Here is a 288,358-nt window from a genome sequence, read left to right on the forward strand (position 1 = left end):
AATGTGAGAATTGTAGCCAAAATCTGAATTCACCAGAAACCAATAAGCTGAAATAGCCACAACCAACTGTCCATAGCCTTGTCTACAATGGCTTTAAACAAAAAATATAAAGAGCCATGGACAGTTTCCTTACCCCTGTCCAGAATTTGATGTAAACAACATCCATAGAAACTGGGATTGTTAAGAAAGTTTATCCATATATCTGGATAGTAATAAAAAGCGTTTCCTAGGAAACTGTAAAAACCTGTACCAAGCAGTGTACAGCCAAGCCGAGAGGAACATTAGGTTGATTTATATTTTCAAGGTACAACTTTGCATGATCTCTTTCTGATCCTGTGATAATGTACAAGGAGAGCACATGTGAAGGTCAGGGCTGGTTTTTTGTTTTTTGTTTGTTTGCTTGCTTTCTTCTCTGAAACGTCTCTTGTGTAACTCATTGGTCTGGGTTTTCATTTCAATTCTTGTTTGCAATAACAGGGCATTACCACTCCCTGCGTCTGTCCTTCCTGGTCATGCCAAGGCTGCATCAGTAATTTCCTTCTGCTGCCAAAGAAACAACCGTTTCGTGTCTTCCCATTTCTTCAAGAACTGCTGCCAGCATGCTCAGGTTGCCATCAGGGAAATTCTGGGCTTCCCACAGATCCAGGATAACCCCGGTGGGACTTGATTTCGTAGCAAAATAATTTAAGTACCTGCAACGAGCAAAAAGGAAACTTGCTGGTTTTGAGCTGCATGGAAACTACCTGAATTTATATGATTTCAATCCACCCATTGTGTTCATGCTGTCAAGGTGCTCATCCCCTGGGCAGGCAGCCTGGCCAGTGTGTCCATGTGCTTTCAGTGGGTCTTTCACCAGGATGGTTTTGCACATACCCCACTCCCTAGGAGCTTCCCTGCCTGACCACAATATGGGCAGCCCTGCTCACCTGTCCAGTTTCAGCTTGTGGGCCAGCATGCGCCAGTCGTGGCCTCTGGTCTGGGGAGCGTCCAGGCTGCTGCACAGCTTCTGCCTTATCGGGTGGGGGATGCTGAAAGCGCTGGGCCCCACGATGGTGGTGACAGTGCCCGCTGAGTCCATGGCAGGATAATCAATGCCAGTAGGTTCCTGAGATTGGAAAGACAGAAAAAAAGCCTGAACAACCCATCAGTTTTGTTACTGAGTGAAGAAACAATTGTAGAACTACATCCTCTGAGACTCAGGGCTTTTAATTGCAGCCCTCTGCTAATGTAGTAAACACTAACATAAACATGTTAGTCCACTGGAAAACAGAAATATTTATAATCAACTTTGGGTAGACAAAAGGGTTTTTTTCCTCCTCTTTTTTTTTGAGGGTGAATATTACTATGGCCAGACAAAATGGCCAGCTTAATTAATCACTTACTGGAAATAATGAAGGATCAGTCACTTAGACACATTTCAGAGCAAGTTGCTACTACTACAGCAAAGCTGGGTTTTCCTGGCATGGCTGACAAGTCCCCCTTCCCAGCATGTTCCCGAGCCCCAGTGTCACACCGAGCCAGCACCAGGCTCACACTACTGACATCCCTCTGGCAGTACCCAAGATCTCTGAAGGCTCCGATGCTGTGCAGACCACAGACTAGCAGTCAGTACCACCCCAGGCACAAGCTGAGCCCTCATCTGCTCATGACTTTGACTCTGGAAATAGATGGAGAACATGTATTCAGAGCAGGGGGTGGGGTAGGTGAAGGGCAGGCATCGCCCCCTCTCCCCAAGACACGTGCTGTGCTCCAAGGCAGTGTGGCAGCAAGTGTTTCAAGGGAAAAGTCATCCCCAAAGCCAGCTGGTTGCCTGCAGGTGTGGTGTTGATGTTCTTTGATGCAATCCTCCCAGCTGGAGGGGTCCCCATGGCACCAGTGCTAACACACTGGGAATAACAGCAGTTAGCTCCTCTGGGCAAGGATTTTTCTTCTCCTTGGCCTGGATGGATTTAGTGGCCACAGGCTTAGTAGCTGGTGGAAGATGATAGCTGGTCAATTTGGATGGTTGGGTTTGTTTAGGAACAGCGAGGTCCTGCAGGGACCATGATGGAAAAAGCAGCAAACATGGCTGGTTCTGCCCTAATGTTGCTCAGTCTATTTCACAATTTGGTATTCTTTTTCTAGTAGAAATGCGGGAGCTGCTTTTCCTCCCCCTCTGCCAGATCACAGCCCCAGGCAGCCAGAAACACTCATGCTAAAGACTTGTCATTAAATATCAATATGTTTTCTCCTCTGTGAACTGTCTCGTTGCTTTGTGTCAAACTGGCTGTTGGGAAGGAGCTGTAATACCTGAAACAGTCTTAAAGCCAGGTGGCTCCTGGCTGAAGCTGCAATCACAAACCCCCCAAGGATTTACTGGAGATGCTCACTCTCCTGTGCCATCTCATCCCCAAAAATGTATTCAGAGAGGGAAAAGAAGAGCCAGTGTCTATGAGCAATGCACAGAATTAAACCTTCTGACTCCACTCTTTTATCTACACCAATTAATTCTCTTCCACTGTATAAATATGAATTTTTTTTTTTTGTTTCTTTAGGGTTTTTTTTGTTAAAGTCATGACATTTTAAACAATCAGAGAAATTTCTAACTAAGGAAGGTTTACACAATCCTGTAATGTTCTCAATTAACATGTTTAATGTGGCATCTGTATTGGGTGCCAAGGCCCTGCATCACAGACTGCCTGTCCCAGCCCCAATACCCAACAACTTGGCAGCAGGTACTGCCCAGGAGCCAGGAAAATGATGTGCCTGACGCTGCTGCTGCGTGCAGGCTCACCCACACTGGGAGGTCAGAAGTGGCAGTAGGGTGGTGGCAGTGCCATTGCAAACAGATAACCTTTTCTTTATACTCTGGACCAAAGGACACAAGTACTGCCCTGGCTCTCTAGGTGGTCTGCAGCCCCAGGGGCTTCAGGGTTGCTGCAGAAGGGGGCCAGGTATCTGTAGTATTGTGCTGTGGCTCTTCTGTGTGAGTATCAATGGCACAAGATAAAAACAGGGCTTCAAAAATGATTCATGGGAAACCTTTATCACAATTTTCCTCCTGCTTTGCAAACGTGCATGTTTTGGCACTCACTGCATTTGTATTTTTGAGGTCCCAGTGGTAGACGCTGTATAAAGCCAGTATAAGTTTAATCTGCAGAAGCTTTACATCCTTACAGGGGACTAAAAAGAAAGCCCATCAAGGGAGGATTCAGGAAACTGTTACTAAATTTTTATCACAGGGTGACAGTGGCAGAGAGACAGATGCAGCAATAAGGAAAGATGCCAGCACAGTCCTGCAATGTCTAACTGCTAGCTGGGTACCACTAGCCTAACCACAAAAGAAAATGTGAGGACCCAGATCTGTGGTGGTTTCCTGATGCCTGGTCTGATGTCTTTATCACACTTCTCAAGGCATACATTGGTTTCCATGTTGCAGTTATTTCCCTTTTAGGTGATTACCCTTTCATCAGGTCTTTGAGTTATAGGATTTTTCTCTAGTTGACCCTATATTCCAGCTCTTAGCAGCCCAAGGTCTTCACGTTCCTTGCTGGAGTTCGGGAATATCACAAGGTGTCAACAACAAGGGACAATTTTGCAGGAGGCAGCCTTGATCACAGTAGTATTGTTCACTCCCTCTATTCATCCTTGATGGATAGGATCACAGCACAAGACAAGAATATTATCCTGTTCTGAATCTATTACCAGGCCCTATTACACACAACCAGCTGAAGATGATTATAGTGTATACTTGCATTTCATTAAAGTTACTTTCAGTTCTTTCTCTTCTCTGTGAGGTTAAATTAGTGATTACCTCAATGCAGCACTTATTACAATGATTGTTTATGATGCTTGTTTTACCATCTGTCCTTAATGCTCTGTAGTCCCCAGATGAATCTGTAACTTTACACCCACTAACCAAGCAGATGTTTTGGGTAATGGTGCTCACTGCCAGAGCCCTACAGCACAAGTAACTTTCATTTCTGCTCTTGCAGTCCTTCCCAAGCCAGCCAGCAGTAATGCTGCCTGAGAGTCTGCTCCTCACAGCTGCCAAGGTTACCAGGGATAAAACCCATCAGCACATTCACTGAAGTCAATGCCACTTCACACCTGAATTTGTTGCTCCATCTCAGCCCCAAGCTTGACTGCCCCATGGAGCAAAAATTCTCCAGGTGCTACACAACATTGGCAAAGATGTCCCCAAACTTATGATAGTATTTCTTCTGGAAAATGTCAGCCATCAAAAGAAAAATTGCCAAAGACAAAAGTCAGGATGTGTAGTAGTGGCAAAATATTAGGAGAAAAGTTTACTGCAAGCAGACCCTCTGATATTTCCTACTGCACCGCAGCTATTACGTGGGATCAGAGGGGAGTGGCTTATGGAACACACACAGTACTGACATTTTCCTATTCTCTTTTCAGAGTACTATCAGGCATGATGGGTATCATGGACTGCCAAGGAAACAGGACCGTAAGAGCTTCATGAGATGTTTTAGGGAATGGTAGGCAAAGAGCTCCTCCAGATAGACACAGAAGGCAGCACTAGCAGAGAGACCAAAGCTGCTCTCCTCCTACTCTTGAAGGAGGGATGCTTCCTTCCAGATGACAGAAATTAAGGAAAAATGCAACAGGAGCAACAAAGCAATGACTTAATCTATTCTTTATGTCCATACCAGCAGTAAGGAGAAAAATGGGAAACACTAAAGAGGTAGCAGTGGGAAAGGTTTTACCTTCTTAGCCATGCCATATTCCTGCAGTTGGATAGAAAAGTACACAAATGTCATTTACCTCTGAGACAGAGCAGTTAAGCTGGAAGATCTGTCCTTCTCCTTCGACCTGCCGCACACACAGTTTGCACACCAGCTCCTGGGTATTCAGACTGAACCTTTCCAGTGTGAAGGTGCAGTGCAGGTTCCTCTGACATCCACTCCAGATGTGGTAAAAGGGAATTTCCTGCAGGAAGAAAGCAAAAAAATATAGTCAGGGAGGGATATGGGACCAAGGCATGGATGCTATGTGACCAGAGATTGCAGGCTCTGTGCTAATGTGACTGCACGTGATCCAGGGAAAAATTGTCCATGGAACTATAGCCTGAGTCCTGGTGTTTTTTAAATACACCTGTGTGTGACAGTATTTCTTTAAGCCTCACTGCTAGCATCCAGTGTAAATGTTATGTTATGCTCACCTGGTATTTAGCCAGCAGCTTGCTCTTCCAGAGAGAATGGGCAATGTCATGAATGGACAGACGGAGGTTGTGGGTGCTTCCCTTGAAATGCAAAGCTTTAGGCTCTTCCAAAAGCTGCCCGCCCATCTGCTGCTCAAGCTGGAGCACCTCCTGCAGTATTGGGACAAAAAGAAGAAAGTGGTCAGGTTTCATCAAGACAGCACACTGGTCTTCTGAGTTCTCAAGGTTGTGTGCTGCAGATGCTGTAACTTGTGTCATACAGTTTAAAAATATACACACAGGCATCACACAGAATTGTGTGTCCCTCTGAACTGGAACAGCATTAGTTGATCTGATTATAACCCTCCCTCCCACCTCCTTCATCTAGCAGCAGCCCAGCAGGGAGACAGAGTGTTCTCTCACCTATCCTCTAAGCAGAATTCTATACTATTCAATTGCATGCAGTCACTGTTTGAGTACAGAAATAGATCAATCTCCATTGCTCAACAAACTGGACATCTAATGATGGCTTTACTATCTGGTTTTTGGAAACTCCTATTTGTGTAGGTCCTGCTGACAGGGACCTGTGCATACCACTGGTCTGTCAGCTCATGGTCTCCTGCCCCATGGCAGAGCAGTACAGGAGATAACACATACCAACACTGACACTGGCCAGCAGGATGGCATGGAAACAGCCCAAGACACTGTGATGGAGCATTTTGTTCATACAAATACACAGGTTCAGGGCTACTGAAATATTGATCATGCGATTAAAAGCTAGCAAGCCAAGAGTCTGGTCATTTTATGAAGCTAAATATAAGCTTGCAATTAATAAGACCACAGTGGAGTGTTGTCTACAAACAGCCTAATTGTGGACCGCATGGAAGAAGCAAGTATAAAGGCACTTCCATGAACCCCATTAGAAACCGACATAGCCAATCTCAGTCACATTTAATTAAAAGAGTCAACCAGCCAACCAGTCTCATGTGGCTGAAGACAATCACACACAGTGGAGATGCTCAAGGAATACAGGAGCATACAAAACTGGGATTCTGCCCCAGGCCAAATAAAGGAGCCCCCATTTTAGCTAAGCTGCTCCTGACCACATTAAGGGAGGTAGTAGGCATATAAGAAAAGCATCTGGCAGATTCTGAAGCTAAAACAATGTTCTTTTATTGGCCATTAGAGGAAAAGAAAACAAAATCAGGAAACCTTTCAGGTTAAGGTTATGCCAATGAATCAGTTCCAGCTTCTTTCCAGTGCCACCTAACTACTTCATCAAGATGTCTAAAGAGCAGTCGATTGTAATTATCTGATTACTATAGATCTTCATTATGTTCCAATTACCTCCCTGCAAGGTCCAGAAGATGACTTGTGGAACTGTGTGAGCTAATTGCAGCTGCCACCTCTCAGGCATGTGGGGCAGGTGTGCTGAGAAATTGCTCCTGCCCGTGCTGTAGCAGCTCTGGGAGCTGCACTATTGTGGGGGAAAATGCAGTGTGATGCTGCACCATCCCACTCACCAGATCTGTGTTTCTAGTTTCTACAACCCACTTCTGGTAGCCACCCTGGGCCACTGTAGCCCTTCCACATGCTCTAACTGGAGGATGCCAAGCAGCCCTTGCTTCTCCCATGCCATTTAGCTAATTAATTCAGAATTAATTTGGAGTCATGACTTGCACAGCAATTCAAACATGCTGGCTGGTTCCTGCCATACGGTGTTTTTTTTAGAGCAGTGCTAATCTCACTGGCTGGCACCTCTGTGTCCTCTTGAGCTAAAACCTGAGCTGCATATTGCTTGCCCCATGGTGAGGTGGCTTTGGTCACCCTGCTCACTGTGTCTCATTACCCTGCAAGGCAGGTGTTATTTCCTAGGAGAGGGAGCTCTGTAAAGTTTCACTCCATCACCTGTGGCACCAGAACAGCCACAGCTTCAGCCTCTTCATTAAAGGAGCACAAGCAAACAACGGTGTTCAGTCCAAGCTGTGCCTTTCTTCAATAAAAGGAAAAAAACCCAACATATAACAAAGAGAAGATCACAGGCTATTATGCCCATTTTTGGGTGTTTTTTTTGAAGACAGCTACTGTGCAGCACGAGACAGGTTGGGGAATGTCACCCTGCTACAGCCTGAAGTCCTTCACATGCCTCCAGTGTGGGAGGCAGCTGTTTCCATCTGTATCTGGCTGCTCAGCCCCTGCCACTCCAGGTCACATACCTTAATCTCAAAGGCACACATCAATAAAGAGAGCAAAGCAGATGGATTTCTTTATAGTTATCATATTACTACTTTTTCCTTTTTGTTTCTTTTCTTTTCTTTTTTTTTTTTTTTTAACCTTGGGCATCCTCTTCAAAGTGCAAAAATTAGCCTTAAAAAAAGAGGCCAGTGCTCAAGGTCACAACTCCCCTCATCCTTGCCTAAAAGGCATTTTTGTGAGCATCCCATCCAGGTGGCTCAGGACCCTGTGGGGCAGAGGATTCTGCATGTGTGATCAGTACTGAGCCCACGCTGCTCCACAGCAGCCAGGAACTTCACTAAGCTGCTCCCACAATAACCGAGCCCTTATTGATGACAAATCATTACACTTCCCTACTGTACTGCGGGTGCCGGCAGCTCAGCTGTGAGTGCTTACTCTGCATGATGAGAGGGAAAAGTCTGCTGGATAAACACTGCACTGAGCTTTATGCTGCAGCTACTTGTCCTCCTTTGGTGGCTGTTAAAACACATTCAGCATATGGCACGCTCATTCCAGGTTGTAAATAATAACAGAACACACATTTGGTTGTCTGTTGAAAAATACACACAATCCCCTACAAAGGCTCTTCCAAAGCTCAGGCAATGCAATATGGGAATATTGCTCTTCCCTACCCTTGCTGTGCTTTGCTCAGAGCAGCCAGCCTCAAGACATGGAGATGTTGCAGCTGGTGCTTCACCTGCTGCTTACAACTTTTCTTTCCTCTCCAAAATACTTCTAATGTCAGGATCTGCTGGCCCAGCCCTGCCTGCATGCCTTGTCCCCACACCCAGTGGTAACTACCCTGTGAACGCCTTCCCTTTGGCAATACAGCAGTGCCAAGGATGTCCTCCCAGCATGGCAGGAGCTGCTGCAGTACCAGCTGCTGTGAAAGCATGTGCCAAATACCCCAACCTTTTCTTCTTCTATATAAATAGTCATAGATGGAGTCTATACAACACTGTCACACAGACTGAGTCTACACAACACTGTCACACAGGGATGTACCATTACATACTGGTTTGTATGGATCAGTTTGTACACGCCTGCTTACACACACTGGTCCAGAGCCAGCTCTTCCATCTACACCTATTTTATCATCTACAGCTGGTCTACTAGGCTTCTTTTTCCTCAATGTTCTCCTTCCTTACACTTCCAAAGAAGTGCAATTCATGCACTCATAAGAGTCTGTGGCCAGCAAGTAGATGTGCTTGTCCACGTGCAAACCACCAGCTGGCTGGGTCTTCAACCCCATGGGTGCCCCCCCAGTCTTGGGATGGACATGCCAAAGAGAAAGAAAATTAAAATGCAAGAACTGGACATAAAAAAGAAGTAGGTACTGAGTGGGATGGTGGCCTCCCAACTTTGCTCACCTTTCCTCACTAATCTGCAGTCTCACTTTGGGGTCTAACTGCAGCAGGATCCAAAGGACTGACCTGTTGCCTTCCCAGATTTTGTCTGCAGCTTCTCAGGTGAAGGATGGTTCCCCTGTGTGCCTTTCCTGATCCCTTCTGCTGTCGCACTGAATTGGATTAACTTTACCACACAACTCTCTCTACAGTCTATTAGAAACAGACCAACAGCTCCTGAGTAATTCCTAATTAGATTCCTCAGCTCTGACTGCATTATCTGGCTGGCCAAGGCCCCTCCAACTCAGTTATTATTACCTCAGGCCTTGTCAAACCCATGGAAAATTGTATTATGCAGCACAGGCATAAAACCATCAGGACCTTTGAAGCCTGATTGCTATGAAAGATCCTTTTCACTTTTTCTTTTCTTTTTTTTTTTTTTTTTTTTTTTTTCCTAATAGTTAAAACAAAAGGGAAATCAGACCAGGGAAAATAATTGCTTCTAAAAGGTTGGTAACATCAATGCCGTGACAGAGACCAAGCTCCCAGAGGACAGAACCATGCTGAAGTCCCCTTGTGCCTTCTTCAACCCTTATACTTTGTTGCCTTTCTTACATGCACAAGAGCACCCTCTGAGCAAAGCCTAGGCAGGCAATATCAGATAGCATCAGGGAGGACAAGCAAGTGTGCTGCTCTCAGTGATGGCAGTCACTGTTCTGAAAAACACAAACATCTCCCAGCCAGTGTATTTGGGTTTAAATCCCAATAATTCCCAGCTAGATGTGAGGAAACAAAAGCATGCACAGCAGCAGGATGAATCTGCTTAGTCAGGCTTTGAAATCATTTCGGCACAAAGAAGTGAAGTAGCACTACCTACAGCTAAAGGAAAAACCCCACCTTTTAACAAACTCAGTTGTGCAGTTGTAGCTACATATTTCATGAGGGCATCTATTATAAATACCTTCTGTATAAATACAGGTATTTATGAAGAGAAATAGCCAGTATGGTTACCTCTCTGCTCCTCTGCATGTAGTAAGTGTGTTTGTGTGAATGCCAGAATTATGCAGAGAGAGTAAGGTTATCCAGTTAGGAATAGTAGCAGCTTTGGTTTATTCCAGTTGCGAATTCCCAACACAAAAAGCTGCACGCAAAGGGGTGCAATAAAGCAGTATGAAAGCAGGCAGTGATTAACGGGCCAGAAGCTTCTTTTATCATTATCAAGTATTTACAAAGAAGCATTTATATGTTTTCCCATCTCTGGGGAGCTGGCACTTAGCATTAAAAATACATGAATAACGAATGAAGCCCTGTGTACCTTATGGCCTTTTAATAATGCAAAAACCTTAGAATTCAGGATATGATACAGGTAAACAAAGGAAAAAAGACTGGTGGGTGGAAAATATTGTGAGATCCCTGTGCAAAGGACAATTTATAGCTTGTGAGGGTTAAACTGTAAAACAGCAGCTTGCTGTCAAGCTCTTCTAATCAGAAAAATAACCCAGGGAGCATGAATACATGGAGCAGAGGCTCCAGTCTCTGCTATGACTGCAGTCCTGTGACAACTGGGGAGGGAGAGGGAGAGCAAGCAAGAGATCAAGAACCACCTTAAGAGCATCCTGCGTGTCATCGAGGCAGTAGACCCGGATGCTGTACTCCAAGGACGAGCAGGACAGCGGTCCAAAGATGGCCAGTTTGAGACGTTTGGCTGCTGCCTTGGTGATTGACTGTCCCACCAAGGCATAGGTGCTGAGGGTTTCTGTCAGGATATGGCAGGCCTCTGGGTCCAGCTGGATATAGCATGGGGTGGTGAAATTTTCCTCTCCGACCACCACCACATCCTAAGAGAGAAAGAGGCCAAGTTATAGCATGTGACCCCTCAGAGCTGCTCTCCTTTCAGGCAGCAATGCTCCTTTCAAGCCTGGATGATGCAAAAAATCCTTGCTGTTTGCCCTCTTAGATTAATTAAGGTCTAAATGTCCTGCTTCCAGCTTTTCTCCTGTGTAGGCACAGGGAGCAGATTTCTCTGGGGTGTTGGTGATGATGTTGGAGGTCAAAAACTCCCTGTCTTCATTCCCGCTTTTAAAGCCCTGGGCAGAGTTAGACAAATAATGAAAATATCACCAAGACTTTAATGAAGAGAGGTATTGCAGAACTAATCACTTGGTGACCATGATTCAGCATCAGTAGTCTCAGCCATGCTGAATAAATAACTGCCCTTCACCTCCTAAGCACGACAATAAGGAGTTATAAAAACTCAGGGAAGGAAGTAACCTCTGTGACAGCCAAATACCACATCTATATGAAATATCACCTGCTGCTTCCTCAGAATAATCCTCTGTGACAAGACTGCAGGATGAGGAAAAAAACGCTGCCTGAATGCAGATGACCTCGCCACCCTGGGCGTACAGGAAAACAGCTCCCCTGCTAATTTCTCCATTCAACCCTGCGTGTAATATCCTACACGCAACACGAGGTGCTTTGAATGGCTTTGAGAGGGAGCAGAAGCAAAAGGTCAGCAGCAGGTGACAGCCGCCTCTTGCAAAACCACTGCATGCCACACACGCTCAGCACAACTTGTCCACTTCATCCCTGCTGCCTGCAGCTCTGCAGAACAATGTACACACACCTGGCAGCTGACAAAAGTGGCTCAGCTGACATTAGGCGTTAAGCTTGGCTCCCTTGGTCTCAGGAGAGGCAAACCTGCCATGTTTGCAGTGGTGGCACAACCTTTTTGTAGGGCAAGGTGCTGCTCCATGGCGTGGCTCTGGCAGGAGGTGCTGCCCCGAGTGATGCATCAATGTGTGTGAGGCTCAGCTTGGAGGAGCTGCTCCAGAACTGACAGGAGGAAGAAGGTTGCTGTGTGATGGCCAGGGGCCCCACGGATGCTGCACACATACCAGGGTGTGTGCAGGGCTGGCAGAGCAACCTGTGCCTAGGGCAGGAGGAGGATGGGGGGAAAATGAAGAGGTGCCAGTAACACACAGCCACAAATAAGGAACGCACATGTGGTGCCATAAGTTGGGCTGTGGGGTGCAGATTAGCTGGCGAGACAGAGCTGTGTTTGCTGCATGCTCCCTCCCAGCAGGAGGAAGAGCCAGTGCCACAGGCAGGAGGCCAAACACGAGAGGCTTTTGAAGACAATGCTGGACGTGGCACTTCTGCTGCTGTCAGCCCAACTGCCTTCAGAAGCCACCCTGACCTTATTAAACTTACCAGTAGGAGAAAGGGCTCTTGCCAAATTAATTATGAGACCAAACTGGTGGCAGCAGGGACCTAGGAGCACAGAGCTGGAAAGGAGGGCTCTGTCAAGATGGTCCAGCCCTACTGAAAGCATCACTTTATGCTCCAATTATAATGGGAAGATCCTTTTGCCACTCTGCCTTGGGACATTCTCCTGCTATACTACTGGCAAGGAACCACCTCAGGCTCCCACCATGGAAATCTGCTAGTACCAGGAGGTGCCAAAGTGCCCCAAGACAGATCTTTGCATGGGCACATGGCAGCTTAGACATCTTGTAGGGAAGGACAGTCCTGCCTGCTTGTAGCAGTCATGGAAACCCCAAAATGCAGGCATCCAGGTTCAGAAAGGTAAGCAAAGGACTAGCAGAGAGCCCTGCATGCAGCCAGCAAACAGGCTGGAGATCTGGAGCCTCACCTCCCATGGTCCCTGGGCAGCCTGGTGCTTCAGCTGGATCTGCCAGTCCTCTGTGTTTGGCTCTGCGCAGTGGTGCATGGTTAAAATGACAGGCCGGGTTAGCAGGGCTCCTGGTGGGCCACAGCTCACCACTGGTGTCAGCAGGGTCTGGCTGTCTTCTACAGGTGGCCTGGAAGGAGACAGAAAGATGGACACATTAAGTGAGTTGAAAAAGACAAAATTTTACACACATTTGGGTGTGTAAAAAGAAAAAATCCTTCTCTTAAAATAAAAAAGATTGTGCAAGCAAAATAGGTGGGTTTTGTTCTTCCTTCATTTTCCCCAAATCCATATTTATTTCCTTTTTTGGCTTGTTTTTGTGCCAAATATCATTCATGTGTCAAAATGCAGGTTTAGGTGTCAGCAAATTATCGGCCATATTTGCTAATTACACTCCACTCTGAAGGATCCTTGCAGATGGTATGCAGAGGCTTCATTTTGCCCGCTGTATAAATGTGGTCACTACTGCATTTGGCAGTTCTTTGGTGACACACAAAATTGAATGGTGGCTCTTGTAGACACCACTTGTGAGAACTATTTACTGTCAGGACAGAGAAAACTGACAAAGAGAGGAAGACAATGAACTAATAAGTATGTAAGCATGAGTGAAAGTGGTGCACAGCACATCTGAGATGTGGAGTTTGAGTTCTGAGGCATCACCAAACCACTGACACTCCATTTTACTTAAAAGGCGTTCAGATCTACTGGAATGTCCATTGCAAATAAGCAATAGCAGGGAGTAAGTGTCACTGCTGGGGAGGGAGAAAGGATGAAGGGATGGTAAGGAGTAGTGCAAGGGTAAAACACACTTACAAAGCCCAAGATTTCTAGTGATTACCCCAAGTTGTTCAGCTAAAAACACAGGTATTATCCAGAGTGCTTGCTGCCAGTCATTAGGAATTGGTGTTATGGGAAACCATATGAATATTTAGAATACATAGCATACACTCTGGTTTGAAAATTATAGTGTGTGTGCATGTGTGTGTGTGCACATGTGCAAGTGCAAAACATTCCAGACCAACCACTGAGGAGCTTAAAATGAGAGGAAGCATGAGTGACTTTAACTATCCCGACATCTGGTGTATGACAAATACAGCTGAATGTGCCTCATCAACTGCCTCCCTAAATAACAGAGGACAAATTCATGATCCAGAAACCAGCAAGTGGGATTTTAAAAGCATTCAGTGTGATCTGCACTTAAAATCCTGATCTGCCCACAGGACCACACGTGCTCTGCTCTGACTGAGGGTTCAGTTTCAGGCTGGAGTTACAAATACAAGTACATCTACATCAGTCTTAGAGAAATTAGTTGAGATAACACTACTGGTTTTTTCTGAAAGTCTTTGTCATTACTGAGAGAAAAAAAGAAGTAGTTGTAATCAGAGGATCCTAGAATATCCTGAGTTGGAAAGGACCCACAAGGATTACCGACTCCAACTTCAACTCTGCACAGGATTATCCCCAAGAGTCACACCCTGTGCCTGAGAGCACTGTCCAAACACTTCTTGAACTCTGTCAAGCTGGTGCTGTGACCACTTCCCTGAGGAGCATGTGCCAGTGTCCAAATACCCTCTGGGTGAAGAATCTTTTCCTGATATCCAAACTAAACCTCCCCTGACAAAACTTCAGGCCATTCCCTCAAGTCCTGTCACTGACAACCATAGAGAAGAGATCAGTGCCTGCCCCTCCTCTTCCCCTCGTGAGGAAATTGTAACTGCAGTGAGGTCTCCTCTCAGTCTCCTCTTCTCCAGGCTGAACAGATGCAGTGACCTCAGCCAATTCTCACGTGTTCCCTTCAAGACCCTTCACCATCTTCATTGCCCTCCTTTGGATGCTCCCTAATACTTTAGATGCTCTCTAATAGTCTCTCTTATATTGTGGTAGCCGAATCTGCTCACAATATTCAAGGTCAGGCCACAACAGAGCAGAGAAGAGCAGAGCAGGTAATCTTAGATAACATTTTTAAGGAGGCCAAATCAGGACAGAAGCTATTTTGATATCAAATTTATCACACCTATTCTGGTTATTGCAAATATATGTCCATAGGTCTAATTTAATTTTGTCCGCCTTAATTCTCCCTGCCTATCCCATTACTCTCATAGAATGAAAGACAAACTTTTGAGAAAACATATTTCAAAATGAAATGAAGGCACTTTTGAAAATTACCCCTGGTTGTCACAAACGTTGTGGAGGTTTTTGTAACATTTGAGAAAAAAAAGGGTCTGGCATTGGAAAATTTAAATCTATGCAAATCAGTAAATCCAGATGATACGCATCTGTGGAAATTAACTGATGAGTTTACTAAATGACATAACAATTGTTTCTGAAAACCCATGGACTGGAAACAAACAGCTGCGATATAGATGTCTTTCAAAAAGGATGGAAAGTATAACAATCTGGACAGCTATCATGTATTGTGCCAGATATTTTAGCCTAAAAAACAATACACAAAATAAATGAAACGCAAGAGGAATACCTAGTCCAGCTTGTCTTGCATACTGCAGGGAATCATTAGATTCAGATTAAGAAGATGAGGAATCACTTTTTTGCAAGGCCAGACTGAATAAATCATTGGACAGTTTCTCACTAACCCATGCCTTCTTTTTACGACTCATTTGCATTGTTATTTTTTTCATAAAAAGCAATAAGAAGCTTAAAAAACTCTGAGAGTGTGTCAGTGGTTTTTAATGGTCATCATCTTCGGGAATTGCTGGATATTTGAACACTCTCCTATGGTCTAATTCAAGAAATTTCAAGAAACATAGTATCTTAGGAGAAAGATCTCTCAAAATTATAATGGAAATTTTGTATGGAAAGCAGATATGACCAGCTATAGACTTAATCATCTAGCTAACCTAACTTCATCTAAAAGTACTGAGCCATGAAAAAGAAAAGAAAATACAAGTTTCATAGTATACAAATCATGGGTTTTTTGATTGAATTACAAAAACAAGCAATCAATATGCAGGAGTGAATATATCATGATTGCCTTAAAAAAATTAATACAATGCCCTTTAGGTGAAAAATGAGTTAAAATTGACAAGCACTGATGCCTGCAGTCAAAAAGCCCCAAAAGGTCTTTAAAATAATATGGTACTGATAAATCATACAGTCTGAAGTTGTCTCCAAGTAAAGTTAAGTTTAGTCACTGCTTTGTGCCAAAATTTTTTTAACTGTCAGATTGTAGGACTCTGATGAAGGACACAATTCTGTGCTGCAGCATTTTATAGCTGATTAGAACAAGTACAAAATGATTATGCAGAACACCAAGTCAGGATGTGTTGCAGACTGCAGAGTGAGGAGCGGAGATGGAAGGTGGATGCAAGCATACTAAGGACATGTTAAAATATCAAGGCTTAGTATTTTTTCCCCATGTTCATAAACAGCATCTTTGTCACCAGACTTACAAGATTTATTGCCAGTTGGATGAGATATGCATGGTCCTGACCATATATTTATGATACAGAACGTCTGATTCATTAAAAGCAGAAAAATGGGCCAGTTGTGGGGGTGCTTGACTATACATTCCCAAATTCCTAACCTGGCACACATCAGAGAGTGGCCACAAAATTACTGTACATCTGCTGGTCTTAGTGACTCTTCAACATCCACCTCATGCAGCTAAATCTTTAAAAACTGAGATACAATGAGTTGCAGAGTTCTCCAGTGGTGAAGTGGGTCACTGTCACTGTTGAGATGAAACCCCAGCTCTGTTAAAGTCTGTGCTAAACTTCTCTCTGACTACTGTGGGGCTAGGATTTCTACTCACAATGTGAAAAACACAATTATTACATTTACAGGTAACAATTAATAAGGAATCACTGCAAGTAACAGAGAAAGCTGGAAGACAATGGCAAAATTCTAGAGAGGGTAAAAATATGAGTAGGAAATAAAACCTTATTAATTGTACAGTAGCTCAGGCTGGAGCAAAACAAGTTCTAAAGAGTTTCTTAGTAACAAATAAAGCAATAAAAGTGAACATTTCAGGTGAGCTTGCTGCAACACAGCAGGCGTCAACACATAATGTGACACAGTGACAAGAAGCAAATCTGATTTCTGGTGCTGTATGGGACAGGGCATATCAGAGCACATCACGGTGATATTCCCTTTCCTCTCCAGCTCTACCATGACTGCAGGTAGCAGCAGTGTGTTTAGGGACCACCACGAGATCTCAGAAACAAACACCTGAAACCCCAAGGAATGAGGCTAAACAATGCAATGGCACAGACAGAAGAGAGGTGCTCTATGACAAGTGACAGGGAAAAGGAACAAAAATCTCCCGACAAATCTTTTTTCGCTTCTCACTGTTTTCAATTTCCATTTTAAAACAAAAGGATTATGCTTTACTACAGCTAATGAGAACAGAAACAGATGCAGGAGACAAGATACATTATACAAGGGATATTAATCGTTCTTCTTCAAAGCATAAACCAACAGTAATTCATGGAATTAGTAAACAATGAATTTCCCTGAAGACAAGTTACTGTGTAGTCACTCACTACAGGCAATTTTATTTCTTCTCCTGAAAGAGGTGATGCAGCACCAGCAAAGCCAGGATCCCAGCCTAGAGGAGCACGTGTTGTGACCAGCATTTAGATTTATGCACTATAGTCTGTGGGAGATCCAGCACGAACAGAGACATGGGGAAGCTTATAGAGCAAGGGAGTTAAACCTATGAGCAGAAATGATCAAAACTGTGGGCAATCCTTTAGGCCGTTATACAAATGTAAAAAACCCAAACCCAACCCCCTACAAAAACCTCCATCAGTATAGGCTTCACTGTAGGCTTGCAGCAGTCTTGGGATGACTTATTAGAGGAGACTGGCCACTCAGCTGCATAACTCCAAAAACAAAGAGATGTTTTTGTTTTACAAAGATCTGAGACTAAAATTCAACTCACTGCTTAGCATTTCTATTAAAAGGCACTAACAGTAACTGCAAAGTCTTCAGATATTTTTAGATGTTTTCCCATCCCTCAGAGATTATTAAGAACAGTCAACTTATATTTAAAAGCAAACAAACTTTTATTCACCATATCTGGCCCCTTCACAATCAAATTTGTAGTTTTAATGAGATTATTCATTCAAAACTGTCTCCCTGTAATAAGCCAGACCATATTCATTAAGGTAGCTGTCAGACAGCAGATGTGAGCACAACTAGATAAATCTCTGCTCCTCAGTGGGACTACATTGTGCTCCCTGCCACTGTGCTCCAGGCAATCACACAGTGCAGGAAGCACAGGACGGAGCAGGGGAGAGGAATGGCTATCGCATAGCAACAGGTTGCAACCCTTCTACACAACTTAGCCAAAAGTTAGAGGGAAGATATTTTATTTTTCCTTTCATTGCTGGGGCTTTATTTTTTAATATGTGTTCTTTCTTAAGTTTCAAACTTAATATTCTCTACAGACCCTGGTTCTTCTGACAGTCTGTCTTCAGAAGAAAATACCCTGAGAAGCTTGCCCTCCTCTTTTGCTCAAGCTCTGATCTTTTTCATGTTGAATTTTTCAGTTATAGTGACTGGCACTTCAAGAAATTGTCTTCTGGAGTTGCAAAGTAGTTTTGTTTATGCAACTGAGATAAGGAAGCTGGAGAAATGAAATGTGGAAGACTTCAATTTTTTTTTATTTCACATCACTAAGCTTAAGATTTACTGGTGAAAAAAAGCAACATTACTCCTTGGATCACAATCATTTATCAGATTTTTGACTTTATATTAAACTCTGTGCATACATTATGAAGCCATTGATACAAATCCTGGCAAGGCTCGCCTGATCCTTTTCTCTTTCAAGGTAGCTAATTTGAAATTTGCACATTTTCGTGTGTCTTCCATCAAGACCTTTAGGAGTATTTCTTGCTCTGTTCTTCAGGGTTGTCAAATTTTGTGGGCACAGCGACCTCCGCTCTCATTTGGAACACCTGCTGTGTGATGGATTATACAGGAGCGTCCTTCACAGAGCTGTAGCTGTTTTGTGCAGTTCCTGCCTCTGATTAGAGCATGCAAGAGTAGCTCCACCTAAAGCTGTGCAAGCTCTGCAGGGGTTCACACAGGAACACGGGAACTGCCACACAAGATAAAACCAGTGGTCCATCAAGATCCAGACCCCATCTAGCACTGACCACTGCCAGATGTTTCTGAAGGAAACACAGCTCTGCTAATTTAGCTCACAGCAAGATTTGTTTTTTAACCTGAGGCAGTCAAGCAAATCCTGGAGGCTGGAAGTTTATACTTATGCTATTTTATCCTTAGGATTAAATTACGGATTAATTAAATAAATTACTTAATCTGTAAAACCCAGGCTCTCACAGATGCTCATGGGAAGAAGCTCTTGCCAGGTACTGGCCAATATAAAGTGCTGATTTTACAGATGAAACCACTACTCAAGAAGTGCCTTCTTGCAAATCTCAACGTTGGTGATGCTTCCCCAGACTAAAGTAGAGAGTATCTGCTCATCACTGAAAAAACCACAGCTTCGAGACAGAAACCTGTCTGATAGCTGTGAAATACTCTCATCAGGCTGTCATTTTTTCAGTTACACATATATACATAAGATATACATATATATGTATAAATGTAATTGCATGTGTACATACATGTGTACAAACATACACCCATATATAATTTTCCCCACTGTAGCTGCTTCCTAAAGGACATGGATCTTTTTATGAGATCAGCCAGGGATGAGAGCCTGTGGTCTGCCTGCTCCAAATGACAGAAGAATGAGGGTGAGTTTGCAGGACAGGAGCAGCTATAACACTCTCCTGGAGCATCAGTCCAGTACCCCACTGTGCCACGAGTATGATGACACAATTGGAGGAAAAAACTGCCTCCAATGGTCCTTACTGCAAGCTATCAGAGCCCGAAATCACTGCCAAAGGATAATGCTTTTAGGGTGACCTTCCTGCTCTCACATGCTTTGACGGATATGAAATGGAATAAACAGACTGTCTCAGAAAGCTCTCCCAACCAATCTGCAAGGCAGCACAAAGAGTGATATTACTGGGTTGTGAAGTCTCTCAGATTTCTGTATTACAGCTTTCAGAGACTAACTGGGGAAATTTATGAAAACAAAGGGAAGGAAAAAAAGGGGGAATTTGCAGGTGTCTGAGAGAGAACATATTTTCTGTTTCTGACTATTCAGAAATAGTTTCACAGTTCTTTAAAGTGTGAGCTAAATTTTAGTTGTTGGAGATATGTGAGCTGGGGGGGGGACCCTCTCTGTTGCTGGTCTGGTTCTGCTAGGGTAGCACTGTGGAGACCACATTCTCACCTCAGCACTAGCTGTAATATCAATGACAGCACTCTGCCTTCATTTCTGATAATGACGTATTTTATAATTTCCTGTGTGTCCCCTTCCAAACGACATCAACACATAACAGGACTTTTCAACCCATACACATTTGCACAGTGCTCATGAAAATAAATATAGGGCCTCAGAGGGTTTGTTGAACACACTGCAGTTACTGCCTGGCCACAAAGCAAATGTCTGCAGCTCGTCCTTACTGGGGACTACCACTCTCTGCTAGAGTGCTACAAGAGTGCAGTAGCTGATTTAAAAAATAAATACGCCAAACAGCAACTTGTAGTACCCATATGACTCCAATTATATGAACCAACATCTGTGGCCCATGCAGCCAGAAAAAGAAGCTTTGACTGAACTGTAGCTCTGCCACAGAAGTGAAGTGCCTGGTAACCAGTCCTGCAGCAGGAGAACATTACAGCTGGGAGCCACCCACCCCCCACTCCTCCTTGGCACCTGGGGAAAGGGGGCAGAATATTCAGTTCTGAGTGATCTAGACAACAGCCAATGAACTCCATCTTAAATGTCCCAGAAGAAGCTGCTTTCCAAGAGCATGAGAAGCCTGGTGTGTTTTCTGAAAAACTGCCACAAATCAAACAAGCAGCTGGACTCTGCGCACCCAGAAAGTGACTGCCACCACAATAAAATGAGCCCTGATGCCCTAAGGCAGACTGATCTGCTCTCCTCTCCCAGGGAAAGAAGTCACTTCTAAAATCTTCATTATAAATGAGGATTCACACCATTCTGTTTACTTCTGCAGGTGTCCTTTGGCATACTTGCTCAGGTTGGCAGGCAGCACATCTCCAGCCATGCTTTTCCCAACACAGGTTAACTTATCCCTCTATCCTCTGTGTGACTTGCTGAGTTACAGCTTTCACAAAGCATCCAGAGGCAGCTTTATGGTCCTTGAAGGAAATAAATTAGACATGTATGTGACATTAGTTGTCCACAGCTGCATGAATAAAGTAACAGGGATTCCCTCCATTCCCTCCATAACTGACTGGAAAGAAATAATTGCATATACAGCACCTTCCAGGAATTAAACAATTTTTTAAAAGAATTAGGTATTTTGGAAAGGGAGATTTAGAAGCAAGCTGAATAACAGGGGATGCCATCTGATTTTTTTTTCCTTCCTCAGGAAAGAGTCGTTGTTCAGTACTGTTTGTAAACCTCTTTCACAGCCAAAAGTAATGGGAATATAATCAATACTAGCTATGAACAGAGACATTTTTTCTGTAGCTGCAATTAGCTATTTTCAAAGAGCGGCTGATGAATAATGTATGCAAAAGGGAGGGTGGAAGGATTACTTAATTTTTCTTTAAGCAGATTATTTTAGCTTGGGTGAAAGACTACCAAGCTAAAGAATAGTGTTCAATATCACACAGTGTATAAACAGCTGTGGCTTAGCACATAATAAAAGCTATTAAGAGGCTGAGCCAAAAAACATATCTAGCTATGAGGAGGAGAAAGAGGCAAAGTACCGTGTAATGAGTGCCTCAGCTTCACATTTGCCATTCTGCCTTTGTGCATGAGTCCATTCTGCAACCTAAGATCTCACCTTTCTCTACAGTAGGGTTTTCTAACCGGCTCCAAATGGTATCTTGGCCTTTTTGTCAACAATTTTTTTTTTTCAATTTCAAGGCTGCCAGATCACATGCCAGTAGACATTAAGATCTAGAATATGAATTTGCCACACATTCAGGTAACAGGAGACAACCGTGGTCATGCCGGCATCAGCTCTGGGTGCCCTTGGCATGCGCTGTCTGAGGTTAAGCTGCAAGGAGGTGGAGGACACCAAAAGCTTTGGCTCCATCCTCTGCATAGACTAGCCAAGTCCATGAAGGGTAAAATAAAAATTCACCTTCACTCTAACAGGAGAGGAGATTTCCCAAGTCAGGTGCTCAGGCAACTGTCCCTCCACTGATTTATCACCTTTCTCCTCTGCTCCCTTCTCCTTTGCAGCACAGGTCTTTATTAAGAGGTTACTTCACACCTTCTCTGCTGCACAAACTCAAGGTGGCATATTTTCCTTCCACCTCTACAATTCAGCATCCCCCTGGCCTGAGGACTTGCTGCAGAGTGCAACACCTGATTAGGAAAGCAAATGTCTGAGCTGGTTTTGTGGCAAAGTTTACTCTTGGCTTTGCTTGTGTTTACCTCCAAGTCAGCAAATAGCTTCAGTGCAGTAGGCTTTGCATAAGTATTATTACCACAGATCTTCAGTTACTATGTGTTACTCTATTAATGCACAAGAAAATAAAGGCAGTTTTTTACCTCATGTTCTCCTTCCTGTGAACTGTCAGATACATTTCATAGACTCTCCCTTGTGGAACAGCTCCCGCTGGGATCAGCAAACTTACTCCTGCAGAACAGAAGAGACACAATAGATAAGATGGAGAAAAAAGAGGTGAGTGTGTCTGTGGAGAGGAGTGACAGGAGAGGCAGAAGATGAAGCCTGCAATGCCAGATTTTCAGCCACCCTCACCACCAGACTGTAAATGACCTCAGCAAAATATGAGAAAAAGCATTTACTGTAACCCTGGTGTCTTCAGTGTCCAACTGCCTGTTCTTTTTCCTCTGCACTCTGTTCATTCCTGAACAACAGGAATGGAGAATAGGTTTTTCTTCCCTTTCATTTTATTTAAAGAGCAGACAGATGGTTACGCTGTTGCTTACCTTGTAAAATGATGGAAAAACAAACAACTCTGACTAAAATTTCCAACAGCTGTAATGGGACATCTCTCCCTAGGCAATTCTTACTTAATTAAGATCAGGAAAGAAAAGCAGTGGAGCACTGTCCCAGGAAGCAACAAGAACTAGTTGTTTCCTGAAAGATGGCTTCTGTGTCTGGCATCCTGTGTTTAATGCACTCAGTTGCTAGAGAGGAACTGAGTCTGCCAGGGAGACAAAACTGGGCTTCTTGGTTTTTGAAAGTGCCTAGTCCTGTAGAGTGGCTCAAAACTGGGATATGCAACCTTGAAAAAAACATGGCCAAATACACTCAGTGTCATTTTCACTAATGATTTGCTGCACACTTGATTAAAAACCACTGTTCTTACATTACTGCCATTTAAGAGCTGTCTTGTCTCTACACAACAAACATGGCCTATGAACTGGCTATTTCACTCTGCTGGACACATCTCAGCCAGCTCTCCTTGTAGATATGGAATAGCTGGAAATCAGTGGCAAGGATTTGCATACACAGTTATTGCTACCACATAGCTGAAAACAAACCTAGAGGAAGATTATTTACATCAATGTGTTTACACTAGAGACACTTTATAGACACCTTGCATGGCTCTGCCTATTTTCTTTAGCATACGGTTTGGTTACACTGGACACCTCCCGTGTGTTGGTGTGCAGGGCCTCAGTCCCATACACAGCTTTGAAGGAGTGGGGTAGCTAGGACAGCATTTTCCACAGATGTCTTCTGGCACTTGTGTCTTTACAGCCTGTTACAACCTAACTTGTGCACACTTGCAGCTGTAACGGGGTAGGTGTACTGAAACTGAAAGGCTTTGATCCTTTGAGGAGGACATACGTCTAGAAGCAGCACAGAGGCACACAAGATAGCAGCAGACAGATTATTTTATTTTACAGAATCATTACTTTAATCATTTTGAAGGGATTACAACACTGAATGTTTTTCTTTACAAATTGATATTAATATATGTGAATTAGCAATGACTAATAGACTTTGCTGATAATGAGCACCACTGTGGCATATGAAAAGTGAGTATCAATATCTATCTTCAGCTGCTACTTAGAAAAATATGAAATCCAAGATTGTATAGCACAGATTTTCAACACTGCTTATCATTCAGCACCAGATTTATTGAAGTAGTTCAGCTTTCAGTTAAATTTAATAGATATTTTTGCTTCCCATTAGACAGGAGCTCAGAGAGCAGGGTTATGGGTCCAAGCAATTTTGGCTGCTTCAGGGGCAGTGTGGGACTGCATCCTGGAACCAAACCACCCAGGTACTGGGCCACCTAGGCATTTTGCTTCCTCCATAACATGAACAAAAAAGAAATGATCCAGCAAAGGCACAGGGTAAAAGGGCAGGCACCCTCTCCTTGGTGAGGGCATTTGCTGTAAAATGGCCAAGCTGTGAGCTGCAGTTTCACATATACTGTCGTCCTTCCTGAACCCAGTGAAACTGGGCAGGTGTGTTCCTGACCACTGTATACCCTGCACATCCCTCACATCAAATGCTTTATGTATTTTATTTGTTCTCACTTTAGATATTAATGCTGCTCTGCAGTATCATGCTAAACCCATGGGAACATCTAGGTGCTGAACTTCCTTAGAAAGAAAGTCAACACTTCATGTAGGAACCAAACAGCAGCAGCATGGCTCTGCTAAAAAATCTGTCTGAAAGGCCTGAGCTCTCCCAAGGCCTCCTTGGATGCTCTGAAGTTGCCTGCTGGTGTTAGGGTGGCCCAAAGGGACTTGGAAACCTGACTTGTGCTGTATGAGAAAGATTGAGCAGCATGTTGCATTAAATCAGCAGGTCCTCAATGTTCAGTCCCTTTCTTTCCTAGTTGCAAAGCAAGTCAACAATAAATACAGGTAAAAAGCCTCCCGAAAATGGTGTTCTGCTGTCCAACTTCTATTGCACATAGACTGCCATGAATTGGAAGTGGAGCAACCCATTTGTTTTTAAATTAATTTGTTCTCTTTTCGTACGATGACAAAATAGAGGCTTACTGTATTAAGTCCCTTTTCTAGAACTGCATGAAAGGAAAAGGTGATGCTGAATTGCACTTGACACAGGGAAGCTCTGACACCTTGCACGTCTCAGAAAGTGGCTAAGAGCCCCGCAATATTCTGTTTAGAATCAGACAATCATTTAGGTTGGAAGAGACCTCTAAGATCATTGAATCCAATCATTAACACATCAGTGTTCACCACTAGATCACATTCCTGTGTGTTACTTGGGAGAAGAGACCAATCCCCACCTTGTTGCAGCCTCCTTTCAGGCAGTTGTAGAAGGGGATAAGGTTCCCTCTCAGCCTCCTTTTTTCCAGGCTACACAACCCCAGCTCCTTCAGCTGCTACTCCTAAGACAGGTGCTCTTGTAGTGAGGGGCCCAAGTCTTCCTCAAGACTGTAGTGTTTAAAATCTGGCCAGGACTTTGGGTAGAAAATATTCCAAGTACTTTTGTAGATGGAAATGGAGGGGGGGAAAAACCCCATCTATTTCTTTTGATCAAAGAAAAGGCAGAGTCTCATGTATAGACTTTCTTTCCCCATATAAAAGCTAACACCACTTAATCCCCCAAAAGCAGTTGCTAGCATGGCTAGCACTTACCTGAATTGGGAATTACTAGGTGGCCTCCTAAGGAGTTGAAGGTCCCAAAGGCGGTGCATGATGGGTCAGTTTGCCGAGCAAGGCTCTGGTTCTTCATGTTCAGGGTCTCATTGTCCAGCAGAGACTGTGTAATCTGTGGGGACAGCTTGGAGGAGAAGTCAGAGAGGTCATCCTGGGGAGTGACTGCACCGGAGGTATTATAAACCTTGATCTTCAAGTTGGGGAGCGGGTCCAGGATTGGAGAGTTGGTCATGGGGATTTTATCAGAGACATCATGCAAGGCATACACAGGACCCCTGTACATGGCTGCAGCAGAAGTGAGGTCTGGTGGCACTGCCAGGAGGTCTGCAGTGGAGATGAGAAGGAAGAACCATGTTATTTCTCTGTTCTGGTGACTTTTTTCTGAGCAACAATTTGGATTTGCATTTTGTCTTTTATTCCAAATGTTCAGATACACAAAGTCCCTGAACCTTCATCTTCATTTCCATGAATTCTCCAGCAAACTCTCAGGGCTCCTATTGCTCCAGCTGCTTTGGAATCCGATTGCAGTACGAAATTACAGCACGCTTCTGCTCTGAAGAGTTTTCACTGGGAGTATTTTTCTAGACTGCACTCAGATTCCAAATATGACATGCTTAGCTTCAGGGCAAGATGTTTTCATCACTCTGTAGATCAAGTTTTAACTAAACACCCCCTCCCTAAATGCTATGTGACAATCATTAGCCAATTTTTCTAACTGGCCTAATGACAGCATTCCTGAAATATAAGACAACAAGACTATGAAATCATCATTCCATGACTCCCTGCAGTGAGGGATTAGTACCTGCATCACATTTTTCTAATATTTGCTTTAAAAGTTTCACCAGCAAAGAAAACACTTCTGCTAATCTTACATGTAACAACTCTTTGTCATCTTAACTTTTACAGTGTAAACATTCTTCTTCTGTAGATATTGGGAAAAAAAGAAGAATTCTTCAGCCTAAACAAGTGTTTTGATAAAGGCAGCATTACCTTTAGAGGTTTGTTCCTGGCCAATGAAGTGAGGAAAAAAAAATCAAGCTGTTATGCATCAATGATAAAAATATTAATTATTAAATTATGTTCTACCACAACTTCTACATTTTCTATAAAATGCACAGTACTTCTCAAACTACTATTTATACCAGTGGAGACAGGATATAGGAAGAAAAGCTATTAGTAAAATAAAGGGGAGGGAGCTGTGATAGAATTACTGTAGTATCACTCCTGTGGTGCATCCTGCCTCCATTGTTTCTGCCAGAGCTTTGCCTTTGATTCCAACTTGAGCTGGACTTGTATTTCCACAAAAGTGTCTGAATTTCACTCTCACATTCATGCTCTCTCTTCAGAAGTTAAATTCACCTGCTTTATACTCTTGAGCACTGCTGACAAATGCCACCATGGGTTTTGAGCCTTAGACAATCAGAAACAAATGAACATGATCTTTCTCCTCTTTATCAAGCAGGCATCAGCAGGCATCCAGCAATATCATTCATGCAGCCCAAGAGACCATAATCCGATAGCATTTCCCTGGATTGGTCAAAATGGAGTGAAATGCCAACTAACCTTGCCTTGCAGCCTTGATGTTGACAGGCTGAAATCCCCCATTTAGTGCTGAGGAGTCAATGATATCCGACTCAAAATCCCGGTGGTTCTTGCGATAGACAAATAGGGCCACGACCACGGAAATGGCCAGGCAAACGATCACGGCGATGACGATCCCCACATAGAGAGCAACATCATCTGAGTCAGGAGCAGCTGCAGGGAGAGAGGCCAGGAAGCTTCAAGAAATGTCCTCCTTACAGGGACTTTCAAGAAAACATGTTATTATTCTCGTTTCCTGCAGATATTTACTGCCCTTTTTATAGGCTAATTTAAAATCCATTTCCAACATCATATAGCAGGTCTATGCCCTTTTGATGGAAAACAATCCTTGATTTCTCTCTAACTTGTGTTCTAACTCTTTATCTATCCACTTGTTCATCTATCTAATACTCAGGCTAAGCTACTAAGCAAAACATGTAATAAGACCTAGTCTTAAGAACCAAATTCACCCTATGAAATGAGATTATGTCTTAGTGACATAATGGCATAATATTGGCATTTAGAAGTTCATCTGATACCAAAAAACCCCGTGGATTTTCAAACTTCAGAAGCCTTATTTTTACTTTCAAAGAAGTAAAAGAACCCAAAATTTCATTTTCTATGGAATACCTGTAATATTAGGACATATCTTTGGTTGGTTTGGTTTTTGTTTTTTTTTTGAAATGTAGCCTGTCATTACTGCCTTCCATCCATTTGCCTTCAAAAATATACGTTAGTAAATTAGTAAAACAGAGAATCAAGCATTGAATTCTCATCAATGGCATTAACACATACATATTAAGATAAAAGCTGAAGAAAGCACAAGAAATAATGTGGTAATTTACCAAAAGGAACCAAAATTTATTAGAGCTGTCTTGTGAGGAAATGGCTATGATATTTCTACTAGCTTCTTGTACATATCTTCAGCACCAATTCCAAGCTAATCTCTAGCATCATTATCCACCAGACATTTTTTTTCCAAAAGGTCTGAATATGTTTTCAAAAATTGATGTATTTCTGTACAGTGAAGAATCCCATTTTTATAAATACCCTAATGAAAAAAGGAAGCGCAAAAACAAATCAGACTCTTTTAGTACCCCATTTTTGTTGGTTTGAAACATGTGAAATCACTTTTATTTTATCTCTTTTAGCCATTTAAGCCAAGCTGCCCTCCAGCTGCAGAGGTGAGAGCTGGCAGATGCAGAAAGGGACTGATCAATCTCCGAAAGCTCCGGGCTACCAGACCTTCAATTTACCAAACTTGAAACATCCCATTTTTAACCCAGCAGTTCAAGAAGCAGAACTCCTGAGTTCCGGCTCAAAGACAAGTTACCCTTCCACCACACTCCGTCCAGTTGCTAAGGGAGTTTTAATGAGAAGATGGCTCATTCTCTCCAGTTTCTGTCTCTGAGGCAGCATCTTCTCCCATTTCCCTCATGCACAAAGGCCCTTATAATCCTGTGTCTGCTGCAAAGCACCGTGCCTGCTGTCAAGCAAGCAGAATGTCATCCTGCTGAATAGGTCCCTTTTTTGCCTAGTCACACTGAGCTTGCCTAACAGTAAAGCCTGACCCATGGAACAGCGTCAAATTAGCATCCAGGAACATAAAAGCAAACATTAAACTTACAAGAAAATCCATATTCATTCTGGGTTCTCTGTTCAGTTGAAATAGGATAAATGAAACCTTAAAAAGAAAGAAATTAAACAAAAATGGGAACAAAATCAAATGAGAAGAACAAAAAAAATGAAGCATGAAAAATAGTTTAATCAAAAAAAAAAAAAAAGAAAGAAAAGAAGGAAAAGAAACTGATTGCAATTTAAAATTCTGATACAGCACAGAATTATGATTTTGCATCCCCTGTCTCCTCCAGAGCCTTACTAAGAATTAATAAGCAGGCAGATTGAATTTCTAAGCCAAAATCGGTCTCGAGTCACTAACTTTGGAGTGCTTAAAGTCTTTCTTTTATTGAGCATAAACTGTAATGGATCTAATTTATTTCAGACATCTAGGGTCATTAGCATATGGAAAGTCTTTTTATCCTTATCCCTGCCATATGCTTTAATTCCCAGGACATGTTCGGTGAGGCTCTAAACAGTTTTTATATTTAATTATAATAGCTTGCTGTTGATCTAATAGAGCTAAAGGAGACCTGTTGTCACTGGTCAGAGGTTAAATACTGATTCGTGGAACAGTCTACGCACAAAGCCCTCTCTCTGTATTTCTTTGGAATTATTTTTTCTTGTGCTTATTACATGTTCAATAGGAATTCCTTAGAGAGTAAAGATTTTGTCAGCAAACAGTAAACTGAGTGGTTTTTCTTTGAAATCATTACAAAATCAATAAGGCCCCCGGGGTCAGATCATTATTTATTTGAAATCTTTGCAAGCACCCTATATCGACAAAATCATAACACAATTTACAGCTTTATTTCAGGATGGATAAAGAAGAGATATCATTTCCTTTGTCTTTTCCTTCTGCAGTCCCCACAGCACAGCACACTGGAGCTGCTTAGTTCAGCCATGAATCCTGTGAACCCACTAAACATCTCCCAAGTGGCAAATGAGTGAAGCGCTCCAAGTCCCATCCTGCTGGAAAGGTGAATGACAAATCCCAGCTAAGCAGGGGAGTCACTGTCTGGGATGGGATTAGAGTCAGTGTAAGAAAAAAGGTACTCCTCCTCCATCACCTTCCCCTAAGTTCTCCTGAAGGGAATTTCAGCCCATCCCCTTTGATCACACTGCAAGGAGCTCACACAGCTAGGGACGCCCTGCAGGTGAGACAAAACTGGAAAATTTCTTCCTGGTGTGTGCCTCATGCACAGGGCCACGTTACAGGCAGACCAGAGTAATAATCCCCAGCTCCCAGAACCACTGAGCTTGAGTGATCTGTTGTGAGCATCTGTTGTGCTCTACACATATCTTGCTGTCGGCTGTATTTTTTGTTAATGAAGACACAGTCTATCCCAACAACAGGCATAGACATACCTCTTTCCAAAATTTCCAGGCATTAACTACTGCATAAATTCTACCTTACCTGAAATACCAGAGCAAATCCAGCTGATTTTTGATGATGATGTTTTCTTCTGGGACATCATGGCACAAACTATACTGCCTGTAATCTCTGTTTAAAGCTTTACCTCACAGCAAGGATTCCAGTCATACCAGTGTTTTTAGAAATATTATGTTCTTACATTCATTTCCCTGTCTTTGAGGCAAGTTCACGTATGTGTACTCTCAACATGCATAATCAACATTTTGTTAATAACTGCCTTCTCTTTCTCCTGGTGTACTTGAGGTATTGGCCATGAACAGTCTGGTGAGTAACTTCTGAGGGCTTGAGTGAGTGCTCAGTAAGTCTGGGCATGAATTTACAGTACTCTTGTTACTCCCAATACTCCCCAGATAAGTGCTGAGGCTCATAATTTGGTAAAGGTAAATTTCAGCTATAGCCTTATGCCCAATATTTCCTTTGGCAAGATATCTCTGGAGAAACCAAGTGGCAAGCAGAAGGAACTTAAAGGCCCAGAGACAAAGTGGAGTTTAAGCTGGATGCATCTCTGAATGACTTTTTGCCTTGTCTTCAAATCCATTGGGAAAGCTGAGGATGTCTCCTTGCATTTTATGTGCCCCAGCAGGTTCTCAGGAGAGATGGAATGGAGCAGCTCACATTCCCTGGCTCTGCATCACCCATGGAGCTTGAGTTCACCTGTGCAGAGCTGAACAGGCTATTCCTCTCTCCTCACATTGCATCTGAGGTGGTCAGTTTTGTGTTCAAGGCTGTGCATCACTCCTGCCACATCTGAAGGGATCCAGCAACTGCCACTCACAAAAGATGGCACCACCTGGATTAGCTGTGATGTTACTGAAAGCATCCTTTCCTCACAGGAAAATGGAAATCCAGATTCAAGCTTTTACAGCAAAGTAAACAAGCACAATCCTCAAATATTCTAAAAGAAATTTGCCTCATTGCAACCTCTCCACAGACCTTGCAAGTACAAATACATTTGTCACAAATACATTGTCACAAATACTACAGATAGCACCCCTGCAGCTACATAAGAGTGATGCCAATTTCCTCTGCAGAAATGTTTTGTGCACACATTCAAAGATGCATCTATTGAAACAGGAGGAAGAGGCAAGAATACTTGCCTTCTACCAAGCATCCACAGGATGATTCTGCCATTTGGGCAGGACAATTTACAACAAGCTTAGTTTTAAGCACGCCTTTGTCACTCCTTCAAAAGGGCAGGGGCAAGGAGAAGACCTGCAGCCCTGCACTGGCGATGGGCAGGAGGAAGGCTTACTGCCACAATCCCAGCACAAGAGAATGGGGTTTTCTACATGAAGCTGGCTGTCACTCTGGTCCCTCTGACCATGCCTTCAAACAAAGAAGAAAGGACATTTTCATCAGATAATGACACAAGCCTGCTGGGATTAGTAACTGAAATAATGAAGAATGTCTTCCCTCCTCTCTTCAGAGTAATTGCAGTGAAGAGAGACCTTTTCCATGTTGGTTTTTTTTTTTTTTTTTTTTTTTTTTTTTTTTTTTTTTCCCTTACTCCTTGTATTAACAGCACTACTTGGCAAATACCTAAGGGACTTCTACCAGGGTGATGAACATTTTTAATGAGTGTGAATTTAGAAAGGTGCTGGAGGGTTTGACTCTAGGAAGGCTGCTGACTCAGAGCAGCTGGTTTCACAGTGAGCTACTTTGAGGACAGTAATTTAAGCTTCTTCCTGCAGCTTGTTGGGAAATACATATTTTCAAGAGCGCTTCTGCTATTTTGTTGTGTAACTTACTGTTGAATGAGTAAAATAGCAATAATCTTACTTTATGTGTGCATAGTGCCTGCTGTTTGAGGTTTTCAAAGGCTTACCAAAATGGGTATTTGTTTCTCTCATTCTACAAGTACATCACCCTATGTCAAACCTGAAAAATCAGTGGGAGGCTCAGGTTAACACACAGAAATTGAACCACTATAATTGCATGGTAAAGGCATTCAGTAAAAAGCTTTTAGTTAAGTTAATGTTTCTCCTTGTATTCTACTTTATAGTCCAATTTACGTTTGTAAATGTATTTTTTTGTGCCTATGGAACTGTTTCTATCAAGTGTCAAAGCTGGGGTTTTTTTAACGAAATTAATTACACTGGCACAAGTTCTTTGTACAAATGCAGATGTACCATTAAAAAGGTGCTTTAAGCAGACATCGCCTATTTTGTTTCTAGAAAGTATGAGAAAAGCAATTTAATCATCTTTATAATGATGCAACACACTGGGAAAAGCAAAGAAGGGTGCATATGTCAGGTTGTACTTGAAAAATTAACCAATCCAATGTTGACATATAGAAAAGACTACAGCAGGCTTTTTATCAATTTACTTTAACTTAATTTAAGCATCAGTCACACTTGGCACTGATTTGGGAAATTGTGACCATTTAACTGAATAGACTGTGAAGCTCATTTAATTAGTTTGCTGCAGTTTGTGAAGGAAGATGATCCCCAAACATTGGAAGTCTAGCCTGAGCATCCTGGTCCCACATGCCTTGTTCTGACCTTCTGGAATAACATTTGTGCTGGAGGCCCCTGGAGACAGAGCGGCTGCTCTGTGTCACTGAACATCCCTCAGGATATCTGCATGTGATTGTCACCAGTCACCAAAATGAATGTTCTAAGCTCTTCTTCTTCCACTGGGAAAGAATCTACCCTTAGCATATTCATGGGCATTTATACACACATGATGCTCAGCCTGGGAGCTCAGGATCATGACCATGGGCATTCTGAAATCCTTTGTTTGATTTTACCTAGAAAGCCATGGGAATATATTGCCTTGGCCTGTGAACTGGAATATTTTAAAGAGAATTTTTATCCCTGTGTTAAAAAACTCCAGGTCACAGCTTCATGCAGAGAGAACTTTGTAACTAGCTCCCCTTTTTGGTCTGTAATTGGTTTTGCTAGCTTCCTAGTCATGCTGAATTTGTATTAATGAATATCAATTTTAGAGTGAACTGATCAGATTATGAAAATATTTTACTCTGCTGCTTGCAGAAATTAAAATATTTAAGTAAGAGAGGAAGAAAAATACACAGATTTCAATTTGTATTTTTCCTGCCTATTTTCCCTCTTTCTGGCAACTATGTAGGTAAGACAGATGAAGTAGCTCAAGATGATATTTCTGGCCACTTATTTACTAGGGCTTATAGAGTTTGGGTCACATTTACAAAAATATTTACAATTACCCTGCAAAGAAATAGTTTTATAGCATTATCTGCTGAGGTCACAGTTAATGATACGTAGCTTGAGACTGTATCGAGATCAGTGAGACCTGGAGACCTGCACTTTTATTTAATAAGGTGAAGATTGCATAAAGCACACCATAACTGCTAGTTTATTCAATGCATCATACTTTAATCTGGCACCACTTGCTTCTAATCTATAAACTCTCTTTACTCTCTCTGTAGCAGTTTCAAAAACAGCTGAGCTCAAGTAATTCCATGGTCCCCTCTGAAAGCCTGGCCACATGATGTGCCTCAAGGACATCCTGTTGCAGAGAACTCAACATGTTGAGCATAACAAATTGTAAGAGCACTTTCCCCCTCTTTTGGCTCCAAAATCAATGCCCTCAAATCACCTCTGAGAAAACAAAGAAAAGAAAGCATTCAACTGCTGCCTTCCTTTCTCAGGAAACACACGGAGACTGATTCTTACATGCAGCTGGTTAACATTTGAAGGAAGTACTTCTTGGATGATATAAAGTAGGTGTGTGATATAAAGTAGGTATAAAACGTGACATGAGTCTACTGAAACAACTCAGTAAACTTTTTTTTTGCTGTGATACATGCCCATCAGATGAATTCCAGTATCTGATAACTCAAAGCCAGCAAGCTGGTAATTATTTTTCATACCAGACCCAAAAAATATGCACCCAATTGCCTCTGTTCTTAATTCCCAAAATGAGGTCTTCTTTCAGCATTAAGTCATATTACCCTCCTCACTGGGCCAGCTCCACTAGGTCAGAATTTAATTTAAAATATTTGGGTTTTGCCAGAACTTTCTATGAGTCTCAATCTCAGAAATTATCCTGGAAAGTTTGAATAAAATTGGTTTAAGAACCCTAGTAACTTTTTTTCTTCTTGTTAATTTCTAGTTCAATTGATCTCAATGAGTAAAAAAAACCTCAACTCCCCCTAAGTATATATTGCTGTTTCCAAATTCCACGTTCCAGAAATTCAGCCAGTCTCCCTTTCCCTGTAAAATGCCATTCTCAATTCCATGTCGGCCCAGTTTCAGGTTTTTTTTGCATTAATGGGAAGAGACATTAATCAATTCTATATTCTGAATTCCATTATACAGAGAGGGTTTTGAGACAAGGAAGAAAAAGTTATATGTCCCTGCAGTGTTTGCAGTGCTGTGACTGTGACCTTGCATTACCAGTCCTGTTCCCTTCTGCCCTACCTCACTCACCATCATTCCTACAGCTATCACCAGCTTGCTTGAGTGTCTTCTGTACTTTTAAAGGAAATTCTAGATGATCAGTACAGTGTGCAAAGGCTCAAAGCTTTCAGAAAAGATTTTCAAGGCCTTTCAAAATATTAATTCAGATACATTGCAATGCTTTTGGACTCCATCTAAGTCCATCTAGGTTTCTGTCTATGATGGCCAAACAGTCACATATTCCCATCTTACAAGAAAAAAATTAGGAGTTTTAATTTGACATTCAGGAGTTTTAAATTGCTTTGTCCAAGTTCCACTGTCCAGAGGCTGCATGTTTCCAGTATTTTCTTTTCTACAAGGGGCAGAGTTAATGGTACAAGAGCAATCTTAGAGTAAACCCCACATTCTGACTGTTTAGTGTCAAGGCTTCATGTTCACTTAACATGTTGCTAATGAGATTGGAAAAGTATTACCAATCAAATTTGAACTCTATTTGTTAATTATTTCTCTCCCTTGCTATTTCCCAGGAAATGTATCACAAAACCAAGAAGATGTGATATGTTATACCTTGTGGTAGATAAAAATTAGAAGAAAATTAGAAAAAATTCTAATTGATTTGAAAGCAGGCATTCAGGGAAGAATTACACGGCAGAGCAGCTTAAAGAGGAAAATTAGGAAAAAAACTGAAAAAACAAACCAACAACAGAGTCTCTGGAACAGCAAAAATCTTTCAGACAGATTTCCCGTAGACAGAAAGATTTCCCATACACAGAAAGATTTTCCCTCCCTATATTTTCTATTCTAAAGAGAGACCTTCATATCTGTAGTAATGATGCTGAAGGTCAGATCTGATATCAGGCATCCTAGAGATAATGCACAGCAATTTATTTTCCTTCTGAAGGACTCATTATTGGCATATTCAGGGTGGGCTAATAAACAGGGAGCTTGAGGTTTCGTGACTGATTATTTACTTGGGTATTATCTCAGATCTTTCCTGAGTGGGTGAGTTAAATGGGGACACTCTTGTTTTCTCCTTGAACAGGAGTTCATGATATTCTATAATTAAGTCTGCAATTATGTTTTCATTTTAAATTAGATCCTGACATTTTTTTAACATTGATAGAAAGGTCTTGCCTGAATTTAAACATGCATGACATCTATATGGGAATAAGGGAAGATGGAAGAGAAGGATAACTTGTGGCTAAAATCTGATGTGGATTAGAATATTGAAGTTTGACATTACACAGTCTTCTGCAGTTGAGGACTTTGACCTTTTAGTTAGATCTTATGTCAGTCTTTAGTAGGACCTCAGCACTGGGTTTGTTATTCATGTTTGACAGGAAAAGTAAACACATGCCTAGCACTGCAATTCACTTGATGTGTATTTGTAGATTCCACTCTTGCAATGACTGAGTGCTAGAGAGGCTACCCGGGGTTCACTTTGCTGTAGTGGGACAAGAGCACTGAAATGAGGACAAGGGACACCACTGGAGAGAGGATACATGGCAGACAGCTAGATGAAGGGAGGGACAGTGGGAAGAGGATCTAGGAGAGGGGATCAAAACTGTTAAGAATGCTGGATAAAAAGAGTAATGGAAAGCATACATTATCCCCATGGAACAGGTATAAAAATCTTTGGCAGGTTTGTATGCTCACACATAAGATAACTTGTATTCCCCAGCTTATAACCTCAAAAATCACAATCAGCTGATCAGCTTGTTTGTTTCCCAAATTCTAGAAACTTCCTCCCCCAACATGAGTTTTCATCTAAGCATGCTGCCAATAATTTTTTAGTCCAGATTTAGAAATAGAGAGCACTGAGTTTTACTTCTGATTGTTTCACTTACTCCTTGAGGAGCCTGCAGGTTCTTATGTAACTTTGCCCTGCCTGACACTCTGACAGGAAAGCAAAAATCATGAAATATATCTGCCTTTGTATACGACAAGGATAATATAAATGTACATTATTGTCTCTGTATGGGGTGGTTTTCTTTTACAATTAAATCAATGTATCAGTTAGACTTCATAAGATTTGAATTCTTCTTTCATCTATCTGAGTAACTTTTTGAGTTTTTAATGTGTAGAGGAATAGGGAAGAATAAAAGAAAACATAAGAGGATAAAGAAGAATGAAAAGTACAGATGAACAGGGTTGTCTTTTTTTTCTCCTTTCTGCACAGCTATAATTTTTTAAATTAGTGCAGATTTTTGAAAACAGCCTAGAGATCTTACTGCACTTGCTTTCTTTAAAAATAATGTGGAGGTGGCTCTTTCTGAACTGACTGGGTTTAAGACACAGGGATTTCAGTGACCTGGGTTCTGCCTGTTGCTCTGCACTTCTACTTTCTCCCAACACTTTTATCTGCTTCAAGCAGTTGGTTTTCTAGGCAAGAGCTCTCAGTTGCACAGGGCCCATCAGAGCATGGATGCTTCTCAGCTGGGGATTTTTCATGTCACTACAATAAAATACAGATGAGTCATAACTCTGAGATGTGTGCATAAACTCCCTTGGCTGCCACACCATTACACAGTAGTTGGGTAGAAAATGGAATAACACATCCCTTTACTCATAAAAAACCCCAATATTATGGAAAACTTCCTCTAGGAACAGATGAGATGCCTGCTTCAAATGAATGAACTCCCCCTGCTAGGCCAAAACATGCCAGGTGGCTGTATCATTGTGCTGACAGACTGAATGTATTAGAAGTTCTCTCTTGACCCGCATGCTCTTAATAAAAGGTTTTATTTAATTCCTCTGCACATACAGGCTTCTGTTGCAGTCTCCCTCGAGAGACTTCTGCTTACCTTCTGGAGCTTGGAAAACATTCCCCTGCTCTTTGCACACTGATCTGCTCTGGTGGACCTGTGGTCCTCATCAAGCTGCTCTGCCCTGTAATTCTTCCCTGAATGCCTGCTTTCAAATCAAGCCAAAAAGGGAAACGAATTCTGATTCCATCAGACTTTCCAAGATGTTACATTAACCAAGCGGGACATGTGCAGAGTATGTATGTTTTGGGAAGAAAGAGATGCTAGTATCAGGGTAACCTTGCTTTCTACTCAGCACCTGTATAAACAGAGACAAGACAAGCATTTTGCCATTTCATGCCCAAGCAGGATTAACTGCATCTTTTTCACCTGCTTAAGCACTATCATTGCAAGAGGGAACCTTACAAACTTCACACTGCTTTTCAGAGGAGGATTTCAGAGCACTCAGCAAATACAGATTTGCTGTCACCATGTCACATCAATTCACTCTTGACTAGAAGGCAGCCTTTTCTAAGAAGGAATGGCATTACTAGTCTGGTAATAACATCTTCACCATGATATGGTGTCTTTTCCTCCAGTGCTGCATCTGCTATTTGCATTTCCAAGTAGTTAAGCTGTATGCAGGGAGAAGACCAGAGTAACCTGAGAGTCAGTCCAGAGTATTGTAGCAACAGGTTCAATATTTTGAATCTTTTCTTCCATTTTTTAAAATTTATAGTAGCACATCTCAGTATTTTCATACTCAAGAAACAGAGGGAAATTGTTGGATCTGTTGACCCTTGGCGATGATTCACAGGTGGAAATTTCCTTTCGTTCCTATTCAATGATAGATTTTTAATCCATATTGTGAGACTATATAAAGTAAGCAATCGTATTGCACAGAGCAACAGTACTATTTTTGTAACTATATAACCCATAGTCCTCAAGCAACAACATGTGCTTCTGTATTATCTTGCTTGTTGCTGTAAGACAGTTAGCTTTGTGTTTTGGAAAAAAAAAAATTAAAGCACAATTTAGCCAGCCTTTTATGAAAAGCAACAGTGGTCGACTAAAGCCAAAAGTGAACAGAAAAAGGGGCACTGGTTGTCACCCTCTGACTGAGCTAATGCCAACCCTGCACATCCCAGGCATGATTTCAGAAAAGCCTAAAAGACCAGCAGGCACCAACCTCATGCCTATGGAGCTGCTGCACTTACTCATTCAGGACAGGGACAATACAGATCTGAACACTGTCACTTCAGATCCTCAACAGAAAGGATATAAGTGACCTGCTGTGAGCATGACAGCTGCATGTCACAACTCAGGTAATAAGCCTTCAACATTACCATGAAGCACAGCTAACTCTCCTCATAGTTTGTGCTAACTTTCCTCTTCTTGACTATCAGCAGAATTTTATAGATAATGCAAAGGAAAAGCAGCAGTTTTGTACCACACATGTGATCTCGCATTTGTTCCAGACTGAGTCCAGCAAAACACTTCCCCTGGTACATTGCTTTAAAAATGTTTGTGACCTAGTGAAGGGAACTACTTGTACTGAAGTTTGAGGCAGCAGGAGAGAGCTTTGCTTTCTCATTCCCCACATAGAACACCCACCAAAGTCATTAGGTGATACAAGTGAAGGGCTAATTGCAGTACTTCAGTTTACAGTAATCCCCTGCGAGATGCTGTGCGTGCCTTTAAAAGTGTTGCTCCTTGCACTGAAGTATTTACCACAGTACTCACACATCAAGTGGGAAATAATGCATCTATGGAGGCAATAATGCAACTAGTGTGGGTGGTAACCAGCCAATTCTTCTTACACCTACAGCAGATTTTGTTCCAGAAGATCTTATTAATGCTATTATGGGAATTACGAAATTGTTATAATGGGAACTGCTAGACAATATTGTGTACTTGAAAACTTAAAATAGCAATGACTGCCCTGAATTTTCACTACCTCTGCTTTACCTCTTCAATTCAGCCTGCTGGCTCTCTGTGGGCTCTCTAGTTTAATGGCTGTTCATCCCTTCATGTTAACAGAAAAACACAAACTACTGGATATGGGAGAGTATATGTGTACCAGCAAGATGATTAGTCTGAATAAATGCAACAGCAGAGTTGCATGAGAAACGCCACAGTTAGTGGTAAGCACAAAGTACAGCTTTGGGCATAAAATACTGTAATTACAAGGGATGGAGAAAGCTCCACTGTTCTTATCCCCACAGAAATCGATAGTGGTGCAGACTTGTTCTCTTTGCTGAAGCAGGGGTAGTCTGATGAAAGAGCTTATTGATTTATCCAGCTGATGCTACTGAAGTGAATAATAGACTGGAAGAGAAAGGGCTTGTAAATGAGACTCATTCAATCCAGCATTTTCCAGGGTATCTTTTACACACAGCTATATAGAGATATATATTTACAAGTGAGTTTTTGTCAGAGCAACAGGCTAGTGACTCCCGGCAGAGTGTCTGCCTACTAATTCTTTGACCTCAACTACACCCATGGTGTCAACCTTCAGGCTCTCACTAAAGACTGGCAGCAAGGAGGCAGCACCAGGGCACCTAGGAACAGGAATTAACTATGGTGCGGGTAAGCAGCTGGCCAACAGATCACCCAGAGGGCTGTGGCCACAGAGAAAAGGTGGCTGAAGCTTCCTCCACACCATATGTGCCAGTCCAGACCCAGTGGCATGAAGCCACTGGAAAAGACTGTTGTGAATCTACAGGTGCCCAGGCTAAGCGAATGGTCAGTTACAGGCCAGACCCCCAAAACCTCAAATAATGTGGAAAGAGGCATGTTGGTTTTAGGAATGAAAGGAATGCTATATGTCTTCCTGGCTCAGCAGACAGATTTTCTAAGAATCTAAATCCACACAGGCAAAAATGTAAGTGTTTAGATTGATTTTGCATAAACTGAGAAAGATAAATAAATAAAAAGAGAGGGAAGGAGAGAGAGAGAGAGAGAGAGAGAGAGAGAGAGAGAGAGAGACACTGTGGCACACTGCCACAAAGTACAGTAAATCAATCTTCTCAGCAGAGATGGATCAGGGAGCAGGACTCGAAGTTTTACAGGTATATGAAACCCTGAGAGTATAAAGACACCATTAAAACACTGCCATTAAATTCCAGCACTGAAGGATTATCACAGCCCCTGGAGCTAAGCAGGTCATTATGTGACTGCATATTTTTCATTACCATTTTTTATATACATATATATGAAGCAGAATAGGATTTACAATAGTTTCACCCTCTCTCCTGCTGAAGACCTCTGCTTTATACTCAGCATCCACTTTTACAAATAAAATGCAATATACCATCAACAGATAAATGAGATCCCTACAGGGCTTTTATTCTGCTGTGCTACTATATCTACTTTTCCACAAGATTTCTGCTTAAATGGCTCTCTTTATGCACATACACAAAGATGACATACACCTGTCTAAATATAATCTGATAGTGAAGAGCTCTTCTGTGTGGGGAAATGCATCTTTTTCTCCTAATTTGCCATAATGACTTATTAACACTACTGGAACTAGGGGTGCATTAGCTTCCCTACAATAAAAATCACCAAGGTGCTGTATAGTAGGGATTTTTTTCCCTATCCTTAGAAATGAAAAGGAGAGGAGTTCTGAATGTTACTTTTCCATTTCACCATAAAAACAAGTGCTTTGAGGGATTACAGCTTTATAGACCACTGACATTGACTAACAGCTTTTAACATGATGGAAATGCTTGTGTGAGCCACGTCCAGGGAGATGTTTGTAAATCTGGGACACCTCAAAGTAAATGGTCATGCTGTGCCATAGGGTAGCTCAGAGATTGTTACCAACATAGTAGCTATCCTATATAGCACTTTTTCAAAGAGGAGACAAATTTATTAGCTGGTAGTGTCATTTTCTGTCATCATGAATATTTCAGTCAAAAGTAACCTGCCTCAGAGAATAAGAATTCCTTACTCCTTTTTCAATGATAGAACTCAGAGCATTTTATGATCTGGACACAGAGGTACTGGATGGGTACAGCCACAACTCTTTGGACAACAGAGAGCTGAGGCTTGTCAGAGAAGTACTGCAGAGAGATTGGATGAAGGAATAGGAAAGAGCTGTATGTAAGGATTCTGGCTCAGGTTATTGCACTAATGAAATGTGAAAGGGAGTTTTGATGCACTAGCAGAGCAGAGAAGACCTCATTTTTGAGAAGGGACGAAATGCAGACCTGAGTAATTGTTCATCGGTGTATGTCAGAATTACCCTTTAAACCTGCTTTTCTTTGTTTCTCTCTCTATTGGTCAGAAAGGCAGGACCACTGTGTGAATAGGTACAGGAGGAATAGACTTCAAGGCTAGAGCAGATCTTCATGAGGCTGCAGCATGCTGGCAACCAGATAGGAAGTTTGCATCAGCACTGCATTGATGCAGTATACCTCTTTCTACCACAAGTCACCCAAAATTGAAAAGGGAGCATAACATTATAAATAGAAACACATGCACTCACCATTCCTGACAGTAAGAAGCCAGAAGCTGATCTGCTTGGCCAAGTTTACTATGCTGGCTTTGCTCTAAATGCTCTGTTTTTCTATTTGCAGTGCTGTAAGAGCCACTGCCAAGCTTCTCTGGACAGATGCTGAGCCAATATAGAGAGGAGGGCTGTTTGGTGGCAGGGGGCAGGCAGTAGAAGGTTCTGTTATGACTCTTTATAATTCTTCACTGTTTCCTGTTCCAGGCAAGAGGAGTGGGGTGTCCAGACTGGTTGAGAACTGGTCCCTAACTCATTTCTCCTACAAATGGTTCTCTGAGTTTATATGCTGATTGATGCTGATCTGCAGTTATTTCAGGGTTTGCCACATACATCCCAGATCCTGGAGAGAGCACTTACCCTGCATGCAGAGCCCATCTGTACAGTTCTTGGACTGCAGCACCAGGCCCTCGCAGTCCTTCCCCCCATTCTTGGGAGCCGGGGCCGTGCACTCTCTGCGGCGCCAGTGGGTGCACTCCGTGCCACAGGTGGACCACTTGCTCCAGGATGTCCACTTGCCATCCACTGAGACAAGGAGAGGACACAACTTGTTAGGGGTACACAACAGTGAGACCAAGGCAGAGCCATGCACGTGTCAGCACAAGCCAGTCTGCAGCTCCCAGCCCCTCCTGGAGAAGGATCATCCAAGAGCCCTTCCAAGGCAGAAGAATCATCAGCCTGCTCTTCTACTTCTGGTTTGTAAACGCACATTCAGCCCCACTTCTCCTTCCTCTCTGCCCAGGCCCCATTTCTGGTCTTTCCTCCCCTTTATATAAACTTCTAACCAGTTTATCTGTGCTCAGTGTACAAGCAACAAGTCAAGAATCTGTGATTTAATTTTGTGGCAGGGGGGATGTGGCATTTTTAACACAGACGTTAGACTTTTCCAGACATTCTTCTTTAACAGGAAGATATTTAATGTTAAATATGCTCTCTTAAAAGAAATCTCTAGAGGCATCAATTTATTTCACATGAGCAGAACAAGGAATGTGTTTAGCACCTTTCAAAATCCTGCTAATTATTTTCAAAAGCACTAAAATGTACAGCTGAAGAACAATACATAAAATTGTTCCAGTGAGAGAGCTGGATTATCAAACTTCACAAGCTGAAGATGGCCTTACTGCCATCGATTAGAGTGGGTCAGTAGTAGGAGAGCTCTGGACAGTAGGACAGATGGCAGAATTTTATCAGAAGAACTCAGCAACTACATTGCATGTCCTGAAACAATTTTATATTTTTCAGAAGTTTACATTTAAATAACTTCCAAAAGTATGGGTACACATCTCTTTCCAATAAAAATGCCTTTGTATTTGACGATTGTATATGTCAGGTAAACATCTACCTCAAATTTAATATCCACATTCCAGATGCTTTACTTGCTGAGACAGCTGGACTGAACAGACATTGCAAATATATTTCCATCACAGTTGCTTTCTACATTCAAATCCCAATTCTTTCCCAGAGCTTTCATCCTTTATCTCCTAGATTTTGAAGCTCTGAATGCTCCCCAAATCTCCTGAATTGTAAGAGCTGAGACCACAGTGCAAGCAGTGTGCAAAAGAAAGGGTGGAACCTGTGCTGCTTGACATGATGTGCTCACTATTTTATCTACTTATGCACCAAAATTGAATGTTAATGCCGTGAGATGTTCGATTTATTAATAATGAAAAGGAAACTTGCAACTAATAGTGTTCTGCTGAAATGACTGATGACAGACAAAGTATTTGTGTGTGCTGCTCATACTGAACCTGGACACAGAGTGGTGCAAGCTATTTTCTGGACGCTCTGGCCCTCGCAGAAGGCGCCGCCGTTGAGCGGGGCAGGGTTGGTGCAGGTCCTCGTGCGCTTCTGGAAGCCTCTCCCACAGCGGCTGTTACACACCGACCACTCTGTCCAGGTGGACCAGCCTCCATTCACTGCAAAGCAGGAGAAAAAGAGCATGGTCACACAGGCAGCCCAACCTGGGCAGCCCCAAGGTGCTTCTGGCTCTGTGTCATGTGGCCTCGAACAGTGGCCACATGACATGGCACAGGAAACAACACTGAACAGGCACAAACCCACGTCCCCAACACACCAACTGTACACCACACGTCATTGTACAAGCTGAAGAAATGCTGATGCTGAATGAAAAACATCATTTGATGACTATTAGGGTTGGCAGGTGACCTGCCTTATCCTGAAAACCAACCTCACCCAGCCTTAAGTGCCTGGTGGAGTGTGTATGAACAAAATCCCTGCAGGTTCAGAGAGCTCTGGCAGCCAGAAGCCCGTGCCCTGAAAGCTGCACTGTTTTCCAGAGGGAGATAACCTGCGCTCCCACTCATGCTCAGATGCACCCATCACCTATGCATGCTGAGAGACCCCCATGCTTTGATTAGATATCGAGAGTTCTCGTTTTCTTTCTTTCAAGCAGGTGACTTCAGGATGTCAGGACAATTTCACTCACCCCTCTGTGGACATAGCTGGTGCATACCTAAATGTCCCAGCACTTCTCTAAGCTGCTCAGAATGAGTTAATGCTAAATGCATTTCTTTCTGTTGGACTTTGGGAAGATATTTATCTCTGGAAAGATATTTATGGTGACTCTCCTTTTCATCTGTCACGGTTTCTGGGATAGATGGAGGAATGAAGGAGTTGTGCTCTTCTACATAATATTGTGATTGCCAGGTATGGCTAATAACATATTAACTGCTCAGATTCCCTAAACCCAAATGTTTGTGATATGACACAACACTTAAGCAGCTCTGGCAGCAAAACCCATAAAAATGCCTGCTCCCTACACATGTCTCTTGAATACACTTTTGAAAAAAAATTCTTTATATGTGTCAGGAAGGGTTATAGTATGCCTACATCTTTATGTTTCTGCATTCATCTCAGTTACAAAACATGGTGCTCTTGCATGGTCCATCCCTCAATACCAAAAGCACTGCTAATCAACTCAATTCAGTCAGTTTTCTATAAAAACTGAAGTAAAAAGCCCTCATTGTAACTTCAGAGAAGCAACTGCTTACAATTAAATCTAACTGCTACCCTGAATATGAAATGAATATTAGGGATAATCATAGGGATTTTTTCCTACTTGTCTATCCTATAATTAAGCTGATTGTAAGAAACACCAGTTCAGTCAGCTGGCACATAATCAGAGCAGGTTTTGTTCTGGTGGATGCCCCCACCTGGAATGCATTTGGGGAAGTAACTCTGCAGGGGCAAAGGCTTGGACTGGTGAGGCAGAGCTGCAGCACAACACAGGCTGGAAAAGACTCTAGGAGGGAATCCCATCCTTTCGCAGCCAAAGCATGGCCTGTCTCAGCCACATCAGGACTGTGGATGCTGACACAGAATAATGCTATCCCAGGCTTTATATTCACCCAATGTTTAGTTTTAAGCTAGGCTGTGTGCCTACAAACTTCAGTCCCAGAATGCTTTGCTTCTTTGCTCCTGGTGTCAGGGTGTGTTTTGGAAGCTTTGGAAGTTAAATAAACTTATTTGAAGAGTTATAAGAAGATGGTGGATTCTGATGAGCTCTGACACTCTTACTGGAAGCATAAACTCTCTACCAGTTTCACTCTTATTTCAGAAAAGAGTCACTAAGAACACGAACTATGTTGGTAATAAGCCATGTCTAGGACACTCCTGCTGGAAGATGTGCCCTGGTGGCTCCTTGCTGTATGCAGCCAGTGTGTGTCACAGCAAGGGGAACAGCCACCTTCTCTCCAATGAGGCTGTTTGTGCAGGAGACTGCTCCTCCTTTAACACCATTGCCTGTCACCAATAAGACAAGTCATCAGACTCCTGAGGGATTTCAGCAGTGCCCCTGACTGCAGTCCCCGTGTGTGGCTGCAAGTCACCAGGCAGCCCAGCCTGGGCACTGACTGCAGCCAAAGCTGCACAAGGGCATTGTGCACCCCTCTCCTGCTCTGGGTGTGTGTCCATCCACCTGCAACAGTACAAGGCATCACCTACCATAGACTATCACTGTCGCTGTGGTGCTTTTCCTTTTGGCCACGATGTTTTTTGCAACACAGGTGTAATTGGCGGTGTCAGAAAGCCGGGCTTGCTTGATGATCAGGTTGTGATCAATGGTGATGTAAAAGTTTCGGTCTTCCACAGGATCAATCACCTCTTCATTCTTCAGCCACTCCACCTTGGGGTTTCAAAGGGCCAGAGAGGAGGCAGTGAGTCAGCAACAAGTCACACCAATATGGACAGACACAGTATCTGTGATTGCATTGCTCATCCCAGAAAACACTACGAGCCAAGGCATGTGACAAAGAATCCACCTGATGAACATCACCAACTTCAGGGCAGAAAAAGAGGAGAACACTCTTCATGCCTACCCTTTCCTTCAAGCCCTCTTTTGTCCCACCCACCCACCCACCCAACAGCTATCTTGCCTTGCCTTGAAAACATTAATGCATTTTCAAAGACTGCCAGGTACTGTACAGGGAAAGGCTGGTCTGTGATTTCAGAGTCAGAAGCAAGGCAAAAAGAAAGGGTGATATCTTAGGAACATATCTGCAAACCGAAAATTCTCCTACAACAACAGAAACCCTAAATCAGCACAGATCTCACCCATTATTTTCCATGTCTTGCTAATCAGGCAGTTAGTAATGCAGTAACCTTATAGGTACCTGACCTGGGTCTAAAACCATGAGACTCTATACTGGAGTATGTAGTACTAACAAATCATAAACCCCAATATTTTTAAGTACGTTTGCACTCACATGCACATTGTCTTGCTTCAATGAGAATGAAACAAAATAGAGTCAGTTACCAAGGAAATAGGAAATCACAAGGACATCAGTGCTTATTTTTCCTCTTTATTTGTGTAAGCTATATTTTACTTTAATAAAGCGTGATTTCCTTGGTTGCACAGAAAAATATTTTTAATATGAGGTTTTTAATGTAGACAATATTCTCTTTATTGCCTTCCTTAGAAAACACCCTGTTATATCCCAGCTGACTGCTGTGAGCCACTCTAATATAATTTGGCTGCAAATCTAGTAGCTCGTTTTCATTTGAACTGAGTGCGCTGAAGGACAGGACTGGGGTTCTGGATGGATCAAAGCTGGGCCTTCATGTCACTGGATCACTTCAGCCTGTGCCCAGGATTTAATTAAAGGAAGAAAAACATAACTACAATCAACCCACTGGACTCACAAGGTGCTAGCTGCCAAGCCCTTCTCTCACAAGCTCCACTTTTCTAAACATTTGAGGAACTATCCAAGCATTGACATACCCCAAAAGCCACCTGAGACAGCTGTACAGACTGCTCCAAACCCTGGTGAGAGAAAACAATGATTTCTCCTGGTGTTCAACACAGAGGGCTCAATTCACCCTCAGACAAAGCCAGTCAATGCTGCAAGAGCAGTGCTGGCAGATGTGTGCTTGGATTATAGGTGCCCACCCCCCACTCCCCATCCTTAGCCCTACTTAAGCAGCTCCAGCTCCCCCACTCCAGTTTGGGTGGATGCACTTCAGGTATGAGCTGCTTCCAAAGATTTACATCTTTAGTGAATGTAGAGCCACTGCTCCAAAGGAGGCTTGATTTAAACCCCTCTCTTTCACAGCACATCACTGTGGGATGTGGCAGCCCCACAGCTGTCAATACTGCGGAGCTGAAAGACAGTGGTGCAGCAAGGGCTCTGGAAATGGATACGTGTGTCTGCAAGGAACAGTGGAGGAAGAAAAAGACATAAAATTTTGGAAGCTGTATTTCTGTCACTATCACAATCATGTTGCACAGTGGAAGACACAATCTCTTAGTCAATAATCTGTTTTTCCTTGACAGAATGACTAAACTTGTTTTTTTCTGCCTTTCTTGAATCCTAATAGGTTTCAGGTGTAATCAAGACAGACAGATTCCTGTTCAGTCAATGGCAATATTGAGCTCCTTCCTCACCTGCAGGCTGAGTCTGCATGAATTCTAGACTGAAAATCAAGCCAGAAGATTATCTCCATCAGTGGTATGCTGCTATTTAACTCCTGCCTCTCACACAAAACCCATGTATTTCTTTGGTTTTAATGTCACTGTTTATTTCTGGGATGGTTAGGCCAGGGCTGCAAAAGATGCTACACACCCTGCCAGAGCTGTGTACATCCCACTTCAAATCTGCCTGTACTCTTCCTCTGCTTTGCATACTGAGGACACCAGTAAGGACAGGACTACAGCCTACATGGTCTAAGGCTCAGTTTAAAATATTTCTGGTATGCCCATCCAAGAATATACTCTAGCAGCCTTTGGCACCCTCAAGGCTCCATGCCCAAGCACATGGTTCTTTTTTTCCACTACTACATTTTCTCTCTCTGCAAAAACACACATACATATTCAATCTGGGTCTCAAATGAGTAGACCAAATTAAAGCTGTAAGCATTGAATTCCCTATCATCCCTGCAAAACCACCAAAGATAATATGAAAAGAGAAGTTGCTAATACAAAAAAAAAAAAATCCAAAAAAAAAGAGCAGCTCTGTATAATTCAGTATATTGCCTCTGGCTCTATACCAAATCTCTTAGGAAAAAGATCCTTTTTCACCTAATGTCTCACAGAATTTACTAACAGTAAAAGTTTGAAGAACAACAGGATGTCTTTTTTTTCTGCCAGTACATCAATACTGCCTGTGCATATCTAAATGCCATCTCTTTTACAAGGTATCTCTCAAATAGATCTAATTCAGTCTTCTGGCATCCAGGTTTTTATGATGCTCTGTTAATGTTGCAAACTCTAATGTCAAATCTGAAGGAAGGAACTGATGGATGATTTGACAAGCAGTGGGAGTCTCCTTTCAGACATATTTGAGCCATCAGTAGAGCAAGAGAAAAAAAAAGAACACCCCTCTAGTGGTTGTATTTTCTCCCTCAGTCCTTGTAGAAATTGGGACTAATTAAATACACTACAATATGTGAGACAGTTGTTAGTACTTATTTTCAATTACTGTTGGACCTATTCTTTATGGTGCAGGTGACTTCAGTGCTCAGCGCCTCCAAACCTCAGATTATTTTTTTTGAGGTAACCAGAGTAGGTGGGAGTAGGGTTGTTCTGTCATGTAAGTAGGAAGAGATCAGGTGTCAAATACAGAAGAGAAGCAAGCAGAACGAGACAGTTGGATTTATGAGTGACAAGTATGCAAACTGTTATCACAGAAGTTAAAAGCAACGATCTCTTTTGATGCCATGTCATTCCCCAAGGTGCAGCCCCCTTGCTGAAATAGGCTGTTAATCAACTCAGTGCAGAAACTTATCCTGAATTTAATTCTGCAGCATGAATAATAGTAACTGGCAGCTAAGGCATTGGACACTTGTGTGCCAGAGACCTCTACACCTGCAGGCAAGTGGACAGAGGACCAGCAGGGTATAAATGGCTCTTCAAAGTGCACAAAAGCCTGACTTCAAGGTCATGCCAAATCAAACCCTCATTCCTCAATTTTTCATGTCTCTTGAGATGTTCTAGAGTAGATGTTTGCTTTTGCCTAAATATTATGGATGCATATTTAGTGGCTATAATCAGAACAATTCCTGAACATGCACCTAGCTCTATGTATTCAATTAAATCAGGCACATCCTTCCAGCTGTTATTGATAAATGTACTGACGGTCATGCATATATGTAGAAAAAGCATGGGATCAGTTTTTTCCTTATCATAACAGCAATCATTTAATTGGCAAAAATTATTCCATGAAGGATGGGGTAAGTGTACCCTCTGGGATTGACAGCTATGGAAAATTACAATTACAGTAACATACACGCATTTTTTATCATATAAATAAACCCCTCATAATCCCCTGGAATAAAGTAGACACAAAATCCTTTTTCTTCTTGCTCGTTTTCTACACAAGAAGGTGTTTTTGTTATATGTTTGCAAACTGACTAGCAAGAGAAGGCCGCTCAGTTGAGGTGTGAGAGTGGTGAATGAAAACCTGACCAATCTGCAGATGCTGAGAAGCTGGAGCACACCTGGAGCCAGCTACCTTTTGGTCAGAGCTCCTTAGCACTCTGGATGCAACTTGCAGTTCCATGAGGCACACAGCTCCTGCCAGCTGCACGGGAGCTGCACATCCACGGCTGCTAATGGGCTGGCAAGTGAGCCTGCAGGAGACTGAGCTGTCCCTGGGTCAGTGGGGGAAGGCACAATCCAAGGTGTCCCTAATTTAGAACAACATACCTTGTAGTGTCTTTTCTATCATCCTGCTCCCTGGTGAGAGACAGATGTGTTGTCTCTAATCATTCACTGATTGGTATCGGGAGATACATTAACATAATTGGCACATTTGTTCTAATTAACAGGAGGAACCTGCCACATGCCACCCAACATGAAAAGCAAGACCATCAGCAAGAGCAGAAAACTGCAATAACACCTCAGCTCTACCTGGGAGCTGCCAGGCCAGTGCTACCTCAGGGTGTTTACAGCAGCAGCACACACAGAGACTAAGACTTGCAAAGCCAGGCCAGGCTTCTGTGCAGACTAAATGAACACAGGGAACATAAATCACACAAGCGATTACACACGCAGGAAAACCTATTACAGAAGCTAATTGCTGATACAAATTTAGCCATACCAAGTTGCCAGCATTCCTAGGCACTTAAATCTCTTGGCACACTTGCATATGCGTGACTGTTTTAGAAACTGGTAGAGCAGAAACACATCTGCTGTGAAACAAACCCAAGGATGGAAAAGGAATATGATCTCATCTAGATGCTGCCCTCTTGATCATAAGAGTTGTTCCCTACACATCTGGCAATCTCAAGAGCTAAGTCGGCAGGGTCTGAGTTCTGGGTCCCCATTGCTCATTGCCTTCTCTGCACCAACCTGCCCTAGGGCCACCTTCAGAGCAAGGAGCGCCTGCCGAAAACAGCAAGCCTTTACCCTCCAGACACAGGCAAAGCCCGCCAGTGCTATTTTCCACAAGAAACAAGATGCAAACATCTGGGAGCAGGAAGAGGCTTGCCTTGATGAAAGGCAATTTGTAATTCTGGAAGGCAAGAACATTGTACCCGTGCCTTCCCCACGCCTGGTTGACACAGCAGGATTGCTTTCCATCTGGTTCTCCATCCACGCTGGATTGTGGCTGGTGTTCTCTGCAGCTGTGCCAACTGGTCCCAGTGGCATGGCTTGCCTTGCAGCAGTCTCTGCTGAGCTGGCATCACCTCCAACAGCCACAGGGAAATCTCAGCTCCCTGGCTCCACCTGGATTGTAACACACACACACACATACACACACACACACACACATTCCAGTAATAAGGCATTTGTGAAACAAACTGACTAACTACTAATTTGGACACAGTACAAGATGTCAAAGTGAGACTGAGAAAACTCTAGTAGTTTTCATATGAGCCAGCAACAATTTTAGGTACCTTGAGACTTGAGTGTTTCTTTGAAGAATGTTATTTGATTTTGGATCTGGCTTTGTCCCAGCAACTGTCTGTTGAAGAGGATGCTGTCCTCTATGTACTATTTACTGGAAAGATATTTCATACACATTTAAGATTGAAAATAAAAGGAAAAAGAGGTGATCTCCAAAGCAACAGAAATTACAGCTCTGAGAGACTGCAAAACATACTGAGAATGAGACAGCAAATACAAAGCACCATGGTGTTTTGTTGAGTTGTTCTTATTGTGCTTCTGCTGACAATAAGGAGAATTGTTGTTCCTGCTGTGGAAACACTTCCTTAATTACATATATATCCAGCTTTCTGCTTGCAGGGTGTATGCTCAGATGCTGGATGTCTCCAGCTCCATTACGCCTTTGCTTTATGCACAGCTGGAAAGTTGAGCCTCAGAATAAACTTCTGAGGTGGACTGGTAGTAGCAGATAGAGAACTTTTCTCCACAGAGTCTCAAATTCAATCACAGATCATGGCATTATTAAATGAAAACCACAGCACCTGCTATGTGGCCATCAGAAGCTGCTGGGCTTCTTTTCACACCTAAAAGAGCAGCTTGAACTGGAGGCCCACAGCTCACACATTGACTGGCACTTTTGGCACCTTGTAGGCATATGGACAGATAGGTTCTGTAAGCTAAGCCAGAATCCCAGAGCTGTCTTTGCTACAGAAAGCCAGCTGTAGAGAAGAGGATGAGCTAGCTAGTTCATGCCAGTGCTCTTGCAGAAAATCTCACATTGTAATATTTCATGGAGGAACTAGAAGTCTGACTGTTCTTCAATCCCACAGATGATCCCTGCCTGAACTGAATCATACAGCAACTGGATTCACTTTGGAGCACGCTCTGCCCTCACTTACATCAGTGGAACTGGACTCAAAAGGAAAAGTATGGGGTAGATTCCATAGAAAAATCAGGTCTCCAAAAGAGCAGTTCTGCTAGAAGACCTGTACTCCTTGGCATGGGTTTCTGCACTGTGGAAATGAACCGGCAGGAAATGTGAAAACAAGGCTATCTAGTAATCTAGTAGTCAGAGTACTTCCCAGGAAAGCACAAATCCAAATAGAAACCTGTCCTTCAAGCAGGAGGTTGTAACCTATGTCTCACACTTTGCAAGAGTGACTCAACCACCCACCAGTAGATTTGGGGGTAAAATGCATGTCAAGAGAGACAGAAATGTAGGGGACCAGGTGCTGACAGTTGCAGGGTGCTTTATCCTGTACTTTTGGAGGACAGGCCTCCATGGCCAGACCTTACCCAGTGGCTCTCCAAAGCGAAGGATGAGCAGCCCTCATTCATTTTGGGCTGTGCTCCTTCTTTACACAAACCTGCCTCACCCTCCCCACTCTTCCTCTCACTGACAGCCAAAGGCAGTTCTGCAGTATGTCATGAGGAACTGCAAAGGACAGTGTCACTTTTCAGCAATTAGCATTTTTGGCCACAAACTCTTCTACTTGTCTCTCCTGGTGCTCACTTTCCTGCTGTGAATATAAAACACTGTCTCAGTGACACACACCTGCATGGAAATGCACACACATGAACTCCCAATTAAAGGATAACTGCTGCAAAACATAAGAGGCTCTCAGGAAACAACACAAACAGCATTCATATTAATAATCAATTAGATGGAGGTGCCTATTTGTAGAAGTCCCTAGCTTCCACCAGCCTTTGCCTGGGCAAGAGCAGCTGAATAAAGTTTGTGTCACAGTCATCTTGACTCGGCAAAACACTCTCTTCTGCCTCTTGACTCAGTGATTCTTTCCCCCTTGCTCTAGTTCCTAATTAAAGGCATGAATGTGGATAAATATCACATACAGTTTTAAACCCATCTGGGTCACCAAACTGTACACTACACCCTGTTCTGCAATTAAATTACTCTGTGAAACACCTCAATTAAAATTAAAGAAGCAATTACCCCCCCCGTTAAAGGCTTCACAAATCACACATTTCAATGCAAAAGTTCATCTGGCAGCTTATGGCATATTAACCAATCTTACATCTCATTTGTGTTTTGATCTATAACCTACGCAAATGAGCTAATTTGATGTGACTCAGTGTCTCTAACTATATTTTATCATGTGCAATACGATGCCAGTGTCTTTCAAAGAACAAGTTAAATGAGCTAAGGGGTTAATTGCTAACAACTCAGCCATTACTGTTGGAGCATCACAGAATGGGATCCTTCCTGCCTTCTCAGGTTAGGTTTAGAAAATCACACAGAGAGCAGAGTGGAACTGAAATGGATGTTTCTGTTCATGCTGGGGAGCTGCTTCTGTCTGATTTCCACTGAGCGTAAGGCTGGCGGGTCAGACGGCTGATCGCACCCCCTCTCCCTTCTTCTCCCCACTGGGGGAAAGCAGAAGGCAGAGAAGCATAGAGCTAGGGCAGGGTGCTGTTTGTTTTTATGTCTACTCATTTTTTTCCTCTTTTTATCACAGCAGGAACACGTGAGCTTGCCCCTTCCCCCCTCAGCTACATGCAAAAACCTCAGTGTAACAGCACCTGTGCTGGTCCTCCTGCTGCCTGTCTGGGCCATGCATTGGCACAGCCCAAATATTTACCTGGGTGGTTCAGAACCTGTAGGTTTGTTCAGCTTGATATTGGCTATACACCTGGGACTGGGGAGGAATGCCATGGTGCAGCTGACACCCATGGTGGTCAGGGCTGGTGGGCAGGGGTGTATGACGGCAGAGAAGCTGATATTTCTGTTATCTCTGTTTATATCTCTGTTTTTCCAGAGACCATGGAAACCCTCGGTTCCTTACATTGTCCCAAGTGAACAAGGAGATGTACTTTGATTTGACCTCAGGCCCTGAGGCTGGTGTATTTTAACACATCTGTTTGTATTTGGATTTTGACTTTTTCTTTTTTTTTTTCAGAGTGCCCATGACCTGAGCCTGCTTTAATGCTTGTCATGTGCTAGTGGATCTGAGGGACTGGTAAGTGTTGCTTTAAAAGCTTTGCCTGCCCATCTCTGTCTTTGTCCTTCTTGCCCTCTGGAGAAGCTGTATGTTGCTGTGTGGTTCAGCTTTTCAGTATTCCTAAGATCTGCTCTAGCATTGATCCATAAGAGCTTGACACAGTTAATTGCAATTAAATATGCTGGGAATGATAAGCCTGAATTCCCCAGATACTGAAAAGAGGACAGAATTTATCCCTGAGAATGCCTGTTCTCACCACTTTGAAATACCAGGAAAAAAAAGGAAAAACAAAACACCCAATAGAGAATGAAGGGGGAGAATGGAATCAGAGAGAAAAAGCAAGTGAAAGACATTGGGACTCTGGACTCCAGCACTGCATCACATTACACTGAAGGTACATTTTGTACAGTCTCACAGCGTAAGCTTCTCTTCATCTCTTTTGGTGTTAAATACAGTGGCTCCTTCAGAAACCAGTGTGAAAAAAATCTTAAACAAAACACAGTTTCCAGAGTGTGAAGAGTCTAAAGCACATACTCACCAAAGCATTTGGAAATGCTGCTCACAGCTGCAGCATATGCATTACCCTACTCTACTTGCAGTCAAAGCAGTTTTTCAAAAAGATGGAAAACAGCCTCAGTCTGCTGCCTGCCTTCTCCCAAGCCCTTCTTATAGTTACCTGTACCATCATATCAGAAACTTCACTAAACAAATAAATGAAGTCTTAAACAAAGAACTCATTCATCTTTAAATTAAAATAATCATGTAATCCTTCAACCCACCAAGTTATCTTTCATCTCTCTTCTTTTTTTTTTTTTTTCTTAAATTTATCTTACTAGCTTCAGCAAGTGGCTGTAATAAAGTGTCACATTAAGGTATTCATATTCATTAGTGTTCAGGTCTTTGTTCTTTTAATAGTGTTGGAAAGACTCTACAAAGAGGCTGTATTAGGCGGCTGTCCAATCTGGGTGTTTGATCTCTTTCTGACTTCAAAAGTCAGAAGAGGAAAAAAACCCACATTGAGAATGGTTCTTTTGAATGTCAGATAGGGAGTATAAGATTTCTGAGCTTGCCAAGTGTTAATTGGTGTCTGCCCTGACCATGGTACAAATAAGATTCAGAGTCACTCAATGCACCGTCATGAAGAGCTATTGACAGAGCGAGCAGGATACTGGAAGGCAGGAAAAAGCACAACTGTTATGGCAGCAGCTCACAGAGGACTTTTTCAGAGATCACTTTCCACAAATCATGTTAAATTATGCAGTTTGGGTCTCAGCCACGCGACTGGGTATAACAGACCTTTCTGAGGGAACAATCGGCCTGGCTGCTGAAATGCCAGAGCTGCTTGTAACACCGCATACAAACGAACCTCCCAGCCAGCATTAATCTCTGTTTCTAGCAAAGGTAATGAAGTTCCCCAGTACTACCCTGCACTGCCTGTACAACACGTCCCAGTGCAAAAACTCCTGTCATGGTACAACAAGAAGTTGATTTGATGCAAAGAAACATCAGAAAGGAAAATAAAAACCTGCTGCTAAGTTCCTGACGAAACCCAACTGATTAATATTACAGTTGTCAGCAAGCTGGCTCAGCAGACCTAAACTCTTTACAGTTTGGGAGATCTTAATGGCGAAAGAAAACAGCCTACAGAACAAGAAAGTGGGGAAAATCTTCTGTGCTAATTATTCTTTCTGATGTTTGTGGACATGTTTCTGCAATTCTGATTAAATCTAAACTTGGGTTAGATGGGGAGGTAACACTTTAAGCTTCATCTCCTGAGAAATCAGCCATGAGCGCTGAGTGACAACCACTTTGCTGCTTAGCCATGACAGTCTGACTTATCCTAATGCAAATTGGCAACAGTTTCTTCTGTGCCTGGTAGAGGAAAACCGAAGAGAATTCAGATAGAGGAATTACCGTCATTAGCAATCAATTTTTCTCATAACAGCCACAGTGGATTTAGGAATTCAGAGGCCTCCCTGTGACTCAGGGACCCCCCCTTCCCTGAGCTGTGAGTCTGAAGCTGGAGGCACCGCTGCACTTAGGGAAGCTGCTGCTCACTGCTGTTGTCAGGCACAGATTCTGCTGAAGGGCAGGCTGGCTCCTGCAGGGGCAGAATAGGCTACCCACTCTGGGTTTGCTTAAAAGCCAGTAGGAAAATCAGCTAAGGCCCTGGAGATGTCTTCTTAGGCAAATACATCCTCTACTTTCCCAAATCTCGTGCTGCTTTACCTGGGAACCTGTACTATACCGCATCCTCTCGTGCCAAGTTGGCAGAGTGGTGCATACATGTGTGTGGAATATAGTCTGGCAAACTAAAAATTAAAACTTGCTTGAAAGGTGTCCCTCAGAATAAGCAATTTTTTTTTTCTTTAAAAGCAAAATGAAAGACAGCAGGCTGGTATAAATACGTTCCCCCTCTGGATGCCAGATATAGTTGTGATTTTTCAAAGGGAAGAAAAAACTGAAACCAAACCACCTGCAGCTCTGCCCAGCAGGGTGCCACAACCCAAAGCCATTAATCAGGTCCCAATCAATCTTGCCTATGAGCAGCAGTCAGTCAGCTTTCCATTAGCACCCATCCATCACACCCTGCTGTAAGTCACTGCACCATTAGCCACCAATCAGACTTTCCTTAGGATGTCCCAGTGCCAGACACTGCTGCTGTTGCTCACCTCAGCTACTGGGATGCCTTCAGGGGGACGGCACTGGAGCAGGACCTCTTGCTCCAGGGACACTTCTTTCCCTAAGGGCTCCTGCTCAAAAGTTTTCCGGAGATCTGAGAAGGGAGAAGAAAATAAAATCATTAACATTATTATCAGCTGCTCATTTATATTATATTTGATTGCCATACTGGATAAATGCAAGAGACAAAGATAACAGCAGTTCTGCTCCCTGTAAAATAAAGCATTAAAAAAAAGTCTGGGTCATGTTTTCACTTCATTCCAACATTAAGCAAAGATTTCATAGTGGGTTTAATACTTATATTGTGGTATAGCATGTGAACCCATTGAGCAACCAAGGCTTCCTGCAGAAGGTGATGTCCAGACACAGAACAAAAAGTGAAACAAGTCCCTTCTTCAGATAATTTGTGTTTGATAAACTATACTGGTAAAGTACTAAAGAAAGTTATGGAAAATTAAATAAATCTATTAAACTACAGCATATAAACTAAGTCACCTTAAACTCAGAGATGAAAGTGCTCATACTGTGATTTAATGTACTTTTAGCTCATAAGCATTAACTTTACAGCTTTAGCTAATTTGTCTACACCTTATCATTATCCCTGTAGCACTAAGTTATTCTTATTATTAATAATAATGTGGTAACAATAATAATAATAATAATAATAATAATAATAATAATAATAATAAAAAGTCACTTCAAGGAGTTGAACCATGTTTGGACCCCTCCGCAGCACCACAGAAATGTGGCAGACTGACAGGGCATTGAATGCACCTCCAAAGATCAGACCAGTTCTTTGTACTGGACAGCTGCAAAGTCTGGCTTTTTTCTGTTCTTTCATAATATCTTTGCACTGATGGTAAAATGGACTTGAGAAGTTCCCTCCTTATCACTATCCCCATGTTTCTGCCATGGACTGCCGCCCTCACCTCTGTGCCAGGGAGGATGTGGCTTTGGAGAGCTGAGCATTCAGCCCCAGTAGCTACTGGGGATATTTCTGCCTGCTGCCAGTTCCTTCTGCAGATGGATGTGAAACCATGCTCAAAGTCATGTCAAAGAGCTGGCCTGACTTCAAAAACTTTACAACTCAGTTATTTTTGTTTTACTTCTTGTTCTGAAGTCAAACCGTTTCTGTACATCAGCTCACGGTGAGGTTGCACAAATACTTGTGTCATATTGACACAAGTATGGTGGGAACAATTTAAAAGCAAGATATTTATATTTTGAAGCCATAACCTATGACTGGGCTGGAAAACAGATCACTGAATTGAACCAGTTTACAAATAAACTATGCAAAGAGTTATCTTTTCCTAGATTACCCCCCAAGACCTGATTTAAGAGCTGACCCACAAGGAACTACATCAGTGCTGCCAAAAGGCAAAACCTGGGGCTGGCAAATGCAGAGATGGAAAAGGAGATGGGGTGGCTGCCACTAAAAATCAGCTCCTCTGATGCCCTGAAACTTTAAATAGCATGAGACATTTATCTCTTATCCCATATTGGGAAAACGTGACTATTCAACTACCTGGAATTCAGTATCAGTTCAATAGTAGCACAAAAAAGCTCTGTCATAGCTGGAGATGCTCATTTTAACTTGATATAGTGGCAAACTTCTGACATCCAAGCATTTCTTCAGTGAAACTGAGTCATCTCAGTCCTTTCTCTTCACCACAGGCATGAGAGAAGCAGCCCCACACTTCACTGCTTTTCCACCAGCAGCATTCTTGCTCCCTTTGGCACACAGTGCAAGGATACTGAGAGCCCCTCTGATGGGACAAGATTTGTGGCCACAGTTCAAGGCACCAAAAGATAAGCTTTGGTACTCCCTACTGCAGCAATGTAAGAAATTGCTGTCTCCAGCTCTCTGCTTGGTTGGGATTACCTTCTGCCAAAAGGAAGCTCATGCCAATGTCACAGCTACCTCACTACAAACCCCACCACTCCAACCTCAGCTGTTGCTGAAGGGGGCTTTACCCTACAACACCAGATAACTTAGGGAAAACAGGAGGAGCAAAAATCTGGACATCATGAACTTTTCGATGACATCATGAACTTTAGGATGACATGCCAAGTTTCGCCAGGCTGTGCCTGTCAGCATCCCTGTCACACTGGAGTTATTCCAAGCCATGTGAGGCTCATTCATAGGACAGCAAGTCTTTGATGTCTCTACAGAGTTCCCAATGCATTGCCAGCACCAGCAGCTTCATCCCACCCTCTCTGAGAGGCCACCCCGTGGACATTTGGGTTCTATGGCTCCAATCAAGTAAATCTGAAACCCCCCAGGTGCCCATGGGTGGGAGTCATTCCAAGGACAAAATGCTGAGTTTTCTCTTGCTGCAGTTCTGCACGTTAAACATGGAAATGGGCAGCTCTTGCAGGAGTTGGTAGGTTTCTTGGGAAGTTACATTCTTCTTTGGGCCCAGGCTCCTCACCCATCCTGTGGGCTTGATAGTATCCTGAGCACACATAATGTCAGGATAATGCAGTTTGTTTCAAATTAGCAAACAGCTGGGACTATATTGCTAGCAGCACCCACTAGATAACATTATTGCTTGGTCCACAGATATCTTCAGAAGAAAAGGATTACCTTTACATCAGGTACACCTTAGTGAATTTAGCAGGTACACACACAATTACAGGTGCACAATGCAATTATTGTGCTCTAATATCATGATTGAGGGAAAATGACAAAGTTACTGTAATAGTAATAGAAGCATATAAGCACAGTATTAAATAGCATATTAATAATAGATTTCAGGTGTTCAGGCTGAAGACAGTAGAGGGAGATTAGATAATAATCTGAATATTTTTCTTGACATGTTGATTTACTGTCCTACCTAACTTCCTGAAATATTTAACAGAGCTCTAGTTCTACATTGCCTCACGTGCACAATAATCATCTCTCCCATAAAGCACTTACCTTTAGAAAAATCCCCAAGTTTTAGTGCATGCAAAAGTAAATAGCATTAATCTAGAAATGCGTAATAACAGTAAAAAAATCCCCCTTTAATATCTTTGTCACCAACAGCTGGAATTGCTGGGTATGAACAGCCCCTTTTCCCTGGGAATAGTTGCAGTGGCACTGCTGCAGGTGAGATAACTCTCTGGGACCCCTGCTCTCCTGGCTGCCCCACCCACAGGGCTTTGCTGTGGGAGGATGCTCTAATGGCACTGTTGGGTTCAAGCATTTCAATGATCCACAAACTAAAAATACACTGAGTAGAGCCTTTGACATAACAGGCAGTAATGTTCTCAAAGGAGCCATTAGATACTATTGAGTAAATGATACTAATTTGGCAGGGGTGAAGGTACATAATTGTGTATTTACAAGACTAGGAGCTCTTATATCCTGTTGGCTTCCTCCCATGTGTTCACAGCTTTATCCCACCACCGCCCACAGCAGCCATGTCACCTACAAATGGCTCTGGATGGCAACAGTGCAGGGCACTTATGGTTAGTTGACCTAACCAAGCATAAGGTTGGCTGGTTGTGACACACACAAGATGGGTTTTTAACTGATGATGAAGCAAAGGGCCTAGACAAACATCTTCCTCATCTGCTGTAACTATCATGAAACACCCTGCTTGCACAGCACAGGGTTTTGAAATGACTGCTTTTTCTCTATGGCCCTTGCTATGATTTCTGTGGGTAACAATGGCATCCTCCTAATTCTCCAATCTTCAGCTTCCTTTGCCATTTAACAATTATAGTCATCACACTGTCAGCTGGGAGTGGGTGAGCTTGCTAATGTACTGAGGGACTTTGGATCTTTCCCAAGCAGATCTTTCAATTTCTCAAAGTGTCATGTAAGTTACAATTGCTTGTGAGCGGGGACAGAAGGGATTCATTTTCCCAGAGAATGGTAAGAGACTAATAAAATACATCCCAAAGAAGCTTTAACAATCTTCAAAAAATATACTTGGAAAAGCAAAACAATAAAACATTTGATTCATTCTGGATCAGGACTTCTCTGTCAGGAGGCAGTGTGCATTATTAAAGTCTCATGTGGGCAGCAGCCCTGTTACTGAGATGCTGAGAGAGCACCTTCCCTACCCTTACCTTCCATAGGAGGGACAAGAGAGAAAGGCAGCTGTATTTTCCATTATTAGTTTGGTAATGTAGAATAACCCTATATTGCTGGTGTTAGCAATGCCCTTCCTCGCCTTCTGCAGGTAATATTCCCCATAGTGCAGTGAGCCAGGGTGGACAGTGGTGCTGAAGGGCCCATCCTGTCCTTCACCTGCTCTCTGACTAGAGGGATGTCACTGCCAGTTCAGGTAGGGCTGTCACTGCCAGGCTCAGGTAACAGCCTGCACTCCCACCAGCTGTTTTACCCCACCTCTGCCTTCCCTTCAAGGCTGTGTTCATAAAAAAAACCAAAGGCAGCAATTAAAATTCTGGTCTGCCACCCTGAGCCAGACTATTTTCCTTACTAATGCACAGCCCTAGTAAATTCAGAGGGGGCTCTTGTGGCATATATCGCAGCACGTTTACAGCATACTTATGGTGACACTTCCCTCCAAGACTTCTGAAATACTCTGCACAACCCTCTCTGGTGAGGACATAAGGCTGCATAAGAGCTGCATGGAAACAAGAGAATTTTCATAAGCATAAAACTGAAATAAAGTAATGGGAAATCAGATTCTCAGTGAACACCATGTTGTTAACTTTACTTCTGAATTGCTACGCTTTTTAGACAAAGGGGCATTAGATCTCATTTTTGATGCACTGCTAAATGACTTCATTATATGTTTAACACATTTTTGTCTTACAAAACACTCAGAAGTTGCATTTTTTTTTTCCTGTGAAAGGTAAAAGATTATACAGGAAGTCATTTCCCCCTTCCTTTTCTACCTGTCAGCTTCTAAGAAAGAACGAAGAACAACCCTATTATTTTTTTTTAATCAAATATATTTTATCTCTTTGTTGTTCTGGGTTTTTACTGTGATGTGTGGGTGGGTAAAACTATAAGGATATCTTTTATCATTTCTCAGAAATGTGATAAGAGGCAGACCAGGCACTTCAATGTGGTGCTAATGCAAGGGTGACTAATGAATGAGCATGAAAAACGGACACTTGTCAGCCAGGAATTAGATGCAAACCAGACAAACAGAACAAGGCAGCATTACTGTCAGAGAAAGATGGATTTCTGCCCTTGGTAGACCTTTTAGACTCTCTTCTTCTAGTAACTCCAACATCAACTTTCCTCCTGTTTACTGAACAGGATCTGAACAAACAATCTAAAATATGAGCAAGATTTAAGAGCACAAAAATAAAAAAAGACACTTTTTTTCTATACAGCTATCATATTAAATATGGCCATTGAGAGAAATATGTTCAGTGTGTGCTTTCAGAGAAACAAGGTTTAGGAATGTGAAAAGATCTCCAAAAAAGTATGCATTTCCATATAGAAGATAGCTTGCTTTATATAGGTAAGTATATACAGACATACATATAAAACCAAACACATCAAAAGCAAAAAATACAATAAAAACACTAGAGAAAAAGTGAATATGGCTTGGTAAAATTTTAGCTGCTATTAGAGGACCAATATATGATACATAACCAAAATTTCAAGTCTACCTTCTTCCCCTGACAGTGTTCTAAAGAGGCAAGGTTCAATTCTATTTTAATTTTACCTGGCCTAATAAGAAGACACAAACAGAAAAATAATTGTGGGAAAGGACTGATAAAATGTCACTGATGTTTTATAAAGTAAAAGAGAATCCACATGCTTGTGAAAACACATCTCAGTACATTTATTCCCAAACTTGGATAGCTGATTCTTAGTTGCAGAAACATGACTACTAATATTGTAAAACTAGTCTCTTCCTCTTCCATCACTTTCCACAATGTGGATAGAGTTGAGAGACACCTTTTTGCTTCAAAAAAAAAAAGCTACTAAATACTGAATTGCAAATATAAATGTAAGGAACCCTGCCCTGCCAGGCATAGTTTGGCCTTGCTTTAATGCTCACAGCTGAGTTTGTGACCTTTGCAAGGGGATCGATCGCACTGGTGGGTAAGCAATGGAAAGGTTAGGTACAAAAACCTCTTTTTTTTCCATTTATTCCAGCTCTGTTATTAATTAGATCAAACCAGATTTCCAGTGAGACAATCACAGGAGTGTCATCAGTCTGTAACCCAGGGGATCCCTCTGCAACCTCTATCAATGGCTTTTCTAAGCATGGTGTCTTGCCCTGCAGAGTCCCCTGCTGTACCAGCTGCACGCTGGGCGTTGATCAAAGCCTCCTGCCCTCCTCCAGAGCACTGCTGCTCACAGAATGGGACTGCAGCTGGACAGGGCTGTGCTCTCAGCTGGCCCACGCTTCAGCAGCTGAACCTGAAGACTGAGAAAATAAGTCAACACCTCAGAATTGTCTTAATCCTCAAGACACAACTCTGTGCTACTCTTTCCTTTTCTGCAGGGGCTGTTTCACTTCTGGCCAGTCCTAAAGACAAATTGTTGCAGCACCACGAGGCTGACGTGGCCACCTTCTCAGTCTGGAGAGGAAAATCACGGATGGTGGGACTTCCACCTTTCCTAAAATGCCTGGCAGCCTGCAGCTTAAACTGGGCTTGTCTGTAGCCCTCTGGTGGCCCACATAGCCAGGAAGCAGCATGAGCTTCCATGGTCCAGCTGCTGAGGAGAACTGCAGCAGCTTCCTGAAAGTGCACACCTTGTTTTGGGGATGCAGGCTGCTCTATCTACTGACCTGAGATACAGAACGAGGCAAGGAACATCCTTTGCTTGCCAGGCTACAATCTGCAAGACACTCTGCATGAGCTCAGGACCTTCTCTCCTCTTTTATTTCCTTTGTATTTTCAGCCTGAACAAATGGGAGGTGCAGACTGGCCAGCTCTCATTCTGTCAATGGCACCTGCAGCCAGCTGGGGATAACACTATACCCCAATGATTCTAGAGACTCACTGCTTACAGATCTGCAAGAAAACCATTTCTTTCCCCTTCTCTCTTTAGCTCCAAGCTAATTCAGCCAGGTGCTCGTAAGACTAAACAGTCTTTTGCAACCCAGCTTCCTTGTGGGCTATGCTTATAATGAAGAATGACCCACTCAACACATTTGGTATTGAAACAACTGTAAAAAATACAAGTAAACAAACTTTGTCAAGAATTCACTGAACAGATGGGTTCCCAGGTGTAAGTTGATCACACTGTTCTCCTCCTCTTCTATTTTTACTTGATAGCTCAATATTTTCTTGTGAGCTTAATCTGAAAACAACTTATAAACTTACTTCTATTCATTATTTTATTTGGTGATTGAAGATGAACTCCTAAGTTCTTGTTTTTCAAATAAATCTAAATATAATGTTCAAATGACCTAACCTCAACAGGTGAGTTTTACATGACAGGTGTGCTAAAGGTACGAAAGACAGGCATTAGAAACATCAGGTGTACATTACAATTCACATGTGAAATTGAATTTACAAGACACTGAAACACTAAAACTGAAAACTCTTTGTGTAAGTGGTGTTTTGTTGTCGCTCTTCTGATGCACTAACATAACTCACACAGCTGTCTGGTGACTACTAAAATACAGGCAAAAATTTATTAACTTCCTGGCTGGATCTATCAAAACTAAGTCTCTAATCAGACTGTACTGAAAGATGATAATTTATAAGATATGACCGTGTATGTAGGATATTCTCAAAGCTCCTACAGAGGGATTAAATTAATGTCAATTCAGTAAAGGAGTTTCCTTTTGTTTTTGAAGCAATGCAAACATCAGGTCCACCGTAATTTATAGAGTCTTGGCTCTTCCATACAGTACAATGTAATTTCTATTTATTACTGTTGCAACTGCATTCTTAAATTTGGGAGTGGTCACGCCTGTTAACTCGGGAAGTGGTACAGAAACGTGCTTTTCAGGAGCACAAGCAGAGAGGTAGGTAGGACTGCATATGCTAAATGCACAGTTAACATCTCTGCTGCCCTTTCTGTAATCTGCTGCTCTTCAGTAATCTCAGCTCAAGACCACATGCCTCATCATCCCTTTATTAACTCCAAGCAGCGGATATTGATTAGTAGCAACTTAAATGGCACACAAGGAAGGAAGGAATTAAGGTCCTATCTCTGCTAACTCTCACACACTTGCCAAAGTACACAAACCACATTTTAATGTTCTTTTTTAATAGTGGATATCCTGGATGTACCTTGCCATTTACACTTTCAGTTGTTGACCTTCCTAGCTCCCTTCTGCTTATCTCAATATCCACCCTACTTTGTCCTTATTGCAAAGGGCTCTAATGCTTTAGTGACTGCAGAACGTGTCCTCACAGCTCTGCTTGGATCAGGTATGAGACAAGAGGGAAGAAAGGCACTGCAGCCATGTGCCATGGAGCACAGGCCACAGCAATACAAGGTGAGATAAACAAGTATCAGTAAAGAATATGTGATTGTTTTTCATATCTGCTCCTCTGCATAACTGCAAACCCCTTGTAAGCGGAGATAAACCATCAGATGAACCAATCTAATTATCTGTACTGCATTTATCTTATCAGTATACAGGATCTGACATGCATGCCTTTGAAAAAATGTCTGGGAGAATAAAGGCTTTCACATAAGTACGTGGGAAACTAGTACAAAATTATAAAAAAAGATTAACAAGCACAGTTTCTTACTACATCAGGATTTTTAAAAATCTTTTTTATTGCTTTTTTTTAAATTCTGATTTTAAGATAATGAATAAAGGAAAAGAATGAACTATTCACATTCATTACACCAAAAAATATCAGGAAATAGAAATTACAGAAAAAGCTTCTATTTTCTCATAGATGTGCAACAAATCCAAAACCTGGGAGCAGATTTAGGGCTTGAATTTTTAGTATATTTTCTCAAGGAGAGCATGGGTTAACATCATGAAGACAGTGAAGCTACAGCAACACCAAAGTGGTGCAAATGAAAAGTGAGTTTGCTCTATGCACGGGGGCTCAAAGCAATTTGTCTTAGCCACCCCTTTATTATCTGATCTAAAAATTAGGTCAAATCCTGCAGCTATTGTTTAGTCTTTATCAGATGTATGTTCCAGTAGGTTTCACTCTACTTTTGGTTACACGGGTTCAGATCTCATTCATTGTTTTAACAGGAATTTTGCCCTGTTGTGTTTTATCTGCTCAATGACAGCAGTTCTGTTACAGAACATTCACATTAAAACTTTTTATTCAGTTGCATTTTTCACAGCTGAAGGTAAAGCTGCCCAAAATCCCTTCTTTCTCTCTCCCTCCACAACAGGAAAATTTTTTAATTGAGCAGGAAAACTGTATCAAAACATATTAGTGACTTCTAAAGCTCCTCATAGGATTTGCCTAGAATAAATCAGCAATGTGTGAATAAATAGGAAATGTGTTTTAGCGCTTTCCTAAGCAAATATCTTAGAAAATGTATTGTATCTTTCCAGCTCCACCAAGATACATACATTAGATGATACTACTTTATTGATTTCTGATATATCTAAAATGGCAAAGTGAAAATGAATCCCAACAAATCTGCTGGTTCAAGAAGATGAAATGCTCAGCTCTGCTCTCATGGGGAGACCGATGCCCCAAGACAATGAATTCTGTGAAACAGGAAAGACATGCCTTTGCAGAAACAGTCTGCACAGAAGGGAGTAATTTCCCAGCACACACATGACCCAGGAGTGCAACAGTGATTTGCTGTTAAATGCCCTGAACACTTAAGGAAGCTGGAATGTTGTCTTTAAACTCAGGCTCTTTTCCTGTCTGTATTGCCAGCATGGGCAACCTTTGAACACCAGCAGCATCTTTAGTCCATATTTATAGATCATTTCTTTCCTGAATAACTAAAGCTCTTGGTCAAAGCAACGTTGCAATTGATTTTCACAAAGAACTTTCATTGACCAGGTTGTTATGTACTTTCTGACACATGCCTGACCCTGCATTAAACAAACACAAGCTGCTTTTCCAGGATGCACATTTTTCACACTTTCAAATTACTTTTCAGTTAATTCTATTACACGCTCAGTGAACAGTGATGCTGGGTGCTATTTTTCTGTTTGTTTGTTTTAATGGAGTGCAGCTCCAGCCCTTGAGAGGACACAATAATTCCAGAATAGGACATAAAGGAGAAAAAACAAAGCAGATAAGGAGAAAAGGAGAAGGAAATAAACAGGGAGAGGGAGAAAGAAGAAGAGAGAGAGGAGAGGGAGATGGGGGCAGGGGGAGAGAGAGAAAGATGAGAGAAGCTTTTCCTAATGTGCTAGATGTGGCTAGATATGATACAATTGTACCTGTCAAGATAAAATCACAGGTTCAGGTATTAAGATAAATAATTCCACTTAAGCAGTTTACATGCTCCATTGGTCCCTCACCTTTCCCAAAGGTGTCAGTGCTCACTCTTGTGCCAATTAAAAGGGAAGACTGCACTGGTGAGAAATAAGCAGCTATAGCTACAGACTGATGTGGAGAGATGGATTCTTCTGTCTCTTAAGATTTGGACATCCTTGGTTTCCTGGATTAATAAATACTGCATAGAACCTACATTTTATCCCAGCCTCCTGGCACACTGTGTAACCATCAGAATACTTAACCAGCTGTGTTGAAAGTTTATTATGACACAACTTTTTTTTTTTTATTGCCAGCACCGATTCAGTCCTAACAAGTCAAAGTTATGAATACAGATGAGTGTTGGTGTAACAGAATTTAAAACATTTTGGTCTTGCAGACCAAATGACGCCAGAAAGAAAGGCATATTCCCCACATCATCTTCCTGGGTTCCCAAAAAGTAGGTCGGAGTTACCTGACAAATTTATAGAAATCTGTGCATGGAAAATTTTCCAGAGAATGTGCTTTTTTGCTGGTTTAAAATCCACTGATTGAAGGACTCATACTTCATCCCTTAATCCCAAGGACTCTAAGTGACTTGCCTGTGTCACAGCTGTCCAAGAACCCCAAATTCAGGGACAAGAGGTTAAAAAAACTTCAGTAAAATACAAAGCCACATTTGAGTTACAGGCATCTAAAATTCCCCAGTGTTTATTTAATTAGACTTTTCTGGGGGGGAAAAAAAAAGCCACTGAGACTCTGGAAAAATCACTGAACTGATTGTTCTCCTCTTTCCAAAATATAGTAAGAAAAATAAGCAAACTCTCTATTATGAGCACCTTCAACAGAAATGTGTACACCTGGGAAGAAATGCCAGTTGATATAAAATAACTTGCATTGACACAAAATGATTATGTGTTATATAGGAATTAGGTACAGAGGTATCCCAGGACACAGAAGTTACTTACATATCAAGTAAAACACACTTTAGTATATATAAAGTACTTCCAAGCTGTGTTGATTTAATGGTCATCTGTCAGGGGCTACCAGACATGAGAATCTACTGAATGAATTAACTGCAGAGTCATAATCTAAAAAACCTGTATAAACATTGCTAAGCCTCTCTGAAGTGCTCACTGCTAGGAAGAAAAAAAGAATTGAAACCACTGTCTTTTGTTTCATTGCAAAAAAGGAAAATCCTCAAAGTTTTGAAAAGCTTCCTGCAATGGGAAAGCAATATGCACACGTGTAATGGCATTTCTGCTTTTGCAGGAAGACTGTCTTGTACAATAATCTTAATTCCCCTTAGCCCTGGGGAAATTCTTCTCTGAGAGCAGGCCTATACTTATTCCTATTTCCTATTTTACTTGGAATAAAAGCATTCAAAAATGGGTATTTAAATAACACCTCTGAGATTTGTATCTGGATGTTTACACAGAAGGTACCTCCTCTTTGAGGATTTAACCAAGTAGTAGTTTCTCAAGAACAGAAGGAGAATCAAGCCCTTAATGGAGAGTTATAATGACAGAGAGTCCTTCCTCTAATGTGCCTGTAAAAAAGGTTTATTTGGCTGGAAGAATTCTCTTATCCTATTATAAATTGTTAGGCACAGTGCAGGAAATATAAGTATGCTGCAAATCCAACTTCCAATGACCTTTTCTCACAAAATGTGTTTTTGCTGAGTGGAAAGCAGTGGAAGAAAGGCAATTCTAGATGATATATTTTGTTCCTATTATACAGAACAGTATTTCATCATGTGAAAGAGAAATGGGAGTCCCCAGTGTGATTACTCTATTACAAAGAAAAGCACCTCTTTGAAAATTAATGAACATTAAATATTTGTACAGTAAAATGAAGAACTGTTTTCAGGGAACTGGTTGCCCTGTGTTCTTGGGGTCTAAGCTGGGAATGGTTCCAAATAAATACTGAGGCTAGTAGCCATGAATAATAATAATGAAATACTGGGGTTCAGATGACCACTTTCAAATTCATATTACCAATCTGATCACATGATATGCTAAACACACACTTTTTTCTTTGTTAAGAAACAGCAGCTCTATTATCTGACTACAGTGATACATATTTTCAGCTTTACAGAAAAGAGCCTGGGTGTCCTGGTGGACACCACGCTGACAATAAGTGAGAAATTTAGCAAATTTTAGCAAATAAGGCTAATGATGTCCTGGGCTGTGTTAGGAAAAAAAGTATTGCCAGCAGGTGAGGCAGCTGATCCTGTTCCTTAATTCAGCCCTTGTGAAGTCCCATCTGGAGTGCTAGGACCAGTTCTGGGCTCCCCAGTACAAGAGACACATGGACATATTGGAGGCAGTCCAGCAAAGGGCCTCAAAGATGACAGCAGCATCTCTCCTACAAGAAAAAGCCAAGAGAGCTGGGGCTGTTCATCCCGGAGAAGAGAAGGCTCAGAGGGATCCCATCCACCAGATGGGAGAGTGCAACAAAGATACAGCTAGGCTCTTTTAAGTGGAGCCCAGCAATGGGACCAGATGAAATCGAAAGAAGATGAAACACAGAAAGTTCTCTCAGCATCAGGTATCACTTTCTCATTGTGAGGGTGACAGAGTAATGGCATAGGTTACCAAGAGAGGTGGTGGGGTCTCCTTTGTTGGAGATATTCAAAAGGCATTTGGAGATGGTCATGGGTAATTGGCTTTATGTGTCCCTGGTTTGAGCCAATGGTTGGACCAGAAGACCTCCAAAGGTGCCTCCCAGACTCAACCATTCTGTAGTTCTGTGAAAAGAACAGCTATCACACCTCTTTCCACAGCTTTCTTTGTTAAGGCTCCTACTCATTTGCTTCAGGCACTTTTATGGGGACACAAAACTGCTGTACTCAATAAACACTGGTTTTGGTGCCACACATAGGAGAAGGAGGTTTAGCTCTTAAGAGAATAACCTGAAACTCTTGTGAATATTTCTGAAGGCCTCAGTTTCAGTATGCATCAATAACTGCACAAAATACAGAGTGCTTGGAAACCAAAAATCTTCCTGAAATGGCAGAGCTTGCACTTCTCCTCAGCTAAGCACCATCCCCCAGCTGCACACCCGAGCACTCACATGCAATGCGGACGTAGGCTTTCCGGCTCTTGGTGGTGCCGGCGGAGCTCCAGGCTACGCACTGGCACCAGTAATCCTCCGGCCCGAAGAGCTCCTCCACTTGCTGCCGGGAAATCTCGATGCTGACCTCCCGGACAATCAGACCTGCCAGGGTGCAAGGAACACTGGTTAGTGTTGGCCTTACTGGACAGATAATGAGTGTAGTTGCACAAATTTGCTTGCAAAGTTGCTGGGAGACCTTACAGCTCCCTACAAATATCTACACAGCAACGCAGACTGTCATAAGGATGCAAGGAGAAAGAAGCTCCCACTTCATCTGCATAATGAGAGATGTGGGTGAGTGAAAAACTAATTGCTGAGATTTTTGACTTTCATCACATACAGCATGTATTTTAGACAAATTGGAGGAACAGCACCTCAGCTAATATAAATTGTACCACATCTCTAGGACAATTTACATCAAGGGACATTCCAGACCAGTTTCATTTTGATAGATCTTAAAACCACATAATCATTCAATTTATATGACTTCCTTAGCCCTTTTGTACTTCATCTCTTTTTGCTAGACAGACACAGCACAGGGAGAAGTCCTGTTCACTGTGACACTGAGCTGCCAGGAAAATGGATTTTAGGATGGCAGAAAATGTCCTGATACTTTGTAATGATGAGCACATGTGCTGCAGTATGGTTATTGCAATCTGCAAGATGGGCACTACCTACTGTCATATATGCTGCAGATATTGGGATATTTTTAAAGGGATTTTATAACACAGTGAAACACAATTCAGTGCCTGACAGTCTCTCTGGCCCTGCCCTCCATAACCCATCTCAGCACAACCCTCCCCCAAACCCACAGTTGCACCCATGAGGACAGTGACCCACTTGCCATCCTTCCAAGCAGACCGAGTTTTGCCCACATTTCCCACACAGTGCTCTCTCTGGGGAAGCCTTTTTGCTTCTTCTAAGTGCAAGGAAATTTTGCGGTGTCTCAGACACCACTGTGAGCATCACTGGCAAAATGTGTAGATTCTCTAATGACAACCACTGTGTTTCACACTGACACAACCCCCTTCTCTGCTTCAAAATGCACTTCCTGGTCTAAAGACTCTTAATTACTGGGTGGGGGTGGGAGAAAGCATTTACACCTTTTCTCAGCATATTTTCTCTTTGCTGATAATGCCAAAGTATCGATAAATTTCTAATACATATCTGCCTGTAGAGAACACCATTGCATTTCAAAGATGCACTCTTGCAAACAGCCTTGAATATATAAATTCACATACAAATCTTTTGTGTAGTGAGATTGATTTTCTTTTTCGAATTGCAAGGAAACTGAACTGAATTATCCTTGGATCAGAGCATGCACAGTTTGTCCCCATCACCAAACACCAAAGGGCAGGTCCTTCAGCTGAGCACAGACTTGAGCCTGTGGAGGCCAGCTACCCTCAGCCTCCTGCCACAGGGCTTACAAGGGGATATTCATAACGTGAATGTTCCCATTTGTACAGCATGGCGTGTTCCTCAAGCGCTGGAAACCAGGCCAGCCCTTTGATTTGCCTCCAGCCTCACACAGACTCCATTCAGGGAGCCAGTGATTAATTACTGTTTGCACACAGTTGTGCACTGTCACTGTGGCTGCATGCTGCCTGCATCCCAAACTTGGGTAACAACCTAGCAGCAGAAAGGAATTAAGGCATGTAACACCACAGACTTATCTGGTGGGAATGCCTTCTAATGAGATGTATTTTCCTGCTAGAGACTATCACAGCCCAGCTCCCTTTTTATTTCATTATCCTTGACATCTTTAGCCATTGAATAATCAGCTTCTTTGGGGGAAACACTTAATAGCTCTTCTCTTTGAAATGAAATACTCAAAATATGGTAACAGCACTCCAAAGAATGGAAATCAAAGCAGTGCATGGGAATTTAATATGCAGTGAGTACTGTGTTATAAACTTACTTTGCTTTGATGAGTTAATTTGGCTCCAAGAGGGGTCTGAGGGATAGCTTTTGTCCTGGTGAGAAGAGCACGAAGAGGGTGGGGAGGAGCATGTACTTTACAGCCACAAAAATTGTTATATTTTCCCAGTGCAACTGCTGCTAGCCTAAAGATTACTTCAGCTCATTCTCCCAGTTTTTACTGCACTAGCCCAGGGAGCTTTTGAAGGTTACAATATTATGTCTTTATAATAAGGCTGATTATGACAGAGCTTGATGGAACAGTGAACTTTGTTACCCAAGGGCCAAAACAAGCATGCTCATAATGACCATACTAGTTAATAATGATTATGAAATAGCCTTAACATTCAGGACATAAATGCTGTTATCTTATTGTCTGTGGAAGATACAAAATTATACTATAAATAGCTGCTACTTATGAATGCACCAGCAGAACTTTTTATCTTGGACCTCCTGAGATGCTTTCTAATTCAAAATAACAAGCTACTCCTCGTAATGTCTTTTGGGATCACTGTGAGTAGGTAAAGTAATTTGGTCTTTGAGTAGTATCAACAGTTGTGCCATGACCAAAGAGAAGCACACCTTCTTTCCATAGCAAATAAATTCTACCTCTTTCTGCTTACAAGTGAAAAACATCATTGTGTCTTGATCTCTAAGGTAAAATATGCTTCCTGGAGTTCAAAATGTATTAAACCAGTTGGTGGTGCCACAAGATCATCTGGGGTATAAGGACCCATGGCCAGAACTTGGAGATTTGATTCCACCATTGCTTTCCAGCACAACCCACTGGCGCCTTATTGCACAAACAGCAATGCTGATTTAGGAGAAAACCCTCACCTGCTGAACCACACCCACCCTCAGACCCTGGGCAAGCACAAGGAGACATGTTTCCCTTGTTGTACCAACTCAAAATCTTATTCCTTCTGCTAGCACCCTCCAACATCACCCCAAACAGAAAATCCCTTTCTAGGCCATATTGCAAACACTGCAATTTGCTGAGATATCTCAGATAGCGATTGCCTTGTTACCACCTGACACACTGCTGTACATCAGATTTCACAGAGGAGCTGGCACACTCTGTCTGCTTTCATTCAGGAGTGTATTGTTTATCCATCTCCCATGGGGACCAAGTGCAGGAAAACCCTTGCATGATGACTTCAAACAGAGATCTTCATCTTATCTCTGTTGGACCTGGTTCTGCTTCTACACTAAAGAACATTAGCTAGAGGAATGGAAAAGAAAAAAAAAAAGGAAAAAGGAGAAAAAAAGCTGAAAAACCCATGTCTCAATATTTTCAGACAATGGAGCATGCTGCACCTCTTATTCAGGCAACTGTTTATCAAACTGCTTGATTATAAGTGAGTGCACAATCTCTGAGAGCAAAATTAGAAGTTGCTTAATAAAATGAGTCCTTGTGTTTTGCCCAAATACACTTAGGACAAGACAGACTAAGAGATAAACAATAATTTATGCATCATATACCTACCTGGAACTGAACTTTGTCACTGTGCTAAGTAAAAAAATGTCATCTTCTCACAGAAAGGTAAATCCTCTACCTTACCTTCTTCTTTAGAAATACATTGAATTTTTCAGTGTAGTTCTTTATACAGCTAGGATATATAGCAGGTGAAGATACACAGCATAAATGTGGGGTCTTTTTTGAACACTTGAGTAAATTGCACATTTCCAGAATTACATACTAATAACTTAGATGGTGGAACAACCCACAAGAAGTCAGGAACTTCCTATTTCAAGCAATGCCATAACAAAGAGAGTAGAAGGGAAATGACAGCAATGTGGGCAGCTAGAATGCTTGACTGGTTCCTTCTATAAATCCACAAAGGGCTGACCAAAGGGATATCCCTGACATGCTCAGCATATAAAGCTGAGAGAAGAATAAGGAAGATGTTCAGAGTGGTGGTATTTGTCCTGCAAAGTCACCTGTGATGGAGCCATGCTTTCCTGGGAACACCTGCCTGCCTACCAAATGTTGAAGTTTTGTTTTGCTTTGATTGCACAGTTTCTGCCTTTGTCTCAACCCGTGAGTTCCCTCACTTTTACCTGCTGGATTCTCAGTCCTATCCCACCATGGGAGTGAGTGGCTGTGCGTGGCTCAGTCACCAGCTGGACCTAAAGCACAACTAGTCTAAGATATTCTTTTGTTCTACTAGTTTTCTGTACAGTTTAGGATGGAGGGTAGCAATGAAGAAGGCTGGTGACATTTGTCATAACTGGTCTGCAATTATGTCCCAGTCCAATTCCCCAGAATTAAGAAGTCGTCTATAAGTCACAATTTTTGCCTACTTACTTGTACAGCCTTTTCAATTATTCATTTCAATAAAATAAATGTATTTCTGGACCTAATACAACTTGGTCTCTGAAAAGGGGTAGGAAGGAACCAGAGCTTTACTTATTTCTGTATTTGCAGGTTATGAGGGATTAATGGGCAGAGAAGGGCAGAGGGTGGAAGGAATCTTTCTCAGTCTGCCTATTCCTAATAAGCACAGGGAGAGGCACTAGCTCAGGGTGTATATCAAAATCTACGTTAATATCCCTCATGGAGCAAAAGGAAGTGTGAAGAGGGAATCATTCCTTATATGCACGGTCTTTTATTATAACTGTATCCTAGAAACACAATAAGGCAAAGACACACTTCATACACACGGTCCCCAAGTGCTTAACTTAGCTGGCTATACAAACTGTGAGGCAGATTATCTGGTCTTCAGAGGCACAAATGTTATCTTTTTTAATGTATACAAATGCAATGCAATTGTAGATATTATGGCAGATTATTGATAATTGCAGTTATAACTCATGGCTTCCATATTGCATCCACTGTAGTAACAGGCAAATTTCCCAATGATTTTGAAAGAAACAGATTTGCTGATCAGATGCATTCTTTCTAGGGAAACAAAAACCTCTCAAGGTTCTATGACCATATAAGACTTCACAAGAAAATAGTTGATCACCATAAATATCAGAAAACAGAAAAGTATTATCAATTAATCAAATGTAATTATTCAGCCTGGAGTCAGTCTAGGTCACAGAGTTAATATCTACACCTCACTGGGCATCATTCTGCCAAAAAATTGTTTTGATATATTTTGGCTGTCATAACTGTTCGGCATTTGATATTAATACCCAAGACCTGTGAAAATACTCCTCAGGACTTTGATAGAGCAATTTTGGTGAAAGTGCTACATTGGTATGTGTTTGAACCCTCTGGCAGAACAGTAAACAGGAACTATTTAAATGCAAAACTAAATTGCACTGACAAAAACTCTAAGAAACTGCATGGATACTTTGTTTATTTTCTCTGAAAGTAATTCAAACAGTTTCTGTGCTTTGGTGCTTTCATTTGCCCAAAAGGTATTTGATTAATTAGTAATCACATATGCCAAAGAACACATTTTTCAAGAGATGGAACTTTATGACCTACTGGTCTGGAAAAAGACATTGCAGTAATACCAGCATATACATGGCAGGTATATCGCAGCCACTGCCAATAAGTGTGGAAATACAGCCCATTTTCACAAACTTAACTTGCAACCCTTTACACATTCAATTTTGAAAAGTCAGTTCTCAGACCACCCTCACAAACCTGATGTTTTGTGCTGTTGGTTCCCTCCCTGCTTAGACAGGCCCAGATTCCCCCGACTAGGTGAGACCCCAAATGTCCCTTTCCACTGTGTAGAGGGGACACAGAGGGCAGGGACAGTGTTTCTGATTGATGTAAAGAGGCTTTGTGGAGCTAGCAGCAAAACTGTTCTTGGGTAGGGGGATTCCTCTGCACACCCATGAAACACCCATGCTGCTATAGAATCAAACTTCATTCCTCATATTCTTCATTTGTCTTAAGAGTTTAACAAAGTCTCACCAAAAAAACACTTAAAACAATAGCATAGTTTTGCCACATGAAAGTGGCCAAGACCATAAGTCAAAGTTGTATGACAGTAAATAGATTAAATAAAAGGGAAACAGATTGGTTTCTTTTTATGCAGTCTTTTGTCCTTTTACCTTTAATGGCAAAATATAAGTAACCAAAGTCAAGAATTATGATCTTTTTACTTATGCAGAGTCTGGAATGACCCATTCAATCCATTTAATTGTTCATCACAGGTGCTATAAACAACCTGTGTCTGTTTGCTTTACTTGGTGAAGTAAATTTTTCAGAAAGGGTAAAAAAAAAAAAAAAATCAGTGCTGTGCAGGAATTTAAATTTATTTACCCTCTTGCAGAGATGGATCCCTCACAGTCAGGGAGTTATTCCACTAGAATATATCAGAGTACTTAAGCTATAGAATTTGATGTTTAAAAATGAATAAATAGGCTATACACAAGAAGAACAGCTTCAAATATTAAAGTTCTTGCTGAGAAAAATGTATTCTGTGCCCCATAATGGGACTGAGATGATTGCAGAATGGCACACTTTGCCTATAGCTTATTTTCTATATAGAGTACCTGTAATCTTAACAAAAGACAGATAGACAGATAGATATCCAGAAATAGTTTAAAAGAATAAACAGCTTTCACACCCAGTAATCCTTCACCCTGTGACTGCCTACACCTGGTTTTGTCTCAATATACTGCTTTTACCTAAATTGAGGCTGGCTGGAAATATGAAATAACTGTGTGAAGATCACAAACAATTTTCCACTAATATTAGCTTAAATATTTAAATTAAAGGCTTCCAGCTATTTTTGGTCTCTTCATAACTTTCTCTTTATGAAACTGATACATTCTGAACTCAAATTAACACAGGTGAAGGCAACAGCATAATAAAGTCAAGATTGCTCTAAAACCCATGTCAGGTTTGCACTGGCTTGCATCCCCTACCTATGTTATCTAATTACCACCTAATGTTATTGAGTTAAGGTAAAATCCCAGTTCCCCTAATATTTTTAACTGACTGACTCCCACAAAAATTACAAAGAACTGTCTTCAGAGGGATTTTACTTTGAACTGGAATTAAAGCACATGCATTCTGTTTGGATTTTGTTTTCTTTCAGTGAAAACAAGGTGGTTTTGTTCTTTTCCCATTAACAACTGAAGGATCAAGTTGTGTAAGACGCAGGGGAGATTTCAAAACAGAGTTCTTGGATGCTGGTGGAAAACAAACCGTGTGCCCTGGTCCCTGCCAGCATGGTGGGGGTGGCCAGTACAGCCCTGTGGGTTTGTCCACTTGGGGAAGGTAAAATAGCCCCTCTGCCGACTCCTCCCCTGGCCAACCTCAGCAGCTGATTGCTTTGCATCACCCTTGAACTACTGCTGTTTAATACCTTGGAACAGCATTGGATTGCTTGTTCTCAGCCTACAAGCCGTTCAGAGATAAAAGAAAAACACCTCCCCCTTTGTTTCTTAATGAAGGCTATTTTCTGGTTGACAGCAGTTTTTGCAAATATGTACAAATTGCTTCAAAATTCATTGTTCTCTTCCACTTACAACAATATGTGCCTACAGTTGCTACATTTTTTTTCCTTTTTCCTGGAACAAAAGCAATAAGCTCCAGTGTAGCAGGACTCCAAAGAAAACCTCCCTATAAATATATACTTACATTTAACGATGGGAATCATAATTTCTGAACTCACAGAGGCTGAAGTCTAAAAGCAGAAACAATTGTGTATTGAAGCATCTTGACCCAAAAGTTATCCTGACACTAAGAAACCCCAGGTGGCAACCCCCAAACAATTCCTTGCCTGGCTGGTGCTACTTACAGGGGGTGGAAAGAACGCAGGTTGTCCAGAGAGAAAAGCAGGAGTATGAGCTCTTAGCAGCTCCAGCTCTTGGGTCATAGCCCAGTCTTCCCTTCTTTTGACTGAGGAACATGCAGCAGAGAAAAGGTGTTGGTTTATTTTTTTTCAAGAGCCAGGAAAAAAACATGTCAATGGTTCATGTTTTACTTAAAGCAGCAGTTGAGGCTTCACAAAGAAGATCTGTGCACTTTTTATTTCTGGTTCAGTGGATTTACATGCTCTTTTTAATGATCTGGGCCTTCAGCAGTGGCTAATGCTTCCCAGTCCCCAGCTTAGTGCTCATGCAAAATTGAAGCACTTTTGAGGCAGTTTAGAGCCTACAGATGAATCTCAATGTGCAGGCAAAAAGAAATAATGGTTTAGCACTTCACAAGATGAAGCAGAGGAAATTATGAAAAAAACAACAACAACAAAAAAAGAAATCTATTCAACTTCAAACATCTGGGAAGCCAAATGAGAACATCTGAATTTTGAACAGCGTGTTTACATTCCCTTGCATAGGGGAGGGGTGGGAGGGGGGGGGGGGCAGGGAGATGAACAATAAATGGATTGTGTAAATTGATATATAAAAATATAGATCAAATTGTTTATTTGACTGACTTACCAACTTAAACATATTATAGATATAAAATATGTATCTGCACGTCTACATATACACCACATCCACTCTGCATGGCTTTGAGAAGCAAAGACAATGTGAAAATGCCTTATTTCTGTGAACTTGATGCGATGACACAGTTCAGTGGCTGGTGCAGCTATTGTGGGAACAAGGACAGTCTCGATGTGACACAAGGGGTCACTCGGGAGCCTCCTCAGCAGTTGTTTTCCTATTTTTTAAGTCTGCAATGTGCAGGAACAGCAGGTTGGGGAAGAAGTTTAAGACCCCCATCATTTTTTGTCATTGTTCTGCATGCTGGGGATGGCATTTCACAGGTGACCTGGGTATCTTTAAAAAAAAAAAATAAAAGAAAACTAAAAAGAAAAGAAGAAAAAGGCTAGCAGCTGCTTTCAAAGCAGCTTTGTCCACTGTGTGTCAAGTGAAGTGACTTTCTCCAGACAGCGATGAAGCTCTGGGAATTTACTGTCTGCTTCCCCCACCCAGCATGTTTTCAGAGTTGTGCCAGGGCAGCAGTCAAAACACCAGCTCCTGAACACCAGGAGGTTTTTCTTAGTTTGTAGTGAACAAAGGAATCATAGCAGGAAGGATGCAAAAAGGCAGCCTGGTGGTCACAGAAGTCCTTTGGTGTGTACAGCTGGATACAGCGCAGTTCATGAAACTCGCCAGCTACAGGGGGGCACCAGGGATGCAAGCAAGTTCCTCTGCAGATCTGTGTGACTTTGACATGAAAAAAAAAACCGTTTCAAATTATGTAAGTAAATGCCATCAGAGTATCCCTGCAGTCTCAATGCCTCCTTTTACTCTTTTTTTTCTAGGTACCCCACCACTCTGTATTCCAATATTGGTTTCCACACCTTAGTTGAAAACCAAAAGCACTCAACCTAACCCCCAAAGCAAACGTGATCTACTTCTAGGCACTGTTGTTCCTCAGGGCTGGCAGTCCTTACTCCTCTTCAGAGGAGGGCACCAGCAACCAACCCAGGTGCAGAGTTGCACTCATTACAAAAACATAATTATACAAGTCACTGGGAACCCAAAAACTTCAATCAACCAACCAAGATCCTCTCTGAATCAAAACATGTGAGCAAAAAATAGAAAAGGCTGCAAGGGCCTAAAGATTTGTATTCAGGGAATAGAAGACACAGAAGTGTCTGACAAAAGACTCACTTTCTACTCTTACAATCAAAGTATGAAGGGGATGAGAAGTTATAAGGAATTGTGAAAGGCATTCCAACAAAACCTGAGAAAGAGCTGTACGTAACCTTGCAGGTGAATGGCAGCTCTGCTGGTACTTACCACATCATGCTGCTCATTTATGTACAAATTGGGAATGCATGGGAATGACAAAATGAATACAGGCAGTGAACCTGTAAAGGCAGCACAAAATCAGATCCTGTATGGGTCAGAGCTGCATGTGACAGGCACCTCTCATTCCCTTCATAACATTAGCAATGATTTGGCACCCTACCTGCAGAGCAAAAAAAGCCTCGCTAAATCTGGTCTATGTGAAAAGCTTTGCTCCATACAGATCCTTTTTTTTTTCCCTAAAAAAAAAAAAAATTAAAAAGTTTAAAAAGGAAAGGATTTCTCCAATGTAGTTTTAAGGAATAGGAATTCTTGAGCTGATGATTTCTCTGCCTAATGAGCTGATAGAGGAAAACATAGAAGATAACCACTGAGACATAACCTTTGATAGACATTAAGGGAGTCTGCAAAACATTTAAATGTTTAGCACAGTCATTAAGACCCCAATGTCTCTAAAGAGTGTTAGACTACAGCCAGATCATCTGGCTGCATCAGACAATAACTTGTTTGCATAGAAGTAAAAGTGAGGTATAATTTTGACTTTCCATTTACCTGAGTATTTCCAGGTATTTCTGTGAAGAAACTACAGCTCTGCTAGTCCTACTCATTCTCGTATTTAATGAATTGAAAAAAACTACACTTAGAGGATGCAAGTGTTCCTGCCAAGGTGCTATTGACTGCAGCACTTTTCCTTGACAGCACACAAGACCTTGGCTCTTCTTTTCCACCGCGCTCTCCTTTTCTGCCACTACTGTATCCAAAAACCAGCTGTTTTCCATTTAGGCCCATGGGTACAGGATGGAGACTGGGCTTTGGGACTCACTTCCAAATCAAGACCACATTTATGAGCCTTTCAGGCATCAGACCACCCTCGCCACAGGGGCTCCAGATCCCACACAAAGGGCTCAAAAGGAGCTGGGGGACATGGATGGAAATAGGAAGCACTGCTGTGCAAAGTTGTGGCTAGTCTGAAGCTGTGGTGGGTGGACTGATGTCAGAAGATGTCTCTTGGGGAATTAATGGGATTACGAGTGTATAACAAAGGGTTTAATGAAGGAAAAATTTGGAGGAGAGAAGATGTAGGATGGAAATACTCAAGGGGTGTCCTCAAATGCTTCAGATGAATGCAAGAGGCATCCATATTCCTCTTCTAATTATTTTAAATAACTTTATTTCCTGTCTCAGATTTGTTTTTCTAGAAGCCCACAGGAAACCTCCAGGACAATTAGGCAAACAGCTGCAGAGAGGAAGTTAATGCTGCAATAAGAAATAAATATCCTAAAGCTTTTATCTTTTGGTCCCAAAGCACTCTGCAGAGGTAAATCACAGAGACACTGAATGAATGGCACAGATACATGGTGAATATACAGAAAATCTGGAATGGGCAAATAACCCTTCCCATGGGCCCAGCATGAGAGGGATTAACTTGCAGGAGGAGTAGCTTCTCCTGGGCCCCCTATTAGCATGCCTGAGTACCCTGAAGGACAGAACCTGCCCCAGTCAGCTTAGCAACAGGAGGGCAGAGAGTTTGTGATGTCCACTGCTGCTGCCTGAAAAGGGGGCTGGGCACACACCCCCACAGGGAAAAAGCTGCTGGAAAGGAGAGCAGTAGCAGAAGGACAGGCAGGTCTCAATGGCTATCAACACAAAAAAAATATGTCTTGGTCTAAGAGCTAGAGCAGCCTTCCACAAAGGCTTAGAGGGACAAAACCCTGACATATAACAGTTTGATTAAATAAGAAATTATTGATATGTTAATGCACATATTGTAAGTGAATCCTATACTCAGTTGAGTTTAACTCAAAAATCCTCAAGTCTTTTGTAGGCCTCTAAACAAAAAGATAATCTCCCTGGGCTCAAGGGGGAGAGTCTTGTTATTGCCTATGAGATTTGCTGCCAGAAGCAAATATCTGGTCCAGTGGTCTTATTCTGTTTACAAAAGTTTATTTCCCTTCTTCAGGTATGTCCTGACCTTAGCAATTTCTCTACTCACTTCAACAGAACCCCCTGCTATTTTAAATGCATATCCCAGAAAGTGGTGGTTCTCTGCCTCTCTGTGTGTTTCTTCTGAAGCTTCCAAAATAGCTATTTTTTCTATCCAAATATACTAATTGCTCAAGAGAAAAGTGCAAAATTTGTCTGCTTGAAAACGCTGTCTGCAGCAGCTTTGTTGTTGGGTATTCCCTTGATCTGGGTGAGAGGAAAACACGTTCCCAGCAGCTGATTTTGAAGATGCAACTTGCGAGAAGAGAGAACTTCTCTTGCAGCCCTGATGGGCACAGGGCTCCTCTACCCCAGGAGAGCCACCTGTCAGGCCACAGGAGTGGCACGCAGAAAGATGGCCCAAGTGACAGCAAAAAATAGCTGCAACTTAAATTTCAAGTAGGAAAAAAACCCCATGGGTTTCTTGATATATTTTATGGAAGTAAAGTGCCTGTATTTCCCCAGAGAGTTCCAGTTCTTTGGAGAAACTGAGTTATGTGCTTCTTTCTGCACCACCTGCAGCCTTTCAGACCATACATACATAAGCAAGTTTCACTTGCAGCAACATTCCAGAGAGGGAAAAGTCTCCAAATTACAGAAAAAAACCAGATTGTAGTATCAATTCTAACCCACATCTCAAAACTGTTAACAGGAGTATTTGGGAAGAGATACTCTGACACATTTTTAAATTTCCTTGAAATGAGCTGGATTAGGGCAGAGTATTGAAGGAGCAGAGCTAAAAATTGGCAGTATGTTGCTGAGAAATAATTATTTTGTATATGGGTGCCTGATGTCTGTAATGGATTTGATCCAATGATAAACGGAAAATAAAATTACTTCTGACAATGGTGGAATGAAAGCAATCCTTATTTATGATGTGTGCCTACCCTTACTAACACAACCCCAAGGTATTCTACCCCAGAGAATCAAAATATTGCAGGCTAAGTCTAACTGCAGCATTCAGCATCACTTGCTATATATTTAGTGAAGTGAATAGGGACACTGGCTACATTTGCTCAGAAAAATAGCTTTTTCCTTATCCTTTGGATGCTTCAAAAATAATACAGATAATTAGGAGGCTACAGCATGTCAAGATGCAAAAAGAGAATAAGTAAAAAAGATGTGCAGAGAAAGAAAATAGCCGTAAGGAAAGGAAGAACTAGAGGTAAAAGAAATGAGTAAAACATTATCTCTCCACATCTCTCCCTGAGCTCTGCTTACTTGATTGGAGGCACTGGAATTTTGCATTTGGGCTGCCAAATTAAGCTGTTCAACACTGCTATTCAAAGACATGCAATACTAAGAAATAATGGTTTTTATTTTTTATAAAAAATACTAAGATAAATGAATGCAGCTTCTCAAAATGAGAGGCTGTATGATGACCTTTGCTGTATATTCAGAAGTCCCAGCTTAAACAATGACTTTTGCCATTAGAGCAATGTAGCCTTCTAATATGTGGTGTGACGACACCAAAATAAATGACTTTTATGAGATGTACACACAGAGAGGAAGATGAAGCAACAGAGCATTTTGTGCTGGAAGTGATTTTCCTGCCTCTCTACATGGTGCCAGAACAGCACAGTGACTGCAAAGGTTTCCCCACTGCTGTCTTGGCTGCAGGATCTTGTAAGAGCTGTTTTAAAGGCAAAAGGGCAGATGTCAATCCTTGATCTTTCTGTTGAGAGGGTGATCTATTAAAGACTTGGCTAGCTGGGTATCTACTCCCTCGACAGGCTGCCAAACCCATTGCTTAAGTTAGCAAACACTTATTTGCCAGATCAATGCTGACCCTACGTCAAAAGCTCGGTCTCCTTTCATTGGATCTGCAAGTCATCCAAAAATACTTTACTATTTGGGAAAGGTAATGGTGGGAGGTTAAGCATTGGAATTTCAGTGGTGGCTATGTAAAGAAATTGAAAAAAAAAAAAGAAGTCAGGTTTCTCTCTGAAAAGAAGTGCATACTTATCCACTCCAAGTGCAGTTTGACAAACTCTCTTAATCAGACAAAAGGAGGGGGTCATCAGCAAAGTCTCCAAGACCTCCTCTCCCTATGCATCCCAGCAAAAGAAGACAGACAGTGTAGGCAAACAATAATGCTGAGTGAATTGCCCAGTATGTCTATTTAATTAGCACTTATAGCATCACAAATGTTTTCTCCTTGCTTGAAGGAGAGAGAAGAACATGTCCCTGGCATTGCAGAGGGCAAGAGAGGGTTTATAGACCATTTCACCTTAATAGTCACAGAGAAAATATTACAATTACAATGTGTATCCAAATTAGAAAGACAAAAAAAAGCCCCAGATTTTTTATGCTTTTCTCTTGTACATCACTGGGATGTGGGGTTTGATATAGCAGCATTTCATCCCTCTGGACAAATGAAAGAGGTGCAAGACACTCATTTTCTACATGTTCACAATTCTCCCACCACTGCAGAACTGGTCTGTGTGTCTTGGAAAATATTTCCCCATAAAAGCACACATGCAAAATAAAAATCATGTAATCACAGAATAGTTGAGTTTGAAGGCAGCCTTAAGGTCATGTATTTCAAATGCCCTACAATAAGCAAGGACATCTTCAACTAAATCAGGTTGCTCAGAGCCCCATCCAGCCTGGCCATGAATGTTTCCAGGGATGAGGCATCATCACCTCTCTGAACAACTCAGTTCAGTGTTTTTCCATCCTCATTGCAAAAAAATCTTTTCCATAGTCATTTTCAGAGATACAGTAATTTGTAAAATGTGCACAAACTGCTCTAACAATTATTGATGCTATTGAACTTCCTGCCCTGTAACAATGGAATTTTCTTGCCCCCAAAAGCATCAGTTCTACAGGGTTCCTTTTATTTTTGTTGCTGTTTTCTTTTATGACAGTCAGCCATAAAATCAAATGTGTTCCCTCAAAAGAACTCTCGTCTCTGTTTCTTAAAACCAGTGTTCTTTTTTTTTTCTTTCTGCATTAATGGGAAAATATTCCAGAGACATAAAGGCATAAAAAAACCCAATGCCCTGCCTTGTATTTCATATACGTAGGAAATGAAAGAGTCAAAGATGTGCACTAGACATTTCCAAATCATCCATCTGACTTATTTATGAAAACGCTCAGTTTTTTCCATAAAGAAGAAAAATTCCAGTGATTCTGAGGATTTAAAAACAGAATGTAACGATCTTCTCTGTAAAGCCTCAGGTTTCTCAGATTCAATCAGTATAAAATATTTTGCCAGGCTCTCTCTTCAGGCTAATTTAATTAAATAGAGTGGTAGTAGAACACCCTGCCACTATTATGGTTCTCACCCTCTCCAACCAGAAGGCAACAACTCCTACAGAGTCCCCAAGCATGTTCTTTACAGCAATGCTTTACCCACTGTTTAAAAATACCCTACAGTGCAAAGTATGTATATAACTCTCATTTCGTACCTCATTTCTGTCTTTCACAAAGAAGAAAAAAATAGAGAGAAAAATTATATGAATATTTATTTTCCTCTCTTAAAAATTAACCTTCTTAATGCATATAACATTTTTATCTAGCAGGTCTCTTCAATGAGAGCTTGGCTGCACTCTAATTCCATCTAGTGTGCCATTGCTGTGCTGTTTTCTCTGGTTTTCTCAATGACAAATTTGCCTTATAAGAAGAGTTAATCATCTCTACCTAGATTTCATTCCTGGGCACAGGCTCAAAGTCCATGAACACATAATCTTTTGCAAATCAAAACCTATTTCTCTCTTTCATGCATCATTTACAACCCCAAGGTGATGTACTGCTAGCATCACACCTGTATTTTAGTTCACTTTCTTCCTGATTACTCATCCTTTAGAAAAGAAAGCACAAGTGACCTTTACTCTTTTCCTCTCACATTTTCTTGTCTGTTTGCCTTGTTTTTCTTTGCTTTGCTTATCTACGTAAAGAATTGAAAGCCTGGTTGAAACCCAGCAGCAGAATACCTTCCTCCTTAGGAGAAGTAAAATACCAGGAAAGAAGGAAGCACCCATTTTTCAGTTGCTGGGATTACATGACTGATGCTGCAGAAACACTGTCTAAGTGAGATACCTTAGAGCCCCAGGTCACCTGTGGGAAATCTTTGTGGGCCGTTTCTCCTGCCTCTCTATCCACAAGTCAGGAGGCAGCATCAGCAGCAGTGTAGGTTTGGACCTAGAGGGATCCTTACGTCACCCTCTGGGCAGCTCAGTCATTACTTCTGTGCCCTAGGTTACAATTGCACTAGACAGTCAAAAATAGCAAAAGAAACCGAAATAGTCTCAAAAGAGATAGAGTCCAAGGACTTTGCCAGCCTGACTGGTGCAAACTGCCAAGCTGAGATCTTCTTCGGATGCCGGAATGAATCCTCACCGTCTCCTGAAATTTTTTTCTGCAGCTTAATCTGCAGTGAATATTGCTTCCATTGTTTTAAAGAAAATACTATTTTAACACAACCTTAATTAAATTCTTTACCCATTTCTGTACCACTTATGTACTATGAGCCCTAAATTCCAAATCTGCCTACAGGAAGGTGCACAAACACTGCACCTGTGACATGCATTAACCAATATTCTGGCAACAACCAGGCTGACTGACAAATTTGGATTTTGATGACAGTTTCATTTAAAAAAGCTATTAATGCGACTAAGTTTGTCGCTCTTGTGCTAATAGTCTGATGTGTACAGCTTTTGACATCCTCTTCCTCCACTGAACTTCACTAGATGATATTAATCTTTAATTTATAATGGTTCTCATTTGCATATAATTGCTGTTGTTTATCATGAAAAATATTTGTCCTCTGAAATATTTTGATGCTTCTCTTTTAAAGATTTACCTTTTACACTTGTAGAATGCAATTTTCTTTATAGCATCGCCAAGTTTTTCCACAACGAGATTTTTGAGGAAAAAGAATTAATATTTCACCTGTAGTGAAAAACGTTCATGTTTCTAAACGGTGATGTTCATGAAAACTTAAAAAATTAACCCAGTCATAGCTGTCCTTCTGTTTGCCCATCTTCATTCCCTTGAGCTCCCATGGAATGAAAAACCCTGAAGATGTATTAAGCAATATGATTTCTTTTATTTTCAAATGTTTCTCCTGCAGTCAACTTGTGGAAAAGCCAATTTTTACAAATGAATACACAGGCCCCAAGTCTAATACAGACTTTTTTTTTACAGCCTTTCTTCCTACACCAACCTTCTCTTTTTCAAGTGAGAGTACCAAGAAAAGCTTATGCTTTTGATCTCTGTGCAAATAAATGAGCTGAAACAAATAAAACCTGGTTCACAAGAGACTTCCAAGACATCTGGTGGAGTTATTTTTCTAAGTAATTAGACCAAGTGCTGGTGCAATTCCCAAATGGAAAGTACCTTCTCGCTTGGTATCCAGTTATTTCTCAGAGCCATCAAAACAGCAGTAACTCCTGCTTCTCTCCTTGCCTGTGTCTCAGACTCTATTGATTACCAGTCTTCCCAAGCACTGCTTTATTACTCAAGATTTTAACCCTCCCCCCACCTTTTTTTTTTTTTTTTTTTTTTTTTGGTGCTATGAGGATCCTGCTGTTTTACTTCCATGAATGTCAGTAAGATTTCTGGTACTCACTGAGGAAGGATGCTAAGATACTGTAGATCTCCTTACAGTCCCTATGGAGCAGGCAGAACAGTGCAATGAATAACAGCAAGGTGCTTGCTCTGGATCAATAGTGCTCTAAAGTGTGCCCAGGTGTGCTTTCTCCTTCTTTCTTGCTGAAAACTGATTAAACTTCTCCTTTTTTTCATCTCTCCCCAAGAAAACATCACTCTAGTAACAACCCAATGGCTTCTTGACACTTTGGGGAGAATGTGGTTCTCAGTCTGTGACAACCACTGTGAATTTGTGACACTGGGGAAGTGAACTGGGAGTAGACCTGTCTGAAGACAGGAATTTCATTTTGTTTGTGCATGGTTCTCCTGCTTTTATGGTTTCAGATTTGGTCAGGGTGCTCTACACTCCTGTTCCACTAGCTGACTTGGATGCAGGCACCACCCTTTGCTATGACAGGAACATTTTGTAATGCCAGATATGGAATTCCCACCTGTAACAGGAGTAAAGAAAAGCAGCTGCCATATGAGCTGCTAGATTCCAACAGTGGGCTTGGTATTAATGGTGCTCATTCTCATCCCTTCACAACATAACACAAACTCACCAGAGGTTTCATCTACTCTCTCGTCCACCACATGGTCCTTCTGATGAACCCACTCGCTGTTGCACTTAAAATAGATTTGTGTGGCTGGGCTTGCTTTGCAGTACAGATTCACGGGCTTGTTCTTCACAATGTAAGCCTCTTCGGGTTCAATGAGGAAGTGGGGCAATGGCTCTGGAGGATCAGATGGAAAAGTTTCTGGAAGTTCATGAAAAAAGTCATCATCTGTAAAGAAAAAATGAAAGAACCAAAATTCAGCTGGCAGACACTTGAAAAAACTTCAAGAAAATTAAAAAAGGTGCATACTTTTTGAATAATATGTTATCTTAGGAGCATTCCTAAACTGAGGCATAGATGCACTGCTTTTTCCAGACTAGAAGAATCTGTTCTTTACATCCTGAGCATTCTTTCCTCTCTGTGATGTGACAGGGATGTGCGCATTCACAGTCCTTTTTTACCATAATTTGCAATACCAATAATAAAGCTTTGTGTTAGTGCTTGGTACAGTTGCCTGCAAAACCATAAAGAGAAATAATAGAAACTTTCAGAGGCTTCAAGGCCACATTTTCAATAGTGACTTATCACACTGCATAATCAGGTGTGTGCAACAGCCACTGCCAGCAGAGGTTGGTCCAAATAGGAAACAGTACCTTTTGTTTCAGATGAGCAATTTGAAATCTGCTGAGGGCAAAAGTCTAAACGCAAGTCCAGTCTGCACCTCTTTGTTCATAATCTGACTCTCCTGCTAAGACTGCTAATGAAGGTGCCAAGCTGTGCTTTATGTACTCTGTCAGTAGTACCTTGGTCCTATGGAGAGGATGTGGGAGCTGGGGCACGGGGCAGGGAACCTGTGAAATGGTGGCATTTCGGGCAAACACATGCTATTGACATATGGAATCTCAGCACCTCTCTGGTGCTGCTGGTAAAGAGTTAAGTCAATGAAAGTAGTCTGGAGAAGAAGAAAAAGAATCCATTGCATGGGAGGCAAGACTGAAAACACCAAACAATACTTCCCTTTCTCCCTCTTCACAAATCCTCTTTTACAACCCCTCTGCCCCTTTGCGCAGAGGAAGTCTTCCACATCAGAAAGCACCAAATTCAGCAGAGAATAACCCTCTCCCCATCTTCCTCCCCACCTGCAATCAGAGCACAGGAACATCCAAGAGGCTCTGAGCAGCAAAGCAGTGGGGGGCACCAGCTCCTGACAGACCCACCAGCAGCGAGCTGGCAGCTCTGAAGGCCTCACTCAATCTCTCCTTTCTGCCGCTGGCACAGTTATCATTATACCTCGTGACAGGTGCTGATGTTGATCAATAAAACTCCGTGGAACATCCAGCTGAAAATCCTGGCTGGCTGTCTCCTCCCTGCCAGTCTTCATGAAGATGAAATGTCAGACAGCTCCCTCCCCAAACCTGAGACCTCCTTGTGCAGGCTGTGCCTGCAATTACAAGGGGCACAACTCTCCTTCCAGATACGGCTTTTCAGAAAGTCAAGAGGGAACAGGCACAGATGAAGGAGAGAGGGGAAGAAGGTAATATGGTACCCATCCATGCAGCTGTATGAAAGTAAACTGCATGTCTTTATCAGTGATGGGAATACCTTACAGAGCAAACCATTTTGTGAACCTCCTAAACAGTTTATGAAGAGAACATATGTTCACCATTTTTGTTCTTTTTTATTTCCCACTGCCCTTCATATTAATTTAAAAATACTCCTGTCCTTTTTGGTTCTCATTTTATAAGGAATATTAGGCCTGACTCACTTCTGCATAACTCCCTGAGAGTTAATAGAAGTGAACTGGTTCAAAGATAGAAAAAAGGTCAATAAATAAGGCCTGACATTCTTCTAGCAAAGGGAAAATCTGTGACACACTATAACACTTCCATTTCCATCTCCAATTAATCATTTCCAGATACTCAAATTAAATTTAATTTTTTATCACTTTCCCATGCTTCCTTTATTTCTGCAGTTTCCTTTTCAGTCTGACCACACCAGCCTCCTTCCTCTGCAATCCTATTTCCTCTCCTAATTAGGAATTTCTTCCTTGCTCCGTTTTACTCCCTGTTTTTTTCCAAAAAGAAAGACAAGTTACAGCAAGTTAATGGGAGTCGTCATTTGGTTTCATGACAATGAAACATGTCTGAACTGAATCAAGAGGCTTTTTGGCATTCCTCACCCCCTTCCATGCACACCTCCCCTCTTCCCCTCTCCCACATGCTGCTCCATAGACATCCATGACACAGAAACATTAGAGATGAATCATTTCCCCTGAATTGCCACAGGACGTATCTTTTTCTTCTGGTCATTTAATTGCAAATCAGCAAGCAGACAGATGGAAACTAACAAAGCACACATATGTTTTATAATTAAACAAGTACTGCTTCACTAATTTCTGGTGACTGGAAGAACAAATGTATTTATTTTCACCACTAAATTTCTGTGCATTATCAAAGGCAATAATTACAATGCCTGACCAATTAACTGCACCTTATCAAAGATAACCAGAAAGTCTAAAAGGAGGGGTCAGCAAGCTGCAAAAAAGAATTTAAAAAAAAAAAAGGAGGTTTTTCAAAATTATTTTTTAATCAGCCTGGAAAATGGGTGTGGGTTTTAGCTTTTCCGCCTGAAGGTAACTGCTTATAAAGTTTAGGTATTATTTGTAGATATTCAAAGTACTGCTCAGTACATTATGATCCAGTCTCACATTTTGATTGTGGTGATAGCTTCTTCTTTCCACCAACCTGGCATCCCACAGTCAGATACATGCCTGTTTTCTTACTGCCTTCTTGCTGTGATTCTTCCTTTTTCCCCTTGAATGACAATAAAGCACAGCTTTATTTTTCCACACTCTCTCATTTCTATCAAGAGGCATCTGAACCACTCTTAAATGTTAGGGATATAGATGGAAACCATTCACAAACTGTCACACAAATAGTGCTCAAAGGCTGCCTCATCCCTGGAAACGGGCATTTAAAACCATCACTTTCAGAAAAAATTTAAGATTATAGCTATGAAATATTTTTTTTCCTTTTAAACTTGAGAATGCTCATTCAATCCCTGCCCTCATACTGCTGCTGTTAATAGCAACAATGCTGTTTTTTTATAGAGCAGTTTCTCAAGAGGAACATATAGAATATCACCATGACTGCGTTTGGCAGAAAAAATACCAGAAAAAATAGCAATCCCACTGCAAAGCTAGTCTAACTTCATTAGCACCTAGGGACCCTTGCTCCTGCTTTTCACTGCTGAAAGGCAACAGGTGGCCTAATCCACCTGTGTGAACCAGAGTGAGAAGTCATTTGGTGTTTCCTCCATCCTCCCTGCTGCAGGGAGGCAAAGCACCCCTCCTCTCTCACCCAGGCACACCAGCTGAAGGGGCAGGATGGTGGTTTACAGGTAGAGAGGGTGTGCAGCCCGGTTCCCCGGTGCTAAGCTGTGACTCTTGCTTCTCAGGATGAGAATCTTTTGAGGAGGAAGAACCTTAAATCCCCTCATGATGGCTTGAACGTCACACCAGGCACAGCTGTGTCACAGCTTAGGACAGTCAGCCAATTGAGCTGCTGATCTGGGACAGGGTTTTGAACCATCAACCTTAACACACATCTTGGAGCCAAGTCTTACATTTCATTTTTTGAATTACAGACATACGCTGTCGTGCTTTCATTGCAATGCTCGCAGCAACATGCAAGCATAGTTATAATGTTAGTGCAATTATATAGTAAAATATTCCTAAAAATCTGACACAGAAAATGCCAGTATAGGACATTTGACAGTGTTGGGATTTTTTGCAATTCTCTAGAGAACAAGACCTGGTAGCACCAGAGTAATAGAATGAATGAATCTCTGTTTTCATGAGGACAGAGTTTCTTACAACTGAATAAACACTTCCATCAGTTTATCCTGACCAGCTTTACTTAAACACAAGTCATTCCTGTCTCCATACAGAAATTAAACTCTGACTTATATTTTTCAGGGCTGATTTTGTTATCACCGTGTGGCATGTTGAGCCAATTTCTATAATTTGGAAGGGGATTGCCTCTCATGGTGTGCTCCATTGCTGCATGAGGGGATAAATCTTGCCTGAGACTTTGATCTGCATCTTCCTGATGGTTATTGCCGGTTATTTAAAATGTTCATCTCCCAATGGTGCAACAAAGCAGCAAACTTTGTAACTCTCTTATTAAACTCTCCTAAGTAGCTAGACTTTTTTTTTTCTTTTGTCTGGAGGAAAAACGCTAATTAAACCATTTGGGAGTGATCTGGAAGTGTGGATACAAACAAACACTAAAAATTCACATACTTGATTTCCAATCATTATGCCAATGTCATGTGCAGCAAGTTCCCCTCACAACTTTGATCAAACACAAACACAAGACACACATTGTTCTCCCCTGTTGTAACAAATCCCCTTCTGTGCTCAGTAACTTTGAGCTGCAAGTTTACTTCTGCAGTATGTCACATTCATCTTTATTTTCTCATAATAAAGTGTACAGCCCATCTGTTGTTATTGACTGATTTATATTAGCAAGACAAAAGACCTGATTAATGGTACTGCTAAACTGGTTCCAGTCATGAAATTCATTCATATTAAGAAAATAAATTTTTAAAAGCCACTTTAATCTATAAGGTCAATTTGGAATTTTTATTTTAGTTGCTGGCCCAAATTCAGACACACTTTTATTTGGCTTCTGTAGTATCTGACAACTATGTTTTTTAAAAGCAAAGTCAGAGTCAAATCTATAGGAGCAGGGGAAATTCCACTGAAATCAGCATTGATACAATTTGGCATGGGCTGTCACATATAGGAATTTTAGCTTAATTTTACTCCAGTTTTCTTTTAAAGTAAAACAAATCTTTGTCTAAGTCAGGAACCTTTTGATGTTAGGAAAGGTCTTTACTCTTTTCATGCATTTGCCCATAAAACTGTACATATTATAGCTCTCCATGCATAACATGTGAAAAGAGAGATTTAATGGTATATTTCCCCTTTTATGGATTAGTATCCCTGCTCTAATCTGTGGCAGGAAAATATTGTGCACCATACACCAATCTATTCATCTCTAGATCACTAGTTTTATTACTATATATGAAGCTTTAATTCTCATCAGCCTAGCATATAACTCAGTATATATCTGAACTGCGAGACTTGAACTATTATTGCTTAGATGATAATATATTGGACCATTATCTCTTCATGCGAGACCTGAAGCAAATTCTTCTCAAATGGAATTTACTTCAGAATGATTCAAGAGCAATTTAAAATGAATGGCTGCAAAGTTAATTCTATTTGCATTTGGATGCCCATCACTCGGCAAGACCATTTCCCGAGCGTTGCAAGAAAGGCAGCTGGAGTTTACTGTATGGATGGGATTTCTCTTCAGGTTTTAATGTTATGATTAAAAAGCTTTCTAGAGCAACAAGTACTGTTTACTGTGAAATTAACAGCAGGTGCTAGCTCAGCCAGACAGCTTATCAGGATGGAGGCAAGGGTTTGGATTACAGTGCACACTCTTTCAGGAAAGGAAAATTGCTCGGCTGGAAGTCCTTTAGTCACAAGGGTTTTCTATCCTTCTAGGAAGGGCATGCAGTGCCACCAAATGGGAAGCAAAAAATACTGTCTGCCATAGAGCCTGCCTCCACCTTAGAGGCCCATAACATCATGGAGTTATGCATCCAACATTAGTCCAAGTTGAATAAAAATTGGGAGAAAAAGGACTACTTATTTCTAAGAATCACTAAGGAACAGTTTCCTTACCAAAAGGCCCTCTCAACCCTGCCTCGGCCTTGAAGACCACACAAGGACAGAAAATGGGCACAGCAAAGTGTAACCTGTGCCCTGATAGTGAAAGCACATTTTCCTGCCTTGACTGGGGGAGAAGGAGAGTGGCTTTCCCATCACTTATCCTCTGTCAGCCCTACCTCTGGCTGATTGCAAGGTGAGCATGCAATAAAGCAATCACTCCTTATTCTTCAGCACCTCAGAAAGGAAAGGTGTCCTCAAAAAGCCCAGAAAGTCTGCAATTTTGCAACAGCAAAATATTTGGCCAAACTTGGAGGCTGGCATCTGCTTGGTTGAAGATGAATTCACTGGCAAGCCTTTATGTGCCTGAAGATGAGGCTTGGTTTTGTGGCAGCCCACAAACCAGATCCTTGCTGAACTTTGCTGGACCCTCCTGGGAGCCGGGTCAAGGGAATTTCTGACTCAGATTTACTGAGCACCCACAAAATTAAATGCTCTTTTCATCAGGGAAGGCAGAGTGCAGGCACTGTCTGGGAAAAGTGACAGAGAAATCGATAGGGCATGCAATGTTCATCTTTTTTGGGTGACATCAGTCCAGAAACAGAATAAATAAAGACCACAAAGAGGAATGAACTTTCTCTGCACCTGCAGCAGCTCAGAGAAGACTCTCCTAGCACATCTCAGCTTAACAACACATCCCCAGGAGGTTAAACCCAAGCTTTGCTTGTACTTAACAAAGAACATCTGCACTGAGCGGCTACATATCCATCAGAAGGATGCTGGGCAAAAGTCTCCTCTCAAACACAGGAACATCAAAGAAAAGCCAAACACATCATTTCCTCTCCTTCTGTACCCCTAAGAAAAAAAAAAAAAAAAAAAAAAAAAAAAAAAAAAAAAAAAAAAAAAGCAACTTTCACAGCAGCACAGGAATCAATAGTTGATCCATGGTCAGCCACATCCACAACCTGATGCCCAGATAATAGCCATCTCAGACACCTAAAATACTGGATTATTGGCTCAACTAAAGAATCCAGGAAGGGGGTTTCTGATATTTGACTCAGTCCTATTCTACAGACCATCCTGGATAAAGAAGCCATACCTAAAACAGTAATTGTGCTTGTTATGCCACCATACTCTGGCTACCCTTTCTCAGGAAGCTGTGAGGAGCTGAAGGGAAGAAGGAGACACCCTGCTTTCCCTTTTAACAGCTCTGCACAGTCTGCCATTACACTGGGGGACTGTTAAGGCTGGGTGCTGCAGCTCAAGAGCAGGGACATTTCACAGTCAAATAAAGCAGCCAACTGAGTGGCTGCTGGTGCTCCCCTCCAGCAGCCCTGTGTGGAGTGGAGCCTTCTCCTTTTTTGCACTTCTCTCTGTGCTCCTATTTCATGTGAATGCTGCGTGCCCAAATATAAAGCTGAGGGCAGAGAAAGATGAAAGGATAAATGGTTATCACTCAGCCACAGACCATGTGGGCACTGTGCAACTGTGTTGCCTACAGCAACCAGTGTGTGTTCTCCATCTCCCCTGCTCTGATAGTGACATCTCCTTCTCTCAGCCCAGTGCTTGGAGAACATCTTGCCTGGTTTACCCTGCTGTTAATCAACAACTAATTCTAGTGGAGTCAAATACTATTTGCATCAGAGTAAGGAAAAGGATAATCACATCTAGATGAGGAAAACACTGTACCACCTTTATAAAGAGTTTTGCAAGTTATATCTTACCATTGGGGAAAAAGGCACCTTCCCCCAGTTTGTTTAATTCATGATTATGATTAAAGTTTCTGGTTCTCTTGAATCTTTAACATCAACCAGATGAGAGGAACATTGAAAACAAAACTGTCAGTGCTCTGTAACAGAGGGAATTTTTTTATACACCCCACTGCTAATTCAAGACAATACCTGCAGGCATATACGTAGACATGACATTTAAGGTTCTGTATCCAGAACATTACCATGGCCTGGAGACAAACTCTGTCAGACTACCAGCTGCTTCCTAAATATGCACGAGATGGTGGAGGTACTCATTAACATTGGACTTAGCCTAGGAAAATGCCAGGAGAGGGTATGGTTTCATGCAAGGCAACTGAAAATACTTTCTGTCGCATATGAAGAGCACCAAGCTGTTCTTTGAGCAACAAGTTTTATGAGACTTGTTGTCAGTGTAGGAAACTTAATGCAACAATCTGGAAGCTCTACTTTCAACGAGTCTGCCTAACCATATATATAGATGAAAAAGGCTAGAGGGAAATCAGGGAGTGAGGCTGACTTATGAGCACTGAGAGCACGAAATGTAAAGTGAAGAGGCAAAGGCCCTGTTTCTTTGCCACCCTGCCCTGAGTACAGCAGCCACATCCCTCTTTGCAAAATATTAATTACTTCTAATGGAAACTCATTGTGCTTGTACAGAGCTACTGGGTAAGGTTGGCTCAGTTACTGTGCCATGGCTCTCAACAGTACAGCACTTGAAAATAAAATGCTTGACAAACAGCAGATGACATCAGTAATATTTCAAGGGGAAGTGGTTGAGTTACCATCCCTGGAGATATTTAAAAGTTGTATAGATGTGGCACTTAGTGACATGGCCTAGTGGTGGATTTGGCAGTGCTAGGTTAACAGCTGGACTGCCTGATCTTAGAGGTCTTTCTGACTTAAACATACATCCACGAATGTATGATTTGTTTAAAGCTGATAAAATACTCATGCTTTTAAAAAAAAAAAAAAAAAAAGTTACAGACTATCTCCAAAACTTTGTCTCCTTACTCTGTCACGCAACAAACTCACAGGGTAACACGCAAGTGTTACTTTGCCAAGCATTCACACCATACTGTAACTGTGAGCTACAGGCATCCAGTTGGAAAATTAACATAGCTCCCGTTGGATATGGTTGTGCTGCCAGAGTTCAAGCCTATTAGTGCTAGTTGTGTCTTCTCTGATACAGATACAGCATATGAACAGCAGAGTAACTTAAGTGTCAGCCCATGAGGTTTTGTGTCCTCCCTCTTGAGCATTTTTCATTTTGGATTCTAGATTGTGATGGGTCTGTGTGATGGCATGGGATCCCCTCCTAAACACCTGAAAAGCAAAGTCTAATTGGAGACATTCTGCCCCAGCTGCCATTAATGGTCATAATGGTTGACACAAGGTCAAAAATTATGAAACCTCTGAGGAGCATCATTTCCTCTTCAGTGTTAGGCTTCACTTCCCTTTGACACATTAGTCCTGAAGCAGCTCCAGGCTCTTGACCCCTTCTTTAACCCTGATAACTAATTAAAGATGGACAAGGCTTAGGCTAAAATACTTTTTGTTAAACCTATTCATTCTCAAGTCCCCTTCAGGCATTCTTTGTCACACAGGACAGAGCCTGCCATATTTACATGAACATGAAAGAAGGTGCCTATTACAATAGCACAAAAAAATCTCCTTTTACAAGACCTGACAATCTTTGTGGTTAGATGGTAGAATGAATTTTACAGCACATAAAATGTATTCTCAACACATACTGGAAACAAGTTTCCTGGGTATAATCCAATGCATACAATTGAGGAAAAATCCAAGGATAATTAACTCTGCACACATTTTTAGAATTAGAAGTTTGGACTCAGGTCCTTTATCTGACTGCTATGTCAACAGTCTGAACACAGTGTCCCAAAAATGATAACCAAATGAAAAATTGATCCCCCCTTTTCTCACGCTCTTAAGGCTCTATCACATACTGGAAAGAAAGACAGAGCTCAGGCCAGAGTCACCAGCTGCAGCAAATGGATTTTAGGGCCAGTGGTAAATCACATTACACAAGCCAAGTTTGTTTAATAGAGGAAAGCATACTGCTACCTTGAGTGAGGATCTGTAACTGAATGTGGCACTTTACAAATACTTTCTCTGCTTTTTATGTTGTTTCATATTAATAATTAAGCTTGCTTCTTGCCTCAGTATGTTGGGGTTAAAATGTCAACCTTTTGCTTCTAGCAAGAATGGTTATTTTTACCCTTACTTTTCCAATTATTAAAACTGCAGCAGAGCTTTACTCCCTGTTTTGTAACACTTTCAATGAAAGCATTTTTGTCTCATTGAAAAGTGACGATCCAACATCTCCTGATTAACAAAACTGAGGTCTAATGGGATGTCATAGATCCTAATTTCATGAGATATCTGAAGTGTATAGTTAATTTAGATATCGGTGTCACTGCATCTCAGAAAAACACGGGACACTTGATTATACCTAAAATAATAGCTCAGTTGCATGGCCACGCGGTTAAGGCATTGGGCTAAGACCCAGGGGATACTCTTCTGTAACCTTGGGGGAATCTAATCTGCCAGGTTCAGGGTCCTATCTGCAAAATGGATGTAGGAGCTTAATAGGTAGCACTCTTTGTTCACTACCTTCAAACAGAGCAAACAGCTCTGTACTCAGATGCTTTCTCCAGAACTTCTCCCAAATGCATGCCAGTATCATTTGCTAAACAGCCAGCAGTTAGAGAAAGGATCCCAAACAAATCTGTGTTTATAAAATGGCTAGGGAACAAAAACAGTCTATGCTGGAGCTGATGTGAGGTTTGCCACTGGTCTCCCTTTTTATCAGTGGAGCAGCCTGGCCTTGGGTGCTCTGTAGGGCTCTCTCCATGGGCTAGGGGAATACTGCTGTCCCGAGACAAACATTAATCCTAATGAATATCTACATACTCACTACTTCTTCTCATGGTTCTTAATGAAATTATTATTTGCCTGGTGCTGGTTACCTAATTTCATCCACAGCAAATTTTTCAAGAACCATAAATTATTTTGTATGAGGCTGATTTATCCCAGCAGAAGTCTAAATTGAATTAGAAATCCATTAGCTGAATTCTAAGCAGGAGTTTCTGGGGGGAAGGGGAAAGGAAGCGGGGGGTGGGGGGGGAACTTGGGAATCTGAACACCAGATGTGGAAAAGGGGAAAAATCCTTGAAAGAAGTAGAAAGAGAATAGAAAACATAAATATCTTCTTATTGAATTAAACACCTAGGTATTTATAGAGCCAGATGGAAAAGCACAGATTATTGCCTAGGATCAGAAATATGACTCAGACATTTATTTATTTATTTTGACTAGCAATTGGTTTTGTAAGTAGATGAGATTTTGTAAGCAGATGAAAAACTCTGTTCCACTTGAATATTATCATTTCCATCATGAAAATACCAACAGATTGTGTGTGCTATATATACTAATAAAGCTAATAACGAGCTGTTCAATCAAATCTTAACACAAAACAATCAAAGGCATTCCTCCCTCTGAGGAAAAAATGAAAGCAAAAAATGTTTATTTGCTTTGGAAACATACAGGATGATTTCATCAGCTATCGTCATTCAGAGCCTGCTTATTTGAGGAGACACATGAACAGTGTATCTCATTGAGCAGATGTTTATTTCCAGGTTAACATATCCTCTCCTCTTGCCATCAGCAGACATAGCAAAGGAAGGATGATGGAAGGTGAATGCTGGAAGTTTCTTGATACTAACACCCACCCTATCCTTTCCTAAAGCTGGAAACTATGATGGACAAGGCCCACAGAGGAAAACTGCACAACAGTCCCTCTCATATGACTTACAGAAGCAGTCTGCATCCACACAGTTCTTTCAGAAATTGGTTACAGACAGGAAATCTTCCCCTGCAGTAACTAATTTCATTCACACCCCTTAAGTCCTGCTGATTTCACAAACTCTCTAACAATTAAAAGCAATAAAAATCTTACTATTCACAGCAAAGCCTGAGACAGCAATCTCCTGGCTTTGGTTTGCCTCCAACTCAACCTTTAGCTCAAGTGTCTGAAAGCTATCACCCTTTCCAGCATCAGGAGCACCCAGGACAGCTCAAACAGAAGTTGTTGAGACCAGAGAGCAAATGTGCAGTGCATGTGGGAAGCTCTGACGTGTGCCATAAGACTTCTGACTCCCAGGAGGCAGAACTCCAGCACCAGCAAAATGCATGGTCACCCTTCCCACCACCACCCTAGCCTTTGCCTCCATATCTTTTCAAGCTTACTCTGTGAACCCTAACAAGAAAAATGAGGGGGGGAAAAAAAAAAAAGAAAAAGAAGTCTTCTGAATATTCAGTAATCAAAGCTATGACTGGAAATTATAGCTAAAGTAGAGAAATGCCCAGAAAATGCTGAGAACTGATCCAGCCCTGAAGTTCTATGGAAAGACAGAGTGAATGTTCAGAGACCAGCAGCTAAAGTTTAACCCCTGAATCTATGGATCACACACTGACTTGCATCCCTCCCTTATCTGTTTAGTTCCTTGTCTGCTAGGATGTCTGCATTTAATGTAAGGTTCCTACTGGAACTGCTAGCTTCTGATAACATGATGTCAACAGAAAATGCCACTAGAAGCGGGGCTTCAGATCCTGCAAAACAAAAGTCTTGCTACCAAGTTACACTGCATTTCTCAACAGGGCTGTGAATTGGTTAGGATGAAATCAGAAACACTCTGCAACTCACACCACAGGTCAGATAATAATAGTATTGTGTTTCAGCAGCTGAAAGTACACAGCAGAAACAGAGGGAAAGGGCAGCTCGGAGTGCCTCTGGCTCAAGAGCCTCTAGCAGCAGGGATAAGAAACACAGAGACATTCACCACTGTCTTGCAGGTGCCACAGGAGATAGCAGTGCACAGCATGCAGGACAAGAGCATTTAGCCAAACTGGCCCTTACATGTGCATTTCCTGCATTGGGGCACAGGGGCATTTATACTTGTTGTTGACTCCCTTGTGTCTAACAAAAGTGGTTTCATTCAGTAATGGTGCAGATTATTCCAAGAAATTGCATTTGTCTGTATTGCAGTCTAGTCCAAAGACTAAATTTCTGAAGTCTCAACTCCCTCAGCACAAGTGTGCTGTGTGTGCTAGAGCTTTGGCCCTAACAAGAAGCAAATAGATTCCTTTGGTTTTGATTTTTAAAACACAGATCTACACTCAAAAAGATAGAGCAGCAGTGTTAATGAATGAATCTAAACCATAAAGAAACACTGGAGAGGAATAACAGAAATGCAATTAAGTTGGAAGCTTTGCTGGGCATGTTTTGTGTTGCCATATCATATTTATTTATTCAGCACTCCTCAGCAAGTCAGCTCAAAGCTAGGGAGCAATGAATCAGTACTCTAATCTCCCTCCCCATCGTCCCCAGCCTTTGTGAGGAAACTGATATCCAGCCCCAGCTGAATCTGTCGAGTTCTAATCATAAACACCATCACTACAGAAACACAGACCTAAGCTATCTGACTGACTGGAGTACAAGACATATGTATTTCAATTCCACTTTCGTTTTCTCATTTCTTCCTTCATCCCTTTTCTTAGGTTTTCTGTCACGTCTTTTCTCACCCCATTTTTATCTTCTTTCTTGCCTCTAGGTTCTCTTCTTTTTTTCTTTTTTTTTTTTTCTTTTTTAATCCACATCCCTACCCCTCCTTTTTTTTTTTTTTTTCCCCTTCCCCCAAGTAAAGCAAACGTGAGTGGTCAGGACTCTCCTTATGTTGTTATAAATGGATAAAGATTAACGGCCAACAAGTGTAGACTGAATGAAGTGCTGATCCTGCTTTATTTTGGTGTCTAACCAGAGACAACAGTTTAAAGTGGTTCTCCAGTTAGTTTAAACAGCTTTTTCTGCTCTTCATTTGGCAAAATTGTCTTGAATAGCAAAAGTTCATTTTGTAGTTAGGTAGCCTCATCCAGCAGGTTACAAATTTGTGACCAGGAAACTGCAGTAGTATTACATCAAGCACATCTAAATGTATAGTAGAAGGTCACATACTGTGCTTGCACTAGGCTTAGGGCAGAAAGGATCGAAAACATATAAAATCAATTGTTAGCCATAGTAAGTGGAGGTTTTCACCAAAAAGGTAATTTGCAGTGGTTCCATTTCATTCTCCAAGCCACATTTCCTTTTAAGTGGCAAAATTACAGCACATAAGCAAATTAATATCTAAAATAAAACAGCAGCTGTGCATTTGGGTAGCAATTGTATGGAAGGAACCTCAGAAGCTCATTAGTAATACTTAAAGCAAGGGGTGTGTTTTGGTTGGCTTCCCACTGTACTCAGTGCTGGTGCCAAAACACATTATAGTACAGCTGAAAACACGTATTGTATGAGCAAGACTGTCAGCATTTTGCTCACTCACACACTCAGTTACACACACACAGAGCTGAAAACAGGTATTTTCTGAGCGAGACTGTCAGCATTTTGCCTCAGGAAACTGGGCTGTAACTTTCTGTTAATGAAAGAAATCTCTATAAGCTGAGTTGCTTCTTTCCCAAGCCTACTTCTGCTGTAACTACTCCTGGGAAACATGTAGTAAACTGTCACTCTCCTGACACTAAACAGAGCACAGCACTTCCCACCACTGTAAATTAACCTGAATTTGCCTCCCTCCTTCAAAAAATGCCCAACTGTTGCATTAATCTCTGCCAATATGCAGAACTCAGAGAGCTCTGCACAATTTACTTACAGCAGAGCCTGGTTTCTAAATGAATCGTTGTCTCATGCAGGAGAGTTTATGCTCTGTCCAGGTGACCATAAACTCAAACAGATTGGAAGTCAACTAGGAAAAGACTCTTTTACACAAAAGCCAGAGAGTAAATAGGCCAAGGTACTGGGGACACACTCGAATGCTTCAGAGACAGCAAATTCCCGGCCTATTTTTCCATCACCACACACATGTCAGCTTCTTTCAAGTTCTGTGGATCTCCAGCACAGCACCTCTCAAACCTATGACCTGCAGGCTTGGAAAAGAGATACCCTGTGCCATCCCAAACATCTCTGTACTTGCTACGACCATGACCATTGCCTGTCCATGGGGACTGCAGCACCTCCTTGCTTCATACTGCCACAGCCTGCAACTCCCAGGAGGAAAACACCTCAAGAACTTGCTTAATGTATGCAAAGGTGATCTTGGGTGCAGAAGGAGAGGAGACTGAGTAGCAGCAAGAGCAGAGAACAAGTTGCTGTACATGACAGTTCATTTCTGGATAGCTGAGAAGATTAATGCCTTCACCTGCTGCTCGTGCATTACTGTCCCCAGCCATGCAGAGATGAAATGCTGTCATGTACCGCAACTTGCTCTTCACTGCTCAAGCGGAGAGAGCTCATGCAGTGACTGCTCTCCTGAACCCCAAAGCACGGCAGAGAATGTTTAATTAAGGGAAGCATAAATATGAAGCATTTAAATAATGTACTGTAAATGCTTCACCCCCGAACACCTGGAGGAAAAGTGTGAAAATTGATGATGCTATCAACTACCTTAGCACAGATCACAGGAGTCAGCTATGAAATAAGTCTTCTCTTTGTTAAATGAATACTATCAAAGAATATTGTTCTAATCTTTCTTCCTATTTGTCCCACTTTCCCTGATTTTATTACTGCTCTTATCTGCCATTTGTTATATCTCCTACAAACCTGAAAATAACAGTTTGTCAGGTACTTTAAAAATTAAATTTTTATTTGTAGCATGAAGTAAATACTAGAGGAATTGCTAGACAAATTGCTTCAATCCCAAAATGAACACAGCTGAGTTCTGCAAGTGCACAGTAAACCTGCTCACCTGGCAGAAAACCTATCTACTTCCTTGTCAGCAGTGGTCTCACACATCTTGAAGACAATTTTTTTTTTTTTTTTCACAGCATGGAGACCCTGTCAGACAGAACTGATTGAATCAGGAGCCAAGCCCACCTTTCAGAAATCTCAGTCTAGTCTTCACTCTTATAAATTAGCCCTTAGACATCACTTAGACAAACTTTTCTGGGTTGTCACATTGAGTTGAGATTTTTCTCATAGCCTTGGGATTTTAGCATCAATTATTCCTTAAAAGCAGTTAGTCCAGCATTGCTAGACTGCTTTGAAAGACCAAACTTTATGTCTGAAGCATTCTAACTCCTGGTCTCTCTGCTGAGGCTACAAATGGAGACCAGTCTAGATGCTGAGACTCATGGAATAGAAAGGAGTTCATCAGAAAGCCAGTAAGAGCACAAATTAAGGTCAAAACTCTCAGGTATCATTGAAATTCATAATAAGTAATGTCAGACAAGAAATAAACCAAAAAATTAAACTATACTGCTGTCTGTACCTCTTCCAAACAGGTCTTTTCCAGTTGGTTGTTTTCACCTACATTCTTGAAGTCAGAATACACCTCAGACTATAACTCTGAACTTAATAAATATCTGGCAACTAAGTTCATAAAACTACCTGAGCATCTAGATCCCAGTGCATATACACTGACTTCCTCTGCTGATAAACTACTTCAGGATACACAAAATTTTGATTTGCACATCAACATCATTGCAGTTCCCAGTTCAGAAGAGCTTCCACCTGTTCCTGCAGCCAGAACACTCACATTACAGCTTAGACAGTTTGGGGAGGGACTAAGTATATACAGGCAGTATAGATACATTCACACACTTATAGATAGAGATGCTTTTGTTTAGGAAAAAAAAACTGTTTCCTTCAAAAAAATAAATCTTGCACTAAAATGGGCATTCTTGAGCTTGTATTTGTAAGTCTTGCAGCTGCTTCCACTAATGTCATGTGAAAACTATTGCCTCCATCAAGCTTAGCATTGATCCCATTATTTGGTCCAATTTTCTCAAATTACTTCTAGCCTTATTGTCTCATCAGCTATATTCACTCATTTCTCTGCTACAGGATTCTCTTATTTCTGGCATGATTCAGGTGTCAACTGCTCAGATATATATATAACATTAAGCCTTCTACACTCTGTAAATACCCCTGTTTAGCTACCCTAGCAATCTTACAGAGTCAGTGCAGAAGGCAAAGCATTCTAATTCAGAAACACCCATATGCATCTTGTTATGTCGTGGACCGAGTAAATAAAATCCTTGTCATCTGTTGTGGGTTTTGCCATTTCTATGAACAAAATTTGCAGCATCTTCCATTTCCTCTAGAGGGATAACACAGGTGCAACCACATCTTGGGACCTTTGAAGGCACAAGCCAAGAGATTTTATGCTTTTTAGGCCACTCCATTCATGTACTCCTTTGCGTAAAAACTCCAAGTACCACAACAGGGTAAATGTAAACTAAAGAAGCCATCAGATGGCTAACAGCTCTTCTGCCAAATCCATCTGCCTGAACTTGATCCTTGTTAGGAATAACACATCGTTGTAATTATTTACTGTATAGAATTCCTCCCCATATTCAATTTTCTGACCATGATTCTCCACAGAAAAAGTGACCCAATTGAATTTAGAAAAAAAGAAAAAGAGAGAGAGGGAATTTGAAAGCTGGAGAAAATTAGCATGCAATAAGCCATTTCTTCCTGTCAATTTTCTCATCTCCTTTTATTAACAGATTTGTTTTTGAAGCAATTATACACGTGCAATCCATTTGTGGCATCTTTTTGCTTGCCTCCTGACATAACCATTATTAGGGCTGTCACAACTGATCGGCTGACAGCTAGATAGAGGCAGTTCTGCAGTGTCCTGGTACTGCCAGTCAATACCAGCTGAATAATAACAACACAGCCAGAGAGCTCCTATTATTTTTCTTTACAGTGGCTGTGCTGAGAACGATTCCTGCAGAATTTTGACAGAAGCATGGAACAGTGAGGATGGTCTTCACATGCTCCCAGAATCATGTGACAGGTGTAGATGCTGCTATTTCACACACCCTCACAAGCAGGTGCCCACCGTGAGTGGTGCTGAGCTCTCATAATGGCCCATTAAAGCCTGACCAGTACTTGGTGCGCTTCAGAAATGATTCAGGCAAATTCTCACCTACCTATGGTGCTCTGGTCCTGTCACTCCAGAGCAAGCCGAGTATGCCCTGAGGTTTACAAAACTAAATGCAGCCCAGCTGCCTGGATGGATTTCCCCCCTGGTGAAGAGGAAAAATTGGTGAAGCTGTCTATTAATATGAAGAACCTGTGAGAGCGGGGCCAAGAGTGCCAGCACTATTTCTTCCATCATACATCACTACAGAACATTTGATTATCATTGCTGTAAAGCACACTGTGTGCTGACTGTACCAATTTTGTCAGGAAATTTGCAGGCACGCTGTATTACAGCTACCAACAGCTGTGTCCCACGCTGCAGTGACAACTCAATTCTCTGTGCAAGACAAGCAAGTCATGTGGGAGGCAAGACTTTGCACTGCATTGGCATTCCCTGTGCTCTCAACATCCTTGGTGAGGACAACACGAGACATGCTCCTGCCAGGTGTGGAAAGGAAGATTTACATTTCACGTGGGAAATAAGTCCAGCCCAATGCAACATAAACCCAGTGGCAAAATCCTGAGGGGGAGGGAGCTGTGTGACAGATGTGTACACAGGGCTTAAAAAGTCAATCCCAGCTGTTCTACAGACAACTTGAATAAACACAGGCAAGCCATTCAGTCTGTATGATCATAGCAATAATCTTTATTCTTTCCACCCTTATTTTACCCTTTAATATTTTCAAGTACTGAAGGGACAAAGATGACTTTTCACTGGGTTCATGCTGCATCTAGAAGAGATCAGCCCTAAACTTAAAGCCCTGGCTACACAACTACAAGAGTCTTCCCAAAACCGCTTTTAGACACAGATGCAACTAAATATTTACACTTCTGGCAGAAAGACACTTGACCTTTCACTGATAATGACTTTGATCAAAGAACCATTTTTCTCTGAGACAATGCAAAAAAACTGATTAATATATGGGTTTATTTTAAAATGAACCCTTGAAGAAATTTGGCCTGTGGGTGTCAGACCATTATTATGTCGTTATCAAATAAAATGGATGCATTATGCTTCCCTTTGAGTTTAATCTGGGTCTACAACACAATTTGAATTGTATTTGCAGGCAGTATTTATGTATTTATGGCTTGGATAACAAAAGTGATGAAGAAGTGACAGGTTTCCCTCCAGTACATTTTATGCCAGTCCACCTTGGATTCTGGATATTTAGCTTCCATTGCAATCTGCAGTACTGGATCTTCAAAAGTATTCCTACCAGTGGCACCCAAGATAAATACAAGCTGTGGTGTGTCTAGATACTAGCCATAAATAGCCAGAGACTCACTGAAATAACACACAGAAGCTGGGCACATGGAAAGGAAGGAAACCTTTTAGCATTTTCCAGTGATTCTTTTTTAATTTTGAGTTTGTTTTTTTTTTTCTCAGCATGAGCTCATGATTGTACCATAGAGAATTTAATGTAGAATTGCCATATTACCACATACCTATAATTGCTCTGAAAGGGACAAAACTAATAATTTCTGCACTGTTAGGTGGTGATTTTGAGAGTATTCATCCCCTTTATTTACAACAGAACTAAGACTACAGTTAATTTCTGAAAAAGACAAATTTGCTTTTTTGAAAAAAAAAGAAGGCAATAGTCAGATAGAGGAAGGGCATCATAGCACAGCTCTGCCACAGCTCTCTTGATACCAAGGGAAGATGTCAGAAGTCTGGAAAAAAGAAGAGCAGGCATTTACAGCTGTGAGGTGGGAGGCCCTGGCAGAAGAAGGGGAAAACACAGAGAATGGGAGCACAGGTGCACATTGGAACCTGTGTGTTTCCAGGGGAAGTCTAGAAACATGGAAATGTAACATAATCACACAGTCACAGAAGAGAAAAATCTAGAACTGCCCTTCAAGATCAGCTTAATTTAATCCAGGACCAGGAAGGTTAAATGTTTCACTTGTAATTATAGGGTTGTTAACCAAAGGTAGTGAGTATTAAGCATGTTTAGATAGTGAGCACTTCCCTACCTTGACAAGCATGGATGACTGAACTGAAATCTGCATACTCTGCATTTATAAACCTTGATTAGGGATAATTGTACTGGTTTTCAATCCAAATGAGAGACAGCTACATGTGCAATTTTGAAACAGCCTTTTCCTCCTGCAAGTGGTACTTCATGAAAAATAATACAAGTCCTATTCCAAAATATTTTTACACAATCTGGAGCATCCTTACTGACTTCCTTTGATGTTCTCAAAGGGCTCCTACTCCTCCAGCAGAAAAAGGCCAACAACCCAACTCTTGGCTCCTGAAACCAATGCCTTGTACAAACAGATGAGCTATTCCAGTGTGTCAGAATAATCTGTCCTTCAGTCTGCTGGGACTGAGGCATTTGGGCCAACACACTGAATGTACAAGGACATGAGAGTATTCCGTACTCAGGCACACAGGTACACAATTAATCTTCCCAGTAGAAGGCAACCTTCACATCCTTTGCCTGTGCAACACTATGCAGACCTGGTACAACCAGTTGGGATTTCCAATAAAACAGTCATTTCAGTAAAAATAAATAAAAGTGGGTTTTCAAATCCTGTTGTTGAAGGAGTCAAGAATACAGAAACATCAGTTTTCTCTTGGTTCCAGGTGTCTCTGGGCTCTGGACTAAAGAGCAGCTGGAGACTGCTAGCAAAGGATGTCAACCGTGGGGTTGTGTGGAAGCATGAAATCCTGGAAAGTCAAAACACCACTTTTTGTCCTACACCTGCAGCATGAGCACCATTTTAGTTCTGCCATTGCAATGCAGCCTGGATAAACAAGAAGAGCCATTCTCTGCCTAGTTATCCATGAGGTCATGGCAGACCAGGACCAAAGCTCTTTCTGATGGGCAGTGTGTATCTCTATAGCATAGTTTTTGTGTAACAGCAGTGAATGAGATTGAATATATAATAAAGTTACACTTTTTGCAAAGAGAACTGCAGAATTGAGCAGGCAGAAGAAAAAAATTTCCTAACCATTTTCTTTGCTGGACAAATTGGTAGTCTATCAAGAATAAAATTAAAACTTCAATAAACTATCCATGCCTGAAATTCCTCTATCAAACAATACCTCTGAAAGTATATAATATGAGCACTAAGCTACTTTTCTCATCAAAGAAACAAGTGCATGAAAGCATGAGTCTTTGAAACTAAGAAAAAGTGACTACCTGCTGTGCCTCCATACAAAAATACTTGAGTTTTTCTCCTGCCACTCAAAAAGTATTTTTGCTTATTATATTAATTTATTCTAAGAGTTAGATTTTATCAAAATGTTAAGAGATGAAACTCTAGGTTTTCAAAGCAACACATTAAATAGACATTATCCTCACAATCCCTTACAGCCTACAGCATTGGACAACATTTAGGAGAGACTTGTTTCTAAGATCTTGCTATTCTCCCCTGTTTTACTCAGTCTCTCTGTCTCTCTTGCCATTATTTAGATGCAATGATTGCTTTGGAATCAGGATGAATAAAGGGCCCTTGCCAGAACCTTGTCTGAGCCATATTAAAAATGCTCCTTCATTCCTCAGTCTGCCAATAGTTGAGTTCCTCACCTGTTCCAAATCAATACTACAATATAGATTGTACAAACTTAGCTATTGACCATGTGAGACTTCTATTTTACAGTGAAAAATTGAGCAGAGCTTAAGAACAATCACATTAAAAAAAAGAGGAGTTGAAAACAAACAGATGACAAACCAAGCCTCTCAGGCTAAAAACATTCCCTACATATTTTAATAAAATCTGTTGAATTCCCATCTCTTACATCTCAGAGCCTACCTGTGACTGAGTCATAAGTCAAAAGATAATTTGATATCAAGAATAAACAGGAGTAAGCACAGGCTAGATGTGTTCACTAATTCTCAGGTCTTGTTATTTTTACGCGTGTTTATGAAACATGTGTTAGATGTAAGTCAGCCCTTTTCTATTTAGAAAATTGCTAGACACTCTTTGGCTGAGATTTTTTTAGATTAAAAATAGGGTGTGTTTAAGATAGTCAACAATTTCCCATGAGAGCCTCTGTCATCACTTGTACCCCCACTAACATCCCTCCCTGTGTCCTCTCATGGTTGGATCGCAGTAGTCAGAGAGACACATCTGCAGGATTTTGATCTGAAACTTGCAGAGTACTATTGACTTCATATAGGAAAACACCCTCAGTTAATGTTCTATCATTTCCCTGTTATTGTGCTATTCCAAATCTAAAGAAAGGGACAAGTCTTCAGCTGTTTCAAGGGACACTTCAGTCACAATCAGAGGAGCAAAACTTTTCAATCAAAAACTTTTCTTCAACCAGCTGAAGATCTTGTCCCAAGAGGAGTATGGGTAAAACACCTGCAATCTTGCCACAGTAATGAGGCAAGAAATCACATGTTTTTAGGGTGAGGACAACATTTGTGAAAGAACTATGACAAGAAATCATTTCCAGCTTTGTTCTGTAGCAAAACATCTGCTTAGTTCCATGTGTTAAGACATGAAATGCATAAAATAAACACTATAGAAAACACGCTTACCTTTGCACACACAGACACAAACATTTGTACTTTTGTTGCCGGCTTGCTTAAACACTTTTTAAAATTGATCTGTTTTCTGCCAACCTCTGCTTGCTATCTATTGAGCAGTAGTATGCTACCTGCTACAGCTATTTCCTAAATCCTGGAGCAGTCCAACCCAACAATCACATAAAACTTTCGCCACTTCGTGCCTGTTGTTTGATGCTAATTTCTTTGTGCTTACTAAGAGAAATTGCTATTGACTGCTTTCATTAGGAAACTATTGACCCTTATCCACTGGCACATCCTGGAGAAGAAATTCACTAAATGTGCCCATATTTCATTCTCTGAACATCAAGGTAGGAGAGCCATGCTGAAGGATACGGTTTATTTAATCCAAAATTAAAATTTTATAGGCTACATTACCTAAAGTAAATTGCTTAATACATTCAGTTGAACAGCTGCTTTCTAAGTGTTTGGCTTCCATGTTTTCAAAGCCTAAATTAAGCTAAACAATAGAAGACTGTAGACTTCCAGGAGATGAACTATGCTATACCTATGCTTAAGAGGCAGAATTTAGATTCAGCAAAGCAGTGATATTCAATGCATTCCTTTAAGGCAGTACAAGACCACAGTCTTTTGAGTTTAATTTTGCTTTAGTAGTAGCATTACCAATATATATTTTACATATTTATGAACTCTACAGCAAAGAAAAGTAATGACTTGGCTACACTCACATTTGCCAGCAATAATACAGAAAACCATCAGAATACGGAGATCCAGTGCACCCTAAAGATTTTGGAAGCTGGAGCCAACTTCAGTTCATTACTGTTGCTTCCAAGACAAATAATCTTGCCATTGCAGAGCCATTTGGCCACAGTGAGGCAATCCAGCCAGATTTCTCTGGGCATAACATTATCCTACTTGTGCACAGAGCAACTTGGAACATGTGCTGTGTGGAATACATGTAAAAAAATGCCCAGTCCAGGCCCTTTATTTTATGGGACAAAGACTCTGACTGGGAGACCACTCCAACCCCTGAAGGGCACCAATGGAAGGTAACAGTTCTGGGCTTTACATGATATTTCAGGCTTAATTTTGGCAAATACAGAGTACTACTTCAGGACAGAGCAACATTGCCATAGAAACAACCAGGTTCATTTGCATCCCTGCCATCAATAACCTCTGCAAAACCCCTTCAAGCCAATAATGAAGGGATACAACATCAAACTCACTAATAAATGCCAATGGCACATGACATCTGCTAAACCTTTACAACCAAACCCAAATGTAATTTCCAGAACTGTGTCAAAGATTTATTTGTCATAATTTTGAGCATTGACCTTCTTTCTGCTAACTGATCTATCTCCCTGAACACAAGCCAGGGCAGAAGCCAAGAATGCCCATTCTAAGACGCTAGGCCACTTCCATCAGCTGCTCTGATAGATTAATTTATCCCTCTTTTAAACAAATGTAGAAGTGAAGACTAGGAGAACACTATGTGTGGAGTAGAAAGCCATGCCATAAAACCTGAGAGGCATAGGAGAATTTATTACACCTTTCACGAACTTCTTTGGAATCTGTCTCCTTCAACATCCATCCCTTTAAGAATTCTGATATTACCAAACGTGCCAAGGGTTGCAAATAATCAAGTCAGGTTTTTTTATTAATTCACTTGGAATTGTGAAGCTCTTTTGACAAAGTTACAGCAATCTGTAGCACAAACCAGTCAATTTTCACACTGCACTGATATAGGCATAGGTATAGAAAAATAGGTACGACTATTTTACGAGCCAGAAATTATGTGCAGCAGAAATTTTGATGTGATCACTAGAGGCTCATATCAGAAAATCAGTGAAATTGACCATAAGCCTGATTATATACCTTATCCACAAATGAATCTCATTGAGATTTATTTCAGTATTCCAAGCTTTTATACACTTGTCTGTGTGGTTTTATTATTGATATAATTATTGTTTATTAGTAGTGTTCTGATAGTGTTCAAATACTACAATTAAAACAAAGCCCAAACATGCCGTACAAACACCTATTAAATTTCCCTGCACCGGCAAGCGCAGAGTCCAGATAAACACAAAGGAAATGGGAGAGTAACAGAACAAAACAACAAAAAACCAGTGATTGCTGCCTCTTCTCCTTTCCAAACTGTTGTGCCATTTCCTTTGGCATGAAATCTTTGAAAGTTTAAGTACAGCACTTCTTACAATGAAATAAACCACTGTCTTTCACTTTAGCATAATTATTCTTGACTCTTTCTTGTTGCTACCATTATTTAAGGGCACAAAGCCTTCTGGGACAGTGAAAATGAGTGATACTGATCTCTGTACCAATTCACCGGCATTACAATCTTTATTAATCACACCTCTGTTCCCAACATTCATTACATAAAGGCCTGTATCTCTGCCTCCTCACTCCTGGGGTCAATAATGACACAGTGCTGCAGGTTTGGACCTGCCCTCAAATGTCCCCAGCTAGAGCCTGCTGTGGCACACCACAGATCAAGTGCAGGTGTGAATCCCTAAGCTCCACATAGCTTGGGCATTGCAGAAGTAAGCAATAAGCAGACTAACTTACTAATTGCTTTCCCAAAACTCTAAGAGAAAAAACCATGTGAAGCTCAAATTCCCAAATGGCCTGGCAGCAGCCTGAAAAGTGCTGACTGAGCTAGAGGGGCTGTGGGACTGAATGAGGCTTTCCAAAAGGAGAGAGATGAATATAGGGCACGGCCATTTATTAAGCTGGTTCCATCCCTTTATTAATCTGCCTCCTTCTCCTTGCAACCTTTCCTTGAAAAATGGTCACAATACATTTTTACACTCGCTGGACTGTGCTGGCAGGAGAGCAGTGAGGATTAAGCAATTAGTGGTTATGTGTTTCTTTGAGACCTTCTAGGAAAGCTACTAGTGGCAATCAGAAGAATGATTACTGGCGTGTTACTTGCAATACTGATTTGTAAAAGCCCATATAGATTTAAACAGCCTAAGCAGAAGAGGTCCAGCTCTTGTGTAACTTCTGATAAGGGATTGGCAAGCTCCTGGAAACTGATTGAGAAAACCTTCATAGTGTAATCCATATGCACTGCTTTGTAAGATAAGACACCAAGAAAAAGGATTTATTTTCACTTTCTCAGGCATGTTTAAAAAAAGCTTCACACTGTAAAGGGGGTGATCTGTACCTACATTTATACATTTCCAAAGCTTGCCAAAAATTACATTTGCTTACACCAAAGTTTCTGCATTTTCTGCAAAACACACCATCACTCCGAACATAACACTACAAGGGCAAACAAGACAAAACAGCAGCAGATGTTGTTTCTGTGCCCCTCTGCAAGAATTCCTGCCAGCTTGCTTTTCCTCCTCAAAATCTGCAGAAAAAGTTGGGGCTCTGATGTCACCTTGCCTGAATAGCTCTGGGGTTTTTTTTTGCTGGCTGGTGTTATTATCAGCAACACAATAAACATAGCTACATCTTCATCTAATGCTATTCACTGCATGTACTTAGTGTCTGCCTGTATTATGCCATTGTAAGAGGTGGTGGAAGAAAAGAGTAAACAAGAGGAATAACAAACAGGATTTTCTTGGAATAATGTTTCTCAGCCTTAGACAGATAATGGGCTGCAGTCAAATATATTCCTGTCATCACTGGTACACAAAGCTGCCTAGCTTTGTCACATTTGTTTTACTAATTGAACAATCAATTATTAACATAGATTAGTTTCACAGTCATAAACAGCACCACATACAGACACCTGCTCAATATGAGTATCTGGTCCAATTTCTATTTCCTCAAGCAATGGCCCCTGGTTTCCATTAATGCTCCTCTCTTGTACTATTGCAGCTCCTTGGACTTTGTCACCAAAAAAAACTTTGACTCCAAACCCAGGGTGTCAGTGGGTGCACACTGCAAACCACAGAGAGCCTGCCTGACAGATGAGAATGGCACAGCCCTGAGCTTCACCAGTGATCATCATCAAGTTGATTTTACAGTCATTAATTATGCTGCAGCCACCAGCAAATCTTCCTGAATTTCCCTCCTGCAGAGGCAGACCCTCTGCCTGTCCTGGGGATGGGTGAGCTCCTTGGAGCAGAGAGCCCACTGGCCCTAAGCCGCTCAAGCAGGGCTGAAGGTCAAGCCTGGGGCAGTGTTTTTGTTCCAAAGTATGAAAACTCACTCACCTCAAAGCTAAGCCCACAGGCTGTGTACATGCAGGCAGGCATCAGCCCTCATGGATAATGATTATCAAAGCAAGATCCTTCTCTTATCAGGACATGCTTTCTGACAGACAAACCCCACTTTTTAGTAACCTCGCTGCAGTTTTGGTCCCACCTGGGATGTGTGGGAGCAGGCAGGCAGAGAGGCAAGGATCCCTCCCAACGTGCCCCAGGCATTTCCAGAGGTGCCTCAACAGAGGGAAATTCATTGGTGGGAAATGAAGGAAGGAGAGCTGGGTTGGGAATAAGGTAAATCCAGAGCCAAGTTCTCCCGCAGAACTGCTGAAGGCCATAAACTTGAAGAACACAAACCCTTTGCTGGGTTTGGTGTGTTTGAGGCAGCTTGGCTTGGCAGTCTACACTGAATGCAGCTCTCCTATGTGAACCCCGTTTCCAAACTTCTGAGCAGCTCTCATAAAAATAGGGCTCAGATGCACAAAGTGTACAAAGACACTGAAGGAGCAGGAAAAACCTTAGGAAGTGGGGCCCAGTCCAGCAGTTTAATCGATTAAAGTGCAGAATATTAGCCCAATAAAACAGCATTTTGTCTCACTTAGACTGGGTTTTAAGAGACTGAAAGTAGTTAATTGCTGCTTTAAGCATTCAAGCACTCATGCCAAGTGAGCTCTCAAAAAACTGAAATACCTCCTCTAAGTAGTCTATTTCCTTACCTAGGTGAACATGCCTGGCTTCTCATCAGTGCAATCCAAATAAGTAACAGATGGTTAAATGCAGGATCAGCAAAATTTGCAACAAGTTACAAATTTATTTTTGCCTTACACTTGTACAAATTCATACAGGAATTTTTCTCTCAAAGAAACCTCTAATATGTTGGTTTTTTCCCCCTGACATTTGTATGTATGAACCGCTGAAGCTCAGAATGAGAAAAATAAAATGAACAATTTTTTCTACATCTTCATAAAATATTGATTGCCAAAACAGGTAAGATAGAGTATTATAGAAAAGTACACCACTTTTATTTGAAAGGTAAGAGCAGTTGTCTGTAATGCAGGGAAAATTAATTTTAACTGATTTTATGACAAAAGCAGCTAAAGCAAATTACCCATTTGCTGTTTCACTTTTCCAAACCCTGATTCCTATACAGGTATTCAAGCATTCACCATGCTTAAGCATGGTAACATGGTTAGCAACATTCCTGCTTTTTTCTAGCCATATATATTTTGGACATGATTAAGTGTTCCAGAGTCTTAAATGATTAAGGAGACAAAAAGACAGACAGTGACAAGTAGGAAAAAAAGATAAGAAATGGATTACTCTCCAAGAAAATGAAAACTCTAGAGACCCTGGGCCTTCAAGTTCATTTAAACATTAACGAACTTTACATTTCAAATCATATCTAGGAGGTCAAGTGATAGGATTACACAGCTAAATCTATAAGCATTGATTTTGTCTCAGTCACAGATGCATACTGTGCAGCATTGGAAAATCTGCTAAGATAAGGTTATGACACACAGCAAATACAGCATGCAGCCTTGGTTTAGATAAAACTTTGTGTCTTTAAAAAATCACACCAACTCTCCCCCAAAAAAATCCCTTCAAGTGCCACTTTGTCTGAAAAATGAAATTATTCTAGAAGCAGATGCAGACCCTGCCAAATGTTGTTTCATTTAGGGGTTGCTAAACAACCAGTGTGAGTCACTGTTGTCAGAAAACACGTATTTCAGTTGTTTGTAAAAATCACCATGTATCTCCACGCTTTAAAATCACCATATTGTTTTGTACAAAACAAAAGATTTGTGCTGCCTATTTCAAGACACTCCTGCTATGTTTCCAGCTCAAGCAATCCTCTGAGTCATCAGTGCACCATTAGTTTTAAAGCAGCATATTTATATAATTTAGGTTTTTTGGCTACTATGGAAAATAATGTATAGTTTCTCAAACAATGGAGTAATTAACTCAAAGCAGCTCAAGAGATACAACTACATCTCATTCTCCATAACTGTCTCCCCTAAAAAGCCCTGAAGAGCCCTTAGTGAGAATGGTAAACATGGGAAGTGGACAATGTTGCATTATTCCTAATCAATTCCTTCTTTCCAGTCTCTGTGAGCTCCTTCAGCACAACCAAGAACTGCCTTAGGCACTGCAGTAAGGGAGTAGAGCAGGGAAGATGCTTCCCTAAGGATTTACGGGTGCAAACTTGGAACTCGTTCTGATGTAACGAGTATCTGGTAGACAACTCTAATTTAAGCAAATCCTGTCTTGATTTGAGGTGCAAAGTCAAAGGCAGTGAGATGTAATTCCTACCATATCCACTCAGAACTGGTCCATAAGCTTTTGCCCTGCAACTCTGCTAGAAAGGTGCACAATTAGGTATTTTGATGCATAACCTCCCTCTAGCAGAGAAGTGTTACCAGAACAGAATTCTCCCTGGCCCATTTTATTTGGCTCTCTAGTGCTTGCCTCTAACACAGGCAGTACCTGTAAGGCCCACGCGGTATGGGCTATGTTACACAACCATGGTTTACCCAGCCCTGCTGAGAAAAGACTGATGCTATTTAATCACCAAACAATCTTCTATCTGCTGGTACAAAGCAAATTTAAGAAACCCAGGATGTAAATACAAGAAATGCTGGGATGAATTAGGAAGATCTTAGGATCAAATGTTTTGGTGGGGAGTCTCCAGCAGTATGTATTTAGTGTCAGCTGTGCAGGGGGTTGCTAAGTGAGAGGACATTGGACAGCAGACAGAATGTGGTCTGGTCTTTTTCTGGCAAACCTACTGCTAAAATCACAGCCAGTCTGCATATTGCTGTTGTGGCACTTCCCCTGACCCTTCCTCCCTCTTCTCTTCCACCATGTTGGTTGGGACCTGGACATCTGTCTCTCCCAGCTCTTTGCTCCTGCTCAACCTGTGTGTTCCTTGGCTTCTGACCTTGAAACAAAGTGGTATTGAGGGGACACACACTTAACAATGCAAAGCCATGGAGGAGCAACCTTCACATCCAGATCCTATGAGCCATCCAGTGCCCAAATTTACTAACTTGCAAACAGGCATTCAAACTCGAGAGATCAAACCCACGCTGGACTAGGAAAAACTAGATTTTTTATTTAGCCCTTTAGAGCCCACACCAGATCCATGGTGTCAGGTCTGTAACATAAACCAAACAAAATCTTTAGGTCTCACTTGTAGAAAACACAGAACCAAACCGAGTGAAACATACACTTATTTATAACCTCAGAAATGGATCATCTCTGCAAAGGAAGCAGGTGCCTGTTAACATGTAGACATATTTTCAGGGGTGTGTGGGAAGACGGGACTTAGGGTTTCATTTTTCAACCTAAGTTTAGAAGGACGGGTTATTTTCAGTGTCTTTGCATACTCTGAAATGAAATTTTAAGCACAAAATTCAAGATCTTCCAGGGTGCTATGAGGTCTGACAAACATATGCTGCATGTGATGTGATTACATATGATCTTTGATAATCTACAGTTATTTTAGAAAAACCTGAGCTCCCTGTAATATTGGACTAAGCATGATGATGTCAAAATATCCAATGTCTGAGATGCATGAGTTGATTCAAGTAATTAATCAATGAAAATTACAAAGGTTATCCAAATTTTACTTGGAAAAATCTCTCGTAACTTTTTCTGAACTTCTGATACACTGATATACAGATCCAAGTAGAAATGGGCAGAAAGCAAGATGGAATTTTAAGATACACACTGATTCTTCACATGACCAATAACCCACATTTGGGTTAAGAATTAAATTAAAAACACTTTGCATACTTAAACCTGGACACCTTCCTAGAAGTTACAGCCCTGGCTGCAGTGATCCAAAACAGACACGAGTGAACAAAAGCTGCATTAAAGCATAAGAAGTCAACACCCAGGAGGAAAGCTGGACGATCAAAGGAGTTAGAGTATTTCCAAAAGTCACTGCATCAGCAAACCAGAGTGGTCAGAACATCCGAGCTCACTGTCTCAGAAATTTAATATATGGCAATACATAACTTCTTAATGAGAGATTTTAAAAATAATTGTGTGCATGTGTACAGGCATAACAAGACAAATTCAGGTTTCAATTTGCCCAGGTATAAATCTAAACCAGACCTATTGACTTCTGTAGAAAGTTATTGAATTTTTATCAATGCAAAATAAAGATTTTTTTTAAACACAATTAATCCAAAAGATTTGTGCTTGGTAAGGAAAATACAGGAATAAGCAAGAAAGTATCTGTCTTTAGAACTTTAGGACTTAGAGAAAAATTTCAAATGTCTGCAAAAAGTTGCTGATGAACAGAAGAGAAAGATGAATTCATCTCCAACCTCTGTAAGCTCCTAAACTGCAACTTTTCAAATTGCTTATTATCTCTATTCTTGAAGAAATACCTTTTGAAAAAACCTCAGCAGCTAAAACCCACACAATTGCAGTGGTAGAACACTAAATTCAAGGTACAGGGAAAGGCTATGCAATCCATACAAAGACATGTGAAATAATTCAGGGAATGTTATTGTACAAAAACTGCATTTTCCCCCTCACCTCCCCCTGTTTCAAATAATAATGTTTGTGTTTGTCTTTGCTTGTAGGATTTTCCCAGTAGTTTTAGGAGATAAGTGCTTCTGTACTGAGTAGAGATCATGTGCTTTATAAAAAAGAAATAGCTATATTAAAACCTGGATAATCCCAATTCCCATCCCTTGTAAAATCATAGTTCTACTTTGTATTTTAAATCCCTCAGGAAGTTCAGATTAATGCCTCAACATCACAGGCATAACATTGTTTACTCTGCTTACAGGTCACTCTTTAAGCTACTTGAATATTCCAACATCTGGACAAGCCATGCACCGATTAACCAGGTCAGGCCATGTACACACACCCTGTCTCATCACTCTTTTTCTAAATCTTGGCAAGATCCCCTTTGCATGGCTGCACAGACCCTGCTGAGTTTTCCCAATATCTGTCATCCTGACACCTTGCATTAATGAATATGGGGAGACCACAAATCAGCAAAGTATTTTACCTGTTTCCTTATCTCCTCAGCCTCTCCTCATTAAAAAAAAAAAAAAAAAAAAAAAAAAAAAAAAAAAAAAAAGCCTACAACACCAGATGCATAAAAACAAACCAGCCAAGCACAGGTTTACTTGAATAAACATGCCAAGTGACTGTCCTGCTGGCAGCAGTGTTTGACAGATCCTTTCTGCAATGGGAAAAGTAGCCAGCCTGCTGTTTGAGTGGGAATTATTCTCCTGTTTAGCCCCTTCTTCAGCAGCGTTTGGCTGGTGCCAAGCCAAGGGTGAGCAGCTCCTCACTGCTCAGGGTGTGTTGTGTGTGCCAGGTGAGCTGTCAAATGCTCCCCTGTCCAAATGATGCCAGCACACACTTTCCAAAAAGAGGAAAAATTTTAATGTGGCGTTGCACGGTGTGCTCCAGCCCCAAGTACAATTAGTTTGCACATACCAAAAACTGATTAACTTACTATGGCTGTCCAAATGCTGCCTTGAACTGCTTGTCACATATTCTCCAAAATTTCTATCCACTCTCTTGCCTGGAGGGTATGATAATGGGATATAAACACTGAGTGTGACCGTGCATGAAAGAAGAGAGTGCAGCATTCAACCCGGACTGCAGGTAGATCAATAATTAAACAATAAAAAGAAACCTAATGTAAAAACCTACTACTTTGCCTGGTTCTTCCTTTGGAAGGTACAGATGTAGCATCATGACTTAGAAAAGAAGCAGACAGTTCAATTGGCAGACATACTTATCACAAGCAGCAAAAAAAGCAGGGTACAGATTGGCCAAAAATGTGTGCTGGTTCCCAGGCCACGGACCCCATGTGTAGGGGCAATACAAGGGGGGATGAGCTCAGCAGCAGCCACCTGCAGTCTTGGCCAATGCTCAGTGACTGCCTTAGAATCAGAATGCTTTAGGTTGGAAAAGACCCCTAAGACCATCACATCCAAATGTTAACCTGACACTGCCAAAGCCACCACTAAACTGTATCCCCAAGGGACACATCTACACATCTTCCAAGGATGTTGGCTCCGCTCTTCCCTGGGCAGGATGCTACAATGCTTGACCACTCTTTCAGAGGAGAAATTTTTCCTCATATCCAGTTTCATCCTCACCTGGTATAACTCAAGGCTGTGTCCTCTTGACCCATTGCTTGTTATCTGGGAAAAAAGACCAATCCCCCACCTACCTACCCCTCATTTTAGGTAATTGCAGAAGACCCTGAGAGTCAACAGGCAGTTGATAGATAGAAGAGATTTTCTTATATAGAGAAAATGCAGTAAGTTATTATCTATACAGCTAGGTTTATAATATCCATTTGAAATTATTCCATTAACTTCCATTAACTATTCTGTTCATTTATTAGCTTAATGTATTTACATAAAATGCTATGATAAGCTCTTTGTTACCAACTTGAATTCTGATTACTTTTAATCACCACAATTATTAAATTAAAACAGGAAAAACCCAACTCTTTCCAATTGCAAACTGTTTTGCCTCTTTTTGCACAGCTTGGGCAGACAGCTACAAAAGTTCTCACCGTGTCACATAGGTGTAAAAAGCTCCATCAAAGAAAACTTAAAAATAAGAACTCTGTGTGTGCCAGTGACATAATGGCTTCATCTCTAGCTGACCTAGCTCCAAACCTTACCCTGCTCATGAAGCCCATGGGCTTCCAGTCACAGCCCGCCTGGCAGTGCTCTGTGGCTCAGAATGAGTGACAGTGGCACCAGGGTGATAAAGAGGGCTGGATTTTACAGCATTGCCTCCAACCACCGTTTTTTTGTACTGTATTTTTTTCATTTGTGTTTTCATCATTTTAACAGATTAGCTAAAAACTTCAGACTTTCTAAGATCAATGGTTGACTTCTACCAAATAAATATGAAACCTGCCAACAATAGTGAGGGAGTTCAACAGCTGAACAAAGCTCATGAGAGCACAGCTTCACTCTACAGTGAAAAACAGTGCCAGTACTCAATATTCAGTAAGCAAATGTGAATACTTTTCAAGGAAGCCTGCAAACTGTTGGGTGACCTATTTTTAAATAAACATGGCAGCCTTACCCATGATGTTGCCTAAAAGCATGCTCTGACAAGCAAGCAGGCTTGATAAACAGCAGATTTAAAAGGAGTAAAATAATAAGATACCAAAAGCCATCAGTGCTGAACTCTTAGCTTTGGGTTCCTTTTTAAATGTGCAATTGTGTTACATAATATTATTGTGCACTGATTTTGTAGCTGTAAAGACCACTTCTTGATTAAAAGCTCAATGCACTATTCATTACAGTATTTTAGTGGATTAGTTATGTAAACCCAGGTTTCAGACAGACTTCTGCTGTATAACATTCTGGCAATCTCAGCAAACCACAGACTCTATCAGTGCAGGCTGGACATGTGAAAAGCAGTAGTTCTGTTTATCTGCAGCTGCCTTTGCGCCCTCACCAGAATCATCAGCCACTCAAGATAGGCTTTGGCAATTCCTGGCTTCCACCTCCATCCATTCCAGCAAGTAGGTAAACATTTTCCAGCCCAAGAGTAGGGCACACTTCACCTGCTCAGATGCAGTGCTTTCCTCTCCTCCCAGTGTTAAGCTGATCCTTTTGACCTGGGGCATAGTGTTGGACAGACAGACAGCAGAATGGACAAAAAACTTAATCTGGCCTGAAGCTGAAATGAATCCCAAGAAGAAGCTCAGTGATTGGTAAAGAAGGGAGATAAGGAGCATTAACAGGCAATGAAAGGAGCTTTGTGCTGCTGGTACTCTGATTTAGGACCCTGGTGACAAAGAAAGGTATTCCCTCTCCTCTGCTCCTCCATCTGGCAGCTTCTGCAAGCACTTAAAATTCATGCCCAATTTTTTTAATGTATTAATTCCCTTTAGTTATTAAATTACATCTTATAATGCAACATATGGGGAGCAATCTGCAGATGGGAGGGTGAGGAGAGCACAGTATTTTACTCAGTACATGTACTTAATGGAGTCCAAAAAGAGAGTGATACTTTGCATCTGGGGAAGGAGGACACGGGAACGGGCACTTTAGGATACATCAATGCAGGAGTTGATAAATTTCAAAATAACAGCAACAGATAAATTTAATGGTGTGCTGCTCCAGCTGCTGAGTTGAAGGACACTTTATCACTCTGAAATATATACAAATAGAAACACAAAGCAGATATGCTACTACCCCAGCAGGCCTTTTTTTGCCAGAGCTGGTAGTTCCAGCGCACTTTGTGGGCAACACAGGGGCTTTACTTCTTTTTAGTTGTCTATGACCAATCCCACCAAGTCACAAAAAACCACTCCAAGAAAGCCTTTCCCCCACAGGTGCTGGATCAGCTACTAGAACAACTCTTCTAGCAAATGCTTGCCTTGCTTTTACAGTGGCATTGGAAAAACAGGATTTCAAGATGAAGGAAACCACAGTATGTGATGGGTTAGTGTCAGGAATCAGCAAAAGGAGAAAACCAACATGTCACCACTCTTGCAATGGGAAAATCAGAGTTTAGATATGAAACAATTGTGAATGACATCTTTGACATGAGCTCTGCTCCCATTCCACGCCTTCTGCACACTCTCCATACCAGAGAGGTTTAATTACAAAGCTGATCAATCCTATGCAAAGGCACAGGATGCTCCACAAAAGCACATTCCACTGGCAGCTGTTGATAACAGAAACTTCACTTCCAGCAGACCAAAGTCTTCCAATATTGCAGGAAAGTAGCTAATAAACTGAAACAGATGTTGCATACCTGATAAGGGAGGAAGGTCGGTGGTTTGAGCAAAGACAAACTGACAGCTGAGTTTTAGGGTGTGTGAGAGCAAAAAGTGATACTTTGACACTGTCAGCTCTCACTGGGCTGCGGGAGTGTAAATCTACCCCAACAAGCTGAGCTGTCTCTTGTGCTGCACAACACTGGAACCAGAGCAGTGTGGGTGAGAGTCAACATTCCCATCTCTCATCTCCTTCACTTTGGCTATCCCTAGACACCAGTGGGTGTTCATGGCTGGCCTCCTGAGGCCATCACAGGTTCTCCACCTTGTGTCACTTCAGCATGCTACTAATACAACAGGCCCTGGCCAACTTTAAACTGCACAGATTTTGCTCAAATACTCCGCCCTTTTCCCTCAAAGACTCTTTGCTCTGGAGGCCTCTGCATTGAGGCTTACAGCAACTTCTGCCACAGATATTATTAACTAAGTGGAGCTTTTGTGAGACTCAACTTACTTGCTATGTCTGCTAAAAGGACAAAAAACTACAGGTATGAAATATCTGATTTGAAAGACACAAAAATGGCAGATGGATATACTGATTGCTTGAATTCAACAAAATAAAGACAAGATACTGAGATTATTACTGGTCTGGAAAAAGCAGCCACATAGCTGCTTAAATGCCACAGGGAGAGTTGTAACCATGAGCACAGCTCAGTATCAGGATAATGCTGGAGAACTGGCACAAGGGTAGCATTCTCCAAAATCTGCCCTGATTGAAAGAGCAACAATTCAGCAACTATGATGCTGCTTATAAAAAAGGAATGAAATCCTCAAAACCTCAGACTGATAGTCCTGAATCCCCTTATGAGTGTGAAGGACTAGCCGCAACTGGAAGCTGTATCCTTTTCAACCTTCTCTTTCTGCCTGTGTTTAACAAGAATAGACAGCTGAAAACATCCTCAAAGTCAAGGGGAATTGCTGCACTTACTCAATAGCAAACCCACTGTCGAGCCCCTCTTCCCAAGTGTGACTTAATCTTTCCTGGCAGAACCATATTTAGGGATATCCTTTCACACATAAGGACACAAAATGTGTCTGTAGCTCAGGACAGGCTCTGTGCACCCTTTCCCAACCTCTGCTTTTTCCCCCCATCAAACATTACTTTCCCTATTTTTTTCCTTCCCCCAGCCAATAATTTATTACTGCTTTAAGGAAGTAAGAGCTTCAGCTGTCATTATTACAAAGGTGAGAATTTAAGGTCAGATAATACTAGGAAACCAAAAATAAGAAATGCTAAAAGAAAGAGGAATCAATTGGAAAAATTATTTGTTGAAGTTATTTAATTGGCAGAGCATAAACACATGAGGTGTTGCATGAATTATGTTTTGTTCACAATGGCTCATGACAATCCTTCCTTTTGTACTACCATTTCATACTCATTCCCTTCCATTCCTGCCTCTTGTACTCCCATTCCACTCACTGGTGTAGGACATATAACAGAGCCTTGAACTAAGAAAATGAAGGAAGCTGGTATAAATTATGTGCTGAGCTTCTTTTTCTTTTTTTCTTTTTTCCTTTTTTAATTTTATTTTTTCTCTTTCAACTTAGAATGAAAACCTTTCTGCTCCACAGTCCATTTGCTGGATTCAGTCTTTGCCCTTACTCTAGTTCCTCTGTTCTGAACACAAATGCATTCTCAGCACCACTGTTTTGATAACAGTGCACCTGGGTCTTGAACAGAAAATCTGCAAAACATTGGTTTGAAAACTTTTCTCAAGAAATCTTCTTCTTGTTGCTTTACAAATGAAGCACTTGCTGTAGTTTGCAATATGATTAAACAGTTTTTCAACTAGTTAAGCACACAAAATTCCTGCCTTGCAGAAAGCCATGCCTTTTCATGGCAACAATTCAACAAGTGCTGAGGAAACTACGGGATCCCAAACAATTCCACTATGTTGTCCTCTCTCATCTGTTTATTAACACCAGAAGGAAGAAGCAATCCTATGTCTCTGTCCCTTATATGAGGACAAAGCTATTTCCTCTCATCACTCTCGTTTGATGAGACAGAAGCAGGACAAGATAGTTTAAGTAACCCAGTGTTTTACATAAAGGCAGTCACATGTTGGAAATTATATATGTCACATCAGCAGGTGTCCAAACCTATTACAGTGCATCTTATACTCCTTGTGAAGTCAGCAGTCAGTCACTAATGTCAGAAAAGAAGTAAAAGCTTTCAGAAAATATGAAAATGAAGAGGGGTGGAACTGATTTGCCAAAATCCAGTTGACTAATTTTTCCTTCCCTAGTACAATGGGGCAGGGTTTCCAGTGATTCCGCATTGTTGTGATTAAATGCTAACTGCCCTTTTGCTTTTCAAAAAGGGATTTTTTTAGCACAGCTGCTATTCCAGTTGAAGAGTTGTTGTTTTTTGGGTTTTTTTTAATGCCACAAAAAACATGAGCTGCTTTCATCAGAGAACTTAGTAAAATTATTAAAAACAGAAACCCACTCTGGAGAACCACAGAAAGAGGATAAGAAAGAACAGCTTTGTTTCCAGTGGAGGTAAAGGCTCTTCTCTTAAAAAAAAAAAAATCTGTCTTCCGATCCATTATTATTTTATTTCCCAACCTGCCATGTCCTAGACTCTGTCAGTAAGTTATGGATGGGTCTGTGATATTAAAGTAAGTTTAAGGTCTTGAAGGAACAAAGGTGCTAGAGAAACAGACATCAATATTGTTTTAACTGGCACCTGACTTTATAGGAAATTTCATTTCAAAAAAGCATATCTGTAAGTTATGAAGACATTTACGTGGGATCAGTATCATAAATGCTATTTTTCTAAACAGCCATGGAATGGAAAGGCTCCATTTGTCCTCTTCATGGCCAGCATATGCTAAGTGAACACCTATTACATTGAAATGTTACAGTAACTCCTCTCTTAACCTTGAAAAGATCCTAGAACTGGTTTATAAGAAGAGCAAAAAGAAGACTAACTTAAAAATTTGAAGGTCAGTGTTTGAACAAAACCTGCATTTGGGAACACTTTTCCCCTCTCGAATTCATTAGAGGTCACTTGTTTGTTTTTTTTCTTTTTTTTCTAGAAACTCCGGTGGATGATATTTTAACATTTTGAGACTCCTCCATGTATGTTTATTGGCTATTATTTCATCTGACAACCTTTTGTAATCTGTTACCTTAAGACATTTTAGCAATAAATACGTGAAAAGTTTATACCTGGCACATGCACCTTTCTAAATGTGTTCCACGTAACTGTGTTTTCTCTGTTGTGTTTATTTCAGTTTCAGGACTCAAAATACAGCTTTTCTGATGTTTTATTACGGACAGCTGTTCTGTAAATTACAAAGGATTTTATGGACTATAAGAAGTGATTCACAGGCAATCTGCTTTCTTAAGATAACTTAGCAAAGATCTTTCCTCTAGGCCTTGAGGCTTGCAGGAAGACTTTTGAATTTAAACAAGATTAAAGTTATGATAGTAGTGTCCCATTATGAAACCTGTTCCTGGCAAGTTATACTCAGAAAAAAGACTAAAGCTGTATGTCTTTGTTCAAGATAAAACTTTCTTTGAGGATTTTTTGCCTTTCAACTTATATACTACATAGCTAATCACAGTGATATGATAAAATAAATAACAATACAATATGTTATTCCTCTCTAGAAGCATTATTTATTTCTTTGTTGAAAAATAGTTACTGGCATTTGGTCAATTTTTCTTTTAAGTCAGAAATCGATATTTGAAACTGTGATCAATGCGAGTTGCCTAAGAAGCATTCACTTAACAAACTGAAGGCCTTTTTATTTAACATTCCGTTGTTTAGAAAGAACATTTTTCATCTTTCTTTCATAGCCAGAAAATTACTTTCTTAAAGACAGGGGGGGAAAAAGCAATTCCAAATCTCAAAAAGAACCATTTCAAAAAAAAAACTTCTTTTAACCTCCATGCATTCTGCCCTTTACTCCTGCCCCACAAAACAAAAGCTGATACTGTCAACAACAGGGAATGGCACAACACAACAGTGTCTCTCAGATTGCCATGAGGATACATCCTTTGTATCACTCTGTACAGCAAAACCAAACATGGTGTCTTTTAATTTGAGAAAAATGTGGTGGCTTTTGATTGCTAACAAACCCCCAAAGTCACTGTTTACCTGCCACTTCAGAGCCAAAGCAATACCTTCAAAAGGCAATCAGCCCTGGATCTGTGGGCAGTAATGCATTAGTCATCCCTGGAGCCTCTTTCATTGTACAACAAAAGCTCCAGAGCAATGGATAATAAGTGTGATTCTTGTGAAATTAAGCTCCCAAATATGCAGAGACCTGAGGATCTCACCATTTGGAACTGCATCTGCAGTGAAACAGCCCTGGTGGGAGAACCAAGTGGTGTGATGGGAGAGATGCTGCACTTTCCTCAGACTGAGAACAAGATGGAACAGTGATCTCATCCAGGATGGCAAGTCCTTTGTGTCTGACCTAAGCACAGTGTAAATTAATAGCCATTTTTCACAGTGACTTCAGTGTATCCCATTCTACCTTCATTCTGTGTCTAAAAGCTCAAATGCCAACACTCTGGAGAAGTTTAAAGACAGAGCAAGACCCTGTTCAAGTCTACTTGCACATGACTCACAAGGAAAGACAAAAATAATCGGTTCATGGCTCCTGTAAGCGAGATTTTTTTTTTCAATCAATGATTGTATCTTTGCACTATTTTTATCTGCTGTGAAAATAAACCTGCTGAGCTGAGAGTGAGGAATCAGGAGTGCACTTTGCGCACACAGTTAAAAGCAACCGCGTGGCGCTGGGAACCCTGAAGAAACAAAAAATAGAATATGAACCAAAAAATAACCTCACTCTCCTCCATTCGCAACACCTAAAACAACAGGCTGTGAAAATGGTTTCATTAAAAAATAACAAGCACATACTCACCAGGGGATAGATCAGGGCAAACTGAATAAAAAATTCTTCAATCATTGCTGAAGTAGGTCAACCAGAATTAATTCAAAGGGCAAACATTCAAACTGAGCCTGCCACCCCCCCACCTCACCCCACCTCCCTGCAGCATGTCTTTCTGCCTGCCCTTTGACAAGGCCAAGTGGAGACCCAGACTGACTTATTACTTCATTTTGTACAATGCATTCACCACGGTGGGTCTCCTTCTCTCCTCAGTGTAAACTGATAGGCCACAGATTTCCTCCACATTTACACCAGTGTGAAACAGAACACAGCAGAGCTTGGTGTTATGTAGGAACATAAAATATTGAGAAGCGTGGCTCCCCAGTCCACAAGACCTGTCCTAAGGATACCTTCCTCGTGGAAATTTTTGCCAAAGAGACATTCAAGCTGGCCAAGAAGACAGAAAAATGTGCAGAAAGTAAACACCCTGGAGACAGGAGTCAGATGAAAAAGTCTATGCAGTAGCCAGCCGCAAAACACAAAAACTTGGGCTGTCCAGCCAGGATCCACATCCTGCCCTGTGCTGCCAGGACAGTGTCCTGTGCTGTGATGTCTTGAGCTGACCTTCCGTTGGCATGAACGAGCTCTGACGTATTGTACGGTATTAATTGACTTAATGGCTTTCAGCTACAAGGGTTTTGCAAACAGAAAAGCTGGTCTAGCACTACATGTTCCTAAAAACTTGCTTATCTTGCAGCAATGGATTTTTATGAATCATTATTTGGCTTTAAATCCCCTCTCTCTTCTCCCAGGTGAGCTGTCATTTCAGTTACAGTAGGAGAGTATGAGTCAGGTCATGATGAAAGAAAAGCTTTTTTTTTTTCCTTAGTTAATGTCAATAAAATATATTAATCTACCCTTCTCCACCCCATGATCTTTTTCAAACCTAACCTCATGACTGAGCTTTGAAATGCAGGCGGGAAAGGTTAACTCTGGGGGGGTGCAGTGTCTTAACTGTTTTATACAACATCCCATCTAATGAAACAGCTGTCACACTTTCCCTCTTTTCCCTCCCACTATCCTAAAAAGCCAATTAACCCTATCCCTAGAAGACAGCATCCTGACAGTATAACGAGGATGCATCTTTTCCTTCACTGCCAGTGATGACACAGCCAGACTGGGGGCTGTGCCTGGATTCCCAGCCTGAGGAGAGCACTGCCCCAGGCAGAAAGGAATCTCAGCAGTTTGGGCAACTACCAGGCTCCCCCCAAGCATGAAAGGGAGCTGCTGCTCTGCTATCTCTGCAAATATCAGTCAGTTCTTTTAGTCAAGAGAAATAACAGAGCTTTGGTGCACTTGGCGTTTCCCCCAGAAAGCACTTAAGGGAACTGGGATGCTGGCAATACCTATTTCAGATTGCCTGTAAGATAAATTCAACCAAGCCTAAAAAAGTTAGAGGCTTTCTTCTTTGGGACAGAGATCTCTCCTTATACACCCCACTTAAATCACAAAAGCTGGATTCTACTTCCACTGGTATCAAGAGGGATTTTGTCCTTGGTTTTAGAGAGAGCGTTATCTGCTCCGAAGAGAAAATCAATGCCCTATAAAGTAGCGCAGACATGAGATTTGATTGCTAGTGGCCCTCCACTGGGAGACACACTGGGGCCATAGTTTCTGCCTGCTCTTTTGTGAAGCCAACATCAACAGATAAGGGAGCAATTCTGTGTCATCTCCTGTGCTGTGGCTCCGTGTAATCTTCCAGTGCACAACTTCCAAGAGATGCATTTGAAAACCTTACTGTACTCAAAGCATGAGGCTGAAAGAAGTCTGCCAGTGTGTTCCCCTTTTGAACAGACCCCTCACAACCAGCTTTTCCCCCCTGTTCCTGCCAAGAGGGTGAGCCAAGGCCAGGTGTGCTTAGCACCAGTGCAAAGCACTGCACTCCTCTGCCCTGTCCTGCCGGGGAGGCAGGACCACATCCATCTCACACATCTTCATGCATTACTGCTGCAGTTATTCCAGTGCTACACAGAGCCTGCAGAGCCTCCAGCGAAATTCAGCACTTAGGAAAAATGGAGTCAAACTTTGCTGATGTACTCGGGAAATAATGACTGACATTACGGTGTACATCCAATATCTAAGCCTCATCTTGAGGCAATAGAGGACATATTTAAATGAGTTCATCTGTGAAAGGCAGGGAGTGCAGATGCCTTTATTGTGCTATTACAAAAAGATTATTATCAAAAACATTATCCTAAACTCTCATTTATATTTAAGAGCAATTTTACTATTAATTGTCTGTGTTCCCCTTAGTCTGTAATTCAGCATGTCCAAACCTGTTTCAGTTTCATAAAAGTGGCATCTTTATTACAGCCTTGGGCTACAATTTTCCAACAAGAATTGTCTAAATGCAAGTGTTTTTCCTTTTTCCATGTAAAATGTTGCTCTCTATTATCTGTGACCAGGCTCCCAGGAGGCAGGAGAGGAATTTGTATTGCAGTGTGTCTGTAAATTGAGGCAAAGTTGCCCAGGCCCATCATCAACCTCTCCCACATAGGCTTTCGGACAGTCTGGCTAATATGGGAAGGGTCTCAACTCTTCCCACGGACAGAAATGCTCCCCTTCCAAAGGCCCAAAAGAAGATTTATCTCCCCTCCAGACCTGAAAATAATGAAGATGAAAATTTGACATTATTTCCCTCCTTTCTAGATTCTTGACTTCTTATTATTCTCTTAAAGTCTTTGTAGCATCTCCTATCAGAGTCCTTTCCTTTTTGCTCCTGCAACTTAAGCCCACAAACTCATTTTGGCATGCCATATAATCCCTGTCCTTGTTCACATCTCTACTGGGAAACAAGACAACACACCACAGTAGTTAATTTAAAACAAAACAGTGGCCCCATTACCCTTTTGTCCTCTGCTTTCCCTTGCCAGTTACATGAGTCTCAAAGACTTCACTGCACTGGTTTTAAAACACACAAAAATGGAGCACCTGGAATTGTCTTAATGAAAAAATGGTTGGTCTACACTTTCTCGGTGGAATTATCTTTATAATTGGTAGCAATGATTTCAGAAGTCCTTGTTCTGCCAACAGCACATTCCATGAGGAAATGAGGGAGCTGGAGAAGGAGGCTTTCTCTCTGAGGAATAGTTGGCTTTTGTCTAATTAGAAGAAAATTCACAGCGGAAGAAAGTCCTGTGCTGCTGACCTCTCAAATTTTCCAAACACATTAAAACACATCCTCTTTTCAAACTCCAGACTGTGAGATATTTGTATTTAGAGATGAGTTCTCCCATGTCAGGCACAAAGCCCTCCTTCCGGCTCCTCTAGGATAGTTTGATATGAAATTTTGCCAAACATTAGAAGCTAATACTTTATCCCCACTGCACTGAATTATCAATCCAACTCTTAAAAGAGGCAGACTTCCTATTCAGCTGAACACTGAGAATTTGGAAGAGAGAGCCACAAATCTTTTATGAAAAGTCCAGCCTTTCCTTTTGATTCCCATGTCGAAAACCAGATCTCAGCCTACTTTTAAGAAACAGTCTCTAGATGTTTTCTTTGCAAAGCTGGGCTTCAGAATGCCAGTGATGCACAGTTTTGCTGGAACTGAAAGGAGCAGGAGTAGGACTTTATTGCTACCCTGAGTAGAGAAGATAAAGAAGACTTTTCCGTTATCGAATACTTTGAAGTGAAACGGATCAATTAGTCTGGGGTTTATAGCAAGCACCTCCTTCAGAAATGTTCTCCAAATCATTAGCTGTAGCCTGTGCATAGGAAGGGAGACAAATTGATTTCCTAGCATTGCTTCAAGTCCTCATTGCTGAAGCTCTTTCCACGCTTCTAACTACCATTCCTCTCATCTTTGGTGAGCCTTCCCTCACTCTTTTCTTTGCTATCTTTTCCCTTTTTCTGTCAGAATAAAATGAGCAAAAGTGAATCCTTTAATGAAGGTGAAAAGGTATAATAGACAACATTTTCTCCTCCCTAACAAAGTGCAACATTTCGGTATTCCACTCATCATCTTTCCCTGTCACACAGACATCTTCAGCCATCCCTACCTTAAATGCTGCTTGGCTCTGTAGGGTTAACTACATATTTAGTCTGGGGTGGGAAAAGGCAGCTGCCTGGATGTCTGAACTAAGGTAAGTGATGTGCTCCATAAAAACACCAGGAGACACAGCCAGAGCTACCATTACTGTACAGGCAGTGAAAAGTCAGGGAGTGCTTGTCTGATGCTGCTGTGAGTGGCTCACACCCCAGACACCCACAGGACACCTGTTCAACTCCCTTCCAGTCATGAGACTGAATTTATTCTAGAAGACCTTTGGTGTGCTCTTATGTAGAAGGGACAGGTTACCTCCCATCTCTATGTGCTCTACAAGTAGCTCAATTTAGTCCAAAATGAGTGCTCACCGAGTTGATTTTTGCATGAATTCCATTGCACCTGCCTATCCTGAAGTACACTGCCCAGGTTTCTAGCTTTCTAAGAAATTGTTAATGTACTGCAAAGCTGCACAAAAAAGTTCCTGTTGTGCTGGCAGTCACCACTTTTCTCACGCACTCAATATGTTCAGCAACACTCCCTCTAAGTCTGAACCCTGTGGCTACATCATAATAACAACCTCCTCCTGTGCTGAGGCATAGATATCAGTCTTTTCTTTTTTTCCTGTCTGTAATCTAGGTAATCTAATTTCTTCCCCTAATCTCTGAACAGATCTAACTTTACGCTCACCCTCTGGTTAACAAATTTCATTAACAAACTGTGTAGGAAGATCAATAACAAGACATTAAAAAAAATTAGTTATATCTATGTTCTAACAACACATGTTTTTTTCTGCATTGTTTAAATATTTTTGTTAAACCTGTCAAGGATGGTAGGATGTCAAATTTAGGATATTAATTTATTAGAACAGAATACATTTATTTTCCTACCATGGAAGATTAAATTCACTGGTCACAATATAATTCTTGCTGCTATTCTTGTCTTTTAAAAAATCTTTTCAATTGGCAACTATTCTCATTTGATAGATGAGGTTGTTTTCAGCGACAATCCATACATATTTTTATAGTAATTCTGCTCTGCATTTTTTGAAATCTCAGATGAATGCCATCTGGTCCCAGATTTATTGACATTTAATTTCCTGAGTTTTTCCATTTCACACACATGAACACATATATATAGATATATATATAGAGAGAGAGATTTTTTTTTTTCTTTGAAATATCTGTCAAATGGAGCACTGCATCTTTACTCTCTGGAATTCCCCTGTTCCAAATTTATCCATTATACTCAGTAGCAAAGACCTGGAAAATAAAATATTGAAAAGAATATGCAACGTTCTTTTCTTCTCTGATTACTGCCTAAAACCATGAGGGACCTGCAGACTTCTGTGGCTCCATGTACCTGATGCAGCTCAGTTTGCTATTTGCCTACACAAATCTTCCCAATTCTCATTAAATGAGTGCTGATGAGCATACCATAAGCTTACAAACTGATCTTAAGATGAGTTTCCATCTTTAACACAGCTTTCAAGGCTGAGGTCAATTGTATTCATAATGCAACTTTGCTTCTTTTTCTTCAGAAGATATGCCCAATGCAAGAAGGAGTTCAAAATATTTTTAAATATCCTGCATGTGTGAACACAGTAAGAAATCTTGCAGTCTTTTTCAGTACTACGTCTTTCTACTAACACTAAACAAGAAAGTCACTTTTATTACAGTATGAATTACTTATGCATATTTTATTACATAGTATGAATTAATTATACTGCCATCACCATACAAAGAGCTTAAATCAGTTGCCTAAATGTAAATATCTCATGTAATTTGAGATGCCCTCTCTTATAGCTCATGCCTGTATTGGGTTGGCAACAGTTAATGACTTAGGGAGAAAATACTTTGAGTTTCTTCTACATAGTATTTTGAATACCTTTTTTAAAGCAGTTACATTTACCCATTTAGAGGGAAAATATTAGTATGGAAACTTTCTGGAAACTAAGACCAAAGCAGCATCTTAGTTTTTTTACTTCTTTTTTTTTTTCCCCTCTGTTACCAATCCATGCGATAAATGGTCCTCACTGGAAGAAACCTTTAACCTCAAAAAAAGCTGATTTTTTTTTCTGTCTCTGGAATTTATTCCACAAAATGTGTTTGTCACCACCACCACTGCCATATGTTACAGTAAATCTGAACTAGACAGTGAAACGAGATCTCCATTGAGGTACCAGCTCTAGACAGACTCATGAGACCCCTCAAAAAAGCAGGAGGTAAGAGAAATATTTTTAAAGGCCACTCTGAAATTAGTGCGCTTTCATTTCACACAGATTCACAAGTCTTTCTGATATAAATATCACACCCCTATCTTTAGGAAAATGACACTGGAGCATGACCTAATTCTAGTAATACTTTAGCACTAATAGGGATTTTTCATGTGTCTATCAAACCCTCACAACTCACATTCAAGTAGGTAGGTATTTTATCTTACTCAAGGCTAGAATTCTCTAGATCTTCAGGTCTTTGTAATTTGATTCATTTCCCATTCAGTGACTCTGGTGATGCCACAAGACACAGACGTGTGCGCAGGTATTTTGAGGACAGGACTCTTGATAAAAGTCATAATTAGTGCCCCAAGCCAGGAAAGGGATTTATGAAAGGAAGGCTGCAGCAAAGGAGCAAAATTAAACCTTCAGAATGACTCTTCTGTGAAAGTCATATTGTAGACAGTTTTTTAATGAGATTGCTGAGTTGAATTAATTTTCAACTCTTATATGACTTTAATCTTAAATAACAAGAGGTCATCAAGATAAATGCAGCTCCTGCTTTATATGACATAATGATGCTATTAGGAAAACCTGAGGGATTAAAAACTAGCCTATTTATTCCCACAAACAGTCCCACTGAGGTTCATGAGACCAACTGGATGCACAAATTAACCAACATTATATGAGAAAAAAAATTTAAAAGTTCACTCTCCAGCATAGCTACTGTTTCTGGCATTTTGTTTTATTCCTCTGAACCAGTAATGAGTAACTAACATTATATACTACTTATACTTCTTATTAGGATCAAGATCTTAACTCACAGGTGCTGTACAAACATCTATGTAAGGTTAAAGCATTGTTAAACCAGCTCTCAGAAGTGTAAGTCTTAGAGTTTGCACAAAAAGTCCCCTTTATCCTCTCCTGTCATGGGGCTCCATTGAACTGGCAGCTCAGAGTTGCTTCATCTTTGCCAGCACAGGAGCTTCTATGAGGACCTAGTGTTTGCTGCTGGCTTACAGCTCTTGCTGTCCCCCCATGAACTCTGGTTTTATGCTAAGGATGTTTGGGGATGCTGTTAAGGTGTCCTCCCAAATCTCAGAACTGATCAGTAAAAAGCTTAGCTGTATCTAATTAAACCTACCCAGAAACCAGCAAAGAAAATTCAAAGCTCACATCATTTAGAGTGTAATGTGGCTTCTTTATAAAAACAGTAACTTTAAATTATGCAGTTCCTCAATAAATTATCTTAAACCCCAGTGTTAAGAAGACAGCCTTTATTTTTAGGCATACTAAAACAAAAGTCGCTGCCCTGTTCTGTGAAACAGTACAGGAGATCTGAGCACTGCCACCAAAGCCAACACTCCTCCTGCAAGCAGATCTCCACAGGTAAATACAACCAGAATGCAGCAGTGCTAGCGATGACTATCCTGAAAGGAATATTTTGGGAATTCATTGCCTGCACTGTTAACAGCAGTGGGGACTCTGCAGATGGCTGGCAACCACTGCCCTACCAAGCATGGCAGCATCCCTGATGCCAGAGTTCAGGATGGTGCTTAACCCCACCATGTCGACTGTGCAATTCTGCTAACATGCTTCATCTGGGCTTCCAGTGGAGATAAACTATGGTATCCACCTGCAGTAATTCTGGTGTAGACAGAGGCTGATTATCTGCAGTGACCATTACTGCAAGGTACTGAGATTCCCAGTGAAGGATCTGTATAAAGCACCACATTGTCTGCAGCAAAGGTAGAAAGAGAACTGAAAGAATCTTGCTACACATAAACTCTTGAACCATTTTGATTAATTTGCTTCCACCTAGACTCTACATAAATTCTAACAGCAGAAATTTGCACAAGACTGGCGTGCTAACATATCCATTTTTATCTACAGTAAATAGACATGCTGCAAACAAACACCAACTAAAAATTCCTAGAGAGCAAGAGCATCAAGCAAACTGCCTGCCTCACTGGGAGAGCAAAGCATCTATTTTTCAGCGGTAACAATTACCAATACTGCTGCTAGATGCCAAACTGAAATGGGGAGCAAGTTCAATCAGCCTGTCACCAAAGTGCAGTGACACATGAAGGAAGGACGTACCGTGAATGTGATCTTTCTGGGGTGAAGATTTCTGGGGAAAGAAAGCAAACAGGAAGGACTTTACAAATGATAAAATACCAGCTTTCTCCAGTATTGGTAATCTGAATGAAGACCAGAGAATCTTTTGTGTTTACCTCTCAAAGCACCATCATCTCCTTCCATCTCTCCCAAGCAAGCTATTAAGGTTAAGACAAATATCTATATAGTAGGAAATAAATAGAGAGAAATGAAGATGCATTATATGTCAAAAAGTGAATTGGGAACATCCATATTAGAAAAGAAACACATTAATTAATAAGGCTTTAGCAGGAAACCTGGAGACTCACATCACCCCTGGGATATAAAAAACACAGCTGGTTGCATAAAGACTGGTGAGAATTACAAACCAGACTCTCTGGGGATTTTGCTGCTCAGTGTTTGGGATCAGGAACAGAAGAGAGAAAGAATTTCAAGTCAAGATAAGGCTTTAGTTATTGATGTCTTAATACTTTCCTGTCCTGCTCCTGTTAGTTTCTCAAAGAGAGAGTCACCACCTAGCATAGAGCCTCTTAATGTAATGAGCAGCAGCAAGGATGGAATTGTTCTCTCAGCCTCAGGGATGTATGTCCCACACTGACAGTGCCCAACTGCTGCTTGTGCAGTGCCTGACACGAGGCAGAAACCAAGTAGCAAGTGGGGAAAAAAACCCAAAAAAACCAAACCAAACCAAACAAACAAACAAACAAACAAACAAAAACAAAAAAAAAAACCACCAAAAAAACCCACCAAAAAGACACAACAAACAAACAAACAACCCCAAGCAAAAACCAAACCTCCAAAGAAAACAGTATTTTATCAGAATGGTGTGATTTCCAGGCATTGCTTGTGTTTAGGTGACTGCATGCTGCCAAATGCTTCAGCAGAGAGAGAAGCTTATGGAAAAGGTTCCTTCTGACCTTCTCCTGCTCGCTTACTCTCACACTGTCTCTGCCCAGGGGCGAGCTGCCAGCTGCCATCCCCTCCTGGCTCCCCTGGGTCCACTAATGGTCCTCAGCCAGGGGAATAATGTGATTTGTCAGGAAAGGGACAAATGCTGCAATAACAATGACCACTGAAACTCCAGCAGTGGTGCAGGGTAATTGTCCCTGCAAGACACCCTCAGCAGAGCTAAGCTGGGGAAAGTTCAGTAACGAAAGACATTATTTGCCTGTCCTTTATTGAAAATTTAGAGAAAACCAAATGTTGCTGTCCCTAGAGACTTCAGCAAGGAAACTAAGTGGCAGGGAAGATAAATGCTTCCTACTGCTAGTGACATACCCCACACAGAAACATAGAGAATATTTTTATAACTTTGTGCTTTAAATGCCTTTATTAGAGAAACAAGATTTATGCTTCTGGCTCTGATGGAGGGCAAGAGAAACTTAAACTTTCCAAGCAGTTGTGTACACATGGATGCCTGTATGTGCACATCACATCAGGCAAAAGGAAGGGAAGAGGATTAAAGATAATCTGCTTCTGAATATAGAGGCCCTCCCTACTGTTCTAAATTTTCTTGACTCTTGCTCTAGTTAGAGCCTCTAAAGTAAAGTTCAGTGCAATATCCTATGATCAAAGTCATAGCCTCAAAGAGGAACCAGCCTAGGGGTTTTTTTATAGTTGTATCATAAGTAAAGTCACTAGAGGACACAAAAAGTAAGTATGATGCTTCAAGTAGTTGTGTGTATGTATATTGTAAGCAAAAGCCTAAAATCACTGTCTGTATTAGAAGAAACACACAAAGGACCATTTTCAACAGGGATAAGCCTCTGATGCCAAATTCAGACCAACATAACTAAGTTCACAGTTACCCCTGAACTGGTAAAGAGAAAGGAGGTCAATGACATTCACTCTTCCTATTAGTTTGGGCAGTTAAGTTTACACTAAATGTTAAGTATAATCACTGCCAAGAAAATGACTTAAAATTATGAAAAGAAAAAGCACAATCCAAATACAGTACTTCATAATAAACTCCCCTGAAATGTGCAAACCATGCAAAGATGAATGCAGCGAGAGAAATAATTTTATAGAAGGAAGCATTTTTAAATCATTACTTTATGATGTTTTATAGAATCAGTAAAAACACAATAAGGATCAAGTGAATTACTTATCTTTCTAAAAGCTTGCATATGCCTCACATCTGTCTTTAAATCCTATGGGGTTGCAAGTCTGTTGATATGTCTAAAGGTGTTTTTTATATCCTTATAGGCACACAAACAGAAATAGCTGGGTATCTCTCCCTTCAGCAGTTTGATAAATGAGCATTTGTTAAATGAAAAAAAAAACCACCTGCAATACAGGGCAGGCTCTCTGTCCTATATTCTAAGAGGCTTCCCCACCCATGTTGTAACAAATACACACTCACTGTGTCATTATCAGGCCAGACTGGAGAAGACACTGCAGTCTTCAAAAACAAACCCTGGAGGCAGACTTGCCTGTACTTCAGTGATCTGCTGGGAGAAAGGTGCAAGGAGAAGTGGGACTACATGGGCAGCAAACTGGAGAGCCTACAGTGCTCCAGACCAGGTCTCAACTCCCTCTTGGTTCTCATCTGAATATAAAGGTGCCATTGAAATTTGCAGCCAGTGAAAGTTGTGGCACTTTCCCCTTTTCCATGGCCATTTACTTTTTCCACATTCAAATGCAGATGGTTCTCCCACTTACTGAATGTCAAACGGTCATGTTATGGACTTTCTCCCAAAGGTGGTCTTAGCATGGTCCTGGATTCAGAAACTCAATTCAGTGAATATTCTGAGACTAATGTTCATGTCTTTACTTTACAAGAGATAAACAAGTCTTACAGAGTGACTACAGATGAAACATCAGGGCTGGGTTCTTTGGCTGTGTATGACTGTGGCTCCTCTCTGCACCAGCCTACAGGCAGAAGAAGACTGTAAGCAATTTGCTGATTTCTCTGCACTATATGCGTGAAATGCACTAATCCAGATTTACCCAGACCCTGTATAGAGCTGAATTTGGCACAAGATTACTCAAAACTGCATTGAAGCTTTCTGAAAGCCTTGTAAATCAGAGAAAAAGTCTTCAAACTAGAGCTGGCTTCTGAGTCGACAATAAAACCAGAAAAAGAGGCAGTTTCACATTTAATTATGAAATCAATCTAACCTCTTCATAGTTGCATCCTCCCTCTTCACAGTTTCTGGAGAACAAATCTCAAGAGCACCCACTTGCTATCTGGTGAATTATACTCTGTTGCCATAAGCAAAATCCAGTCAATGGTGGTTTCTTCCTCTCTCCACTATCCTTGAAGATCAAACCATTCAGCTCAGGCATACTGAACAAGCTGTAACATTTACTACAGGCTTAAGTGAAGACTATGATGAAAATGCAAGGACTTACTGGCTCTAGTTCTGCAAAGGAACCAAGGTACCTATTCTTAAAACTGGAGGGCAACTTGACCTTCCCACCCTATATTTCTGCAGAGAAGTTTCAGAAAACTTCTGCCATTGCCCACTGCTCAAATAAACCAGCCCTTTGGTCTAAGGCTCTTGGGCAAATCCCTTGTTGCTGTTTTCCAGCAGCAGAAACCAAAAGAGAGTCTAGCTTAAGGAATTGTAGAAACTGATTTGGTTTCCTGTAACTATGCATGGAATTAGGGTTTCATTTGATAGTCAGCATTCCTTCCATTTGCCTCATGAAAACTAAGGACACTGATTTCTTGCACTTCTTTGCTTCAAGATACCAAGTTAGAAGACATTATACCTTTAAACACAATCTGATATTGCATTCACACAGTATGTACTTCTCTATTTAGGAAAAAATCTGTTTGATGCAATTATGCTCTCTCTTTAAGGTTTCTTCCAGAAATTACAGGGCTGATATTAGTTACACTTTTTTCCCTGCTAAGATTTGGAACTATTCACAGACAGATCAATCCATAGATAAAGAGAAAAGAGATTAAATGTGATTTCTTTTACCAAGGAGTAAAGTCTGCATGAATAATATAATGTACCTCAGACATTTGGGTGAGCAAAAGAATTATACAGATTGTATAGCAGCATGAAGATAAAATTAATTGGGTCTCTTTACACAGTATCTGTTATGAAAGCAGTTAAAATAGTTTTGTATATTTTGGATGAGTTAAAGAAATGTCACTTTCATGATTCTTTTTTCCCCTCTCCTTTCAATCAGCATCCTTTTATTTTCATATACCTGCTAAGTGTATCCTGCTGTATTCACAGTTCAGCATGATGGGTTTCATATTTAGTGGAAAATGAACAATTCGTACCCTGAAGATTCCAATTATTTGGCTCACTCAGAGATTCATCTTTGGTGTATCAATGAGGGGAATGAAAAGCGGAGCCAGGAAAAAAAGAGAAAGTATTGGGGTTTTTTCCCCAATAAAGTGTTGAGTTAGGGGAAGGGGTTACTTGAAATTAGCGGCCTGACAATTGAAAAGAAACAAAGAGCAAAAGGTGGTTGAAAGATATCTGTAATTTCACACATTTGCATCATTATCAGGACAGATTTTTTGCAGTTCTAATTCTGCCAGATATGCTTGAAAAGAAAAACTAATATTGAAAAGAGGTCATGCTTCTCTTCTACACGGAACAAATGACTGTGTTCTTTCAGAAGAATATGAGAAAACCTGCAATGTCACCCTTCTTTGTCCTTGTGATCTTTTGGTGAGGAATATAAATTTAACTCTCTGTCTACAAGGGACAGACTTCCTCCAGCAACTCGATCCAACTTTTAATCTTAAGGGAATTTTGAAATCTTAAGTCCATTTGTTAAATTACAGTCAGACGCAAACCTGGCCACAGGGTGTGCCCAGATCCTCTGGGACACTTGACTTCCACTCACAGATCTGGAGACTTTGAAATGTTAATTGTAGGACAGTTTGAAGCTCTGCATTCCTGGGCTTTCTGCCAGTGGTTCATCAGAAGTGAAATATCAGATGTTCAGATTTACTGCATAAAGAGTTAAGGGCAGAGTGATCTCATTTGGAAAGCTTAGAGTTTGATGAACTGATTGATCTCTTCAAGGTTCAAAGAATTCACAATTTCCTTTCCTCTTTCAAATACACACTCCTCCTGGATTCAGATGTTTTCAGATTCAGGATGGACTTGACTCCAAGGTACAACCCAGTGCCACCTGCATGTCAGGTGTGTACAAAGCACACTACTCCCAGCTACACCACACCAGCACTTCCAGATGAGCAGACTGGCAGCTTTGGGTTATGGGTGAAGCAAAAGAGGAAACAACTCAGCTGACATGAGATAATAATGGCCATGCCATATCCCAGACAAGGAAAGGTTAGGTCCTGCAAAAGTACTACAGGTGTATTTTCCAGACCTTGCACCAAATCCCCTCCTCTACCTAGTAAAGTCTGAAACAGAACCAGAAACAAAATGGTCAAAACACCACAGCACAAGCTATTTTTATACATCAGTATGTGAAACACAGAACTAGGTTAACTCTTATATAGGAGATACAGTTCAACAAAAATTGTTTCCGTAAAGCAATTTTTTTTCCTATTCAAATGAATGTCTGATGAGCTTTGGGATCTTGGTGACACTCTACTGATCCTGTAAATTACCTAAATTTCCTTTAAATCTACAAGAACAACATCATAGGAGTAAAATGAGGAGAGACAGACAGGAAAGAGTCAGCTGGTAAAATTCTCATCTGGCCACTCCTCTGATAACAAAATCCCAGGTACTCTCTAACCAAGAGTTCCCTTTCTAACCCTCCACAGTGCAGACATGACATCAACTTCAGAAAATAGATCATTTATTCCAATTCACGATTTCACAATGCAGGTAGATAGGTACATTTTGCAGTAGTGGTATACACTAAATTCATATTGTTGTCTTTGTCACATTATTCTAGTTACAGGGGAGCATTGATGACTGGCAAACAACAAATAAGATTGCAATGACAACTGCTGCACAGAGAAAATTCTGCTCCCTTCTGAAAGGGTATTACATGAATTACTTGGATTGTTCTTATTTCAGTGTAATAACGTGGTAGGAGAGAAGGAAGGAGAAATATAATGAAGAAGAAAGAAATTTGAGAGCAAACAACCAAAGGTGTGAAACGTACATTTGGACAAAGGTATCATGCAAGGGAACAGAGTGTACTTACAGCCCACTGAGGCCTATCTTTTACTACAATAACAGGGACATCATTTACTAAACAAACACCAGCTGCCTATAGATCTCTGACACCTGACTATTTAGGGAGTTCAAAAAACCTTCATCAAACACAGCTATGTCTTACCATTAAAGGGTAAAAGCAGAGCTTTCAACTCTAGGAATCAAGAGAAAAAAATAATACCGCTTGTTCCTCTCAAAGATATGGCAAATAATTTTTGGACAAGCATTTATTTGCTTCCTGAGCATGCACCATCAATCAGTCAGAGCTGTGTGCAGTGGGGAAGGGAACACATCTCTTCTTTCACCTGGAAAAAGGATGGCTGTTTTTAAAATAAACATACACACGGGCATGCTCCCTTAGTTTCCTGACAGTGTAACACTGACTGGCCAGGAAGCTTTCCTTTGGATGAAAAACCATAAAGCATTTGAAAGCATATTTTTCCTAGGTTCGTTTCCCATTCTTTTCCACACATATTCATTCCAATGCAATGTGGATCAATGGTGGCAGTTCCACAGCCCAACTGAAAGCAAGTAATCACTCAGAGCAGTTCATTGTCCAGGCTTGCAGGAAGGCACTGCTGCATTTTGGCTGCTGGAAAAGTCTTCCTACCAACCAGATAGTGATTACCAGCATTTGTCCCAAAGCACTCTTAGCAAAAGCACCAAAACCACATCTTTAACATTTCTGAGTAAAACTGATAGTCTCAGCAAGTCAAAGGAACTAGAGATCACCTCCTTCTCTGCTTCTCTTTCCAGAGCTCGCTTGATGGCAACATCTACTGGGAGAAGAGCTGCCAGAGTTCTGTAATCCCCTCCACCCATCATTAAAACATGCCATCCATAATACAAGTTGATTGTTTTCTAAAGAAACTTCATGCCAAGTGAATGGAAGAGTTGTGAGCCACACTATATGATCTTGGAGCACACTCTATACCCTCCCCCAGTGAAAACAGAGTGCCAATGTCCCTGCAGTCACTCACCACCCTGTAAATCTGCACCTGCTTTCCAGAGCCATTATTTATTTGGGAAGGAGGTCGTACAGTTTCTGTTTGCCACTGCTTAATGTTCAGCTGGAGAGCAGCCTTGAAAGAGAAGAGCATCACAGTTTGAACAATAACAGGAGGGCATTTACCCACTGAGTTATGCTCTTTTGCTTTACTAAACTTGACTACTTTTATTTGCCTAAAACTTACTCCCTTTTAGACCACTGATCTTTGCACTTCATTCCCAATAAGGTCGTGGACCCTTCTTTGCAATTATGTTGCATTTCCAATCTACTGCACAGCCACAAATGCAGCAGTCTTTTGAAGGCTTACAGACTTTAATGCTACAACCCAGCCTGCACAAAGAGAGGTAAATCCAGGCAGAACAGTAAGAACTGGTGTAAGCCTGGCTTCTTTCATCCCTGAATCTTGGGAATCACTGAAAACAGTCATAGTCCTTCAGTCTGCAGACAAGTTCCACCCAATATGAATCATGCTTGTTACAGGTACCCATTGAGTTTTTAAAGCTCATCAGTGCAGGCTTGACCACTTCTCTAGGCAACTTACCCTGTGCTTAATTATTTATCTCATTTGAAGGATTTTCAGGACATCTACCTGAATCTTCTTTCCTTTAATCTCAGCCTTGTCCTGTGAGAGCACAGAAAGATGTTTGATCCCTTCTTTGTATTAATTTTTTTTCACCTGTTCAAACACAAGTCTTTTATATCAGCATTGGCATGAAAATTAATGAAAGTAGTTGAATTTTTAAAATCTGCTAAGTATAAGCAGTTCCTAATGATAAAATGCCATAGTTGTAAGTATAAAATTATATGCTATACAAGCAAAAATTTTATGTCCAAAGAAAACTGCTTAAGGTATGAGACCCATGGGACACATACCACCCCCATAATCTTATCATCTTTTCATTTCAGACTCACATTGCAGGGGACAGAAATGTGCACGACATGCTGAGGTTTAAGCACAGTCAAGTGCAAGTGCCATAAGCAATGTGAGGTTAGCAGAAAAAAGCAGAATGATTTCTCGCTTTAGACAGCCATCTGTAATGCAGACACAATACACATTTTGAGAGAATGGCCGTGTGAAACATCAAATAGAAGATTAAAAATCCACAAACTATTGTTTGGAGGTGATGGTGGCAGTTGTTTTGGAGGTTACATAGCATAGCTACAATAACTGGCAATACATTTGTTTCACAAACAACTATCATGGGAGATAGTAGCTCCTTTTAATATTGCACTCTGAGCTTACATACAGCATCCCTGTCTCAGACTGTGTATTCTCCAGTGTAAATAATATTTCCTGCAGGTTATTCTACACAGCCAGTCATAAGCACAACCATGGTCTTGACAGCAGTTCCTGAAATATTAAAATAACTCCTGTGAACCTTACTTTACTCTGTAACATGAACTTGAGATTCAGCTTAAACTGCAGACAGATGTAACAATTTCCCTTTGTGCATTTTCCTTTTCCTAGTTCATTTTGTCAGGTTAAAAACTTGATGAGCCTCAGATGCTGAAGCTGTGTGGCAGTGAAAGGCCATGCACCTTCAAAGAAGCAGCTCTGCTGCACAGGCTCATTTTCAGCCTGCTTGTTCTCCAGCTACTCTTTCACTCAGCTCTCAATTAGGATGTTCAAAGTAAAAGGAAAGCCAGGACTCTAAGCCATTTTATAAGCTCTCAGGCCAAAAGCTTGACATATCTCTGTGTCATCTTGTGACTGAGCAGAATTCTCTAATTTCATGCGCCTGGAGGTCTAATATACTTGATGGTCGCCTGTCTTCTGCAAAATTCTTTTAAAACTGGACTTTCTTTTACTGACTTCTTTCTGGCTGCAATCCCCATCAAGACTTAAATTCCTCTCTTTGTGCCTGGAAATCTTCCCTCACAAAACTGTTTGCTGGAGATGTGGTTGAAAATGACAGTCATTTAGCTGATGTCACTTCATCTGGGAGTTCTGTACCTTCACCTGTCAAAACTAAGCCTCTTTACTATGGTCTCTTTGGAAACTTTCTGACACTGCTCTGAGCCACAGGGCTCTCCTTTCATATCACCTCCAGGGACAGCTGAGATCTGTGGGCACAGGCAGCCCACCAGCCCCTCGGTACCTGCTGTCCCCTAATGGCACAGGACACAGCCCAGCAGCACTCAGGGATGCTGAGCATATTCCACTCTGCTGCTACTTGCTTCTGCAGTGCACATAGACACAGAAGAAAAGTTCTTTTATCCACCTTCAAGCATTTCATCTTCTCCCCAGACCCACATCAGCCTTTTACCCCTCAGCTCAATCACCAGCGCTTTCTTTTTAAAATAAACTTCACAAACTCATCCTTGCTGTCCCATGACCCTTGTCTCTGCCAGTCTTTCCATCTGGTACCTTTCTGGCTGTCCAGTCCCATCAAGAAACCCTTGCTCATACACATTCACTGGCCAGAAAATGAAGCAGTGAATAAATAAATGATTTAAAGAAATTTGGGCAGTCAGAAAACTGTCCCCTGCCCTCTGATGTTTGCCAGCATACACTTAACTTTTCGCTTCAGTAAAATAGCCTGGGGTAAAACAGTGCAGTTTTAAGAGCAGAGAAGATGCTGAAGGGCCAAGGTGTGAGTTTACCAGTAACATAAAGCTAATATTTCCTTCTCATCAGTACTAATTTCTGTAACTAAGCATTAATGAAGAATAATTCTCTAATGGCAGGGATAGAAATTATGTGAATGCTAAAGACTTTGGCAGAGATATTTTGCCTTAATTTATTTTGAAGTATGAAAAAATCAGAAAACCATCCACTGGAGGTTAGCTATATGGACACACTGAAAGGAAAATAAGGGTTAGTGGAATACTGACATGTCTGATCTCCCTAAGTTAATCACTTGATGGCATTTTAGTTTGTTTGTTTATGCTACAAAGTGCAGGTGTCTCAAGAACTCATGTAGTCAAAAATGAAACTGAAAAGAAAAAAAAATTACTTTACAAGTTCCTTTTCAAAGCCACTCATATGATCCCCATCCAGAAGGCAGGGCAGACCTCTATATTAAAAGTTAACTTAATGGGAGGGCTGACAAAAATTGGAATACAGCCTAAGCAATTAGTAGACTGTCAGTAATTGGAATTAAGCAATCAACTTCAACTGCTACAAAAATGTACTGTGGAGAACATTCTTCCATTGCCAAGGAGATGAATGGGATAACTGTACAGCTTTTCCATCTCTAGCTGCTATGATTTGATGGCAGAATAATCCACAGGCAATTGAATGCCTGCAATTCAACAATGAAATACCAGGATCAATATTTAATTCACAACTCTCTTACCTTTTCTTTAAATCCACTTTAAGCATATTAATACTCTGAAGACATTAAGAGGCTTTTTTTCCTGGGTGAGTACATCTGAAGCAGAACGCTGCCTGCGTGGTCTCAGGTTGTGGTATATTGACTCGTGCTCTTTGTTTTGTATATATATATTGTGATCATTAAAATCACAATGAACAAGTAAGCACTTGCTGCTGAGACCCATCCTAAACCTGACTAGGGGGTCCTCAGCAGTTTTCCTGAGCCACTCCCAAAGTGCCTGCCTAGCAAACTGCACAGCAGCACTTGCCCACCTTGCAGGCATGCTGCCAGGCTGAGGGAAGGTGAAACTGCAGCTGCTCCAGGCAAAGTGGCTGAGGAAGAGAGAGAAGGGCCAAGAGCCAGATATGAACTGGTATTCCCAAGCACGTGAGGCTTTTTGGGCAGCATGCATGGCAGAAGGCCAGCCTCAGCCTAAGGGACCACAGCACACCGTGCTGCAAATGCAGTTTTGCCCATTGGCAGGTGCTGGGAGCCACATGCTGTCTCTCTCAAAGGCAGGTCCAAAGATTGCCAGCGCCCCTGGGGGAGTCTGAGGAGACCTGCATCCTCACCTGTGCCAAGCAGACAGGCTCTTTGCTCAAACCACTCCCAGGAGCATCCCAGCACTGTGTCCCTTCCTGTGTCAGTCAGTGCTGTGCAAACACTGGGGTTATCACACAGCTTGTCCTACTCACATCCTGGCTGTACATCTGTCTGTAGCACTGCCTACCTACCTGCCAGGGAAGCACAGAGAAAACTATTTCAGCCACTTCTGCATTTGTTACTTCCCAAGCTGACTTCCTGGTGAGGATGTGTAACACAGCTTTATGGGCTTGGGAAGACACACTCAGCGCTGTGCACACCCACATGCTCAGCTCCTCTCATGGCAGTGCCAAGACAGCCCTGGGGCAGCCTGCCCAACACAACACGGCCAAGGCCCCTGACTTGTTCCCAGATAACACCCAGCAAAAAACAAAAATAAGTTCATGACCCTGCTTAAGACAACAGAGCTCGCAGCCAGGCGCCAAGCTGAGGCACCAGGAGCCTGTGATTGAAACATGCCTTGTGAAGAGAGGCACACATGAAATACTAATTTTCTACAATGTCTGCACTAGCAGGGTAATAAAAAGTTAATCCTCATGGCCTGCTCTAGCCCCTGTTAATGTTTGTATCACTGTTCCTGAGGTTTGGAGGAGGAACCGAGAGTAACAGACAGGAAAAAGCCTCCTTTGGAAATGACAGCACTAATGGAGCTTATCTCTACCAAGAGTAATTCAATCCAAAATGGTGAAGGGGAGGGTTGCAGCACTCAGTTAAGAAAACATTCTCTAAAATAAAATCACTTCTAACTTCAATTAGACCCTCACCTTTATTTTCTCCCACTGCTTTCCCCTTTTTTAACATTGTCTCTCACTTCCAAAGTGCGAGGCCTTGCAGCAAGGCCAGGATTTTGTCCGAAGAAAGCAGCCTCATCAGCTGTGGATCTCACAATAGAGATGTATCTGAACGTGTTAACTGGTGCACGGCTTATGACATTTCAATTAGCCCACACAAAGGCCCCGTGTTCCTATGATAAAGCCCGAGTATCTCTCTGGCCCCCAGGGTCTCAGCAGAGAATGCAATCTGGCTTCGCTTTCTGCATGCTAATACAGAAAATTCCTTAATTACTTTTATAGCAAGGACGAGTGGCAGTTTTCAGAATTTGCAGCTTTTCCCCAGTGTTGCAGAAAGAGGAAAAACTCCTATCATGAGGAGAAGTGTAGACAGAAAGATGATCCAGGTGACTAAAGTCCCATGATTAGGCGGACAGTTTTTAAGAAATTAATCTCTTTAAGTTACTGCTGGCAAAAGGAGCTGATGCCCTCAGCGGGGAGGCAGCAAAGTAAAACCCTATCTGCTCACTGCACATTTCCAAGAACCTAGAAGTACTGCAGGAAACTACAAAGAATTGTATTTTTTTGTTTTTAAGATGCAAAAGCAGCTGCTGCTGAGCATCACAGATGAGGCAGATCACGTGTACAGCACAAACACACTACAGATTTTGAATAAATAGGTATTTCTGGTAGCACTTAGTCAAAATTCATCTTCCTGCTTCAATAACTTCTCTGGTCAGAATTTGTGTTGGCACAGCCAAGAAACATTGTATCTTTATCTGTATCTAAATATAGAAGCATTATTGATTTCTTGGAGGGCAGGCTCCTTTTGGGATAAACTCACATAAAAAAGAAACAAGCAGCCTCAGCACCTACCTTGAAGCGTTCAGCCAAGGGCACCCTCTGTGCCCAGCTGCTCTCACAAGATAAGGCATTTGCATACATGACAGCCAGGTACTTGTTACTACAAGAGGATTCATAGTGGAGTTTCAGGGGATTATAAACTGTAATAACCTCATAACTGAGAATTTCAGTGTAATCTGTATAAAACAAAGCATCACACAATGTTAGAGGAATGGCCTTGTTTTCGTTAAAAGACAGGGAGCACTGGAAGAAATACGGGTTGTTTGACACCTCCCAGTGAAGGCACTCAGGGAAAATCTCTCATGTATTAGCAGGATTCAAGAGCCAAAAGTACATCACTCTTGCTGAGTGAGAGGCTCATGAAGTCAACAAGCACGTGTGCGGGAGCAGGATGGGACACCAAAATGTCAAAAAGAAGCTGCAAAACGCTTAGCCTCCCCAAAGGATGGTTTGGAGTGCTTTTGCTTCAAAGTGTCATCCCACCTCCTTCCTGGCAAGCATCCCAAGGGAGAAGGACCGTCCTGGAGATACAGAGTGCACTCTGCCTGTCCTTCTGACTTACTGATTAATCACCTTTTCCTTCCACCTGTACCAGGCACTGTGCTGCCAAGAGAAAAAACCAACTGAACCTTCTCACTTTGGTCATTTAGGAGAGTGAAATATGGAAAAATAAATGGGAAATCAAAAAAGGAATTCTGCTCAAGATCCTCTGTAGTTTTTATAGGATGGTCCTGACATGTCTAAGTCAGAGTTTCAGGATGCTGCCTAGAGCACTGCAGGTTAGAAACCACAAATACCAACTGCAGTCCAGCAGCTGTGGGTCTAAGGGGACCCCAAATTGCTGCAAAACCTATAATTTTCCTGGGAAAGCCAGCCACTTTCCAGGCTCTCTTTTACCCCACAAATGCCATTTCTTTCCCATGGAAACTACCCTCCCATCCCATGGCTATCCAAGAGCAAATGAATCGCAGGCAAAGGCTGACTGCCTCAGGTAGCTCAGGGATACTTTTGTCCCAGTGGTAGCAGCATGAAAAGTCCCTCCCTTTACAAGACATTTAGGAAATAGGAGCATAAAAAGCACATAATTGTTATAATTCAGAGATGCCCTACATCTGTGAGTGCTTGAACATTTTCTCCAGCAAAGGAGAATCAGAAACTTATTTTTCAGCATGAAAGCAAAGTTTTAGAGGGCAGCTGCTCTAGTTATTAGTGAGACATGACAGCCTGGTATCTTCCCAGCATCTATGTTTTCACCAAGAAAAATAAAGAAATAAGAAATCAAGAAATAAAACCAAAATGGCCCCCTTCTAGATAAACCCAATTTGTCTTCAAAGAGAAACATCATTAAATAAGTCTACTTAATTGCTTGCCTACATAAACATACAGACACATGTAAGGGCACACAATATTTGGAAACTTAACAGAAAGGAAACAACAGAAAGGAAAAAAAAAAACCCAAAACATTCATTTGGAAAAAGGACCACTCTTGAGCTGAGAATATGGAATTAAGTCACCCTTCTGTCATGTTACTCATCCAATGGCTCTTACTGCTCTCAGGTTTTCAGCTACACAGAGTGGCAGATGCAGAACCAAAGCATACATGGGAATCTGCAGCTTTGCACTGGGGCTCCTGGAGTTTTGTTACTGTCACAGTTTTTTATTTGCATTTATCTGTTCATATAGGAAATCTTTGGCATTATTAAGCACAACAGAGCCTAGGCCTGCCTGCAGCCTGTATGTTAACCCAAATACTCCAAAACAGATTCCTGTAGCCAGTCCACAGGATCCCATCTAAAGATTTACAAATTCCAGGTCTACATCTGTATTCCTAAAGCCACTTTAGTAGTTACTTGAAACAACTTCATATTCCTCAGTGGGAAACAAGGTCAGCAAATGCAGGAACACAGAACTTTCTTTCTATTCACATTAAACTGTAGGGGTTTAAAAAAATACATTTACACAAGACTTCATTTAGCAGGATTTCAAAGACTCTCTGAAGGCAAATAAACAGAGGGGCCCAGAGGAGACGGCAGCCACTGGCCTCTGAGCCTCAGCACAGACCTGTGAGCACCAGGAGAGCAGGCAGCTTCTCTGCAAAGTTCTTTGTGAGCCCCTGAAGCTCATATATTCCCACCAGAGGTCAAGTGAAAAAGCCCAGCAATTCTTTCCCCTGTGACAAATCTGCTCCAGTATTCTTCTCCCACGAGGCTATCTCCTAGGTAGCCAGGATTCAGGCTGCACACCGATCTTTAGCTCCAAACCAGCTGTCCCTTTCACCAGCCACCCTATCAGTTCCTTCTAACAGCTTCTGAAAAAGCAGCTAAAAGCTCTGATCTCCCTTGCTCTGTTTATTTAAAGCAGCACAACTGAAAGTGGCTGGAGCTGTGGGGATGAGCAAGCTTCTTCCAGGTGATGGAGACTCTGACTGTAATTCCTTGTCTTCTCTAATTCATGGAGTGCTGCACCCTGTCTGCTCCTCCAGCCTTGCTTCCAAGGTGCCTCAGTGACAGTGCTCTCCCCATGGTGTATCCCAGCCTTATCTTGCCCTAAATTCCTGCACACTGTTGCTCAACTCCCCCTGAGCTGTTCTTTGCATTTTTTTGGAGTCTGCCAAGAGCCTGATGATTTCCAGTGCAGGCTGCCAACCTCAGGAAGAGATTAAGTCTTTCTATGTCTTAAGCCCAGCTTACTATGCACATCTCCAGTTGTCCTTTGTTATTGGGCTCCCAGACATCTTCAAATGAAGGGGAGCAAATAAGACACATGCACAGATCCCTACGTGTGGAAGGGAAAATAAACATTTTCATGGACCAATGTGATGCACAAATCTGGGAGAGAATGGAGGAAGGCAGTATCCATCCTACTGGGAGTGTGAGATGTACTTAAGGAATGTAAATAAATGCAGTTATTCCCCCCAAAATTAGATTCAAATGAAGACAGCTTAGAAACAGCAAAGACCCTCGAGGTTAGTTTTACAATCTGTACTTCCTCTACTATTTTTCATTCTTTTTTTTTTACCCCCTTGGATTTAATTAGCTGCAGTGCACCCTAAAAAGAGTCTCAGAAATTCCTAACATACTCTGGACTCTTTCCAGTCATTAGGAGCCTGCCTTCATCTGCCTTCATTATGAATTGATCTGAGTATGACTGTGAATGTAAACAGCATTGTAACTGCACCCCAAGTTCACAGCTAGTCAGAAAGATAAAAGAAAATTCTCCCTTTTACAAACTGCTGGTTTATCCCAAAGAAACATGCAGATTCCTTCTGTTGCAAAACTCTCAGTTCACATGGGTTTTTCCCCTCAATATTAAGCACACGTATTAATACAGTTATGTTGTTTTAGTATGTAATATATTACTTTTGGCCTTTTGCCCACAGGGGAACAGAATGGGCCACTTGTAATTAGAAAAGGCATTCACTGTTTGACTGTATCTTATCTCTACCCTCTCTTCTGTCTCCTGCTTGGAAAAACAGACATCACAGTGGTTGGTCAAAGCAACATTTTTTCCACTGGAACATGAGCAAACCCATACTGAAACTGCAGAAGCCAACTAAATGTCTCTGATTTACAGATTAATAAGGGAACCCTGTCTCCTGACTAGAGAGGGTCAGCAAAAACAAGGATCAAAAAAGGGAAAATGTTTGCACGGAAAATGTATGAGGATTGTAAATGACCAAATGCTGGGAACCCACTACAATTACCTATTATTCTCAACTGAACACTACAACTGTGTTGGTTCTACCGAGAAGTAATGCTTCCAAAGACCAAACAGCCTCTGCCTCTTTGCTCACAATCAATTTGATGTTAGCAGAAACACTTTATAAACTAAGTTATAAAATTAGCAGGCTTTAACAGGCTCTCAGTAAAACTGTCTTCATTTTGTATAATCCAATGTGCTATTCACTGTGATACCTTGAGGACTATAAAATTGATAAAATAGAATTTCTTAGCCTAAATTGTAGTGTAAAAGCCTTAATGGAGCTCATGGAGCAGGGCCAACTGTGGAATCAGACACCAAACTCCAGAATGCCCAGTTAATACCTGACCTATCTGCAAATCACCGGGAAAATGCAACTCTGCCTCAGAAGAAAAACTGGAGCCAAAATAAATGGATGGAGCAAGTCCTCAGGCTGGATCAGCCTTTGCTGGAGAGAAGGTTCATTTAGATGGAAATAATGGGAGCTGTGGTAAAAAGCAATTGTGTGCATAGGCTCCATCAGGAAGAAAATCAGTGCTTATCCATCAGCTGGGAGGCTCTGGAGTTTCAAAGCCCTGGGGACAGCAGAGATCTTCTCCAGGAGGACTTCCCATGAGGATTCCTCTCTCCAGTGAAATCTAGCAGGAGGTAAAGAGAGGTAATACAGTAAAAGCCTTCCTATTTTCTTTATTTCTGTCCTCACTTTAATTTCATAACACAGCAACAGCAGTTCTGTCATTTTGTCCATTGCGGCCAGGCAAGCATAGGTAATTTACTGCTTGGTTTAACTTGGTAAATAAGTGCAAAACCACCAGGAAAAGAGGCACTTAATAAATCCAGAGAAGAAATTAAAATAATTCAGAATGAGGATGCAAAGGCAGCCAAAACGAGTTATGGTTCCTTGTGTGAGCACCACTGCTCTGCAGAGCTGGTCTCACTGGCATCCTACCATGCCAAGTATTCCTTTCAATGTCTCCACCACAGCCTCGCCCCAGCCTTGTCCATCCCCTCCTCTATGGGAAGCACTCCTGCCATGTGCCAGACACCACAGTTTCCAGCCCCATGTGGGAGAATGCAGACATGCTGAGAGTGGCCCCCCTGCATCCTCACAGCTCTCCCTCAGGGGTGTCCCACTGTGACAATGAAACTTTGAAAGCGTATTTACTCATCTGCATCCTGCAGGGATGAGAAAAGCCTGCAGCATAAAATCCTGGCACTTTGCAGCATAAAATCTGGAGCTTTGTTGGAGTGCCCATTCCCAGGGCCTGGGGGCTGCCAGCGCCAGGCTGCCCCCAGCACCCGCCCTCAGACACAGGCATTGTACCAGCAGCTAAACGAATCAGGAAGTTTTCACAGAAGGAAGGGTATAAAGCTCTGAATTGTGTAGGGGAGCAAAGTTTTCAGCTATAAAAACTGGCATACCTGGAGCCTGTGGCAGTAGCAGCAACCTCAATGCAAAGCAGCAATGCTTCCCATAAGGGAGGCGCACTTCCTTGCCTCCCCTCAAACCCCAAACTGCTCACTGAACCTCCTCCAAGGGCAGCAGGGATTTTATCTGCCACCAGCAGATAACAGAAAACACCATTTAGCTGACTGTAGCCCACTGAGACACTGAGAGGATTTGGATTCAAGAGGTCCCAGTCCTCAGATTCACAGAAACCAACAACTTGAGCAGGGCTGTGTCTCCATATGAAGTTTCTGCTCAAGAGGTCAGGCCTGGCCTCCTTCTAGATAACCCCAAATACTGCCTGACCACAAATGAAGCCTGATGTGCTCCAGCATCACAGTGTGCAGGCAAGCAAAGTGTAACAAATTGTAAATGCCGATAATAATTCCTCACCAGACCTTTGCTGTCACAGCACACATCGCAGCTGAGATGGCCACGATACACAGAGCATCGCCATACAAGTCCAGAAGGCTCCAACCCATACAGAGCAACACCCTGCCACTGCAGAAAGCTTCAACCGTCTGCCCTTCTTCTTCAGCCCAGCCTTTTATCCCCCTCATGCCCATGCAGTGCCCCTGTGTGCCCTCTGCTCCCTTTGGTGATGGGTCAGTGCCCCTGGGCACTCCATGGCTCATTGCTGTCAGTGCTGCTCACCTGCTGCTCACAGCTGCACCCACTGGGGATGAGGCTGGCCACAGCCCCACTCCAGTTACCACAAATTGTGTGTACCTACACTTTCCCCCTGAAAAGAAAGGCCACGACAAAGTGTCATTGCTGAGCACAAGGGGACGTTTTAGATGCACTGTGTCGCACAAAAGATTTAGATTTGTAAGCAAGCATGATTGAAATAGGAGTTCTTTATATCTGAAGCTTAGGTTTAGAATCTTTCTTAGGAAAGAAGAGAGCATATCAGGCAGAATGAGCATTTTTGCTATTCATAATTTCACAGTTAAGAGGAATGGATTTACATGGATGGATGGCTAGATGGATGGATGGGTGGCTAGATGGATACAGACAGACATGTTTTATTTATTATCTTATGATGTTATAATATATACAACTACTTTTTAAACATGACGGTCATTGTTACAGCCACAGGCTTGTTTAGATGTCTCTTAAATATAAAAAAAAGGCTTTTTTTCCCCAGATATGTCTCAAAGTTCACATCTGAACCAGAAGCGACATGGGAAAATGTCTTTTTGGGCAAACTTAGCTTCTTTTGAAGTGTCTGTAACTCTGAATCCAAATCCCTAGTCTTAATTGGTTAGACACCTGATTTTGCTTTCTTCTAAGGATTATTTAAAAATTCAGTTCAAAGACATCAGATCTGCAGCGCTGTCATTATAAACTTAAGCTAGTGAGGCACCAGAACAAGAAAGCCATCTTGGGAGTTAACACAACTTCAGCTGAATGCTTTGTATTTGCCATTTATTTTTCTGATTCACATTAATAAATGAGACAGATGCAAGCATCATATCTCTGAGAAGTATCTGGCTGATAACTGCAACAGCCTTATTGTATTTTACTAAGCAAACTGATTAAAACATAAAATTCCTAGGGCTAAAATTTAACATGTGAGCTTTTCTTTTTATTTTTCTGCACTGAAGCTCATCTTTGCAGGTAATTCAGCAATCCTGTAGCTCAAAAGATGCTAAAAAAATGGACCTTTATTAAAGGTTTATCAATCTGCACTCTACATAAAAATAAAGAAAACCTTTCAACCATCATTAAATGGTAGATTAGTGAATCTCCCAGCCCGTAATACATATTCTGACAATTTTCTCTTGGGCAGATTTGCAAGTAAGACAAGAAGTTTTCCAACAGAGATGAGCTACATACAGCTTTACAAGCCAGGGAGCTTATCTGGTAAACACAGCTGATATGGACAGTCATGACTTGAGCTGGAAGGATAAAGTGGAAAGAGAACATTCTCCTGTGCAGGGACTTGAAAGAACAAACCAAAGGGGAAGAAGGGGGCTGCTCAAGCACACAGCCAAGGTACCCTAAGCTGGAGACTCCTGTAGGTCTTTCCCAGTCCATGAGCGTGGATGATCACATCGCTCTGCTTCTGGACAGGCAAGGGAGCAGGATGCTCAGAGAAGCTCCTACAAGCAGGGTCAGGGGTTAAGTTCTGCAGAGTTACACCACCAGCAAACTGCAGTGATGCAGAACGAGGTATTTGCATTTCTGCCACTGCTGGCAGAGCCCAGACATCTCACTTGGCCCATGAGACTCACCACCGCCGTGTTTGTCCAGCATTCCAGTTTTTGAAGACAGGCATTTGAATACCGCAGCAGATGACAGACACCTGGCTCTCCAGAATTACCTCCAAAGAGGAGAGAAATCTATCTTTCTCTTTGGATTTGGTGCTACTTGAATAATTTACTGTTTCCAGATCTACTATGTATGAAGGAGTGTTTGGGTGATTTGACTATTGTGTAGAATTGTCAGCTGATCCGGAGCAAAGGCAGAAAATGCCAAGGTAACCATGAAAGCATCTGGGCACAAAACAGGACCCGTGGTCCTTCCAGCCCCCTTGGGTGACACATCCCTGATGTCAGAGAAGAGATTACAGATCCCTAGGTGACACGTCCCTGATGTTAGAGACACATGCAAAGTGCAAGGGCAGCTCACCCACACACAGAAGCAGAGAACAGCGTTACAAAACACAGAGCAGCATTAAAAGTGCATCAGAAACTTTGCAACAAGTCTATTCCAAGCACCACAGCAGTAGTTTCATTTCCAAAAGCATTCCTGGGAACAGGAGGTCATAGCTGCCAGCTACTTCCACCATCAGGTTGTGGATGGCTGCAATTCATGTGCTCCCAGGTTGCTGGCAGCACTACTGCACACTGGCCATGAGGATGTGGGTGCTAACCTAGAGAGTGCCTGGCTGCACACACCCTTTGAGCATTTCAATTTAAAAATGAACAACAGAAATGATCAAGGAAGGTGTGTGGAAATTTCTGTGCAGCTTTACTAATTAAAATCACCTTACTGATACTCATCCCAAACCAATTTTTCACAGTTTGCCACCTCACGAACTTCAAAGAAAATAAGTGTTCTTTCTTCAGATGTTTAGGGGCACAGCTCAATTTTGATGCCTTAATGACTTTAAAAGGGCCCTACCTCTGGGCAATGTTTGATCTTAAGGTCCAAAATCTGAAAAAAATTACATGCCTGCTTTAATTTTTTGCAGCCTAGGTGAAATCCTAGCTGGCCATATGATGCCAAGATCTTATCTTCCAAAGATTTTCTTTAACGTCAATGGACTATTTAGCCAGTAAGGCAGAGCATGTGCTGGATCAGCCCTTAACTTGGATTAATCCTGTCCGTCCTTGTTGAAAGGAGGCAGAGCTGCATGTGCTTTCCATGGCAGCTACAGGGAAACCTGTAACTGGAGCAGCCTTAATGTTTACACTAACAAAACATTGCAGGTCCCTGTGAAGGGGTCATATTTTATAATTAAGCTCTCACTGATGTTAGGGAACCTGGTGTAGTAACACACTTATTATATTAGTGCCTGAAAGCACATTGTAAAGGAACTTATTTCCCCATTAGTGTCAGAAGTAGTTGTCTGAACATAGACACTTACACTCACTTGAAGCAGTGAAGGATTTTACCTTTTTTTTTTTACTGCATATATATGTGTATGTGTGCTTGTGTATGCATACATACACACAGAGAACCCTGTCCTTTCCTTTGAACCCTGGATTATATGATAACACAGACAGCATCCAAAGAAGGTCAAAGAAGATGGTGAAGGGCCTTGAGGGGAAGCCTAATGAGGAGCTGCTGAGGTCACTTGACTTGTTCAGCCTGAAGGAGACTGAGGAGACCTGACCACAGTCTGCATCTCCCTCATGAGAAGAAGTGGAGAGGCAGACACTCATCTCTTCTCTGGTGACCTATAATGAACTCAAGAAATGGCATGAAGCAGTGCCAAGAGCAGATTTGGTTACATATAAGGTTAAATATTATGAAAAAGTTTTTTCTCCAGAGGGTGTTCGGCCACTGGCACAGCTCCCCAGGGAAGTGATCACAACACCACCCTGACAGAGTTCAAGAAACACTTGGACAACACTGAGGCACATGGTGGGATTCTTCAGGTTGTCCTGTTCAGGGCCAGGAGCTGGACTCAATTAACTTTGTGATCCTTTCCAACTCAGCATAGTCTATAATTCTATGATTCTATTTAGCAACAGTAACATGAATTCAGATCTGACTGAAGCTTTAAATTGATTTCCTCAGCTCTTTAGGTTTCAGTCAGACCATAGCTTAACTTCAAAAAAAACCAGCAAAATGCTGCATACATCAGAAGAGCATTGCTCTGGGACTTTATCTTGCATAATTTTACTGTGAAATATTCTCAAAGTTTTCAGTATTTCAACTGAGAGCTGAGATGCACCTGTCTGAATGCAAACCTTCCAAACTAATATCATGCAGATGAGATACGAAGAGCATTTTCCCAATACAAGAGTTAATGGTTCCAGTCATAAATCTTGTCTCATGGATTAAGCCCAGAGGATCAAATGCAGAGATTTATTACTTCATTTATTACTCCATCTGAGTTAATCACTTTCAGGAAATAGTTCATTCAGTGAAACTAGAATGCTTTTTTATAATCAGGTCATGGATTTCTCAGACATACTTGTTATTTTTTATGACTGTTTTATAACATTTGTAGTGCCAGGTGGGGCTGCACATACAGCAAACCTACCAATGCCCCATAAAGGATATGGGTTCAAGTTTGGAGCCTACGCCTACTTTCATGATTTGTTAGGTTGCATTCCTTCCTGCCTCCAAAATTTTCTTGTCCCAGATCCAGCACAGTTTCCTTCACCTCCTTCCACTAAAAGCAGTGTGTTTCCTCTGTTCCCACCACCTCCACTCTTTCCTGAAGTGCAGGTATTGGTAGTCCATGGCCTAACAATCCTCAATCAACATTTTTGGAAAAAACAGAGCTGCTGCTCTGGTCCAGATCCCAGACATATCTGAATGACAAATCCTGTCAAAACCTACATTTCATAGATCTCCCAAACTCAACAGGGAAAAAACTGCACAGGGCTTGTAGCTCTTGGGAGTGCATTTCTTTTTCAGTGGATAAAGACTTGATATTAGGAAGCCTTCCTCCATAACAAAAGTGTAATTAGCTTTTCTGCCCCTGTTCATTTAGCAGTGGTGTTAAAAAAGGTGGATATAATCAGTGGAATGCTGCTTAGACACACTAATGCAGCAGCAGTGATGAGATCTAATGTAATGCTGTAGGATGCCAAAACAGAAGCAAACTCCACATCCAGAGGAACTCAGCTAAATTGTTTTCCAGTCTCAAAATAAATACAAATAGACTGGCATTTTCCTTATCAGGGACCAAAAATTTAATGTGATTAATTCTTCAATTTAGCTGTAGTTTATTTGTGCATTAGAGATAACAGCAAGGCTGTGGGTAAAATCCAGCTCACTCCTGCTCTTGACTATTAATAATGTGTGCAGATCTTTTTCACTCCCTGAAACCAAAACAAACCAAATTACACAAAACAACAAAACAATAAAGGAGCTCTGCTTTATGGAAAATGCATTTAATGTATTTGCCCTCTTCTTCCCAGAGAACATCTCTTCAACATTTTTGTTAGCACTGCACGTAAATCAGATTTGTCTTGCTATTCAGTGCTAATTTTCCCTCTAGTTTTTGAAAAAAGGAGTATTTTGGATATGTGAAGTTACAGAAAGGCAGTACAGAAAGTATGAGAGCGTAACAAGCATAGCAAGCACACACTACCTAGATACACTCACAGAGATTACATAAAAAGACCCCAGAATGGTTTTCAATTTTTCGCACTGGTATCTTGCATTACTCAGAGCCTAGATAAGACAGACACAATGGAGCTCCCCTCGCTCTGGGTATTGCACAGAGATGTAGCAAGGGAGAATGCAGGAACCACAGGGATATTATCCCATCCTGTACTTGTACCTGCTGCATGAGTTGTGGCCAAGGGTGAGGATAAATGCTACAGCACTCAGCAGTGAAAAGAAGTCATCAGATTAGGCCTGGGAGACTATCCCGGGGATTAGGTTTTCTGTATATTGCCAGCTCAGCTGCAAGGCTTTCTACCTGTATCCCAGTATTGGTGGATAATATTTTTCTTACTTTTCTCCCACTTCTCTTATTTGTAAAACATTATTATATATTCACTCACACACATTTTCTTCCCTTGCTTTCTCAGACACCATTTTGAACAGGCACAAAAGGGACAAAAATGCCTCCAGATGCGCATCAGGCTCAGAGCAAAATATCCTCCTGCCTCCTTTTTATCACCTTGTTTTTACATGATTCCTTGTCATGATCTGCAGGTAAATGCAGGTAAATAATTATGGTTAAAGCAGATGTTCATGCCAGGCAAAGGGAATAAACCCCTGCTACTACACCATGGAGGCCAGAGCAGAAATGCCTCTTTTACTAACAGAAGTAGAGGGTACAAATTAAGTTCTCTGAGGATAATGTGCTCTTTAGGAAATACAAAAGCTTTGCTTTGTCTTGGATCCAAGAGTGCTGCATCAAATCAAGCTTAACTAAGGCTCTCTCAATCCACATAAAGCCTCAGGGGACCTCAGGAGCTCAAAACTGCAATACGTCAAAAGAAAACCACACAGAAATTACAACAGTATCAACGCCGAAACTCCAGCAGCATTCCAGTGCCCTGCCAGGCAGAGCAATGGGACCATGTCTGCTGCAGTTTAGTCTTTAACTAATGGAGAGATACTAGTTTGGTTTTCCTTTTTTTTTGCCTCCCTCAAAATCCTGAAGGGACCAGCACTGAAAAAAGGGTTGATCATTTTCTGTAGCAAAAATACATAACATGGGAGCTTATTTAACCCCACAGATTGTATGATAACAAGCCACAGAATATCTGATGAAGAATCAACAGTGGTAGTTGTGATGACCCACCAGAGCTTTGCTTAAGTATTTTACCTTTGGTTATCACCTAAAAAGAAAAGTAGCCGATCAACAAGAACGAATCCATTTCTACAGGAAAGAAGTACATTTTAAATGTCTCTAAAATGGCAAAAAGAGTGAGCAGCAGCTAAATACATATCGTCATATTCTTCAGAATACCAACAGGATCCTACTGTCCTGCTACCTGGTTTTAGTTGCCTCATCCTTTTACACTAATTTTCTATGTGCTCAGAGAAATTTGATAGTGTGGAACCAAAAAATTCAGCGAGAGGGAAGGGAACTGTAAACTCAGGATACCTGCCAGCTTGCCTAACCCTCCAGAGAACTTCATAAAGGCAAGGAAAAAAAGTTATGTAGCATTTCACAGTTCTAGGGAGAACCACACATTTCTGGACCATAGCACTAGATGCATGAGAAATGTACTGGCTATCATAGCAAAGGAAATCTTATTTGTAGTCCTGTGTGTCACAGTATCTCTGAGCTTTGCTTGCTCTGGATCAGGACAGGTTCCCAAGACTCTCTTTGGCTCCTCTGGCTACTGTGGTCTCCAGACATTCTTGAGCAGAGCACTCTCCCTGTGAAAGTGTCTGCCTGCTTAAAAAAACACAACTTCCCATAAAATTTGGACTGAGTAAAATTGAGAGAAAGAAAAGTGGGGCAAGAGCAGGAGGCGTCAACTCCTCCTTCATGTCACAGAGTACATCGATGTGTCAGAAGCTGATGGGCACTTCCGACAGATTGCTCCCTTGCAGGAGCTCCTTGGGATTTGAAAATAGTTTGTGGAGGGAAGGTGACAGTTTGGAAAGTAAAGCACCAAGTCTGTCAGTCATGAAGACAAAGAGAAAAAATCCGAACAAAATAAGGCAAAGCTGCTATCTCATTCCCAGTTTGCCGGGATTTTTTTTTTGTGCTTTGGCAGAAGAAAGAGCCTGTAGAAAACAGAGCACTGCAGTGAAATTTCCAGAAGTCTTTTGTCCTTCTGCTGCAGCTTTCTCCCTTGCCTTGTAAAAGGTATTTAAGGAAAAAAAAGCATTTACTAAATGAATTGTGCAGGAATGCCATTTATCTTTTCAATATTGTTTAATTTTAATTTCTTTCTTAATTTTTCCTTGATCACAATGAACCCATTGGGAACCAGATGTGAGAAGGAGATTTTTTTAAATTCTAATCACAACAGAAATTATTTATACTAAATATTTCTATAGAATGGCTCTGGTCACCTATTAAGTTAACCCACAAAGACACCCCTTAATAAGGCACGCTCTTCATTATCATCCCTAGAGATACAGAATGCACCATCAAAGCTTGTGACATCCAATACTGTGGAGTAAGACCTTTTTTTTTGCAGTAGGACTGCGATTGTACAAAGCCAACACAAAATCAATACAGCTGACTAATGAAGCATCCCTTTGCTTATGTAGCCAGACCCTGAAGTTGCTAAAAGCCATCAGCCTGGGGCTTACATCAGCTGCTCTGGGATCCCTTCTGGAGACGAGCAAAGGTGTCAATGGGATAGAAGGTAAAGGATTTCTCCTTGAGTCAAACTGTGGCCACCTAATTTCCCCTTGAACAGAGAGCCGATACAACATGGAGCAGTCTCCAGAGCCCTGGCAGGGACAGACCTGCACAGGAGCTGAGGGACACAAGATGCCACAGTCCAGTATTTATATTTCCAAATTTAAAAAAAAACAACAAACCAAAACAAAAAATGATTACAAACCTGACACACTGACAAGTAAGGGTTTACTAACTGCAGCACTCTGGCTTAAATCTCAAAGTCCCTAAGTTTCTTAGCAATTTGGAAGGATTAATTTTGCCTACTACATATTCTGGACTGTCCTAAGAACTGCTGTTAGCAAGTGGGTTTGGTTAATCTTTTGATTAATCTCTTTTCAACAGGGGGAATTGGTTTTGCCACTCAATTACTATACAGCAGGCTAAATTCTGTTCTCATCATTCGACTTATAAATCTCCCTGTTATTTTTTTTTCCCCTGGCTTTTCTAAAACCATGCTATCAATAAATAATAGAGGAAAAAAACAAATTCATACTCAAATTCTTAAAATACAAAACCCATGCAGATGACAGCATATAGGTCACCAGCTGTAGTGCAGCACAATACAGAATCTCCAGACATTCTGTTAGACAATTTCAGCAATGAAGAATACATGATAGCATAAACAATTTCACACAATGATCACACAATGAACCTGCCCTTCCATTGCCCTCCTATTCTTCTACAGTTGTTTCAGATTTGCCTCCTTATTACAAGAAAATGTACCTCCTGGTTCTATTAGCCAGGCTCTGAGGGAATGCTCTGTGTGACAGATAGCAGACAGCAATGCAAGACCTAAGTGTGACTCAAAGCACAAAACAGACCTTGCAAAATCCCATGCAATGAGCACCAAGGATGCCACACTCTGGTGTTACTTACTATATAAGAGTAAATTTTTTATTCACTCTAAACACAGTTACCTGCTCTTACCCAAAAGCTTCCTGTCCTAATTGAGATGTAACTTCCAAGATTTTTGCTTAAATACTCAAAGCACAGAAAAGACACAAGCATGATACAGTATGCATCCCAGAAGTGTTGTACAGCAGTACAGACACAAGGGAAAGTCTGAACAATGACACCAGGACAAATCTCTCTGTGGCACAAGGATCCTCTTAAAGAATGACATATAGTCAACTGAACTTCTGCTTTTAAGTTCAAGCCTGAAAAATCAACCCTATAAATGGTATGAGACCCTTCAAGCCAGTATCAGTGGTATTACTTGAGAAAAGCCCTCCTGTAACTAAACAGAGAGTCAGCCCAATTGATCTGTCTTGAAAATAAAGGTATAAATGCAGCTTGACTAAATTTGAGTTGATGGCCCTAGGGAAGGCAGATATTTCAAACCAGATGCTTAGACCATTAGACCATCTGCTTTAGAAGTGTATAAAAAGCCAACTGCTACAATGGAATTACATCTCTCTCTCATTTTCTCTTTAAATCAATAGGTCTCTTTACACAAAGTATTTATATTGGGCATTTTACTTTTTCAGCTCCTTCTGCACTTGTAAATCCTAAGGATCTCTTCCCTCAGTGGACTGTGAGGAGAACAGAAGTGCTAGTTAATTTCCACCAGGCAATGGTGTATCTTCCTTCAAATTATAAAAAAAGACTAATATTTATTAAGGAGTGTTCACTTTTAAAAATATATGACGAGTTTGTGCAAAATTACATCAAAACATTGTCAAAATAATTTGTTATGTAAATAGATTTCACATGTAACACTGTTTTCTTCCCTTTATCAAATGAAAGCAGTCTTTATCAAATTCAAGCAATCTTGAATTTTGGGGATACATTACTTAGAATTTTTTGCAAAGTAACTTGGAAGAATGAGTTATTTAAATCATACAGGATTGGGTTTTTCCTTTCTAATTCACTGACTGAGGCACTTTTATAAAAAATGAACAATAGAAACTAAGAAATAGCATGTAGCAGGTAGGAAACAACACACTATTCATAAAATTCATAAGCTGTAGGTACTTTGGGGACACATGGGTCCCCTGAAGTCATTCCTCAGTAACTCTGGGATTTTGATGCTGGGTCTCGCAGTGCACAGAGCCACTCACCACATTGATAAGCGCTTTCTTTTTACTTCTCTCTCTCAAACATTAGGCAATTAACCTAACATCAAATAACAAAATTTAAAAGGAAATAAATAAATTAAATAACTTTATGATCAATCAGAACCTTCTAACTTGTAGTTGCCCAGGTTGGTCCTTCCACGCTTTGTGCAGCTTTAATAAAGACCAAACCAAAATAAGGCCTTTTCATTCTTTGCTCTGAAAGCAACTGGCAAAAGGGGGAAAATATGAATCAGATAGCAAAGCATGAATAGCCCTATTTATACTTAATGTGAGTAAAAAGTACATGGAATTGAAATAAGATGTCTCCTGTGGTCTGCAAAAGGAGGCAGAGTTTTATTGAATCAAAGACCTGGAGTCTATTTCCTCCTGCTGCAGCGTTCTGGTTGCCATTAAACTGACTGCTTCTGTTCTCCCTGCCTTGGTCACTGCATGTGGGTGACAAGGAAAGCCGGGTACAGGCAGATGTTCATCAAGAACAGCATCAGCCAGCAGAACACCTTGAAATACAAAGCGGTCAGTCTAAGCCATTTCCACCTTTCTGAAGCAAGAGGGAGACACGGTGGTGCCATAACAGCCTGCCTGTTCATAGAGCATTGGGCAACAGCTTGCAGACAGGACCCAGTATTTAATGGGATGCCAGAATTAAATGTGCCTGTATGCCAAGCTCCTCACATATGAGTAACCTAGCAGTGTCCCCAAAAAATAAGGCTGCTGAAATGGTTGAATATTTCTCCTCACTATTTCAAACATTTGCACCTTGAGTTAATTGAATCCATGTGCATTAGATCGCATCCAAACTTAAATTTTCACAACTGTTCATGTGCATACCTTATAATGAAATCTTTTCTTTACCCCAAACTGAAAAATATTTATCATGGTAGTCAAAAAATTACTCTCTACATTTTAATACCCTAAAACATTAGGGTTGAAAACCATATGTAAGCTTAAAAAGAAAGTTACCTCCTTCCCCATGGCCTATTTGCAGTAGGCCTGGCTTGAAACAAAAACTGGGAGCAAACACGGTGATAAAATAACAAAATCTGAATACGTGCAGTTTTCTTCTCTTTTAGATAAAATGTTTTTGTGATTAGAGGAAACGTTTGCTCCTTGTTATTAGTCAGGATTTCTTCTGTATTTTAAGCCAATTAAATCTTAATAGGGTGATTCTCTTGTTCTTTATTCACAACCAAGCAAGCAAAAAGTCATACAAATAGTGTGAAAAGGCCGGACTTTATATTTTATGTGCATCCATATGGCATACAGGGCTGCTGATTTCAATAACAGCAATTTTGAATTAAAAAAACCTCAATAACTTTGTCAACAGTCAAATGGGAACTGCTGAAGGAAAGTTGTTTATTACGCTGGAAATTTCCCCAGTCCTCGAAGTGACACATCTATCTCTCACATCCCAGTTTCAACCAGCCACCACTAATGGTGTTCCCTGCATCCCAGCACATCTCGGTGGAGAACAGGATCAGCGTGGGGGTGGGTGGCACTTTTCCATTGTGTTAAATTAGTTCAGCACACTATAGACATAATTAGCTAGGATGCCTCAGCCTTGTTTACAACCAAGTTCTTTCAAGGCTTTATTTTCCCAATTTGTAAATTGGTGAGTAATACTGAAATTCCCTCAGCATTTCCTTTTCCATAATGGCATCATAGTTGAGTAATCTCCAAATTAGTAACAGTTATGTCACAACTACACTAGTAAGAAAGTGTGTGTTCTTTTCATTAAAAAATGAAGAACCAAGTCATGGATAAATTGCACATCTGCACCAACAGAAGTCATCTGCAGATCCATGGCTAGCACTTAGGCGCCCTCAGTCCAAGGTTAATCTATTACCTACAAAACTCACAGCCCATTACAGTAACAACAATGGCAAAATGGTGGTTTGCATTAATATTTCAACATTTCTGGTTGTGAGTAGGAGAGCAGGAGCAATGCACACAGTGCAGAGTAAGGTACCCATGATATGAAGCTGACTGTGACTGCACTTAGGGGCTGATAAAATTCAGGCCAGGTGGAGGCATTAAAACTGCATCAGTGCCTTACAATGCAGGATCCTTGAGTCTGCTTGCTGAGAGACGCACCTGTGAGGGAAGAGATGCAACACCTTGCTGATTATATCATTCATTATCTTGTGCAGAGTGCACAAGGAAAACCAGAGTCCCTTTTGTACATGTGGAAATACCTTTCCGCTGTGCACTCTAGCTCCCAGCCTTAGCACTTGCACAGAGGAGGCTAAGGAGAAGGAAAGGAGTCCTCCAAAGCACTCAAGAAATTTCTGGGTCAATGAGAATCACAGCAGCACCAAGTCCTAAGTGTTTTAACTGATGTAAGAACACGAGAAATTAATAAAGCCAAGCTGCAAGAACCAATTTCATCTAATATTGCTTGTAATCAGTACCAAGAAGATGCAGAAAGTCGGCAGTCAGAGTTTAGTGAAAGGCCAGGAGGTTAATTTGTCATTTGCATAAGTCATTTAGAAGAAGAAACTATTTAAAATTATGTATCCATGACACATTACACATGAATAGATGAACAGTAATCTTGAATAATAGTTTGATGTGTATGTGCAGAGGCGGGGGAAGGAATCTGCCTTGATAAAAGAGCATAATTTGCGAGCATTAGAGCAGGGGGATGAAACTGCCCAGGTTACAGACTGCAAGATGTGAAGGAAAGCAGTTTGAAGGTGCTGCTTCACGGCAGTCATTTTGTTTCAGCCCTAATTTGCAGAGAGGCAGGAACAAGTAGCCTTGCATGTACATCCTACAAAATTTCACTGCAGCAGTGATCCTGATGAGGCAATACTACCTACCCCCCAGGACAGCTCATCTTTCCCCAGACTATTTTATACCATTGTCTTTAAAAATATCACTGCTGAAGCAGTGTTTCCATCATGAGGAAGTGTAAAAAGAGAGCTGATTTGCCCAATGGTTGAATGTGATGGGAGAGCAGGGGGAGATGGGAAGGGGAGACACACTTCATTTTCCCTGAAGAGCAGTGTGAGATTTCCAATCCTCAGCTTTAACACATAAAATATTAAGAACCAATTTTCAGCTGCACCTCTGTCACTTCCATTATCATTCTACACGTCCAGAGGTGATAATGGACTCAGTAAATTGCAGACTCTTTCCATCCCAGACCACAAGGGCTTTCACCTGGGGACAAGTCTGCACAAGGGGTGGCCCAGATATATGCTAATAGCATCTAGCAGCAAGGCGCTAGGGAAGACAACAGGATGTGTTCAACAAAACAAGATACCCTGCAACAAAGGCAGGAAAACAGATGCCCAAGAACAAAGGAAAATCAAAAATGAGAGAGCTTGATCCCCAAAGTTATGCATGTATTGCTATCCTCACAGACTTTGGCTGCAAATACCCTGGGCAGTCAAACTTTTCATTCAGACACATCCTGTGTGACTGTGGCTCAGCCACAGTGCCAAACAGTACTGAGAGCAATGATTTTTTAATTACGTTGTGACAACAATATGGACCGTGGCATGGTTGATGACAGAGCTGCAACTGGTATTCAGCACGTCCACTGAGCTCACAGGCATGTCTCAGAGCCAGGCAAACAAAAGCCACTTACAACAAAATACTGCTGCTGCCAGCTGCAGCCTTTGTACACTCCCAGCTCTGCTTCAGATCCTGGGACATTGTACTTCTGCTGACACACACTGAACTGCATGGGAAATCACCCAACAAGTTGATGATTTTTAAGTAAAAAAGTGTAAAAGAGCCTCCATGGATCATAAGCATAAAAGGTATCAGTTTATTTCCCATGGATGGAACAAACCCAAATCTCAAATCCAACAAGCAGATGGAAAGTGTCCAGTTGATATTAACAAAATTGGGATCACGCCCAAAACACTGCAGGGCTCTCCAGTTTTAACAAGCAGCCTTCAAGGAATAAACTGCAAGAATTGCAAGCCAGACGGTAAGGATATTGGTCAGTACTGGGAAACCCTGAGTGGTTACTTCCATCAGGGCTGAACAACCTGGTCTGCTCAGGTTGTGGGGACAGCATTCCTGCTGCTCAAGCGCTGTGATTGTTGCATTTTATTTCCCTGAACTGTGATATCTTAAAGCTTCAATCCTGCCACACAGCTGAAGAAGGCAAAGTGCATTTGCTACTACATGCTGTACTTCAGTTGATACTATTTAATTATGTTTTTTCCCCAGCAAAGCATTGTTCATGTACAACAGGAAAACAAGGACACCTGAAACACAGCTAGCACACAAACATGTTATTTAGTTTCCCACTCCCTCAGATGCAAAACCACACTTTACAGTTTAGATGACCAACATAAGGGGAAAAAAATGTGTACTGCTACATTCAGAGAGCTCAAGAAGCCGCATCTTACATGGACTTGAATATCACGGCACCACAGCTCAGTAATGTCACTTAGTGGATATGCAGCCCAACCCAGAGCTGCCCACTAACAGCAGCATAGAATTATAATTTACATGCTTCCAAACTATCCCACACACTTATCAGCATATCAGCACTTAACAATATTTAAACATTTTTGTGTCTGCTAAGCTGTGCATTGACTTTACCTGCACTTGTACTGCAGGTGCTAACAGGTATATCATGCACAGCATGACATTATTTTAGGAAGTCAAACAGCAACACTTGATCCAAGCTGTAAGCTGGCCACAATTAGCTCTCATAAGAATTACAATTTTGAAAGTTCATGAGGTTGGATTACTCCAGCTGCATTTCAACAAGTACTAATTTTCCATGTGCCAGTCTCCTCACAAAAATTTCATTTCTATGAATTTTTAATGATGCAAAGCAATTTTTTTCAAGGTCACTGAGAGACCGAGCAGTTATTCATACATTAAATTTGCGCACAGTTTCTTGGCAGCTTTGCAGGAAAGCGAGCAAGGATGGTGTGTGGTGGCCGTTGGGAGAGGAAAGAATGATGGTGTAAAAGAACAGAAAGAAAGTTAAAGGAAAATGAGGCAACAAACTTGACAAAGAACTAACTTTGACAACAAACTCATGGGGTCTGTTCTGGTCCTAAAAGGGGAAAGGAGTGAAACTTGTGCTTTGGGCATATATTCAAACATTTAAATCCCCTACTTAGCATTTTATTTTGTTTGAATATAAAGGAGAGTGGGGAGTCATTAGACATTTCATTTTATTTTGGCTTTTTTAAAAGTCCATTTACGTCATAGCAGATTTTCTACTAACCTAAATGTGACAGTATTGAAATAGCTGCTTTACCTTATTACCCAGTTCTGTGAAAAAGCTGGCATGACATTGATGGAAATTAACAATTCAAATGGTTCTGGCAGCCGTGAGAGTGCCTGCTTCCAAATATTTCACCTCCTAACATCACCAAAATCTTACAGGAGCTTAGTGCCTGACAACTATGTAGCACTGCCATCCTCTAAACTGTTTGGGACAGACAGCTTGGAGTGTTTTTGGTTTTTTTTTTTTTTTTTTAATATTCCCAAACTATTTCATTTTCCAGACTTTAGGCTGCAATCCTTTAACAGAGCAATTCCCAGGAAGAGTGGCTGCCGCAGTGTGTGCTACGGTGGCCCACACTACAGCATCCATGTACAAAATGAATGTAGGAACACTGCAGGTGGAGCTTGGTACCAGGGAGGTAACCCAGCCCGGCCTGAGGTCCTGATTCGCCTCAACAAAGTCACCTGTGTCCTCAAGCCTCTGTGGTCAGAGTGGCAGCTGGCGCTGTGCGAGAATGCATGTTGCTTCCCCAGCTGGCTGATGTGTTTTGCAGCAGTGGCTGAAGAGCCCGTGCTGCCTGTTAAATCTGATCAGCCGGACAGCTTTCCCGATCAAGGAGAGGCTGCTGCGATAAGCGCCGTCCTCATCACCCCTGTCACTCCTCATTCGGGTGAGCAGAGGAGACGCCCCGCCGGCAGCAGTGACTCAGGCAGCGGGAGAGCTCCGGGAAAACCGCCTGGAGGAATCTTTGGCCTGCGCACACATTTCCGAGTCACCTGCATTTAATGCCATTAATATTTCAGCAGCTGCAGTGCCAGGGTCAAACTGAAATTTTGCACTCTCTGTTTCACTCGGAAATGTCAGTCTCAAACCTTCTGATGGATTCTTTTTTTTTTTTCTTTTGAACAATGGTGAATGAAGAATAAAAACAATAAAAGCAAGTAGCAAAAAAGTTTACAAAAGGTCAGAATTCACACTTTCAAAGCCTGTAATTTAAATACAGCTTTGTACAGAACTTGACCTTGCTATCTGTCTAAGGTTTAAGGTAACATGGAATACAAAGAGTCCACCAGCAACACTGGATTCTCTCTTCCACAGCAAAATCCACAGCAGCACAGGGAGTGAGCACACAAAATGCTCTGTACCCAGCACATAAACCCACCGCCTGAGAGGAACCTTCCCAGCTCTGCATTCTTGCTGTAGGCCTGAGACCAGCAAGGCCACATCTCTGGTGTGGTACTGATCCTGAGAAGCACTGGAGATGGGAGGTTCTGGACTTTTCCTGAGGGACAGGGACAGTGTAATACAGGAAAAACATGAAGAGCAGAATGGAAGAGCATCTGCAGACCATCTATGGGAACATCTGAAAACATGCCAACACTACGTGGAGAACATTGTAGGAACAGTTGGAATATGGGCCTGATTCTGAAACCTGGATAAAGGTAAACATTCATTCAGATAACACATCACTATTCAAGTCACTGTGCCCTGCACCTCACCCTGCAAGCTGTCCCTGCCTGTGCAGGACCAGAACCCTTACTCATGCCAAGAAACTCCAAGGTGAAAAAACAACTCAGTGTCTGTTTCTGTTCGCTTCTGCTGAATGCCAGCAGACACACTCCAGAAAGCTGTCAACAAACATGCGAGTTGCAGCCACACATGTTTATTCAAACAACTAGAGCATACATGCTAATGTATATAGAAACTGATCATCATATATATATATATACACACATACTGTAGATCCACATTCCCTTTTGGTAAGAGAGATAAGATTGAAACCCTCAGATTTCCTAGAGATTTCCACATAGAAGTCATTTCCTCAGATTTCCACCTGTGAAACTTGATCCCTTTTTTTAAATGCTAATGCTCTTTATATAGGTTGGAAAAAAAAAACCCAAGCAAAAAGCACCACATTATTTTTTTCTTAAAAAGTGAAAATTAAGGAAAAAAACCCTAAAAGGAGTGTCTCAGGTTCCTGACACCTTTGACATATTGTGAAGACACAATCAATAGAGATAACCAAGCCCAGCAATGTGATTTTCACAGTGTTGTGGTTTAACCCCAGCTGGCAATAAACCTTCACACAGATGCTTAGTCAACTCTTCCCTGGTGGGATCGGGGAGAGAAGTGGAAGGGTAAAAGTGAGAAAACTGATCTGAGGTAAAGGCAGATTAAGAGGTAAAATGAAAGCCACATGTGCAAGCAAAGCAGAACAAGGAAATAATTCCCATTGGTTACTGGCTACTGTGATGAAAATTAACTCCCCCCATCCAAACTGGCACAGACATGCCAAAGATTCACTGGCCCTATAGCTTCTCTCATGGACTGCGTGGGTTGAAGTGCCTCCTTGCCTTCAGCCAGGAAATACTGCATAGGAAAATGCCATCCTACCTTCACCTACATGCAAGACTCATGGTTTCAAAGAGATGCATGGCTGGGAAAGCTCTGCTCCAAAGGCATGGTCCTTTTTAGGCACCTTCCTTGCAGCTTGGCCATTGTGAGATGCCTCAAGCAACGGTGCCCAGCTGCAGAAGGATGGAGTCATGGCTGCATCTGGTCTCTGCTTCCCACATTATTCCCAATGGCACAAACTTCTCTGATTATTAGGAACTCTGGGGAACTTCTGGAAGTGTCAGCAAGTCACAAGAAACCTCAGCAAAAGCAGTTCAGAGAAATAAGAGCTTAATGAACTTGGGTGCCTGAAGAGTTTGGTTTTCAGTATAAAATCAGTTATTTTGATGGTTCTGTTGTTTTGTTTATAGTGGGCTGATCTTCAAAAAGGCAGTCTGAAGCAAAAAACACCTGCTGATGCTTTTCATCCATATGCTGTTTTTTCTATAGTGACTTAGCAGCAACTCTGACTATAGATTTGACTATACTTTTCCCCTTTCTCTCCTTCAGCACATGGGACCAAATTCACCACTGCCTGACCACCACCAAGAAATGTGCTTTTCACTTATGGTCTATAGAAATTACTGAGCTGTTTAAATACCTCCCTCCCTTTCTTCCTCCTTCTTGCAGATTAAAAAAAACCCAGAAAAAAGAGTATCAAATTGGACCTCTAATTTCTCCGAAGACTGATGAGTCATAGTGGATAGGTCAGCTATAAATTTAACAAGATTCCCAGGAGCACCCTTATGTTCCCTCGAGTACTAGGTATACCAGAAGTAGTATTAAAAATTAAAACACTGGCTGTTAGTTTTAATGAAAGAAAATTAAATTAATAAATATTAATAATCATATTCCCAAAATAGTCCTGCGAGATAAAAAATTTAAAATTTAAGTGTTCTACGCAAAGAATAAACATGATAAAATTATAGTTGATTAGGAGAGGTTTGCTTTTCATGGCAAGCCATGAGCGAGAATTGAAGACATGTGTCTCTCCATCCAATGTTAGGGCACTGAAACAGACACTCCAGTGTTATTTTCTCATTTTGAAAAGTGGAAAATAATCCAAAATTTTGCAGGATAAAACACACAAACAAGAAAAGCAATACAAGGATCTAATCTCAAAAGTGTTTCTCTTCCTCAAGATTCTTCTTTATTTGAAACTTGGCCTAACCTGGGTCTCCAGCATTAACAAAACTGCAGCGCAAGTCACATATGTCATAAATCACAAGTGCACAGCTTTTATGCCAGCTGACCCTATGAAATGCCACAGCAAGTCTTGATCAGAAGAGATTTTAGCCACCAAAGTAAAAATGCTACCTTAAACAACCACCAGCAAATTACTCAGGGGAGGATAATTCCTGATTCTCTCTCCCCCCCTTTTATTGCTCTGTCAGGATGGAGGGAACAGCTGCCTGAGGGGGGTTCATTCATTTTTATTTTCTCAGCTGGTTCCCCACCAATTACTTAATAAATTTTGATGTATACTACATAACTGAGAGATAAGCTGGCTATCAAATTAATGAGGAATAGTACAGTTATGAGGTTAAAAAAGCTGGATATATGCATTCATATAAACAGCAAAGCATGTGAAGATTATCAAACCAGAAGGATTTTCTGACCATCTAACTTGTTTTTAAAGGCTTAAAATATGTTGGGGTTTGTTTTCCTTCTTGATGAAGGCAGGAGAGGCAGCTTCCCATTTGTCTGTTGTCATTTCCTACTCAATTTTACTGTCATATCATCCCATCTGTACTTTGAATGCTTACGCAGAATTCCAGCAATCATCAGTGATAATTCATGATCTGTCTAATGCAAAGAGATAGGTTAGATTAAATTCACATCTAATATCCCTTTAAAAATGGAACCGCAATCATTTTGTCTTCCTGTGGGTACTTAGTTCTGAAGCAATGATAATGTGTCTACAGAAGGACTTTCCCAAACTAACTTTCTGTAAGGCAAATTGTGGTTCCACATTTTTTCCTCCCCTTGTTATACCAGTCCTAATCTTGCAAGTCAGTAAAGGGAGATGCCCTGTCCTGTTTTTGCAGAGCTTTTCAGAGCTCAGCATGAGGGCAGGGCTCTGTCAGCCTGCAGACATCCATTTGCAAGATCTCGCACTTAAGAAATAACACATTTTCCCTTCCTCATTTGCATAACCATTTGCCACATTTTATTTTGACGTGCAGTCCACAGTTTCAAAGCTAAGGGATGTACAGCTCCGTTTAGGACAAAATTCATGCCAATGCCATACCATTTACATTTTTAGCTTCCCATTGCACTGGGAAGGGCAGACTGAGCAGCTGCAAAGATGAAGTCTGGATCAGCCCCATGTGCTTGGAAGATGGTTTTTGCTGCAGCCACCTGGCAGGTAGCACCTAGAAGAGAGTTAAAGCACCTCTGCGCTAGGAGGGAGTTTAAGCCATTGTGTGAGAAATGTGCAAAATGCAAAGATCTCAATGTACAGCTGCATCAGGACTATAGATGGCTGCCATCTGCATCCAGCTCATTTGAGTACAAAGAAGTCCTGCATCCATTGCACAGATGGGGCCAAAATATACAAGGGAAACAGGTGCAGGATTGCCTATTTATTCAAGCATTTCCCCACATGTTTGTTTTTGAGTCACTAAGCTTCATTTTAAAGCCTTTTTCTTTCAGGAGTAACCTACAAAGAGAGCCCTTGGGCCTTCATGGAGGTGATACTCTTCTGAAACCCAACTGACACAAGTGCTCATGTGCTGGCTTGCCCTTCCCACTGGCACACTCTTGAAGACAGCCACAGGGAAGGATGTGCCACCACAAGAACTCTGCTTGTTCATCAATAAGATTATCTTGGCATTATTTTCTTGCCTGATGCTTTCCTGAGTAGTAACTTCAAGCTCAAAATAAAACAATGAATCTATCTTAGTTTTCCTATTTCATGACGTAAAATATTGTAATTTCTCACACATTCTAGAAGAAAACCTGAATTCTGCCTTCCTTTTTCTTGTTCAAAAGGCTGAGGCCTTTAATTGTAACTCATCATGTTTTGGGGTTCTTTAATTAAAATTGATTTCCCAAAGGATCACGTTTGCAAGAAGTCATGGAGCAGTGAATGTCAGAAGCAACCAGTATGGTAATGCCCCTGTTTGGTTCTCCTTCTTTACATTACAACAAGTATATTTTACTTAAATGTTTTTAAAAGCTTCATGTGAAGAAACTTGTACCACATATTGGCAAGCACTGGAAATAATGGGACTAAATATCTTTTTCTGCAGGCATTGAATCAAAATACATGATGGCATTAGAACATGAAAAGTGAAATCCTGACAGAGACAAGGCTAAAGGAAGCTTTGTCTTCAGGGGGCTATGCCCACACCTAAGAGCATTCAAAGGGATGTGTCTGGCCCCCAGTGGGACTCCCACAGATGGGGTCTGAGTGAGTTGTAGAAAATGGGGGCTAAATTAATTTAAAGTTGTCAAGCAGTAAGCAAATCCCTTGTACACATCAGCCAGGTGCACACGTGAAACTACAGAGTTTTGGCTTCTCGGAGATTATTGTCATTGCAGGGGTTAATAATTGCCCTTGAACCCCTGGGAAGTGGACTTGAAAAGTTCCAGGGTTCAAGTGCAATGCCATAAACAAGGTGCTAAATAATAAAAGAGCAGCCCTTGTACATGGGTCCCCCTGGCAGGGGATGAGCCTGCCAGAAGCCCCGCCTGGACTGATGGGCCAGACTGCGAAGCCAGCAGCGTAATTTCTACAGGGTGTCAGAAAATGCATTACTACTAAGTGGCACCACTCTGAATGAAATCTGTATGGGTCAACTGCAGGTTAAGCTAACAAAACAATTAAAAATTTAAAATCTAACAATCAGAGAGCCCCCCAAGCACTCAAGAAGGAGCAATGGGTGGTTTCTCATGTGGACAAAGAAATGAGTCCCCACCTCAGTTTTAGGTTTCCAAGCAATAGTGAGATGTTTCCCCTAAGTGGGTTTCACCAGCTTATTGCCTTGAAAACTGGTTCAAGATCTTCCCTTTGTTAGTGAGAAGGACATCAACAGATAATATTTGAAAACATGGCCTACATATAAATGGTCACTGTGAACCTGACTAAAGTCTATCGGAGGCAAGATCCCAGTAAAAGGACTCTCTCTGTTACTATTTGTGTATAGAAGGCACATGGAGGACTTGGCACAATTTGTTGATGATGGTCAATGTATAGCCATGCTGTATGCTTGTCACCAAATGGTGATCTTGCAAACAGGTTTAGGAAGCGGAAAACTTCATGGGACAAATAGAAGAGACATTTTTGTGAGAAGGCCATGGGGAGCTGGACATCTTAGAGCCTCCCTAAAGAAAGATTTGGCTGTGAGCAGCAAGAACAGGGGACGTGTGGACAAGCCACAGGGAGATATTTCTTTCAAAGCAAGACCTGCATGGGGGGGAGATGGTGATTCCAAATGAGGTGTGGTCAGCCTAGGGCATGAAGAACTACGAAAGTCCAAGACCACAGTTAGGGCAATGGAGTAGCAAGCAGCACAAGCAGGTTCATACTCTAGCAAAATGTCCTCTTTCCTCTTGAACACCCTCCCTAAGCCATAATTAACTTTATTGTGAGCACAGCCATTCTCTTTTCTTCATTACATCACAGAATGAAATAATGGTGAGGCTGGGGGACATGCTGCTTTCATATTCAGTAGGGCAGTCTCTTCCAGATCAACACAAAATAAGGCAACTATAAAACATATTTCATCTCACAGCAAGTTTCAAAGTATTTCTATGCAACCTCAAAATGTGTTTTGTCTGTCACATTTACATATATCACCTATACAGGCTCACTGGCAACAAATTTTGCTACATTTTGACTTTGAACTTAAAGCTCAAAGGAATGTTAACTTTATGGATCCTGCTAATGGGTTTTACAAATAATTGTAGTGCTCCTAAGACTTCTGTATATTTTTTGAACATTTATATTTGTAATGAAAAGCAATTCTGAGTCAAGATTAAGCTAAACTTATATTGATGTATGTAGTCTAATGAAAAGGCTTCAACCAACTCTTAAAAATATACATTTACAAAAATGAAGTTAAAATGGGAATAAATTATTACATGAGATCACTCCTTAACTTCAGGAACTACTGAATATTTTTATACTTATTTCTGTAACAATGGCTTTTTTTCAAAAGCAGATAAAATGAAACAAACGTCAGAGCAGAGCAATGGAAATCCAAGTTTCAAAGTACTGTGCTGGTTCATAAGGATGTTTCTTTTGTGGATGAAAATCAGGAATGGAGACCCTCCAGAAACAGATTTATGTTCTGTTCAGATTTATATCAGAATTAGTCATTAAAGTAGAAATACTGCCTTATACCCATTTTAGTGAAATGAAGAAAATGTATTTGTTGAAGTTTGTAATTTTTTCCAAATTGAGTAATATACAAAATAATAGAGCTGAAATATGACCCAGGTTTGCCTTAAAAAAAGACAAAATTAGTAGCATTGCCTTCTCTTTATGAAACCTGTTACAAAACATATTTTCTTCATCAAAATAACAATTCAACTAACAGACTACACCAGTTTAGGTTCTACTTAACCATTACTTGAACTCCACAGCTATTTTTCCTTCATTTTTCTGTGCTGCCCGTCCTGCTTCCGTTGGGTGACATGAAGGGAATTGCTCATTAGTAAGGAGAATTACACAATGTTCAGACTGTTTTTGGCTAACAAAAACATATGTGCACACAGAAAAATTAAAAATATCCACTGTACAATGCTTTTCCAGGGTTGTCAGTGAATTATATTTTATTTGTATAAATAAGGGCAAACTTTAAATTTTGCATTCCCCTGTACACTTGTGGTTTTTTAAGAAATTAAAATCATTCCAGCATCTATCTATCCCATCCATCCATCCATCTACCCATGCCTAAATCCTCCCCCCTTCCTTTTCATAAACAGCTCTGCTAATTAACTCCCACATTGCAGCAATCTTTCCATTACAGGAAAAGGAGTGAGAGATTGAATTTATCTATACATGATGAACAAATGCCCTGGAGAAGCTCTTGTAATCTAATGTGTCAATGTAGATGAACTCCTCGGGATTTCTTTTCTTTGTTTTATCATACAATAACAGCAAAAATAACACACAGACGAATCCCAGTACTTAGGCTGCACAGCTAATCAACGACTAGAAAGACATTCAAGGTTGCATTGCATTTATCATTTTTTGAACAATAAAATTCAGGGGTGACTGCTCCTGGGTTTGAGGTCAAATTACTATAACAATTAGGCTCATCAGTGCATTTTCATTATTAAGGAATGATGACAGAAAACTGATCTCTATCTGATTAAAGAAAATAAAGGACTAATTGAGAAGAACAGCGAGTCCATTATTTTGCAAGTCCCTGGAAAAGGGCTAAGCTTCACAAATGGAGACAGCACTAATCCTTACTACAAAAGAAATGAGTAAGAATGTGCATCCTCCTAAAGGGATGTAGGACAAGCAGTGTCTCAGCACACGCATGGCACCGTGCTGCTGTGCGCCTCCACATCCCGATCCGGGACACGTGCCTGTCACCACAGCTTCCAGAAGTCATTTATTACCCTGACACCTCTCTTTTAGGATCAGCTCTGTGTTCATTGTCACAGTGACTCATTAATGTCACAGTCTTCACTTACACCTCTCTCTATTTTCTTTCCCAGTTGTGTTTGGGTGCAGGCTCTCAGCGCACAGTTACGCCACTGAAACTTGCTGGAGCGGTGGGCATTTTGTCTGCAGACTGACTGGGAGACCTGAGCTGTCAAAATAGGAAACAAAACCCCTATTCAATGGGGTTTTGAAACCATTTCCTACTCTGTGGTGTGTCAAAAGCTGATTAAAACAGTGTGTCACAGTTCTCTTTTGTGAAGATGGCGCAAAAATTCTAAAAATTCTTTTGCCTTTTTACATAGAAAAATATACCAATATTTTAGGACTACCTAAAAAAATAAAATTAAAAGAAAACAAAACCCAAACAATCAGAAAATAAATTATTTCAAGCCTCAAACTTTGATGCAAAACCAAAGAGAAAGAAGTCAAATCAGGAGAGATACAGAACAATCACATTTACCTTCTCTTCCCTCATCTTTCCATATTTTCAGTAAGCAAAACCCCATTCTGTTTTATAGGTCTGGATCTCCTCACACTCCTAGCAAACATCATTTCCGCTCCAAAATCCATACAAATTAAACGACTGTGGTTTTACTTGCATGCTTCATTAAAAGCCGTTTGCAATGAATATTCTTTGTAAGAACATCATGGCACGCAAAAAAACAAGATAAAAAAAAGAAACAGTTATTTAACCCGATAAGAACTAATAATGATGGTTTCGCTTACACAAAGAAAAGAAAATAAATTCCTTTTCTTCAGTGGAGAAGGAAATATATCATAGGATAAAAGTAATCTACTTGCATGCAAACAGAAACACTTTCCTAATCAATAAGAAAAAATAATCAGCTCTGCATTTCCCAGACCAATCCCCTCTTTTTTAATGCAATATTTCAAAGCTATTTATGTATAATGCAGCTGCCAAAATATTTTACGTGGTTTTAGTGCTGATGGGTAAAGCAATCAGAAGCTTTTCACAGGAATTATGAAAACTTTGGATTTCTAACTATGTTGCACAGCTAACAAGCAAATGTTCCCACAGGCAACTTCGTGCCTGCATTTTACCATAATCACAACAAGACACTCCTCTAGTGAAAAAAGCCACCAAGAGTTAGGAATATGCACTTTGTGAGATGCTTGGTTCGTTTTATCCTGTGCAGCACCATTTCACAGGACACCAGATTAATCCAGAGCACCGCCTGTTCTGAGCAGCATGATGCAAATATAAATTCACCTTTCAATCACTTCTGCGGGTTAATGACACTGAGTAATAGCACATTAGCAAAGTGCCACTCCAGACACCAGTCAGGCATGCCAAACAGATAATCTGACAAATGTTTCGGATTCATTTTCCATGAACAGAAACACTGTTCGGGCTTATTAACTAGCAAATCTGCATACAGTGCAGTGCAGAGCACAGAGGCTCCATTAAAAGTAGCAATCTATCTCATTAATGTAATATATAAGAGTGTTTGGCTTCTTCTCTTGTTGTAAAATTAAAAGAAAATATGCTTGTGCTCCCTAATGTTGCAGTATATTTGCACTAATTGCTTCATATACCCCAGTCAAGTTTTCGACAGAGAGGAATTCCCAAACCAGTTAAGAGAGAAATTATGTTTTCAGTTACTATCATTTTCAAGAGTGCAAATAGTTCAGTTAACCTTCCCAAACTACTCTCTATACTCACTTCATTTCCCCTTTTTCTATTAAATGCTTCCTTTGCAAAAGTGATGTATCTGTATCTGGCCTTCACATCTGTTACTACATCTCTGCTTTTACAGATGTTATTTGAGCATGTGGAGGAGTAGAGTTACAGGGGCTGATTGCTCACTTAGCCCAAAATCAATAGGAGATGAACACGATTAGTCTTCTTATCTCCATCATATTGATAACCAAATGGGAAAAAGGGCAACTAAAAAAGAACAGTTCCCCAAAATGTTCATTCACAGTTGTAAATAAAATTACTTGAGTGCTTTCAAAGCCATTAAATATCGATCTTACCAGAATGTTAGAAAACAAGAACATTGCTAAAACAATACATTAAAAACAAACTTCCCAGCAGGTTTATCTAAACACAATTCGAACAGCAAGCACACGTACTGAAAACCCAATTAAAAGCCCCATTCCTATGCAGAAAGCAGAAACAATGCTGCAATATCCATATGTCAGCTCCGTTTGTAATTTTTTTTAACAGCTGGGATTCGAAAAACTCTCCATAGACATTTTCTATGTTGGCTAAATCTTTGCCTAGCTGGTTAGCTTCAGCTCTTTGCATCTTGATGCAGTACCAGTGGTTTAATCTGCTGAGGAGAGGAGGAGCCGGTGGGGTGCACAACAATGATTTTTGTTTTGCCCAAAGTGTCTTAACGCATCATTTCTAGCCACAGAATTCACTTCTTTGCAGTGTTCTGCCTCTAGGACTGCAGTCACAGTTTATCACTATTTATAACAAAAGGCAGGTGGAAAATTAGCTTTCTGTCCCTTTGTTGGTCACCCTGTGGCTTTCATCTGAGCTTTTGTTTGAAAACACGGCTGCAGGTGATTACTCCAGTGGGCCACCAGCCTACTCAGCCACGTTTCAATTTTCTTTAATGCTGAATTTGGAGTTTCAAAGCTGCAACCTGCCATTGTGAATTTCCCCTTCTGTGCTGTGCCTGTGTTTCAGGGCACAAGAGGACACGGGGGCATGTTCTTGCTCCTGGCCTCAGATTAAGGTAGCACCAGTCTATTTTTCCTTTTTAATCTTTTGTTTCATTTTGCATCCACTTTACAGTGCCCTGCAGAGTAGTGAAGAGGATGTGCCGTAGTGGTATGACACTGTCAGGCTTTCTCCAAAGTACTTCAGGCAGGATTTCAGGTTTGTATTGCTGGATAATCAAGTACTTTCCTTTATTGTTACTTATATCGAACAGCTCACACACTATTTCCTTTAGAAATGCCTCAAGTGCCCATGTTAGTTACAATTCTTAAATAACCTAGTTTTTAATGGCACTGCAGGGTATTTAACAACAAAATACTGCTGCAGTTATGGGATGGCAAATAAATATGTTATCGATTAGTTCAGAATTTGTGATGAAAATCACAATTGGGAGATTAAATCACCACCACATTTATGAAGACCCTGGGAGATTACGGGCAAGCCTGTTAATTTTGCAGTCTGCCTCTTCTGTGGAATAAGAATTAAAATATTCCCTTTTCCCCAGACTTTTTGCCTGCTCAGACAAAGCAAGCTCCTTTCTGCTGGAACCGCTATGGTGCCTGCACTCTTGTGCGAGTGCCTTAGGCACTACAGTGCTATAGAGCAAATCTGCTGCTATGAAATATTAAATTATAACATGAACAAAGGATTTAAGTTACTACTGGCTTAGGATTTAGCTCAACATACAGTGGATTCCTTTAATTTGTATTTCTTGCTATTTCACTTATTGGTATCTACAACAGGACAGTCAAACCCTTTATTTTCCTTGACTCGTGCACATTGTTTTACATACATTACAGTCCACAGAGACTCAGCAACAGAGAGAGCAATTAAGAAAGCAAACAAACTGTAGTAATGAACCATATAAGGAAGAAAAGCAGAAATGTCACCAACAGCCTTCAAACATATGGCTCTCCAAGGTCCTCCTTGTGCCATGCAACTTCCACTGCTCCATCAGGCACAGATGCCTGCTTATTTTGGAGCAGAATTTGCTTAGAATACATCTCCTGGTCAGCATGATTTCATGCCTCATTAACATTGTCCTGATGAAGTACTGGAAATAAAAGTCCTGTAAGCCACCAGTTGTAGAAGCTGCTTCCTTATCAGATGCTTAAGGAAGACAATGAAAACGGAAAAGGGAATAACCCAGCAAGTGGCAGCTGGGTTAAGGATAAAGATAACTGTCAGAAGGAGCGAGCTTAGAGCAGGCACCAGTGGCACTCAGAGCTTAAGAGAATGTTGTCTCCATTACCTGGGGATGGGGAAAACAGATCACTGTTTGCTTGGATACACTGATAATTTTTGATGTTTTCTTACAAACTGCATTGGGGAAGTGATGGGTAAAAACAATCAACTCTTAATGTCGTCTAAAGCTTTGTAACTCAGATCATGTCAGGAAGGTTACAGCACTACCCCAAAACACCACTGTGGGCACAGGCAAGATGGAAAATTCTGGTGAAATGCGCAGTAGGGAGCCAAGGGAGGATGGGGATCACAAAGAAATCCTGTAAGTCGACTTTGCTGCCAAGGAAGGGCCCATTGGTTAGATAGAAGTAATTTGTTACTTTATTTGGTAACATATCCTGAAAAAACCACTCAGCAATCTCACTTAAGTTGCTTCTATTAGTAATTTTCAGACTTCTATATCAGGTATCCGCAGTCAAAGAAAATTTTTTTCAAGTAACCTTCTGTAGGTTATCTTTTTTCACATGAAATAGAAGCAAATTGGGTATTTAAAAGTAGAGGAGAGTTTTCGAGACAAAGTTCCCATTAGGCGTATTGGATCTGTGAAATGTGAGTCTCTGGCCCACAAGGCAACACTTGAGTAAACAAGCCAATTACTTGCTATCAAAATCCACAGTGTTTTAAGATACTCTGTCACTCACACAAGGCAGACTCCAAACAATTTTCTATGGTGCATTATGTGAAAACAAAGTGGAAGAATGTGAAGAAAATGAATGGGAAAAATATTCTTTCAGGCTTCCTCTATCCAATCAGCTAAGTACCACTTGAAAACTAGCTAAGCTATCTTTATTGCATTGTAATTAAACTTGCCTGTTGATAGCAGCAGAATTTAGTTGAGTTTTTCAAGTCGCCAGCCACAGAGATGTTAAAACAGAAGAAAGAACCAGTGCTGTAAACCAGCATCCTGTTTTAGCCATTTTCAATAGCAATTATTAATAATAAAATCCTTGATTTTCAGCTGCTCTATCTTTCTCCCTTACTGAAATAACTTGAATTTGTGCAGAAAGGTCCCACTGTCTCCAAACAGTATCTTACTTATTTGGCAAAAACTTGTACAGATCAACCGTGACACAAATGGCATCTGGAGTCATGGTCAAGGTGGAAAACCATTTTGAGAAGGAATGAGCTTGTTTACAGTCTTAGACAAGTTTGTAAATGTATACAGACTCCAAAAGGAATATTTTGATCCTGGAGGAGTGAAGGAAAACCAAAATGAGGAAGATTAACAAGTGAATCTGCCACAAGCACTACTCCCTGAGAAAGATTCCTGTGCCTTGCTCAAGAACAGCCCATCTTCACGTGATCCCAGCAAGCCCCCTGGGGGAGCTGCACAGCCCAGGCCCACCCCACTGCTGCCAGCCCACTGCAAGCAACACTCTTCCATTGTCTCTCCTTCAGAGTTCCTCACCAGAAAGCAAGAATCCAGCTCTCTCTCTGATATGCCAGATCATCCCCTATCAAGCAAGTCTGGCTCCATCAAGCATAAGAAGTCATCAGTCTTATAGCAAACACATAATGCACCCCCACCATTTCCTCTCTTGTTTGGCAGCTGACCTCCCACAGAGGCGTCTGAAAGGGGCATTAATGTTTTTTGTCAGCCCATTTTGTTCAGCAGCTATCAAAATCAAATCAATGCCTTCTTCATTGTCTTGGCTTTTTCCTTTGCAGTTTTTTTTCTGTACTTCACCTCATAATCGCTGTGGGCTTTGGGCCCTGATTTATCACCAGGTTCACAAGGCTGTTGCTTCATGGGAGCAATAACCAAAAGTGTAATTCCAGCAAGTTTGCTTTTCAGCGTGTTCTTGCTGAAGGCAACAGCTTTATCTGTTACTCTTGAACATAACTCAGACTCCAGTGTTCCCAGAAGAAAAACATAAGAAGGACTTCAGAAAAAAAATCTTTTTTTTTTCTTCCCTAATTCACCCTTCCTTTTGTTGCCAGCTGAAGAGAAGGGACTCGACTCTGTGGGCCCTCACACAGGAGAGGGGCAGAGCAAGGTGGTGAGGGCAAGCTCTCCTGAGACAACACAGAGGGCTGCTCCCTCCCTGACCCAGACTGGGAATGCTCCCACATCCCAGCTGCGTCCTCTGGTGTGGCATCTGGGTGACCGAGGAAATGCTAAGAGTAACTTTGGCAGAAGCATATTGGAAAGAAGGAAAAGATGAAAAAAAGGTCATATAATAAATTGATTCAAGAAAATAATGTTTTATGTTCACCAAGGACAAAGCTTATGAAATAACTAATATTGAATTACTCAATGAGCTCTCATCCTACAGTTCTAATGCAAGTTCTGTCCTGCTGGAGCACACAGTCCTTCATTCTCAGAGGTACTAAAAATCTTTACTTCTGTAGACGTGGTTATAGATCTTGTTTACACAAAAAATTTCATGCTTTTATAAAAGTAAATTCCAAAGCAAATGTAACTCTTCAGAGCCATTATTACCCAGGGGTTTATTGCCAGGCTTGTTAATTCTCTCAGCAAGCACAAGGTCCAGCCACTCTGCCTCAGTCTTGACACTTCTTCAGAGGCTGGTGAGATTTATTTCAGTGCCTGACACTCGAGAAAAGTACTTTCCTTTAGTTTCTGAACACATTTTACTATGCAGCAAACTTGCCCTTCTGTTCTTTCTTGTACCTTCTCTCCTGTTTCCCCCTCAAACACCTGTCTGACTTGCGACCAGCAAAGCAGTTTTATTTACAAGGGTCTTCAGGGTGACACTCGCTTTTTTGTACCTCATGACTATAAGTGCAATTAAGCCTCGATCTTTACACGTGGCCTCTAAGAACCACAGTAATGGAGAGAATAAATCATTATGAATAATGCTGTCACAGGGAAACTCATATTCTCTTCCCTTTTACCCCACGGCCCCCAGCAGTGTGTGTGGGTGAGGGAAGCACTCTTTGATGCTGGAACCTGTGTGGCAGCACCATTTTGACATTATTTCAGCAGAATGTGGGAAATAACAAACCACAGCATGCCAGTATGGATGTTACCTCTTATACTGGGTCCTTTGAATACCTCTACAATGTAGGAATGAAAAATACCAAGTATTTCTTTCAGGTGATGCAACAAATTGCACTGGGACGCTGCTGAGGCATTGAAACATTTTGAGTCTTAAAAGAATAACAACTTTCCTTTTTAAAGCTTAAGCAACAGCGCAACATTTCCTTCCTTCCCACCCCCCCCCCCTTTCCTTCTCTTTGACAAACCAGATACTCAAAAGAAAATCAGTCAAATGGTTTAAAACAGACCAACCTTCCCCATGCATACAGTCCTGCATGGAGAAATTTCTGCACAAACAACTATAGAAGAAACATAGCAGTAGGTAAACAAGATCAATCTACCCCCAGGCTGTTTCTCTGCAATGGAGTTCTGTTTCAAATGAATCCAGTCATCTCGAAACAGTTTGGAATATCTGACATTTGTAATTCTGCCCCCTTCCATCAAAGCAGGCATTTCAACAGTGCAACATTTATATTCCACTTATATTCAGTTCTATCCTATTATTGAAGTATTTCTGGTAAAAGTTCTTATGGAAAGAAGCAAAAATTCATTAAGTCACTGCCACTAGCCCACATTAGGGAAAGCCAGATATCTTCAGGGAAAAGAATTTCCCCAAGATAGAAGATATAAAAAATTATCTTTCAAATCTATATACATGAAGCACATAAATGCATACATATGAAGACAAGAGGCAGGTGGAATGTAAATCAGAGATGATTAATTTCAGTGAATGTAGCAACAATAAGAGGAAGACTTTTATCCTAAAGGACTTAAATGTGTAATACACAGTATTCATCTATTAAAGAGGCTCAGGAGAGCCAGTCTGGTTTAACCAGACCAGACGGCCTCAAACATGAGTATTAGTACATTTCTTAACATCATCAGTCGCTTAATGTTGCATCACCAGCATCATGTTTGTTTTGCATATTAGGGTTTTTCCTCAGAGTGCAGAGTTGCAGCAGATTTTTGAGATCATAGGAGGGCACGTAAGCAAATGAGCCAGGCAGATGAGCCAGCCTTCTGGTGGCTCCTGTACCTCTTCCACACGTCTGCTTTCCACCCACTGCTTGAAGAACAGCACAGTGCTTAACAAAGAGCAGCAATTAGTATGAGGTCACCAAAGAATTCAAACCAGAAAGTTTTACCTTCTGGATCACATAATTTATCAAGCAAGTGAAGCTGAATCTTGCTGTCATGGATATCTGTGAGTGTTTCCTCAGTGACTTCTAGTTTGATTTACTGAACCTTTCCTGTTCCCTCAGTACAAGCACTGCACAGGAGGAGACAGAAATGATGCTTCAGAGCGAATAACTGGGATTGAAGAGAATAAGACATGTAAAGGGACGTCACAAAGACAAACACCACACGGTAAACCCTTGTCAGGAACTCTGCTGGAAAGAGGCAGGCAGAGGCCAGCCAAGGGCTCTACTATCTTTATGCCATCCTAGACTTCTTATCTGTTTTTAAATCTCTTTGAGGATGATTGTAGCTAAAAGCAATTTTAAAGCAATCTAGTTTACACTGGATAAGATACACATTTAAGTCAAAATTCCCTAAGACACTTATTCAGGACATTCTCAGAGGGACAGGGCCTTTCTCCATTCAATAGGATAGAAAATATTCTTGGTTTTACCCTTTTACCAAGATCAGGATCCAGAAGCCTGCTGCCCAGTGCTGCCAGCCCAGCAACTACAGCAGCCCTCCAGTTTGCTTCTTCCTCTCCAGTCAGAGCTCTGAACACAGTGAGACTGCCCAAGCCCTGTATAGTATATGTGTGATGGGACACACAGTGATCCCAAACTAATTAGTCAGGAAAACATCTTTATTTGTGCAATCACTAAATCCTTTGGAAAAAATTTAGATTTCATATGCCTTAGGGAACTGAAGTTTTAATTGTGTCTAAAAGTCCAACTCCTACAAATGTGGTGTTGTGTTGAACAGACTGTGACTTGACTGGAGACTTGGATGATGTATTGAAATGTATTCCCCATGCATTTATCTCAGCTCGGATAATGAAACTAAGCTGTTTAGCTTCATTACCCATGAAATACCCTTAAGAAACAATTGTGCCACATTACAGCGAGCAGAGTTAACTTTCCTTTTCACACTCGTTATCTGCTCTAGCCTGTCTTCTCTCTGTGCCTACACTGATCTGGGGGGCTCTGCTGTGAAGGAATCATGCCTTCCTGTCATCTCTGAGGAGATTCCACAGCATGTTGAATGTTCTAGTATGAACAGAAAATTATAATATTTCACCAGTAACGAGTTTTACTTTTCAACTCCATGCTGCAGCATATGGAAACTCTTTTTGCCCTGCCACTTTCTTTAGAAATTAAAACTAAAAAGCCTTTGTAAAATACAGGCAAAAAAAAGCCCAAGAATATTTATCTCTCTTAAAACTAAAATGCTGGGAGCAAATCTTTAGTCTACACAAAGTGTGGTTTATTTCAGGAGTAACCTGTTACCAACAGTGAGATAAAGGCACTAACACCACGATAGTTCTGAACCCACAGGAAGAACACCCTGACTTCTTTGCACTGCTGGTTACAGGGTCCTTATTTCACTGTTGTCTTATGATCAGCCAAAGGTGAAGACTCCCAAAGATTGCAAGGTATCTTAAAATGGCCAGAAGTACTGTCAACTTGCTTTATTTTCTTCTTAGCATAGCACATAACATCAGTCATATGAAAGCAATTTAAAACTGATAAAATTCCCTAAGGAATTTATCGATAGTTTCTTTAGGTGATTTTATACTACAGGTTTTACTTTTTACTGATACAGTGCATCAGCCTTGCAGCTGCAACCAAACAAAAGTGAGGGATAAACTAGTTGACAGAAAAATGTAAACCAGAAATGAGCCCTTGATGTTCTCCACTGCTGTCATACCTAATGCAGAATGAACAAACTTGAGCATCTTAATCACTGGGGTGCTATGGGAATTTAACGCTTCAGGGTCTGCTTTGCGCTTTGTGAGATCGGGCCTTTTCTGGTTTTCTCTCTATGTTCGTTTCACAGGTGGATAATGGAAGGCTTCCACCTTAGACAGAGGAAGATGTGAACAAGTCACAGGGCACCCAAGGGATGAGGTCACCCCAAGCATCACCTCTGAGCTGCAGATCAGTGCAGCAAGCAGAGAAGAAGTAACATTATCATATAAACCCAGTGGCTGTGATTCATCTCAATCCTAAATCAAGCTTGTCAGCTCCTAAACACTACACTCCCCTGTCATTACTTTTAAGTCACGTAGAAAAGGTTACTTCATTGCACCATTTGTTTAGGGAAGGAATAAATGCAATGTCCATTGTTTAAATTGTAATGGATCCAAAATGCGAGCAGCAATTTTAACCTTCAACAATTACAGCAGCTTGTAGGAGAGTGCTCACATCTTACATCTACTAGCTGAATGACTTGAGGAAAATTATTTACTAGATATGAAGAGTTAAGGTGAAAGGACTTTCTGCTGGGCTGGAAACAACACCTAATAGCTAATCCTTTTACAGTAAGTCATGAACAAGATAAACTGCATATGCATTCTTGTCCATAGATTGCATTGAAGATGTAAGCAGCTATTGATGTTATGCAGTAAGAACAAAGCCAGATTAAAAAAAAAAAAATTGCCCCAGAGTTTTATGTGCTGTCAAATGATAAATGATTGGCAAGAAAGAAAACTTGAGGGGGAAGAACTGGTAATTTTATACTTTCAGCTTATTTCTGTCATCTACAAAAAAAATACTGAACATTTTAAAAAGGTAAGCTTCTCAAAACCCTTTTGTATGTATGTGCATGAGACCTAACTCAAAAGCATGAGTTTTTAAGAGAGAAAGCAATATTATCCTTTCTCCAGCCTACAGCAGGAAAGCTGATGACTGCTGACACAAATCATCACACATGAAAATGTGACGCCACTATTTCTTTTTGTAGCTGTAACAAATACAAAGGTTATCTGATATGCAGTCTAATTTGAGATGGAATTTAGAGATGAGCGAATTATAATAAAAATTCTACTGTAATCAAGTAATGACATATGCAATTACCTCAAGGCAGTAGGTGATAGCATTAACATAAGGGGACGAATTTGGTGACCCCTGAGACACAGACATAGCTCTCATGTCTGGTGCTAAGGAACTGGGCTTCTCAGGGCCTCTGAAGCAGATCTGGCCCTTTCATGTAGACATTTGTCTGTAATTGCAAACACTTTACATATGAGTTCATAGATGTTGGCGCATCTTATTGAAGACATAGGCGATTAATTCTGATTTGCTATACAACAGGTGTATCTCTGTTCTTCCTGCCAGGTAACATTCCCTGTCCATACCTTAAGTACCATGCTTGATGCAACAGCTTGCTAAACACAAATGTAATAATTTATGGATCAGGGATTCCCACAGTGCACTAGATGCTGCCATTCTTTCAAACATCCAAATATCCAAACATCTGCTATAGTACATCACACTGCCACGTAATGGATTTAGGGAGCAAGAAGTACAGACATTTGGGGACACCTTTCATTCAAGTAAACTGGAAATGAGATAGATATATGTGCAGATATATGCCAAATTTGTTTTTAGAGGAATGGAGACCTAAATCACAAGTACTTCATCACCTGTGTTTTCTAGACAATTTAGGAACATTTTTAATTACAATCTTAGGCTGAGACATGATGCAAAGATCATCTACAAAGTAGTTCGTGGGACAGCCTTGATTTTTATGGGAGTACATCACATCCCACAAATTTAGTCTAAAGTTTTGTGACTGTTCTGAACTAGTTTGCATCTCCTGGACTCCTGAAACTTTGCGACGGACTAAGTTGACCTAATGCTGCAACTTATCCAAAATGTGTTAATTTATGGGGAAGGTGTCTTGTCATAGAATGACATAAATTCATGACAGGACGTGCCTTCATCACACATCAACACAACATGCCATGAAACTACAGTGAGATGAAGTTATTCTGTGCAGTACAACAAATACGATTCTCTATGGTGAAAAACCAAAGAGAAAAACTGTGAGTTATGTCAACTGTAGTGACACAACAGCCTGTAATACGAATCCCTTGGAGTCAGGCCAAAACAAACAACTAGCAGAGACAAGATCACACACTCAGAGATGTAAGAGTGGCAAGCGGGTACTGCTCGGAGCTCTTCTCAGAAGCAAACGTTCTTTGCATGCATTTTTTTGGTGTTAATTTTTTTGCCACTGATACAGCACTGAGGCCAAGTAAAGTAACCCTGAATATTACACACGATATACTTTAACTACTTAGTGCCCTTCTTTATTATTTCTTCTTTTTAAAACCATGCCAATGTGTCTTTAACATGAACTGCCAACTTTTGCAAACAAGACAGTAAGGAGTAGAACGGCAGCCCTCTGAAAACTCAGCCAAGTCTGGAACAAAAGCAGCTATTTAAACAGTGAACATTGAAAAGTCTGTTAAATCATCTGATTTGTGTAACCTGAGCCACGCTATGTGAAGTGTTTCCTCCTCACTAGCTAACTCTGACTGCCACAAGGGTGAAGAGAACAGGGCTCCTTAGAAATGTCAACCTCTGTTTATCAAAGAGCTTTGTAAAATTATTAAAATAACATTTCAGCTACAGTGGCTGCCCTTAGAAACTCGCCAAATGCTTCTGATAACTGAATAGGTACCTCAGTAGTCCCAGCATTCCAAGAATTTCCTACCATAAGCAGCAGGAAACACAAGTTAATGCTCAGGCACTGCAGCATCTAATGCCACGTTGGCAATCTTACATGGAGTACACACTGTGGTGTCCCAAACCAGCATATTCAGCCTTAAGAAAGCAAGATGTACTTATCAGTTGGGATATTCCCTCAACAGCAGAATTCCCAAAGCCTGCTGAAGGCCTGAATTCCTGCCTTATGTACCTTAGATCTCCTTTTTTCCCTGGCTCCAGTGGGCTTTCACCACTAACAGCACCACAGTCTTCCCACTGTGGCTGCTGGGGTGGCATGGAATAGGAGTGCAAGGTTAGGATGCACGAACCCTTCCCTTCCCACACAAATCCTTCCCTCCTCCAAAATATCATTATGCCCTCTCAAATCTTGCTACTGATTTTTGCAGAGCTTGGAGAAATAACTCATGCTGTTCCCTATCCTCTTTCTGTTGACATGGGCTGTTTAAATTTAAAAAAAAAGCAAACCTTTTGGAGTTCTGGAGAGGCAAACAAAAGTGTAAATACCTACATCTCATGTCTTTTGGACACAAGAATGTTTTCAGAGAAGGAAATTGCAATGATGGACAGATCATGAGAACATTTTGGTGAGAATATATATATAGATGGTTCCATAAGAGTTGATGACAATTCTGCCACCACTACTAGTAAACTCAGGATTTCACACTGATCATTTATGGTTGACATATTTTGGATGAAAAATATCTACTTTCTATCTATTCACTTTTTACCATTTTGCTTACTAGTTCTCCATTAACACACTGTTTTGGTAAAGCAAACATACAGCTTGAGGAACTAACCACATTGAGTAGCTTTAGACTGACTTTGTATGTGCTCCCCAGATTTTCTCTTGGAGCTGTTAACATGTGCTGGAGCTGACCTCCTCTATGATGTCTGTACAGCTCCAAGAGCTTCTTGTTCATAATTAAAAGTGACAGTGCTCCTTTTGGTTAAAATTAACAGAGGTAAAACTTAACAGAAACTGCCTACTCAAGGAGTCACACCACTCTCCATTATCAGACTCTAAATTATTAACTTGCCTTAGTTTTATCATGATTAATTATTAAAATTCAGCTCCTTGTCAACATATTCATCATAGAACTGATAGATTAGCAGTGTCTCCTGCTATATTGGCTGTGCTCTAAACAGTGACCTTTCAGCAGTATTTCAAGTCTCAAAAGGATTGTTGTAGTGGCACATTTTACTCAGGATAATAAAAGGAGCAGAAGAAGAAACAATAACCACTACACTGGAAATTTAAGACAAATCCCTTTTATCTCAAGCATCCAACTGAGTTAAGGGGGGAAAACAAGAATCAAAGCTAGCTGACTTGCATTCTGCAGCAGGAACAAGAGGGGGTTGCTACTATTTTTTTTTTATTATAATTTTTTAAATTTTTTATTAATTGCCTCAGTACTCCTCCCTTAAGACTCAAGATTTAGAGGGATTGCTCAGACACGGCTTGCTGCTGAATTGCAGCAAGGTTTGCCGCTCGTTGAGAGGCTACAGTTAAAACTATTCTCTTTCAGTGTGGCATTCTTGGCACTAAAAACAAAATACTTTGCTATTTCAGGAATTATTTCTTTTCTTTTAAATAGCAACAACTACAATTCTTTGTAGTGTCCTGTATATTTAACACTTATTGGGAAAGTCAGCTGAATACCACAGATTGTAATCAACATCTTTCACAGATGCCAGGTTTTTTTTCTTTTCCTTTGAATGCTCAGAGCTTTGCAAGTCATTAGTCCATTAGTACAAAGTTAAAGAACGCCAATCAATGTCATTTAAAGCTGTAGGTCATCTCGGGTTTTCATAAACAATCTTAAGGCTAATGACAGCTACCTACCCTTCTGCTCTCCTTTTCATTTTATCTTCAGCTTTCTTTGAAACATTAGATTTGGCATTCGCAAAGAAATAAACCCTCTGCAGGTGCTGCTTTTTAACCATAATAAAATAGAAATTATACTCCCAAAAATCACTACGAGACTTAAGGAAAAGGCAGGATATTGTGACCTAGTTTATTCTTGCACTTTCTAATATTCTTCAGTTTACTAGAATGATTTGAAAGAAGCCATGCCAGAAAAAACTGTTACTGTTTGGCTTTAAAGACGCTTTATTCAAATGTTAGAAAAAGTCTTGAGCTCAAGTTACACGACCTGGCAACAGTAAATTCAAGTCTGAGCTCTGGTCAGACCCCCTGCCCAGCCCTAGGCATATCACTTAATCTCTCAAAATGTCTCCATTTCTGAAACCCTCTAAATGAAAACAAACCTATTGCCTGATATTTTCCCCCCTTTTTTTAACTCAAGATTGCACGTTGGTGCAGACCATTATAGTAAGCTGGCAGGGAGTTAAATATCTCTCGTGTGTCTTCCATCAACTTACTGATTTCTGCCTACCTACAGGGAAAGACCCTTTTGGGAAATAAAACTGCTGAAATCTGAAGCCCAGATTTCCATGAGCAATGAAAGGGTTGTTTGCAAAATCTGCTGTCATCCTAGCACTGACAGGGAAAGCATTTCACTTCCCAGTCTATCAGAAGTCAGGTAGCCGTGTGGGGATGCCAGCAAAAGGATGGATGGACTTCCTTGTGGAAATGTGGGTACAGAGCATCATGACAGTGGGAACAGTCAGACACCCAGGGCCAGGGTGAAGGAGAGCTAAAAAAAAGCTGTGCTGCATGGAAAGAAGGAGTGAGAAGGGGAAACTTTCCATCCCCTTCATTTCTGCTCAGCCATCAATGCAATTCTTCACTACCTCTGCTTTTATTGAAAGGTAAGGTGCTGTTATCAGACACATGGTGAGACCCAGGTGTTGAGTTCTCTGCTCAGGAGTAACTCCTGACCAACAAAGCACTGAAATGACCCCTGGTAACTGCTACCCCAAGCCAGAAATGTGAACTCAGAAATTGTCTTTGGCAAGATCAGTGGGAGATACAAGGACTCCCTTTAGCACTGAGTCTGAAGGACCATGCAAGGACACTGGGCTTCCTTGCAAAGAGTCATTGTTGTTCTCAGCTTTGTCATTGTTCTGAGGTTCTTTTCCTTGCTTTGGCAAGGAAAAGAACCTCAGAGAAGGGAGGAAGAGAAAAACAAGCACCAATCTGACAGATTAGAGACTCAACTCTTCTTATGACCAAGCACCTAAACCAATGGGTGCTGCTACTCCTGAGAAATTAATTTTTCCATCAATTACAGCTTTGTAATTGCAAATGTCATCTTTAACAGGTCTGTAGTTTCTAGCCCTATTAAAGGTTCTCATCCCATCTTTACAACAGAAGGATGTCCCTGTTGGTTTCGTTTTTACTTCCAGAAAAGTCCTTCAAAAACTATAAAGGAAAGAGAGCAAAACGTGAACCACTCTTCACTCTTGCTGTGAAGAGTGATGTTCATTCCCACAGCCTTTTCTTCAACATGTGTTACCTGCAACCAGCCTTTCAGTGTTCATAGCATTCAGCAGATTGCCCACTTCCTCAAGGCTTTATTCTAACAGCTTTCCACTGGGTCACTTCATCTTTACCAGAATAAGTGAATCCAGTAAATGCCATTCTCCTTTCTAACACACACCAACTCCCCTGCTAATTTTAACTATATAAATATTTCTTAAATACCATGGATTTGCTTGGCACAATACCTCTGTCATGGTACCAAGCCACCCTAAATAAAATAAATGTTGCTCATGAGGCTATTCCAGATGAGTCAGCAGGGCAAGGAAGCATGCAGCTGAGCATGCACTAGTTTCAAACTGGGTTTGCAAGCAAGGTGACTGCCAGTTTTTAAAAAAAAATATTTTGCTTTTCTTTTGTCTTTTTTCTCATTCTGGCCCTCTTCCCTCTAGTACAAGGAATAATTTTAAATTATCTTGCACCAAAAAAACAGAAATCTCAAAGGCTTCCAAGCCCTCTTCAGTCTCCAATGGACTCACTTGGACCTCACTCCCAGATCATGCCTTTCAGAGATCCTCCACAAACCCTTTTCTCAGCGTTTGTGAAGGGTTAAGGCTGGTCTTTTAGAAGGACCACCCTGCAGTGCCAGAGCTAAAGAAGACTGACAGGCAAGAGAGAAGGCAGCTGATGGTAAATGGTTGCCATCGAAAACCCCCTCCCATTGTTCCAGTTGCCAAATTTCCTGGCATCCACCATTAACCTCGGTTACAACAGCCTTCACACCGCCGGGCAGCAGTGCACGATATCAGGAGAAACACCAATTGTCATCCTGCTCCATCCTCCTCCCCAGCTGTCCATATCTCCCTGCACTCCACAGACAGCAACTCCCTGATAATCGGAATCAAGCGCTGACATTGAGAACCTTTTCATTACTTGCAGTGTATTGCTGGTTTGTAAAATATAGATTAAACACAGACCCACGCTGTGCCCTACATCAGGCTAGTGTTGTTACATGTTTATTAAGGAAGTGATTTAAAAGGAAGATCATGCAGTGAATTACCAATCCTGCACAACCTACTAAAAAGTGGGTGATGAAACAATATAATCATCATACATCAGCTTCCCATTACCTGATTTAGAGTAATTTGTATTCTCTGCTTCTGTGCAAACAGAATGTCACTTACTGCACTGCCAAACTTTATTTTAAGAGTTAAAAGGTGGGTTCATTATTCATAATGCTACAATCAGGAGTAACTAAAATGTTCCATATGCCAGAAATCAAAACGTGTTAGCATGGAATTGGTTACAGGAGATTTAAACCAAATTAAAGCTCTGACAACATTAGTTTTAGAATGGGAAAGCATAAGAAAGAAGAGTTGCACAAAGACTAATTCAATGCATCTGCTCCTGCAGGCTGTTTTTGTGTTTCAAACACATATTGAAAGACAGAAAAGTTAATTATTTCTCTGGGCTAGGACAGCACGTGTGTGAGATGATGAGCAAGTGAGATGGCAAGCACATGCTGGTGTGTGCACCAGAGAAAGTCAGATGGCCCTGTTTTTGTCCTCTTCCCTCAGCTGGGGTAGGACACCTGCCAACACCCATGGCTTTTGTGGTTCTCCAATTCCAGACCTCCGGTCAGGAAGTGTTTTGAAGACCAGTAAACCACTCAGCCCTGATCTGCTCTTCATAAATAATTCCTCACGGCCATTGAGGAAGACTAGAGCTGGCTTTCAGCTTCATTATGGTTACTTGAGAGCACTCTCTGGTCTGGCATCTTCACAGACAGCTTATTCCTCTGTGGGAAATCCTAGTGGGCTATGGGGAGTGGTGAAAGAGAGCCGTCAGCAGTGACTACTCGCCTAGCTGGAAGCCACACTCCTGTGCACTTTTCATGCAATCAATCATGAAGGAAAGGTCAACAGACAGCTTTCAAATAACCGATCCATTTAACTACTGACATTGATCTGGGCCAGAGAAGTGGAGTTGGTGTGGGGGGGAGGGGGGAAGGGAGAGCTCAGTAGTCAATCAGTGGAAATCTAAGCCCCTTTCAGTCTAATGGGAAGCCTAAACACAGTCCTAAGCTTTCTGCTTTAAATCTCGCAGCAATTTGCTTAAGGCACTACGGGACCTTTACATGGCTGCCTTATAAAGTAAGCAAAAAAATTTTGCTGCATAAAATTAAATAGGTAAACCAGAAGAGATCCATAATTCACTGAATAATGCAGTGCTGCTCCAGTAAGTGTAATGGGTGGGATAGAGGAATAACAGGGAGTGCCCCTGGCATGGTCCCACGGCCAACAAAACTCCAGCTGTTTTGCTTTGGCTTTGGTTAGAAAGATGTTCTTCCTCCCATCATAAGCATAGCCTCCAGTGCAACCCAAGGCATACTGTCACCAGCCTTTATGGAGACCAATTAATTACCTTCCAGCTAAAAAGAAGAAAAAAACCAGCCCCACCTCACAGTTGCCAGATTAGATCTTTCCAATCCTGAACTCTATTGTGAAGAGTCAACATCTTGCAATAAATCCCACAGGAGCAACATAGAGCAATACATAGCTGAGAAATCACTGTCCAGGCTCAGTTCCAGATAACTCTGGTCCATACTCTGTCAGTAGAACCCCACAGCCACCAAACAATATTCTGTGCAGGGCAAATTTAATTCTCACTGCATAGATGCTACAGAGCACAATGTGTCTATCCAGGAGAGAGAGAAAGCAGGTTTGCTGTTCTCACTTAAGGCCATCATGGCAGAAGGATGGCTAGCCCTGGATCCCAAGCTCCCAGAACTCTTTCCACAACATTTCACATGAACCACATCATCTGCATTTAGGACACATGCATTTCAGCAGCACCTACAGCCACTTGAATGGGACTTTTAGTGACAATACACTGAAATTTATCTAAACCAGGGCTTCAATAGCTGAATTCAGTCCTTTAATAGATCAAGCACTTCATCTCGCTTACTTCAAATCCCCATCAATGAAGTGGAAGAACTATCTCTTGTGGGCATGTAGTAGGATAAATACATGTATTATGATATGCTCAGTGATAAAGATAATGAAGCATAAAAGACAGACAGCCTGACCAAGAGACCTGAAATCAGTGGAAGGATTCCCTCTGTATTAATTGGGCTTTGGCTGTAGCCTCCATTTAAAGGGAACAAGGCACGCAAGGATTTCTTCATTCCTAAGCTGGAGGTACAGAACAATTCTCTGAATCCCATAAGAGCTGTTTCTCAATCAAGTGTGGTAAGAAAAGAATCTCTGCATGAGACTCTACTACAGAAAAAATATGACATGAAATCCTGTGTGTGTTTATGTATGTGTGTCAAGGGAAATTATATTAAATACAAGGGAAAAAATAGAATTAGATATCAAAAACAGGATTAAACCATAAAAATCTGCCCAGTATGGAGAATCCAGTTTGTAAGATAATCTTTCCTATAAAAGGCAGAATATTAAAGTAAATAACTCAGAAAAACCCAGGAGAATCTGAGCTTTCAGTAACCAGCCAGATGGAGAATGCAATATAGGCAAGAGCACTGCATGCTGCATTTCATATATCTAAGAAAAAATAAAAAGCAAGCTATTTCTGGGGAACTTTATTGCTCCTCATGGCTTCCTCAATTATTTCTTCATTCTGCTCCTCCCCATGTGCATCACCACTATTAGTAGAGTCAGCCATTTGCACTGAAAAGTACAATTTTGTATCACCATTTCCTGCCCTCTCCACAGCATGCAGAAGCCTCAGCTCCACTCTCTAACTCCCTGCCACACCGCACTCTGTAAATACATTTCTTGCACAGAGCCAGGAAGCCAACTCAAAGGTACACATCAGTCTGAATAGGCTTCTCAGCTTTCATTTTGTCCAACAGAGGGGTCTGTTAGCCTGTCCTTTCCCAGGGGAGTCTATGCAGGCAGGCTGGAAATGCTGATGGATTCTTTAAGAGAAAAACCAGCAGTCACAGCAGCCCATGAGCCACAGCACCAGGTCCTGCCCCATGCCACAGAACTCTTGCTGCCTCCACCCAACTGGCACACCACTAATTTACCAATCACCTGCATTTCCAAAAATCCAAAGCAGTACATGTCCTGAAAAACGAACTCCATTAACTTTCAAAATAGTCCCCAGCTTTACTGTTTTGGTCTTTGAAGAAAGAGAATAAGGACCTAGATTTTGGGAAGCACTAAGATGTGTCCTGGTACGTTGCCACTCCTCACAAGTACACAAGCAATAAGCAAAAGATTACAGCTACTAAATTTTTGTGCTATTTAAAAAATTATTTATCCTATTTTATTTTGATTCTCTCTGCTTTGATTATCTATAATGAAAATATAACCTTTTGTGGTAAACAGGTTCTGAGGCTTAATTAAGCCTACAGGCTGGAGGAACACAGAGTAAAACTGTTAAAGGAAATAATGTAAAAGGATTCTCAGCTCCACAGTACAAACTGTCTAACACCCAATTAAAGGCAGACGTAGGGCAAACTAAACAGAAAAATGGTACCTCAGGGGAAAAAAAAAAAAAAAACCCAAAAAACAAAACAACCAAAAAAACCCCCAGTAAATTTTGGCATATTAATTTAAAGGAACTCTGGTTTCTAAACACCCATGAGGATCTAGACTTGGTATCTAAATGTCTTTGAAGATTGCAGTCCTAGCTATGTCCAGCCAGCTTGCATCCACCTCTCTCTGAAAAGCCCCACTAGAATCAGGGTTTCAATCCTGGATCTCCTTCCATCTTGTGTTAATTATGTGTAGAGTCGGTGTGAGCTGATCTGGAGGATCACAGCGCAAGCGCCTGCAGCAACTCCCACCTGATCTATTACTTGACTGAGACAAGAATCATTCAACTCCAGCAGGAAATCTAATCATCAGCTTTTACCTAATGATAACTTCTGCTACATTATCGCACAGGGACAGAATTCTGTTTTATCCAACAATTTGGGGTTGCTTCTTTTAGGCTGACATGTCACAGTCAAGGAAGAACATGGGAGACTGGTATAGGAATACAACAGGAAACAGTAGATTAAACACATTCAGAAAAAAACAAATAACCATATAGGCACATATTTTACTGAAATAGACCTATGTTTCTCTTAAAACAGTTTTTAAAAAAGTACGGTTCTTTAATGAGAAATGTGAAATCAAGATTTAGTGATCCCCAGCTCTTCAGCTGGATAAGCAACAACTTGCCCTTATTTTGATTAAGGAGAGCTATTACATGCTTTTCCTGAAGCTATTATTCTGCTAGGAGCATGCTGTAATTTGCAAGTTTCTTCAAAAATCTTCCTTTAATGAAATGAATAGGAAATTAATGCTACCAGGCAGAAAGCTTTTAGCTAATAGTTTCTAACACTTCTCTCTGAGATATTGGAAAGCAATTTTCATTTACCAGCTATCTAAAGGTGAAAACAACCTGAAGTTCCACTGACAGCACTTTGATCCTCTTGTCTGCAGTTGTCAGACATCTTTGGTTTGGGGATAGCACACAGCAACTGTAGTGTCTCCTGCCCAGTAACACTGACACACAGTATGAGTTTGGACCCAAAGCGACAAGAATTTCAGAAAGCAGCATTCCACTTAAGGCACAAATGGGTCTAAGACTTATTCCTGTTCCAAATATGATCAAGACAAATTTGGTTTAAAACTCCCTCTGCTTCCTATACATTGATGGAGATGCTAGACATGATCATACTAAAACCAAAATACGGATTAATCACAGAACAGTGGAAGGGTCTACCCATATTGAAATGCAGGACAGCAGGCAGTTTGCACAGAAACAGAAAGATAAGAGAAATAATGTCTTTACATTGGTCCAAAGCAATGCCATGGGAAAAAGGGCAAGACTAATTTAAAGACTGAGACAAGAACTGATAAACCTGTCCTCAATCAACCTTAGGAGCAATTAACTAACCTGTGCTACTCTCATCCAGTTTTATTATTCAGAAGAGGTAAAAGTCCTCAGCTTGCCAAAGGACTTGAGAAGCCCTACAAACACTCACATGGCTATGGCTGGGTGCTGGGCTAGTGAGTGGGGTCCCATGGCCAAAGGAAAACACTAGTTTGTACCAGGATCCTAAAATTTAATCTTTGAATGGCAGCTGTAGAGATGGCATCAAGAGAGTGAGGCAACCATCAAGAATGAGATGAGGCCCTAAAGCAGAGGTGCACCAGTGATTCAGGGATGCAACACCTGCTGCTGTTGAATCAAGACTACCACACCACAGAGCCACATCTGCTGCCTTTTCTTTCCATGGGAGTGTGGGATACCAGCTGGCAGGCACACTCTGGACCCAGTGCTTTCCTCACACTTATGTCATGCTAACAGAGCCAATTCAAGTCTGAAAATACCACAAGTGATATCAGTGCTGTCCCTTTCTATCCAATGAATGCTGATGTAGAAGGAAGGGCATCGCCGACCGTCTGAACCCACATCAATACCAACAGGCACTGGTGCTCAGGCGTGCCCAGTAACACTGACCCTGGAGACTCTGAGATGGAGAAAAAAAAGCCATGTTCCTCCCACGAGGAAGAGTTCAGTTGGGAAGGACACAGGGAGTACTCTGTGCCTCACTCCTGTTAATTCTTCTCTCAAGGAGCACTACTTTGAAGCACTTTTGAATTACACACCTGACACTGACTTTGAACAAGCTCTCAAAGTGATGCATGTCCCCTTAACTGACTTTTTATTTGGAAATACATTATTATATGGCCTTCTAGAGAGATGGAGTTGTCAACCACATGAATGACAACCCATGGCAGAAGACCAGCTCACAAACTCCCCTCTTTCTCACTGTCACTTGCAGAAACCTTAAAACTGAAAAAAATGCAAATCATTAATCATCGCTTGCACATAATCTTAGTTAGAGCAGATGCAGGAATAAATAGACAATTGATGATCTTTCTTCACTAGGAAACAGGCAAATTCTTTTAAAGGAGATGAGATACTAATTTCTATCAAAACAGCTCAAAACCAGGACTGGCTTTTCCCAGCTTAAATCTCACTACAACTTTTCAAATGTGGTATTTGCTATCAATCTCTAAAGAGGACAATTTAAAAAGGTAACAGTTTCCTACACTATGTTATCCATTATTTGCTTTTTAATTATATTAGTAAACAATTGATCACAGACCTTAAATACTAGCTTGACTTTTTGGTTGAGAAGCCTGAAATTTCTGAGACCTAAGAGAGGAAAGATCATGTGTGAAATTTAATCACAAAATAAGGAGAGTTCTGATGCAGAGCAGCAGACAGGCTGCACACATCATTGTTAGGATACCCACAGACCAGCTATCACACTTAGGGGATTGTTTCACATCAAGGAAAAGAAAAGGCATGGGGGCAAAGACCAGGCCCCGGGCCTTGGATCTCTGTGCTCAGAGCCATAATTAGGGGAACTCAGGTCATGCTTCCTTTCTTTCTCACTATCACTTTGGACCAAAGGATCCTCCTTCTGCTCTTCATTTCTGCACACTTCACAGAGGAGACCCCAGGGGGCAGGGGATGGTTTCTTACAAAGCAGCCTTATCTTTGCGATCAGAGCTGGCTCATGCAAGAGGTCTGGTTTGAAAGGAGAGGAAGGACTGGAAGCTGGACTCCTTGGCAGTGCTCAGATCATTACAGCTCCCATTTAAAGAAACCTCACACTTTTCCCAAAATTGAGAGGAAAAAAATCAAGCATCCTGACCAGCGCTTGGAAAGGCAGGGTCTATTTCCAGTGAATTCCCCCTGTCACAAGGATGCTTAATTTCAGGTGCAGGCTGTCCACCCCTCACCTGGGCTGTCTCACTGAGGCCAGCAAAGTTGGTATCTTGGGGCAGGGATGACACTCATTGACTTCAAAGGGAAGGACAGACCTGCACAAGACCTGCTTGCTGTTATGAAATACAGCTGACCCTGACACCAGTGTCACCAGGCTCCAGCAATGGTCCGGTGGATGAGAAATGGAACTCCATGAAACTGTAGCTGCAAGAAAAATTAGGAATTCCATTTCCCTGCTCCTTTATTTTTCAAAAGCACCCAGTTAACTTGGAACTTAAATGTAAAAACATTCTTCTCCATTGCCTTATAGATGTGTACAAACTCATCACCCCAGAAAAGGCTACTATACCCACAAAATCCAGTCTCTCTCTCCTTTGAATTTATTTCACTCTCCCCCCTTACTTGCATCTGTTTCTGTGTTTTCAGAACCCTGTTCACAATAAACAACTTACTGTCTTTGTCTCTCTGCAACTCACATATTGCTTTTAATATCCTTGCTTGACAACTTATTCCATATGTTTGCTTCCCTCTGAGTAACAGTCCTGCCTGAATTTCCTTTCAGTTTTAATTTCCTAATAATTAGATTGACTGCATAGCTCACTCTTTAAAAAAAATAACCCAAAACTTAAACCAGCAAGCAATACAGCAGACACACAAAGCACCATGAGAATAGATTACTAGTGGTCTACTTTATTATTATCATTTTCAGCCTCTGTTCTGTGGATGTTCTTGTCAGAGAAAAGCAGAGGAAAAAAGAGAATAGGTCTCTGGCCATCTACATGTTTGAGTGGAGGAAAACTGCTGTCCATTCTCAAAAAAAAAAAAAAATTCATGTAAATATGACCCTTTCATTGTCCCTGCTGACGTCTAGTTTAGAGCCTTCATTAATAACACCAGTTCTTTGGTGTTTTTAATTTTATGTCTTGATATTATTCCATCTTAATGATGAAGCCAGTAAATACCTGCATGCTAGCATAACATTTTTAAGGCTGTTTTGCTGTAATGAACATTAAATTCTGACTCGCTCTGAACAAAGAATACCACAGTCAAGATGTGTTCTAGTTAGTGTGGTTTAGTATCTCTTTTTTATATCACCTTTTTCATGATGATATTGCGTCTTGAAGAAAATGGCATTTCTTTGGCATTTCCCACTTTTCCATGAAAGATGTGGTTAAAACAGAACAACTTTACGAAGAAATTGGTCTGTAAGACCAAAATTCCACCAATTCTGTTTGTACTTGATTACAGTTGTAGGCCCAAACAACCACAGCTAGAGTGAACCCTTTAGCCCCATAATTTACAAGACTGTTCACAAGAACATCTCTGAAAACCAACCATGCTACCTTTCCAAATTAGCGATACACACACACACCCACCCCATCCTACATGTGAGCCCAGGATCACAGTCTGCCATCTGTGCAATTCAGAACAGATCCAGGAGAGCCCATAAATGCTCCTGTGGTTATCTTACCTATGCTCCTACTCCTAGGAGATGGGAAGCCTCATCAGATGCTGAACTCACAGAACAATATTCAGACAAGTGCTTACAACTTTAAGGAAAAGAAAATTCTTCTCTATCTTCTTGTTATTTCCCTCCTGTTCCTTGACAACACATAAGCCTAGAGTGAGTAGTAACTAGCCCAGCATTTTCTGGATCAAAAACCTGTGTTTATGTATTTGAAAATTCATAGAAACATTTATGCAAAAAGAAAAATTCACAGAATTCACAGAACCACTAGGTTGGAAGAGACCTTCAAGATCATTGAGTCCAACCCATGCCCCAACACCTCAACTAAACCATGGCACCGAGTGCCACATCCAGTCTTTTTTTAAACACATCCAGGGATGGTGACTCCACCACTGCCCCTGGCAGGCCATTCCAGAATTTTATCACTATTTCCATGAAAATCCTTTTCCTAATATCCAACCTAAATTTCCCTTGATGAAGCTTGATACTGTGACCTCTGGTTCTGTCAGCTGCTGCCTAGAGAAAGAGACCAACCCTCACCTGACTACAGTTACCCTTCAGGAAATTGTAGAGAGTGATAACGTCACCCGAGTCTCCTTCTCTCCAGACTAAACACCCCCAGCTCCCTCAGTCCTTCCTCATAGGGCTTGTGTTCCAAGCCCTCACCAGCCTGGTTGCCTCCTCTGGATGCAGTCAAGCATCTCAATGTCCTTCCCAAACTGAGGGGCCCAGAACTGGACACAGCACTCAAGGTGTGACCTATACCTTCTTCTCATCAGTGCTGCCTCTCAGTGGCTTGGGTAAAAGGGATTTTCCTTTTATTATTCTTTTACTCTATTTGAGACAAATTACACTTTTCAGCTGTGATACTCTCCACCAAAACAATACTCTCTCTGTCATACTCTCCAAAAGAATTTCCTACCAACTCTTCCCCAGCAGACCCCCAACAATCAAAGCCCACAGTTGCTGTATTTCTTTTTTTTTTTTTTAATCCTTTCTACTATTTTTTTTAAAAAAAGAGAAAAATAACATTTCCTTCAGACAACTGAGTGCACTTTTTTCCTTTCAGGGTGGCAGAACAGTATACCCAGAAGGACAATCCTGTGAGCTTACTATTAAAAAAACCTAGCCTCCTCCACACTCCTGGAAAAGGCGTGCACACAGGTGTGAAAATGGGAAACATACAGGGCCAAGAAGTACTTCACTATCCATAAAAACCATGAGTAAGCAATGATGGGCTCTATGCAGCCAAACTGAGCACAGTGGCCTTGGCATCAATACCAGGTTTAGTTCAGCCTTGAAAACTTTGTGTGAAGTGGCTGGAGGGTAGTTCAGAACTGGTTTTTTCTCTTTTTCTCCACAGTGCCTGGATTACTTTCAGAAAATAGGCTCCCTGGCACTAAATAGTTTGCCATAGCCTCTCACTTACTGTAAAAACAGAAGGAAAAGAACTGCTGCACAAATCTGCCATCACACAACTTGTCATTCCTCCACTTCTCCTGTTCTCAAGGCTGCTCAGAACAGTTCCCACTTGTGCCTGGCCACATTTCTATTGCTCCTAGCTGAAATGCATCTTTGCAAAGCTTACTTTATTAGCAGTGCTCCCAAAATGCCAGAGCACATGTGAAACATTGTCAGCCCCTTTGCCTCTTGAAATATGTCTTTGCACAGGGCATCTTTCAAAACAATAAATCCTGGATACATAATCAGTGGCAGGGTAAGAAAAAACAAGCTTCTCCATAGGCAGTGATAAGCACTGGGGTTTATTTCTTCTTTGCTTGAACTTGCAGTAATGAACTTGAGTGCTTTAGAAGTAACACGAGACAAAGGTGTTGCCAAAAGTCAGGCATGAAGTTACTGAAATTTGACTTGTAATAATTTGCTGGCCTCATGCCACCCCCGACCAAGCGGTGCGAGTGATCAGCAGAGGCCAGGGAGCACTGCAGGACCAGGCACAGGCGGGGGGGGGGTGGGCAAACAAGAGGCCAATTCAGAGCAACTGGAAGGCATCCCAGGAAAACAAACGATGGAAATGTTTCAACTACCAAGCCAAAACTTCACTAAGCCTCTCAAAGAGGGAGTTGGAACAGCCAGCTCCCAGCAAGGATGAAAAGTGAGCTGTGGGGCTAGCACTAGCCCTGCCACCTGGGAGCCCTGCGCTCCTCCTCTTCAGGGCATCTTCTTCTGTGGCCATTTCAGCAAGCAGACCATGTGCATGGCAGTGAAACATCAGGCTGCCCTGCAAGCCTCATCTGCTAGTATTTCGTATTTTGGGTGTACTCCTGGGAAAGTGCTTACTCATTTCACTCCAGAGGAAGCGAGGCAGCCTCACTGCCTCAAGAATAATTTATTGTCATTAATAATAATACACTGATATAGAACTTTTCATCCCAAAGGATGAAAAAAGCAATTTAGACTCTCCAAGCAATTTTCAGAGTGGAATAGTTTGTGCTTTAAGGCACAAGAAGCAGTGACACTGGAGTGTCCCTGAGTGTGCCTGTGCCAGTTATGTGCGCAGAGGAACTGTGCCATGCCAACAGAATCAGCTGATGCCCTCCTTGGCAGCACAGGGAGAGGAAACAGTGGCAGTGGGTGAATTAAACATGGCAGGGGGTGCAAAACCATCTACACTACCTGCATTCAATGGGATGAAGCCACTGGGGCTGCAATCCCCTTTTCTCTGGGCAGAGGAAACAACCCACCCTGCATGAATCGGTGCAAAAAAGAGAGGTGACGGACCAAGTAATGGAGTTTTCAGAAAGGAAAGTAGGGTAAAAGAAGACCAGAGAGAGACCAGTGGTTCCTTCACTCATGCTTGCTTTGCTGCCCAAAGCTAAGATGCAGTGCTTGCTGGACATTGGTAATTAAAACATCAGTGTGCCCTTGATGCTTTTGTATCTCTCAGACTGGAAAAGAAAATAGACAGCAACAAGAGCTACTCTTTGGTCATGATTTCCCACTGCAACCTGAGTGCCCAGCACAGCAAACTCTGACTTAAAAAATAGACAAAAGTTGAGAAAATATAAAGCTGCACAAATATTAACAAGTTTGTGCAGTGCTAGGGTAAAGTATTTATCCTGCAGATCTTCTGAATCTTCCTTCCCTTAGCACTTAATGCATAATCCGGAGAGATAAACACATAACTTCTGCTTAATAACCACCCAGAGAGAAAGGCAATGCATTCCTCCAGGGAGCGGCAGTTGCAGACAGAATTTTGCTCCATAGGTCACTAATTCAAAGGTAACCTACTTTACCAGGGATTCAGATGTATTAGTGTCTGCTGCTGCTGCTTGCTGGCTCAAAAGTAAAACAGTTTTTCAACCTCATATGGGTTCTTTGCATGAGTCTCTACTTAACATATGATGTAAAACCTCCAGCTGCAGACAGGATATTAAGGGTCAGTGTAGTGAAGGAGGTCTCCTCTCCCAGTTGGTCCAGCTGATCTGTGCAAATCTGGACTGGAAGGTGGGATCTCCATCCTCCAGGCATGACCCTCACACACCTCTTCTTCCAAGATCCCTCTGAGCCCTCTTTCCTTATTTTTTTATTTACCCAAACCTCTTTGGCTTTCCACTTTTACAATAAAAGCATGCTTTCAGATCTCCAGTCTTAAAAAGATCCAACAAATCAACCAACCCTGTTAGCACTTTCCATTGTGAACTACAGCTCTCCCTTCTCCACATCTCACCCCTCAGCTTTTTGGGAACATAGTTCATATAGAAGCAGAAATTGAAATAGTTGAAACAAAATTAGAGGATGAAGACATGGACAAACCCCCATTGCTACTCAAGGCTGCTAGATTTCATTACTAAGAAGTGGTGCTAAAAATAGATTTGAGTACAAAGCATTGCCAGTACTGAGACTTCTATCACTGCTAGACTTGGGAATTTCTTTATGACTTTTCCCAGTGAACAGAGAGCCTTAAAAACACACTTCAGTAATCTTTGGGCCTGGGAAGAAAGAAAATAAGGGGGGGAAAAAGGAGACCATATCAAATACTTATGGAATCTGTTTACCTGGAGGGTAGGTAAGAGAAACAATTATGCCATGCATCAGGTTGTATTCTGCAATGGAAAATTCTGCTGTTCTTTGCATGCTATCCAGCTCACATCCATGAATTCTTTCATAAGACTACACTAAAATTTTCATTAAGCATTAGGGAATTTGAGGAATCATTTCTGTGTGTTAAAATCAATATTAAGTTGTATTGTTCACTGGCAAGTCGCTCTAATAGCATTACACAAAATTTTTTCAAGCGCACTGAATGAGTGATGATGGTATAAAACCAGTTTGGGGAAAACTTTTATTGCAGTAAAATGCAGGGTTATTTTATTCTTAAACAGCCTTTATCAGCATCAAAGAGATGTAATTGATGCAATGATTTCAAATATTGATGGCTGCTGACATATGATTTTACAAACATGCAGAGAGAAATTAGGATAGGCCAGGATATTACAGCTACAAATAAACTTTTAAGCAATTTAGGAGTACATTAAAGGAAAGCAGAACACTCGGAGGACCAAGCAGCTGACTCACGTGGCTACTGCTGAATAGGCAGAGATAGACAGGGCAGCACAGCAAAAGCACACTTGCTGCAGGCTGAGCAGGTCTGAAAAGCCAACAGTCTAACCACCCCGAAATCATTGCAGTAAGACCTGTAAACCTGCATGGAACAGCCACAAAACTCACAGGGAACTTTGGGATTTTGAACACCAGCTTCCTTGGAAACTGAGGCACTTCACCCTTGCCTTGCTGAACCATGGGCCTGTGGTTTTCTCCCTGTACGTGTCCCTAAAGCTCCTGAACTGTGAGTCTTGCTCTGCTGTGAGTGCTCTGTATGGCATTTCACGAATCCAAGCTGGGGCCACCTGCCATAGAAGAGGGACAGACAGTGACATTTCCTTTGCCTTGTGGGCAGGGACGAACCAACTGCTTCCTTTAAGAGTGCAAATCCTTAAGCACTTGGCAGGATTGCATCCAAAGCATAGTACCAATATGGTGCCAGTAGGGAAATTCTATTTTGACTGCAGTAGGATATAAATTACTTTTTAAATTTGTGCATGCCTCTTTATTGTATAGCTGTCTATAAAAATAAACCTTTGTATGTATATATATATATGTGCATATGTATAATATCACCAGGAACATCTGGAGCAAGCAGAAGAAATGAGTGTCTTTCTCTGACGAGGGACTGACACATCAATCCTGCAACAGTTTCATCAGGAGCCATGCTAAGAACTGTGTTCTGGTTTTGAGTCTCCCCTCCTGGGCTAACCAGTTAACAAGGATGCTGAGTGACCTCTACCCAGTACTCCTCAATATTTTTCCTAACACAGTTCTTTACACCTATGAAAACAGCTTATAGAAACTTTATTATTTTTGATGAAGTCACGCTTTGTATGCTACGGAAACGTGCCTGGGTTTGTTGTTTCTTTTTTCAAAGATTTCCAGGGCCTAGGGTTTTTAGATTCGTTTATGGTATATGGTCCCAAGCTATGTATTATACACTAAATTAATGATATATATTTTCACTTTGTTTTTAAGTCTAGGCTTCTCAGAGCTCTTCCTCAAAGGAATAAATAAAACTTGCTCTCCGAATTATTAACAAATAATATCTACCACAGACAGATTTTCAAATTGCTCTAAACTGCACGGCAACGTTGATTTGAATGTGGTTACAGCAATTTACATCACTGCAAGACCTGACTGAAATGAGTATTTCAGGCAGTTCAGTAGTACTGGTACAGGCTGTTCCCATTTGTATATTTAATATCTGAATTAAGTGCAAATTTGCAAATAATAAATGTGCTCATGACTGTATCTATTTGCACACACTTCTCTCAAAACTTCTTACAAGGCTTGAAGAACAATAACGAACCAGGCTGAATATTCAAGCCAGCGTCCAAGAGCAGAGATCCCCCCACACTCACTCATGAACATACAACACTGCTTCCAGGGAAAGCAAAGCCAGAGGGGTGGGGAGAAAGGGCAGATTGGGGGCAGGGGGGTACACCCAGACTAATGTATATTTTGTGAGCACCATATCCTCCCACTGCAGAAGTTTTCTTGTGGTCCAGCACTGGCTGCAGTGGTGGTAGGAAGTGTTGGCACGGGGACAACTGCCTTGGGTTAAATCATTCATTGCTCGCTGCTGAATATCAGGATGAAAAAGACAAATTTTTACACTGTCTGTACAGATACACCCTCAAAATATTTTTCTGATATTAGTTGTATGGTAAGATTTCTCAAAGGCCTGCTACTTGTAAAAACAAACCTTCCAACATCTCAGACCACAAAATCCCAATTGCACAGACAGGCAGTAATTCTTGCAACCTTTTCAGTTAAGTAAAATTTCATCTCATTAGCAGTAAATTAAATCAAAGCATGTACTTATGTTTAAGTGGACAGCAAGGGATTGTGTAGAATTCATTGCTGCTTTGCCATCCCTGAATTCAGTACATCAGTCAAGCAGTCACAGCCACACTCATAGCTGCTATTAGCCCATGTCCAAAGCGTACATGCAGAAACAACACAATCAAAACTTCAGTCATTACTATCTTTCCCCTTTTTAAAACCTCTGATGCACTAAATGCAAGAGACTGACAGCAACAGCTGTAATCTTCATTTTTAACCGTCGCGGAAGTTAGTTGCACGGGATTTAGGGGAAGCACTAAAATGCTTTAAGGTTCAGAGCCTTCCTTTCTCAGCAGCAAAGCTGCACAAGGAGGTTGGGGACAGCCCTGCGGAGTTTCCAAACAAGCCCCGCGCTCCCCTCCCGCCCGCGCCGGCCCCGGCCGGCCGCCAGAGGGCGCGGGCAGCATTCCAGCGGAGCCGCTTCCCTGCCCTACCCAGCCCGGCCCAGCTCCCGGCCCGGCACAGCCCTGCCCAGCCCGGCTCGGCCCAGCCCTGCCCTGCTCTGCCCAGCCCGGCCTAGCTCCCGACCCACCGCCCGGCCGGCACCGAGCCGCCTCGCAGCAGCAGGATGCGCTCAGCCTGAGCAACAAGGACCTGCTTCGGCAGCGTGTGAGCAGCCCGGGTGTGTCAGCAAAACCGAGACAGTGTGCCATGAACGTGGCTCGGTGAGCTCGGAGAGCAGCCCGAGCATTCCCATAACGCAGTTGGCCTCTGCCTGGCAGGGATGTACAGATTGATATGCAGAGCAGAGCAGCGGCTGTGTTGGTGTCAGGGACAATTAAGGTCTCCGCTCCCCTGCCCATTAGCTGAGTGATTCGGAGCTGCTGGAGAGGTTTAGTCATTCCTGTGGGGGATAAAGGACATGGATACTCAGTCTGGGGATATTGATTGAGAGGGACACAAACAGTAGCTAGGATACCTTTTCAGTGACACAGAAGTTAATGATTTAGTGATTCACAGAAGAAAAGCTGCCTTGCCACCTTTGGTAATTGTTTGCATTGCAGATAGTGCCACGTGAAGTGACCTTGTCAAATTAGCAAAAGCCTGGAGCACTGTAAGCAGGTAACTCGCTGGCAAACTAGAGAATGATGTTATCAATATGTGAATCTCTGCGCATGCACACACGCTGTGTTCCATCCTGATTGAGCACAATTTCTAGGAGCTCTTTCTAGTACAGAGGAGTTCAGAGCTGGATTTCTGTTCAGCTAATCCTATCCTCTGGTGAAAAATCCCAAGAACCCCAACTCTTATTTTCTAGCAGACAAGAAAACTAAAACCCACTCCCCTAGTTTTCCTCTACATAGTACAAAAGCAAAATTAAGAGACAAAACATTAGTGCAATCCTTCTAGTGATCCACAGGAAAAGGGAAGCTGCCTAACTACTGGGGAGCCACAGTGCTGTAGCAGAGCACAGTTACTCCCCAGTTGTCTTGCAAGCCACAAGCACAGCAAAGCAAAGCCAATCTAAACGTGAAGCAAGCTTTCAGAAAGAGTAAGAAATGGGCTCAGCTGCTGGATTACAGGCCCCAAGAGACTCTTAATGGGCTACAGAGACTGTCACCTGCAGGCTACTGTTTGGCTCAAATTCACACTGGCTGAAAGTTTTTCCACCAGATGATGACTTGCTGGCGGTCTGTCTATAATATGACATTGCCTTCTTAATCTTTTAATTGTTCTTCTAATTAACACTACTTTTGCTATTGTGTCTGGTTTATGCTTTCTACTAACCTACACTGGGATTTTTTTTAAAAACATTTCATGCCTCTCTAGTAAATTCAAAAACCACTGGTGTGAAAAGGACACTTTTTGATGCAGTCATTTAACTTTGCTCAAAAAGCCAATGGCCTGCATATTCAAAAGCACACATCTCAATGCTGCTACAAAAAAAAGTATGTGAAAACTTTTGTACTTCCTGTTTAGAAACAGCTGGGGGTTGCCACTGGATGTGGAACGTGTTACCCATCACGTGGTAAAACTCTACACAGGAAAAGCAAAGCAATCTTACGAGAAGTGTGGCTGAGCATCTTGCCCCCATCTTGTCTGGGGAGGGGGGAATATAATTTAATATAAATGTGTCCACAGGGATTTGTAGCTTTTCCATTATAGTGTTCAACATGAACAATATATTTCATGGCATCCATGTTTTTACAGACTATTGTGATGGAGCCACTCTGCTCCTTTTGAAGCTAATAGAAAATTCACTGTATAGATCAATTCACTATATCCTGAAATATATACATATTTCAGACCCATATATACCCACTGCACCTCCCTCTCAAATGCACTTGTGTATGAAGATGTCTAAATAACAAGCTGGAGTGGGAGTAAAACATTTTTCCCTAAACACTTCCAATTATTTGCATTTGACTCATTGGTGTGACTCCTGTTTAATTTCTGAGGCATTATATCTGTGCAAAACTATAATACCACTGGGGATAAATCAGGACCAAGACTTTAATGTCCCATCCTGGTTTCATGAGGCATTAACTAAGGTACCTCAGGATCACTGGGCACTCAATCACTTCTTGTTTCTTAACTAATTAAAGAAAATACTTTAGCTAAAACCACAACTTCTTTGATGTGGGTTACTCATACCTTCCTCTCTCCCCCCCAAAAATGTTCAGCATTAAGCATGTAAATCATACTGAACATTACCAACCTAAAGGGAAGTGACAGATGACTGTGACTGCCATTGAATGTTTATTGCATCCCTGCCATGTAATGCAATTAGATGGCAAGGAACATGTAATGTGTATTGCTCTGGTGGGAGAATGGGGAAATTATTGAATTTTCTCTCTTAATCTATTTATATCTTGCAGTGGGGCCATTAGGTAGATTAAGCTAGGGACAGTGCCCCCATTCAGTATGCTAAGTAGTGTTTGTCACTCATTGCATTATATGGCAGTGGCAGCCACGAGAGTCCCACACATTGCAATAACACTGAATCAGAGGAGAAGGGGCTGAGAAGTCTCCTGCTAACAAAGTACTCTCTTAGCATCCATTCTTAAATGCTTCTCTTTCTCTCAAAAAAGGGGCAAAACCCCTGTCCCTCCCCACCCCTCCTCTAAAAAAATAAATAAAGGAAAAAGAAATCACTAACTCTGGTTATTTCTTTCTTTCTAGGGACTGATGCTACAGGAGTTCAACCTGCATGACACGTTGCTTTAGTAGAAAACTACTGTGCTCCTTCAACTGTTCTTTATATGCAAGTGGTTCTTCAGCCTCTACTGAGGGTCAAAACTTCAAAGCTTAATGAACTCAGTTTCACAGCATCTTCTGGAGTTAGCAAGGTAAAAAGGATCTTCATGTTAAAGCAGGAGCATGAAGCCATTAGAAGGTACAAGTACAAAACCACAAATAAAAGCAGGATTCAACATACCACTCCAGCTTTTCTATTAATACATACCCCTGGGCATTCAGAAATTATATGTTATCTCTGCAAACTCCAGCTCAGACCCTGTGTTTTCCTCACAAGCAGTTCCAACACTGGCTTTGCAGCCTGGCATCTGCAGCAGGCTCTGTTGGGGCAGAGGGGAGGTTACATGGCTGTGGCTCCTGCCACACCACAGCCCCAGGATCACATCGGGCTCTGTGTCAGTCCTGATCCTGAAGTCTCGAAGACTCTGTAAGGATTTACCAGCAGGTGTTTTTTTCAAAAATTAATTAATCCTTCAAACATCTGATCTCAAAACTGTCCTCACATTTTACTAATTCAGGCCTCCTCTGCAGATTTCTACTGTTTCCTGACTGGAGCATAGCAATGGCCATTAATGACAGGCTAAGTGGCCAGCTGTGGCTCCTTAATACCTCACATAATTGCTGCTCTAACATCCTTCTCCTCCAAGCCTTGCATGTGTGTCTGAAGTAATGGATAGATAGCCCTAGAAACCAACAGCCTTTGTTCATCCACAGACAGATCAAACGGTCAGGAGTAAAACAAGGCTTCTCTGAGACACCCTGCTGATGCAGTTCACACTGTGGCAGCACCATTTCAAGTGCATCTTTCTCAGAGGGTTAACTCAGCACTTGCTCTCTGTGTTTGAGCTCTGGGCTTAGCTCAGCACAGCCTCAGAGCCTACATGCTCAGCCCCAGAGCCTGTGTCTCCTCACCTTGCTCTACATGGGCAGGACCACGTTGGGTTTCTGAAGCCTTGTTCCACTGCTCTTCATGCTGCAATCAGCTCTGCTTTTCTGGCAAAGTTTCCAAAAGCTGTGGAAGGACGAGGCCATCTGCCCAGGCCCACGGCAGAAGGCACTGGAAGACTTCTTGTCCTGTTGTGACAGCCTGTGTCCTCTACAGATCCGTCCTGGAGGAAATGAAACTGAACCCTTGTGCAAAGCTATGGCTGCCAACCCAACGTCACAGTACAAACAGCGACATTTAATTTGTTAACTGCCTCAGACAGCTTTATCTGCAGTCCTACCACTCTCTAACCCCATCACCCCAGTGCCCTCATGTCAGGCATGGTGCTGCAGTCACAGGCATGCCTAGCACCAGCTCCAAGGGGCGTGTGGCTTCACATTTGGTGACAGAGAACTTGCAGCCCTGCTAGCACTTACTGCGGCGGCACCTCACGTGCCAAAAGCCTCAAGCTGCTGCTCTCACTGATCGCTGATGCTCAGGGGGACACTTGGAGCTGCTGCCACCTCCTTCAGTACCAAAAGCCAAACAATAGAGAAAAGTCTAGGCACAGAAAGTTCCACCCTTGTTGGCCAGGCTGGCAACACTTATTGTTATATTACTCCTCTTGCAGCTGCCATATGTGATAGTTCAGAGGGATTCAAGGCACTCCACTTTAGGAACAGATCTGGGCCAGGAACTTGGAAAACAGTGAGGACTCTTCTGAACTCACCTGCTTGGCCCAAGTAACTTAAGAGCCATAACTAAACTAGGCTTCCACTCAAAGCCACTTTTTCATTTATATGTTAAAAACCTAACAGGAGCAAAGACCTTCCATGAAGGTCTTCATGCACCTCTCTAAGATCAAAGGATCATAGAGGTAGAAAGCTTCTTTCCTGAGAGTGGGCAGTTATCAGGTGGGACTGATAATTGTGCCCAGCAAAATCTGAACCATTCTGCTGCTTCCCAAGGGCTTTGGAGCAATTCGGTTTTCACGCCCTTTGCTTTGTCAGATGAAATATTTGAATTGCTCTATCTAATGATGGGGTGTATATTCACAATGAAAATCCCAGTCCTTCTCACAGTGTTATTTTTGACATTGAGCACAGAAATGCTAAAAGTTTCTGACTGACACCTTTTCATTAAAGGGAGAAAAAACTGCACACATCTATCAAATCTCTAGATGCAATAATGTAATATGATTATAGCTAAAAATAATTTCAATTCATGGTACAAAAATCAATTCTAGCAATTTCCAGTGCTAGATATATTGCTTTTATGTCCTTTTGTGTACAATACTTCAACTAAGTGAAAGCTGACACTCAAAAGCTCTCATAAGAAAGCTCAGTTTTTTAAGAAACTAATATTTTTAAAAAAAATCTTCTCAAGCTGTTGAAGGGGACCAAATAGAGCCCTCCTGGAAAAACATGCAGTATAAAGTCAGTAGAGCTGCAGTTGTTGATGTGTGGGCAGAAGAAGTCTTTCCATGCTGAAAGGCTCGCTTTCCTCCTATTTCCCAGCACTACAGTAATCTGCTGGCAGATAACTAAGCTGTAAGATATAAAGGTGAAACATATATTTTCTTGAATGAAGACAAAGGAAACTCAGTTTGTCTGCCTCTCAAATTTGAGAGATTAATAGTATTACAAAGGGAATGTTTTATTACCACATGTAAATCAGACTTGGAAAACCAAAGAGTGGAATAATACTCCTGTGGAGCCAGTGAAACACCACTTTGTGAATTGGCAAGTCATTGCATTTTGATATTTTTTGGCACTGCAGAGCATCTGCAAACCCATCATGCTATCTGATAATCTTTTGGTGTTTGATAATACAGTACTAAAGTCACAAGTGAACAAAAGGCAGCCAGGGAATTATTTGTGAATTATATTATATTGGTATTCAGTAATTAAGCCTTAGAATTAGTTGGGAGAGGAAAGCATTAGACTTCAAAATTGCTCTACTGAGTACAATATTTGTCTTCTGTGTCAAACACATTTATTCAACTGAGTCATGCAGATCTGCTTCCAAGCTTGGAGACTTAATGCCTAGTGAAGGGCTTGAAAATGACTGATTCCAGCATTTACCGTACACTCACAGCTGAATCCCTGACCCCTTTTCATTCCCAAACTTCAGTAGGCAAGCAGGATTGTAAAAATTCTATCCTTATTCTTTATGTAGAAGTGTATCCTCGTTTGTATAATCTCATGTAAAACATACCTATTTCCCTGACTCCTTGTTTGACAGTAAGCTTCTGTAGGTAAATGTTTCCTACACAGCCAATCTTGTTTTTACTGAAGTCAGTTTATGAAAATCCCACAAAGTTCACACAGAGCTGTCAGACAGTAAATGTTTGCCTCAGACAGCTAAAATAAAGTGGTTCACGACCTTATAAAGAAAATATCCATTAGAGCATAGATTTAAGAAAATAAGAGAAATTATGGGCAACAAAGAGAGGAATTTCATTGTGAAACTGATGCAAGGGACTATAAAACATCTGGAAGAGGTTAGTGACTGCATTGGCTGAAATCACAGAGCACGCTATCTACTCTCTGAGAGCTGATTCTCCTTGACTTAAAGGGGAAAGAAAACCTCAAGTGAGATAGCAGATGAGTTGTTACTCAGAGTAAGCTGGCACTCCTCACACCAGCACTGATAAAATACCAGAGGGAGGCTCTGGCTGTGCTCGCTCTCCAAGGAGGAGACAGCCAGCCTAAGCTCCTCTCTGACGGGTCCGTGCATCACCACTGACAGTCACTCCAGAAACACGGCATGTGCTCAACCCGTGAGCAAGAGCAACCAAGAGCTGAACACTCCACAGTCCCCACTACCACTACTGCTGATACTCTGAGCAGGAAGGAACCACTCTCTCCTTCTGACTTACCCTCTTTCTTCACACCCCTCCTCCCCCAGCTGTAGAAAGAAAAGTTTTGTTTGAAGTCTCACAGATTTTACTGTTTTCCTTTTTTCTCCTCACATAGAGAGATTTTAAATATTCAGATATTTTTGTCTAAACAAATATTTGCAATTATTAAAGAATACTGTACACTCAGGTAAAATGCCTAATGAGGTGATAGAGGCACAATGAAGTGGCAGAAAGTGTTACACCTAGACCAGGAGACTACACTAACATGTTTCAGTTGCTTTTGTCTCTACCTTCCTCTGATATTCTCCTGGGGCCCTCAGCAGTACAGATATAAACAAGCTGAAAATTGGCCTTTCTCATCCTGTTCTGAAAGGCAAACAGTACTCTGCCATTGAAACAGATGTTTTGGTTGTGGTTTTTATTAATAGGAGTGTATTGTGGAAAAGACCTGTACAGGCTGGCTTACTTGTACCTTCCTTTGGTGTTTTCTGAAAAGGTAACGCCAAGGTGAAATCCCATCCCTGACAATGCTCCTGGAGGTCTTTTCCACAGGCCACTGTGGAGACAGGGTTTGACACCCACTGTGTCCTTCCTTCACTTCACACCATCCCTCCTGCTTCAGGTACCAGACCCACTTCACAGAACTCCTCAATTTTACCCGCCCCAGGCTACTACCAATGTTCCTTTTAACTTGTTTCCCAAGACAAATCTGACTTTTATGTGCAGTGTAAGTCAAAGGTGATAACAAAGCTGTTGAGATTTACGAAACCCAGTAACTCAAAGGTGCATTTCAAAATAACCACAGCAATCCTGATTGGTGCTGAAAAACAGCAGCAAGAAGATGAAGTAGAGACAATACATGAATTATCATGTTCTTCTTTACAAGTTATATATGGCCTTATTTCTTTCTTAGTTTTATTTACAATCCAATCTAAGCATTATCCATCTATGTTAGCTGGTTTTGCCAGTATTCACAGAAATATTTTCATGGAAAATTTTTATGTACGCTTTCCTCCCAAAGTCTTTGTGTTGGCAATATACCATTTCACCTGGCACAGCATACAAAATATTAAGAACCCTTCCTGCTAGAAAATAGTAAATCATAAGTGTGCTGCTGACACCCCTAGATATGCAATACATCTTAAATACAAATTTTCAGACAAATGATCAATCACACCACAACCCAATGGACTTTAAAGAATCACAAATAATTTCTGTGCTACCTTATGCAGATGCTGAAAAACAGTGGTGAGGATGACCGAAGGAATCACGGAAATTAAATCTAGTGACACACTGACAAATACTCTAATCCGCATTAACGCCTCTGTTTGCTCTGGGAGATAAAAACCATTACAACTAATGACAGAATCAACCTTATCAACAGCATCCAGAGAAGCAATGAAATATTTGGATAGCTGCTGGGACAGCTTCTGAAAATAGTCTGCAGAATTCAGCCAGAAGCTTTTCAAAACAGTTTTCTGGCGATGGGTTTTTTTAGGATAGGCTGGTCTCCTCACATGCAGAGCCACCGCCAGAGGCAAACCTGCTGCTGTGACCACCCTTCAAAATGATGTGCAGAAACAAAATATGGCAGTCAAAAGCATGCAAATTAACTGAAGGTTTGAGAAACTTCAAAAATAATCACATTTAAACCCAGAATAATGGGAAGAAGTGAAGGGCAGAAAAATGTAGGGAGCAATGCAGAGATAAAACTCTTGAAAATTATTTCACATGGTCATAGGAAGATGAAAAAGCTGGAAGGAAATGTGGAGGTTATGCTGGAGAAAATTTAACATGCTTTAACATATTTCTTCTTTCATTTGTATTATGTTTGGGAAAGAGTGAGAACAGACAGCTACAAGGGACGTTGTCTAAATACGAAGCAGAGAGCAAACCCTAGCAGCATGTCTTTTAAAAAAGGAAGGAAACATGCCAGTTCTCAATTACATGCTTTCATTGGTCAAGTCTGCATACAAAATAGTTTACACAACACTCCAAAGTTGCCTGCATGTATTTTTGTAGTCATAAAGCAAGCCAACAGCAGAATTATTTTTGCTGGGAGACTCAAAATGACTGGAGAGCTTTGCCTCCCAGATCTGGTTTCCATGCCACTCTTTACTTGCCAACGAAGCCTTGACTATCAGCACACACAAATGAAGAATTTCCAGAACTTTTAAAAAGCAGAAGGTCTTTTTCATGCATTGAGGCTGATGCCAAGAAAACTGGCAAATATTAGATTAATTAAACTACATATGCAAATATAGCTAACAAAATGGCTGCAAGAGATTAAGGCAGACAAATGTGCTGGTGTATCCTGGCATACCCTCTCTGTAAGTTCTGGAGTATGTTTTGGAGACCCAGATTGTCTGAAAACTTAATTTCATATTCCAGATTACAAACCAGTACCAAGTATGGTTTATTGCTCAGCACAACAGACATCCTGGCTGCTCTGCTGCACCTTTTTCATACCTTTCCTTCAAACAAAGCTGCACTTTTTAGGGACATTTTTTAAATGTTTTCCATAGAATAAGAGGATGACCTGGGTAGGAAAGGACCTTAAAAATCATTCAGTTCCAACACTCCTGCCATGGGCAGGGACACTTTTTACTGGACAAGGCTGCTCAAAACCCCTTCCAGCCTGCCTTGAACAGTTCCACGCATGGGGCACCTACAACTGCTCTGGGCAACCAGATCCAGTGGCTCACCACCCTCACAGTAAGACATTTCTTCCTAATATAAGTCAGTTTAAAGTCATTATACCTTGTCCTAGCCTTTCACATGCCCTTGTGCAAATACCCTCTCCATCTTTCTTGTAGGCTTTCTTCAGGTACTGAATGACCACAGTTAGGTCAGCCAGAGCTTTATCTTTTCCAGGCTGAACAAACCCAATTCTCTCAGCCTTTCCCCAGAGGAAAGGTGTTCAATCCCTCTGATCAACTCAGTTTCCCTCCTCTGGACTCATTCCAGCAGGTCCACATCCTTGCTTGAGTTCCAAGGTACTATTAATACATAATTGACTGACTATTGCAACACCTCAAAAGATTTCGCAGAAAGACAAAGGCTGGATATGGAAAGCACAGTGTCTCTATGTCATTAGAAGTGGGCAGTTGTATTAGATACATGATTCCAGTTTGCCAGCTCAAGCATTTGCCCTATCATGTATAAATTAAGTGAAGCAGATTTATTTGTAGTATAATGTACTGCACCATATATTAAATTATTGAAGCAGATTTATTATGTGCTAGATTTGAAAACAGCCTTTTAAGAAGCATTTTCAATAATCCCAGTATCAAAGCAAGATTTAGAGTGGTAAACGGTATAATAAAATGCATTTAAGGAAAGAACAAAACCTTCAACTATTTTCCCTACCCTGCATAAATGAATGCCATTTCTGAATTTAATTCATACATAGGTGAAGGACCTATACAAAATCTCATTGACACTGAATTCTAACTAGAATGTCTTAACAAAGACATAAGTAGTATGTAAGTCAGTCTCTATCCATTAAAAATTACAGGATTACACCAAAGAGAATGGAATGTCCTCAGGACAACATAAATTAATGCAACTCCATTTTCCTTTGTTTTTATCAGCAGTTTAAATTCTTCAAGAGTCTGACCTTGAATGCAACAGACAGGAAAAGGCAGTGCTGAACATTTTAACCCTAAGAATGTTTTGCACAGGGACTGTGTCTCCATATAGAAGTCCTAGTCAGGGTACTGGAAGGGCAGTCAGAGGGTGGACAAGGTGAGTGCAACTCTATCATTCTTCTCATTCTTCATTTTGTTCAGTTAGCACAGCATTTGGAAAAAATAATCTAATATCCACAGGTTATATAGCTTTCTGATTTTAAAGAAATGGGGAAAACTATAAGAAGGAATTCATCCTGTGCCAGGCAAAACCAATACCAGAAAAAGTAACCACAAAGAAAAGGCATTAAAGTTGTTTTATACATTATGTCACTAATCTTTGAATTCAGTGTTCAGTGAATACCAGAGGACGAGCTTCAATTGGAAACCCCTGCCAGTTGTTTGCACACAAGCAGCAGAAATACACCACATACTAAAACCACAACTGTATCTTGGCCCAAAGCAAGCCCCATTTCTCCAGCCAGCAGTTTCAGAAGTGCCTAGCACAGGCTATCCCTGCAGTGAAAATAGCAACATAATTCACTTTACTGTGGCAATGAGAACCAACCCTCCACTTCTGAACAGCAAAATAAAGTTGTGAACTGTGAACCATTCCAAGAGAGAACTGACTTGTTCTGCAGAGCAGGAATTTTTGGTTTGTGTGACCTTCTGCAGAAGATGCAGGGCTCAGCTGGCCTCCCCCAGGAGCATCATGCAGATTATTAGAGAAAAAACCTGCTACAGTTGGGACAGAAATGAATACCTGAAGCAGTTCCTACAGGATGTGATCACCAGAGTGTCTTGAGGACTGTGCATAACTCACATTGTTACATGAGGCCTGCAAAGTGCCACATGGGCGAAAGGAAAAAGGGGGAATGATTCATGCATGGGCAGGGATGCTTTTGAGCAAAATGCCCAATGTGTGAAACACAGCCAGAAAGCCAAGGATACTTTAAAAGCTACTGCAACAAAGTCACAATTTGTGATCTGAACAATGATTGAACTCTAGTTCCACATTTCTAAGAAGTAAGCGGGTTTTTTGTCCATTTGCCCAAAACATGTTGCATTCTTGGCTGAACTTGTGGGGAGTTCATTTTCCTTCCCAGACTAGTCAAATGAGTGTGAGTGCTTAGGACATATCTTATCCAGGCTATAAAACCCCTGCTTCTGAACTTGGGAGGAATCTGACTTGCCTCTTAAAGCATGTCTCGTCCCAGAACTGCTGTACCCTAGTGGTGTTTCTGTGCAGGAAATTGTCATGTCTGGGATTCCAAAACCCATGTGGACCCAAAGGTATACTACAAGGAAGTTACAAAGATATCCTCAAATTCAATAGCAGGCAGAAATCTCCCTTAGCCTGGAGAAGTCACCGGTTCTACCTTGGGGTCCAGAGAAGCCCTCAGCATCAAAGGAATGATAAAAACAGCCAGGCTTGTAAAAAAGGTCATCACTTCTTAACTTCTGTAAAGCAATAATTGCCAGACTGCAGGTAAGAGGTTATGAATGTTAATGGTGTTACAGACCGATGGGAAGTGCTGAGTGGCAGGAGTCAGTGGAGTCAGGGGGAAGGTGCAACCCACCCAGAGAGCAGGGCCATGGCTTTCAGAAACAGTTCATGGTTTTGCCCAGCTCTACCATGGGATCAAAGCACTATGCATGTTAGAGAAGCCACACAAACTTCTTTAAGAGGAGCACCCTCGGGTCAGTAGTTATTTTTTCCCTTTGACATAGGTTATCCTTTTTTCACATCATAAATCACTCTGGGCAAACCACAGAAGCCAGACAGAGAGGCTAGGCAGCAACACATGGCAAAGGCCCCACGACAGCTCTTCTTTTCTTAACAGACACATCAGCAGCACCTGGCACAGATGTTTGGCACAGATGTGCTCACCTGCAGGCACACAGAGCTTGGTGTGTGCAGCTCAGGGACAAAGGAAGCTGAGTCACCAGGACAGCAAACCCGGCTGGGCCCAGGGAGCCAAATGACTCCCCATCAGACTGCTGCATGTTTCTACCTTTGACTGGTGCTCTGAGTCACTGACAGCTTTGTTTGCACTCACTCCTTTTGTCAGCTGGATTGTGCATTTATAGTCACTTCAGCATTGCCTCTCCTACAGCCTGGTCACCAAAGCCATCACACACCACCAGGAAGAAAAAAATAGGGATTTCTGGAGCACATACTATGTTTGCAAAGGATTGCTTAATCCTAACTCTCCTCATGTTTGTATCCATCCTTTCATCTTTTTTCTCTCTTTTTTTTCACTGTTTTCTTTTATAAAACAGGGAGAGTATTTTCCTGATTATGTACTGCCTGGAAATGCAGTTGAAGATAGTGTATGCAATTGTACTTCCTCCTTATATTATTACTGGACTGCTGGGATCCAAATACTTCTTGGCATCCTTTATCTCTGAATCTTTTTTTGATCAATAAAAACAAGAATTCTGCAGCTTGTATGAAGTGGATAGAAACAAAATATTAGCAGCCATCAAAATGTTTTTATCTTTCAAATATATAAATCTATTAATATATTGACACATGCAAATGTAAAGAAGTTTAACCAAAATGTTCCATTAAAAAGAAAATAAACAAACCCCTATTCTTTGTGTTATTTACATGAAATGCATGAAAACAAAAGGTAACAAAAGGCAACATTTTCCTGTCCCTCTTGGATACACTTACATCCTGCATGCATTTTAGACATTTCAGGTAAACCTGCAGTTTTTGTACAATGTCTCAGAAGGTTACTCCAGCTCTTTTCTGGGGGTACTCCCACATAGGAAGGCTCAATGGATTTTCTGGGTACATCTTCCAAAGGAGAAAAAAAGAGACTCTAACATACTGCAGGTCTCCACTGTCCTCCAGTGCAGACACAATTTCTTAACCATCAGAGCCTGAATGGTCACTACTCACAACATAAACCAGAAAATAGAACACATACTATGACTTAAAAAATTCATAAAGGAGGAGTGCCTTGTACGTGTTTCCTGGACTGAGAAAGGCAGCAACATCCAGCCCTCAGTTTCATGGCACCTAATAAAAGTGCAAGAGCTGAGCCAAAGACCAGTTATATATTTTGGGATGTGTCTCTTTACAGACTGATTTTGTAGTGTTCTGAAGCAGACAGGAGCTCCAGACTGGGAAGGAAAGCCATTCACACTCTGGGAACAGGCAAAGTCTTGGCATGCTATCTAATGCCCCTCCAGCAACCCCAGAGCACCCACCATCTCCAGCCAATTCTGCCCTCTTCAAACATAACTGGTGCCTGACACAGGGGTGAAGAGAGGACACTTCTCTCGAGTAAGTGCACCAAGACTATGAGGCACCTCCAGCTGTGCAGATTTGAACGATGCAGTATTGCAGCATGGCTGCTTTGTATGAAACCCTGCACAGCTTTGCCCTCGGTGCAGCCCCCATGGGGCACAGGGGCAGTGGAACAAATGAATCCCCTCACCTTCACAGCTAGAATAGTGTTGAAAGTGCTCTGGGAAGACTTGTCCATCTGGTGAGGAGAAAAGGAGGCTTTTATGAAGGGAATGAGAAACAGAAAAGCTATGTAGGGGTGCCGTTAGAGTCATTGAACCACACACATGTGGGCAAGCAGGCTGGAGCTAACCACATGGCATGGAGCAAATTGGGCAGGACTGGTCCTCAGAGATGCTGGCAGAGCTGGACCAATGGCTCAGCACAACAGGGCTTCTCCAACTGGGCATTAGGAGCCCCACTCCTAATTTGGTCTGTATCTTGCTGAGGATGAGTGGCAAAGCTGACCTGGGCCAGCAGCACTTAAGCAGGACACAAATCAGACTGTAGTGCAAAAATCCAGCACCCAGTTCCTACATTCTCCATAGCCTTTCCATGGAAACAAACACCACCATCAGCCATTTTCATACCACAAATTACTTCCATGTTTTCTGTGAGCCCACCAGAGGGGAATTCATGTGTCTGCTCACTCCCCAGTCCAGCCTCCAGCTCCTCTGGTTTCCATCTAAAACAGAGATAATTATACTTGCCTCTCTCCAGAGAGATGTTTTTCCTACTGCAAATAAAAATGCATGACATTCACTCAAAAGTTTCTGAGCTTTCACTATGCAAAGGCGCCCTTTCTTAGGGGGTATGAACTTCATATTTTTTAGCCAAGATGGCCTTCATTAATTTTAGTGGCATAAAAAGAAAATATGTTTAAGAAAGTAGTGGAACAATGCACTGAAAAATCATCCCAAATTTTATTATGCATACTTTTCAGGTTAGTGGATAACTTTTTTAATCCAATGTGTCGTATTTAATGTTCTACCAAGCCAAATCCATAGATACCCCCAATTCTTTATATTTCTTCCTCGGCTAGCTTAATACACTGGGTCAAGTGTGACTAGTGTTTATTTTACCTTTGCAAAATTGATCCCAGCTTCATATTTTTGAGATAGATTGGTCCATTTTGGTACATTTCCAGCATAAAACCCGCCTGTTCTTTTAAAGTAAGACAGACTTTTGACATACCATCGTTGTGACTGTGGAAAGCATTTCTGGCACACATAATGAGTGATTGACTTCTCTGCATGTTTTCATAGTGATAAATATGTGGTACCATTAGGCAGGAAAACAAAGTGTTCCCCCCAAAAAATCTCTGCTAAGCATATTTCAGAGAGAACGGGTTAGTATAGATACATCATGCTCTCTTTTCTGTGCTAAGAGGTATTTAATTCCACAAAATCCACTCACTCCCACATAATTTAAACCTCCAAAGTGGAACATTCAACTTTTCCTTTTCTGCACATGTAAAAAGAACAGGCAATCTTGTCAAGGTTAACTATACAATCTCGTTAGTCCTCTATAGATTTCATTAATGCCTCATAAAAGAGAATCAATAAAACTCCTTGCACGTCAATATAAAAAATGACCTTTCGATTTACTCTTTAAGATACAACAAAAGAGAATCTTAATCAATAGACATTGTCAAAACTTCTCTGATAAAAGCTCCTGCAACAGGGAGTTTAGATTAAAAGTTCTTCAGAGAAGTTATGTTTCTGGTCTGAACTCCTTCCTAAGGATCTGGTTTTGATCCTATTGGGAAACTTTGTTGGGACTACTCATTTTAGGCTGCACACAACCTTGCAAGGCTGCATATTAGGAGTGTGGGATTACTCACACACTGAAACACAGATCCTTGTAGAAGTGTCATCACAATTCAAAGGTTAATAGGACTGCTCACAAGGGAAAGGATTTTCCTGTGCCTTTAATCCCATTCTTGCTTCAAATTTTTCTTTGACGTGCTTCCTTGCACATGAAAGTCCACAATGCTTAAACTGACTTTTTCAGCTCCTTTTATGTAATTTACAGCTTAGCATAGCCAGAAACCACACCAAAATGACATTTTCCTAAAGCATCCCAGCAGGAGAGTTGGTAGCAAATAGCTCTGTCCTGGCACCAGTGCTGGCACTCAAAAACAAGGGCCTGATGTGTGATTTTTTCACTGACACTTTCCATTTATTTTGCTCCAAATTCCTCACTTAGACAGCTTGTGGGATCCCACTTGACATTGCCTTTGGGTTTTACAGTGTCGTCTCAGATTCAAATATAATAATGACCCACTGATATATTTTTAATGGCTAGATGGATAAATTCATAAAATTGTTCTAAGTCCCCCCTCCCACTTCTGAAGGTTTTATCAGGTGGATAAGGAACAGTCTCACTTGAAAACAAACAATCCAAACCAAACAACAGCATCAAAAGATAACCTGGTGGCAATAGTAAATATTTTTCTTCTTTTAACATAGCTCTGTTGCTTAATGTACCTCCTATATAATAGATAGTTAATATAAATGATGACACATTAATTAAAAAAACTACAAAATCTTAAGTCCATGTGACTTTCCTTTTGGTTTTCAACAAGTTTTTCCTTCCCTGACTGCCTTAGCTCATCCTAAATAGTCTTCCAGACTGAACTGAGGACCCTGAGGTCATTCCTGAAGCAGGGATGCCCAAAGCCTCTTATGTCAGGGCCACATTCAGTCCACTCTGCTGTGAACAACTAGTGGTGTGGGATGATTGTGGGGCCACTCACAGTCATTAGGCCAGACCAGTCCTCTTTGTGTGTGCTGGTGTCCTAAGGAAATGGAGCAGCAGCTCCTTTATCACTGCCTTCTCCCCCTTGACTCAAGTATCCATGCACAACATACCTGATATTTAAACAGGCTGCCTGCATGTGTTTGTGTCTGTCTCGTGGTTTTGAAGTGGCTGGCAAATACATACTCCTCTGCTTCCACCTTTCTCCAGCCTCAAATCCCCCAGGTTTGTTCCCATCCCAAGTTTTCATGCATGAGAAAAGAATGTTTTGTGTCTTCCTTGTATTTTGGGGGAAGAGAATGCTTGAACTTCTTTATACAGCGCAGTATTTGTCTTACCACCCAGAAAAGTGATAACGCCTGCAGTGAATTTAAAACTCTTAACTCTACAAAGAAATGTATGTTTTCCACTGTTACTAATATTTGAAATCATTAATCCTAGCAGATTCATTTTTTCATGTTTTAATTTTCCAGTGCCTACTTTGATAGAAGACAATGAGGACAACCAAGTCTTATTTCTGTAAATACACTCTAAGATGATCAAAAGTGACCAGTCATTGCCATAGCAAGGAAGATGGTCTTGATGGTACACAGAAAAGTTAACCTCAGATTTTGTTCAGAAGTAGGGTCATGTTCTGAGAACAAAAAACTGCAGAGTTGGGACAATGTGAGCATACAGCCTCTTCATTTTAATTACAAAGTCTTTGAAGAGGCTTTGCATCAGTGGGATAATGGGCAATTGCAAAAACTTCCAAAGAAGATTTTTTTTTTTTAATAAAAATTTTCAAACAAGTTTTAGTCATAAACCAGAATTTTAACCAATAATTGCCCTCCTAGATGCCTATCTGTTCTTTAGGGTCTCATAAGTGGGACAAGATCTTGTAAAGATACAAACATTTTCCTCCTCATTTTAGTGGTAAATAATCTCTTTGTTAACATTGGGACCGCTCTCTGATGTACTTTGCAGCATCTGCTCCCTTTTCTCCTCAGTTCTTTTAAAAGCATTCTTAGAGTCATGGAATTTTTTTCTGTCCAAACAGACCAGATAGAAATCTCTCCTCCAGGAAAGTCTTACAGAAACCCTGACTGTTAACAGCCCTCAGCTGGAGCAGAACCGAGGCACTGAACTCAGGACACTGTGCTGGTTTACACAAAGTGAGAGGTTCAGCTGCAAGCATATTTTGTGAAGGCCAGCTCTTCTACTTAGTTCACCATTCTGAGCATAATCAAAAGTTTCAAGACCTAGAGCCTGTAGGCTGAAATTTATTGGGAACAGATGGGGCTAAGCGGCACACACAATTTACCTGTGTACCTAAATAACAATATATATTTATAAGCATAAATAATGCAGCTGGTCTCCATTTCCTCGCTAATGAAAACACCCTTGGCCTTCCTGAACTCCAGACCCACACTGCCATAACTACTTCATCTTCATACACTCATGTCATATCTGTTGGCCTGACTCATGAAAACCTGGTGTTGCACAAATTTGCATTAATAATATTGGCTCTGTCCTGGTTTCAGGTGGGATAGAAATAGTTTTCTTCCTAGTAGTAGGTATGGCACTTCATTTTGGATTTAGGATGAGACTAATGGTGGCAACACACTGATGTTTCAGGTGTTGCTAAGCAGTGTTTATACTGAGACTTCTCAGCTTCTCACCCCACCCTGCCAGCAAAGAGGCTGGGGGGGCATAAGAAGTTGGGAGGGGACACAACTAGGCCAGCCGACCCCAAAGGGTTTATTCCATAGCATATCCTGTTATGATCAGTATACAAATGAGGGGGAAAACCAGACAGGGGCTGCTGCACAGGAACTACCTGGACATCACTTAGCAGGCGAATTGCACTGTGCATCACTTGCTTTGTATATTCTATTTTATTGCTGTTAGCAATATTGCTGTTATCTTCTCTTCCTTTTCTGTCCTATTAAGCCATCTTTATCTTGATCCATGAATTTTACTTTTCCCCGTCACCCCCTCAATTCTCTTCCCCCATCCCACGGTGCAGGGATGGAGTGAGTCAGTGGCTGTGCAGAGTTTGCTACCTGCTGGGTTAAACCACAACAGGCTCCTACAGGAAGGCTCATGCTGTCAATTAAATTATGGCAGCAGCTGAAATCTAAAGGTCACATCATCTAATATGAAACAACACAGCACTTGATAAACAGCACCAGTCTGAAGAACCAACTTTTGAAGGTCGGACTATTGCAAGGTAAAGCGCTGTACTCTGGCAGGTGAGTGCATCTTTCCAAATTATATTTCATGGGCAGAAAGACACTTCCTTAACAAGATACTTGCATGAAGCTTTAGGTTGGGTTTGTGGGAAGGAAATACATAGGTTTACATAAGCTATTTCTGTCCAGAAATTCCTTGTGGTTAGTTAATTATATATATTAATAACTTCCCAATGACAGTGTCTGCATGCAGCCTGCACATACACACAACAAAACAATTTAACACTGTTCACACACTACAGTCTTCTCAAGCAAAGACTCAGACTTCAGTGCAAGTTCTCACACTACAGAAAGTTAAGAATTGGGACTTCAGCTTTCCAAAACTGAAGTACTACATTCAGGACCCCCTGTGATCTGTCTAGAGAGAGAGACTTGCTAAATACTTTGTAGCAACACCTTTGCAGATCATATCCAGGGATCTCTAGATGCCTGTAGGATGATGATAAGGACACCAAATGCTGATCACACGTGTCACCATGTAGTTTTACACAGATCAAAATATGTTGATGTATCTTAAAATACTGACCATCTAAAAGCATGGCCAAGGAGCTCCCTTTACACAAACAGGTTTGTGTATTCCCTCAAGGATGCAGGGAGAAAAAATAAGAACTGCTGTGACATACCCCAGTGTTATTTCCTACCTCATAACTATTGTCAGTTTTGTTTTTATTTTGAGGAATGGGATCCTAAGCTTGAGAGGTTCATAGCTCAAAGGGAGCAGCATTCCTGAGGAGCCTGCTACAGTTTTGGAGTCTAATGATATTTTCAGAGAGTGTGACAGCCAAAATATTTGAAAATTTATGTCAACTTTAGCAGGGGAGTCCAACTGCAGAACAAGGGTAAAATAATTCCCAAAGTGGATATTTTTCAAATTTGTCTTTCTAAATAGCACTTTAGTTACTTGATTTCTTATTTTATTTTAGAGGTTAAAGAAAATTTCCAAGCAAACAAAAATTGCAAAAATGTTGTCTTTTTGCACAACTACTTTTTATGGTCTTTGCTTGGTGCAGGGTAAAATGACTTGAGGGATAATCATAAGCTTTTTCCTGAACCTTCGAGGCACTTTTCTGAACTTGACAAACACACACAGTTTGAGCTCTCAAACATGATTTAGTAGCCTCATGCAAGCCCAAATATTCTGCGGTAACCAGATAATCAGTCACATCTTCTTCCTTCTATTTGAATATCAGTTCAAAGCCTTCCCAGAAAGAGGGGGCCCAATGTATAGCACAGTATCATAGGTCCCCCAGCAGTCCACTACAAGCCTGGCTCCTGGTCACCTTTGGATTCCCAGCCCTTTGGACACCTGAATTAACAGCATAACCAGCTGCGTCTTAGTGTCTTATGCACATCTTTCAGGCTTAGTGTACAACACACAGCCATCCAGACAGATAAAAAGAGTAAAACTTTGAGAAAGACAAAGAGTATTGGCACTGCAATGCCTTTTCCAGTGAAAAATATTCAGGGTTGTATTGAAGCAATTATACTGTGCTAATGTGAATGGCGTCATTTTGTTAGCTCCAGCATAATTTAATTACATAATTTTCCCAGCTCATAAATGTGTATATATTTACTTTTTAATAATAAAATACAATAATGATTTTTTTAAATAACTTTCAGGCCAAGTAGTGTAAGAGATTAGGAAGGAACATATGGTAAAAGTCATTTTTGACCTATGTTTTATCCTTAAAACAAAAAGTGGATTCAGTATTAAAATCAAAGCACTCTAAGTATATTATGAAATATTTACAGCTGTTATTACTGCCTGATTTATGTGTGCCAGAGACCAGATTATTCAGGCTGGTTTAACAAGCAATATGTCAGTAAACAGGATTTTGTTTGGTAATTATATTAAACATGTCCATATAAGCTTTGAATTAATTATAAACTGTATTTTACTGTACTTGATAAAAGCACTAAGCAGCAAGAACTAACGATGGCAAAAAGGTCTCCTCTCATTTTCAATAAAGCTTTCCATGTGAAAATCTGTCAACATGAAAAAGTTGCTGCTTGTAATTAAAACCAGGCTTTAGTTCAGTAATATGTTTACATGTTATGTTCCAGAAGGGTTGGAAAAATGCAATTGAATTACTGTCCTTAAACCCTGTGGTTCGCAAACACACAATCTGCTCTGGGCACGCTACTGATGTCAGCTCCTCCAGCAAGGAAGACACAAAAACACTCAGGCTTGGCCCCGTGACACGTGGGACAGTTTTGCACTACTAGCGCAGCGTGGTGAGAGTGCAAGGGAGCCCTCGAGATGCATCCACAGGATGTTTCAGTGGGCTGGTCTGCCCACATCAGGCATTTTAGCTGTGCTCCTGTCACTACTCGCACAAGGCTTCGCTAATGGACAGCTAATGACACGGAAGAGGCAGAGGAGGTTACAGCAGTCCTTCACCAGACTTGGGAGCGTGTCAGTGAGTGACTAATTACCCCTCTGCTCCAGCTCTCACATTAACTAACCGAGCCACCCCTTGCCTGTCTCCACTGTGCTTTACAGCACAAGGTCTATTCCAATGCAGACTTCAAAGCGCTTCTCTGAATTAGACCCACTGCCAAACCAGGTGTTAACTGTGCTTCTTGAGTGCCAAGACCACAGTACTGGGACCTCAGCCTGCTGCTTCCTTCTGAAGATGAACAGTAAGCTCCTCACCTGTAACACTTCTCAATACCAAGCACACACACTGGTTTTTCACCACAATTTTCAACTATTTTTTTGATATATAGATATGGGTGAATGCTATTTGCTGTGCCATTGTTTGACTGGAATTTCAGACCATAGTATACAAACACTGTCTTGACACATTTAAAGGTTTTCACACTGCTGTAATGAGACATATTTCCTAAATAGCCAGGAAACAACCTCCTTCCATGGCAACCCGGTTCTCCACATGAGAAAGCATCTTACAGACTTCAGTATAAACTTCTCAAACAAGGTCATATTATATTTAATGATAGAAAACCAAGCTGATAAGCAGCTCTGTGCTTATCCTGTATTACAGAAGTCTGTAATACACTACATTTGTTAATCTAGCTTTAATTCAGAAACCTGACACTCCCTGCTTTTCTTGTATCCATTTTTGTTTCTCATTAATGCAACCAGATGGTGACTTCAGTTTGATTACAGTTCTGCCTACTTTAATGTGAACTCTCCATCTTACTACTATCAGATGACATTTGCTTTTCTTAATGTACATAGTTTTAGGAAAAGTACAGAAGTGTTATTGCTGTGTTACATGAAAAATTCCAATATACATTTAGCTGACATAGCATCAGCTGGTGTTTAAACTTGGCTTAGCTAATGGACTTTTAATGTCAGTGGGGTTGTGTGCAGTTACTGGCTATTAGCAGGAATGGGCCCTTTCTATAAAAATTACTTTTCCTCAAGTGTGTTGTTTGAACATTCCTTCCCCTGATTTAGTGACTGTCACCAAATACAAAACAAATGCAAGGATGCAGGAATCTACTGTTATCTTTAAAACCAACTTAACCTCAGCCTGGCCTCCACAAATGAAATATGTTCTGCATTGGTACCAGTGAATACAAAACTTCAAAGACAAAAGACTAAATTTTCTTTGCCTTGCTGCAGTGAGTAAACCCTAAGCAATCCAGAGAAAATAATCAGACAGAAAGTAAATTTGATCACAGTACTGTTATCTATTGATTTCCCTAAACAAAGAAAGGCAATGAAACCAAGTACTGGTAAAATAAGCTGAACAGTAAAACAAAGCAGATTAATACTCCATACAAAGTAGATTTGCCACTTAAATTCATTTTCTTTGCAAATGTTTCTCATAAATGCAAATTTAAAACTTTATTCTTGAGACCACAAAATGATAGAAATGTTTATAAAATAAGTAATTAAATTATGCATTTTAATTTTTTTTCAGATTTGGAATGTTTTATCTAACAGCCATGTTTACTGCAAGGAATTAATATATAATTTTGGGAGGGTGGAGGGAAGGAAGAGATTCATACAGAAATATTTCAGGACAAGCAAAGGACAAAAGTCATCAGCTGAGCAGTTTTGCCTTCTCCAGTGCTCATGAAAGGCATATGGCACTTCTCATTCTACTGCCTGCACCAGGATAACATCTGCTTTTGTTTGCAGCTACCAGGCTGCACTTCTAACCTAAAACTTCGAAGCCCATGCTTTTAGTAGCAGAGGTCTTTAGTTGAAAAATGATTGCTAAGGCAGGAAATTGCCACACATTTGTGTGTAATATATATTTACGTGGATATCTGCCTACAGTTGGTGACATTTGGCTGTCAGTGTTCTTATCTAAAATATCATAACAAAAAGCCAAGCAAAAAAAAAGTCCACCTGAAAGAATCTTGCCAACTTGTTTGCAAGTGAGGAACCATGTTAATCTCTCTACAGGAAAGAGTCACATTGCTACATGGAAGGGAAATGGAAAGCCTCAAAATTATTCAAATTATTTAGCTTCAAAATAAACCAAAGCAAACAAGAAACAACCTCAGGAAAAAAACTTGCCACCAAGTACAATGAGATCAAGGTCTGTTCATCCTAGAGTCTCACTATACTGCGTCAACATATTTTTAACACAGAAGCAGATCAGCTTCTGACATGTGCTGGCTCTGAAATTAATGGAGCTACATTTGGTGGTGGTCATAACCTGGCCTTGTACCACAGAAGTCTATCCTTGGTATAAACATTAGACATTTTAAAAAATAACAAAACAAAAGGAAACTGATAGTGAAACTGACAAATCCCAGTACCGAATTTTCAAGCTACAAACTTTCTAGTTACTTAGGAAATAAGAAATTAGGAATTTCCTATTTGCTCCACTACAGCTATTTTTCATGATTAAGAGAAGGAAAACCCGCACTCCTATTCTTGCCAGCAGAGATCTGCTGCATAACAAGATCACTGCATTTTGTTTGAGCAAGAGACCAGAAAAGTTACCCTCACCTTCAAAAACTGGTGAGGAAGCAGAAAGGAAAGCCCTCAAGCTAGGTTTGGAATGTCTACATGAAAAGAATTTGTAATGGGAATGATGATTTGTCAAAAAATAGTGCAGCTTTGGGGCCAAAAACCTTTGAGCAAGGAATACAAGTACTTCATGAGACAATTCAGCAAGATTTTCTGTGAACAGCACTTGTATAAGGGCAGAGTCTTCTCCCTGTAATTACAGATCCCTTCCTTAACCAGACAGAGTTCTAGTTTCCACAATGAACTCTGATTTTCAGATTAAGTGGCCAAGCTTAACAGAGGAAACTTTATCTCTTTCTAGTTGAAAGCACCAGAGACTTTTATCCTATTAATAGAGGTTCATGCAGCAGAGATTTCTCTATAGTCTCATCTGAGTGCAGACATGAAATTTCAGTCTGGACACCTCACTGTTTGCCTGTTAGCCCCGGCTATTCACTGTTAATCACAGCCACTCATCTTTTGTATGTGTAGAGCTGCAGGGCAACCCAACAGACACACAAAATTGTGGGAAAAGGGAAAGGTGAGAGGGATATATCTGTGCTGACTCCATGAGCAACTGGCAAAACTTAGAGATATATTAATGAAAGAGAAAAGTCTTTCAGACTAAGGTAGTGTGCACATCTTTACTTGGAATTACTCCTGGTAAGTGCCTGCACTTCAGTCAGTGTGGGTAAATCCAGTGCCCATGAGAACAGCATTAGTCTCGCTTGCTATTCTGTCCCACTTCTTACTCCTTGATTTCAGTATGACTGAACTGCAATTAACCTCATTCAGTGAGACTGTATTATTATTTTCACTCACTATGTAAACTTTCCAGTATAAACACATATGCTGAGAGTGGATAAGACGAGCAATGTATTTAAACAATAGATACACCATATCATAAAAGTGCAGCAATTCTTATTCCAGTCATTTTTTTAGCAAATTGATGGCTGGAATAGAGCTCTCCAAGAAGCTCTGAATTACTAATAATCCTCTGGTGATCCCTTTTCACTGTCTCATGTGAAATGCACTAAAATCAAGCAAAGAAACACCTGGGAACAACTATCTGCTCAAACAAGTTTCCAAAACGGCTGCAATAAAGTCAACCTCTTCTGACAGATCATTCAAGGTTTACTTGCACAATTCCTTGTATCTAGCTGATGAAATTCAAGATTTCTGAAACAATTGCATCCAGCACTCAGGGGACCAAGAAAAATGCAAGCTTTCCTTTTTCTCAAAGGATACACCACTAATCCACTGAGATTAACATTTCAACCTCTCACTCAATATAAGACTAAGAAATAAAGCTACTTTACTTCTTGAAAACAACTAAAAAGGGATTGGCAAAAGCTACCTAACAAGAAAATGCTCAGCTGTTGCCAGGCCAGTGAAATCTATCTGAGCTCCTTAGCATTATTGTTGAAAATGTTCCTGCAACAAGGGAAAAAAAGATACTGATTTAATTGCCTAGGCAACCTCATAGCTTTTATAACTCATAAGGCAACGGGGTCCTCTGGAGCATAAGTCGTTCATTCAGATGAATGAAGTACAGTTGAATAACATAGTCCTGAATTGCAGATTAAACCCAAATGAAACAAAACAGCCCAGGACAGTGATCCTTATTCCATTTACAACAGTGCTGCAGCCATGCCCTGGAACTGCTGTTCCTCCTTCCAAATTTGAGATAACACTGTGGATTGCATTGGGCAAAGAAATCCTTCCAAACTGCCGGCCATCAGAAAGTCAGTTTGTAGGAAGCATCCCTGTTCCTGGGCAACAGCATATACTTTTGCCTGTTCCTTTGTTCTGGTTCTGGCCAGCACATGGTTAATTTTTGCAGTAGCCAGGAGGGGGCATGGATAGGACCCAGAGATTTTACTGTACCAACTCACTTCATTTTCCAGGGATAAGGTGAAGGGCTCTCTTCCAAGTCTGGGTGGTGTGGCAGAGGGAGCAGTGAGGCATTGCTGTGGTCAGGGAGTTTCCATGTGAATCATTTGCCTCTTTCTCGCAGCTTCTGGTGTCAGTATTGTTGCTGTACATTTTCTTATCTAACTGCTGTTCCCAGCAAATTGTTCTTAGCTCAACCCATGATCTTTACATTTTGTGCCTCCAATTCACCATCCCACCTCAGGGGAGGGGAGAAGGGAGGAGGGAGAGAGCAAGGATCACCTGGTTTCAAGGGTCCCAGTGGGAGATACTAAACTGAGGAGTACCATTCCTAACCCACAACATCCTTTTATACATATTTCTAGATTACAGCAGATATAAAGACACCATCAAGTGAGACTCAAGAAATCCAAAATTGAGAAGGTACCTGAGAGCCTTCTCAATGTAGCATTCTCTCTGTAGCATCCCCTCCTTCTTCAAACAAGACGAATGGTCTGCAGCACCAGAGTCTTGGCTATTCAGAAAACTTGAGCTCATATTTTGGTTTCTCTTACAGATTTGCTCTGCACTCTTAGGCAACTCCCCCTAGACCTCTCCACCAAACAGTGATAAATACAGCAAGCTTCCAAATCCAGCAAAACAGAGATTGAATAACTGAGGCAATGTTACAAATAAGAATGTCCCATTATGTCCAGCAACACAAGCACATAGCTGTGCTAAAGACACAACTGCAGATATTCCCCACCGGAGGTATCACCAACTTTGACAAGCATGCACAGCTTTTCGGGTGTCTCTCCTGTCCTGCCTGTGTAGGACTCACAACAAAGGAAAGTGAGAATTTGAGGAGGTACTGATGCACTGCAGCATCACAGGCTGACAGGGGAGGTGTCCCTGCCTTGACAGCACTGTCGGGCTGCCGTGCAAGCTAGAGCAGCACAACTTGTATTGAGGGAGCAGCAAGGGTACTCACCTAAATTCAGCATTGCCTGACACTCCCTGGTGGAAACAAGGGCATGTCTGGCACCACTGAGAATCTTGGTCTCCATCTCAATCTGCATCACAGTAAAATCAGTGTGATTTAAAAAAAAAAAAAAAAAAAAAAGCCCACAAAAAAACCCCACACCCAAACAAAAAACCAAACCAAAAACAAAACAGTCAGATTTAGAGAGCACTGTAAATACATGCCTTAACCAGTGCTAACCAAGGCTGTAAATGAAGACTAACAGTGAGATTTTTCACTAGTCTGGTTGAAATACATGGAAAAATGTAAATGGAAATAAAAACCATTGCTGTCAGAAGACTTCACAACTTTTTAACTTCATTTTCACTGAACACCTAACATTTTCAGAGAGCATAAATACAAATAGTTTGGACAGTAGCGTAAATATTCAGGGCTTTACTGACCTTTTCTCTAAAATAACTGAGTCTTTTCTGGTCTTGATTAAGATTTCTTCCTTTTTTTCCAACCTCCCCTGAGCAAATGAGCAAAAAGGAATCTTTTCTTCTCCTTTGTTTCCCCCTAGATTTTCCATGTTGATAAAAAGGGTATTTCTAAGTGAGACTGTTTTCACATTAAGCTCTTTCTCCTCAGCCCAAACTTTTAGATAATGTGCCAGGCTATAAAGGGACTCTCCAAATCCTGGCGTTTGATGACTTGGGACGAAATCCCATATTTCCTGCTTAACGTCCATATGATTTGGGATGGAGTCATAAAAGCAAACAGGAAGCTGTTCTAGTGATGACTACCTAGGGAGAAAGCTATATACAAGCATCTCTGAGGTTACTGAGAGCTGAGAAAATCTCTGGCAACTTCTGCCCACTGCTCCCACTCACTACACCTCACTTGTGTGTGTTTTTTGTACAGAGCCAGGCTTGAGGAAAACACTGGAGCACAGCTACTGTTCAGGGCTTTCCTTTAGCTCCTTCAGCTAGTGTGCACACAGTTTTATGCTACATCCTCACACCAGAAAGATAAATCTAAATACAATAACCACACTGGATCTTCTGCAAAATATTTAACCAAACCTATCATAAACCCAACAACAGTACTCAATAAATCATCTCTCCGCCACAGCAGTGGAGTTGGGCTGGAGTACCTACAGATGACCCCATTAATTTAAACACAGGGGAATAAAGTATGCTCAAAATCAAGGGGAATTTTGTTGTTCCTATTTATTCTGTGTAAAGTTATTTATAACCATTTCCATTTTTAGCATAATTTCAAAAGCTTGCTTGCAAATGATGCAAATTAAGTGTTTCTTGGAATACAGTTTGCCTCCTAGAAGACTTAATAACATTTCCTTTAGATTGCCTCGTGGATAATGTTTTGATGGAAAGATCCAGGGGTGCCTGCTCCCAAGACTGGACTCTACTGTGCACACACAATGAATCACTTAAAACACCACCATTCCTACAGTCCTTGGAAGCAGCCGGCACTGAACTGTGCCTCTGCACAACATTATCCTGACGCTGTGCTGTTGGGGGTTATGGCCTACTGGAAAACCACAGCTCGTCTCTCACTCCTTTCCTTTGATTCTTGACTTGTACTTGAGAAGCTGTTTTGTTCCTCCGAGCCGAACGCGCAGCAGAGCCGGCTAATGCAAATGACAGACGCTGTAATTACTGCTTCACTGGCACCGCTGCCAAGATCGCTGCCTGCGAGACTTGAATACCTCCACTGGGTGGCTAACGAGATGTGCACTTCACAAACCAGCACAGCCCTCTCACCACCCTGAAGGGAGGAAAAACAATGCCATTTTTTCCTAAAGGGACATATAGACAGTTATGTGAAATGTATTGCATAGGCAAAGCATCCATGATTACACTTTAGTTTCTAAGATAGCCTACAGTAACATGTTTTCAATGACAAACCAACAGTCTGAGACTCATATGGAGCCCAATTCTCTTGAACTAAATCACAGCAAACTGTTCGCTAGTCCAAGCAGTGCAAATTTACCCCGGAACTCCCTTTTACACCAGCAATTCAAGCATATTTTTCTGATGCACTGCAAAAGTAATTTTCTTGCATTTTTGTAGAAAAAGTATCCAGAAGAGATTCCTCAAAAGCCCAGTGATGTAAAATCCAGAAAGAACCAGAAATCAAGAAATACAGCCATACACTATAAAAAGGTTACTAAAAACAAGCTTGTTTTGCTGATAGCATGACACAAATGTAGCTTTGCTTTTCAAAGTATAACTCTCCTCTGTATTCTACTTATGCACAAAATTCTAATCATATTCTGTTCAGAAATAGCCAGTTGTTTTCCTTCTCAGCCTAGGCTTCTCTTACTTTCCATTGGAACTGATTTGCTTTGTATCCTCTTCACCTGCACTGGGTAGGCTGTGCATCAAAACACCTCTCTTCTATTTGCATAAAAATCATGACATTTACCAGGAAATGTCTAAAAAATATAGCCCACATTTTATCCTTTCCTACTGCACAGACCAGCTATGGAAGTGATTTGCCTGGCCTTGGCACAGAGTTATATTCCTGTTTTCAGATGTACTGTATTTGGAAAATTAAATTAGGAAAATCTTTTTAATTTGGTTAAGGCTGTTTCCTGTTTCTGAATTTGGATGTCATACACAAAGCTAGTCCCAATATATAGTGAAAAACTGGTGTTTAAGACCATTACAAAAAAAAAAAAAAAAAAAAAAAAGTTGTGTGGTGAATGATCCATGTAAATTAATTAAGTGCAAACATGCACAACAACTGTGGAAATGTTTAGATGCACTCTGGCATTCTTACTGTACGGAGGAATAAATGACACTGCCAGTAATGCTGAAGAGCCATCAGGAGGAGCCTGTATGTGATCTATATATTTTTTCCATAACTCTTGCAACCAGCTACTAGAGCCTGGAGCCAGAGGAAGAAGAACTCAGATTCTGACTCCCATGTTCCCAGGGAGGAATCTCTCCTCTATGCACAGATTCATCCCTTAATTTTAATCCTGCTTAAACTCCACCTCTGTCAGCAAAGGAAACACAGTGGCTGCTTTGCTTTCAGCAAAGAGTACTGCAGCACCAAAATGCTACTCAGAACAAGTACAGGCTACCACATCCAGCTCAAAGTTGTCAGCATCATTGAAATCTACCACAGTGCATTGCTTTAAAACATATTAATGTTCCAAAGGGCTTTATCCATTCACAACAAAATACTACTTGGCTCCTGCTTTATTAATACAAATACTACACCGTCATGAGCAAGTACAGGAGGTCCACTGATGCATCAAGATAATTAAGTCCTTTCCCCGCCTTTTTTCAACAAGATGTGTTTAGGTATTTAATTAGGAAATGCATTCCCAAAAGGTTAGTACTTTCACATGTTATAGTTCACTTTTTCTGCGCTAAGCACTTTCAAACTGCTGCTGTTGCTAATACAAACCATGCTGGGGCAAGACAAATATCTGCACATATGGCTCTTTTACAGTTTTCTTTTTAAATTATCACTTTGATTTAATTAGTTTGAGGGGTTAAGCATGAAAAATGCACTCTTTTATTGTAAAGGAACAAATGAAACACAACCTCATTAATACATAGTCCATTTAGCTTTTCTACCATCTTTTACACCTTCGTTATTAACCCCAAAAGCTGTCTGAACCATGCTTGTCACTACAAATAGACAGCCTGGCCCTCCCTTTCGCCCCAGCTACACAACAAAAAGGTGGGAGTCACAGGATAAGTGGATAACAGTGTGGGAGGCAGGAAGTGTGGGGGCTGTAGGGGAACACAACAGCTGAAACCCAGTCTCTGCTGACTGAAGAGCCAAAGGAAAAGTTGCTCTTATGGAGATGGCACCAAAATGCTCAGCAAGGGCACAGTTTGGGGCATTTAAATTCTCTTTCTGATGTAGCTTATCATAGAGGTATAGTAAATGCAGTGAATGCCAAATCACAGTTGATTCTGGCTTGATAATCACTGTGGCCCCATTCACACTGCTTTGAGAATTAAGGGCTGTCTCTACCATTGCAGCCATTTCCTGTTCTCTCCTGATAACAGCGGAAAAATACGCAGACAGCTTCAGATAAGAAGATAAGAAATACTCATAAAACAAAAAGTGCATTTAGGTCTGCTGAGAAGCTCACGGGAGGACGCCGAGATGCAGTGATAATGAACGTGCCAGGGAGTTGAGGGGGGGTTGGTCCACCAACCCTCAGCTAATAAATTCATCTGCTACAAGGCAATGGAAAAGGGAAGTATGAAAGCACAAGTCCCAGCAATGCTCATGGCTTTCTCAGCCTGTTTCAAAAGCTAAAGATAGTTGGGGAATTGAGATGAAAGATGCATGTTTCTGAAATGTATATATAGAATAGAGGGAAAACTTTGCCCGGTGCTATATGATGAGGAAACTTCCTGAAGAGGGCATAGTTAAACTGTTGATTCATTGCCTCACTGAAGCACCGTGTACACATACACACATACACAGATCCCCACTGCACACACCAATCAGAAAATCCTTCAGCTCTGGGAAAAATGCCAAAACCCGGTCTGCACCCAAATTCTCTCTCTGGTCCTAGCAATAAAAATAAAAGTATAAACGGGAAAAAAAAAAAAAAAAAAAAAAAAAAAAAAAAAAAGTCCAAGACAAAGAGCTATATCCCAACCAGATTCCCTGGATTTTTCACTCTTGTGGAAGTTTATCACACATTGGGGAGTGTTTCTGAAGAGCTCTCCATCCCTCTCTGGGTAGGTGAGCACATCTGTGTTCTGTGGCAGGTCCCACATGTGCGTTGCCCTTTGCAGCATAGGAACAGGGGACCTGGCTCCTCTGCCCTCATGGCATTTCTGTCACACAGCATTGTGTCACAGAGGGTAAATGTGGAAAGGAGAAACCATCCGGGAGCGTGAGGTATGAGCCCTGTGGCACCGAGAGGAGCGCTCTGGAACAGCCGAACGCAGGGGGTCCTCTCTTGCCTGCTCAGGCCATCTGTCATGTGAAACTCCCGTGTCCTGCCAGCACAGCCGGCAGGCTCCTTTCCACTCCAGGTTCAACTGTCTGAGGGGAGCTTTCTTCTCCAACACCCTCTGACATGTCATATCCATATTGACACAGACTGATATATACCCCCTGACATGTAGGTCTACATTCATATGGTACTACTAAAACCTCTAAATCCAAAATATCAAACCAGTCTTTTTTGAACATGAAACCAACCAGTGAAAGGAAATTTTATGGAAGACACAGATGAAACGTGCCACAATGCATAAGGGATTTTTGTACTCTTGTTCTCTGCTACTCCCTTTTCATGGCCAGACTTCTGATCTTCCTGTGAAATAAATGAGCAAGGGAACATGACTCTGAGGGGATGGAGTAAGTATCAGCAGGAAATGGATTAGCACTGTTACATGTACAGACATGGTGTTCAGTGCACCCAGCCCACCAGCAGCAAGCCTACAGCTCCGTGCCTGGGAGAACTCACAGAAAGCCTGCCAGGGGCACCAGGAATGGGAACAACCATCACTGTTCTCCTGTCAAAAAGGCCATGGAGGAGTGCACTTTGTAATGGCTGGGTGAGAGCACAGGGTCAGATCTGTGCAGTTTTCACAAGTGCCTCTCCACAGACATGATGTGGGGAAAATCAAGCATTCTTACACTTGCATTATGCTGGCAACTTCAGTTCAAAAGTCTGGTGCATGCTATTACTTCATGGCTACATATATGTGAAAAATAAACAAAGAAGCTTCTAAAATTCCTTTTCTCTTCTTAGTCATATAACTGAGATTTCCAACTGCTTTAACCAACCCGCACATGTTTGCTATGTGCAGCTCTGCCCACATGCAGCAGCAAGCTCTCTTTCTCTCTCCTGTGTTCCACAAAAGCAACACATTTCCACATTAGGTCTAACTCCTGGAAAGAAAGAAGAGAAGCACCGAGAAAGTTTGTCCAGCATCAGCTCGCAGGAGAAAAAACCTCCTGCTGTGGCTGTCAGCCTGGTGGGTGCCACACTGAGCCAGGGCTCTTTGTGATGCTCTCAAATACCCCTAAACACGCACTGATAAGAAATATACTGCCACTTAAAAAGGGGAATTTATATCAAGGGCTACCGGGAAGGCAGATCGAGATGTAGTCCATAATCCCCGACACGGGAGAGGAAACAAAATCTCAAAACATAAACACAGAAAGACGGTGACTCCCTTCGGTTGTATCATGTTTTAGGCAGGAAGAAGGAGGGCGTTGGGGGGCCTTGGGGGGTTCAAGACTGACCGTCGATTGCAGAGCTCCAGGGTACGGCTTTGCCGCTGCGGAGCGACACCCGCCCGCACCTGCCTTTCCCACGCACCTTGCCAGCCCTCCGGGGCGCACCGGCGGGCTCTCCCGCCCCGGAGGGCTGCCGGCGGGGCTCCTTCAGCCCGAACTTCCCCTCCGCTTCCCATGCCTCATTTGAGGACGGAGTGCAGGCAAACGCCTGTCCCGGCCAAGCTCAGCGCCTACAGACTCGACCCGGCAGGTACGACCGGACCCTCCAGACCCCGGCGGGGGTCGTGCATGCGGGCGATTGCACTGTTTGCACACACAAACACAGTGAAAAAGATAGTCACGGCATAAATTCGCATTTCCAACCCGCACATGGAGGATGCCTCAGCCCCTCTCCATCCATCCATCCATGCATCCATCCATCACCTTACCTTGCGCCGCGGAGCCGGGGCGGCTGGCCCCCAGGACGGCCAGGGCGGGGAGCACCACCGTCTGCAGCAGGTATCCCAGTCCCAGCCCGCAGCGGGCGGCTGTCCCCTCCAGCCCCTTCCCCATGGCCGGGGCAGCGGGGCAGTCTCGCGGAGCGGCGGAGCTTTCCTGTGCCGCCTGTGCCGGCCCCGTCCCACCTCCGGGCGCGGAGCGGCGCGGAGCCCCCGCCAGGCGCTCAGGCTGCGCGGAGGGCGGCGGGGCGAGGGGCTGCGCTCGGACCGGGCGGGCAGAGGGGCTGCATGGCCCCGCGGAGGGGCGCGGAGCCGGCGGAGCGCTGCTTTCTTCCCGCGGGCGGCTCGGCGCGGCTGCCTCCACCCCGGGGGTGGGCGGGAGCCGGGGCTGGGGCTGGGGAGAGGAGGCTGCGCCGGCCGCCTGCGATAGAATGCGAGCCGGAGCGAGGAGCAGACCCAGGGGGAAGGGGGCGGGGGAGGCTGGGAGCCACCCGCCGCAGAACCGGCCCCCTTTCGCCTCCTCCGCCCGCGCCCCCTGCGCGCAGAGCCGCGGGCACAGGCGCACGCAGATGTTGGTGCGCACACGTGCGCGCCCCACACGCTCCAGAACACGCTCGCACCCCGCCCGGCGCACCTGGGCACGGCAGCCGGCAGCAGGCGCGGGAGCCAGGGCTGCGCTGGCCCGACCCCACGACACCCGTGGCTCTCGCATCGCCAGACTGTCCCCGTGGGTCTGATACCCGCGCACAGCCCTTCAGGACTCTGGCGGATCAGGACCATCTTTAGGGAGCCATCAAATGCAGGATAGGGGGTACTAGTCTGCTCCCACAAGCAGCAGGGCAGGGGGAGAGATCGCACCAGGAGAGCTGTTGGAGAACCCACCACCCCTGGGAAGCATCTCCCCATCTGCCCTCCAGGGCTTCTCTCCTAAGGCTGGGATCACTCTCTTCCAGCCCTTATCCTTCCACCCTTCTTGCACCCCCAAAAAAGCTGCCCCTAGCCTCTGACTTCACCACATGCCCACCAAATCTCCCTGAGAAGGATAGCAGTGTCCACACCTCAGGTTCACTGCTCAGCCAGGGCTTGGTCGGGTTTTGGTGCTGCTTTCTGTGGCTTTTATTTTTTTTGGTTTTTTGTTTGGAGTTTTTTTTTCTCTGGTTGGTTCGGTTGGTTTTGTAGGTTTTGTAGGTTTTATGTTTGGTTTTGTGTTTTCTTTTCTAAGTTGTCCTTCGCTTTGCAGAGCCAAGGCGAGCTGTCATGAGCAGACCCAGCACCTCACACACCACGTGTGCCAGGGGCTGCAGCCCCGGAACCCTCCCCACACCACGGTACTCCAGAGAGCCTTGCCTTCTCCAGCCCAGAAGTTCCCCCAAGCCAGGCTGCGTGCAAGGCAAGAACTCCTTTCCTGGGAGGCGTGGCTGGGATCTTCCCCGTCATTCTGGCTTTGCCTTCCCCTCCCTGTCCCTTCCACACAGGAAAACAGTTACCAGCCTTGCTAATGCTGCGGGAGGGTTTCCTGGGGCCGCTGGAGCTGTCTGCCCCCAGGGAGGCTCTGTCCCACCTGCCCCCTGGCTTTAATGTCCTTCCCAGGGAATTACCCAGACTGTTCCCATCTCAGGATCTGGCAGGGCAGCAGTTTTTTCTCCTTGACAGCAGCTGACATAAAGCTGCAGTGTGACAGGAAAGTAAAGTCCTAAGTTTTGGGGGGTTTGGTTTGTTTTTTTTGTTTTGTTTTGGGGTTTTGTGGTGTGTTTGGTTGGTTGGTTTGGATTTGTTTTCATGGGGGTTTTTTGTGTTTTTTTTTTTTTTTTTTTTTTTTTTTTTTTTTTTTTTTTTTTTTTTTTTTTTTTTTTTTTTTTTGGTAGAGGCTAAGAGCATGGAAAAGTGGCAGTTTTTGTTCTGGGCATGCCTGGGAGGTACCCCAAGTAGGCTGTGTTTCAAGCTCAACAGGCTGGTTTTTATAACAACTCTCAGTGATTCTCTCCAACTGGAGCACTCCATCTCTCCATCTCCTCTCTGTTCTACATCTTTTAAGGGGGCGAGTCCCATCTGCTTCGAACAATACAGCACAAACTAGGAAATATTAAGACTCCATCAAAATCTGTGATTTAGGTTTCTGTGTAAGTGGTAAAAAGGAAACTCTCAACTTTTAACTACATTCAAAGGAGAATGTGAGCCCTGAACAGGAGATTTTTTGATTGCAGATGCTCCCCACAGTAATCCCTGACTTCATGCTCCCTAGCTCAGATAATCAACAGAACAGGTCCTCATGTATGATATTTACTTGCCTGTTTTACCCTAACTCTGTGAATTGGGAGCATCTCTCCTTTTTTTGGTATATACTGTCTCCCCTGTTCCAGGGAAAACTTTTCAGAGGCAGGAAGAGAGACCTCTGAAGGATGTCACATGTAGAAGTTGCTTTTGTTGCAGCACCAGCTGACGAGCACATCTCTTGCCACAAGGGAAAGGAGAGGGAGGGCTTGCTTCTCCATTAATCAGAGTTAATTTATTTTTGATGTTTTGGGGCCTCCCAGGAGTAATACCTATAGTTCCAGGCTTAGTTTCTAGTTAGTAGCTCGGTGACCTCATTAAATAGGTCCATCCCAATTTCAAGATGATGTCCCTGCAGCCCTGCCTGGGGATCCCTGGTGGCTGCCAACCTGTCAGCCTCTGTGCCCTGGAGTAGGTGCAAGGGGGAGCATTGCTGGTTTACAGCCATGACAAAAGTGATGGCGCAGGGACCACAAGCCCTCAGTTTGGGAAGAAAGTAAGTCTTTTCCCAGTACCCAAGGTGTGGTGGACAATGAAGGAGCAAAGGTACTGCAGGCTGAGGTGTTCAGTGACCACTTTTTACTGGAAGTGGATATACCTTGGCCTGGAGGAGAAGGCTCAAGCAATAGCAACCAATGATAGGGGGTCTTAGATAGGGGGCTTATTTGGAAAACATTCTTTCAAATCTTTCCATGCTCCATTATGTATAAGAAAGGGCATCCAAGGATGTTCCATGTGTCTGCATCACTGAGCTTTCTCAGAAATCCAATATACTCTGACAAATGATACTTATGTCTGGGACATCCCTAATGTCCCAGACATAAGTGTCATACCACCACGCTGGATTTTCCCTATTCAGGAGCAAGTCTGTCCAACAGCTCTTTATTTTTCTCCCTCAGAGATAAACAGAATTATTATCCCAGCTTAATAAATTTCACATTTGACATGGAGATAAAGGATTGCGGTGATTCAGAGTTTTGGGATTAGAAAGTGCAAATTGCCTAGGTTTATTCCAAAACCAGTTGTTTTCATTCCTTGATAGAACCTGTCTGGGAAGGCATTTTCCATCTCCCTCAAAAGTTTGTGACTTAAAAGTATCTGTAATGTAAGTCTATCACTTTGTTACCTTCAGTGTCCTAAAACCCACTCCATATCCTTCATAAATTCATCTGAAGCAATTATCAATCTCTAATTTTCATACTTGGATAGAAATACCTTTGCCAAAGTGTCAAAGAGTCTGCATTGGGAAGTGGCTGTAGCAGCCTAACAGGTGTCGCCTTAGTTTTTCATGTAAGGTCAAGAAATCTCAACCCTAAATTAGATACCCCTAATAGATGATTATAAAATCTAGGGTAACATTTAAAAAGTTTTTGTGTAACTTGTGTACTGGTGAATTTGACTTTAGTGTATTTTGTTGCCCAAGCATCTGGAGTTGCAGTAATAAAATCACAGAACCAATTCGGTTGTAAAAGACCTCTCAGGTCATTGAGTCCAAACCATTACTTTTCACCAACTTGTCAACTGGCACTAAGTGCCATGTTCAGTCATTTCTTGAGCACTTCCAAGGATGATGATGATGATTCCACCATCTCCCTGGGCAGTCCAATCCAATGTTTAACCCTTTCAATTAAGAAATTTCTACTAATGTTCAAGCTAGTCAAAACTGGTTCCAAGTGGTATAAACCCATTCAAAGTGGATCCAGCTGGTTCAACTGGATCAAGCCAGTTGCAACCACTTCAAACTGATTCTAAACAATTCAAACTGGATTAAACTGATTCAAATAATTTCAAACCTGATTCAGCTGGATCAAACCAGTTCCATCTGGTTCAAACCAGATCAGACTGGTTCCACCCGGTTCAAACCCGTTTCCAATGGTTCAAGTGGCCCAATCCTTACTGCAAAGCGTTTCAAAATTTGATTGATGAGTTTGGAGCAGAGCTACTCGGGTCCCCTGTGTTATGTGCAATGTCAGCAATGCTGGTTTGAACAAGGAGAAGAATTTCTTATGTGCATTGATAATTACCTAAGAATTTGCTAACCAGTCCTCTCATTGAGAGTTGTATGCCTTGTCAAATACTGTCAACTCTGGCCGATGACCCGAGGATGCATTTTCCACACAAATGGCAGTAAGGGATATGGATTCAGGCTACTCACCAGGTGATTGCAATAGCCAAGATGCTCTCAGCTACTGCCACACTCCTAACGCAGCACGGTGTGGTAGAGAGAGGGCTGTATTTTGCATGTCCCTGCACGAGCTGTTTGCGGTTCAGGGGAGCATGTGGCACACACACCTGCTTTTGGCTGTGCCATTCCCCCAGGCTCTGCCATGCTGCTCTTATTTTATGACAGAGCCCAGCGCAACGCAATCCAGAAAGCAGGTGTGTGACAAACCTCTCACTTCACTGACATGCCTGCCCCAAGCTATCAAGTACTGCAGTTTGCTCTCACAGTTTAGATAGGCAATTACCTCCTCTGTGGTTGCTGTGTGTGATACTGGGGATCAGCAAATGAACCTACCCTTCTGATATCTTACATTTCAAAAGCAACACAGCCTCATTTCCATTAAAAAGTTCTGAGTGTTTTTTTTCATGCTGAGAGTGACTATTTGCGGTGGAATTGTGGTCCAAGGAAAATTTCTTTCATACCTATTGAAATTTAATAGAACAACTGTGTTTCATCTTCCAAAATCGCTACTTTGTCTGCTTATTTACGGAACCAGATTTTCCCAAGTTCATCCTTACTTATGCTCTATCTAAGTGTGCTAAATTTTCAGTCTTGGCATTATACTATCAAGTCCATGGATCAGCATATATATTAATAGTGCACACTTAAACTGTTTAAACACTGTTTCACCTCATAACAAGCCATACTACAGAACTGTGCTGAATCACCTGGGAGACTATATGATATTCTGCTCCTGATACATTTTGAAATGCACAGCTCTCATTTGTTTAATAAATTTATGACCATTAACAATTTTGTTGTACTCACCATTCTTTTGAACAGCTTGGCTTTTCAAAACATCTGAAGAGGACCTTCTTGAACAAATTATACCAAAGGGAGGGCCAAATTCTGTCCCTATACCTATGTTGGATACTGTGCATATTATCCTGTTGTATCCTACTGTGCATAACATCCTGTTGTCATTTGTGCAAGAGGATACTGCTGGAGCTGGGGATTTATATACCTAGGGAATAAAGGTAAAAACTTCAAAGGTGTTTAAGTCTTACTTTCAGGGACATCATATTTTTGTATGGCAATGGGACTTAGGCTCCTTGCCCATTTTTGATATGTGTGTCCTCCAGCTACTGCCAAATAATGCAGCCAAAGAGCTTTTTCTTTAATTTGAGTTGTCTCTAAACACATCACAATTTCATCACAATTTTCTTATTTATTTATTCTCTTCACTTTTTTTTTCTTTTTTTTTTTTTGTGAATACATTCTCTGAGCAGCTCCTGAGCTGTACCTCATTCACAAGCATTTGAAGCTCAGTATTCAAACGATGTTCCTTATTCCAATTGCATGGTACAGTATTAAAAAAAAAAAAAAAAAAAAAAAGCTTAATCATTTCAGTCTCTATCTGCCTGAAAATCACTGCAAAAATACCAAGAGTGAGACCTACTGTCAATCCGTGTTGTCCCGGCTGTTTCTTCAAGGCAGCTCCGCCGGTGAGGCGCGGCCGAGCGATTGCGGTGCCTCCCAGCAGAGGGAGATGCGAGACACCGGCTCCGGCCCCGGCCCGCAGCTCCCGCCGTCTCTGCAACAGATCGATGACCGTGAATGTTTTAGGAGCATGGCCGAGTCCCACGGCTTCTCATTATCTAAGCATTTTACCTGAGAACAAACCTCTGTTAGGCCTGTCTCTGATAGTGCAGCATTCTACACCAGGTTTCCTCGGTTTCTCCCTTTGGCTGAAGTGAAGGGCATGAATAACTTGAAATACTTCAGTCTGTTGAACAACAGTGTTATATTCTCTGCCTCTCCACTTGGTATTTATTTTTGTGGCATTGTGACTACATATCTACCTCTGAGTTGAGTATTAATGTGACTGAGGGGTGTCAGTCTCTGCCCCAGGATCATCTGATTCCAACTGACATGAGTTTCTCTTCTATTTACCAGTTACTAATTTCTGATTGTCCTTTCAGGATACAATGCCTCGAAATTTCTTTACAAGTGTCACAAGAACCCTCACTCTAATGTCTCAATACCACCTCCCTGCCCACCTCTGCCTTTGTGGTTTTTCCCTGCCTTAGGTATCATAAGAAAATAACATAATTGCTTTTAGGATCTTTGTTTCAAATTCTCTCTGTAGGTGTATATTCTGGGTTGCTCTTACCAAGTGTGTTATTTTATGGATTTTCTTCCCTGATGCACTTGGCAGAAAGAAACATCAGAAAGAATTATAATTACAGTATTTATTAAACCACTTATTAGGGGAGGAAACTGACAGCATGAAGAAAGAAATATTTAAGAAGAATAATAAAACACGCTGGCAAAATATGTTTAAGAAGATGCAGTTTCTATGAAGAAGTCCAATTTCCAAGAAAATTACCTCTCAGCATAGTATTTTGGTACTCTACAATATTATCAATTTACATACAGGACTGTGTAGCATTCATTTATCTTCTAGATAAAAAAAGACAGAATTTTAATTGTTACAGATTTTCTGTATAGTACAATATATTGGCAGTTTCATGCACAAACCATTTTGTTAAAACTGATCACATTCAGCAAACTGGGAGTTTGAATACATGGCAGCATCCCTGGCCTTCTAATTTCTGTCTTCTTTGTGAGGAAAACCAGCTACAACAAAAACAAAGAGCCTCACTTTGTGTGTTTGTTTTTATTGGTTTTGTGGTTTTTGGGGTTTTTTTTCCTTTTTCATTTTGAATCCTGACAAACTACTCTGTTGTGCAGTGGGTTTGAAATGCAACTCTCCCCAGTAGCTCCCCTACTGTACCTTCCCAGAATGCATGAATGCATTTACTCCTGCCAACATGTAACCCAATAATCTTTATTTTAATCAACAGAAAGAAGCTTTCATAGGAAAACCCTCAATTTTCTGAGCAGTGTGTGACAGTAAGAGGAAATCTGTTGCAGTTGCCTGTAATGGAAGCCCAGTTGTGTGTTTTCAGTCTTTTTTCAGCTGGCCTCTTAGTGGCAGGGCAATTTGAGCTCAAATGTACAGGGAAAACTTATCCCAGTGCAGTAATCAAAGCAAACATTATATAGATTTTGATTGCTCCAACAAGAATAAAGTCTTTGTTAACTGGAGCAGCTTTATTGATTCAAATGAGGAGATGTATTTATTCTGTTTTGTGAAGTGCTCCAAGCTGTGTGTGCATTTAATTCTTATAAATTCAGAGATGAAGGACTGAAAAAGTTCTGTGTCAAACTGTAAAAGAGAAACTGTTTCATTCCCAGAATATTTATTCTAATGTTCTTTTCCAAAGGCTGTTTTAATACTTGTAGTTATCATTATCATCTTATAAAAGACCTTAATGTTTTACAAATGGCGTGATTTGTTTAAGTCACATAATTAACAACATTCTTGACTGTTTAGCCATAATTAGTTTGTTTTCATAGAAATTCTCTGTTTCATCTCTCTGTACAGAGATTGAAAAATGATGGAATAGCAAAAGTGTTCAGTCTCACAGCTGAAGATGAAAAGTTTATGAAAATAAAATCACCCGCAATGACAACATGTGATCCTGTTTTGAGCATGACCTTTAGCTCCTTAAAGCACGTATAATTTGATGCTAGGAAGGAACTCAGATTTGCATTACTACAGTAGTTTAAATTGACTTTAAAGCTTTTAGATATCTTTGTCTGAAGACATTACTAGAAATTCAGCTGTGCATTTGCTCATGGATAACATCAGGCAAAAGATGAAAAATAAAGAGAAGACTGCCCTTGCTTTCCAAGTCTAACCAGGATAATAGGTGATTTTTGTAATGCAGTGATAAAAAAGTTTAAGTTTTGTCCCAAGTAGAAGCAGCTATTCTGGGTCTGGTCTTATTCCCAATAAAGATTTGCAGAAACCAGCTCAGGTCCTTTGGGAATAAGTTCTCTATGTGAAGAACTTTGTACTCTTTCACCAATAGGACTCTACTGTAAAGATAATAACAAGAGCCTTATTTTGGTCAGAGAGCATTGCAGGTTATCTGCAGCTGTCTGCTTTATTTCCACTTCAGTTCGAGACCTACATTTTTATTCATTGTTTCTCTTATGAGTAACATTTTGAAAAGTAATATCAAATAAATGGACCTGTGGCTGTGGCCCCCCACAATGCTTTCTTTTATTAGATGTCTCAGTTGTTCTGTGTTTGAGCATTATTAAAGTGTCTTGAACAGAGTTTCGTAGTTACATAGTTCATAGGTCATTTTATTCCATGTGCATTCTCAAATTAGTTGATGGTAATCTATTAATAAAAACTTAGTAATCTGCATTGTTCTCTATAGAATGTTGCAGGGGTTTTTCATCTTTAAATTTTTTTTTTTTTTTTTTTTTTTCTATTCACAGACTCCCTTCAGAGTATGATAAAATACAGATTAAAATATACTGGCTTGATAATGGCCAAGACTTTTCCTTCCTCTCTGAATAACATAAACTCTAAGATGACAAGTGATACTTTACCTTCATAACTAGCATATTAGCCATTATTTAGTCTTGAGATTATTAAAATCAGTTCTAAAATGTGGAACAAGAATTTACCACTGAAAAACAGCATATGGTAGACTCTGTTTTCTTGGTCCCAACAAATCAGTACCAGCAATCATGTATATCTGCAAGATTAACATCCCTAAAAGCTCCTCCCTCTCCAGACCACAGGAGATAAAAAAAAGGGAAGAACTCAATTTTTACTATGTTAGACCACAACAGACATGCCTGGGGACTCATTGATTTCTCTGGAGTTAAATTGTTCCAAGTAACAATACCAGCTCACTTAATGATCCCTTTGAAAAGCAACTTTTAATGTGAAAATTGACCAAGATAGAAGGCATAGGCTGGAAGAGAGGAGACACAGGAGTGGGGCAAGACAGCACATTGCCAGACAGTCTCACATTCACAGGGAGTGCCTGTGAGTTCATTAATGACTGGGGACCTCGGATGCTTTCTACCAGCTCCACATGTTCTCAAATGTGTCTTGGAAGAGGAAGGCCTAAAGTGGAACTACGAGAGAGTAGCATTATGGAGGCTGCTGGCTGACTTTTTATCCTTTTAATTTTTAGTAGATAAGGAAGATTGGATTACTTTAGAAGAAAAATGAAGAACTGATCACAGTTTACAAGGATGAGCATGTGGGAGGACTGCAGAGGATGGAACACTGTAAAAGTAACAGGACATAATACATAAGCAGCAAGATCCTGTTTCTTAGAAGACTCAGATAAACAATATGATCATAACTAGGACAAGATTCACAGTTACAAGTCAAGAAAGTATTTTGTGATTCTTGTTTCTCCCCACACCTCTAGCATTTCAGAGATTGTCAAAGTCCCAAAGTTCCTGCAGGAGCACAGAACAAAGTAGCTCACATATATTTAGCCATTTTTCTTCCTTTTTTGTTATTGTTTTTGCTTTAGTTGTTTTCTTTGTTTTTGTTTTTTTGGGCTTGTTTGTTTTTGTTTGCTTGTTTTTGTTTTAGGTTCAGTTTTTTCCTCCCCCAAAGGAATTTATTTTTCACTTAAATTTACTTTTATTCCACACATGCCTTCAATCTTCCTCTGCAAGGAAAATAATTCACACAGCAATGCCAGGACATCACTAGTTTACACAGCAGTACGTTCTGTAAGCTGAGCTACCTTTGAATATGTGGTGGAAAGTAATTCTGTGACATTTTCTAGCTAGCCTGATCTCCATGCATGGTGGAAGTCTAAAAAAGAAAAAGGTTCAGAGCATGCGAAGGAGACACTGTGTAGTCTTACCCCATTCTGGCTTGGATCCAGACCTTTTGTTACCCTTTTAAGGACATTCTACTGCCCTAGGAGTGCCATGTGTCCGTAATGTTTACAAGAGAATTAAGATTACAAGTGATAGTGGTCTTAGGATCAAGAGGCAAGTCTACATTCAATACCGTGTTTATACTCCTAGCTGGTTTTCCCAGAAGAAGTACACACATCAACAATTCCATAATGTATGAGTAAGATCTGTTTATTCCTTACCACAGCTTCAGCATTAATCATTTGTTCTTCTCCAAACCACTAGTAAAACTCTGTGCTGTGGAAAAGTACTAAACAATATGTAGTGCTTTGGATCAGGACCAGGCTCAGACCAAGTCCAGATTTAACAATACAGTTTTGCACATGGTCATTACACTGCATTTCAGCTCTCTGCTCCCAGATAAAGGAATTCCTTCAGTTTTCAATTCAGCTGTGCCCTGCTCTAAACCAGTAATTTTGGAGAATAGAGTTTTTAGACATCCAGATGTAACCAAATACAAATTTTTGAGAATGGGAGATCACGGATGTGGCACTTTTTGCCAAAATTATAGGAAAAAAGATAAGACATGAAGATTTCAAATATTTTGCAGTGCTGTAGAAATCTGCAAGGCAAAAGCTAATGGGGTTTTCTTGGGTATTGGTTTGGTGTCACAATTACTCTCTGCTAATGAGTGGCATATTTAAGAAACCTGTGTCAGTCTGGGGATTATGATAGAAAGAAAAAGACATTTTTAGATCACTGCATCTAGTGGATTCATTTGGAAGCACTGATAAATAGACACAGCTGGCGGAAGAACTGGCAGCTGAGCTGTCTTTTGTTTTCTGTCTCCTGTAAAGTATTAATACCAGGTGAAGTTTGTTGGTATTAAGAAATGAACTGAAAGCAACAGGACGGGGAAATGATAAAGAATAGAACTAATATTTGTCTATAGTTGCCTAAATTCCACAAAAAAACCCCTGAGTAGTCTTCTCTTAGCTTTGTCTGCTACTGCTTTCCTGAGAACTTCAGCAAATACCACTCTGTGAGCTAACTCCTTTCACAGCTACTGAGGTGCTACAGTACCTTTGATAGCTACTAAGGATTGTGTGTTCATTAGCAGATTGGCCCTTCAACTACACAGCCATTGCTGCAAATCACTGTGGTTGGGTGTGTTTCTTCAAACTCAGGGCCACAATACTCAGAATGGTTTTCACCTCTCACTGTAACACTTTTCATCTGGACCACCTAACTCCCTGTGTTTTCAATTCAGCTGTCTGCAAACAGAGGCGCTGTTCTGCCCACGTACAGTATTTGTGTCCTTCCACGCTTAACCCCAATAGAATCAGTGCTAAAGGTGAGCATTAAACTGGGGAATGATTCCTTTAATTACATCTGCTACTGACACAAATGCTCTTTATATCCAGAATCTCTGCTAGTTCTCTTATGAACTACTGTGTACCTCTGGCAGGAAAGCAACTGTTCACAGGCTTAAGGAATTCCATACTCATTTTATTGATGGTAATTCTGTTAGTTGTGCACTCTGAGGCTCCTTCTGGAGCATGGACTAGCTTGGCTAATGGATTCTGCAAACAGAGCATACATTCAGGAGGAATTCTCCATGGAACTGAAAAATGAACAATTACCTTTATATAGACATTAGGAAAAAAAAAAAAACCAAAACAAAGAGCCCTCCAAAATTTAATACAACAATATTTGTGAAGTGTAGTTCAACCTGGATGATGGAATATCTAGAAACCTTGCTTAAATATTTGCGATCCAGTCTAGTGACAGACAAGTTCACTGTGAGTACCTAAAACATTTGTAAATGGCAGCTGCCACAGACTGAGAAACACTGACACAGAGGATTGCTGGTAGCCTAATCCACCCCACTGCAGAAAGCAGTGCCAGCTGATGGCAAAGGAAACTACGCAGTTCTGCAAATCCCAGCACACATCAAAAATCGTGGCAGTTTATTTTCATATAGATTACCGAGTAAGATGGATGAACCCGTATGAAATATCTCTGAGGCAAGTCCAATTTCTATTAGACAAGAGTTCACACCAAAATCCTTGCTACAGTTACAACCAAAATTTTGTGAGTTGCCTCCAGAGAAAGCCAAGGGACAGAAGTACCTGTTGTCTGCTGTAAAGCGTCAGTAGGCAAAGAGGATTAACAATGTCAAAAGTTTGGGAACTTGAGGATTAACATTTTTGGTCTAAAGCCACAAGGTTTTGTGCTTCTGGGATCTTCAGGTCATTCTTAGTCTGGATGTGTCTAAGCCAGCCATTTAAACTGAACTCATCCTTTGAAAACACAGAAAAGCTCGAAGTTGATCTCACTGCCTAAAGGAGTGATAAGTTGATAAGTGATAAGAGTGATAAGAGTGATAAGTGATAAGAGTGATAAGACACAGGCTTGAGCCTGTGTCTCAAGCACATGTTAGGAATGGCAATTAAAATCTAATTGTAATTAGCGGCATTGGATGCTAATCCAAATAAACAACAAGAAAAATTGTTGTGCAAATTTTTAGCTGCAGAAGTAGACACCTAGATAATGTGCAAGTTAATCACTGTTGCAGTAGCAAATAGACTAGACTGTAAATATATTAAAAACACACTTAAGATTTATTCTGTCAAACAAATTATTGTCAGACCAGACATAAAGGCTGATGCTGAGGCCAGGGCAGCCTCTTTAGGCCTTAGTGTCTGGTCTGATTTCTGGTTAATTAGGGCTGAGAAATTGAAAAGTTTGCAGCTCTGTTATTCTTTACCTGCTCTGAGGAGTTAAATTAAGAGAAACCTCAGGCTGTCTGTTTTCTATCTGTAATAATCATCCAATAAAAGTTACAGAGAGGCTGAAAGCCTCCAGCTGTCAGCTCAAACTTGTTACCGTGGGTCAGGTCATCTGGAGAGCCAAAAGAAGTGAGGATCCAGGAGCCCTAAGCACTAAAGTTAAATTGTCTTTTATCTAACCATTCCTATTGTAAACTGTGTCCCAAATAAGGCAATTATAGGGCTCTTCATTCGGTCCTCTTAATTTACTACCACAGTCCTAATAAATGCTTACATTAATTTGAGCAGCACTAGCTCCTGATCCTGTATCTACCCCAGCAGGCAGTTCAGAAATGTGACTAGTGCTATTACTATTCATGTGTGTACATCCTGCAATGTGCCTAGGGCCATACTCCTGAAAGTTCAGCATCTAAATATCTTTTGAGATTATGGCCTACATTAAATAGAACTGAATTTGTGATACATTTTAGCATAATGCTAACAGAAACTACACTAATAACTGTAATAATCCCTAACCTAGCCATTATAAGGGAGGGGAACCATGTTAGAATTCTAAGAAACAGAAACACATGGAAATATTTGGAGTATGTCACCCAACATTATATATTATGTGTTTTAATTGCAAGGAAGCTGGGACTGCAGTGCAAAACAGCAACACTTGTGAATTTGGACTGCTATTACTGTCACATTTTGTTGAGTACCACATTTATAGACATTTTAATGGTACTCAAAATAGAATGCCAGACCTTCGCAGCTTTACTTGCTCTATAAAAAGAATCTGAAGTCAAAGCCTAGAACCAAAGGAAAGAAAAAAAAAAAGAGTTGAAGAAAGAATGGAAAAAAGAGGAAAAACCTATGTGATGCATTTCCTGGAAACAATTCAGTGGAAATAGTAATAAAGGCATGTAATCCACTGCTCCATAAGGGAAGTAGATCTTTTAGCTGCTGTAAAACTTGTGAAGTATTACCTTTCAATAGTTAAGCATACAACAAAGCTTTTCTCTTCATCTTGAAAGTCAGAAATTTGAAAACTGGACTAAATACAAACCCAGGGAATTTCATTGATCCAATTCTGTATACATTTTAAATAGCCCTTTAAAACTCTGCTTGATTACTATTTACATGCAAGTGTTATAATAGACCTGTTTCACAGAAACATGTATTTCATGACGTCAAGACTTTCTGACAGCAACTTGCTGTATTATGAAGGAAAAGGACACAATTTATCCCAAAGACATTTGGATACCCTCTTGCTCATAATTCCACACAGCAGTAAAACATCTGGCAAGAAAGGGAAAAAATTGCCCTCTTTTTTGCATACGTCGAATGGTAGAGCCCTTGTTAGTATTCATGGCCTTTCCTCTCTCCCACCTTGAACAGCTCTAACTACAACTGAAAGGCTGAGTCTAGAGCTTCAGCAGAGACCTTTATCTTGGCACTAGCTTAAATTCTGCTTCTCCAAAATGCTAAGAGTAAATTTGCATACACTGAACTATAACATTAAAAAGAAGTGCTTTCTCTTCCAAAACACTACAATCCCTATTTCTGATCTTGTTACAACTTAATTCAGCTCAGCTACGACTGGGCCAAAGCTGTAGAATGAGGTCTGCATACAGTGCATACACTAGCAATGCACGCTGAATTGCAGACATGGTAGACCTGAATTGGAATTTGAACTGCATTTCAATTTGTTGCCAATGTCAGTTTTTAAAATTATTCCTGTAAATGCAGTGGTTCAACACATGAGGCCTAGAAAATACACACCCTGATTGGATAATTCTTATTAATTCAAACTTCTATGTCACTGCTGTACCTCTGCAAGTCATGGGGAGTTAGCCTATCAGTTGAATAAGGGTGCAGGCAAGCTAAATACTTGAGAAGCACAAGAAGAATTTACCTTTGTTTTCAGAAGTTCTGAAAGGAGTTCCAAGATACTGACTGCAATGTCTTGCCTCACTTTCCTGCCTCAAACATTAACATTTTGCCAGTAATAATCATCCGAGCTCTTATTCCTTAATTTAATTTGAAGGCAGTGACATATATAAAATTAAAATGTAAAATTAAGTATTTCAAAGGAAAGGACTTTATCTGTCTCTCATATAGTTAATGAGAGATGTGCATTATGAAAGGTGTCCATACAGATGTCTAACTTAAAAAAATGTAAATTAAAGTTTTGGTCTCAGACATTGGAGCAACTTCATAAGAGCACTGACTCTGTAAAAACATTCAGTGATGCTAAGATCTTTCTAGGTAAACACATGGTCAGTAAAATTGTTTGAAATTCATTGGCATAAGAATTGGACTTGAATTTCTTTAGGCAAAAGCAGATTCCTTGCTTTATGGCCTTGCAACTTAGAGCTCTTATGGCAATTGTGTCATGTGAAGTGCTACAGAGATTTGCACTGTAGCTGTGCTGCTTGTGAAGACAGAGTTTGTAAGGACATATGGACATGGGAAAGTTTGTGATCCATGCAGAGCAACATTAAGGTTACTGGGGCTGAACTCAGCTTCAGGATCTGTCACATACATACTTCTTCATGGGCCTAGAATGCAGAAAACTGGGGAAAAAACTCTGTAGCAGTTGCAAAAATGTTGTGTAAGATTTTCCTTTCTCCTATGACATGGATGTAACAGTGTTTCCAATGATCTAGAAATTATTGTTGTAATGATTGACTTACTCTATTGGGAAATATACTGAATTTGCCTAGGGGAAGAGGCAGGACAAAACACTATTCTAGTACAATTATTTCATATGGAATGCAACAGGTCATGTAATCACAACACGTATCAGGCATTGCATAATTACATTTTTTCTTTTGTATCATCAAGGCAGTGCTATAGCCGAAGTACAAGACTGCCATGAGCTTGAATAAAAATACAACCAAGTTCCAAAATATTTATAATTTTAGCTGAATGTATCCTGCCCAGGATACATATCCTGCTGCTGGATCTGGATATGACTTCTACACAGACATTAACCATTCCTTCCCTTTGGTAGAAAGGATTCACGGTATGAGGGTGCAGCAGCAAGCTGCCTACTAATCTTGCTTCCCTGGAGGCCCTGCTGGCTTGCTCAGCACTTAAAGTAAGTTAGATAAGTGCTTATATATCACAGGCATTATAAATATGCTGCTCGGCTGTGTGCATATGGAGCTGCATTAAGTCCAGGGCAACGTACACGTGAATCTGGAGGCAAAACATTCAGTGCAGTTTCACTTGTTAACCACACATGTAACAACCTTCCCAACTATCCAGCTAAAATGCCAGATGTCCAAAGATGCTGAGCTGACTCCTCTCCGCCAGCAGCTACCTGGGAAGCACCTCTGTTGTCAGCAGATCTGCCCTGCAGAAGCAGCTGAGCGCCTGCTCTCTGCACTCTCAAGTGGCATCAACAAAGACCTCAAGTTGGTGGCCTTGGGGACAGCAAGGACCTCCTTGCTGCTTGTATTCCCAATAGCGTCAGTGGGAACTCAAAGCACTTGGAGTCTCCCTGTTCTGCGCCCAGCCCAGCTGTCAACAGAAGTCTCATCCATGCAACATTTTGGAACCAGCCTCTGACTTTTTCTTCTAATGCGACCTGAAGTTGAGCCATAGGTGAAAGAATTTTTGTCTCTGAGTAATCGCATTGTCTGCATGAACATGATTAAGCAAGCAATACATTCAGAGCTTTGCATATGAGATAAATTAAAGCTTTTTGTTCAATGGCACTGAATGCATTTGAGTTAAAAAGGGTGTATAGAGTGTCCCTTTAGTAACCCTGCCTTGTCATCATGATACACCACCCTGTACTCCTAGGGCTCAGAAAGATTAAGAGAAGCATTTACATCTTGCATTAATGAAGCAACAGATTATGGGGTTGTGCACTCTGTTACTGTTTGCTTATTTTTATTTATTTATTTATTTATTTATTTTACAACCTAAGTGAATCAAAGTTCCAGTGGGCTGAAGAGGATGATCTCAGCTGATGTCTGGAAGTAATTTTATAATTGCCTAATAAGTCAGAAATGACAAAACCTACTTTTTTTTTCCCCCACCATAGCACTGAGACCACGAGTTGCTGTATTTCCTGCCATGCTTTATGCTGTTTGTACTCAAGAGGTTTCTTTTCAAGGGGAAAACTGTTTACATCCATGACTAAAATAAGACATATTGTACAGTGGAGGATATGTGGTTACAGAAGAAAAAGACTGGAAGAAGGGGAGAGAAAATAAAAACAATAAGTAGTGACTTAAGCCTTCAAACATTCTCCTCTTTTTTTGTTTCAATACTGCTTTGAGGTTTGTTTTGGAACAATTTCTCAGCAGAAGTCTTGGGCTTTCTCACAAATTAGAGTTCTTATTTCCCAAAATTGCTTTTATTATCTGGTTGCAGAAAGGAACACAGTTACTTTGTCAAACAAAAGGCACCTGTAACCCTACCATCATTACAGAGGTTCATAGTTACTCTCAGCAATCTAAGTATGGGGAAACTTTGCTGAAATTGACATTTTAACAGCAAAGCCTGGTGGCAAGAGGGGGAAACCTGATCACTCCTATTTAATCCCAAACCTTCTGTGAGCCCAGCAGATAACAGTGAAGTTTGGGGTTACCTCCAGGTCTCTCTCCTGAGGATGAACACATAATTATGATAAATGGCACTTCCTCATTGTACTGCTATAGCTAAAGGTAAACACAATGAGTCAGATCTCAAAATAAACAATTACCGAATTCCTTTCAGAGCCATTAAAGTATCTCTCTCCCTTGTCTAACACTGCTGTCTTCTGCTTGTGTGACAGATGATCTGCAGCCGCCATTGGCACGTGCACAGTCACCCCCAAACTTTTACCTAGGAGTGCATACAGCACAAAGACAAGCTGCCATGCAAACAGAGAGGAGGCTGGATGCAGTGGTTCAAGCAGCCAGCCCTGTGTTTGGTGTAGTGCTTTACTCCCTGCCCTCTGCTACAGGAACAGTTTGCATATTACGTACCCAAATCAGGCCGGTCTTCTGTGGCTGCACAACACCAACTTCATTTCTGTGGATTCTCTGCTTTTTGGATTGCAGAGGCTGCTTGTATACCCTATAATACAGCAAAGGCTGGGTCTCAGGTGAGATCTGTAGGTGATACTGCAATAAACTTATCAGGCAGTCATATTTTGTGTTGTCCTTTGTCTTTTTACAAGGGCATTAGGCGCTCTGAGGTTGGCCAGTTAGGATTATTTTTTTTTGACTGGCAGGGTCCAAATTACGTCTCATCGGATTAAGTCCTTTTATAGTTTATTTGCAGGTGTCGGTGAATGCAGTGGGGCTGCCTGTAAGCAGTTCTTCACTGTGACAAACTTAGAGAGATCAAGTGGCTTGCCAAACACTTTTTTTCCAGGATGCCTGCTGCATACAATCTGTCTTTTTGGCATCTACAAGCCTTACTATCTGCATGCCCTCCTGTCATCTGCTATTTGGCTATTGTCTTGTTTAAAAAAGGAGTTTTGGAGCTTAAAAGTCAACAGGTGTGACAGAGTGTATGAAGGCATGCTGTACAGAAACATGAATAATTATAATCTTCTTTTTGCTTAAATTTTTATCCTGTTAACAATTGAAGTTAAAAATAACGTGCATGCAGTGCACTATGACTTTAGAAAAAGTTCTCTAATTAATAGAGCTTCTAATTAATGAAGCCTTACAATCTGTGTTGGTTATAATTCATCTCAACTTGTACCCATCTTGCTGTTTACTGCAAGCCTGGTTTCAAGCTGATCTGTCAGGCGTTTCGTACACGGCGTTTCTGGAGTAGGGGCAGGGGTCTGACCAGCATCTAACCCACATAAGCAGCTTCTGAACAGATGGGACTGGAGACCTGGCAGCTGAAACACCCAGTCTGTTCATCGACTGTGGGCACAGAGCACAGCCTGTCCAGACAGATTTTGCACCTTGAGTTAGAATGCCTATGGCAAAGGTGTTGTACAAGGAGATCTGTGAGCTTTTTAGAGCTCTGAATCCCAAATATCATGGATGTTGAAATGCCAAATGGTAGAGAGTATTAGTGCCTCATTACAGTACTCCTTAGCACATACTTCTGCAGAGCAGTGTTCCACAAAGAAAGAAACAATATATTGGCTCTTCTGTTGCTTTAGAGGGAAAGATCTAACAGAGGATCTGGGAGCACATACCTCACTGTGACATATGGCAACAAAGAATACACACTATCTTTCCCTCTTGTTTCTCCTTAGAGACACAAAGTAAAAGAAAATTCATGGGTTGTGCTTCATCACATACAGTTGCTCAGATTGAGGGGGAAAGAAAACCACACGGACTCCCATTCATTCATCCTAAAAAAATTAACCAAAGGATGGAGAAATGGGTTACCCTTTATATAAAGGACATGATCCAGAATACCTACCTTGTATCCCAAAGTTCCCATTTGTACTTATCTTTAAGCATCTATAACTCCTTGCCCGGTGCAGCTTTATTAGGATAAAGAAAGGAAATATATCTGAAGGCAGAAGATGGAGAGAAGCAAGTGAAGAAATACCTACATTTTTATGGTTATTTGCAGGAGATGGATTCTTCTCAGTGCCTTATCATCAGTCTTATAGTCACTAGCTACTTTGCTACACTCAGGGTCAGAGCAATTGTATTTGTCTATACTTGTTTGTGCAAGTATGGGTGAGGTAAAGCAAAGTATGAAATGTCAGGAATACCAATGTTGTAATTCCACCCTTGTTGCTTCACATTCAGATTTTCCTGAGTTCCAGCTACTGAGTATTTCTTTCTAACTGTGTCATTGCTTCCTGTACTCAACTTAGTCCAGGCAGTGCCATTAGGTTAATGCAGAAGCTGAGCACAGAATCTTTCTGCATTATGCCAAAAAAATCACTGAAATAGGTCTGTGTAAAAAAACCCTTTGTGACGAATTTGCAAAGCCTCCTGTAAATGCCTAAGGACTTTGCACTATATAAATATTTAAAACAAATATCTCCCAATACATAAACACACTCATTTCCTGCTGATAAACCCAGATGCATCAGCAAGGGTGGAGGGAAGGCAGTTATCTGCATTCAGATGTTGTTCAGCACATCTCTAGATGCAATGAAACTTTTTTTGCGTTAATTCTTCCCTTTTACTTATCCATTTCACCATCATATAGCAGTTCAAAAATGCAGAGATGTAATCCCAATCCTAATCTGAGCTAATGGGAACTGTGTCTAATTAAAAACTCATCAGTGCAAAAATGTTTTGTTCACAGCAAAAGAAAAAAAAAACCCTACAAAACACAACCTTTAAAAATTCCATCCTACAATATTGCTAAATATTTTATTTCTTGTGCATGATCTGCACAATTAGACAGCAATTTTCCTCAATTGAACAACATCACATATGTGCAAGAAAAGTCTTGTTTACACTAAACAGTTTTGGAAGATGAAGGGTGTTTTCTAACATGGGAGTCAGCTCATCCACTACCAACAAGAAACAACTCAGGGGCAATAAAGTAGCTCCTGACAGCTCAGTCTAGTATTACACAGCAGAAGAGAATGAATAATAATAATAATAATAATAATAATAATAATAATAATAATAATAAAGTGGTATCAAGTACTATCTATCAAGAAAAAAACTACACATAATGTTTCTGTGTAATGAACAGTGCATCTGGGTTAAAAAGGTCTTCAAACAATTAGACCTCACTTTTCTGTCTCAGCTGTGCAGTGCCTGCTCTCATCCTGTTTGCCTGCTCTGATTCAGATGTAACTTGGATTCAGGGAGTGTTCAGCAAGTGCTGCCATCATGTCTGAGGCACTTGGGCTCCTCTCAATGCTCTGCTGAGTTACTGAACCCTGGCTCTGCTCTTCTGACCTAGTGCCATCTCTGAAAGGACAGCAAATATAGAAATCTAGCTCCAGCACTCTGAAGTCTGGCACTGGCCCAGAGCTCCAGGAACTGCTTCATTGCTCTCTCCCAAAATCTGCCAGGTGGTGGGTGAAAACCCAGAGAGCGTGCAGACTGTTGTTTTTGCAATTTTATCGTTTAGATCCACTGCAGAGCTCAAGTAGGTATGTTGTTTGCTTACCAGTGTTTGTTTGCATTGCTGCATTTCTTCCATTCCTGCTTGGAGAACAGCCTTCCTCTCCCCACTTCCAGAACAATGACTTGCAGGGAAACACTTAGTGATACACTCGGGGGAGGTCCTGCTGCCTTTGCGTGGGAATGAGCACCGATTGCATGTGGAGATAGAGTCAGGTTAGGTTTCCGCTTTCTAAATTCAAGTAAACTTCTCTAACTTATTTAGTAATGTGGAATTAACTTTACATTTAAAATAGGTCCTGTCCCCACGAATTCAGAACAGCAGGAAAACACTTCTTGAGTTTTAAAGGCTTTAACCCTTGCAGATCTGGAGAAGCTGATTCTTTTCCCCCGTAGCAGCCAAGAATGGCACAATTGGAGCTGGGTCAGGAAAACTGGATGATTACAAAGATAGGTGTAGAGACCTATGACATTTTCTGTCTGCCCTTACTGGTACAAGAAGGGTTTATTTTCTATTTCTGTCCCTTGCCTTGCTTCCTTTGCTCCAGAGCATGATCTTCCTGTTCAAGCAGTGCTACAGATTACCTTATTTTGTTACCATATTGATCTCTACAGTTGACAGCATGCAAGGGTTGCCTGGATTTTTTTGATGAAAGTTAAAAGATTTTTAATGGTGGGTTTTTTGAGCACAGGCTTCATCTGTGCCATGAAACACAGATGAAGCCTGTGCTCAAAAAGCTGAGCTGCGTCTTAGCATACAATGACAGGGTCATGCTATTTCTTTGACTCTTTAGGCCAATTTATTCCATTTAAATTAACACTACATCAACAAGTCCTTGGCTTCTCTGTGGTCACTGAGGCTGCCAGTAGTGATGATGACATTTGCAAATGAAACCTCTCCTGCTGTGAGCTGCTGGGTTGAAGGCGACTGCTAGACATTTGAATCCAATGTAAAGCAGAACTGTGATGATGTTTTGGGAGTGAACTTGTAACAAGTTTCCTATTTGTCTTCATTTCAGGGGTACTGCATTACTTCAACAGCCTGAATCACACCATGGAGCTTGTCTTGTTACTCTTTACAGAGTACATGTGTCTCCTTGCATGGCCTATAGGGTCTGGCATCTTAATCTATTTATTTTAATCTATTCCCACTTCTAGAATTTGAGTTGCTCTTCATTCTTTGCCCTTTATTCACATTTGATTCTCATTTCTCTTGTCTGCTCCCACAGATGTAGAAATGATGAGAATTTATTTGGTTTCCCTTCCCCCAGGATGAACCTAAGGAATACATCTTCACACCTCTATCAGTCACCAAACTGAGATATATGACTCTTTCATAAGCAGGTGATGCACTATGATGACATATGCTCAGCTACAAGAAACTGTGAAGTATGCATGGTAAAATAATTTACTCAGTATTTTGTATCAGTCAAAGCAGATTCTGTTCAAACAGAGCAATATCCTGCCAATTGTATGGAGAAGGAGGCAGAGGCAAGCCTAGAAAGGCACTTTTTTTCAGATCTTTGCATAAGCTTTCTACATTTTTGATTTGAAAGTAACAGTAGGAGTTAGCAATTACATACACAGGGCCAACCTCCACTTTGATCTCAGTGTGGCCATTTATGCCTACCCTAAGCAACTGCAGAAAAGAACCTGAAAGAAGCAGAACTTTCTGGAAGCATACAAAACACGCTGCAAAGGAGATGGAGCCTCACCACGCTCTGCTGTGCTCACCGAGGTGTCTGATCCATCAAAGGGCTGGAAGATCATTGCCAGTGCAAGGGACTGACAGACATGGAAGGAAAACCACTGAAGCATTCAGTTGTTATGAAGAAGCACTTCCATGTATTTTTGCTTCAATGGCAGAGGATAGCCTGATGAGAGCAAAAAGGAGTGCGATATGCAGACATTGGTGATGGTGGCAGAGGGAAAAAATGGAAATTGTGGTAGACCAGCAAATTGGAATGGATTTTTTTCTACTCTAAAGAGAAGAGAATTTCCACACATACCTGTTAATTAATAGGACGCCCTTCACTGGCAATATCAACAAGAAGTGCAAGAAGTTTGGTTTCCTTTGTACAAGGTTTTAGTCACTGAGTGGGCAGTAGATAAGTGTACTGCAGAAAAAGCTATGATACATTCTAAATTTTCATGCCAACACAGCTTCTGCCTCCCCTTCTTTGCTGAAAAGTTCTTGCCATGCAAAAAGTAGGATAATTCATGGAAGAAATTCAGAGTAGAAGATACAACATGAGAGCAGAGATTCTGCTGCTGCTGCTGTTCTTGAACTTCCCACAGGAATGCTCCTGCTCTTTTCTGAACATCTTGCCAATTAATATTAATTTCTAGTAGTTCACATCTGTTTCCCCGGGGTAGGTGGCAGAAGTCATGGTCATTTTTAACAGCCTATACAAAGGGAAGTTCATGTGTTCTGGTGGGGTGATGATTACCTGGCAATATGCAAACAGGGGAGTTTAGGCTTTGTCAAAGACTATGGGGATTCTAAACTAGGCATAGTGGGGCTGAGCTCTACTCAATCTAAAAAATCCTGATCCTACAGAACATGCCTGGAAACATTTCATGAAGCTTGGTTGGTGAAAAAGCTGGTTGTGATCAGCTGGATCTCAGAACCAAACCAGCAAGAAGAAGTGGAAATTCCTCTGTGTGACCACCTAGACCATCTCTTGAATTGCAAAAGTTGATAACAGTATTTAAGAAAGGGTAGATAAAATGATGAGAGGGAAATATCCATATTTCAAATAGTTGTGTTTTTTCCTGTCTGATTACTGACAAAGTTACTTGGAAAAGTCCAATATTTCTATTTTAAAATAAGCTAAGAGAAAAGGGGAACATATTTCCTGTGCATCTACTTTTTTTTTTTTTTTTTTTTTTTGTGAATTCATAACAGAATTAATTGTCACTCTGTGCTTTATCTGGGAAGAGGGTCGGTTTTGATTTGGAACAACATTGCAAGGAACACATGGAAGCAGAAGAGGGCATGGGTCTTTGAGACTTGGACACAAAGATCAGTCACTTTTGGATCAGAGGTGCTGGCAAACCATTGAAACAATCTGTTGAGGCAAAGAATAAAAGGGCTGCACAGTGGATATCAGGACTATGTACTGCCTGTAACACGTTGTCTACTGTTCAAGGTTACAAGCCTAATGTACACAAAATAAGGTCAATCACAGCAGCATCTGATGCATTCAATGTATTTTTGGATGTGTGTGACTTCTCAATTTCACACCTGCGCAGCAGGGCTTGATTCCTATGTTGCAATTTCTTCTGACTCAGTAGGCATTACAAATAATCAGTGCTCCTTGATTTCTCCACCTCTCTTCCCGAGGAATCTGCTACCTGCATTTGGTTTCATGCCAGATCAAAAGCAACTAATTCCATTTTTAACCCTGAAGCTGTTTAATCATTTCTCTCCTCTTCTACCTTTTTCCCTCACTGTGAGAAGGTAATGACCCATTTTTGAATGGATCTGTAGCAAAGCCCCTTTACTGCACAGTTTACTAGTTTACAACTATTCCAAAAGCCCTACTGGATTCACAGAGAGAAAATAACCTTTAAAATACGTCTCAGAATAGCAAGAACAGTCAGCCAACTTTGATGCCATGCTAATCACTTTTCCTAAATTTCATACGTTTGGGGGTCTGAAAAAGGGGGTCCCTGCTATATTTCTTTAGGCAACACAAAACACACTGAAGATATTTCAGTTCTTCCCACACCATGCTCACATGCAGACTGCCCAGCACACTGGCACAGCTGGGTGAAGATGCCTCCCTGCAGAAGTATCCCCTCTTTCCCATGAACAAATGGGGTGTACTTAATTATCCACCTTCACAATGAATTCACCACAGGTACCAAAACATGCACAGGATACAATTACTGTGGCTTACCCTACTCACCTAACTTAAAGTTCTGTTGGTTATTATAGATGTTAGTTTGGCCCATAATTTCCAGCCTGCATGTTACAGAAGAGCTCTGGAAATTAAGCTCTCTGGGAAGCAACATACTCCAGGGAGGATAAAGCTTTGAATAAAAATGTTCTCATAGTCAGAGAAAGAATAGGCAGAATAAGTAAAGGTGAGATCTAGGATCAAAAATCTGATGATTCCTCTTGGATTGCATTTATTGGTGGAAACACAGACAGATGTGGAAACACAGCACAGCTTCTCACAGCCTTGTGGGCTACACCTGCTTTTGTTCTCCCTCCAGCAGTACAGGCAGCTAAAGCTGAAGGGTAGAAGTCTCTTACAGAGAAGAAGCAGCCACAGCTCCATGATACTGCCAGGGTCAGCAGGGCCACAGCTCTAACAGGAATGTGTGTGGCTGCTTCTTAAAGCGCTGCTCAGGAATGTTTGCCTTGGAAACTACAATGCTTCAGCCTGTGTTCCTTAGCAAAGTCCTGGAAGAGCTGATCACTGGGGAAACTGCCTGCTAGCAGGAGCCCTACCTCATAGAAGAAGGATTCCATTAGCACACTGCTATAGTGGGCATAATGGGGTAGGACTGACGTGGTTTTAGAGTGCACTCATGTATAACATATGTTGTCAAAAAATCCTCTTGTTCTTCACTGATCCAAACTGCTTGTTCTCAGTGTTCCCAAAGCCAGAGACACGGATTAAACAGATCACTGAGTTTGTGTGAAACTGTTTATATAAACAGGGTCGATGGAGTTATGAACTGTTTTCATGTGGCTTTCCAAATGGGGACATTTGTAGAGATACTCCAAACATTTGTGACTGATATACTGACAACAAAGTGAACATTGCTTGGGTTAAGTCACAAATTTCAATTTGTGAGTGACAAACAGGTATTTACCAAGGATTGTATGTGCCAAAATTAGTAACATTTTCCTATTTTATCTGATTTCTGCATTTCCCTTGTTAAGAAAGGTCATAGGTATTTCAAGAACAGAGGACTAGATATCTGGTCAAATACCATAGTCCCTATTTTCACTCTGACTCTCATTCACAATCTTTTTTTTTCCATCAAAGCTCTGCTTCAGGTGCCTGCTCTGCTTACAAAGCTTCAGTTCTTTTCAGGCTATCAGTAAAAGAAGAATGGCACTAATAATCAGCAGGAGCCTTGACCGTGTTTGCAGCAGGTGCTAGTTCATACATATCACACCCTCTTTCAAGGTACTTCATAAATTAATAAAATGAAGTATTGTAAGTGGGATATAAAATAATGGGAACAAAACATACAAATATTTTTCATAAAGCTCCTTAAAATGGATTCTAAGTGCCTCATTTTAATAAGGATTCCAATCTACAGCTGACAAACATTCCAGGGAAAGAGAAATAAATTAATCAACACTTTCCTTTTATAAATATCAAAACAAACCACATTGTTGCATCTCATGTTTAGGCAGAACCAAGGGATAATTGTTTTCAAGTGGTTACTAAAGGATATCCATCTACCCCTGCCATAGGTTTTTCAACTGGAAGGAGCCCAGGTGGCTCAAACAATGTGTATCAATCCTTTTCCTGAGGTGCTCTTGGTGCATTCGAGCAGATCAATTGTGTTTAGTCAAGGTGATGGTGTTCATTCTGCAGTACCTCCTTGACCTGCGGGATATTTCATTTTTCTGCAATGCACTGCAGAGCCTGCTTGGGTAAGACATGTACCTTTGGCTTGCCATTTGTCTGGCAAGCTTATGTTTCCACAGGCATGTCAACACCTCCTTGGATATTAGCACCACTATAAATGTTAGTTTATGCTAATAAGCAAGACGTTGAAAAACAAAGGAAAGGTCAGAAACTGTAGTTTTATATTAAGTGTGATTTCCCAAGACAAAATAAACCCAATTCACAGCACATGCTTACACTTTTCCAAGAGATATATTTATAGTTGTGAATATGTACTTTGGCTAACCCTATTGTAAGCACAGAGAAGGGAGAAGAGGAGGGTTTTTTTTTCACTTTTAAAGTAAAAGAGGGAGGTTAATTGGTTCTGCTAGCTGAAGGGCTCTGTGCCAGGCAGCAGGAACATGCATTGTAATAGAAGAGCTACAGAGAAAAATGAGCCAGTCGACAAGATGAAAAAATCCACCTAATGCCTTGGGAGAAAGAGGGGGAAAACCCACCAAGGCACAAATAAAATAAAATAAAGATAAATGAAATAAAATAAAAACAGGAAATCTCTGTCTACTTCAGATACAGTGATTTTAATCAGCACCTCATGCAAATAATAAATAACTCTTTGCTTAGAAGGCTAAAGAACATATTGTTTCTGTGCTTTAATTACTAGAAAAGGTGGTCAAGTCAAGACTGAAGTATTGCTTGCTTGTCACCATCATATCTATCCTTTCTGGCCCAGACACTCTAGAGCCCAAAGTCACTAAAGGCATTCCATCATTAAAAGTTTGTGTCATAATCACAAAGAACAAATCTCACTTATTTTGTCCCCTTAAATCAGGGGTGAATGATTTGTGTGAGCCAAGCAGCAGTGCAGTAAATGCAAGCAGGAAGAGATCTCATAGGTCTTGAAGGAAAATCACTAAAGAAAGGGACAGTTACTCCATGGTAGTGTTTCACAGACATTGGCCGTGACAAGCATGTACATAAACTTATCACAAAATATGTACAGAAGGAAGGGGATATCTTGATATAAAAAAGAAGCTCTACTTAATTTTCTTGTTTATCCCACTTCTTTTTCTCCTTAATTGCAAGCAGGAAAATTATTTTCTTCAATTTTCTTATTTCTTCATATTCAGTGTAGTTCACCATCCTTTTGTCCTTTCTTTCTTTCCTCCTTTGGCAGAAATTCCAATTCCCCTCCAACAGAGACCTGCTTTGGAGAATCTCTTGTACTTACCCATTACTCTCCACTGAAGGTCACACATCCATTCCAACACTGACAGATGATAGTACCTGGTATCATCCCAAGCTGCACAAAAGCCAACGAGAGCACCTGCAGCAGCCCATCCTCAGGAAAAGTGTCAGATACCACTTACAGCACTGACAAAACTGCTCTTAAAATACTAAGTTTCTCTCAGTTCTTCATTTCTATTCACAGCATTATAAAAGCTCAGGAAGTGGTACTAGCTCTATGGTACAGGTGGAATTTCATGAAAACTTACAGAAGAAACTATATGAGCCAGCACTGGTGTGTGACAGCAATTTCTTCCAGACCTGGCTGGAGCCAGAATGCACAGAGAGGTTTGAAGGTGTTTCATTTAATAGGAATTAACACCCTGAATAGCTTTCAGGATCTGGAAGAAGCAAAATTAAGATATGGATGTCTGGAAGATATTTTGGTCTGACTCTACACGGACCTAAGTTACTTGGGGTTTTAAGTCTCACTTTCAAACATGATCTTAATGTAACTGCTTAGGATCACACCTTCTCCATGATTTTTATAGGAATGTCCACTTGGATGGACAAGAGTTTGCAATTTGGACCAGACATAGTTCTTTTCTTCTAAAAGATCTTTTACTTTATTGGATGTCACAACTCATGAGCTTAATATTCTTCCCTGTAATTGCTGAAATTGTTAAAAATTTGCTTTCTGCCCTACAAAGTGTGAAACAGTTTAAAACTGTATATCACTAATGCTAATGGAAGATTTGGAAACTCTGCTGTGCAAATTCCACAGTGAACTACTGAGGTCAGAATCTTCTTTTTTTGTGCCTCTTTTTAAATGTACTTTGAGAACTAAGTCTACATTTCCTTTGGTAGGTCAGCTGTAAAATTTTACTTAATAACTAAAATAAAGTTATGACATTGTTTCCACTGGGATTGAACAGACGTGTTACTGAGAGAAACTCAGAGAAGGAGAATAGCAAGGATTTCATTTTTCTTTCATTTCTTGTTAATAGCACACCAAACCAGAAAGCACTGAAATTTCCAAAGTGAAATTTCTGTTATATTTCACAGGCTGTGAATGTGTTTGGCACACGTTAGAACACATTTTTATTTTTTTGCACGTTCATATATTAAAAGGTAAATCTTAGAAATTGTCCATCTGATCAAGCTCAGTGCATTGCTATGTGAGTTTCTAATTTTTTGTAAAAAAGATGGACACTGTAGATTAAATGCTTTTTTTCTGCATTTATATATATTGGGAATTAATATATATAGTATTCACATGCACATAATATTAATAAAATTATGACTTAATGGCCATGTGCAAAAAATATCTTCTGTGGAATTAAACAGTAACTTTGGAATTATTTTGCTCCCAACATACCATTTTTATTCTTCTGGAAGGGGTAACTGTGGTGCAGAATTTTCTCTTACTCTCTTCAGTAAAAGGCCATGTTAACATTTGCTGAATGACCTAGTTTCCAAATTTTCTACTTTCCCCCTCTCACCTCAGTAAAGATTGTTCTGCTGTGCTTGTATTTATGTTAACATAATCATTTCTGTTTCTCACTCTTGTTACAAAGCACTGGCAGGGTAGTAATGGAGACACATGCAAGGTGCAGATTTCTGGTTAGCTTGCTTTTAAATTTCCAAATGTAAACTGGAATAGTTTTATTTCTTTATGTATTGTTATTGATTTAAGGTCTTTTTATGTGAAGAATGGCATATCAAACAAAATACTTCAATAAGAATTAGGCAGGACAGTGGAAAAACACCATTTTGATTCTACCAGTAAAAAAAAAAAAAAAAAAATAAGAAGAGAAATTAAAAACATTAGATATTTTTGAATGGAGACTTAAAGCATTTTCCTTTAAAAAAATTTCTAAATATTCCAAGTAAAAGGTTCATACTTTTTCTTCATCTTCGTTCTTTTTATGGAGCAATTCAGGAAAGCTTAATGGAATACACATCCTCTCAATTTACATTTTTCACCAAAAGAATTGCTTCAGCTAAAAACTGACATGGGTCTGAACAAAAGAAATTGAATACATTCTATTTTGCCCTTACTGTGATTTATTTGCTTCCCTGAAAAGAGAAGCCTTTCTGAGTCTTACCATTTACCCAGGTGACTTCAGGATAGTTAAAATGGAAATATTCTGATACTAAATAGAAACAAAACCTGGGGGAAAAAACCACCAAGAATTGTTGTAATCATCTGAGAATACTATTGTATGCAGGGTTGAAAAAGTGTGTATTTTCATTAGTTTAACTACTGGCATGACCAAAAACCTGTAACTTTTCATTCACTTTTATGGGAACATAAAAGTTAATGATAAAACTTCGTAGAAACCTAGCTTCACTGATGTGTCTGTTTTCAAAGCAAATGAAATATAAGCCATAAAATGTGATTCTATAACCTCTTCTCAAAAAATATTTAAAATTTTGTTTTATTTATATGACTTAGATGTAAAAAGAAAAAGGAAAAAAAAATATTGTTATGTTTAGATTTTTTTTTCATCAGAGAGATATTTGAAATCTCCACTGAGACTTTCTGTTAGTAAAAATAGTTAAATTATTTGAGCAGATAATTTTTTATGGATTGTTACAGTTCTGTCTTGTAACTGTAAGTTTTTGAGCCCTTATTTCCAGTACAAAATTGCTCATTGCCATTTTAACTTCAACAATATGAATTGTTTGAACTTTTAAAAGCTCTATTTAGAAAAAATATTTAACTAAAGCCTGTTTAGTACATATATCGAGTAAAAATTTATTAAAATGTCATTAGAGTGCTAGAACCTGATGCTAGATCTGTACATTTCTTAGAATGGAAATGGAAAAATTTGCTTCTCTACATATATGCATGTGCATATTCCTTAGAAAAGAAAATGGATTTTACTCATGTTGTGGAATACATTCACCTTGCACTACAGAAATCCTTAAGTGCAGAGTGTGCTGAGGAAATGAGCAGTACCCATAGACAACACATGTCAAGTAGAAATATCAGACTTTGCATTTTTTTATTGTTTCCAGGCAAGACGGTGCAGAAACTGCCCTGTCCTCTTTGCTAAAATTGGGCTAATCAAAGACATCAATCAACTTTAGTCTGTGGGAGAGGTGCTGTGAAAAACCTGTTACAGTAGATTGAATTGTGAATTTTAGTATTCAGCTGTGCACCACTGCCGTCAGGGGCTAGAATATCATATAGTGTACGTTAAATGAAGTTCCACTCCATGCAACACTCACGCATCAAAATGAAAGTAAGAGCTCCATTTAGGACAGGATGAGCAGTATAATTTCTGTTCAGTGAATTCCCACAACTTGCACCTTGTGGGAGAAGCGAAGCAGACTGACAGAAGGCTAGGAAATTAGTTCTGATGTGTTTTTGCTTTCGCATCAGAAAATATTGAAATAAGCACTCCAGACAAATAGTTACCCTTTTCAAAGCTGCCCAACCTTTCTCCTTCATTGCAAACTCTCAGCCTGAGAATGGGAGAGAGACATCATTTTGCAAGCAGAGGTCAGACTGGAAAGAACAATGCCATGAATGACTAATGAAGTGCTCTGATTCATGAGAAAATTGTGATTTAAATTTCAAATCAATAGTGATCTCTACCCAAAACAGGTTTTGAGCGAAAAAAAAAAGTGAACTCTGCGTTTCTGTGGAGGTAGTTTTTGAAGCATGACACACAATGGCTAATCCTTCATATGTTTTTTCTTAACATCAAGATACATGTTACTCCTTGCTAAAAGAACACAGCAATTCATGAGAGCAATTTGTATTTTCCTGTTGGTTCCCTATATGTCTAAAATATTTATTTATGTTCCAATTACTGGATTTACTTTGCATAGTATTCCCTCTTACATATAATTGACATAGATTCAGTCCTAAATATAGACTGGTTTCCATAACAGCTGGTAAGGAGAAAAGCAAGGTAATGCTACCACTAACAAAACTTTTTAATCAAGATTGTATTACTTAAAATATCCTTGCTTTTATCTATGAAAAGTTTGGTTACGGCACTTCCTCCATAGTTTGACTTTTGCTTCCTGTGCAGGGTATAAAGTTGGCAGTCTCAGTTGTGGTTCATGGGAAAACAAATTTTGCTCCTTTTGCTTTCTTTTGCTTATGGTCTTTGCCAAGAATAAGTTCTTAGTGCTCAGCACTGCTGAAAAGGATGGGCTTTAACAGCAAGGAGTCATAAATAGATGCAAACCCCTGTGGCCATCACCTCTTCTGTGTACTTAAAGAACAAAACACCAAAAGTGGGCCAGCAATGTCAGGAGGGGTGTGAAGCATTTTTTCCCTGCTCTGGCAAAAAATATAACCAGAAAGCAGTCCCTCACTCAAACCAGTTTTGATTTCCCAACAGCAGAGCAGGTACCCAAACTGTGTTCCTCCATCAAGCTTTAGGAGTGGATACATTTTAAGACAAGCATAAATTAGTGACAAGAAAGTGTCTTACCTTCTATCTTATTTTGATGGGTCACACTGTTCTGGCAGGTTGTGCCTGAGCCAGGCTCTGCACTCGTTCACAACAAACCCATTAACACAGCTGCAGATGCCAGCCCAGATGTGACTCCGGAGTCTCTGTGCAGTTCCACTGTTTACTTCCCTTCGGGGATATCCTGGGGAAAAAGAAAACTGATGGGAACTGAGGCATCTAATGGCAATGAAGTTGCAGAAATGGTAAAGTAGGAAAGATTTTGCCATGCCTGAATGCTTGTTACTCATGGAGTTACTTGTGCCAGACAGAACAAAGATGGATTTTCAGGTGCTAACATGGCAGTAGCGGAAAGCACTAGCCATTAGGAAATTCCTAGCACATTTTGGTGCTGGCACATTTTGCCTCTGACCTTTGTGAGCAGATACTCTAAACTCTCACAATGTTGCCTTCACAGGTAAAAGCTTCAGGTCATAATTACAATTTAAAGCTGGAAGCATGCACACTGCTGATTGCGGGTGAGGTGCCTTTTGCTGCCTGTCTGCACTTCAGAGCTTTTCGTTTGCCCAGTGGGGTGCACTCTCCAGGTATGAGTATCACATAAATCCTAGTAGAAGATTATATGGATGACAGAAAGTACTAAATTACTGAGGAATGTGCTGTGTAGAAGGAGGAAAAATGTGAAGAAAAATGTCACCAAAAATATCACACAAAATTTCTCCAACGATAAGAACTGCCTCAAACACTGTAGTTATTCTTTCCGAAGACTAAAAGGTTCTTTGACCTTGTCTTCAAAGGTAAAGCCCAGAGCATCTCGTAGCAAACCACTGTGTTTCCCTCTCTCAACAATGTTTTTTTGTCTGGAGAGCAAAAAAAACATGAAAGCTGACACTCTGGCCTAACACACTTTTGGAATAGCCATTGGTGCAAAATAAGGACATAAAAAAGTATTAAAAAGAATTCTGTGATTAGATACAGAATCAGAGAGAGTAAAGCAAGGAAATAAAGTTTGATAACTGTGTTTAAAAAAAAAGCGGAAAAGACAAAGGAAGAGCCAAGTCACCTTTGTTTGACAGCAACTCCACTCAACTGTTTTCTTTTTGGAACAGAAGGAAAGGAAAGGAAGAATAGGAGTTTGTTTGCTTATTTTTTTTCCCAAGTGAAACTGTAAGTAGAAATTTGAGATAAAGATAACATAATTATATAAGTGGATTTTAGCTCTGACAGAAAGGTTAATGATCCAACACTTGGAAGTATGCCAGGACACATTAGTGACCATAAAAAGTCATAAATTTGGTTTTATATGAAAGTGAAAGGAGCCCTGTAGTACAACATCTCTTTCATCCTGGTGAAACATTAGCTACGTGATGAGTTTGAAAAAGTAAAACCTTTTTACTCAAAGACATCCTTTCTGATGAGACCTGAGCTGTATCTGGAGATCACCCATTTGAATCCCAACTGCAATTTCTTCAATAATTTTCTTTTTGGTTTAATTCAGCACTCTACAGGGATAGTAAAGGACCTCCTGTTCTGCCTTCATGCTGTGTTAAAGTCAGTAGAGAAGTAATTTGTGAAGGGAACAGAGAAAAGGGACTAAGGCCAGTATCATATTGCTAGACAGACACTGCAGCATCAGTTGGAAGGTTTGGAAAGGGGAAAACTCACCCAATTTTTTTTTTTTCTAGGTCAGCTATTCAAAAAGAAGTGAATGCTGTCACCTCAGCTGTAAATGATGTAGCTGTTCACAAAAAAAAAAAAAAAAAAAAAAAAAAAAAAAAAAAAAAAAAAAAAAAAAAGTACATGGCTGACAAATGCTAAGGGAACAAACATTATGTCTAGAGCAAGTAAGGGAAGAATAAACAATAAGCTGACAGACCAGACAGGATAAATGAATCAGTCAATCACTAAAATTAAAAGAAGCACAAAACCCAAAGAACTCTGTCAGTTTAACATAGCTTTTAAAGTGTCTAGCTTGACAGAACCTTAGGAGAAAAAGATTATTTCAGTAAGAAATACTGACGACCCTTCCTGCTGTACAAGGAGTCCTACAAGGAGGCCTTGGCAGGTTGGATCTGGGACGGAGCTCTGAACAGGCCAGGGGGAATGACATAATGAAAGGAGCAGGGTTAGAAGAAAAAACTAGCCTGAAATCCCAAACCAGACCATTACAATACAGATAGAAAGTCAGATAGATCAGAAGCTGAAGATAAACAGGAACTGATTTCATTAAATAAGCACTCAGCCTATGATAAGCAGGACATTGCTTGGGCAAACAGTGCACAGGCAAAACCTTTTCAAGAGCAACTATATTCAACAGTTGTCTCTGTTTATATTCACTGCAAATCTATTTTCTTGATGTATGTCACAATAATAGTTCCTAATTTTTCACTTTCACTGGATCTAAACTTTTGTAAGTGCATTGGCTTCATCAGTGGGCCTCCCAAATTGCCTCAGGCTACATGAGAACAATTATACCAGCCCAGTGTAAAGGAGTATATTTCTAATGCAACCACTGCAAACACAAATATGTTTCATTCCTACTTGCAAATTCCTTGAGCTCCTTTGTGCCATTTCTGATTTCTGAACCTTTACAAATTTACTTTCATTCCTTCCATAATTTCGTTGGAACCCATCAGTTCTTGTAGCAGAGGACAACAACATATTTTCTGAGCCATGGGGAACACAACCACCACATATCCCTATACAAGCCCTGAGCAGTCCAGCCCGGCTCCCTGCAGAGCCCTGAGCTGCATTTTGTCCAGAAGAGTTTGGTTTAGGTTATGGAACTGAATCCCAGTGATTCTGGCTATCAGAAAAAACAAAGCTTTGGTTTCCTGAACACATTTTTCTCATCTTGGTAACTACTTGCTTTCTGGTCCCATTTTTATCTCTCACATAAGCACCACAAATACCAGGACCTGCCTGTGATGCCCTGTGAGGAGTCGGGCTGGCACAGGAGCCATAGCGAAGGATGGCCTGGGGTTCAGCACAGTGAGTTGACTCGCCCCAAACTCTTATTACCTTCTCCTGCTTCCCAGAGCTGTGGCTACTCCATTTCGTGCCTGCTGGCTAAACGCTACAGCTGCCCGTCAGTATCACAGCACAAGGTTAATGGTTACATTAGCAGCATGAGCCTTTTCCTCAGCTCACATCAAAGCTGATGTGTCCTGGGGAGCTGGTGGTGTCTTCCTTCAAGCTTTAAACCCACCCTGACTTCACTGGGAAATTTGACTGAACAAGCTTTGAAACACGAGAGTTTCAGTGTCAGCTTCAAGAGTCAGGGGAATTGAAGAAAATGCTCTGATTCATTTTAGTGGCCATTAGATAGTAAACTTATAATTATTTCTATGATTATATAATGTAGACTTTCATAGCTTACAAGTAAGAGCCATTTATGTGGGAAACACCAAATACTTTCTGTATTTCTTTCCATGTATCTAACCTTACAACAATGATAGTTGCTATGTTCTGCCTCTGAAATAAACTGAATATTCAAACAATACAATTTTAGTCTTACTTTTTGACTGAGTTCCAGTTAATTAATCTTCTTCCATTACCCATTGCTCCTTGGCACTGAGAAAGCCTATGCACAACAATACTTGTATTTTAAAGATATAGGAAGCTGTGAAAGAACAGCATGAACAAGGAAGAAATACACAACAAAGATTTCACTGTTTCTTGAGGAAAGGAGGCTCAGGGGTGACCTTATCAGTCTGCCTGAAAGGAGGCTGTAGCCAGGAGGGATCCGAGGTAACTGGCAACAGGAGGAGAGGACACAACCTCCAGAGGTGCCAAGGGATGTTCAGGTTAGACATTAGGAGGAATTTCTTCACAGAAAGGGTGATTAGATATTGGAATGCAATGCCCAATGAGGTGGTGGATTCACCATCCTTGGAGGAGTTTAAGGAAAGATGTGCATGATACTCAGTGCCATGGTCTAATTGACATGGTGGTGTTTGGCCATAGGTTGGACTCGATCATCTTAGAGATCTTTTTCAGCCCAATTGATTGGGTGAGTCTGTAAAAGGATGGTCACATGCTTGTGTACAAAGACTGGAGTAAATCTGGTAGATACTCATCAATATAATGTAGAAAATAATCAAGCTGTATCTAAATAATGCACCAGGAATAATATTAATAAAAAATAGTCATGTTAATACAATAAACTTGTGCATAGTTTTAACTTAAATGTTGGTTTAGGGAGAAGGAAAAAAGTTGAGTTCATGATAAAAGCTATGAAAAATGTGAGTCTTTACTGGATGAGATGGCAACTATTGGTCTTCTGAATTACCTGTACCATCACAGCCACACTTCTCTGGGACTGTGTTGGTTGGGCCATTGGATATCCACCAGCCCAAGGCTGTGTTTTCTAAACAGCCCTACTGAAGTGGGTACTGGCACAAAATAAGCACAAGCTGCCCTCTTTCCCCTTATTTGTAAATGGTAGAAGCAACAGGAAACACCAAGGTCTCTTCTGCTATTGAAGAAGTACCTCACCGAGGAGATGCCAGGCACTGTGAAGAGGTATGGTGAAAAAAACTGCAGAGGCACAGCTGCTTTCTCACAGCCAGAGCAAGGTGGAAGGTCTTTGTGTAACTCATTTTTAAAATAGCCATGCACATAAACTGTGAATAAAGTAGGAATAATTTAGCAACAAACTAACCAGGAGATGCTCAGAAAGACCTTATTTAAAAAGTCCATGCATATGGCATATCAAAAATGAAACATGCATTGTTATAACTTTCTGAAAATTGTGTTTGAATACAGTCCTAAATATAAGTGCTTATTGTTAACTTGAAAAAAGCCACACTCAACCACCACCTGAATGAGAACAGCAGTGTTTGAGAGCCCAGTTCTCACTCACACTACCTACATCTGGCTAGAGCTGGATGGAGGTGTCAAATGTAAAGAAGCAAGGTGAGAAGCAAGAAACAGGAAGGGATATTTTCCAGAAGCTGCTAGTGACAGTGGCACTTAACCTGTAGGCATTAACTACACAAAAAAGAGCTAATGTCTGGTTTTTATGAGGTCTGAAAACTCTGAAAAGCTGGAATTTCTAAGGGGCAGGGGTAGCTCTTTAGCATCTGAGCCGTTATTTGTTTCAGGCTAAGCATGCAGAAACTGAGCCCTCCTAAATCTGTGTGCAATCCTGGAAATGCTGACTTTCACTTTTTAAACCTCTGCTAATTTGCTAAAGTAATTTTTTATTTCCCAGCTCACTGCACCTGCAGAATGTACCCTGCAAGATGACTGCAGCATCTCTAGAGGAAATACCTTTTCCATCTACAGAAACAAATGCTGTGGAGCTGGCATACTGAATAGAAAGAGTTCACTTTAGACACAGACACACCTGCCTCAGGCATCACGTCCCTGACATTCAGCTTTCACTGCCTGTGGCTTTGCCCTTCCCAGGCTCTTATCAGCCATCTTCTGTTCTCATATTGCATATATTTGCCAACAGATGTAGCAGAATTAAACCACATCTGCTGGATAATGTTTAAAGTTTCGATCCTGTTTAGCACTCTTTGGCCTACAGTCTCCAAAGACAGATTTAAACTTCTGGTTTGCCTATGGCTTCAAGCAGAGCTACATGTGTGTGTGTCTTTGTGTGTATGTGAGCCTTCTCCTGAAGTACTTTTCCTTGTTCCCTGTTTACAACAACCAGGCACTTCAGCACAAACTGTTTTTGACAGGGGAATAATGTGTGTACTGTGTGGGAATATTTAGCACAAAAGATGTTCACTTTACTGGAATTTGCAGAGGAAAACCCTGCCCAGAGTCCTGCCTGACTGGGAAGCCTCCTCTGATCTGCAGTAATTGCAAATGGACAAACAAATTATTTCCATTCCCCAAGATACTGTGCAGAATTTGTACAATTTCAAAGCTAGCTGGGAGGAAGAGATTTATGAAGCCTTGAGGCAAGGTACTCAGAGGTGTTGTGAAATGCCAAAAGGATTTCTCAGTGGGCAAAATAAAGGTTATGTTTTAATAGAGGAAAAAGATCTCAGATAATCCAGAGAGATCTAAAGGTTTCCTTTCGTCGCTCACCACTTGATGCGACCAAAACATATGTTTTGTTACCTCTCTGGAGGCATGAATTAAATAACTATATTTGGCTATCAGCAGGCTTCTATTGTTTTTCTTCTCTTCAGCACTCACTGTCATAGAGATGTCTCAATTCTAATACAGGAAAGAATGTTTTTACTGATAAAATTCCCCTAGGAACTACACCAAGTAGCATTCAATTTAGCCAAAAATTATGCAGGCATATTATCAAATTATTAGCTATTTGGACAATGATGAATCTACATATAATCAGGTTTGTTTGCTTGTTGGGTTTTTGTTTTTCTTTTCTTTTTTTGGCTTTCAAGAAGAAAATCCCATTTCCCTTTAGATTTCTCTGCAGGGCATAAGAAGATCTGTCCTCTGTCTCTACCCCACAGCACACTCATCCCTATCCTGGAAGCTGTCACTCTGCTGGCCATGTGAGACAGCAGCCATGGAACCATCCTTGCTGGGCTGTGAACAGAGAATGTTTTCTATTTGTATTATTGGCACTAAGGAAATGTTAGTATTTTTGTGATAAGGGAAGTTCTTAGTAATGAAAGAAATCATGTGGCAGGCATGAACATCGGTGTGCCATTAATCCATTAAATGGGCAAACTGAAGAGACAGTTCAGGGTCTGGTGCCTCACTATTCCTTGCTCTGCCAGAGCAGATTTCTGTCCTGTTTGAAAGAAATTATATCTATTCCAAAAGATAATGCAATTGCTTGATGTTCTGTCTCTCTGTGCCCCAGCTTGAAATTCATAAAGAAAAGATTCCCTGAAGTTATTTAATATAAGTGGTTCTGAGAAAGCCGGAAATCAAATACAATAGATATTTTCTGGTACCGAGATGTTTCTGTGGATGTGGAAAAGGATTAGATGATCTCGTTAGCTCCCTGCCAGATCATCTTCTATGATTGTATGCAATCAAAAAAACCTCCTAATCACTTATCCAATACTTCTCCCAGATATTCCATGTTTCCCTTTTTTCCCCCTATTTACTACTTCTGATGGCAGAGAGGAATGACTTGGTTGTTTTTTAAGATGTGAGCTGAAAAATAGGAGATGGTTTTCATTTAACACCAGCTGTTTTACCAGGTCTTTGCAGTTGCACTTCTGTAAATTGTGGGTCTTTGTGTTGTCAGTTCTCTTGCACTTTGGGCTGATCTCACCTTTACTCTTGAGAAATTTACATATGGGGTATTTGGGTCTTAGTTCCAGCTGCAGCACTGAATTCCTCTATAGCCATTGGTGTATCTCTAAGGCTTCCCATCTCTGCTGTCACTGTCCCTAAAGAGCCCCTCTCATTCTTTATTCACTTCCTCTCCTGTTCACTGCTGGCCAGCTGTGAAATGCTGTTCCTATGTCACTAAACAGTGGTTTCTAGGGAGAAACATAAAGCATAGACTTGTATTTATCTGTATAAATCCACATACTAATTAATCTTCCATGCCATAATTCAAATTTAATGTAGCATATCACAATTTGTCCTACCTCCCAAAGCAGAACACCAATGCCCTCAATGGTCCCTGTTCCCTTCCCTTTGTCCTACATGGTCTTTCCACCCTGGGGACCCAGTTGTATGCCCAAATTTTCCTGTTCCCCTTCCAGAAACCAGAATCCCATGCCACAGTTTGGAGTCTTGATAAGTAATAAAATGTGAATCTTGATTATGTTCTCCTTTACATCAGTTGCCAGTTTAATTATGAAATAATTTCGATAAAAACTGTCATGCTATTTCAGAGCAGGTGTAATTAAGATGAGAAAGCTCCTCTTTCTCCAGAGCTAAGTGAATTGTTATCAGAAGGCATCTGCATGCTGACACGTGTGAAGAGAGGCAGTGGTCCCAGCTCACCTTGCATTTGGCACTTGCAGGCTGTTCTTCCCTGCCTGCTGCTGCTCACAATCCCTCCCTTCAGATCACAACTCTGTTTTTGTAGGTTCAGTCCCCCAGTTAAATTAGAAAGCTGCCATAGTTCTGCAGACAAATCATAAGATCAAATGAAGGTTGGCAAGTGCTACTACATCCACCTTTCTTTCCATTTTCCAGTATTAACTGTGGCACCCGTGCTTTAGATGTCGTGGTAGAAAATCAGGCAGGGCACAACGGGACATTTTAGTTTCTAATTACAACAGGACTTTGCAAAGTATACTCTGGAAAATATATTTGTTTAGAAGTCTTGCAAAATTTCCTGGAAGCTTAAGAAAAGGTAGATTCAAATCTTACTAACCCTCATCCCTGTGGCCTGTTGGTTTTTTGTGTTTTTTTTTTTTTTAAATTTCTTCTGAAAATTGAAAAATGTTGATAGAAGAAATAAAAATACTAAAATCTTAAAAAATGGAAATTAATTTATTAATTTAAAAACCATTCTGATAACTGCTTAACTCTGGTCTTATAAAAAAAAATGTGTGTAGTTCAAATAAACAGAATTTTGATCTAATTTTTTAAACTAAAAATGCCTTGCTTTATAGGTTCTGCTCAACAAGGTTGGATCACATTTACTCCATATCTACAAGTGGTCATTCTTTCTGTTCTTACTTCCAAGAGAAAAGCACTTTCCCAAAAAGTAGTGGCTGGTTTGTAGGTCAGCAGCTTTGCTTCCCCTTTGACTTTCTGTGCAGCTCCTCTCAGTTTTCCCTGTACTTTCTCCCCCTCATGCCCTTTTCCCATCCTTAGTTTCTGGAGGGCATTACACTATTGTTCCTGCTGGCTTTTCAGCTATTGAGAGCCGTGTATTTTTAGCAGCCATCTCTCCTCTCATCTACTGGGAGGCAAGTGACCATGGTGGTGGAAGGGCACCACAGACGGACGGGATCGTGGCGCTTCCTGATGGCAGCTCAGCCTTTATGTTCCGAACCTGGGGCCGGGTGGCAGAAAGGGAGATCTTCCTGCCACACACCCAGAGAAGCCTTCCACCAACACCCAAACCAGCCTTCAATCAAACCAGACTGTGATTTGATTGCTTCATTAAAAAGCAGAAAGATTTTAAAATCGTGACACAACTGCTGTTCATTTTTTTTCTTTTCAGGGTCTTACCAGATGTCCAGATAACAGATTCAATTTTTTTTTTCCTGTAGGTATAAGGAATAGAGACCTTTTTGTTTCTTTTTGTGATAAAAATTTGTTTCTGATCTCACATGAATGGAGAACATGAAGCACTAAGTAAAATATACAATAAAATTTTTAAAAAGAGTATTGTTAAAACTAAATTTTAAAAAAGGGTATTGTTAACACTCAACCTGACTAGAATATGAAGATTTAGAGGCAGTGAACTGGTACTTGTGCTCTGCATAGCTGAAATGAGAATAGGCTGCTTACAAACTGAATTTAAAAGGTATGAAGAAAAACCATTTTTTCCACTTCATGGAATTGTAATGTCAGTATTAGAACTATTAGTTTAATATGTATGGGCTGTTTATCATGAAAAAAAATCATTATTTTGTTCAAGTAGGGAAACTACCATCATTCTGTAGGAGGGACAGACTGGCTTTTCACAGCACCTGGCTCAGATGTCACCTATTCAAGATGTCAGATTATATGGATGGGCAGCTAAAGGGGCTATAATTGTAGTGCAAATTCATTTCTTGCTTAAAAATGGGGAATTGCAATATGAAAGAATAATGGAGAGGACATGCAGAAGATAACACTCAAATTAAGTTGGAATAACTGTAATGAATCAGGCTGTCAAAACCTCACCTTAATACTAACTTAATACTTACTTAAACCAGAGCATTTAGATTTGAAACACTTTGTACATAAGGGTTTTTTTGCATCCTTATGTATCAAGTGGACTCAATCTTGTATTTTTTCCTGATAAATATGTGAAAAGTTGATGTATTTCCCTACACACAGGCCTTGTTTTATAGAATTTGAGGATTAGTTATGCAAGTATTAGATATGCAATAGTTAATTCCAACAGCACCTATGATTTAGTGTAGTTTAATGTCAAGAAAGTGACACACTGACAACCAAAATAGAACTATTTAAGTCAATAATAATAATAATAATAATAGCATGATTTATAGAGAACAAAAGGTTAACTTTGGTTCTGCTCCTACTTATACTGCCATGAAACAGAAGTAGCTCCCACAAAACAAAACTGGGGGAACAGATATTTGCTGTTTGACTGTGCAAGTCCTTAAAAGGGAACTTCAGTGCGTTTGTTACTTATAGCTGAATTTTGATGGCATCCTTTGGATTTTCGTATTTTTCCATGTTTCTATGCAGATTTAACTGAGGTCCCAGGCAAAAACACATAATTATGAAGTTTTCTAAAACTTGTATTATTTAATTTACTGACCATCTGTTGGATAAATAGCTAATTGATAGTCTTTGTTATTTTTAGAACACTATATCACTGTATGTTCCAAAAAGAGTTGTTTCAGTCTTTTGGGTAAATACTGAATAAATCTGAAAGAAAAACGTTTAGGTATTCTAAAATTAAAGTTAAATACACACTTCTATAGTGCAGCAAAGATGTAAATTTTAAATTTTTTTTAAAGTATTTTCCTGGTTAAATCCTTGCTTTCCATTTGTTGCTCTACTACATTTGTAAGACAGAGCTCAGACCCCAAAATTCCCTGTGACAGTGCTGTGGAAAGCATTCGGTGTTGCAAGTCAAAAGCACGGAGTTGATGCCTCCCTGCCTAACTCCTACAGGGCAAACATACCCTTTGTGGAAGAAAGAAAAGAACAAAATAACAGAACAGAGCTTGACAAGGAACAACATCATTGCCACTGCCATGTTTACCTGTGGAGAGCCATTCCTTAACCGTTTCACATCCTATGAAGAGGGTTCAAATCTGACCTTGGCACCGGGAAGCTCCTGAATGGGAAGAGTGAAAACACTCAATTTTCACTGCATCCACAAGGACATTCAACATTTGCAGGCCAGTGTGCCTGGCCAAGCTGCCAAGGTGGCTACCTGCTTAATTCTGGGCTAAAGCATCCCAGCTAGCAGAGAAATTCCCCTCACTCACGCCAGCTTAACTCGCCAGACTTGCCATCCACAAGCTATGCAGATTTCCAGTCTGTTGCTCCTATAGCTGATTTCAGCCTTCTGTTGAAATGTATAAAGAGAACATGGAGGATAATTTAGGCAAAACAGCTTATTGGGATGAAGATGATCTGAATGAGAGAGGTGCTTTTCTCCTTGTTGCCATCTTAGGCAAGCTATACCATAAATCTCTTATTCCAACCTTTTAATAAGGTTAATAATACATGAGATCTTGCAGATTTGTGTTTTCAGTTAACCTGCACTGGCCTTCCACCAAACATCAAAACCCTCTAAAATACAAAGATTCTCCCTGCCTGCTAAACAGATATATTTCTGATGAACAGCGTCTGCTTGTGTGCACAGTGGTATTTTGTACATTACATTTTATACAATATTTGCACAGATCTGGAAGGCACTAAGCCATTTTGTCTTACTGGGTTACAGCTGTTCTTCCATGGTTTCTGAACTGAATATTCATTAAGTCATTCTTATCAACAAATTAATATGTGTGTTGTTTTAAGAACCCACTCAGAATGCTAATTTTAGGAAGATATTTGAACGAGAAGCAAATTTTCTCTATATGCAATTTATATACCCACTTGAAAATATGGTTTTGTAATGAAATGCTGAGAGATCCTTAATTATTGCAGCTTTAGTGGCACCATTATAGTACTAAAAAGAGACCATCTAAAGGATAATTCTCTTCAGCAGAATTTGCTGACTACACACCTGCTTTAGCAAATGAACACAGAATACAGTGTCAAAGCATCCTCTTGACTTAGTGCTGCTTTCCCACCCTCATGGTCTCAGTTTATCCTGCACATGACTGACAAGTATGACTACAAAATATTAAATTGTTTGAGAAAAAAATGTCTGCTAGTTAGAGTTTCTGCTGATCTATTAATTCATTTCACTTCTTACATGGTATCACCACTATGTCTAAGCACATTTTATGACAAAGCTCACTGAAGTGAAAATCAAGCCCATGAATTGTTTAATATGAACTAATGAAAACCAAATACAAAAGGCTTTCACAACTAGTTTGAAGCTTTAATTGTCAAGCTGATGTAAATTCAGAGTAAAGCAATGCAGAAAACGGGATCACTTTGTGATAATTTGTTTTAATTAAATAGTCATATAAAGAGTTCTGTCCTGCAAGATATTGAGTGAAATAAAGAGTTTCCAAGGTAAAAGCTGGAGTTGCTAAAGACTGTGAAAATGGGAAAAAAACATTATCATTTTTCCTTCTGCCTTGTACTTCAGCTATTAAGTGTGGATGAATGTATCTTGCTATAACTTAAACAATCAGTGTTCCTACAGTGGCATTTATTTTGGCTTGATCAACAAATGCTTCTTCACTACACAACCTGTAGACCCAAACAAACTGTGCCTGACTGATTTAATGTTTGAGCCTCTCCCCTTGCTATGCTGCAGTAATGCTTGTAGCACCAAGTCATGGGCTTGGGGTGTTTGCTCATCTCTTGACTTGTCATGTTCCTGCTGGGGCAGAATACGCCCACAGACAAATATCAGCCAGATTTCTGTGAGGTGCTTTGAGTTCCCACATGGATGGCACTTAAACAAAAAAACACGAAAAAGTGTGTAACACTATTCCCCCTAGCCATGTTCTAGAAATGCTGACGACCTGAGAAAAGTATTTTGCATTTTTCTCTCTCTCTGCATCTATGACTTTGCATCTTCCATAACAATCCTGGGAAGGAGTGGCTATGATGCACTCTGTAGAGTTTGTTCTCCACTATGTTTT

The 288,358-nt window shown here is 41.1% G+C and overlaps 1 protein-coding gene across 2 annotated transcripts; it reads right to left on the minus strand.

Moving 5' to 3' along the window:
- Positions 1-355: 355 nt before the first annotated feature.
- On the minus strand, positions 356-243,423 carry UNC5C (unc-5 netrin receptor C). Of its 2 annotated transcripts, XM_041424479.1 has the most exons (17): positions 243,300-243,423; positions 87,458-87,679; positions 69,681-69,824; positions 56,297-56,400; positions 45,285-45,465; positions 43,070-43,237; positions 41,682-41,846; positions 28,261-28,317; positions 26,616-26,807; positions 25,032-25,376; positions 21,993-22,080; positions 12,380-12,548; positions 10,329-10,562; positions 5,165-5,314; positions 4,768-4,932; positions 927-1,105; positions 527-692 (listed from the first exon to the last, which is right to left on the minus strand). In XM_041424479.1, exons 1-17 carry the CDS (start codon positions 243,421-243,423, stop codon positions 527-529), a joined length of 2,853 nt encoding a protein of 950 aa, XP_041280413.1. The 2 variants fall into 2 exon arrangements, with proteins under 2 accessions (XP_041280414.1, XP_041280413.1); XM_041424480.1 differs by lacking the exon at positions 28,261-28,317 and having other exon boundaries at positions 356-692.
- Positions 243,424-288,358: the final 44,935 nt, after the last annotated feature.

Source organism: Onychostruthus taczanowskii, unplaced genomic scaffold (assembly GCF_017590055.1).
Source record: "Onychostruthus taczanowskii isolate IOZ18803 unplaced genomic scaffold, ASM1759005v1 scaffold82, whole genome shotgun sequence".
Taxonomy (NCBI): domain Eukaryota; kingdom Metazoa; phylum Chordata; class Aves; order Passeriformes; family Passeridae; genus Onychostruthus; species Onychostruthus taczanowskii.

Excerpts from the sequence above, each read along its gene's own strand:
- UNC5C (XM_041424479.1), bottom strand. The coding sequence starts at position 243,423 with ATGGGGAAGGGGCTGGAGGGGACAGCCGCCCGCTGCGGGCTGGGACTG. Across the intron at positions 43,238-45,284 it reads AGCGACAGTGATAGTCTATG|TGAATGGAGGCTGGTCCACC; the intron begins GTAGGTGATGCC and ends CCTGCTTTGCAG. Across the intron at positions 4,933-5,164 it reads AGCTGCTGGCTAAATACCAG|GAAATTCCCTTTTACCACAT; the intron begins GTGAGCATAACA and ends TTCTTCCTGCAG.